The sequence below is a fragment of the Stegostoma tigrinum genome, chromosome 18 (genome assembly GCF_030684315.1).
Source record: "Stegostoma tigrinum isolate sSteTig4 chromosome 18, sSteTig4.hap1, whole genome shotgun sequence".
NCBI classification, from domain to species: domain Eukaryota; kingdom Metazoa; phylum Chordata; class Chondrichthyes; order Orectolobiformes; family Stegostomatidae; genus Stegostoma; species Stegostoma tigrinum.
In genome coordinates this window covers 57259341-57543024 of record NC_081371.1, presented here as the reverse complement: position 1 = coordinate 57543024, position 283684 = coordinate 57259341, and the positions used below count along the sequence as shown (strand labels likewise).

Below are 283684 nucleotides of genomic sequence, written 5' to 3'. Positions count from 1 at the left end.
CATGCTGAAGGATCTCTGCGCCCTTATCACAGTTGACCATCCCACCTAACTTGGTATCATCTGCAAACTTGGAGATGATACATTTTGTTCCCTCAACCAAATCATTAATATATATTGTGAATAGATCCTCCACCTCCCCTTGCTTGCAAGACCAAGGCCTCCAGAGTTTCCAGCTGAGGAGGGTGAACTTGCATGTAAACGGGATACTGCTATCAGGTCTGAAGCCTCTAGGCTCAAAAGGCCTCTGGGGATGAATACCCATACCTTGCAGGCCAAGTGTCATCTGCTGAGCAGGCTCCCCCTCCCTTGGCTGCAGACAGTGTGCCTGCACTCAGTGTAGTGGGAAGAAGGGAAGAAAAAACTTACAGAGGGAACATGTGTGGTATGGCTGACATGACTGTAAAAAAATTTTGCAGTTTTCTAAATGTATATAAACATGCCCTCTTCAAATGCTTGTTCTATTGTTTTTACTGCTGCTTGGTTGAAATTGCTCTCTTGTGACAGATGAGGAGCCTCTTCAGACATACCAAGGATAAAGTAGTTACAACTATGGGAAGCAATGTTCATCTCTCTGACAACCAGCTCCTAGACTGCTGATAACCTCAGAGGTCAAGGAGCCTTGAACCATAATGTTGATGATTGTAGGCAAGGTACTGCACTTTAAAAACTGAAAGAACTGTGGATGCTGTAAATCAGGAACAAAAATAAAGTTTCCAGAAAAGCTAGCAGGTCTGGCAGCATCTGTGAAGGAGAAAACAGAGTTAATGCTTCGGGTCCAGTGACCCTTCCTCAGAACTGATGGTGGCTGGGAAAATGTCAGTTTATACGCAGAAAATAGGGAGGTAGGTAGGAGTAGGGAGTAAACGATAGGATAGAGCCCAGAGAGAGAGAAGACAGTTAGACAGATAAAGGAGTTGTTAAAGATCAGGCTGGGAGTATGAGTAGTTGTTAATGGGAACTGTTAGTGGCAAACAACAGCGGTGGGGGGGTGTAGTGGCAGGCTATGTGATAACAAGGCCTGGTGTGTGGGATGGGGGGCAGGGACATGGGAGAGTTTAGGCCCTAAAATTATTGAACTCAATATTGAATCCGGAGGGCTGTAGGGTCCCCAAGTGGAAAATGAGGTGTTGTTCCTCCAGCTTGCACTGGAACATTGTAGCAAGCCAGAGACAGAGATGTTGGTCAGGGAGCAGGGTGGTACATTGAAGTGGCAGGCAACAGGTAGTTCAGGGTCTTTTTTGCGAGGAGAACATAGGTGTTCTGTGAAGTGGTTGCCAAGTCTACGCTTCATTTCCCCAGTATAGAAGAGACCACATTGTGAGCAGTGAGTGCAGTAGACTAGATTCTTGGAAGTGCAGATAAAGTGTTGCTTCACATGGAAGGTATGTTTGGGCCCTTGGATACTGGGGAGGGAGGAGGTAAATGGGCAGGTGTTACACCTTCACCGCTTACAGGGGAAGGTGCTGCAGGGCTGTAGGGAGGTGTTGGGGGTGATGGGAGTGTGGACCAGGGTGTCCCAGAGGAAACAGTCCCTGCAGGAAGTGGACAAGTGAGGGGAGGGGAATAGGTGTCTGATGGTGGCATCTTGCTGGAGGTGGTGGGAATGGCGTCTGATGATCATTTCCGCCAACTCCAGCAAGATGCCACCACCAGACACATATTCCCTTCCCCCTGTCATCATGTGATACTGGTGCCTTTATCTCTCTGATTTCTGCTTTCCCTTTACATTGAATGGGACCTGTTGAATGTGGAATGAACTGCCTGAGGAAATGGTAGATGCAGGTACAGTTACAATAATTAAAAGACATTTGGAAAGTTATATGACCAGGAATGGTTTAGAAGAATATGGGCCAAACACAGGCAAATGGGACTAGTTTTGTTTGAGAAACTTGGTCAGCATGGATGAGTAGGACTGAAGAATTTGTTTCAGTCCTGTATGACTCTAGATACTTGAAAGTGGGGTCACCTGGAGGTATCAAATGCTCTTTAAGTGAGCTTCATCAGTCATGGTTTAAAGCTTATGAGAAAAAAAAGGCAAACATTTTCTCATCATTGAGATTGAAACATTCTCACTAATGCAACTTGCTGTTCATTGCCGAGAGCACTTCGGAGATCAAAGCATTGCATCCGGTGACTCCAGTCGAGCAGCTTGGTCTTCACAAATGCAACAGTTTCCCTGCTGTAGTCACATTTGTTCAGCAGAGTTCTCTCCAAAAAGCCCAAAAATATCGGTGTATGTGCAATCAGTTATACCATAAACTAACATCTCAAGTAGCATCTTCGTAGCAGTGAACATAGACAAATGTGATTGAACTAGTGCAAGATCACCAAGTGAAAATTCCCTCCAGTTAAATTTGGACAATGTGAAGAAAGTGGTACTATCATAAGTGATTCAAAGTTAGTCACAGTACACAATATCTGATTAGAAATTTTTCAAAAAATACATCAAATCCATGACATTGGAGATTGAAGGTATGTTTTATTCTAAATTACCGCAAACTCAGATATTTGCCAATAGGACTTGATTCCGTTTAATATCACACCAATGACTTTAAAAACCGAACTCCTGAAAGGAGTTTTATAAAATTTCTGGTGCCTGATTTTTGTTTAACCTTTCCAATTGATTTGAGTGAGAATCATTTGAATAAACCTATTCACCATGAACTGGTAGTTCATGAGAGATTGGATGGTGCTGAGTGTGCGTGGCACAATTGTATGTTTAATACAAAGGAGTTCAGTAATTCTCTGCATTATATATCCAGCTTGAGTGTAATTGGAACACACTTCGTATTGTGTACACAATTATGCATTAACTTCCATAAAAATGAAGAAATGCTAATTAACAGTAAATTACTAACACTTACAATTGTAGCTCAGGTCAGAAGGAAAAAACTCTCGAGGTTTGAATGCAATTGATGATCTGAAAAATATACAGTTAGATGAAAACTCAATTTTTTAGAAGCTTCACAGGCAACTAAATTTGGCACATTTGGCAACTAATATGTGCGTTAATAACCATCTCTCTGCTGGTTCTGATATTCAGTTGTGAAATTATTTTTATCCATTTTAGTTTACAGGAAGGTGTAAAAAAGCCCATAATTTAATGTAAATTGAAGCTTGTCTAAAGATCAACAAGCACAACTGATGTAGTCAATGAAGCAAGTGCCCAATGGTTTCTCAGGTGTTTGCAGAAGAACTCATGGCATTACCTGAAGGGACTCCTGGTGCTTGGCCAAACCAATATCCTGGGGAAAAATGGATCATCTGACCAATACTGCATTTCTGTTAGTGGAATACTGATGTCACATTGCTCTCTACTATAAGAACAATTACACAACCAAAATAAATTATGTGTTATTAAGTACCATCAGACATCCTGAGGTTTAAAGGTGCACTATACAGATACAAGACTTTGCTTTGCAATGCTTACCTCCTCTAGGTGGAGGTCCCAATGTTGGACTGGTGTGGAAAAGTCAGAAGTCATATAACACCAGCTTATAGTCCAACTGATGTCCTTATGTGACCAATTAATGGCTAGAATGTTTTGGTCAAGAAGAAGGGTTTGGTAATGTGAAGAGCGGCTTGCTTGCTTGACCCTTGGTTATTAAGAAGAGGGGTTACCTCCATCACAATCACAAGCTTTCAGAGCGGTGCTCCTTCTTCAGGTGTGGCGTGACTTTTGACATTACCTCCTTTAGTGCAGTGATAGGCAATTGCATTGCCTGCCAAATAACAGCAGCATGAAGGCCAAACAACTTTGACATTAGTTTTTCCAAGTAGAGCCAACAGAAAGCACGCTGGGAAATGAGTGAGATGGAAGATGGGCACTGTTTTTTTATTTGAGTCATTGTTAGGTAACAGTATTCTTGTGGGACCAGAAGGCAATAGTGGGAAATATGGAGCAAAAACCCTCAATTGGAAAAGGGATCCTGTGAAGAGGGTAACCCCGCTTCTTAATAATCAAAGGACAAGCAAGTTTACTTGCTGGCTGCTCCTCACATTACCAAACTCTTCCCAATGGCCAAAAAGTTCTAGCCATTAATAGGTCACATAAAGACATCTGTTCATGGGAAGTCAACAGGCCACCCAAGATCTTGCCCTCTGTTTTATCAATTGTAACAAGACCAGGAAAAGCACCCGTGGAATTTTCCAAGCTCCCCACCCACAAGCCCTTTCCCTGCAGACAACTTTAAAATATTACTCTGTGATTCTATTATAGGAATGAAAATTCAAGAAATTTTAAAAATTACAATATGATGGGACTGGATCATTACAAATTTATGAAATGAAATTTGTATTGAAAAAGTCTGAGAAGCTTTTTGACAAGGTAACTAATAAGAAAGGACAACCATTGAATGGCATGGACAAAAACATTCAAACTGCGTGCCACACAAGAGGTTACATCATGATAAGAGACTCACAGGGAAAAGGATAATATATTAGTATGCATTGAAGAAGGGCTAATTGTCCGAAAAAACAGTAAGAATAAATATGATAGTTTTGGGATGACAAACAGGGCACAAGGGTTCTTGGGTCTCAGCTAAATTAATTGACCTGGATGAGGAACCCTTGAGTATATTGTATTTGGTTAACTGGGCAAGTAGTCAGTGAGGAGGAAAGAATGAGATGAAAGAGGGGCATTAGACAGCTTGGGTGAGTGAGTAAGAACATGGCTGATGCCATACAACGTGGCCAAATGTGAAGTTCCAATTTTGGTACAAATTTTGATCAGCAAGATGGTTATTAACGTGCATTGGGAAATGTTTGCACTCAGAAGAATTAAAAAGTGTGCCCCTGTGCAAGATTAATAAAGTTTACAGTATCAGTAAGCAATTAAGGAAAATGTTAGCTGATCAAATTAATTGGAGTACAAAGGTAGAGAAGTATTACCATAACTGGTGAAGTCATACCTGGGAGAAGGGCCTGCAATTTTGCTGTTATTATTTAAGAAGGGCATGCTTTCATGAATAAAGTTCACTTAGTTCTTAGGATGAGGAGATTCAGCTATGAGGAAACATAGAGTAGTCTGGAGTTACATTCCATGAAGTTTAATGATCTGGATGAGAACGTACAAGGCTTGATCTAAGTTTGTGGATAACATAAAATAGGTGGTATCGTAAACAGTGAGGAATGTTATCAGAAATTGCAGCAGGATCTTGATCAACTGCGGAAATGTGTTGAGAAATGGCAAATGGAGTTTAATAGAGATGAGTAAGATTTTTCATTTTGTGAAGTCAAGTCAAGGTAGGAGTTTGCTGATATAAGATGTATCTCCTTTTTCTAACTCCTCTGCATAAACATTGATAAACACAGCAAACAAGCATGGAGATTATGGGCAGGAAAGAGAATTCAACATCAGTCCACAGGATTCGATATGGTGTCCTTTTTGTGTCTTCAAAGCCCTTCTGTTCTCTGATCTCCATATTTTCAGATACCTTCAGTTCTGTGCTGATAATGTGAGCAGTTGATACATTAGCTGTTCAATCATTCAGTCGCCTTTGGTTCTAATTAGCTTAAGCAACCAGTCAGAGAGAAAAGATAGCTACCCTTCAATGTTTGGTTACTACAGTACAGACAGAGACAGAGAAAACAAAGAGACGCACAGCCTTGTTTTTTTTTGCAGGCTTCAGTCTTTTCACTCTTCAGACAAATGCTATCCACCTGTATAGACTCGTCATGCTGCTAACTCTTGGCCTCCACAAATGGCTGCACAAGCTAATCCACAATCTGTCATCGGGAAAAGCATGCTGTACACACGCTCTGACACCATAGACGTATCATAGACATCTATCTCTCTGCTTGAACAAAGCAATGATGTAAACACAATTGTCAATGAGTTTTAGTAACTTGTTTCACAAAAAAATGCACAGGAACTCTTGCCATGGTCTGGTATTTAAAGTTTCCCCTTCCTACTTTGGTTCACAATCAGAAATAAGAACAAAATATAGTAGAAAGTGATATAGAGTGCATTGTGCTCAAGAAGTATCTACAACTTTATTTACACAATTCCATTAACATAATTCAAATATTAAAAAATCCCTTGAGAAAGATGGGAAATAAGGTAGAAATTCAAGAGCTTGGGACAAACGAGACTGGGGCATGACCACCAATGATGGAGTAATTAAAATTAGCAAGTTCGAGGCCAGGAATTGGATAACTGTTGATATTTCATATTGTAGGGCTGCAGGAGACTGCAGGTACAGACCACAAAATATAGGAGAGGAATTAGACCATTTGGCCTATTGAGTCTGATCTTCCATTCAATCGTGGCTGATATGTTTCTCAACTGCACTCTTATTATGCAGAAATGTTACATTAACTTTTATTTGCAAACGTCTGGGCACTCCCAGACTCCAGTGGCTCCTGAAAATCACTACCAAGGCCTCCACAATCTCCTTCAGTTTCCTCAGGTGTAGTCTATCTGGCCCTAGTTCTTTAGCTATCTCATACTTTTCAGCTTCCCAGAACCTTCTCCTTAGTAATGGCTACTACACACACCTCTGCCACATGACTCTCCTGCAGTTCTGGTGTGCTACTGGTGTCTTCCACCAGACAAATGGTGCAAAGTAATTGCTCAGCTCCTCTGCCATTTCTTTTGTTCCCCATTACTACTTCTCCAGCCGTGTTTTTCAGCAGTCCAATGTTCATTCTTGCCTCTCTCTTACCTTTCATTTCCCTAAATGAAAATACTCCTGGAATCTTCTTTTATGTTACTACCTAGCTGACCCTTATATTTCATCTTCTGCCCCTTATTGTTTCTTTATTTGTCCTTTGCTGGTTTTTAAAGGCTTCCTAAGCTTTTGGTTTCCCAGATTGTATGCTTTTCCTTTAGTTTTTATGCTGTCCTTAACTTCCCTTGTTAGCCATGGTTATCTTATCCTCTCCTCCACTGAACCTTTCTTCTTCCTGGGGATAAATTTTTGCTGTGCCCCCTGAATTACCCTCTAAACTCCTGCCATTCCTATTCAACCATCTTCCCTACTATGCTTCCCTTCCAATCTACTCTAACCAGCTCTTTCCTCATGTTTTTTGAAGTCACTTTACTCTATTGTAATACTAGTTGCCGTTGATTTAATTTCCTTTCTGACTAAGAAGGCAAACCACCTCTTCCACCCATCTGCATGTCAGTTATGGTATTTAGTTTCCAGTCCTGAAACCCTTGCAGCTGTGTCTCTGTGATGCCCACAGCATCATACCTACCAATTTCAATCTGTACTACAAACTTACTTGAGATAATGGGAACTGCAGATGCTGGAGAATTCCAAGATAACAAAATGTGAGGCTGGATGAACACAGAAGGCCAAGCAGCATCTCAGGAGCACAAAAGCTGACGTTTCGGGCCTAGACCCTTCATCAGAGAGGGGGATGGGGAGAGGGAACTGGAATAAATAGGGAGAGAGGGGGAGGCGGACCGAAGATGGAGAGTAAAGAAGATAGGTGGAGAGAGTATAGGTGGGGAGGTAGGGAGGGGGTAGGTCAGTCCAGGGAAGACAGACAGGTCAAGGAGGTGGGATGAGGTTAGTAGGTAGATGGGGGTGCGGCTTGGGATGGGAGGAAGGGATGGGTGAGAGGAAGAACCGGTTAGGGAGGCAGAGACAGGTTGGACTGGTTTTGGGATGCAGTGGGTGGGGGGGAAGAGCTGGGCTGGTTGTGTGATGCAGTGGGGGGAGGGGACGAACTGGGCTGGTTTAGGGATGCAGTGGGGGAAGGGGGGATTTTGAAACTGGTGAAGTCCACATTGATACCATATGGCTGCAGGGTTCCCAGGCGGAATATGAGTTGCTGTTCCTGCTACCTTCGGGTGGCATCATTGTGGCAGTGCAGGAGGCCCATGATGGACATGTCATCTAAAGAATGGGAGGGGGAGTGGAAATGGTTTGCGACTGGGAGGTGCAGTTGTTTGTTGCGAACTGAGCGGAGGTGTTCTGCAAAGCGGTCCCCAAGCCTCCGCTTGGTTTCCCCAATGTAGAGGAAGCCGCACCGGGTACAGTGGATGCAGTATACCACATTGGCAGATGTGCAGGTGAACCTCTGCTTAATGTGGAATGTCATCTTGCGGCCTGGGATAGGGGTGAGGGAGGAGGTGTGGGGACAAGTGTAGCATTTCCTGCGGTTGCAGGGGAAGGTGCCGGGTGTGGTGGGGTTGGAGGGCAGTGTGGAGCGAACAAGGGAGTCACGGAGAGAGTGGTCTCTCCGGAAAGCAGACAGGGGTGGGGATGGAAAAATGTCTTGGGTGGTGGGGTCGGATTGTAGATGGCGGAAGTGTCGGAGGATGATGCATTGTACCCGGAGGTTGGTGGGGTGGTGTGAGAGAACGAGGGGGATCCTCTTTGGGCGGTTGTGGCGGGGGCGGGGTGTGAGGGATGTGTTGCGGGAAATACGGGAGGCGCGGTCAAGGGCGTTCTCGATCACTGTGGGGGGAAAGTTGCGGTCCTTGAAGAACTTGGACATCTGGGATGTGCAGGAGTGGAATGTCTTATCGTGGGAGCAGATGTGGTGGAGGCGGAGGAATTGGGAATAGGGGATGGAATTTTTGCAGGAGGGTGGGTGGGAGGAGGTGTATTCTAGGTAGCCGTGGGAGTCGGTGGGCTTGAAATGGACATCAGTTACAAGCTGGTTGCCTGAGATAGAGACTGAGAGGTCCAGGAAGGTGAGGGATGTGCTGGAGATGGCCCAGGTGAACTGAAGGTTGGGGTGGAAGGTGTTGGTGAAGTGGATGAACTGTTCGAGCTCCTCTGGGGAGCAAGAGGTGGCACCGATACAGTCATCAATGTACCGGAGGAAGAGGTGGGGTTTGGGGCCTGTGTAGGTGCGGAAGAGGGACTGTTCCACGTAACCTACAAAGAGGCAGGCATAGCTGGGGCCGATGCGGGTGCCCATGGCCACCCCCTTAGTCTGTAGGAAGTGGGAGGAGTCAAAAGAGAAGTTGTTGAGGGTGAGGACGAGTTCGGCTAGGCGGATGAGGGTGTCGGTGGAGGGAGACTGGTCGGGCCTGCGGGACAGGAAGAAGCGGAGGACCTTGAGGCCATCTGCATGCGGAATGCAGGTGTATAGTGAACTGTCCCGCAGTTTTTCCATCCCCACCCCTGTCTGCTTTCCGGAGTGACCACTCTCTCCGTGACTCCCTTGTTCGCTCCACACTGCCCTCCAACCCTACCACACCCGGCACCTTCCCCTGCAACCACAGGAAATGCTACACTTGCCCCCACACCTCCTCCCTCACCCCGATCCCAGGCCCCAAGATGACATTCCACATTAAGCAGAGGTTCACCTGCACATCTGCCAATGTGGTATACTGCATCCACTGTACCCGGTGTGGCTTCCTCTACATTGGGGAAACCAAGCGGAGGCTTGGGGACCACTTTGCAGAACACCTCCGCTCAGTTCGCAACAAACAACTGCACCTCCCAGTCGCAAACCATTTCCACTCCCCCTCCCATTCTTTAGATGACATGTCCATCATGGGCCTCCTGCAGTGCCACAATGATGCCACCCGAAGGGTGCAGGAACAGCAACTCATATTCCGCCTGGGAACCCTGCAGCCTAATGGTATCAATGTTGACTTCACCAGTTTCAAAATCTCCCCTTCCCCCACCGCATCCCTAAACCAGCACAGTTCATCCCCTCCCCCCACCGCACCACACAACCAGCCCAGCTCTTCCCCTCCACCCACTGCATCCCAAAACGAGTCCAACCTGTCTCTGCCTCCCTAACCGGTTCTTCCTCTCACCCATCCCTTCCTCCCACCCCAAGCCGCACCCCCATCTACCTACTAACCTCATCCCACCTCTTTGACCTGTCCGTCTTCCCTGGACTGACATATCCCCTCCCTACCTCCCCACCTATACTCTCTCCACCTATCTTCTTTTCTCTTCATCATCGGTCCGCCTCCCCCTCTCTCCCTATTTATTCCAGAACCCTTACCCCATCCCCCTCTCTGATGAAGGGTCTAGGCCCGAAACGTCAGCTTTTGTGCTCCTGAGATGCTGCTTGGCCTGCTGTGTTCATCCAGCCTCACATTTTATTATCTTGGATTCTCCAGCATCTGCAGTTCCCATTATCTCCAATCTTCTCTCAGTTATAGCTAAGAACCTGGAGTTCTCTCTACTGCAAGAATTACATATGGGACAACCTATTGTACTGAATTTGCCTTTGCCGAAGGTGTGTTTATGGGATGTTACTATATTGGATAGTTATTACTTCATATCTACATAACCTTTTATTCTGTTAAGCTTTCCCAAAGAATTAAAGTTATGCCAATTCTTCTTTCTTTCGTTTGTGTTTTAACTATAAGGTAAGAATAAAGTGTATTTTGCTAAAAGCTGAGTAGAGTAACAAATCAAATTACATCTGGAACAGAGCACGTTATGCTTACCTTTAAATAAAAGGCATGGTCTAGGCTGTCTCCTTGATATAACTGAAAGGGGTTTGGTCTGGTCCATAACAGAATCCTCTTCTCTTTTTCAGTCGAGATAGCTCTCATCAAATCCTCACACTTTGCCTACCCCTACCGCCCAAAAAAGGGAGTTTATTATACAGGTCACATGAATTGTTGAAGATCCAGGCCAAATAAGTAAGTTAAGCATGAAGTGAAGATGAAAATAAAACTAGTGAGACAGAATGGGAATAGAATGTTAGATAACCTTAAAAAGCAACTCCAAGATCTTCCATTGTAGGATAACCACTAATGAAATAATAAAAGGCTGTCACAACTCTGTTAGTATGAGTTTATTAAACAACTGTAAGGCGTTGGGGAGAAGATAGGATGGAGATAGAAAAGGTGGGATAGATTGGTTCTCCCCAAGATTCAGACACATATGCACTAAAATCAATGTCTACTTTGGCAGGATGAGGGAGAGACATCATAGATTTGATGCAGAGATTTCAAGTGAGTGTTAGGGCAGAGGATTATCTGTGTTCAGGTGTATAGATATTTGAAAATGGCAGGGAGCAAGGTATATGGGATTTTTGTTTTCACAAATAATTGTGAAATTGAGATATTTTGAAAAGAAGCATGGTTGTTGTGCTGAGCACACAACACAGAAACGGGCCTTTTAGCCTACAATGTTGTGCTGAGCATGACGTCAAATGAAACTAATCCCTTCTGCCTGCCATTAGTCCATATCCATTGATACGTTGCATAATCATGTGCTTAACTAAAAGCCTCCTAAATGCCCCTATTGTATCTACCTCCACCACAACCCCTGGCAATGTGTTCCAGATTCTTACCACTCTGTGTAAAAAAAACTTGCCCCTCACATCTCCATTGAATTTTCCCCCCTGTAACCTTAAACACATGCCCTTAGTATTAAATTTCAACTCTGGGGAAAAAAGGCTTCACAGTCAGAGTCTATCTATGCATCTAAACTTTATAGACTGCTATCAAGTTTCCCCTCAGCCTCTGCCACTCAAGAGAAAACAACCTGTGATTTTCTGGCTTCTCCTTCTAGCTCATACCCTCTAATCCAGGTAGCATCCTAGTAAACCTCTTCTGCAGCCAGGGAGGGGAAGGAGAAGGGAGTGGATGTGATGGTCCAGAATGAGGGGGTCATTCTGTCAGAACACAGGATAGGCTGAGATAAATTTGTTTTTCCACTCTGGTGGTGGTGAACTTGTGGAATTTTCCACCACACGTGATTGTGTAATTGGATATATTTAAAGGATTTTAAAAAAGCAGGTTACTGGAGGCTAAAAATATCAAGAGGGATGAGAGATGGTGGAGTATGGCATTGTGATAGAGAATAAACCACGATCATATTGAATAGTAGTGTGGGTCTGATGAGCCAAACGAAGTTCCTATGCTCATTGAGTTGTGTTGATGGGTAGGGATGGATATCAGTTCAACAGATTCAAGGACGCCAATCACTGATTCTTTTCCAATTCATACACTGAAATTTTGGATAACATGCTCAAAAGCACAGGGCCTGACACAGGGCTGGAACTTTGAATCTGGAAGCCCATTTTCTGGTACATACAAATGGCTGGTTCTTGGACACTGGTGGTCTTCAACAGGCAGGATCTGTAACCATAGTGCTTGGCAAAATCCAGGACCTTTTGGGTCAGCCTCTGGCCCAGTCCATGCCGACGGAAATGCTGATCGACAAAAAGTCGGAAGAGCTGGCAGGTGTATGGGTCCCCAGGCTCCATCTTAACTCCCACTGTACCCACCACCTCCCTGGCTCCCTCTTCCTCCATTGCTATCTAGAAGCCAGCTCCAGGTGGTTTCAGATAATATCCCTCTATATCCGCCATGTCTGTTTCCATCCTCTCCCTGCGGTAGCTGGCATAGACCTGCCAGCATGCCAGGTAAATGAGAGCCAGTAGTACAAGGCATATCAAACTACTGCAAGCCAATGAACCAGTGATGACATAAACCACGGGACCACTGGCAAAAAGCAGGCAGACATTAGACAGTGAGCGAATAGCCTGTTTGAATGCTACCATCACTAACTCCATTGTCCCACTGGCAACAATTCTTCTGGCATTTTGGTAATCTCCTGCTTGGTATGCACGCACGATGAAAGTAGGTGTACAACCAATCATGCTTGTTCACTTTGCACCAAATGTCCTATGCTCAGCCATTCAACTGAAAATGGAACCTTGAAACCACAAGCCTGAAAAAGAAAGCACAGCAGAGAGGTGGTCATGGGTCACTGGCAGATTTGGGGTGGGTAGCAAGTCTAGGAACAGCAACACATGCTAGCAAAAGACAGTCTAAATTATCAACTGGAAATGAATGAAGACAGTGCACTGGCATAAGCCTGCCAGCAGAATGAGTTGTACTTGCATGTTAGTTGAAAAGGCCAAATGCTCGTTACAAAATGCAATTGGATGTGTTGCCTGGGTAGTAATTTTGAATTTTGCAGTGTATGCTCCCTTTACATTTTCCAGTTGAGTCTGTGGTCAACGATAACACTCAAGCTGTTGGTAGTCGGGGGGGGGTTCAGTGATGGTAACACCATTGAATGTCAAGCAACACTGGTTAGATTGGTCTTATTGTGTGGCACCAACAATAAGAGACAATCAATGTCACTTGCCACTTGTCAGCCAAAGCCTGGAAATTGTCTAGATCTTGTTGCATTTGAACATGGACTGCTTCACGAATGGCACTTAACATTGCACAATCATTGGTGAACATTCCATTTCTGACCTTATGATTCAGGGAAGGTCGTTGATGGAACAGTTGAAGATGGTCGGGCCTAGGACACTACCCTGACGAACTCCCAGTGGTACGCGATGGCCTAGTGGTATTATTGGTAAACTATTAATCCACACACCCAGCCAATGATCAGGGTTCAAATCCCACCACAGCAGATGGTGAAATTTGAATTCAGTAATTAGGGAAAAAATAATCTGGAATTAAGAATCTACTGATAACCTGAAATCATTGCCAGATTGTAAGGAAAAACTCATCTGGATCACTGAAGCCCTTCAGGGAAGCAAATCTGCCACTCCTCACCTGGTTTGGCCTACATGTGACTCCAGATACACAGCAGTGTGGTTAACTCTCAATCGCCCTCTGAAATAGCCCAGCAATTTTGTCTGAATATAGGTCTTTCTGATAAATCAACAACTGACATTTTCTGGAACATGTGGGCTTCCCAAATGGGATTTGGGAGAACAACTGAGAGCTGATGTTTTGGGGCCATGAGTTCTGAAACAGCAATAGCCAACATCTTTCTCCTGTTGTCATAAGTCTTCTCTTTCCACTCCAAATACTCAGCAAGGTATTGTGAAAACATTTAAACCTTGAATTGGGCATCATGATAGGATAGAAAGTTTAAAAAAACGAATGTAAAAGCAGTTCTGAATGTCAATAAGTTTTGCTGTCAGAGATAAAATTAGTATTTCATGTATGTTGGACAAATTGTTGACATGGCTCATGTTAAACTGAATAAATATACCTGATTTTTAAAAAAATTAAATCCACTTTTCTAATCAACCTGTTTGGAGCTGTTATTACATAGCTCTGCAGCATTGAGACTTGAAACTGGGCCAGAGGTATGGACACTACCGCTGTGGTACAAGGGCCTCAAAAATTATAGCTGATTCTGAAACACAAATTTTCCAACTATTTAATTACCTTTTTAAACACTTTAAGTAATTGCACAATGTATCTTCATGTAATAACTTGAAAATGTTTTGCTTATCACAAAAGGTCAACAGGGTTCAAAGTCTCCGACCACAGTGTAATTAATTTCCAACAAATTCCAGTACTCAAACATAACTGCAGATTCAGGTTTTTTGCTCCCTTTAAAGAGATTTCACGTTCCTGATCCTTTCTGGAATCTAGGCTGTCCAGCACTAACAACCAGTAAGGATTTGAAAGGAATGCTATTTAGAGGACTCATCTGCTCCACAATCCAAATCTACAAACATTTGGCATCATAAACCAACCATGCAGCTAACTAAACTAACCTGGCCAAAGGGTTTAATTTGCATACTGGCCTTCTCAATGATGCTGAAGTGCAAGACCCTCACTTTTAACCTACTACCAGTCATCTGTCTCTCTAATAAGAGAGCAGTCCCCTGAAACGGTTTCAACTTTCACTTTCTCCATTGGGCACTTTTCTATTCCGGGTATGGTGTGGCATCTGGGAACATCCTTGTGATGGTTAGGAATTGCTCAAGTTCATTTCATTCAGGGCTGACCTTATAGGCATACATTGATCTTGAAGGCAAAATAACCTGAGTATTTTGCAGTTGAAATTGGAGCTGCAGACCTGAGTGAATAGGAATGCGAAGCAGTATTTGATCCTGGAGTAAAAGGAGCTGAGTGTTGTCCTTGCCTTCGAGGTTGAGGGAAATGAGGTGTACTCACACGGCCAAAACAAATTTGACAGTTGATTACTCTGCCAGTTGTACACCAGATTCACTTGCATATTGACATACAGCCACGTGCAAATTGGCAAAGGGAGGCAAGGATCAGGGAAGTAAACACGTGGCTAAAAGAGTGATGGGAGAAAGAGGGTTTCCTTTCCATGGGGCACTGGCATCAGTTCTGGGACAGGAGGGATCTATACCACAGGGAGGGACTCCACCTGAAACAGGGCCAGGTCTAGTGTTCAGGCGAAAAGGGTAAATAGGGCAGTTAATAAGACTTTAAACTAGTAAGTAGGGAGGAAAGGAGAAATGAGCGTAGTGGGAGAATAACAATTAATGTAAGGCAAAGCAGCAGGTTAGCAGGTAATGAGGAAGCTTCAACTCCACTGAAAGTTAGGAAAAAAAGTAAAAGGGAAGGAGAACTCAAGAGCTGTTAGTAATGGAGGTAATAGGACCCAAAAAGGTGCAAAACCTGGCATAAGGGCACTTTATCTGAATGCTCGGAGCATTCGAAACGAGGTGGCTGAGTTGACAGCGCAAATCGTGGCAAATGGGTATGATTTAGTGGCCATTACAGAGACAGTTACAGGATGGTCATGACTCAGTTAAATATCCAGGGGTATCAAACTGTTCAGAAGGACAGACAGGAAGGTAATGGAGGTGGTGCTGCTGATTTTAAAGGATGATATCAGGACAGTAGTGAGAGATGGTATAGGTTTTATTGAACTAAACGTTGAATCCATTTGGGTGGAAATTAGGAATAGCAGGGAGAAGAAGTCACTGATAGGTGGGGTCTATAGGCCACCAAATAATAGCATCGTGGTGGGGTAGGCAATAAACAGAAATAGCTAATGCATGTAAAAATGGTACAGCAATTATCATGGGGTATTTTAATTTACATATCGATTTGTCAAACTAGGTCAATCATGGCAGCCTTGAGGAGGGGTTCATAAAATGCATCCGCGATAATTTCCTCGAACAATATGTAATGGAACCTATGAGGGAGTAAGCTATCCTAGATCTAGTCTTGTGTAATGAGACAGGAATAATCAATGATCTCACAGTTATGCATCCTCTTGGAAGGAGTGATCACAGTAAGTTTGAATTTAAAATACAGATGGAGCATGAGATGGTTAAATCCAGTACCTATGTCCTGTGCTTAAACATAGGAAGCTATGAAGGAATGAGGGAGGAGTTAGCTAAGGTAGAACGGGAGCAAAAACTTTATGGTGGGTCAACTAAGGAACAGTGGAGGACTTCCAAAACGATTTTTCATAGTGCTCAGCAGACGTATAGTCCAGTGATAAGGAAGAACTGTAGGAAGAGACAGGCAGCCATGGATGTCTAAGGAAATAAAGGAAAGTATCAGATTGAAAAAAAAATACAAAAAAAGTGAAGAGTAGTGGAAAACTAGTAGACTGGGAAATCTTTAAAGGCCAACAGAAAGCCACAAAAAAAAGAAAAGAAAGATAGATTGAGAGTAAATTATCTCAGAATATAAAAACAGGCAGCAAAAGTTTCTATAAATCGTAAAAGAGTGGCGAAGGTAAACATTGGTCCTTTAGCGGATAAGAAGGCCAATTTAATAACTGGGAATGAGGAAATAGCCGAGACGTTAAACTGTTATTTCATGTCGGTCTTCACAGTGGAAGACATAAATTACATGCCGAAAACTAATGGTAGGAAGGTTATAGCAGGCGAGGACCTAGAAACTATCACTAAGGAGGCAGTTCTAGGCAAGCTAATAGGGCTAAAAGTAGACAAGTCTCCTGGCCCTGATGAAATGCAACCCAGGAAACTAAAAGAGGTGACGGTGGAAAACAACAAATGCACTAGCAATTAATTAACAAAATTCACTGGACACTGGGGTGGATCCCACGGATTGGAAAACGGCCAATGTGATGTCACTGTTTAAAGAAGGAAGTAGACAAAACGCAGGTAACTATAGGCCAGTTAGCTTAACATTGATAGCAAGGAAAATGCTTGAATCTATCATTAAGGAAGAAATAGCAAGATATCTAGATATAAATTATTCCATTGGAAGCACCCAGCATGGGATCATGAAGTGTAGGTCATGTTTAACTAATTTGTTAGAATTCCTTTGAGCACATTACTTGCATGGTAGACAATGGGGAACCTGTAGATGTAGTGTATCTAGATTTCCAGAAGGCATTTGACAAGGTGCTACACAAGATAAAGTTCCACGGTATTACAGGTAATGTACTGGCATGAATAGAGGATTGGTTGACCAGTAGAAAGCAAACAGTAGGGGTAAATAGGTGTTTTTCTGGTTGGTAGTCAGTGGCCAGTGGTGTGCCTCACGGAGGAGTGTTGGGACCACAATGGTTTACAATTTAAATAGATGATTTGGAGTTGGAGACTAAGTGTGGTGTGTCAAAATTTACAGATGGCACTAAGGTGAGTGGTAGAGCAAAGTGTGCAGAAGACACAAAGTCTGCAGAAAGATATAGATAGTCTAAGTGAGCGGGCAAAGATCCGGAAGATGTAGTACAATGTTGATAAGTGTGAGTCCATCCAAAATGGACTATGTTTTAAATTGTAAAAAAATTGCAGCACGCAATTAAAAAGACAAATGGAATTTTGTCTGCAATTGCTAGAAGGATGGAGGTTAAAAAACAGAGAGGCTATGCTGCAGCTGTGTAGAGTCCTGGTGAGGCCACACCTGGAGCACTGTGTGCAGGTTTGGTCTCCTTACTTGAGGAGATATACTAGCACTAGAGGGGAATGCAGAGGAGATTCACTCGGTTGATTTGAGTTGAGAGGGTTGGTTGGATTATGAGGAGAGACTGAGTGGAGTGGAATTAAACTCATTGGAATTCAGAAGAGGGGAGATCTTATAGAGACATATAAGATTATGAGGGGAATAGATAAAGTGGTGGCAGGGAGGTTGTTTCCGCTAGCAGATGAAACTAGGACTAGAGGGCGTCGCCTCAAAATAAAGGGAAGCAGATGTAGGACTGAGGTCAAGAGGAACTTCTTCACCCAAAGGGTTGTGAATCTGTTGAATTCCCTGCCCAGTGAAGCAGTTGAAGCTACCTCGCTGCATGTTTTTAAGGCAAGGCTAGATAAATTTTTGAACAGTAAAGGAATTAAGGCTTATGGTGAGTGGGTGGGTAAGTGGAGCTTAATCTCAAGATCAGCCATGATTTTATTAAATGGCAGGGCAGGCTGAAGGGGCCAGATGGTTTACTCCTGCTCCTAGTTTTTATGTTCTTAATCAGATCATGGAGTACAGGAGTTGGGACATCACGTTGAGGTTGTACAAGATGTCGGTAAGGCCTCTTCTGGAGTACAATGTGCAGTTCTGGTCACCCTGCTATGGGAAAGATATTATTAAATTGGTGAGTGTTCAGAAAAGATATATCAGGATGTTGCTAGGAATAGATGGTTTGAGTTATAAAAATAACCTGGACAGACTGGGGACGTATACTCCAGTGGGGAGAAATAGGAGTGACCTTACAGGTGTTTCTAAAATCATGAGGCATAGATATGGTGAATAGCAAGGTGGGGAGTTCAAAACCAGGGAGCATATTTTTAAGGCAAGAGGTGACAGTTTTAGAAAGGGCAGCAAGGGGCAACTTTATTTCAGAAAAAATTGTGGTTCATGTGTAGTGAACTGCCAGAGGAAATGGTGGATGCAGGTAGTTACAACATTTAAAAAGACTTTTGGATAAGCACACAAACAGGAAGGATGCAGAGGTGCTGCTGTTGGACTGGAATTGACAAAGTCAAAAGTCATCAAGTGAAGACTGGTGATTTCTGACTATGAATAGGAAAGGTTCAGGGGAATATGGGCCAAATGCAGGCAAGTGGGACTAGTTAAGTTTGGGAATGTGGCTGGCATGGACTAGTTGGACTCAATGGCCTGCTCCTCTGACATGAATGAGCAAAGATGGGAGACTAAACCAGAAGAGTGATTATAGTAGAAATGATTATTTTGCCTTGTGACCTTGTGCTAGGCATGATACGAGATGTTTTGAGCAAGCTACAATGAGCAATATAAAGTCCATTATCATTACCTCCAAGAGAAAATCTGTGTTAAAAATCTGGCAGTGATGAACATCATTGAGAAACATCTCTCCACAAGAGGCAACTGTGTTGAGTTGGAGGAACACAGCAGGCTGGGCAGCAGAAAAGTTGACGTTTCAGCTGCTGCCTGGCCAGGTGTGTTCCTCCAGCTTCACATAACGTTGTCTCTGACTCCAGCATCTGCAGTTCTTGCTATCTCTCCACGAGCCCAGTTTTTGCATTACAATTCTGTTAAGCATGCTTTTGAAATAGCCTCTTCAGTGACTCATTGTTTGTAAGCTGTAGGGGGCCGGAGAAGGATTCATCAGTCTTATTGCTCACAAGTTTACACATGTTGGAATTCAATTAAAGGATGAAGGCCTGGGCAGTTGCTTGCTGTTTCCCCCTCACGTGAGTTATTCTTGGCCCCCAATATGGAACTGTGCTGTTTCAGGTTATGACAGACATCGCAAGGGTCCTATTATTAGCCAAGTCTCATTGTAGGCAGTGACAATAGAGAGAGCAAAAATTCAACCCAGAAAAGTGTGAAGTAATTCATTTTGGAAGCATGAGTTTGAATGCAGGATACAGAGTTAATGGCAAGATTCTTGGCAGCGTGGAAGAAGAGAGGAATCTTGGGGTCCACATCCATTGATCCCTCAAAAGTTACTGCCCAAGGTGATCGGGCTGTAAAGGTGGTGTATAGTGCGTTGGCTTTCATTGGCAGGGGAATTGCGTTTAAAAACTGTGAGGTCATGCTGCACCTCAATAAAACTCTGGTTAGACCATACTTGGAATATTGTGTTCAGTTCTGGTCATCTCATCATAGGAAGGATGTGGAAGCTTTAGAGAGGGTGCAGAGGAGATTTACTAAGATGCTGCCTGCACTGGAGGGCAGGTCTTGAGTAAAGGTTGAGGGCGCTTGGCCTTTTTTCATTGCAGTGAAGAAGGATGAGAGGTAACTTGATAGAGGTTTACAAGATGATGAGGCAGAGATAGAGTGGATAGTCACAGACTTTTTTCCCCAGGGCGGAAATGGCTATTATGAAGGGGCATAATTTTAAAATGATGGGAGGACAATCTAGGGGAGATGTCAGAGGTAGGTTCTTCATACAGTGAGTGGTGGGCATGTGAAATGCATTGCTGGCAGTGGTAGTGGAGTCAGATGCCTTATAGACTTTTAAGTGGCTCTTGGATAGGCATGTGGAGCATAGTAAAATGTAGGGTACGCAGGGTAGATTGATCTTAGTAGGATATTAGGTCAGCACAACATCATGGGCCAAAGGGCCTGTACTGTAGGTAACAAAGTGTGAAGCTGGATGAACACAGCAGGCCAAGCAGCATCTCAGGAGCACAAAAGTGGATGTTTTGGGCCTAGACCCTTCATCAGAGCTGGGGGGGGGGGGGGGGGGGGGGAAGAAAGAGGGTTCTGAAATAAATAGGGAAAGAATGGGAGGAACTGAAGATGGATAGAGAAGGTAGTTGGAGGGGAGAGTATAGATGGGGAGGTGGGGAGGGGATAGGTCAGTTTGGGGAGGATGGACAGGTCAAGGAGGTGGGAAGAGGTTAGTAGGTGGGAAATGGAGGTGCAGCTTGAGGTGGGAGGAGGGGATAGGTGAGAGGAAGAACAGGTTAGGGAGGTGGGTACGAGCTGGGCTGGTTTTGGGTGGCCTGTACTGTACTATTTTATGTTCTGTGTTTTACGTGAATGGTGATCTGCATCTCACTGGAGGAGGTAGCCTGGCATTTGCTGTAGCAGATCAGGTTAGAAACCATGCAGCCATATACTCAAAAGTTCTCACTCATAGGAGGAGTTGATGACACTTGTGGTAAAAGATGCCAGTGCCAGGGTGGGCCTGCTTCAGAACAAACTCTTCCTTCTCTTCTGGCATTTTTTCCCTCACTTAAGAATTTTGATGGTCTTGTTTAAGGACTATGCCTTTGGCTAATTAGATTCCAGAGGTAGCAGTTAATCAGTTAAAATGGTTTTTACAAACAGCAGTGGCCGTTGCAAGGACAATGTCTTTTATTTTGGTCTTTAAAAACCTTATGACAAGGAGAAAGAACTTTTTTGAAAACACCATGGACTAAATTAAAAAGTTAGAACTACAAAAAGGTAATGGCCCAGAGTTATTTCCCAAGTCATGAGCAAAACAGCAGAGAAGTGAGTGTGTGGATCAAAGATTGGGGAGGGAAATAGGTTTAGATTCATGGAACACTGGCACCAGCATTAGGTAAAGTGGAAGCTGCACCATCAGAACATGCTTTGCCCAATCTGCTGGGGTCAATGTTCTGCCCAGTTAAAAAGTTGCTGCACAAGCCAAGAGTTTAGTGGCATGGGCAGTGTACCAGCACGGAAAGAGGATTCATGAACTAAAATCAAAACAACTGGGACGAAAGAATCATTTAAAAAGGTGAGAAACTAACTAGGGGAACACTTTATTAATGCTGAGATAACAAGGTGCAGAGCTGGACGAACACAGCAGGCCAAGCAGCCTAGGCCCTTCCGAAACGTCAGCTTTCCTGCTGTGCTCATCCAGCTCTACGCCTTATTTCAGATTCTCCAGCATCTGCAATTGCTACTATCTCTGAAACAACCTTAATGCTGTGGTTTTAGCAATTAACCTCACATACTAACAACTTAGATGAAGGGACTGACTGTCATCAAATCTGACTGCAATGTGAGGTGTTAGGAAAGCAAGTTGCAAAGAGGTTCAAAAAGAGTTAGTGAAGTGATACTGTCAGAGATAATGGGAACTGCAGATGCTGGAGACTCCAAGATAATAAAATGTGAGGCTGGATGAACACAGCAGGCCAAGCAGCATCTCAGGAGCACAAAAACTGACGTTTCGGGCCTAGACCCTTCATCAGAGAGGGGGATGGGGGGAGGGAACTGGAATAAATAGGGAGAGAGGGGGAGGCGGACCGAAGATGGAGAGTAAAGAAGATAGGTGGAGAGGGTGTAGGTGGGGAGGTAGGGAGGGGATAGGTCAGTCCAGGGAAGACGGACAGGTCAAGGAGGTGGGATGAGGTTAGTAGGTAGCTGGGGGTGCGGCTTGGGGTGGGAGGAAGGGATGGGTGAGAGGAAGAACCGGTTAGGGAGGCAGAGACAGGTTGGACTGGTTTTGGGATGCAGTGGGTGGGGGGGGGGGGGGAAGAGCTGTGCTGGTTGTGTGGTGCAGTGGGGGGAGGGGATGAACTGGGCTGGTTTAGGGATGCAGTAGGGGAAGGGGAGATTTTGAAACTGGTGAAGTCGACATTGATACCATATGGCTGCAGGGTTCCCAGGCGGAATATGAGTTGCTGTTCCTGCAACCTTCGGGTGGCATCATTGTGGCAGTGCAGGAGGCCCATGATGGACATGTCATCAAGAGAATGGGAGGGGGAGTGGAAATGGTTTGCGACTGGGAGGTGCAGTTGTTTGTTGCGAACTGAGCGGAGGTGTTCTGCAAAGCGGTCCCCAAGCCTCCGCTTGGTTTCCCCAATGTAGAGGAAGCCGCACCGGGTACAGTGGATGCAGTATACCACATTGGCAGATGTGCAGGTGAACCTCTGCTTAATGTGGAATGTCATTTTGGGGCCTGGGATGGGAGTGAGGGAGGAGGTGTGGGGACAAGTGTAGCATTTCCTGCGGTTGCAGGGGAAGGTGCCAGGTGTGGTGGGGTTGGAGGGCAGTGTGGAGCGAACAAGGGAGTCACGGAGAGAGTGGTCTCTCCGGAAAGCAGACAGGGGAGGGGATGGAAAAATGTCTTGGGTGGTGGGGTCGGATTGTAAATGGCGGAAGTGTCGGAGGATAATGTGTTGTATCCGGAGGTTGGTGGGGTGGTGTGTGAGAACGAGGGGGATCCTCCTGGGGCGGTTGTGGCGGGGCCGGGGTGTGAGGGATGTGTCGCGGTAAATGCGGGAGACGCAGTCAAGGGTGTTCTCAATCACCGTGGGGGGAAAGTTGCGGTCCTTAAAGAACTTGGACATCTGGGATGTGCGGGAGTGGAATGTCTTATCATGGGAGCAGATGCGGCGGAGGCGGAGGAATTGGGAATAGGGGATGGAATTTTTGCAGGAGGGTGGGTGGGAGGAGGTGTATTCTAGGTAGCTGTGGGAGTCGGTGGGCTTGAAATGGACATCAGTTACAAGCTGGTTGCCTGAGATGGAGACTGAGAGGTCCAGGAAGGTGAGGGATGTGCTGGAGATGGCCCAGGTGAACTGAAGGTTGGGGTGGAAGGTGTTGGTGAAGTGGATGAACTGTTCGAGCTCCTCTGGGGAGCAAGAGGCGGCGCCGATACAGTCATAATCTCCCCTTCCCCTACTGCATCCCTAAACCAGCCCAGTTCATCCCCTCCCCCCACTGCACCACACAACCAGCACAGCTCTTCCCCCCCACCCACTGCATCCCAAAACCAGTCCAACCTGTCTCTGCCTCCCTAACCGGCTCTTCCTCTCACCCATCCCTTCCTCCCACCCCAAGCCGCACCCCCAGCTACCTACTAACCTCATCCCACCTCCTTGACCTGTCCGTCTTCCCTGGACTGACCTATCCCCTCCCTACCTACACCCTCTCCATCTATCTTCTTTACTCTCCATCTTCGGTCCGCCTCCCCCTCTCTCCCTATTTATTCCAGTTCCCTCCCCCCATCCCCCTCTCTGATGAAGGGTCTAGGCCCGAAACGTCAGTTTTTGTGCTCCTGAGATGCTGCTTGGCCTGCTGTGTTCATCCAGCCTCACATTTTATTATCTTATAGTGAAGTGATACTGATGCGTAAAGTAGATGAACAAAAATTTAGCACAGGGAGCAAAATTCCAGATAAAACAGGAAATCAGCATATTTAATAGTGTGGCATGCTGCACTACAGCTAAAGAAGCATTTGTGCATTAATCATGATGTTGGCATGCAGGTACAGCAAGTAATTAAAGACAAATGGAATGTTTGGAAATGGAGTTAAAGGATACGTTTATTGACATATCAATACACCATGCACATGTACACTAAATACTAAACATTTAAAAAGGTGTACTATTTCACACTTTATCACCATTTCATTTATATCACCTCTAATGTACTATATTTGTTAAAATTGTACATTTAATTGTTGTGACTTCTGCAATAAATTTGTGGTGTAACGTTTTAGTTCGGAAGAGTCACATTGGACTCAAAACCTTAAAATTGTTTCTTTCTCCACAAATACTACAAGACCTGCTAGGAATTTCCAGTATTTTGTGCTGGTTCCAGATTGCCAGCAGCTGCTGTATTTTGCTTTTTATTTAAGTGAGAGTCACCATCTGGCCTTTTGCCAACTTTAGCCAAAGATTCATTTAACCATCACTTGAACATCACAACGGATAGGATCAGAAGACAATTAGCCTTGTCTGGCTCAATTACATTGTGATCCTTTAAATTTTACATTTTATCACAGTGTAATGAAGACTTATGGAATAAAACCCATATGCAGAATTTTTTTCTGGTATCCTTCATATACAGTACTTTAAACCCACCGTAACTCAAGGACATCAGTTTCAGAGCAACTCAAGTGCCAGACATAACATTTACCAAGGTCATGGATTTTGTTCCTAGGTCAGGTACACAGAGGCAGAAGAAATCTCAGATCTATAAAGTTAACCCTTTTTTAAAAAAAAATAAAAGACGACAGCCACCCACACTTCCAAATTCCATTCAGGGAGCAAAAGGGGCACGGCTAGTTTTGTAATCAAGCCAGGCCAAGCCAACTCGGAAGAGGCCAACAGGCTTTCGGTCCGAAAAGCAAATAGGCTAAAAAAAAAGCCTGTCGTCATGGCACTCCAGCACAAGTTACTTTTCTTAAATTACAAAACAAAATGTTGACAAAACAAGACATCCATACTGTTTGCACCATCACCCCACCTCATTCCGCATATCCCATCCAATGTCATTCTACCTATCCATGATGACCCTTTATAAATCTGTGCCACTTTATGTCCCTAAATATCCTGTGGCCTTTACAGTTCATATGCCAATATAAATCCTAACCTCTGCTCTTCCCCCTCTAAAGGAAATACACCTGGTACCTAGCACCCAGGGCCAACTTTAAGACGGCACTTTGATAATGCAAACTGATGTCATTTGAAAGGGGTGGGGTGGGAAATCAGTGAAATTCCTTCAACTAGTAAATATATATCTACAGCTGTCCATCAATATGCTCACACAATAGATATTCTTTGTGAAAATGTGTTTTGGAAATCAAGCATGCAACATAAGTCCTGTTTAACTGCTTCTCTCTTTCCACATCCAACTCCTCCAACACAAAAGGTACATCTGGGGCCTCTCTCCGAAAAGACATGTAATTTGTAACTTTCCTTCAGCCGTTACCCTTACCCCAGACCTCATCATACAGTCTAATGGGACTGGAGTCAGATTTCTAATTTCTTCAGACGTTTTTGCCATGGCAGATATTTCTAGGCCCGAAGCTCCTTAGGAATCACAGCATAAACAGCATCTTACAAGGGTTCTCTTTTGTAGATAGTATTTAATAAGTTGGAGTCTATTAACAAGCACACTTATTGATATACCATAACTGTCTTTCTACACTGCTAATACATTGCAATGACCAGGAGTGAGCTCAGACCTTGTTCTACATCACAACAGCTTTTTAAAATTGGGGCTTTGAAAGTCAAAGCTGAATCTGCCCTTGCATAAACTTGCTTTAAGTAGGAGCTGCAAATACAGAACTGGAGAAATAAAATCCAATACTTCCTTGGGCTTAAATATGGAGAGCACTAAAGTGAAATCAGATGAAGTTAAATTTTTCGGTGCACAGGAAAACAAAATATAAACCACATTTTAAAGGCATTGAGTGAGATACAAAAAAAATAGTGCAAGTATCACTTGTCATTATGTGTTACAATTACTAAAACCACAAAATTAATCACTGTTCCTCCCAGCTAAATGAAACAAAGTATCTTCTGCTTTATTTTCAGAAACATTTGGTTTTGATCTTCCTTTTCCTACCAGTACTTCCGCATCACAAGCTAATTCGAGAGTTTCCCTATTGACAATCCAACAACTCCAAACTAACTATCTCTACCATCAAGGACAATTACTTGGGAACAACAGCAACCAAATTCCCCAAAGTCATTAGAAGCAAAGTACAGATCCTTCACTGTAAGAGAATCAAAAACCACAGAATTCACTGTGGGAATACCATAACCATATGGACTGTGATGAGCTATTTCCTACGCTGCTACAATCCTCAAAATGCAATTTGGTCTCAGAAACAGAATGCTGACTTTACACCAATCACATTATATCACACATACCCCACCATTCCTGCTATATCGTACTGCAAAGCTATTAGTCATCTGCAGGAGAAAATAATCTACTGAAAACAAATGCTCCAGATAATTTATAAAGGGGTTCTGCCATCATGCATATTTCAGCAACGCAAATTGGAATTGTGTTATAGCCATCGAGTAGATGTCGACATCGTGGGCTTTGTCATAGAATTTCTTTTACACCATCTGCAAGGATCGTCAATGTTCAGAATAAGTCAATGTGCTCATTCAAATAAGCTAATTGAATTCTGTCATAAAGCTCAAATACAATATCACATAGTGAACAACCATCTTAAGAAAATATGTGAATTCGTAGTTTGAAGAATTTATGCTGAACACTAAATGCAAAAGAGTGAGTGCTGTTAAACATATACCTTTGAGTGTAGTTTCTTTTCCCCCTAGATTTTGTTACATATTAAATAAGAACTTTTGAACTTGCTCATGTAAGTCATTTATTCTAAAAGTTGTCTGGTACAACCTGCTTTTTAATGCACTACTTTGAATACAATGTTACTGAGGTTTATAATACATTTTAATCCTACAATTAACTTCAATGCCAATGGGCTACACAGACAAGAAAGTTTAGATTCCTCTGCTTCACCATCTGAAAAATCTATCCAGAAGCCTGTGCTGAAGAATGTCAGGTCAGATCAGCAATGGGCTTGGCTGTGACACAGACTATATTGCAGGTGAACAGGTTTTGTTTTGATAACAGTCAAGACTCACACAAGTGACAGGCTTGGTGTCAATACTTATAGGAGAATGGCGAAGAAGAATTGAGTGATTTTGAGTTTTATATTTTGGTGATCTGCCCTAACCCTGTTTTTCGCATGCGACCCATTATTTCCATAGAGCGATTTTTCTTTAACATGTTGTTGCACTGGAATGCAACTATCGCGTTTATAGCAGAATCCCCGTACTTGGGGCAGAGAAAGAGAAGCTGGTGGGAGTGGAGACTCAAGTGAGGAAATAAGTGGAGGCAAAGGCTGGAGGTCAACACTTAACTGAAAGCGCAGAGACTCAGGTCGCAGGTACAATTTGAAAAATTCAAGAGATATCAATGGAAAGGCTCACTGTTTGCGAATTGCTACTAAATTGAATACCTATTCCAAACTGCTTTTAGATAAAAGGTAAATGAGAAATACTTTATAGATTAAACAAAAGGAATTGAACTTAAATTAAAAAAAATTGAAAACATAATTAACTAAAACAGAAAGATGAGATGATGGTTGTAGCTGCATGGCCTGGTAGCTGGAGGACCCCATTGTGGTTCAGAATGGCTCCATCTATAGAAAGTATTGATTGCTCAAGTTTGAGTTGTACACTGTGGTGGGTCGGGGGGGGGGGGGGGGGGGGGGCTGCGCGGTGGTAGTTACCTAGTCAGTCACACCCCTTAGACTAAACTACCCTGAATTGGTCAGTGGTTGGCACGTGACAATCAGCAAGGCAAGTAGGGGGAAATCCATGGGGTAGCGCTGCAGAAGCCTCTGCTCTTGTCCTCATCTAACAGGTTCAAAATTCTTTCAAATAATAGTTAGGGGCTAAGACATTATTCCTTGTGGTCAGAATTGAGAATCCTGAAAACTGTACTGCCTACCTGGTGGCAACATTTATCATCTCTCATCCGGGCTCTGTTGAGGTGCAAAAGAAAGATCCAGTTGTCACAGTCCATATAGGTAACAGGATAAGCGGAAAGAGTTTCTGCTGAGGGAATGAACAGCCAGGGACTAAAATTTGAAAGTAAAACCAAAAAGGTAGTAATAATCTTGATAAAGAGATTAAATAAGAACAGTTGCAAGAGATAATCTTGGCTTGCATAATGTAGAGTCCACTTAGTTGGAGGTAAAACAGCATTGGCAGAACAGTATAGATCCCAAATAGCTGCCATTCTTTCGGAAAAACTAGAAGTGCACAAATAATGGGAGCATATAAAATGAATAGAGTAATAATGGGTGATTTTAGTTGCTATGTTGATTGTGTTATGCAAATCGTAAAGGATAGCTGTAACAAATTTATAGCGTGCGTTAGGAATGGTTTTCTAGAGTAAATGTGTCATGCAGTCAAACAAGGAATAGGCAGGTTTAACCACGACCTCAGAACAAGATCCTCTAGGAAGCAGTAATAACATAATAGAACCGCATTATGAGAGACTGAGAAACTTGGGTAGTTACCAACTGTGTTTAACTTAAACCAGTGTAATTGTAATGAAATGAGGATAGAGTTAGCTAAAGTGGACTGGGTAGATAGATTAGCAGGAAACAGAATGAAATGAATGTCAGAACACTTAAAAAAGGTAGTAATTCATAACTCTCAAAAGATAAAACCTCAGTAAGAGGAGGAAAGATTCTGAGGGAGAGGTAAACCAACCATGGCTAACCAAGGAAATTAAAGGAGGATATTCACTTGGAATAAAAAGCATGTTTAAAAAAAGGCAAAAAATCAGTCCTGAGAAGTGGGATGTATTCAGAATCCAGCAAAGAGAGACTGAAAATAAGAGAGGGCAAAAATGAACCACAAGGACAAACAAGCAAGGAATACCAAGCTAACAAATAAGAACCTCTTTAAACCTATAAAAGAGAGGTCAAAGTGAACATAAGACCTTCAGTAAATGAATCCGAGAGACTGCTTATGAAGTACAAGGAAATGGCAGAGGAACTGAACAGATAACATGCAGTCTTCACTGTGGAAGGTATTACAAACTTTCCATTAATACTAAAGAATATGGAGAGGCAAATAAGTACTATTACTGGAGAAGCAGTATCAGACAAACTATGGGGCCAAAGGCAGATAAGTGTCCTGGTCCTGATGTCTTGCATCGGAGGATCCTAAAAAAGGAGGCAGCTAGATAGGCGATAATGGGAACGGCAGATGCTGGAGAATCCGAGATAATAAAATGTAAGGCTGGATGAACACAGCAGGCCCAGCGGCATCTCAGGAGCACAAAAGTTGATGTTTCGGGCCTAGACCCTTCAGAGAGGGGAATGGGGTGAGGGTTCTGGAATAAATAGGGAGAGGGGGAGGCGGACCGAAGATGGAGAGAAAAGAAGACAGGTGGAGAGGAGAGCATAGGTGGGGAGGTAGGGAGGGGATAGGTCAGCCCAGGGAAGACGGACAGGTCAAGGAGGTGGGATGAGGTTAGTAGGTAGGAGATGGAGGTGCGGCTTGGGGTGGGAGGAAGGGATGGGTGAGAGGAAGAACAGGTTAGGGAAGCAGAGACAGGTTGGACTGGTTTTGGGATGCAGTGGGTGGGGGGGGGGGGGGGAGAGGGGGGACGAACTGGGCTGGTTTTGGGATGCGGTGGGGGAAGGGGTCAGGAACAGCAACTCATATTTCGCTTGGGAACCCTGCAGCCCAACGGTATCAATGTGGACTTCACCAGCTTCAAAATCTCCCCTTCCCCCACCGCATCCCAAAACCAGCCCAGTTTGTCCCCTACCCCCACTGCACCACACAACCAGCCCAGCTCTTCCCCTCCACCCACTGCATCCCAAAACCAGTCCAACCTGTCTCCGCTTACCTAACCTGTTCTTCCTCTCACCCATCCCTTCCTCCCACCCCCTACCTACTAACCTCATCCCACCTCCGTGACCTGTCCGTCTTCCCTGGACTGACCTATCCCCTCCCTACCTATACTCTCCTCTCCACCTATCTTCTTTTCTCTCCATCTTCGGTCCGCCTCCCCCTCTCCCTATTTATTCCAGAACCCTCACCCCATCCCCCTCTCTGATGAAGGGTCTAGGCCCGAAACGTCAGCTTTTGTGCTCCTGAGATGCTGCTGGGCCTGCTGTGTTCATCCAGCCTCATTTTATTATCGCATCTAGATAGGTATTTGACATATTGGTTGCAATTTTCCAATCCTCAAAATTTTCTCACATTAGACAACTGGAATATCCCACAGATGCCCCAATTCAAAAATCAAATGGTGGCAAAAAGTGGGTCACAATAGGCTGGTTAGCTTAACATCTGTCATTAGTAACATAATGGAATCAATTGAAGAACTAGCAGCAGAACATCTTGAAAATCATAACTTAAACGAAGCCGAGTCGTGAAAGGGAATTCATACCTGACTTAGATTTGAGAAAGTCTCAAGAAAATTGCAGCATCTACATTGATGGGAACAGTGTGCCTCCACAAATAGCTATGAGGTAAATCTCTTCAACAAATCAAGTCAACACAGGATTCTTTTTGAGATAGTAGGAACTGCCGATACCGGAGAATCTGAGACAACAGCGTGTACAGCTTGATGAACACAGCAGGTCAAGCAGCACCAGAGGAGCAGGAAACCTGACGTTTCAGGTCGACACTGGTTTGATTGCTTCCCACAGTTGTTAAAGAGAGTAGGTCTGAAAAATGCCACTCAAAACTTCTTTATTGGGGAATTTATAAAGGTTTAAAATCTTAGGAGTAGCATCACAAATTTAAATCCATTACACTTTGTCTATGAATGTACCCAAACAAATTTAGCAAAATTCAGGGAATCAAACAGAAAAGTTTATCAATCTGCTTCAGCTTACTAGATACATCATGTGACACACGGTTTCCTCAATTTCTGGAGGGAAAGATGCATAACATTGAAAGGCTTAAATTCATGACTTAGGCTCACAGACAAAAATGAAAAACTACAAAAACATTAAGTAGAACCCCAAAAAACATTCCTTATTCTCACCAAATGTCAGAAGAGCAAAATGTTTTCTCTGCCTTTCAATCCCAATGGTAGGTGACAGTCTTCTGACCAACTGGAATGGCACGGTAGCAGTGGTCAGCACTGATGCCTCACAGCCCCAAGGACTTGGGCTCAATTCCAGCCTTGGGCAACCGTATGTTCAGTTTTCCAGTTCTCCCCATGTCTGTGTGGGTTTCCGTCAGGAGCTCTAGTTTCCTCCCACAGTCCAAAGACGGGCAGGTTAGGTGAATTGGCCATGCCAAATTGTAGTGTCCAGGGATATGCAGGCTAGGTGGATTACCCAGGGTAAATGCAGAGTTACTGGGATGGAATGGGTCTGGTTAGGATGCTCTTTGGTGGGTTGGTGCAGTCACAATGGGCCTAATGGCCTCTTTTTGCACTGTAGGGATTCTAAGATTTTATACCTTACTTGGATTCAGACTGACGAAGTGGGCTGGGCTGTGCAGAGCAACAAACTTACAGCCTGCAGCACTTCACTTTAGCAGATCACTCAATCTCCTCATTGGGATCTTCAAACAAGATGTAAGTTTCAAACAAACATTCTTTAAAAAAAATCACACCAAGGTTGCCAATCATTCAATACATGAACAGAATGAACTGCCCACCTCTGACAAATCAATTGATCTATGACAATTACGTGGCCAAAACTGTTTTAATTTCTTGTAAGCAGCTCTCAAGAATGCTCCTGGATAGAATGACAACTATAGCTGTGCACTAATATGTTTCACCATAAAAGGTGACTTTGTTTCACATACCAACCATGGAAACATTCAGCAGTCCGAGAACTAGTTATGATGCACTAGAAAAGTTCAGCCGTAATTGCAAGTCATAGCTTCACTAATTTATTTGTTACTGCAGGTTATTTTTGATTTTGAATTAAATGGATACCTGCACAAACTGACATTTGTCAATGAAATTGATTTTTGCAAATGTTAACAATGAGTACGTTTATTTTCTCCATTTCAATCCCAGGTGTCTGTATTTTAGAGCCAGAACAGTTGGGGAGAACAGAACAGATTTGGAAATTCCTTTATTGACTGGACAGAAAATAAAAAACTTTCTTGCGTTTCTAACACCAGAACAGAATATGCTGGCATTCTAGCCCACAATGGAAACCAAGCAGAGGCTTGGGGACCGCTTTGCAGAACACCTCCGCTCGGTTCGCAATAAACAACTGCACCTCCCAGTTGCAAACCATTTAAACTCCCCCTCCCATTCTTTAGATGACATGTCCATCATGGGCCTCCTGCAGTGCCACAATGATGCCACCCGAAGGTTGCAGGGACAGCAACTCATATTCCGCTTGGGAACCCTGCAGCCCAATGGTATCAATGTGGACTTCACCAGCTTCAAAATCTCCCCTTCCCCCACCGCATCCCAAAACCGGCCCAGTTCGTCCCCTCCCCCCACTGCATCCCAAAACCAGCCCAGCCTGTCTCTGCCTCCCTAACCTGTTCTTCCTTTCACCCATCCCTTCCTCTCACCCCAAGCCACACCTCCATTTCCTATCTACTAACCTCATCCCACCTCCTTGACCTGTCCGTCTTCCCTGGACTGACCTATCCCCTCCCTACCTCCCCACTCCACCTATCTTCTTTTCTCTCCATCTTCTGTCCGCCTCCCCCTCTCTCCCTATTTATTCCAGAACCCTCACCCCCATCCCCTCTCTGATGAACGGTCGAGGCCCGAAACGTCAGCTTTTGTGCTCCTGAGATGCTGCTTGGCCTGCTGTGTTCATCCAGCTTCACACTTCATTATCTTGGATTCTCCAGCATCTGCAGTTCCCATTATCTCTAGCCCACAATTTCTTATTTACAATAAAACAAAGTCATTTGAAAGTAAAGAAACAGAAAATGCTAGAAATACTCAGTTGGCAGCATTTGTGCAGACAAAGTTTTGATGTTTCAGGTGGATGACCTTTTAGCAAAGCTGATGTATCGCGACCTCCAACGTTTTGCTTTTATTTCAGATTTCTAACACATAGCTTGTGTAAAAAATCATGTTCTGTATCAAAACACAGAAAATGATCATGATTGTGTTAGGGACAGTTAACATTTAAAGATAAATACTCATACATTTTAACTAACGAACTCACCGCAAGATTTCACTGAACTAAACCAAAAAAAACTTTACTGCACAGAAAAAGAAAGACACTAACTACATTCAGTTTTACTTACTTCTTGTTCTTTCATCTATCTGCAGTTTGCACAAATTAGTTGGGCCGAAAGGCCTGTTTTGCTGCTGTATACTTGTATAATTGTCTGGTATTTTGAAATCTTAGTGTATTTACCACTATTAAAACCACAATTTTCAATTCCAGCTATTCTCTCAAATAAAACTTGTTATTTAACAACTGACCAGGGATACATCAGTTGCTTGTTACAATTGTCTTCTGTGCTTTCCAGACAATTCTGTGACTGCTTTCTTTGCCATAAGGAATGAAGGGGTCCACTGGACTTCTTCGTGGGCCAGAGTAGATTTTTCAGCTGTTTTTCCTTCAAAAATCCAAAAAGAGAGGTTATGCTACCACCTGCAGTCCACACAGAACAAATTTAATATTTTCTCAACTTGGGTGCTTGTCAGGTCTGCATCCATCAGCTTTGGCTCTCTCCTGAGTGAGCTGCAAACTACCAGAGCTCAGCGTACGACTGAACTACTTTTGGAGCAAACACCCCGATAATTTAACAAAAGAACCATTCATTTCCAACAGTCTATTCCTGTGAGGACATGGCATGTTCTGGAATATCCTCGAAGGAGACTTTCAGAATCATTTACCCTACTTAAAATTGTTATCTGAACCAGTAAACAAAATTTCACAACCTTGTTGATTTACTGTTGGGTAAAGGCTTTTGGGCCTTTTAAAAAAAACTCTGCAAAGATGTCATGGAACTGATCCCCTTGGGACGTATGCAAGCACAGGGCGGGAGGAATTAGTTTGATCCACGGAGAGCGAATTAGATTGACAGAAGTTAGAGAATAATCTCAAATTAACAGGCTCAGAGTCTGATGTAGCTGATCACCATGTACAGTTACATTAATTAACATGCAATAAACAGAATAATAAAGAAGACCAAGCCTGAAACAGATCTTGACCTTGCCTGCTCCTAGTGGAGTCACTGATGTCTTATAGTTTTTCGAGATTTCCACATTTTTATCCATCTGCTCCCTTGTTCTTCCTTTGCTTCTTTGCAGTTCTGAAGAATTGTCATAACAGACTATAAAACATTGATAATTGTGCAGAGCTGGAGGAACACAGCAGGCCAGGTAGCAGAGGAGCAGGAAAGTTGATGTTGTGGGTCAGAACGCTTCTTCAGAAGTGCCGACTTTCCTGCTCCTCTGATGCTGTCTGGTTTGCTGTGTTCCTCCAGTACCCGCAGTTCTCACTATCTTAGACTATAAACATTTACTGTTCATCTCTTCACAAATACTGTGAGACCTATTGAGGTTCTCCAGCACTGTTTGCTTCACCTTTCCGACATCTGCTGTATTTTATACCGTCATTCCTTACTTTTATACTCCACTGTCTTTCAAATAATGGCCAACAGCCTTCCATATTATCTGAACTGGAGGGCTAGCTTGGAGAGATTTATGAATGGCCAACCCAAATATCTTTGCGCTGCAGCTTTCAGCAGTCTTTCAACATTTAAATAGTCAGCTTCTCCGTTCTTCATATCACAGTGCATAACCTCTCATTTTCCCGACATCACAATGTGATGATACCTTGGCTTTAGGTGGTGTATTTTGTCACTTACTTTTAAAAAAAATGAACAACGGTTTATAGTGAGGTAACGAGCACTCTACTCAGAGCCAATAAACAGCCTAAGGGACCTTGAGCTTTGTTCAAAAAGGAGTAGAAGCAGGCTTAATGATTGGGGTTAAGCTCCCACAGAACCAGGAATTTTAGTTTTAATTTTCAGTACAGTTACTTCTGGGGTCTTGACACTAAACATGGAAGCTGCTTTTCCCCATTCAAGTACCAGTGTAAGGTTACTCAAGAACCCATGGTGGTGGGGGTTAATATTAACCTAGAATCATAGAATCCCTACAGCATGGAAGTAGGCCATTTGGATCATTGACTCCACACCAACCCACCCCCTACACTGCTCATGGCCAATCCATCTAGCCTGCATATCTTTGGACTTAGGAAACTGGAACACCAGAAAAAACCTACGCAGACACGGACAGCGTACAAAGTCTGCAAACGATAGTCGTCAGAGGTTGGAATCATACCCAGGCCCCTAGCGCTATGAGGCAGCAATGCCAATCATTGAGCCACTGCCATTCATTACGATCATGACTGAACAGCCAATCAAAAGCCTGTTTCTGCTTTTCCCCTTCTATCCTTTGATCCCTTTAGCCTTAAGTGCACTATGCAACTCCTTGAAATCATAGTGCTTTGGCCTTGACTGCTTTCTGTGGCAGTTAAATCCAAAGGCCCATGACTCTGAAGAAACTGCTCATCTCAATCCTAAATGATTTATTCCAAATCATTAAAATAGTGATCCCTCATTCTGGACTCCCCCGCTAGAGTTAGAAAATTTCCTTTCTGGAACAATCCTTTCTAGTCTTTTTAGAATTTTAGAACTTTCCATGTGATCCTCCCTCATTATTCTGAATTCCAGTGATATGATCCTAATGAATCCAACCTCCCCTCAAATGTCAGTCCCACCATCCCAAGAATCAGGATGGTAAACTTGCATTATGCTCTTTCCACAGCTAAAAGCATGCTTCCTCAGATAAAGGAGACCATAACTCCACAGAATATTCCAGGTATGGTTGTGCAAAGGCCCTGTATAAAATTGTAGTAAGACACCCCTGCTTCTGTACTTAAATCCTCTCACTGATATACCATTTACCTTCTTTACCACTTGCCTACCTTCAACAACTGAAGTACATGAAGGTGTAGCAAGGACATCCAGGTCTTGCTGCACATTGCCCTCTCTTGGTTTAGTGATCTGCCTCCCTGATTTTGCTGCCACAAATGGGCAAACTCACATTTATCCAATGTGCTGCATTTGACACATTCGTTCAGCTTGTCAAAAATCAAGTGAAGCAGTAAATATCCTGCTTGTTACTTCAAAGAATTAGTCAATAATAGAACCGTATATAAATTTCACAAATCTATTGCCCAACTGACTGCAGATTTAAAATAAATTTTACACTGGCCAAAACGTTTATAACATTTGCTAAGCATTTATTAAAATATTAAATAAATTGTTGAACTGCTGCAAACAAAAGACAATACTATTTCAACATAATCATCATATTACTTCAAAAAAACAGCTAAATCTTGAGTTTCAGTTGAATTGTAGTCAAAGAAAGGACAAGTCTAATGGAGGTACACTAACTATGAAATAAGTAGTGTTGTCATGGCTGGTATGGAAGAGAGATAGTGGGCAAAAAAGAAAATACCATTTAAAGAACTGGAAGAAAAAGTATTATTTAATACTTGCAATGATAGAGTAAATAGAGTGTCTAGTCACAATCTTTGAAATATGCAAGTACGAAAGTGGTGCTAAATCTGCTGGCAAAAGAACAGAAAACTGACAGATTAATGAAATGTACTTTTTAGTGGGAAGATGTAAATGGTAACAACCTTCAACGTGTACGAAAATCATAGCTATTTGTCAGACTGTGGTCATGGTCACGTCTGTTCTCCTGGCCAGAAGGTTCACTTTCTGGATATGTGTCACAACACTGATCAGTTTGATTAAGAACATTACTGGATTTAGTTATGAGAGCCGCAATTATCAAAATGCTGACAGCACAGTGACCGGTGCTGTATGACAAGTACATGACAAAAGAGATTCCGCATGCCCGTGGGCACCCAAAATGTGAACGGGCATTCCACAAGCACTACTTTTTAGCAACTACTAACCAATGCATATTGTAGGCCATCCACTTTTGGAAACAATTTATCAGCAAGGAAGGTAACTCATACTCTCAACCAAAGGAACTTAGATTTTGGAACATTGTAATTTAAAGCTCCACGGAGAGGATAAAATTAGGTGTCCATTTTATGGATAGCAACTTCTCTAAAAAAATTGATTACTTCGATCAAAGGCACTGAAAGTTCCTCCACAAGATGTTTGTCATTTGCCATACACAACTAGGGTGAATTGCTTTTTCCTCCTGTTGGAGGAAGTAGATTAAATTATGCAAAACAAACTGTACTAGCATCTACAAACTTATCTGTGACTGGCCAAAAAGAGCTTAAGGAAACTTTGATACCATGAGCACATTATTTTAAACCACCAACCCAGCAGCTCAGCAAATTAAAACATCAAATGGCTGAGCCATTAGCTCACAAACTATTAAGATTTGATCATCAGAATCTAAGGGAGGCTATTATAACTAATTCAGCCACATTGGCCCGAGCATGAAAATGCATGAGCTTCTCATTGCTCTGCTACAAAGAATCCAAATTAGCAGAAATTTACAAAGGACATGGGGTTGGGGGCAAAGAGGAGCAGAAGCAGAAAGCAGGAGAGAAAGAAAGAAAAAACAGACAGGTTCCAGTCTTTACAAACCCACACTGGCATCAGGTCAAAAAAAAATGAAGTTTAGAAATCTGGGTTCCAAGTACATAACGTGCTATTTGTAATTTTCAAAAACAAACTAATTTATTAGCATCTAATCACAGCTGAAGATTAGTGACTTTCTCTACTGTTAAATTTGTACTTAAACTATATCCCCACCTCACTGAGAATTAATCACCTCATCAGGAATCTCCATTTTCCCTTTCAAGTCCTTCAATATGCCGACATCCAATGCACGAATGAGGTGAACTGCTGATTACTACACAACTGTCTAAATGTACTTCTAACAGTTGCCAATCTTTCTGTTAGTCTCACCACACTATCCCTTCATTTGTGGGATAGACTGATCTAACCATTGCAAAACCCACCCCTAATTCTCCAAGGTAGTTATGGTGAGAAGCTTCCTTGAACAGTTGGGTGTATCTACATTATAGGTCCCAGAGTCCAAATGTCAAAACCATCTTCTTTCTGTTAGCTATGATTCTAACAGCAAAAGCAGAGATTGTTCCTCCCAATTTGCATCGAGTCCAGTTTTACGAGGGATCCTCAATGCCACCTGGTTAAATGCAAGCCTGAAGTCAAGGGCAGTAACACTCACTTCCCCTCAACTTCAGCTCTTTTCTCTATGTCTGAGCCAAGGCCATAATGAGATCAGGAGCTGAGTAGGTGTGGTGGAACTCAAACAGAGCAATGAACTGGGTTTTGTTGAGTGCCATTTGACAGCACTGACCATGCCATGATTCATCCTTTAGGGTCCACAGCTTTTGCAGTACGCAGTTCTGTTAGCTGCTTCTTGAACATCACAGTCAATAGAACATATAATTGGCAGAAGTCTGACAACCTCAGGAGGTCACGTGTCTACTTAGCACTTCTGACTGAAGATGCTTGCAAATGCTTAAGCCAAATCTTTTGCACTGATGTGTTGGCCTCCAACTTATTTGCAGAACCACTTCCTCAAATGATCTGTTTAATTGTGCACCAATTGATGTGGAAGGACTGCACAGCTTACAGTTGGTTCTATTAGGCATGGGATTACTTAGCTCTATCACATGCAGTTTACACTTAAGCTTCGAAGGCTCACTGAAGATGTTACCTAGAATGGTGACGAAACGTCTGAAAACTAACCTTCCAGCTCAGCGAGCAAACTCACATCCAGAACCTCAACCTGAGCTACAAGTCTTCTCAAAACTTGCTATGTGTTGTTAAATTTTACACAAGTTTTTAAACATGTAAGGGGATGTGATAGCATGGTCGGTATGCTTGCTAGATGATTAATCCACAGATCCAGATAATGTTGAATAGTGGAATCTAAATTTGATAAAAATCTGGTATTAAAGAGTCTAATGATGACCACAAAATCATTGGCTGATTATCGAAAAAAAAACACTTATCAGGTTCACAAATGCCCTTCAGGGAAGGCAACTGCCCTACATGTGACTCCAGGCCTGCAGCGGTGTGGCTGATTCTTAAATGTCTTCTGGCAAATTCGGAATGGGCAATAAATGCTGGCCCACCCAATGACACCAAGTGTTGGAGGGGTTGTCAAAGAGGAGTCTCCAGTCCTGTGTCTAGGAGCACACATGGATCTTCATTCACAACTCTTTACTATGCATCATGAGGGGTGTTCCAAGTCAGTGTTACTGGAACACACTGCCTGCATCCCCAACCCCCCAGTCAAATACACTAATAGACAATAAGAAAAACTTGAGATAACAAGGTGTGGAGTTGGATGAACACAGAAGGCCAAGCAGCATCTTACTCCGTCTTCCCTACCTCCCCACCTACACTCACCTTTACTGGCCCCATCCCTGCTTCTAACTTGTCTGTCTCCTCTCCACCTATCTTGTCCTCTATCTATCTTCGATCCACCTCTCCTCTCTCCCTATTTATTTCGGAACACCCTTCCCCTCCCCCATTTCTGATGAAGGGTCTAGGCCCGAAACGTCAATAAAAAGCTTTACTGCTCCTAACATGCTGCCTGACACTCCTTATGCTCCATGGTAATTTCGATATGCCAATCCCTCCGTCAAGCGCTCAGGATGTTGTGGTAGAAGCATATACAAAGCGGTATGAATATTATCAAATGAAGATTCAATTCTTTTCCGCTTGACATTTGAGGGTCTCCGAGTACCTTGGAAGGATTTCGGACGAAGATAAGCTTCTGTTGTTTCCCTACACACGCATCTCCAATAATTCAACCCTCAGCCCGAGCACGATAAAGTAAGGGTCTAGGCCCGAAACACCAGCCTTCCTGCTCCTCTGATGCTGTGTTCATCCAGCCCTACACCTTGTTATCTCACAACAAAACCCACTGGTCCGGGATATCCCCGTTGATGAAAACACCTGCAAGTCAAAACAACTGCCTGCCCTGGGGCTCCCTGTCAACTTTTAAGCAAGAACAAGACTAAAAGTAAAGTACCCACGACTGTTTTTCACCAAAGCACACATTATTTTAAAGGAAGACCTATCATGTCACTCTAAAAGCCGAAAGGCAAAGAGCAAAGAAAATAATTAGAAGCATTAACTCTGATTTCTCTTCGCAGATATTGTCAGGCCCGCTGAACTTTTCCAGCGGCTTCAGTTTTTGTTTGACTTAACATCTCTCCCTTCACACGGAGGCTCACACAACACTGTTTCCAGCAGACGACGGCCACCACCTTCCTTTTTATAAACTATTTTTAAATAAAAACCACGAAAAAGATCGCAGCGCTGCGCCTTCTTCAAAGGAGTCCGCCTGATTTGAATAAAATCCTCGCTACACATAATAACAAATAAAAAGACACACATACTGTACGCATAAATACATACGAGTCAGCGTTTGTGCGGGAACCATAGGGAGAGAACCGAACGTCTCCTCAATCCCTGTTGGGCGCCGCCATTTTGTGAGCCGTTACCCCGGGACTGGGCGGGAAAGTGGGCGGAGGATGAAGCAGCGCGAGAGAAGGGGAAACTTGGAGGGGGAGGAGAGAGCAGCGCGAGAGGCGAAAGTGGGCGGAGTAGAGAGCGGCGCGGGCGGGGAGGAGGAAGATAGACGAGAGCTAGAGTGGGGGAGGGGGAAGGATCCGCGATGGGGGAGGGGTGTCGCGTAATGGTTGAATAGTGGCACCCCCTCCCGGGGCCCAGGCTGTGGTGGCCGGTTTGGTTGAGACGAGGCGCTATTGTTTCGCTTCTCCGAGGGAGGTTCGAGCTGCCGCCGGTGTTTCGGCCGCCAACAGCACCGCCGCTGTGTTTTCATTCCTTTCTCCCCCCCCCCCAAAAAATTATATATAAATGTGTGTGTGTGTGTGCGTGTTATGTTTTTTTTTGTCCTCTCCCGTGTATGAGTTAATGTTAAACTGCATGGAGCCGCTGCAGCCCGTCTGAAAAGAAAAATATATTTATACCATAAATACACACACTTATATTGTCTACCACATTAACATACAATAGAGAACAAGATGTAAGTTGTTTTTTTGTGTGTGTTTTTTTTGGTTGAGAGGAGATCGAAGAGTGCAGCGAGTGAGTAAAAGCGAGTCTTTGCTCTTTTTTCCTCTTTTTTTCTCTCTCTCTTAAACTTTCGCACTCGCTCCATCAATGACTGAGCGGCGGCGGCGGCGGACCGGCTCTCCTTCCAGACATTGACTAAGTTCCCCGAGGCTTTTTATTTTTATTTATTTATCCTTTACGCCCACCCCCCACCCCTTAAAAAAACTCTCTCTCTCTCTTTCTCTCTCTCTCTCTCCCTCTCTCTCTCTCTCTCTCCCCCCCCTCACACACATACAACAATGAAAAAGATGGCAAATTCGATGGGGAAAATGCAGCCGTCAGACCCGAGGAGAAAAAGGCAGGCGTTCCTGGAGGAGCTGCGGCAGTTTCACCACAACAGAGGGTAAGGATTTTAAACACCCCCCCCCCCCAACCCCGAAATTTTTATTTATAATTTAAGGGGAAAAACCCGGGGGATACGTTGGGCGAAACTTTGGACGGGCGCTTTGGTGAAGAGGAGGTGAGGGTCTGATTTTATTCTTCTTTATTTCTACCCCCCCACCCCACCCCACCACAACCACTTCTTGTTCAGGACGCCTTTTAAAAAGATCCCAATAGTTGCCGGAAAGGAGCTGGATCTTCACGCTCTCTACACCAGAGTCACCAGCCTGGGAGGATTCGCCAAGGTGAATATCTTGTGTCTGTTGTGTTTAATTTAATTTCTCGCCGTACGCGCGTCTTAAAAATCTGTTATCACCACCAGCACCCCCCCCCCAACGTTTCCTTTTTGGAAAACCCGCTCGGAAGGGCTGTAGTTTTATTTTTAAAGGTTTACAAAGGAAAAGATTTCTGTCGTGTGTGTGTGTGTGTGTGTGGCAGTGAAGCTGTAAATGGCAGTTGCCTGTCTCTGGCCTGGCGTTGCAGTTGCTGCGGCTGCTTCACTGCGCGCACTTCAGCCAAGTCAAAATTAGCGGGCATGCTTAACATCGATAATCGTGAGTGTGCCTGGGGTAGGAAATGCTCTTCAGGGGACAGGCTCGCACCACTCGTTTGCCTTTCTTTTACTCGCCGCAGCGGAGGGGACGGAGCTCTCCGCTGTGTCAGGCTTCGTGGTTGAGGGGGAAAATCGTAGGCCTCACGTAGGCCCGTAGGGTGGCCCGAACGTTTGAAAATGCGAAGACTTGTCGACCCCCCTTTTTTGTCTTCTGAACCAGGAAAGTGTTGCAAAGTTTTTGTTTTTTTTCGCTCCTGACCCGTTTTTTTTCTTTCTCAGGCAACATTGCGGCGCTGTTCATGTTGTTTTAAAGCCTTAGAAGGAACAGATGGTATATTCTGCTATCTGATAACGTGTCTGCATATTAATCAGGATTATTGTGTTTTTTTGGTGCAGGTAACTGACAAGAACAAATGGTCACAGATAACGGAGGAATTAAACTTTCCGAAAGGTTGTCCGAATGCATCATTTGCCTTAAAACAATATTACTTACGGTGAGCTTTATAATGCATTTTATGTTCGGTTCAAGTCGATTCTTGCTATAGCTGTTCAAAGTTGGGAACAAGGGATTTAATTTAGAGAAAATAGTGATACTATTGCAATCGTACCTTCTTATTTTTCCTCTTGAAAACGACATTTATTTTACTTTTTGTAGAAATGAAATAATAATGCTTTTTAAGTTTTTGAAATTGATGTTTGAACTGTTGTTTCGTTTTTGGGGTTTTGAAGTATTATGGCGAGTTGATCTAAAATGTATTAAACTTACAGAGCAAGAACACTGTACAGGTGTGACCCAGTTTTACGGTAGTTTATAGTTGAGGCGTTCTGCAGCATTTACAGCAGTTCAGAAACTACCTGGAAGGAAGTAGCATACGTGAAACAACGCAGGTGTTTTCTGTTGGTAAATTTTGTTGCCAGAACAGAATTTTTCCAAAAACCAATCAGTACTCCAGCTTTTTTCAAACTTTTCATCAGGGAGATTTTGACAGTAATGCTTGATACAGTATGTATCTTTTTTATTTAAATGTAAATCCATAACTCTTTCAAAACAGTAAAACCAGTTTGATGTAGAAGGGCTATATTTTGTAAATTGGTTTAAAAGTGTGTAGTGTCTTGTTTTGTCCCAGTATTTTTATTTCCTTTCTTTTGCAAGGATGGTTAATTTTTTTTGAAAGTTATGGAAATGAAATAATTTAATGGTGGATTCACTGAGCTGAGGCAATTTTTCCACTGGATGTTGGGATTGATGGGAAGTTTGTGGATAAGAATGAGGTGAAAAGGCAAATTTGGTTTAAGCATTATGAAGATGTCGTGCTTTGGGAGTACTTGGATTCTGAAATAGTTGGCTTTGTGCACTATTTCCACTCAATAGTGTTGTACAAATTTAGTGGTTCAAAATAAAATTAACATTTCAGAAGCCTTGAACAAGCAGTGCAGAAAATTTTGTCGTGATTAACTTGCACAACGTTTAAAATTTCCAGGTTAAGGTTCAATAACGGTTGCTTCTGTTCATTTCAATGATATTGTTTGTGTGTTCTAGAAAAGCTGCATCTGTTTGAATTCAAAAAAATTCGACAGCTTATCTGACAACTTTTGGGTAACTTGGTATGAGAATACTTGAATGTAATTTGGTCATATTTAAGTAATACAGCAGAGAGTATTCCAAATGGATTTGAGAGCATCTGTTGGAGTGCTGTATATTCCTGTTCAAGTCCAATTGCATTTGCAGGACGTGAAACAGGCTCAGGCTTAAGATTTAACTTGCTTCAAGTCCACAAGTTTGAAATAGTAGTGATTATTTTTCCATTCCAAATGTTACTATTTTTGATATTCTATAAAGGACAATGTTTTCATGTTGTTATGAAACGTAAACGAGGACAGTTAAATTGTACACATTTTCATATGCTCGATCAGATTTAATTTGTAAACGTCATTGATATTCACAACACTTTTTTTGATTACCTGAAAAACACTCTCAATAATTTGCTGTCTGTTGATGAACAGTTTTCATAACTTTAATGTTTAAAACAAAACATCTTTGCTGCAATGCCATAAAACGAAATACAGATTACATGGTTACAAGGCATAAATAAAAACTTAATGTTGTTGTAGCACTGCCAATCTTTTAGCTTACAGGTGGTTGAGGGGTTTGCCTCAAAATTGAAGGAAAAGGCCAATTAAAAATTAGAATGCAGGAGAATTTTGGGGACTGAAAGTAGCAATGATTAACGATAAATATAATGTGCGCTTGCCACAACTAAAGATGACTGGAATTTAATGGTACAGTATTAAATCACCCTGTTTAATTAATTTCTCAGACAACCCCATTTACAGCATTGAACAATCTTTTTAAAAAAAAGCAATTTTTGTGTTGTCTACGTTCCTTTTGATAAGCATAGGGATTACACTGTTAAAGGATGGCTTTTTGCCTGATAGCATATTATGCAGTTAATATATTCAAGAAGGTCAAAGCAATGTACCGATGTTTACCTCCTGGTTAAAATAAGGGAATTTTTCCAAAGTTTTGTTTATATAATATGCAGCGAAGGAAAACAAATATCCCACTTTTCTAAAAATTAAAGACTATAATGTATGACTATTGGATTGAAGTTGCATGATTTCCATCACTTTTTATGCTGATACGCATAATGATGCATTCAAAGGCTGTTAAAGCTTTAAGCCAGTTTCTATCAACTATTTTTGATAGAAAAATATTGGTTGCTGTAGCCTCATCAGAATACCTGATTTGCATAGCTTGTGCTTGCCTTAAGTACCTGCTATAGCAAGACAGTTTGTGTTTCTGACGTTTGTGCTATCTTAATGTGTTGATAGAACTGATAAGACTTCTAATGCCAAAATGTTACAAAAAAATTTCAAGTCCTGCCTCTGTCTTTTGTAAGTACAGTACCTAGAAAATTGACATGATATAATCAGTTGTAGACTTTGTAACTAATTTTGTTGCACAATTGATATATTGCATTAATGCAGCTTTTGTACATAACTAACCCTTCACCTTTTCTCCGGACAGGTCTTGATCCTAGTCTGCACAAAATATCATAGATAACTAATTTCCAAATTGCTCATATACCCTGTGGATTAAAATTTTAATAGTGGGTCCCTTGCTATACTTGAGTTGTAAAAGCCCATTGAATCAGCACTATTTATTTTGGATGTGTGCATGGGAGGTTTGCAAATCAATGTAGTAAATTAACTTACATTAAGTATGCGACTGTTACCAAATGCAGAACTATCGGAGGACTTTTCTATTTAAGTTTATATGTACATGTTGCAAGACCAGCGTAATCAAAGAGAAAATAGTTTTGTTTTTGTTTATATTGCATATTTTTCTTTATAGCCATATGAAACCCACATCTCATTGTTATGCCCCATTAGTCATATTTTAATCTCTAATGTGGCATACATTTTTTTTCAGCCCTTGTGTAAAGAAATACCATGATATGGTTTTTGATTTTTGTTGAAAAGTTAGCTTTGGCCCTTCCACTGCAGTGATCAAGCTGTTTGCTGTTTAGAAAAGGAGTTCAGTGAATGAAGAAACTAGCCCAAAATTGAGACATGATCTTTTTGGGAGTCACACTGTAAAATCACTGTTAACCACAGGCAATGTAGAATAACACTTTTTCTGATATTATAAGGTATGCTTAATATCATAATTTGAATGGTCTTTTGAGTTTGGTCAGTTATGATTAACCCAAAGCTGCAATATTCACTAAGCCCATTCATCTTATTGTACGGTATTCAACCTTTTGTGTAATCACACTAGATGGACTTTGCTTGTCCAATGTCACTTTGAGGGCAGTTAGGAACGGGTAGCAAATATTCATCTTGTCAATGATGCACGCATCCCATGCAAAAGGAAACCACTGCAGAGATTGGATAATATAAATGTGCATGGTTAACTGAAAACTTGTAGAAATTGCTTGACAATCTATATTCTTTAAATGCTAAATTGTTTTGGGGAGCAAGTGAGTGAAAGTGTACAGTGAAAAGAAAAACAGCTTGTACCTTTTGGTCCTGGCCAGTGTTCAGTGTTTGTAAGAGAAGTGGTATAATTTATTTATGTAGGAGTAGGGGAACATTCAAAAGGACATGCTTAGATAAGGAGAGCCAAATGTGGGAAAGAACACGTTAAATAAACCTGTACGTCTTAATGAACCCAAAAGACTGCAATGTCTATGTTGATTTATATAGTATTTCAACTGCATGCGTGGCAAACAACAGATTGTTACATGAGTACAAACAAAACTTTGAAATTTAAAAACCATGATGATTGCATATATACAAATAAGCTTAACATTCATTATTAATTTTGTACAAGGCAAGTAGTTGAGATGAGCAATGAAATATGATAAATTCACCTTTTTTATATGATTGTTCTGTACAATAGAAAAGTTTATCCTGGCCTCAATTTAGCAAGATTCTTTACAGTTGGACGTTCAATTTATGGAATGATTTTGGTGGAAAAGACCTTTGTTAAATTTTAAAAACCTGTGACATGTACTTCAACTGTTTAGTGTGGGATGTTGTTAATTGATTTGGGCACTTGCTACTTATGCCGCTGTAAATTCAACCTGCTGACGGTCTGGCAGAATTGGATCCTCACCAAAAGCAACCTTAATTATAACCTTTAATGTTAGTGATCACTTCAGTCCGACAAGATTCGTAGCAGTTTGTACAGATGAAACAATCTTCTTCAGCATAGGGGGGAAAAAAACGATAAAATAATCATAGAATAGGAATCCCTACAGTGTGGTAACAGGCCCTTTGGCCCAACAAGTCCGCACCGGCCCTTAGAGCATCCCACCTAGATCCATTCCCCTATAACCCACCAAATCTACACATCCCTGAATACTATGGGTGGTTTAGCATGGCCAGTCCACCTGGCCTGCACATCTTTGGCTGTAGAAGGAAACCGAAGGAAACCCACGCTGACACAGGGAGAATGTGCTTACTCCACACCAGACAGTCGCCCAAAAATGAGTTAATTCGTTGAAGTTGTTCTTTCAGGCTATCTGTGAGGCCTTGTTGACAACTGCTTGCTTAAGGTGAGAATGAAATTGACAGTAACATAGAAAATTTGTGTCTGTTCTGGATGTGAGATTGCTCGCTGAGCTGGAAGGTTAGTTTTTGGACGTTTCGTCACCATTCTAGGTAATCTCATCAGTGAGCCTCCGACGAAGCACTGGTGTTATGTCCCGCTTTGTATTTATCTGTTTAGGTTTCCTAGGATGAACACATCCATCCTAGGACATGCCAAACAGAGACACGCACGAGAATTCCTGGAAGCATGGCATTCCAACCAGAACTCCATCAACAAACACATTGATTTGGAGCCCATCTACCATCCCCTGAGAAAAAGAACAGGAAATGACATCACCAACCCAAGGAAACCTAAACAGATAAATAGAAAGCAGGACATAACACCAGTGCTTCGTCGGTGGCTCACTGATGATGTTACCTAGAATGGTGACGAAGCATCTAAAAACTAACCTTCCAGCTCAGCGAGCAATCTCACATCCAGAACCTCAACCTGAGCTACAAATCTTCTCAAATTTGTGTCTGTGTCTCCAAAAGGGAAGTTGTTCATCTGCATTTCGCATCCAACTATTTGTTTGTAGCCCTGTAAATTACATAATTTCACAAGCATATCCCAGTACACCCCTCTCCACTGGGTTAAGACATTTGTTCTCAATTCCCCTCTTATCTCTCTGCAGAATATTTTTCAATCTATGCACTTGCTTATTAATTTTTCTGTTAATAGAATGGATGGAAATGACTGTTTCCATATCTCCACCTGTGGGAGACTTAATTGTGGCGAAGGGTCAGTTTGGGAAGGTTGAACAAACTGGGGACTGTTTTTTTTTAAGAAGACTGAGAGGCGATCCTCTTGAAGCACAGGATTCTGAAGGTGCTTGACATGTTTAATGCTTACAGAATGTTTCCCTTCAGGAGTCCTAGAGATGTACAGCACAGAAACAGACTGTTCGGGCCTAACTCATCCATGCTGACCAGATATCCTAAGTTAATTAAGTCGCATTTGGCCTATATCCCTCTTAAACCCTTCCTATTCATGTACCCATCCAGATGCCTTTTAGATGACGTAACAGTACCAGCCTCGACGACTTCCTCTGGCTGCTCATTCCATACAAGCAGACCCTCTATGAAAAGGTTGCCTCTTTTTGGTCTTTTTATAAGTCTTTTCACCTTTAAACTTAAATTATGCTGTCTAGTAATGGACTCTGCCCCTTCCCCGCCTTCCTGGGGCCGGGGGTGTTGGCAGGGAAGACCTTGCCTATTTACCCTATCTATGCCCTTCATGATTTTGTAAAACTCTATAAGGTCAACCCTCAGCCTCCGAGCCTCCAGGGAGATCATCCCAGACTATTCAGCCTCCCCCAATAGCTTGAACCTTCCAATCCTGGCATCATCCTTGTAAATCTTCTCTGAACCCTGCAAAGTTTCACAGCGTCGTTCTTCTAGCAGAGAAACCGGGTTGCATGCAGTATTCCAAAAGTGGCCTAACTAAATTTCCTGTACAGCCATAATATGACTTCCTAATTCCTTTAATCAGTGCACTGACCGATAAAGGCAAGCTTACCAAAGGCCATCTTCACTATCCTATCTACCTGTGACTCCACTTTCAAGGAACTGTGAACCTGCACTGCAAGATCTCTTTGTTCAGCAACTCTGCCCAGGACCTTACCATTGAGGGTAAAAATCTAACCCTGATTTGCCTTTCCTGAATTAAACTTCTCGGTCCATTAGCCCATCTGATCATCTGTTCTTTTGAGGTAACCTTCTTTGCTGTCTGTGACATCTCCAACTTTAGTATTGTCTGCGAACTTAATAACCGTACCTCCCTATGTTCACATGTAAATTATTTATGTAAGTGACAAAAAGCTGAAGAATCTAGAACTCTGGAGGGCCCTTCAAGAATAAAGGGCCTCCCAGTTAAGGCACATGATGGTGTTTTTCTCTTGAGCCTTGTTAATCTACCATGGAATGTAGTGGAGGCTAATTTAGCGCAAGCTGGATATAGAGTTAAGGCCACAATCAGAACAACAATGATCTTGTCAAATAGTGTAATAGGCCCAGGGGCCAAACAGCCTCATCCTGCAGCTATGCCTTATGTTTCTTTGCCATGTTCACCTCTGGTCCTTTGTTCCAAAGAAAGCAGCCCCATCATACTTGGTTAAAATATTCCATTCCTGACGACCCTGTTTTTAAACTCCTCTCAAGATTCTGTCTAATGCAGTCAAATCCTGGTTAAAAGATGACAACCAGAGATATAAGCTTGCACTTCAGCTGCAACATAGCTAGTGTGAAATAATTATTGGAGTGATTGTCTATTTTGCCCCAAAATTGCCGTCATATGTATGATATGGCATGTGACATCACCTAACTGCTACAGACTGCAGGAAGTATCTCTGACAACACCATGCCAGAATACATCTACACATGTGCTACTGACATTTACAGGGGTGGGGCTGGAGGCTGGGACTGACCGACTTCCACAGTAGCATCTGCAAATTTTGTCTCCTCGACTACATGCACAAAGCATTTGACTGATGTAGGAAGAGTTCTTTCCCTAGTCTGAGGGTGCCAGTGGTCAGAGCTTTGACTGTTTCCGCCATTGCTTATCTTGGAAACCTGGGATATGTTTCAGTGGGCTGAGTAATCTGTTTACTTTTGAGAATGCCAAATGTCTTTTATTATTTTCTTTCTCACAGCAGGTTGACCCCACACAAAATTTTTATGCTCTTCGTCCTTAATGCAGTGATTGCTTCGTACCCTGTTGTGAAAACAAATCCAAAATATTCACGAAGAATCATGTTTGTCTTTTGCCTATATATGCAAGTTACCATTTTCGTGTCTGATTGGTAAGCCTTCCGCGCTCTTTGCATTTGGGAAATCAAGGAAAACCCAATACTTTTCATCAAACAAACAGAAATTGCTGGAGAAACTTGACATGTCAGAGTCATAGAACAAAGAATAAAGAAAATTACAGCACAGGAACAGGCCCTTCGGCCCTCCAAGCCTGTGCCGATCCAGGTCCTCTATCTGAACTTGTCGCCTATTTTCCAAGGATCTGTATCCTGCTGCTCCCTGCTCATTCATGTATCTGTTGAGATACCTTGTAGATGACGCTATCGTGCCCACCTCTACCACCACCTCTGGCAACGTGTTCCAGGCACCACCCACCTCTGCGTAAAGAACTTTCCACGCATAATCTCCCTTAAATTTTTCCCCCCTCACTTTGAAATCGTACCCCTAGTAATTGAGCCATCCACTATGGGGCGATAAAGCTTCTTGCTATCCACCCTGTCTGTACCCCTCATGATTTTGTAGATCTCAATCAGGTCCCCCCTCAACCTCTGTCTTTCTAATGTAAATAATCCTAATCTAATCAACCTCTCTTCATAGCTAGCGCCATCCATACTAGGTAACATCCTGGTGAACCACCTCTGCACCCTCTCCAAAGCATCCACATCCTTTTGGTAATGTGGCGACCAGAACTGTACGCAGTGTTCCAAATGTGGCTGAACTAAAGTCCTGTACAGCTGCAACATGACCTGCCAACTCTTGTACACAATGCCCCGCCTAATGAATGAAAGCATGCCATATGCCGCCTTGACCACTTTATCGAGCTACGTTGTCACCTTCAGGGTACAATGGACCTGAACACCTAGATCTCTTTCTGTGCATTAATTTTTTCCAGGGCTTTTTCTATTTACTGTGTAGATCTCTCTTGAATTGGATCTTCCAAAATGCATCAGCTCGCATTTGTCTAGACTGAGGTCCATCTGCCATCTCTCCGCCCAACTTTCCAAACTATCTAAATTCTGTTGCATTCTCCGACAGTCCCCTTCACTATCTGCTACTCCTCCAATGTTGGTGTCATCTGCAAACTTGCTAATCAAACCATCCTACCTTCCTCCAGATCATTTATGTATATCACAAACAATAGTGGTCCCAACACAGATCCCTGTGGAACACCACTGGTCACAGTTCTCCATTTTGAGAAACTCCCTTCCACTACACCTGTCTCCTGTTGCCCAGCCAGTTCTCTATCCATCTAGCTAGTACACCTTGGACCCCATGCGACTTCACTTTCTCCATCAGCCTACCGTGGGGAACCTTATCAAAATGCCTCACTGAAGACCATGTATATGACATCCACAGCCCTTCCCTCATCTGTCAACTTTGTCACCTCCTCAAAGAATTCTGTCAAGTTGGTAAGACATGACCTTCCCTGCACAAACCATGCTGCCTATCACTAATATGCCCATTTCCTTACAAATGTAAATAGATCCTATCCCTCAATATCTTCTCCAGCAGCATCTCCACCACTGACGTCAGGCTCACCGGTCTATAATTACCCGGATTATCTTTGCTACCCTTCTTAAACGAGAGTACAACATTAGTAATTCTCCAGTCCTCTGGGACCTCACCCATGCTCAAGGATGCTGCAAAGATGTCTGTTAAGGCTCCAGCTATTTCCCCTCTCGCTTCCTTCAGAAACCTGGGATAGATCCCATTTGGACCTGGGGACTTGTCCATCCTAATGCCTTTTCAAATACCCAACGCACTCTTTCCCCCACCCCAGCCAATTTTGCCTCGAGTAATCAAACATCTATCCCTAACCTCGGTGAATACTGATGCAAAATTCTCATTAAGAATCTCTCTCATTTTCTCTGACTCCTCGCAAAACTTCCCTCCTTTGTCCTTGAGTGGGCCAACCCTTTCTCTAGTTGCCCTCTTGTTTGTTATGTACGAATAAAAGGCTTTGGAATTTTCCTTAACCCTGTTTGCTAAAGGTATTTCATGCCCCCTTTTAGTTCTCTTAATTCCTTGTTTCAGATTGCTCCTACTTTCCTGATAGTCTTCCAAAGCTTCGTCTGTTTTCAGTTGCCTAGACCTTATGCGTGCTTCCCTTTTCTTCCTTGCTAGTCTTACAATTTCACCTAACATCCATGGTTCCCTAATCTTGCTCTTTCTATCCCTCATTTTCACAGGGACACATCTGTCCTGCACTCTAATCAACCTCTCTTTAAAAGCCTCCCACATATCAAATATGGATTTACCTTCAAACAGCTACTCCCAATCCACATTCCCCATCTCCTGCCGACTCTTGCTACAGTTGGCCTTTCCCCAATTCGGCACTTTTCCTTTAGGACCACTCTCGATTTGTCCATGAGTATTGTAAAACTTGCGCAATTGTGATCACTATTCCCAAAGTAAGCCCCTACTGAAACTTCAACCACTTGGCTGGGCTCATTCCCCAAGAACAGGCCCAGTATGGCCCTTTCGTGAGTTGGACTATTTACATACTGCTCTATCACACCCTCCTGGATGCTCCGTACAAATTCTGCTCCATCTAAACCCCTAACACTAAGTGAATCCCAGACAATGTTGGGAAAATTGAAACCTCCCATCACCACCACCCCATTGCTCTCACATTTTTCCATGACCTGTCTGCATATTTGTTCCTCTATTTCATGCTCGCCGTTGGGAAGCTTGCAGTACAGCTCCAACATTGTTACTGCACCCTTCCTATTTCTGAGCTCACCCCACACTGCTCGAGTCCTCCATAGTGACCTCCTTCAGCACAGCTGTGATATCCTCTTTGACCAGTAATGCAACTCCACCCCTTTTACCTCCCACTCTATCCTGCCTGAAGCATCTATATCCTGGGATATTTAGTTGCCATTCTTGCCCTTCCCTCAACCAAGTCTCAGTAATAACAATAACATCATACTCCCAGGTACCAATCCAAGCCCTAAGTTCATCCGTGCATTAAAACAAGTGCACCTCTGACCACCTGTTCCTTTGTATTCATCATCTGCTCTCTGCCTGCTCTTCCTCTTGGTCACACTGACTTCATTATCTAGCTCCTTACAGGCTTTAGTCACCACCTCCTTACTGTCCACTAACCACCTCATTTGGCTCCCATCCCCCTGCCACATTAGTTTAAACCCTCCCCAACAACATTAGGAAAATCATCCCCTAGGACATTGGTTCCAGCTTTGCCCAGGTGTAGACCGTCCGATTTGTAATAGAGATGTATAGCATGGAAACGAACCTTCAGTCTAACTCATCCGTGCTGATCAGATATACTAAATTAATCTAGTCCAATTTTTCAGTGTCTGGCCCCTATCTCTCAACCCTTCCTATTCATATACCCACCCATTCAGATGCATTATAAATTTTGTAATTGTACTAGCCTCCTCTGACAGCTCATTCCATGCATGCACCACCCGCTGCGTGAAAAGTTGCCCCGTAGGTCCGATTTCCCCTCTCACCTTAAATCTATGCCCTCTAGTTTTGGACTCCCTTACCCTGGGGGAAAAGACTTTGACTATTCATTCTATGTGCGCCCCTCATGATTTTATAAACTTCTATAAGGTCAGCCCTCAACCTCTGACGCTCCAGGGAAAATAGCCTCTGCCCACTTAGCCTCTCCCCATAGCTCAAACCCTCCAACCCTGGCAACAGCCATGTTAATCATCTCTGAACTCTTAAGTTTCACAACATCTTTCCTATAGGAGGAAGACCAGAACTGAATGCAGTAGTCTGGCGATATCTGTGGAGACAGCCATAAAGATGATGTTTTGAGTCTAGTGATCTGTCTTGTTTTATTCCAGTATTTTCCCTTCCTTCCCTCTCTTTAAATTTGTATCTTTTACCTTCATTGACTTCCAGGGATTGAAATTTAAAAGTCTCACTCATTTTTACTGTGTTTTTGTTCTGACCTCGCTCTGCCTTATGGAATATCTCTCAGAACTTTTGACACTGATTATTTTCAAGTTGTTTTCAGTCCACTTCCGTCAAATCACATCTCAGCTGGGTAAAATTGTTTTTGTTTTCACCAACTCAGAACGTTTACTCCTTGTTCATTTTTTCCACAACTATATCAGATCTAAATCTGGTTGACGCATGATCACGAGCATGAAAATATTCCATGGTGATGCCCTTAGCATCTTCATTCCCTAGGATTTAATCCAGAATTGCCCCTTTGCTGTTGGGCTTGCTAAGCTAAATAAGTTCTCCGCAAAGATTTGCAGATTTCATTTGCTTCTGTAACTTGCACATTGGCATTTTAAAAAAAGTTAATTGGATATTTGAAGTTTTTTCCTAATGCTGTCTGATTGTATTTGTAATTTTCTACGTAACTTGTTTATCTGCCCTGACTTGGGTTCTGTTATATGTGGTAGTATGTTGCTCCTTCCAATTAAGGTGGAGAGTGCACTGTTAAGTCTGGGATTTAATTAGAACCTGTCCAGCACTGGAAAATTGGCAGCCCAAGAAATGTAATGCTACCGAAGTTTTGGGGTAGAGACGGAAACGTGCTGACAAACTGACATGTTACTTAGCAGTACAAATTTGACATGCCTACCTCCAGTCCTCTACAAAAAGTTAGCTAATGGTAGCTGTTTCACAGAGACCAAGAAATACATTCTGATAGGTCGTGATCCATAAATTTCAAGTTGATAGTGGGTAAGGTAGCTGGAACAATTCATGTCACTTGTGTGAGGCTAATCTAGCAACTAGTCATGAAGAAGTGATGATCATGTCATTGGGTTCTGTTTTGACAGAGTGACAGCCAATGCGTGTACTTAGATTTAAAATAGCCTTTGAGAAAGGTTTGAATTAAAAGCTGTTGTAGATTCACGTTGAAGCTTTGGAATAATAAGAAATAAACTGAAGCGTGCGAAGTAGATTGGTCAATGATGGAATGTCAGAATATGAATGAATGCTGCAGCATTTTAGTTCTTGAGATTCATATTATCTATAACTTAACGAGAATAAATGCTTTACATTCGGAAACTTAGATAACAAGGTGTAGTGCTGGATGAACACGGCAGGCCAAACAGCATCAGAGGAACAGAAAAGCTGACGTTTCAGGCCTAGACCCCCCCTTCAGAAAGGTCTAGGCCTGAAATGTCAGCTTTCTTGCTCCTCTGCTGCTTGGCCTGCCGTGTTCATCCAGCTCTACATCTTGTTATCTCAGATTCTCCAGCATCTGCAGTTTCTACTATTCCTGAAACATTAGGAAAGTTGTTCCTTTTGCACGTTTTGCGAACATTATGAACAGCAGACCATTCAGGTGCATGAGTCTACTTGATCAATTTGATCAATTTGATTGTGGCTGATCTGTACTGCAATTCCATGTACATGAATGGTAAAGTTGCCATAGTCTTACCGGTTCATAAGGCTGCTGTTTCATGAGAGAGCGACAGTTGACGGTGGTTTAACCTGAGGGTGGCCATGCCTGAGGCAAGTGGAGAGGTTGAAAAGGAGAGTCTGCCATGATAACATCAGCTGCTGCGAGAAGTGAACCCATGTTGATGGTATCACTCTACATTGCAAGCCAATTGTCCAGCCATTGAGCCAACCAATTAGCTTTAATGAGTGCTTTCTCCATGGCAATTAACATTTCCTGTAATGGTTTTTGCTGCTACATGGACCTCAATGTCTGTATTGCAGTAACTTCCCAAAATGACTTATGGAAGTGGAAGCTATTTATTGACATGCTGGTCGACGTGCGTGGAGGCCAGAGGCTATGTTGATTCCAACCATCAGAATTTACTTGCCAACCAGTCAGCAGTTTTTTATTTTGTTCAAATGTTGGTTTTACCCCATGAATTTGTATTCTTGTAAATTGTCTTGAGTACCTGATGAAAAGCTGTGACCATGTGTCTTTCAGCAGTACTCACATAAATAGGTGCATATATATCTCTCCATGACACTCATTTTGAAACTCTTGGGTATTGGCCTTGTGTGCTTAGTAAAGCAGCTTTCCCCTCTCTTTTTTTGGCATTCTGTAGTTTTTGTGTTTAGCATGTGCACTATTGTATAAATGTACAATGTTAGACTTAAAAAATTCAGTTTTCTAGCGAGTTTTGAAAAGATTTGTAGCTCAGGTTGAAGTTCAGGATGTGAGTTTGCGTGCTGAGCTGGAAGGTTTTCAGACGTTTTATCACCATTCTAGGTAACATCATCAGTGAGCCTCCGACGAAGCGCTCGTGTTATGTCCCGCTTTCTATTTATCTGGTTAGGTTTCCTTGGGTGGGTGATGTCATTTCCTGTTCTTTTTCTCAGGGGATGGTAGATGGGCTCCAAATCAATGTGTTTGTTGATGGAGTTCCGGTTGGAATGCCAAGCTTCTAGGAGTCTATGATCTTCTATGGGCATATTTCAAATGAACAGTAGAAAAGTACTTTTTTCCGAAATATTTGTGCTAATGAAATTTTTTTTTGTTTAAAGACTGGAAGCTTATGATTTGACATTTTGCATGTTGTCTCTTTTTACATATGCTTTGTTTTGTCACAATTTGATACCCGAAAACAAAAATATACTGCACCTTTTTAAACTCATGAAGATGCAGAAAACTATTAATTTTTTTTCCTCTTTCCTGTATGGCACTCGAGGTTGTGAGTTGATTGACTCCAGCCTCACGTTTCCATGTAAGATGGATGGAATTGGAGGTGGGGGAACAAAGTACAGTGTGGGGACTGAAACTAATGCTTCAGTGTCTCCAGTATCTAATTGGAGCATGTTTCTGCTCATCTAGTACTAAGTATCAGATAAGCACTCTGAAAATTTTTAGCAATGTAGGAGGAACTAAAAACTGGTATTGAGGTTGAGTGATCACTGTGCATGTGAATTATGTTATCCAAGTTTGTTGAAGGTGCAGCATGTCATGGGAAAAGTAGGCAGCTAAGAATACATCTTTTGCAGAAATCAAAGGGAACTGAATTGGAATTGGAAGAGAGGCCATTGGCAATTCTGTACTTATCACAAGCTGGATAAGAATGGAACCAGGAGAATGCAGTGGCACTTATCTGGATGATGATGAGAGGCATAGGAAAGGGATTAACACGAGCTCTGCATCTAAAGCTATGTCATAGGCTGCAAACCAATCAAGAAAGTTTGCCATTGTCATAGTCACAGTAAGACAAATATTTACCATTATTCCTTTTTATTGCGTGATGGCATTACCATAATTGATTCTCCCATTGTTGACATCCTAGGGGGCAACTATTATCGGGAAAGTGAACTGGTCTAGACGAAGAAATATTGTCGTTACAAGAGCAGGTTAGAGAATAAGAATCTCGCAGCGACCCACTTGCGTTCTGTCCCAGCTGTCCATTCTTTACAAGGCACAAGTCATGAATGTGTGGAATGCTCCCCTTTTGTCTGGATGGGTGCAGTTCCAACCACACTAGAAAGTTGTGACATCATCTAGGACCAGGCGTCCTGTTTTGATTTGGTACCACCTTCACAACCATTCGCTCACATCTGCCACGGGTGCACAGTAGTGGCAAAGTGTGCAAGAAGGTCTGCAGAAATTCAGCAAGATTTCTTCGACAGCATCTTCTAAACACTTGACTGCTTCCATCTAGAAGGACAGGGGCAGCAAATATGTGTGAACAGAGCTAGCCCCTGTAAATTCCTCATTAAGCTACTGATTATTCTGACTTAGAAACATTTGGCCGTTCCTTCAGTGACAGGGTCAAAATCCTAGATCTCCCTCCTTAACAATATTGTGGGCACATATGGAGGGATTTAAACTTTAAGCTCAAACTGAATTGGTCACAGCCCAATTGTGAGCCCATGTTCAAGGCCTTTGGAGAGGAGAGGGAAGTTGGAATTAGGGGATGGATTGTGGGAATGGAAGTTTCAAGAGTTGGATCTTAGAGGAAAGATTTCAAGGAGAAAGCACCATAAAAATGGTGTATAAAATGATGTGGTAAATTGAGTGATTAATGACTTAGTACAAATCAGATTGAGAGATCAGGTGCGTTTCACATCAGCTGAACTTGGAGACAATCTGCGAGAAGTTAGAGAACAATGCAAGTTGGACACAAAATTTGTTGTGATAGAAAACCAAGAATGGTAGTTAATGCATATTTTTCACTGAGCTGGAAGGTTAGTTTTCAGACGTTTCGTCACCATTCTAGGTAACATCATCAGTGAGCCTCCGACGAAGCGCTGGTGTTATGTCCTGCTTTCTATTTATCTGTTTAGGTTTCCTTGGGTTGGTGATGTCATTTCCTGTTCTTTTTCTCAGGGGATGGTAGATGGGCTCCAAATCAATGTGTTTGTTGATGGAGTTCCGGTTGGAATGCCATGCTTCTAGGAATTCTCGTGCGTGTCTCTGTTTGGCTTGTCCTAGGATGGATGTGTTGTCCCAATCAAAGTGGTGTCCTCCCTCATCCGTATGTAAGGATACGAGTGATAGTGGGTCATGTCGTTTTGTGGCTAGTTGATGTTCATGTATCCTGGTGGCTAGCTTTCTGCCTTTTTGTCCAATGTAGTGTTTGTCACCAGTTCTTGCAAGGTATTTTGTAGATGACGTTGGTTTTGTTTGTTGTCTGTATAGGGTCTTTTAAGTTCATTAGCTGCTGTTTTAGTGTGTTGGTGGGTTTGAGGGCTACCCTGATGCCAAGACGTCTGAGTAGTCTGGCAGTCATTTCGGAAATGTCTTTGATGTAGGGGAGAGTGGTTATGGTTTCTGAGCCCGTTTTGTCTGTTTGGGTTTGTTGCTGAGAAATCGGCGGACTGGGTTCATAGGGTACCCATTCTTTTTGAATACGCTGTATAGGTGATTTTCTTCTGCTCTTCCTAGTTCCTCTGTGCTGCAGTGTGTGGTGGTTCGTTGGACTAATGCTCTAATGCAGCTTCGTTTGTGGGTGTTGGGATGGTTGCTCCTGTAGTTCAGTATTTGGTCCGTATGTGTTGTTTTCCTGTAGACGCTGGTTTGAAGTTCCCCATTGGCTGTTCGCTCTACTGCGACATCTAGGAATGGCAGTTTGTTGTTGTTTTCCTCCTCTTTTGTGAATGTTATGCCAGTAAAGGGTATTATTGACGGTCTTGAAGGTTTCCTCTAATTTGTTTTGTTTAGTGATGACAAAGGTGTCATCCATGTAGCAGACCCAAAATTTGGATTGGATGATTGGCAGAGCTGTTTGTTCGAGTCTCTGCATTACTGCCTCTGCTAAGAACCCTGATATCGCAGATCCCATGGGTGTACCGTTGGTTTGTCTGTAGGTTTTGTTATTGAAAGTGAAGTGGGTGGTGAGGCATAGGTCCACTAGCTTGATGATGATGTCCTTGCTGATGAGGTTGGTGGTGCCTGGTGTATGTGTCTTCGGTTCTTCTAACAGTGTAGTCAGTGTTTCTTTGGCCAGGTTGATGTTGATAGTTGTGAACAGGGCTGTTACGTCAAAGGAGACCATTATTTCATCCTCTTCTATCTTGGTGTCTTTGGTGTTCAGGAATTCTTGGGTGGAGCGAATGGAGTGGCGGGAGTCTTCCACTAGGTGTTTTAGTCTTTGGTGTAGTTCCTTGGCTAATCTGTAGGTTGGTGTTCCAGGTAGCGACACTATGGGTCTGAGGGGGGTTTTTGGTAGTCCATAGAAACATGGTGTGTTGGATCCATCTGGTTTCATTTTTTGGAAGTCTCTCTTGTTTAATTCTCCAGGTTTTTGAAGTTTTTTGAGTAAGGCTGTGATTTGGTTCTCTAGTTGTGGGGTCGGGTCTATCGCCACCTGTTGGTAAGTGTCGGTATCTGCAAGCAGGACATAACACCAGCGCTTCGTCAGAGGCTCACTGATGATGTTACCTAGAATGGTGACGAAACATCTGAAAACTAACCTTCCAGCTCAGCAAGCAAACTCACATCCAGAACCTCAACCTGAGCTACAAATCTTCTCAAAACTCACTAGCATATTTTTCAAGCAGGAGAAAGAGTTGTACTGGAGCTCCTTTGGTGGTCATAGAGCCCTATATCATGGAAATACACCCAACGCGTCTGTGCCAACCAGACATCCCAATCTGATCCATCCCCATTTGCCAGCATTTGACCCATGTCACTTTAAACTTTTGCTATTCATACACCAATCCAGCTGCCTTTGATATATTGTAATTATACGTGCTTTCACTAATATTTCTGGTGGCTCATTCCAAACATGCCCTACCCACTGTGAAAAACTTTCCCCTCAATTTGGTATTGAGACCCTTGCCTTTCCTAATCTATGTTAATGATCTAAATCTTGGTGTGCAGGCGACAGCTTCAAAGTGTGCAGATGGCACAAAATTGAGATGTTATAAACTGAGGAGGACAATACAGAACTCTTAGCAGACATAGACAAAGAATGGATGTATAGGTGACAGGTGATGTGCAATGCAGAGGAGCGTGAAATGCTGCACTTTGTTAACAAGAAGTGAAAGGCAATATAAAATAGGGGGAGCAGTCCTATGAGTAGAAGCAGAGGGTAGTAGATATGTGTGCGCAGATTGTGGAAGGTGACAGGACAGATGGAGTGAACAGTAAACAAAGCATAGCATCCTTAGTTTTATTCATAGGAACATAGAGTACATGAGCAAGGAGGTGACGCTGCGCTTGTAAGACCTCAACTGGACTGTTATTTTCAGTTCTGGGTTCCATTCTATGGGAAGGATGTTAATTGGAGTGATGGTAGAACTGATTTGCAATGGTTCCAGGAATGAGTATCTTCACTTGTGAGGATTGATTGAAGAAGTTGGAACTGTTATTCCTGGAGATGAGACTTGAGCGGAGATCTGATTGAGGTTTTCAAAATTTTAAGTGTCCTGGATAAAGTGGATAGGGAGAAATTGTATTCCATTGTTCAAAGGACGAGATGACGCAGATTTCACGTGATGTCCTGAAGAAGTGGCAGTGATGTGAGATAAAGCTTTTTCATTCAGTGAGAAGTTGGGTATGGAATGCATTGCCTGGCAGTATGTTGAAGCCAAGTTCAATTGAGGCATTCGAAGGGCATTGGGTGATTATTTGGATAAAAGTAATGTGCTTGGGTTTGGGGAAAAGCAGGAGATTGGCATTAGGTGATACTTTTCTGAAGAGCCAGTGTAGTTTTGACCTTCTGCATTTAAGACTTCTTTGATTCTGAAGTTTAGGGTTGGGGCACCCTGGGAGCCTTGGAGGAAGTTTGTGAAGGGAAGGGAGATCAGTGGCTGAGGCAGTTGATTGGATGCATTTAAACTGGATGTTAAATGCATCTACACTATTTGTTTTGCTTCCTTGTGTTAGCTTGTTTCACATTCTACCTCGTCTCTGGATAAAGGAGTTCCACCTAAATTCCCGATTCATTATTAATTAATGAATCCAATAAGCCCTGACTTAAAATTACCCAATTTAATGTTTATTTGCTTTAAATGTTAGAGGTTAATCGGCCTTGTAATCTTGTCACAAGATTTACTTCAATATTGTTTCTTACGCTTCCCTGCTTCCTGACCTCTGAGTTTGGCTGCTCCTCTCTTTTGGATGAGTTCCTGTTCAAGATTCAGAAACAAGCTGAAACTGGAGCTCTGATGTCATGGAAGTGAGAGTCTTGATTGTTCAGAAGTACTGAGATTTACAGAGTCATCTTAGTTTTAACAATCTTCTTTTAAAACAGCTCCTGCCTTGCGGATCTTTTCCTAAATATTGGCTCAGGACAGGTATTTGGGAAATAGAAGCAGTGAGTGGGAGAAATTTTTAATATGTGGGTCATTTAAAAACCTCAACAGTTCACATCTGAACCAGCAGAGATCACACTTCCATGATGTCGCAGCTCCACCTTCAGGTTAAGTGACAGTTCAGGAGAAGGAATTTTCGGGGGCGTGGGGGTCATGACCATGGAGGTCAGGTTTGAGAAGATTCTGTGGCAGCCATTAGGATTGGGTAGCAGGATCACTGGAATGTATGAGGTTCCTTTACTGTAAGTAGCAATTTAAAGTAGGTTTTTAACTCATTTTACAAGTTCTTATTTTTTATTGCACTTACCAGTGTAGGAATTTAGCAATGTAAAATCTTTCAATTTGGAAAGTATGTTTTAACATTCGTTTTCATTCTAGTGAGAGTCCTGTGGAACTCAGCTACACATTTAATACTGATTTCCATAAGAATCTCCATCTTACTTAAACATATTTCTATATAAAGACATGATTTTCAGCAATGCAACCACAATTTCAATTGAGGACACACTGTCACATGTATATATAAGATATAATTTAGGTCTCCACCATAAGTGGATTTCCTCCTTGCATACCTTCCTTAAAGTTTCTACTTTAAAGCTTTAAAACTCGTAAATGTATTCTGTTTTTTTCATGTTGGTTCTAACCTGTTACTTCTGGCAATATCGTTATGAATCATTTACCTCTGGATCCTTTTCACGGTGTAGAGACCAGAATTGCGCACAGAGGTCCAACCAAAACAAATTTAACGTGAGGTGCTCACTTTTCAGTTCTATCCAGAAATAAACTAGTTGCTGGAAATATTTTTTAAATGGACTTGTAAAGTTGTGTGGCTTCTTTGTGATCTGCATGCACCCCAAATTCCTTTGCTTCGCTGGCCCCAGTTCAACTCTTGTTTTCAGCCTCTCAATCTCTATAAATTAGCCATTGAGTACTTTGTTAAAGGAATCTATTGAAAATACCAGTGAATATGCTGGTATATAATTCAACAAAGTGTTCTGTTCTCTTGTACTTTTCAAAATCAAAGGCAATTTTAAAAATCCACAAAATTCTTCACACCTGACAGCAATGTAGGTAAAATATACTTACATTATGGTGCAGGCTTTGGGGTAAACAGTGCTAGATACTTTCCAGTCAAGCAGTTCAAAGATGTCATGATGTACCCCTGGAGCAAGTGGGGCAGTGCTGTACTGATTTCATAACTTTCATTTGCTACAGTTCAGTTGCCAGGAAGAAGTTAAGCTAGCACATCTTGTAGATACTTATCATCGTTGTCAGCAATCATTCGCTATTGCATATGATTGTCCGCCTAGGAAATTCAAGCCACTGGTTGTGGGTTCATGGATACTTGCATGACTAGAACCACATCTCCAACTGCATTTGTCAGGTGTTTCTGGGAAGTAAAATGGGCCCCAACCTTGAGATTATTGGCATTTCTTCTCAGGTTCTTTTTCCATACTTTGTCTTGCTGACTGCTTATAAGCCCCTAAAGAAAACAGTGCTTTGCTAGTGGAAATATTTTTAAAATACAGCTAGTGGCTGCAAAATAGCTGTTGACTGTAATTTTAAAATTATCTGTATAAAACTTGTAGAGCAAACTTGATAGCTTGCACTGAAAAGTTACTTGTCTGTAACTGAATACATTTTTTTCTATTATTTTTCTCACCCCCTCTGTATAGAGAGCTTTTGTACTGCTGATCTATCTGATCAGCACAAGGCGGTATATTGATTTTGGAGGATACTTTTTTTACCAATGGTCAAATATGTAGTCTCTTGCCATAGACAGCTTACATTTGCAGTAACAGCCAATATTGTTCTAACTGCTTCTGAATTTCTTGTGCCTGACAAAATACTGGGTGCAAGTGTAAGTAAGGACAGTATTATTGATTGACCAGTAAAATGCCATTATCGTGAAATGGGCAATACAGTACAAAAACAGAATCACACTTGTCGGTTTTATTTGAATCTCTAGATATAAGTGATGGTTGTAAACCTATGTTTACTTTCCACCTCTCAATTACCTGAGAAGGTAGTGTGATAGCCATAGTATTATGAACTAAAGCTTTGATTTAAAATTATGGAATAAATATTATATATAAGTAAATTATATGTAATCTTCATAGAAATACAAGTCGAACTTACTGTGTGTTATGAATCAAAGAACGTGGTTTTTCAGTTTAATTTTGGATGTGTTCTTCCAGCGGTATTGTGGTGCCTGGCGATATGTTTTGTTTCTAAGATTTTGGAGTAGATTTGTAGCACGGGTTGTGGGTGCTGAAGTCGGTTGGCTTGCTGAGCCGGTTTGTTGCTCTGCAGGCGTTTCGGTACTGTGTTTGGTAACGTCCTCAGTGCAGCCTCTGATGAAGTGTTGGTGTGTTTTCCCACCTGACTTTTAAACTCTGGGGCCCATTGCGATGGATTGCCTCACTTCCGGGTGTCTTCTGTAGTGGAATGTATATGGGATCAAGTTCAATGTGTTTATTAATAACCTGCTTCATGGAGTGCTGTGTGCTTGTCTCTGCCTTGCCTGTCCCAGGATCTTGGTCTTGTCCCAGTCAAAGTCACGGTTCTCCTTGTCCATGTGGATTGAGATGAGTGAGAAAACCCGGAAGTGAGGCAATCCGTTGCAACAGCCCCTAGAGTTTAAAAGCCAGGTGGGAAAACACACCGACGCTACATCAGAAGCTACACTGAGGATGTTGCCCAGCACGGTAACAAAACGTCTGCGGAACAACAAACCGGCTAGGCGAGCCAACCGACCTCAATATGTTTTGTTTACATGCACTTAAAGTAGATCTTTGTAAGCCTAGAGGTGAACTTGTAAGTGCCTTGGAACAAAAGGTTGATTAGAGACAAAAACACTAAGTCAGAGTAATTCAGAAGAAATCTGGTAGTGTAAAGGCTCATTCGGAGGAAAAGTTTGTAACAGCAGAGGTGGTGTTAGTTTCGGAGAACCCTAAATACTTTAGGAACGGGGGAGGCAACCTGAGTTCCTTAATGGAAAACTCTAAAAGTAGAACGCTGTGGCAGACTTGAGTATAAGGAATCCATGTTAATTGATAAGTGAACTGTATTTGCAGCTTAAAGTTCTTAGAAATATCCATTAACTAAAGAAAATAGCTGAAATTGAGAAAGTTACTATAAAGAAACTAATTATAGCTGTGGGAACTGAAAAAGGAACTTTACAGTGAAGGTAACAACGTGTGAAGCTGGATGAACACAGCAGGCCAAGCAGCATCTCAGGAGGCTCTGATGAAGGGTCTAGGCCCGAAACGTCAGCTTTTGTGCTCCTGAGATGCTGCTTGGCCTGCTGTGTTCATCCAGCTTCACACTTTATTATCTTGGATTCTCCAGCATCTGCAGTTCCCATTATCTCTTTTACAGTGAAGGTGACAGGATCGTTCATGGAGATTTGAGTGTAAGGTTGTTGAGGATAAAAGGGTCGCATTTTTATTTCTGACGTATGTAACAAGAAAATTTCAAATAGTTTGTTTTTCCCTTCCAATTAGAAACAATTGTATTCTTTTGGTAAATGTACTTTGGCAGCCTGTTGTGAATATGTTCAGTGAGACCACAGCAAAGAAAAAGAAAAAAATAAAAGTTGTAATTTTAAAAAGTCAAATTTTACTCTGGGACCTGACTTGTCCTATGTTAGCATCAGCTGCCATCATTGTTGACCCTGCTTCATAACAGTTACATGTGCAACTGGCCTAACTAAGACTGGCTTACTTTTCCCCTAGGATTTTGATGGACCACTTGAATTTGTTTAATTTGGCAGTTTGTGGTTACTTCTCGGTTGCAGAATTTAGTAAATTTCACTTCACAATTTGCCATCGTGAGATTTGAATGCTTCACCTTTTTAAGATTCCTTGCCCAGAGCCATAGTTAGTCTACTGTTGACATTAGAATAGAATAAAATATCCTTTATTGTCACTTGTACTCCTGAACTGGAGTGCAGTGAAAAGTGTTTTTTTTTTAAATTGTTGCCTTTTAATGGCGCCGTCTTAGGTGCAAATACCTAGGTACAAATCTTAAAGTAAAAAACAAAGGTTGTTTATACCAGAGGATTGAATGGTAAGGATTTACATTGCAGTCCGGTAAGGGTACCAAACAGCATCTCAGTATACGGCATCAGGCCCAAGTTCAACAACTGTCCCACATCACACCAGCTTCCAATCTATTCCTCACCGGCAGTTGGCAGCAACAAGGTAAGTCAAGCTTTACCAGGATTCAGCTCCCTCGTGCCACGAGATTTCCTGTGCAGTGTTCTGGGGCTCACAGCCCACATGCTGTACCAGTTTGTTCCCTTGCGCTGCTCCAGGACACGCAGCTTGTTCTGCAAGCTCGCACTCTACGTCTCACTGCTCCGGGGTCTTGCTGCAGTCACCTGCTAGTATTTGCCTCCAACGTACGTACACCAGACCTTGATTAATAATGTGCAAAGGGCCTATTTGTGTTCCAGGGATCTTTACCCCGGATCAGCTCCTGGTAGATGCCAGCTGCCTTGAATCTTTTGAAAATTTAGTTACCTTCTGACAAAGGAACATTAAATAGCCTGAGGAAAAATACGCTTGCTGACTGTTGAATACATATTTGATCAGTCTTTGGCAAATTATTTCTCACTTGATCACCTCTCAATTAAAAGATTTGATTAAAATGTGAAAAATTGATATGATTTCTTTCTATGAATTCTGTTGCAAATAAGTGGCAAAGATTTGAATTCCACTCTTCTTTTATACCCATCTATGACTGGTGCATAACTGCAGAGTCTTGTGTTACTTGTGCATCATCCTAAAAAGCACTATAAATTTATGACTTTACAAAGTCTCATGGTTTGAGATTACACATGGACAAAAAAACCCATTTTTAATTACCACACAACATCCCCAAACCTCAGGTGATGAATCAGCGCACCTCCTTGTTGGCAGCCACTTGGAGAAGCACAAAGGGTGATCAGGGAATGAACTCTGAATGAGGGTCTTCAATGTCCACCACCAAGAGTAGGTTGGTAGTACCACTGCTGACTGCTTAGAGTTCTAAAGGACTGAGTCTGTGGCAGGCGGTGACCAGCAAGAAAGGAAATGCACGCTTAACCTCTCTTTCACCTATCTACCTGCTGCACATGCAGCTGCACATGATTGTGGTCAGTCTTACTGATGTCAAGATGAAGTCCTGCCTTTTCATCACTGTTTGGTGGTGCAGTCACTGCTAAATGAGACAATCTTCAAACAAATGCAGCAGCTCAAGACGTGAGGTGCTGTAGGCCTGCAGAGTTTTATACTCCACATAATTTGCGCCCACATAGCCCAGCATATCCCCACTCTGCCGTTACTATCAAATCCGGGATTAGCCCTGAGTCAGTGAAGAGTCTAGGAGGATATGCCAGGAGCAGTGCCAAACATATCTAAAAATGCACTGTCAATCTGATGAAACAATAAACAGGACTATTTGAGTGCACAAAGTGTAACACTGAGTGACAGAACAAAACCATTCCACAACCAGTGGATCAGATGTAACCTTTCGTGCCACATCCAGTCTTGAACGGTAGTGGATAATGCAGCAACCCTCTGGAGGAGGGGGCTTCTCAAATATACCCATTCTCAATAATGCAGGAACCCAGCATATTATGGCAAAAGATAATGTTGAGCCATTCACAACAATCTTAGCCAGAATTGCTGGGTGGATGATCCACCTCTGCCTTCTCTATCTTCAGATGTCCTATACATGACTTGCCAGTATTCAGGTAATTCATTTTCGTTCTATATGAGATCAAGAAATGGCTGCAAACACTGAATGCTGGAAAGGCTATGGACCCTGATAACATTCCATTGTAGTACTGAAGATTTGAGCTTCAGAACTTGTACCCTGAGTAAAGGTGTTCCAGCACAGCTTTAACAGGGCATCTATCAAATGGCGTGGAAAATTGCACAGGTATGCCCTACATACTCATGCAGGACAGATTTAACCTGGCTGTTTGTCACCCAATCAATCTACTCTGAAACATCTGTAAAGTGATATGAGTGGTCATAAACAGTGCTGTCAAGCCACACTTGCTTAGCAATAGCTGCTCACCAATGCACATTTTTAAATTTCACAGGACTAGTTGGTTTCTGATTTGATTACAATTTTGATTCAAACATGACGAAAGAGCTGAATTCCAGAGGTGAGGTGGAGTGAGTACCCTTGACATCACAGTTACATTTGACCAAATGTGGCATCAGGAAACCTGAGCAGATCTGGAGGCGATGAGAATCAGGGATGCAGGAAGAAGGAGGCAACGCAGAACAGGTTGGAATTGTGCCTGGCACGAAGCAAGATGATTGTGGCTGTTGAAGGTCAGTCATCTCAGCTCCAGGGCATCACAGCAGGACTGACTTAACAGTGTCCTTAGATCAACTGTCAGCTGACATCTGCTGAAATACAGCAATATCTGGATGATGATACACACTTGACAAGTGGCAAGTAATATTCACACCACAAGTGGCAGACAATGAACGTCGCTGACAAAAGAGGGTTTAACCATTGCTCCATGACCTTTTAATTGCATTGTCATAACTAAATCACCTATTATTAACATCCTAAGGCTTGCCATTGACCAGAAACTGAAATGGACTAGCCATATAACACAGTGGCCACAAGAGCAGTTCGGAGGCTGGAAATCCTGCAGCAAGCAACTCACCACCTGCCTCCCAAAACCAGTCCACTGTCTGCAGGGTACAAGTGAAGATTCTGATAGAATAGCTCCAACATCATTCGAGAAACTTGACACCATGCAGGACAAAGCAATCTGCTCCTTTAGTCTTACCAAAACAAAACACTGAAATTCCGACTCAAAACTGTAGTATTTAAGTTGGCACAAGGTCACAGGCATAAGTAAGCAACAAATATCTGATGGATAGTCCTATACGTAAGAAGCTTAAACATACCCTAAAGATGCTTTTTATGTGGACTGGTGAGATCATGGCATTCTTTGGGTCTGAAGGACCATTGTGAAACATTCTCGCTCTTGTGAGTTAAGGAAACAAAGATTTTGTTCAGGCCCATGCAAGAGAGAAGATTTCAGTCATGTTAATAACTTCTCAATCAGCCTATGTGTGGAACTGCAGGAGATATGGGAGTTCTAAATCAATATTTTGCACCAGTGTCTACCAAGATATAGAACTTGGGGAAATATGTAGCTACATTTTGAAAAATATCCATATTACAGAGGAGGTGGTGCTGGATGGCTTAAAATACATTAAAGATGGATAAATCCCTGGGACCCAATCTGATGTACCCAGGAACTCTGTGCAAAGTTAGGGAAGTGATTGCTGCGCACCTTGCTGAAATTTAAATCATTGGTAGTCACAGTTGAGGTACCGAAAGACTGGAAGTTAGCTAACATGGTGCCACTAATAAGAAAGGTGGCAAGGAAAAGCCAGGGAACTATAGACTGGTGAGCCTGACATTGGTAGGCACAATGTTGGAGGGAATCCTGAGGGACAGGGTTTACATGTATTTGTGTAAGCAAGGACTGATTTAGGAATAGTCATCGTGGCTTTGTGCATGTGAAATCATGTCTCACTAGCTTGAGTTTTTTGAGAAAGTAACAAAGAGGATCGAGGGCAGAGCAATGGATGTGATCGATATGGCCTTCAGTAAAGCATTTGACAAGGTTCCCCAAGTTTGACTAGTTAGCAATGTTAGATCACATGGAATACAAGAACTGGCCATTTGAATACAGAGTTGGCTGGAAGGTAGCATACAGGGGGTGGTGCTGGTAGAGGGTTGCTTTTCAGACTGGAGCCCTGTAATTGTCAGTGTGCTAGAAGGATTGGTGCTGGATTCACTGCTTTTCATGATTTACATAAATGATTTGAATGTGAACATAGGAGCTATGATTAGTAAGTTTGCAGGTGATACCAAAGTTGGAGGTTACTTCAGTACAACGGCATCTTGATCAGATGGGCTAATGGGCCGTAGGGTGGCAGACAGGGATCAGTTTAGATGCATTTTGGAAAATCAAGGACGGAAGCACGTAATGGTAAGATCTTGGCGAATGTTGCTGAGCAAAGAGACCTTGGAATGCAGGTTTGTAATTTCTTGGAAGTGGGGTCACAGCTAGTTAAGACAGTGAAGGTGACATTTGGTATGCTTCCCTTTATTGGTCAGTGTATTGGGTATAGAAGTTGGGAGGTCATATTGTGGCAATATTGAGCGTTGGATGGGTCAGTTTCGGAATTCTGCATACAATTCTGGTCTCCCTGCTATGGAAAGGATGTGGTGAAACTTGCAAGGATTCAGAAAAGAGTTACAAGGATGCTGCCAGTGTTGGAGGGTTTCAGCTATAGTGAGAGGCTAAATAGGCTAGGGGTATTTTTCCAGACAGTTGTAGGCTGAAGGGTGATCTTTACGGAGCTTTATAAAAGTCATGAGGGGCATAGATAGGGTAAATAGACAGTCTTTTCCCTGGCGTGGGCGAGTTGTATAATTGGAGGGCATAGGTTTGAGGTGAGTGGGGAAAGATTTAAAAGGGACCTGAGGGTAGTGCATGTGTGGAATAAGCTGTCAAAGGAACTGGTGGACACTGGTACAATCCAACATTTAAAAGGCATTCAGATACGTGATGGGTATAGACCGAATATGGGCCAAATGCTGACAAATGGGACGAGATTTATTTAGGAATCTGGTCGGCATTGACAAGTTGAACCAAAGCGTCTGTTTTCTTGCTGTACATCTCTATGACTAACTGAGGTGAACAGAATAGATGCACTTAAGGAGATGATACAGTAGGACATGAGAAAGAAATCAAAGGATGCAAAAATAGTCTCAAATGAATTAAAGGTAAAATACTGCACGTGCTGGAAATCTGAAATAAGCAGAGAATGATAGAAAGCTTTATAAAGGTTGCTCCTTGGCCTCTGATACTCCAGGGAAAATACCCCAGCCTGTTTAGCTTCTCACTGTAGCTCCAACCCTGGCAACATCCTTGTAAATCTTTTCTGAACCGTTTCAAGTTTCACAACATCCTTCCCATAGCCAGGGAGTCCAGAATTGTATGCATAATTCCAAAACTGGTCTAACGAGCATTCAATGCAGCCACAACATGACCTCCCAACTCCTATACCCAATACACTGACCAGTAAAGGAAAGTATAGCAAACACTGTCCTAACTACCTGTGACTCCATTTTCAAGGAATTACAAACCTATGCTCCAAGGTCTTTTTGTTCAGCATCTTACAATTAAATGTACAAGTCGTGCCCTGGTTTGCCTTTCTAAAATGCAGCACCTCACAAGCATCAATTTTAAACTCTTTCTGCCAATCTGTGGCTCATTGGCCCGTCTGATCAAGATGCTGTTGTGTTCTGAAGTAACCTTCTGACATGCCCATTATACGTCCAATTTCACTGTTACTTGTAAACTTAGTAAGGCAGTGAACCCCGCACTGAATCTTGTGACACACTGCTGATCACTGGACTCCAGTCTGTAAAGTATCCCTCCACCACCACCACTACCCTTGTTGTCTTCTGTATTCCAGCCAGTTGTGTATTCACATGGCCAGTTCTCCCTCTTTTCCCTGTGATCTAATCAGCCTACCGTGAGGAACCTTGTTGAACTCCTTACTGAAGTCCATATAGATCTTGTCCACTTCTCTGCCCTCATCAATCTTCTTCGTCAGTTACATAGAACATAGAACATTACAGCACAGTACAGGCTCTTCGGCCCTCGATGTTGTGCCGACCTGTCATACCGATCTCAAGCCCATCTAACCGACACTATTCCATCTACGCCCATGTGCTTATCCAAATATTATTCTTCAAAAAGCTCTGTTAAATTAGTGGGACAAGATTTTCCATGCATAAAGCCAAGTTATCTATCCCTAATCAATCCTTGCTTTTCCAAATCGATGTAAAATCCTGTACCTCCAGATACCCTCCAACAAATTACCCACCACTGAGGTCCAGCTCACTTCTCAATAGTTCCCTGGCTTTTTCTTACCACCTCTTCTTGAATAGCGGCACCACATTACCCAACCTACAGTCTACCGGCACCTCTCTTTAGTCCAAGTATTAGTACGTTTTGCATTATAGAATGTTTGAGAAAAAGTTTCTTAAAAGTTGGCGTTCTGACATTTCATCATCAAAACTGGGCCATTTGCCAGTTAATGGAAGCAAGCGATCCTGTTACCTGGACCTGCTATTTGGCTGTCTTTGTTGCTTATTCCCTAACTCTGGGTATATGAATCCATCCTGCCCAACTGCCCAAGAATGAGTGAGGTCTCTCAACTTGACTTCAACATCTTTGTCATAAAATTTGCCTCAATGTTTATACTTTTTGATTCCATCCTTCTAGAAGTGCACCCTAATACTTAGTTTGCTTTGTCCTTGCCTGCATTGTTACTTGGTGATTTATTGCTTTGCTGCTCTTCTCCTATGAGACAAAAAAAACGACAAAAAGATGGCAGTAGTCTGATTTTTGTTTGGGGTACTTTGTTATAGAGATGCATTCTCGAAATAATCAAGAGGAGTTTTGGGGTTCTGCTCATAAGAGTTTGTTCAAGTTGTTCAAATAGTTGGAATCTTACCAGAACATCTCTGCAAAAGTTCTTCAGGGTAGTGTCCTAGGCTCAACCATATTCAGCTGCTTCATCAATAACCTTCCCTCCATCATAAGGTCAGAAGTGGGGATGTTCGTCAATTACAGAATGCTGAGTACCATTTACAGTTCCTCGGAAACTGAATCAGTTCATGTTCAAATGCAACCAAATCTGGACAATAGCCAGGCTTGAGCTGATGAATGGCAAGTAACGCTCACGCTGCACAAATGCCAGGCAAAGACCATCTCTTAAGGGACGATCTAACCACTGCTCCTTGACATTCAATGGTGTTACTAGCACCGAATCCCCCCCATGACCAGAAACTCAACTGGACTTGCGACAGAAACATAGTGGCTACGAGAGCAGGTCAGAGGTTAGGAATATAATTATGGATATCTCACCACCTGACTCTCCAAAGCCTGACCACCAATATTCTATCATACTTTGCCTGGAAGGAGGCACCTCCACCAACACTTAAAGCTTGGCATCATCCAAGACACAGCCCACTTTATTGGCAGCACACCCACAGGCATGGACACCCTCCAGCACTGGCCAGTAGCAGAACTATTTGCACGATGCACTGCAGAAGTTCAGTGAGCGTGAGACAGCACCATCCAAACCCACAACCATTTCCATTGAGAACGACAAGGGCAACAGATATATGTGAACACCAAGATCCCCTCCAAGTCACTCACCATTCTGACTTGGTAATAAATCTCTGTTCCTTCTCTACTGAGTCAAAATCCCTGAATTTCCTTCCTAAGGTCTTTCGTGGATCAACTTATAGTATATGGCTGCAGTAGTTCAAGAAGGGAACTCTTCACAACCTTCTCTGGGCAACTAAGATTTGGCAATAAATGCTGGGCCGGCCATCGATACCTGCATCCCCCGACTGAATGAAAAGTAACTTCCTTTTCTTGTATGTACAAATATGGCCGATTCTGACATGATTGAAACTGAGATTTGTACCACTCCACTGTAACAGCTTTTAAACAGTTTCTTTCATCAACATCATAATATGATTGTGACATTTCAAATTGGCATTTAACACCTAAAATTTTGATCACAGAGCCATCTAGAGGAGTAATTGATGTAACAACAAAAACAACAACTTGCATTGCTGCTGTGTGCTTGGTAAGTGAGGTATGAGATTCCAGGGAAGATGGGCCTCACATTTCCAATGGAGAGACTTGAGTATTCAAGCACAAGAGGAACCATAATCTGTTGTGCCTATTTATTTTTCCCCACTTGTGAAATTTAAACAGTTGTTGCAACAACAAAAGGAAAATATAATTTAGAAACAAGATCTTCCTATCTCTTTAGCAAATGACATACTTTATTCTTTCCAAACGAGTGCTGTTAAAAAGTACTTTTGATATTACCTTCCTGCTGCAGATCCCAGACTAAAATCTTGCTTGTTTTTTATTTGTTTGGTTTTAATGATGCAGTCTTTCATTGAAGCAAACTTAACAAAGCTGTAAATGAGAAGTTTATTGCACAAATTAAATTGCAGTGTGATAAACTAAACTATTTACATACTCAACACATTTTAAGGATTTTTTTTGAAACATGTAGCAAAATACAATCCAATTAATCCCAACAGTAGTCCTTTACAATTTACACCAGAGGGAGTTTTCTTCTATTTCACATCTATGGGGCTTAATTGTGGCTACAGTGTTTCCTCATTCTCCATGGGAGTCGTACCGGAAGATTGGAGGGAGGCAAATGTTGTTCCTCTTTTCAAGAAAGGGAATAGGGAAATCCCTGGAAATTACAGACCAGTCAGTCTTACATCTGTGGTCAGCAAGGTTTTGGAAAGAATTCTGAGGGATAGGATTCATGACTATTTGGAAAAGCATAGCGTGATTAAAGGGAGTCACCGTGGCTTTGTGAGGGGCAGGTCATGCCTTATTAATCCTATTGAGTTCTTTGAGGAAGTCACGAGACAGGTTGACGAGGGTCGAGCAGTGGATGTGGTGTACATGAACTTCAGCAAGGCATTTGATAAGGTTCCCCACGGCAGGCTCATTTATAAAGTCAGGAGGTATGGGATACAGGATGATTTGGCTGTCTGGATTCAGAATTGTTTGGCTGACAGGAGGCAGAGAGTGGTTGTAGATGGTAAGTATTCTGCCTGGAGGTCAGTGCTGAGTGGTGTCCCGCAGGGCTCTGTTCTTGGGCCTCTGCTCTTTTGTAGTTTTTATGAATGACTTGGATGAGGAGGTTGAGGGGTGGGTTAGTACATTTGCTGATGACACAAAGGTTGGAGGTGCCGTTGATAGTATTGAGGGCAATTGCAGGCTTCAGCGATACATTGACAGAATGCAGAGCTGGGCTGCGAAATGGCAGATGGAGTTCAACTTGGATAAATGTGAAGTGATGCATTTTGGAAGGTCGAACTTAAATGCTGAATGCAGGATTCTCGGCAGTGTGGAGGAACAGCGGGATCTTGGTGTTCAAGTGCATAGCTCCCTCAAAGTTGCCACCCAGGTGGATAAGGTTGTTAAGAAAGCATATGGTGTTTTGGCTTTCATTAACAGGGGTCTCGAGTTTAAGAGCCACAAGGTTATGCTGTAGCTCTACAAAACCCTGGTGAGACCACACTTGGAATATTGTGTCCAGTTCTGGTTGCCCTATTATAGCAAAGGTGTGGAGGCTTTGGAGAGGGTGCAAAGGAGGTTTACCAGAATGCTGCCTGGATTGGAGGGCTTGTCTTACGAGGAGAGGTTGACTGAGCTCGGACTTTTCTCTCTGGAGAGAAGGAGGAAGAGAGGTGACCTGATCGAGGTGTACAAGGTAATGAGAGACATGGATAGAGTCGATAGCCAGAGACCTTTCCCCAGGGCAGGATTGACTGCCACGAGGGGTCATAGTTTTAAGGTGTTAGGAAGAAGGTATAGCGACGTCAGAGGGAGGCTCTTCACTCAGAGAGTTGTGAGTGCATGGAATAGTTTACCAGTGGAAGTCGTGGAAGCAGAGTCATTAGTGACACTTAAGCGACTTCTGGACATGCACATGGACAGCAGTGATTTGAGGGGAATGTAGGTTAGGTTATTTTAATTTTGGATTAGGATTATTCCACGGCACAACATCGTGGGCCGAAGGGCCTGTACTGTGCTGTACTTTTCTATGTTCTGTGACAGACAGAGTTGTAACCAAATGCATCTGGTCTGGAACTTGCAATCTAAACTGCTTACACTGAGGTAACCTCTTAGCAGTCCTAAACCTCAGTTGGCTGGATCTCTCGTTTGCAATGTGGAGTAATACCAACACTGAAGGTTCAGTTCTCTCATCGGCTGATATTAACATGAAGGACTGTCTTCGTAAAACTTTACCCTTGCCTGAGGCATGGTGACCGTTGGGTTGAATCATTACCAGTCCTCCCTTGTGCTGTTGCTGTCTTGCACACTCTCTCTTTCAGAGAGAGCAGCCCTGTGGGATGATGGGACTATAGTGATGTTATCAGTTAAGACTGCTTCAAAACTGCCCGGGTCAGAGCTAAAGCTTTTTTTCCCCCAAGGTTACAGATGTTTTTCCCCCTCAGCCCCGCATAAGTTTTCATAGTCCTCTTTGTGAAATCCTTAGGCACACTACCTTAATTATGTGGGAGAACAATGACAAGTCTTTACCCATGTGCCCAGGAGAAATTTCATTGCAATTGCCCAAAGCAAGGTGTAGAAAGGGCTGTAAATGGTTTAAAAGGAAAAAGTGATTTGATGAACTGTGGAGCAACTTTATGCTATCTGTTTTGAAAAACATTCTAATTTTATTAGTAAATGCACGTTTTATATTTTAAAACAATAGGTAACCTATTGTGCGCAAAACCCATCTAGTCATTATACTGTATTGGGATTTTATAGCATGTGGCCCTTTCTTACTGTTGCGCAGTTGGGTACAGTACTCATGGATTGGAAGGCAGGACATTAGAATTTGTTTGTAAAATGAAATGGGGGTGAGGGTGGGAAGAGAAGTGTGCATGGTCTCTTTAAAAGATGTGCTTTTCTAAGCTTGGAGATTTTTTTTAAAAAAGTCTGCAAGTAGCAGCAGGTGCACAGAGTTTTTGAAATTGAAACATTTTGCACTGAAAGGTTGTGTCGTTGGCGACCTATGCAGTAGTCTTGTTATGAAAGCAACCATTTTGAATATCAGCCAATTAATTTAAACCAGTCCTTAGATACCAAAGCCCAATTAAATTTAAATCTGATGGTTTTGACAACCTCAGATCAATCCTGTTGTAAGAAATTAATAGGTCATCAAGGTCGTAAAAGAAAAGGACATTTGAAAATTGGTGTGAGAGTCAACTGTCATCTGCCAAGAGAACAGCTCTGAGCTATAAAAGAACGAGTTACTGGCTCTTTCAGAACTCTCAAAGCTCTTGAAAAACTGTCATCTAAACTAAAGGTACAATGGCACTCCTAGCTAATATTCCTGCAACAGGAATTTGATGGACAAAGGTGTTCCTGACTAGAGGACAGTGGAGAAGACTCAGAATATTCTGGAAGACTTTATTCTGTCAGTAATTTCGAGAGATTAAGTTTTTTTTTTATTAACTTAATTTATATAACTCAGACTTGGAATAGCATTCCATTAGAAGTTTGTTTTATACGGGAATAGTAAGTAGTTAGGGAGGAATTGTTCAGTTTGTTAGCAATTGTTCATTTATCTAACAGTTAACAAATTATTTGTTATTTGTTCATTTATAAGGTGTCAGTAATTCATTTTATTTCACCTCCCCTTCATAGCATTACTAAAGTAGTAATTGTTTCTAATGTTATAGAACAAGTGACTATGATCCCTTGTACCTCGTTACCAGCAAATACCATTCATCCTATTCATTCAGAAGAAACCATTAAAAATGAGTTTCAAAATATCTTGAGTAACGTTTCAACTATCTGTCAAAGAATACTTCGATATGAGAAATGTATATAGAAAAATGTACAACGGAAACAGTCAACACAAGTCCCAAAAGCATCAAGCAGTTTTTTTTCCGAAGTGGTCAAAAGGTGACCTGCATTTAATTGTCATATGTGCTTGTTGTAGCTATGTAGCAGCTAGTAAAATGCATTGTGCATGTTGTCAATTCCCTGTTCATAAGGAAAAAAGTCAAATTTGAGCATTACAAGTTAGAATCCTAATATAAATATATGACAGCTTAATAAGCTGCTTTTCCTTTGCAAATTGGGCAACTATCTGTGTGGCCTTCACTTACATATTATTTTTGTATTACATTTTTGATGTCACCTTTCCCTAACTGACCCATCACCCAATAAATAATGTTCTGCATTTCATGTTAGGGTTAGAGAATATGAATAGATTTGAGCTATATTTGGAACTGGGCAACTAAAGTAAATACAACTTCCTTTAACACAGATCGTCGATGTTTGCGAGAGGGAATGTATTAGTTCCATGGACTGCTTATTTATTGTATCATGATGGTCCCTTTTTTTCTAGAAACTACTATCAGTTTTCCACTTCCATCATCATGATTTTAATAGCTGGAACCTCGAAATGGTTTTAAAAAGGATAAGAAGACTTAAAATAACTGCACAATTAATTGACCACAGGAAAGCCTATCTGAGTGAAACTAAAGTTTGAGCAGAAGTTAACAAATTCAAGCACCATTGAAATTCTGGATATTATCTCTAGTTTTGCTCCTAAAGGATAAGTTTCATATAACAAACACAGAAACTCAGCAGGTCTGATAGCCTCTGTCGAGAGCGAAACAGTTAATATTGTAAGTCTGGTGTGACTGTTAATGTTTTGGGCGGTGAAGGGAGTGAATTTTGAAGGTTGGATGGGGTGCAAATCAAGTGTGCTGATTTGTCTTGGATGGTGTCAAATTTCTAAGGATGGTTGGAGGAAAGTGGAGACTATTCCATCGCATTGTTGACTTATGCCTTTTAGATGATAGTTACTGGGTTGTCCAGAGGTGAGTTACTTGCTCCAGAATTTTCAGCAACTGACCTGCTATTGCACCCAAGTGTGTACATATATGGATGGCATGGTGGCTCAGTTCTTCGCATTGTTGCCTCACAGTGCCAGGGACTCTGGTTCAATTCCACCCTCTGGCATCTGCCTGTGTGTAGTTTGCAGATTCTCCCCATGTCTGCTTGGTTTTCCTCCAGATGCTCCGGTTTCTTCCCACAATCCAAAGTTGTGCAGGTTAGATGGTTTGGAGAAGGTAAGAATTCCGATGCTGGAGTCTGAGATGACAACGTGTAGAGCTGGAGGAGCACAGCAAGCCAGGCAGCATCAGAGGAGCAGGAAAGCTGATGTTTGCGTTGGGACTCTTCTTCAGAAATGGGAGGGGAAGGGGGCTGTGAAATAAATAGAGCGGGGGAGAGTGATAGTAGGTAGATAGTGGAGTGGATAGGAGGGAGAGAAGACAGACAGGTCGAGGAGGCGGGCATGAAGGGGAGGACTGGTCTTGGGATGAGGTCAGGGATGGGGAGATTTTAAAGCTAGTAACGTCCACCTTGAGACCATTGAGTTGTAGGGTTCCAAGGCAGAATATGAGGAGCTGTTCTCCAGTTTCTGGGTGGCATCGTTGTGACACTGGAGGAGGCCTGGGGAGTTGAAGTGGTTCACGATTGGGAGGTGTTGTTGTTTTTCACGAAGTGAGTGTAGCTGCTCCACAAAGTGATCTGCTTGGTCTGCCCAGTGTAGAGGAGGCCACATCAGGAATAGCAGATACAATAGACCACATTAGCGGACATATAGGTGAAGATCTGTTTGTTGTGGGAGGTTTTTTGTTTGGGGCCTGGGATGGAGGTGAGTGTGGAGCTTGTAGGGGCAGATGTAGCACCTCCAGTTGCAGGGAAAGGTTCTGGGGCTGGTGGCGCTAGTGTGGACTGGACGAGGGAGTTGCAGAAAGACCGGTCCTTCTGGAAAGCAGATGATGGTGGCGAGGGAAAATTATCTCCTTTTGTAGTGGGATCAGATTGGAGGAGGTGGAAGTGACAGAGAATGACGGTTTGAATCTGGAGGTTAATGGGGTGATATGTAAGGACAAGGAATTCTGTTTTTGTTATTGTGGGTAGGGGGTGTGAGGGCAGAGGTGTGGGAAATGCAAGAGAGGCGGTTGAGGGCGCTTTGGACCACAGTCCTTGAAAAAATTGCAGTCCTTGAAAAATGAGGACATCTGGGATGTCCGGGAGTGGAACGCCGCCTCTTGGGAGGAAATGCGGTGGAGGTGGAGAAATTGGGAATAAGGGATTACATTTTTACAAGAGGGTGGCTGAGAGGAGGTGTAGTCTCGGTAGCTGTGGGAGTCTGTGGTCGTGAAATAGATATTAGTTTCCAGGTGATTACCAGAGATGGAGACAGAGGCCCAAGAAGGAGAGAGAAGTATCAGATGGCCCAGGTGAACTTGAGGTTGGGATGGAAGGTGTTAGTAAAGCGGATGAGCTGTTTGAGCACCTTGGAGCACAAGGCGCTGCCAATGCAGTCATCGATGTAGGGGAGGGAGAGGTGGGGGATAGTGCCAGTGTAGCTGCGGAAGAGGGACTGTTCCACGTATCCGACAAAGAGGCAGGCGTAGCTTGGGCCCATGCAGGTACCCATGGCACCCCCTTCGTCTGTAGAAAGTGGGAGGAGTTGAAGGAGAAGTTGTTAAGGGTAAGGACGAGTTCATTTAGGCGAATAAGGGTGTCGGTGGAAGGGTCTGGTTTGGCCTGCGGGAGAGGAAGAGGCGCAGAGGGCTTTTAGGCCGTCTGCATGGGGAATGCAAGTATACAGGAATTGGACATCCATGGTGAAGGTGAGGTGTTGGGTGCCAGTGAATCAAAGGTTTTGGAGGAGGTGGACAGCATGGGTAGTGTCCTGAACATAGGTGGGAGTTTCTGAACCGGGGAGAGAAGATAGAGTCGAGATAACGGGAGATAGGTTTGGTGGGTCAGGAGCAGGCAGAGATCGTGGATTGGACAGAGCAGTCAGGTTTATGGATTTTGGGATGGATATAGAAATGGGGGGTGGACATGCTTAAATTGCCCAAAGTGTCAAGGGATGTGTAAACTAGCTGGATTAGCTGGGGGAATGGTGGGATTACGGGATAGTGTAAGTGGGGGTGGGTCTGGGTGGGATGCTCTTCAGAGAATTGGTGTTGAGTCAATGGGCCGAATCATCTGTTTCCACTGGTTCAGTTCAGTTTCTCGCCAATGGTATTGACAGTATTGGATTCAGTAATGATAATGCTGATGAACATCAAGAGCAATGACTGGAATCTCATTCGTGAGATGATCACTGCCTGGCACTTATCTGACATGATTGTCTCATGCCATCTATCAGTCCAAGCCTCAGATTTTGTTTGTCTTATTGCATGTGAGCATCACCTGCTTCAGTATCTCAGGAATGACCTGAACATTGGGCTGTCATTTGTGAGCAAACCCACCTCTGAATTTATGTTGAAAGGAAGGTCATTAAAGCAACTGAGAGTATTTGAGCCTGGGACATGACCCTGAAGGACACCCTGCACTGCTTATCCAGGACTGAGATGATTAACCCCCAGCAACCATAACCATCTTTCTTTCTGCAAAGTGACTTTAACCAGCTGAGTGTCATTTCTAACTCGCATTGATTTTAGTTTTGATAAGGCTGTTTGATGCGAGACCATGTCAAATGCTGGTTTGATGTCATGCGCAGTTTTGCAGACCTCTGGCGTTCAACTGTTTTTGTTCACCCTTGTTGCAAGGTTGAGCAAGGTGAAGAAATGAGTGACCCTGGTGGAACCAACCTGAGGATCAGTGAGTAGAGAAGAAAATAAGAGACAAGCAGTTAACATATGCAAAGGAATAATAAAAAGTGGTAAATGGAAAGGTGAGGCTGATGTCTGGCTGAAAAGGAGATTTGTGCATAGAGACAAGGCCAAGGTACTAAATGATTACTTTCACACCTGTCTATACCATAGAAGAAGGTGCTGCCAGAGACCACCTGAAGGAAGATATTTTTGACACATGTGGGTTAAAATTGTTAAAAAGGAATCCTTAAAGGCTGGCTGAACTTAAAGTTGACAAGTCAGCAAAACCAAATCCAGTGTGACTGAAATGCTGAGGCCCCTTTTCATTCCTCTTCCAGTTAAAAGGTAATGCTAGAGCACCGGAATATTGTAAATGTTCTAACTTTGATTTACAAAAAAAGCATAAGGATAAGCCCAGCTTCAGAGGTTATTCTGTTTAGCCTCAGTTCTGTAAAATCTCTAGAAATCATAGCAACGTAGAATTAATAGCCATCTTGATAATTGTGAATTAAGAAAAGCCAGCACAGATTTGTGCAAGATAATAAAATGTGAGGCTGGATGAACACAGCAGGCCAAGCAGCATGGCATGCTTGGCCTGCTGTGTTCATCCAGCCTCACATTTTATTATCTTGGAATTCTCCAGCATCTGCAGTTCCCATTATCTCTATCACAGATTTGTGCATTCGGTCCTACAGATTTGTTGAGGGTAACATTATGCTTCTCCAGCTGAATTGTGTTTGGGGTAATACAGGCATGATGAGGGTCATGCAACTGAAATTGTGTACATGTCACGGTACCAGTTTGTTAGCAAAGTGAGACAAGTTGGCTTGGTTTTTGCTTTGGTAATGACAGTATAACAGCATTTGGCAGTTTGGATAAGTACACAAATAACACAGTCTGTTAATTCTCTTGCAGTCATGCATTGACGAGACCTTCCAGTCTAGTGATGTTAGTCACGTTGTAAAATGCATGGAAAAGGTTAGAGCCTGTTGAATGATGTAGAGCTGAGTTCTTAATGGCGTAGTAATTCCATGGTGTTGCCAAACTGGCCTTAAAAAGCTGGTGTTATTTGGACCTAAAAGCTAATTTTAATTTGTAGAGTCAAATATATCTCAAAAAGGCATGAAAAAAATCCATGTTTATAAACAGTTTTTTCGAAGAAGTATTTATAGCTTCTATCTTAACATTGTTCTCAAATTGTGAAATAAATATGACATAGGTTAGAAGCGATAGATTGCAAAAGCTTTTAACTACTTGGTTCCCTGTGTTAAACTTCATTATGCTTACTGATGTCACCGTGTCAGCAGGTTAAGCCATTCCTTTGACTTGATGCCAGATTTTAAACTGCTCTGCAGACAGCAGAATTCCTGCCAAAGAAATTGTTAGATCTTTGTGGGCAGCTTTCTTCAAAGTCAGTGGAAAGCCCCTTGATAGCTTTGCTGTTGATTGTAAAATTAAGCTATTCTTTCTATAATTTCCCTTAATCATATGTTGTCATCCAAAATACCCCACCTCTGAATTTAAGCCAGTACTGAATAGGTACTTATGACTGCTTTCAAAAACATTTCAGCCCAATTTTTTTTCCCCCAGAAAAGTACGTGCGCTCACTGTTATTCTCTGGGATTTTGTGTGTCGTGGGAATTGATAACTGGTCACATGGAAAGGCTAAAACATTTGAACAAATATTATACATCAATTTTTATGTTGAAGGACACTGGACATCCCAAAGGTATCAGATAAGCAAGATGCTAACGGGAGGAAGACTTTTATAACAGTCTGTATCGTGAAGGATGAAGTATTGATAAATTAAAGGGATTGAAGGAAGAAAGTTGCCAGGACCTGATGGCCTGCATCTAGGGGTTTTAAAGGAAGTGGCTGCACAGGTAGTGAAACATTGGTCAAAATATTCCAGAATTCACTAGAAGGCTCCAGAGGTTTGGAAAAGTGCTGATATGGCACCGCTGTTCAAGAAGGGAGGATGTCAGAAAGCAGGAAACTATAGGCCACTTAGCCTAAAGTCTGCTGATGGGAAATTGCTAGAGTCTGTTATTAAGGATGAAAAAGAAAAACATTTTTAAAAGCTTAACACATTCAAATACAGGCAGAGATAATGGGAACTGCAGATGCTGGAGAATCTGAGATAACAAAGTGTGGAGCTGGATGAACACAGCAGGCCAAGCAGCATCTTAGGAGCACAAAAGCTGATGTTTCGGGCGTAGATCCTTTAGCTGATGAATGGGTTTAGGCCCAAAACGTCAGCTTTTGTGCTCCTAAGACGCTACTTGGCCTGCTGTGTTCATCCAGCTCCACATTTTGTTATCTCAAATACAGGCAGTGTCATTTTGTGAAAGAAAAATCAAGTTTGACACATTTACTAATGTTCTTTTGAAGATTTAACCATCATTTTCAGAAGAAGGGTCTAGGCCCAAAACGTCACCCGTCCTGCTCCTCCGATGCTGCTTGGCCTGCTGTGTTCATCCAGCTCTACACCTTGTTATCTATGACCATCTGTTGATGAGCAACCCTGAGGGAGCATAGCAGGGAAGATGATTAGGTAGTAATGGCAGGGGTGTAGAGGATAATTCAGGAGGCCTTGCAGAAATTCATCACAAGGAAGAAACAAAGAGGAAGATGAGGCAACCATGGCTGACAAGGCAAATCAGGGACAGCATAAGAGGAAAAGGAAAACAACATGCAGTGTAGTGAAGCGTAGTGGAAATTCTTTTAAAAACCAGCAGATGACAACTGAAAAAGCAATGTGAGAAGAAGATGAAATATAAAGGTAAACTAGCCAATAATATATAAGGATTTCAAAAGTTTTTTTAAGATTAATGAAAGGTAACGGGGGCCAGGAGTGGATTTTGGACTGCTGGAAAATGAGACGAGAGAACATGGTAATGGGGAACAAAGAAATGATGGGAAAACTGAATAGGTGCTTTACAGCAGTCTTCATGGTGGAAGACACTAATTATAACAGCAGAATTTAGAGTCGGAGACGAATGTAGTGGCCATCACTAAGGAGATAGTGTTGGGGAAGCTGAAAGTGGTGGATTACACCAGGGTTATGAAAAAGAGAGCAGAGGAGATTGTCGACGTAATGGTGGTGATCTTTCAAGAAGCACTGGGGTCTGGTTGGGTCCCAGAGCACTCAAATATGGCTTTATCCAGTTTAAGACACCCCTGTTTAAGAAGGAAAGGAGGCAAAAGAGAAGAAATTGTGGGCTAGTTAGCTTGATCCTGGTCATTGGTAAGATTTTCAGGTCTGTTGTTGAGAATAGGATTGTGTATTACTTGGAAGTGCATTGTAAAATAGGGAGAGTAAGCAGAGCTTCATCAAGGGCAGATAACAAGCTGTAGAGCTGGTTGAACGCAGCAGGCCAAGCAGCATCAGAGGAGCAGGAAAGCTGACATTTCAGGTCTGGACCCTTCTTCAGAAATTTTCAGATCGTTCTCGGATTCTCCAGTATTAGCAGTTCCTACTGTCTCTTCATCAAGGGGTGCACTTGCCTGACAAACCTGTTAGAATTCTTTGAGCTAGTGAGCAGATTAGACCAAAGAGAGCCAGTGGATGTGATCTATTTAGATTTCTAGTAGATCTTTGACAAGGTGCCATGCAGGAGGCTGCTAAATAAGAGAAGAAGCCCGCAAGGTAGTGGCATGGATAGAAGATTGACTGGCAGAACTAACACCTGAAGGAGCAGTGAGACTCTGAAAGCTTGCATTTTCAAATAATTGTATTGGACGATAACCTGGTGTTGTGTGATTTCTGACTGGTAGAATGCAGAGAATGGGAATTAAGTGGTCTTTTTCAGTGTGGCAGCTGGTGACAAAGGGAGGGGTCAGTAGGAATCAGTATTGCAACCACAACTATTTTCTTTATGCTTTAACGATCTGTGCTAAAGATTTGAGAGCATGGTTGCTATGTTTACAGATGAGCCAAAGATAGGTGGATGGACGGGTAGCATTGAGAAGGTGCAGAAGGACCTGGACAGGCTAGTAGTGTGGGCAAAGGAGTGGCAAATGGAATACAATGTGGGAGATTGAGTTTGTGCATCTCATTGGAGGCATAGAGGTGAAGACTATTTTCTAAATGGGGAAAAGCTTTGGAAATCTGAAGCATAAGTGGGACTTGGAAGTCAAAGAATCTTTTTAAGATTTATGTAGAGATTCATTTGACAGGCAGGTAAATGCTATATTAGTATTCATTTTGAGGGTGCTGGATGTACTGCTGAGGTTGTATAAGGCTCCGGTCCTCCGAGCAGTTCTGGGCTCCAGATCTGTGGAAGGATATGCTGACTTTAGAGACGATGCAGAGAATATTTAGAGGAATGATCTGGGGGATGAAGGTCTTGCCATCTGAGGAGTGTTTAAGCATTCTAGGTCTGTAATCAGTGGAATTTTAAAAGGATGATGGGGCATGTCATTGAAACTTGCAGAATACTGAGAAGCTTGGATAGAGTGGGAATGGAGGAGATGTTTCCGTGAGCAGAAGAGTCTGTGCCCACATGGCACAACCCCAGTGAAGGGATAACCCCTTAGAACTGACAAGAGGCTGAATTTCTTTAGCCAAAGGGTGGTGAAGCTGTGAAATGCATTGCCACAGACGTCTGCGGAGGCCAAGTCATTGAATATACTTAAAACAGAGGTAGGTACGTTCTTGCTTTGTAAGGTGATCAAAAGTTATGTAGAGAGGCAGGAGAATGAGGTTGAGAAACATGTTAGCTAATGATGGAGCAGACTCAATGGGCCATCTGGCCTAATCCTGTACCTATATCTCATAAAGGGAATTGTTAGGTGTTGTGTTTTTAAATTTCCAGAAGCCATTCAGCCCGGTGACACAGATAGGAACACTCAGTCCTGGGTATAACATATTACCATAATTTGAGGCTTGGTTAATGCACAAGAGATAGAGTTGGGATTAATAGGTTTTTGCCAGATTGGAAATACATGACTCGTGGATTGCTGCAAGGAGCAGTCATAGGGCCTTCATTATTTACCATCTATATTAATGACTTGGAGGAAAGGGAAAATGTAATACAGCCATATTAGCTGCTGATTTAAAAATAAGTGGGAAGGCATGTTGTGATGAAGACATAAGGAATCTGCAAGAATTATATGTAGGCTGAGTAAGTAAGCAAAAACTTGATAGAATTTAATGTAAGTGTGGGGTTGGAAGAATCAAAAACCAGATGGAAAGAGACTCCAAATAATTACTGAAAAGTGGATTCTTGGTATGAAACACAAAAAATGTTAGCATGGCTGTGCAGCAAGTAATTAAGGCAACAGTTTTGGCTTTTATTGCTAAGGGTTTGGAGTTCAAAAGCCAGGAATCCTTGTAGTAATTGTGTAGGATGTTGGTTAGGCTGCATCTAGAGTACTATGTACAGTTTTAGTCTTCAGATTTAAGAAAAGATGTGCCAACATTGAGGCAGTTGAAAAGAGATTCACTTGGATGAAAGGGTTGAAAGATCAAGAATGGCTAAAATGCTTAGTCCTTTTATGCATGAAGAGTTTCAAAGAATGAGGGTGATCTTATTGAAACAGTTTTGAGGGAGCCTGACAAGGTAGATTTTGAGAAGATGTTTCCATTAGCAGGGCAATCCTAAGGTAGGGACATAATCACAGAATAAGGGGAAACTGGGATGTGAAGGATTTTCTTCTTCTAAGGATGGTGATTGTCTGGAACTCCCTACCCCAGACAATTGTGAAAGATAGATCACTGAAAGTGTTTAAAGAGGAGGCAAGTAAATTTTTGAAATATTAAGGAGTTGTGGACTACAATGAGTCAGCACGAAAGAGGATTTGAAGCCGAGGACAGATCAGTCGTGATTTTGTCAGATGGCGGAACAGGTTTGGGAGTATGAAGTCCTAATTCTGCTCCAGTTCCTCGTGTTCTTATGATTATTTTTGAGTATCCGGTAAACACTGAAGGACTGAAAAGGGGTAGGTCTTATTTTTGACCTTCTATAAATAGCAATGTTATTGTTTCAGTTTAACAACTAGAATTGACTGATATACTTGAATTTAAATAATGCAAAGTAATGAAAATCCTACATCAGTTATTCTCCTATGTGCTCCCACCCCAACCAAATATGTACTCTTTAAAAACTTAACTGCAGTGCCGATCAACACATTTTGTTGTCAGCATCTTTTAAGAATGTTCTTTAAATTTCTACACTGAAACTTAACCAATTTCAAGTGCACTAAATTTGGAATGCTACAGCCTCTCTTCTGCACACTTCTTTTGCCATTGTGTCTCTTGGCAGAGAGTAAAATGTTACATGCTTTCAGAGTCAGATGTGAAAGATAATGAGCAGAAGACTGATTTCACTGCAGAGTTCCATAAGTGGCACTGCAGTATGTTTGGTGCATGTAGTTATATTTTTCATGATTGGACTATTTTACACTCAGATTTGTTCCAAATAAGTAGTATCTATTCCTGTTTAGTTCTTTTGTCTTCATGAAGAAAATAAATTATACCTCTCTAAACTGTTTTAAAACACCATTTGATTAACATTTTTAAAAGCTTATCAAAATCAACATTTTGTTTTAATATTTGGCAATGGTGCCTTGAATGTACTAGAACAGTTTGCAGAGTCCATGGGATGCCATTCTAAAGATGAAGTGAATTTTTATCACATTTGGAGACTTTCTCCACTTTAATTCATCCAATGTCATTCTTCTTTATTAGGTAATATTGTCTTTTCAGTTAGGCAAAATCAAAAGCACTCGAAACAAGAAAAAGAAAACATTTTCAGAAAGTAGTAGTGCAGTTGCCACTTCCTGAGGGGAAATTCGGTTTTGGGTAAAAACTTCGATTGAGGTCTTTTCTAAGTACCAAATATGTTAGCATGGACTAAACACCAAAATGTTGTGGTAACATACTCTATGTGATGCCGATTGAATAGTGTGGTTAATGTAAGGTCTGTCACTGTGCTGCTTTAAGTAGATCTTCATGAGTTTGTGAAGATTAGGTTTAGTTCACTGTTAGCAGGTGAGAGGCGTAAAGATCCTGATGTTTCTCAAAGCCTCTAATGCTAAGCGTTCTCCCACTGAACTCCTCACAAAGGGATTGTGTTGAGTTTGAGACTCTGTGTTGTATGTATTAACTGTGTAATGGTAGCCTGTAACTGGAAACTGGAAGAGCTAATGTTTTCAAAAATACTGCTTGGTGCTTGAGCTGGAGAAATTTTTTACTGAAGTGCCATTCCTGAAAGCCAAATCTGCAAAACGATGGCTAACTCAGTTTTAACTGGGCAGTGATTTCAATTGGGAGACATTACTTCAAGCTGAAGAAATTTAATTTAAATGAAACAACATTGGATCAAGTATTGTTTGAACTTGATCTGATCTAATACTGTTTTCAATATTTTTAGATTCTTTTACTCATTTACATAATAGAGAAAAAGAACGGAAAGAGTGCGAACAAATCTGTAATGAACGAGAAAGATCCAATTAAGCCATAAGAGTGCTATTCAGAAATTTTGGTAGAGCCTCTTCTGACCTGTTGGCACCGATACCTAGTGAGTTAGGCTCGGTTAATCAAGCTCACCTATTCACAAGTGTATGTTCCGTGATATACATCAGTTACCTCCATTTCAGATTATCGCATTTAAAACACTGCCATTTGAAAAGGCAAAGAGGAGAGAGAAGATGATGGAGGTTTGCATATTAAGAATGAGACGTAGGGAAAACAATTGCTGATCATTTCAGCTTTTCCAGTGCCATTGTGATGTTTTGAGCTTCAAAATGCATGCACTTTATCATTTAGATCTACTCTCGAGTTCTCCAATAATGAAGTAATAGCTTTCTACAATAGGATGTGAGTAATGTGAATTGAGAGGTATAAGGTAACAATCTCCTTTCATTTAATAACCAACTTAATCCTACTCCCTTGCCACAAGTTGAGGCCGACATAGATTGTTCACAGCATAACTTCCTATTTGACACTGTGCTACTAATGCCATATTCTTTGATTAACGACCACCTAACTTCAAAACATCGTGTGTTTTTGTCATCGTACCTGCTAAAATTCTCACCTATGCCTTTATCTCTAGATGTGACTGTTCCAGTGGTCTTTATCACCCTCTTCACCCATTATTCCTGTGTTTATTCCTGCATTGAGTCATAGAGCCATACAGTAATACAGTATGGAAACAGGCCCATTGGCCCAAACTGGTCCATGCTGACCATGGTGCCCAACTCGGCTAGTTTCAGTTGCCTGCATTTGGTCCATATCCCTCTTAAACTCTTCCCATCCACATATTTTTTGGATGTTGCTTTTGTACCTGCCTCAACCACTTTCTCTGGCAGCCCATTCCATATACGCACCACTCTCTCGGTATGAAGAAGTTGCCCCTCAGGTCTGTCTTAAAATCTTTCCATTCTCACCTTAAACCTATGCCGCCTAGTTTTCAGTTCATCATCCTTGAGGAAAATAAACTCTATGCATTCATCCTGTCTATGCACCTCAATAAGGTCACCCTTCATACTCCCATGTCCCAAGGAATAAAGTCCTATCCTGCCCAACCTCTCCCTTTCACTCAGGCCTACTGGTTCTGGCAACATCCTTGTAAATCTTCTTTGCACACTTTCCAGTTTAACTATGTCTTTCCTACAACAAGGTGACCAAAATTGTATACAGCATTTCCAAGTGTGACTCACCAATGACTTATACAGCTGTGACATAACATTCCAATTCCTCTGCTCAGAAGGCCAGCATGCTAAATATCTTCACCGTCCTGTCCACCTGCGATGCTGCTTTCTATGAACTATGTAATTGTAGTCCTAGGTCCCTCTGTTCCACATACTCTTCAGGACCTTCTCATTTACAGTATAAGTCACACTTTTTGGTTTGACTTTCCAAAGTGCAGCACCTCACATTTATCTGTATGAATTGCGTTTGCCAATCCTCAGCCTATTTCCCCATTTGATCAATATCCCTCTGTAATTTTTGGTAACCTTCCTCACTGTCAACATTACCTCCTAATTTTGTATTATCTGCAAACTTACTAATCATGCCTTGTACATTCATGTCCAAATCATTTAGGTAAATAACAAGGATCTGGGTGTGAGTTTGCTGGCTGAGCTGGAAGGTTAGTTTTCAGACGTTTCGTCACCATTCTGGGTAACATCATCAGTGAGCCTCTGACGAAGCGCTGGTGTTATGTCCCGTTTTCTATTTATAACACCAGCGCTTCATCGGAGGCTCACTGATGATGTTACCCAGAATGGTGACGAAACGTCTGAAAACGAACCTTCCAGCTCAGCGAGCAAACTCACACCCAGAACCTCAACCTGAGCTACAAATCTTCTCAAAACTCGATAACAAGGATGCCAGTCCTGACCCTTGTGCCACACTGCTAGTCATAGGCTGAGAAACAGCCTTCAAACATCACCCTCTGCTTCCTACCATTGAGCCACTTCTGGAATTCAGTTAACTAGTTCTCCCTGGATTCCTTTAAGTCTAACGTTCATGACTAGCCTGCCATGCAGGACCTTGTCAAAGCCTTACTAAAGTCCACGTAGATAATATCCACTGCCCTACCCTCATCTTTCCTCTTGGTTACCTCTTCGAAATTCTCCAAAAGACTTGTCATTCTGCAGTTGGTGGCTATACCAGCTTCTATGCTCTGGATTCTCTGTTTTACCGCATAACATTTTCACCTCTGCAGTCACCTCTATTTCATCCTGTTTCTTTGTTTGACTTAATATCTTAACCTCACTGGGGGATTTTGCTGGATATTACTCTCATGACGTGCCTTGGAGTGTTTTTCTGCTTTATAATATCCAGCTCTTAGTTGAGTGACAGGCAAACGGCCATTCATTTCCAAGTGAGGAAAGGCTTACCTATGAATTTCAATTAGAGTCATCAACTTCTTGGGTATCAGTACTGACAAGAAGTTTAACCTATTTTTTCTAATCAGATGTTATTACACACCTCTGGAGCAGGTGAAGCTTGAGGCTGGGCCCCTCATTCCAGCGGTAGGGATATGACCCCTGTGTTACGAGGGCAAACTCGTAATATCAACAATGTGTCTATAATAGCAGCATTGATACTCCATAGGCTGCATTGAGTGGTACACCTCAGAGTCATTATCAGTCAGACACAAAAGTCTGAACTGTTCATCATCAACTTGAATGGGTAAAACCAAACAATGTTTGAAACTTAGCGCTGTCATTTCAAAGCTGATATTTGCTTGGTGTTCTTGCTGTGGTAGTCAATATTTGTCACCTTGGCCACCAAAGCACTCTGTTCTGAAAATGTACTGCATAAAATCACTAAGCTTATTTGAGCAACATCCCTCATCCCTGAAGACTTCAACGCAGAGAAGGACTTAATTGTAATGGCTTGGATCCACTGTCTCCCAATTCTCCGTTAAAGTCATGTATTTTCCTGATTTGGGCACGCATGGCCATTCCATGCTACTACAGGGTCTGTATACTCTAATTCCCTGTCTAGGACTGTTTAGCACCTTTAACATCAGGGCATAAGAACACAGCCCAACATCAGATTTGTGCATTACATAGGGATGAGCAGTAGATGTGGACTTGCCAAGGTCACCAATATCTTGAGACCAAATAACAAAATAATTGCAATGTGCTGAAAACAGATAATTTCGAAGTCCCTTAATTCAAAAATACTTGATTGTATTTTTTGCACCAAATATCTACATTGTGGTTTTTATTTAACCAATAATTTGCATTGTGTAGTTAATGGAAAAAGCAGCTTTGAGGTATCAGGAGTAGACTATCCTTTTGTTATTGGGGATTCTGAATGTTCTGTTAACATTGAAGACTTTGGAAGTTTTTCCAGTGAGCAAGTCTTAAAGCTGTACTATAAACTTTTGGAGCTACAAGTATCAAATAGAATTTTTGAAAAAAATTACTGGTAGTGCTCAGCAGATCTGATGGCATTTTTGGAGAGACAAACAAGTTAGTATTTTAGGTCATGACCTTTCATAAAACTCTGACCATAAATTGCAAGTTTTTGTTTTAAATGTACATGTTCACACAATTGAAAGCTACTGTTTTGAGTTGAGATATCGTTTGAAGTTGAGTCAAATTATCCTAAGTGTTGACCTGCAGTTCATGGGATTCACAATGAATGGGAATATTGTTGCTTGAGTAGGTTCAGGTCTATTTGGTTGCAACAGTACAGCAAAGGCCACTTAAAGGAATCACTTCTGCAGGGAATATTTGAGATCTGCTGTACTTATTTTAAAAAAAATACAAATAAACTTACTTTGCAGCATAGAAATTAAATATTAGGTGCTGAAAGGCATCCACCTTTTGGCAATAATGAATGCACATGAGTGGATGCATTCATTTCCAAATGCTTAGCTAAAAGCATCTGCACTGATTTCTATATTCAGACTAGCTTCAGGTATGATGGCAGTTTCCAGCAGGAAGATATTCTTGTGTTTTTAAAATGACTGAACTTTAGAAGCACTATGATCACTCCTGAATTTCCATTTTGCCCTGATCTGTATTATAATCTTTGCTCTTATTGTGTGCATATGTGAGGAAACTACAGCTCTCTTTATATTTTTTGGCTAATTTCTCTGTGCTGTGGTGAACTGAACAATCATTGAGCAGGCTTCTTAATCAGATTGCAGTTTCTTTTTTGCATCCCTGTAAATAATGCAATTGATTGCTCAGGTTTCTCTAATTTTACTTACGCTGTTGGATAGTTCCTTGTTTTGTTTTCAGTCTGATAATCAAATCAGTGGTCTTGATCAGTTATTTCTTTAAGCTTGTTTTTTTTTGAATATATAGGATTGATAATTTATAGTGAGAATATGAGAGAGAATCCATTGATTTAGATATGGAGTTAAATAGAATTGCTAATTTACTGAACTATCCTAAAATTTGTGAGCCATTTTCTTTGCATGATTTACAGTTGAACTTTGAATTGAAAGGTATGCTTGTTCAGTTTACGCTCTTCACCTTGTAGCTGTGAAAAGTAATAATCTACACACATCACTCAGAATTTTTTAAAGAACATTTGAACCAGTCAAGATTTAAAACTCTAAGTTCAGTTGTTTTATCTCCCTCCGAGTATATATCACTTAAAGCAAATTCTTGAAATATTCTTTTACAAGTAATTGACCTCAACATAGATGTTTTATGATCCAGTCTTTTTTGAGAAATGTGTTTTGAATGCATGGAATCTGTATTACTAGTAGTTTCAAAATTTTGAAGATGCGTATCTTCAGACACTGAACTTGTGGAGCAAGAAACTTTGTCAGTTCTGTTGAGAATTTGCTTTTGCTGTGTGTTCTATTTAGCAGTTGTAAAGCAAGTTATTCTGTTGGTGCAACACCAAAGAAGAATAATGTGTATAATAAATAACATTGCATCAGATTAGTTTAAAAAATGCATTATCAGCAGCAAAAAAGATCATTGATTTCATAATTGGAAAATGTATTTCTTAGTCTTGTAGAACATTGTGAGCAAGGCTGAATAATCATGTTGTATACTACTATTGATGCACGGTACTTGATTTTATTCTAGTTACCTTGAAGCTTATGAAAAAGTACATCACTTTGGGGAAGATGATGACGAGGTTAGTTCAGGGAATCAACGGGGACCAGTTCCTGTTGGAGGAGTACCTTCTTCATACAGTTACCAGCAGCATATATTGTCAGGTAAGTAGTCATTACATTCTATTACTTGCCAAGTGAGTCTGCCAAAAATCTGAAATATGATGACTGTGGCTGTCTATGTTCCAATTTAGAACATCACTGAAACTTTTTGGAAGCATATTTGAAGCTCAGGTAGACGTTTTTGAACTGGTTATCCTTTGTATAGTTAAAATATTAAAATCAAAACAAAGAGAAATAGAATATTTCCAAGTAAACTTCATGAAATTGAATTTTACTTTTTATGGAGTTCCCATATTAGTTATAAAACGTAAAGGACATATGTTCAAGGAGCAATGATAAAATATTTTTATTAACCCAAGCTTTATCTTCTACAAGAAGGAAAAATACAGACTAATTATTTTGCAGTGACAGGTAATGTATTGGTTGATTTGTGCATCATCCTCTTGACTGTCATTTTATACTACAAAGATTTGGATAAACATCAAGAGAATGAAATGGTGTAATTTGCCTATCTAAGCAGTTTTGACGTGATTTATCATAAGGCATTTTATTTCTGATAATTAGTCATTCAGTGTAATAGCACCAATAATTGTAGTTGGTTATACTTTTTTGGCAGTTCTGACTTCCATTCTGGCCATAGTAGGGGGAGATACAGGTGAAGATAGGTTTTACAATGGCTGAACAGTCTAATCCTTGCACTGCTGACTCTGTCACAAGTGGGGCAGGTAGTGCATGGGATGCTCTGGATTTTGAGCGATCTTTCTGCTGCTTGCGGCTGACCTCCATATGTTCCATTTGGTGACATTCAAAGTGGATTGCATTTTTGCACAGTGTTTCCCTTCAGTTTGAGATTCCCATATGTTAGCATGTTGTATTTACTTAGGGAGGCTTTCAGGCTGTCCATGTAGCATTTCCGCTGACCTAGCAATGATTACCATTGCAGAACTTGGAGTATAGCATTTGTTGAGGGAATTTTGTGTTGAATACGCAGGCAGGGGGACTAGCTGGGCTGGTTTTGGCATGTGGTCAGGGGAGGAGAGATTTTGAAGCTTGTGAAATGCACATTGATACCCTTGGGCTGCGGAGTTCTCAAGCGAAATATGAGCTGCTGTTCCTGCATCTTTTGGGTGGCGTCATTGTGGCAATGCAGGAGGCCAGGTTGGACATGTCATCCGAGGAGTTGGGGCGGTGTGGGGGGGTGGTGTGGAATTGATATGGCTTGCGACTGGGAGGTGTCGTTGTTTGTTGCGAACAGAGCGTAGGTGTTCTACAAAGCCTCCGGCTTGGGGACCGTTTTGCGGAACACCTACGCTCTGTTCACAACAAACAACTAGACCTCCCAGTCGCGAGCAATTTCAATTCTTACCCCCAACTCCTCGGACGACATGTCCATCCTGGCCTCCTGCATTGCCACATGAAGCCACCCGAAAGATGCAGGAACAGCAGCCATATTTCGCTTGGGAACTCTGCAGCCCAAGGGAATAATGTAGATTTCACAAACTTCAAAATCTCCCCATCCCAACCACAGGCCAAAACCAGGCCAGCTAATCCCCGCCTCCCTAACCATTCCTCCCACCCCCACCCCCATCCCCATCCCACTAACCTCATTCTGCTCCCCTGACCTGTCCATCCTCCCTGAACTGACCTATTCCACCCCCCCCCCCCCCCAACTCCCCACCTACATTCACCTTCGCTGGCTCTAACCCCACCTCTTTGACCTGTGTCTCCTCTCACCCTATCTTCTCCTTTTTCCATCTTCTATCTGCCTCCCCCTGTCTCCCTATTTATTTCAGAATCTCCTTCCCCCTCCCCCACTTCTGAAGAAGGGTCCTGACCCAAACGTCAAGCTTTCCTGCTCCTCTGATGCTGCTTGGCCCGCTGTGTTCATCCAGCTTCACACCGTGTTGTCTTCACTTGGTTCTGTGTTTGGTTTCTTTTGTTAATAAGGATCATGGTTTACCTGTCATAATGAAGCAGATGAAGAATGGTGACAGATTTCTGCAGACAGCTTAATTTGAGAATGTTCAATAGTTGCTGTTGACGAGTCAAAGGCTTTTGTGAGATTAAAGGTCATGTGGGGAAGTTGGTGCTGGTCATGTGCAGAAGTCTTTTACTGGCACTTATGCTGAAAATCATGCCCATTTGTCTCTTGTTGAGCAGAAGCCACATTAAGACTCAGGTGGAGCTGTTCAGCCCCTGAGAGGAGGCAGTTGGGGAGGATTCTTGTGATGAACTTTCCTGTGGGGAAAGTCAGGAAATGCCTGTTTTTCATACAGCTGAACCTGCCTCTGTTCTTGAAGATGGTCACAATTACAGTGTGCCTCAGCTCTCCATGCACACTCCCTTCCTTCCAGTCAAGGGTGTTGAGGTCATGGATTTGTTTCCAAAGTGTCTTTGCCACATTTTGATATTTAAGCAGGAATTAGATTCAAAGAGTCATACAGCACAGAACAGACCCTTCGGCCCAACATGTCCATGCTGTCCAAGTTTCCCAAACTAAACTACTCCCACTTGCCTCTGTTTGGACCTTACCCCTCTGAACCTTACCTGTCCAAATGCTTTTTAATAGTTGTAACTGTACCTGCATCTCCCACTTCCTCTGGCAGGTCATTTAACATATGAAATTTCACCCTCTGTGTGAAAAAGGTGCTTTGCCAGGCCCCTCTTAATCTTTCTCCTCTCACCTTGAAAACTGCCCCTTAGTTTTAAATTCATCCACCCTACGGAAAAGACCATAGCTATTTAAAATCATGACATGCATAGATAAGGTATAAACCTTCAATAAGGTCACCTCTTGACCACCTACACTCCAGTGAAAAAAGTCAAGCCCTCCATTCCTGGCAACATGCTGGTGATTTAAGGTTCTTATGAAGATTTGTAGCTTGCTATCTGGGTGAAGTCGCCAAGCTGGCTGGTTGTTCAGATGTTTTGTTGCCATGCTAGGTAACATCATCAGTGCGATCTCCGATTAAGGTATGTGGTTCTACTCTGCTTTTTATTTATATGAACTGGTCTGTTAAGATGTTTTGTCATTTCTAGTTTTTTTTTTGCAAGGGTTTGTAAATGGGTTCAACCAATAAACATGTGGAATTAAACCATCAGAGGCTGCACTGATGATGTTACCTAGCATGGTGACGAAATGTCAAAACTACAACCAGCTTGCTCGACGAGCAAGTCAACAGCCTTAACGTTCTGGTGAATCTTGTATGAACAGTCTACAATTTAATAATATCCTTCCTGTAGTAGGGTGATCAGAATTGTACACAGTACTTCAAAAGTGACCTCGCAAACATCCTGTACAATCTGAACATAACATCCCAACTGCTTTGCTCAAAGGTCTGAGCAATGAAGGCAACTGTGCAAAATGCTTCTTAACCATCCTGTCTACCTGTGATGCAATATTCAAAGAACTATGTGGCTGAACCTCTAGGTCTTTCTGTTGGATAACACTACCAAGGGACTTATAGCATTAACTGGATAAGTCCTGTCCTTGTGTTTTCTTTTATCAAAATGCAATAGCTGACATTCACCCAAATTTAAGCTCCCATGTACCAAGCCTAAGCCTATGACCCAATTGATCAAGATCCCCTTGTAATCTTAGATAACCTTCTTCACTTTATCTGTGCCAGAGACCTTATGACGCTTCAGCTGTTGAATAGCCTTTCCAACTTGACAGTGAGTCAGATATGTGATGAGATGGCGATGGGTCGCGTGTTGTGGAATGGTGTCGTGTGTGCTTGGGCAAACGCACCATCTTGGTTGAGGATTTCCACGAAATGAACTTTGCAGTGGATATGGACTGCCTTTCTGTCATTGAGCAACTCTGCTTTTGACTCTCCAGTAGAGTAGTCCCTGGGTGCTCACCATAGATGGATTTGATTGTGCTGAAGAAGCCACGCACTTCCTGGTTTTTGGTTTGTTGCTGATTCTCCTGTATTCTTTCCACCCACCATCTTTCTGTATGGGTTCTTTATCGCACCTCGGCCTTCAGCTGCCTGTAGACCTGTTTCCACTCACCTGAAGTTTTGCTGGAGCTGCTAGTTCAGAGATTTCTTGCATTTGCAGTCTTGGAGACCCTTGATTTCCTGATTTCTTTTCAAACCAGTCTAACTGTTTCCTGTTTGAGAGGCCAGTCATCTCCATGCAGGTGTTGACTAGGGTGCTTTTAGGGTGAACCAGGTGCTTAGGCGCTCTGCAACTCTGGCACACTGCTCATCACCAGGATGACCGAAAGATAATGGCTGAATAAGTTTTTCTTCACAGGGTATGGCACATTGAGTGTGCTGTGGTGAAACTTTTCTGCCTCTGCTGGTTTGGGTCAGGCCCTTGGCGATGGTAGCGTGGATTAATCAGTTTATTGGTGCCTTGTTTGACCTAACACCTGAGGCAGCCCCAAGAAGACTTTCCACATCAAGCAGATGTTCACCTGCACATGTGCTAATGTGATATACTGCATCTGCTATACCCGTTGTGGCCTCCTCTACACCGGGGAAACCAAGCGGAGGCTTGGGGGCCGTTTTGTAGAACATCTACGATCAGTTTGCAATAAACAGCTGCATCTCCCAATCACGAATCATTTCAACTCCTCCTCCTATTCCTCAGACGACATGTCCATCCTGGACCTCCTGCAGTGTCACAATAATGCCACCCGCAGATTGCAGGAACAGCAACTCCTGTTCTGCTTGGGAACCCTGCAGCCCAATAGTATCAATGTGGATTCCACCAGCTTCAAAATTTCGCCTCCCACTACTGCAACCCAAAACCAGCCCAGCTCGTCCCTGCCTCCCTAACCTGTTCTTCCTCTCACCTATCCCCTCTGCGCACCCATTTCCTACCAACTAATCTCATCCCGCCCCCTTGATCTGTCCGCCCTCCCTGGACTGACCTATCTCCTCCCTACCTCCCTGCTTACACTCACCTTTACTGGCTCCAGCCTGCCTCTTTGTCCGGTCTGTGCCCTCTCCACCTATCTTCTCCTCTATCTATCTTTTATTTGCCACCCCCCGCCCCTTCCCTTCCCCCATTTCTGATCAAGGGTCTAGGCCTGAAACGTCAGTCTGCCTGCTCCTAAGATGCTGCTTGGCTTGTTGTGTTCATCCAACTCTACACCTTGTTACCTGAGGCAGCCTAGCTGCCTGACCTGACCGTGCTACATTCCAGTAGTTTTAACTCTCAATCAATTATTACAGCAAGTATGAAAGTGTATATGTACACTGGAATTCTCTTGCGGTGATTTTATATAAAATTTGTGGAGACTAGCAAAGCGTTGCATTAATCCAAGCTTCCAGAAGGGCAGTTGGAGTAAGCGGAGAAAATAATTGACAAAACTATTTGGAAAGCGAGCAACTAAATTCATGACTAGAAAAACTGCTTAAGGGGTCCATTATCTTGTATTTTAAGTCTACGCAAACAGCATAGAGCTTTATTGATTACCAGAAATTTACTTCCACTCATTTTTTTAAAAACTTGTCATCCACCATGTATCTTTTCATGTAACCATGTAAAGCCAAATAAAATTCGAATCAGTTTATTTATATTTAAACTCAAGTTGAGTTAGCATATGCATTATCTGTGAGAAAGTAATACTCTAATGCCAGAATTGTTTACAGCAGTATTTTTTTCACAGCTGCAATTTGACCTTTTTGGTTAGACTAAAATTCAGCATCAGCAACGTATGCTATTTATGACTGAAACTACATTCACTAACATAGTTGTTGTTTCACAAACTCTGGCTAACATTATGCATGCAAGCATGTCAGTGAATCAGTGAAACTTAACAGTTTAGATCAGTTAGTTAGATCACTTGTTTTTAAACAAGTCCCTGTAGTAAAAGCTTATTGCCGCTTCTTCAGGTTCAGTGGTAGTTTTGCAAGTTGTGGAATAGGGTGAGTTTGTTCAAACTGTAAAGATTTATCTTCACAGGTGTCTTTTCAACAAACCTAATATTTGCATATTTCTCATTTTTATATTGTGATTTTTTAACGTTTAAAATTACAAAAAAAGTTGCTGAAAAAGCTCAACATCTGGCAGCATCTGTGAAGAAAAATCAGTTAACGTTTCAGGTCAAGTGACCCTCCCTCAGAACTGATGGTAGCTAGGAAAGTGTAAGTTTTTATATGCAGAAGGTAGGATGGGGAGGAAGTGGGTAAGCAGTAAGCGATAGGTAGGGATGGAGCCCAAAGAGAGAGAAGAACTGTTGGTGAGACATAGGGGTTGATAACAATCTGGCTAGGAGGGTGAACAGCTGTTAATTGAGACTGTTAACAGCTAACAATATTTAGCGTGTAATGGCAAGCTATGTGATAACAAGGCTTGGTGTGTGGGGTATGAGGCTAAGACATGGGAGAGTTTAGGCCCAAAAATTAGTGAACTCAATATTGAGTATGGAGGGCTACAGGGTCCCTAGGCAGAAAATAAGGCATTGGCCTTCCAGCTTGGGTTGAACTTTGCTGGAATACTGCAACAAGCCTGAGGTAGAGATGTTAGCCAGGGAACCAGATGGTGTGTTCAAGTGGCAAGCACTGGTAGCTCGCTCTTTTTTTTGTGGGCAGAACCTGGATGTTCTGTGAAGCAGTCCCCCAGTTTATGCTTCATTTCCCCAATGTTGAGCAGGTCATATTGTGAGCAATGAATGCAGTAGACTAGATTGTGGGAAGTGCAGGTGAAGTGCAGCTTCACCTGGAAGATATGTTTGGGCTGTTGGATACTGAGGACGAAGGAGGTAAATAGGTTGCAGGGGAAGGTGCCTTGGGTCTTTGGGGAGGTGTTGGGAATGAAGGAAGAGTGGACCAGGGTGTCGTGGAGGGAATGGTCCTGTAGCAGATGGACAAGGGAGGGGAGGGGAATATGTCTGGTGGAGGCATCTCGCTGGAGATGGTGGCTGATGATCTTCTGGGTGTGGGTGCTGGTGGGATGGTAGGTAAAGACAAGGGGGAATCCTATCGCAATTGCAAGAGGGAAGAAGGTGAGGGCGGAAGTGTGGGAGATGTGTCGGCCCCAGCTGAGGGCCTGTCGACAACGGTGCCAGCAAATCCTTGGTTGAGGAAGAAGGTGGATGATGTTTCAGAGTCTCCCTTGTTGAAGTTTGCATCATCAGATCAAATGCGATGGAGACCAAGGAGCTAAGAGAATGGAATGGAGTCTTTGCAGGAAGCAGAGTGTGAGGATGTATAGATTAGGTAGCTCTGGGAGTTGGTGGATGTATAATGGATATTAACGGCCAGTCTATCCCCAGAACTGGAAAGAGATGTTGAGGAACGGAAGGGAGGAGTCAGAGATAAGTCAGGTGAAAGTGTGAGCAGGGTGGAAATTGGAAGTGAAATCAATGAATGTTCTGAATTCTGGACGAGAGAGGGAAGCAGCACCAATGATATCATCAATATGTCAGAAAGAGCGTTGTGTAGGAATAGGACTAAAGCAACAAGTGTTCCGCTTACCCCACGAAGAGACAGCCCTTGTGGTCATAGGTACCACCCCTCTGACCTGAAGAAAATGAGAGGAGTTAAAAGAGAAATTGTTGAGGGTGAGGATGAACTTGGCCAAGTGGTGGAGGGTGGTGATGGGTGGGGACGGTTCAAGTCTTTGCTCCAGGTAGAAGCAGAGAGCCCTAGGATCTTCCTGGCAGGGAATGGACATACAAAGGGTTTGCACGTAGGTGGTCAAGAGGAGGCGGCTGGAGCTTGCAAACTGAACATTTTGATTACAGTTGCACTTTGGTTTAGATATATAATGTTACCATTCCTTTCACAGTAATTTTCTTCCTACCCACCTGTTGATACACATGAGAGTTTTTCAGCCTTATTGAGTAACCAAGTGAGGTTATTTGACAGAGAACATACATTTGGCACATAATCAAGAATTAATTTTGGTGCCAGGTGGAGTACTGGAGTAAACAGCTAAGCTATTGTGATAAGTATAAAGCAGAGCTTTGACCAGGATCCCAGTCCATAGCTGAACAGATGGTGATTTGTTCTCCATTAGAATTGCAGCTGAATTTTGGACCCTCCAAGCCAATTTTTTTAAGCATTATTTGTTTATTTATTACTGATGTATATATTATTTCCCCCAGCCAATTTTTATTATATTCATTCATTCATTCATTCATTCATTCATTCATTCATTCATTCATTCATTCATTCATTTATTTATCTACTTATTATCCATTTTAAATGTTATTTATTTTCTTTCGTCATTCACGGAATTTGGTGTTGCTGGCTGGGCCAGCATTTATTGTTATTCCTAGATGCAGTTGAGAAGGTGGTGAAGAACTGTCCCCTTTTGCAGTCCATTTGCTGTAGTTAGGCCGCAATGCCAACAGGGAGGGAGTTCCAGGATTTTGACCCAGTGACCATGAAAAAGCAGCGATATATTTCCTAGTCAGGAAGCTTACTGACTTGAAGGAAAACATGCAGGTAGTATGCCCCCATGTTTCTTCCAAGTGTTATAGGTTTAAAAGTTGCTGTCCATGAAGCCTTGGAGAATTTGTGTTGCATCTTGTAGATGGTGCATTTTGCTACTACTATGCATTGGCAATGGAAGGAATGATTGTTTGTGAATATAACGGTAGTCCGGTGGGGTGCTTTGTGTTGGATGGAGTCAAACTGGTATGCTGTTGGAAGTGCAGTCATCTCGGCAAGTGAGGAATGGTCAGTCACACTTCTGATGTGTCTTTATAGGTGGTGGACAGACTTAATAGAGCTGAGACTCACAGCAAGACACCTCGCCTCTGACTTGCTTTTGTAGCCACAGTGCTTGTATCTCATTAGTTCAGGGTTTGGTCACTGTTAACCTCCAGGATGTTAATAGTGGGGGGATTTGGTGTTGTCAATGTTATTGAATGTCGAGAGGTGATGGTTAGGTTCTGTTTGGATATAATCAGTGCCTGGTATTTGTGGCACAAATGTTACCTGCCTCTTATCTGCCCAAAACTGGATATTGTCCATATCTTTCTGCTTTTTGAAATGGACAGCTTCTGAGAAGTAAGAAATAGGGATGAAAATTGTACAGTCATTGGTGAACATTCCTGCTTTGACCTTATGATGGAGGAAATGGTGAAGATGGTTTGGGAAGGGTTACTACCTAGAGGAGCTTCTGCAATGTTGTCCTGGAGCAGAGCTGATTGCTGCAGTACCCACAGCCGTCTTCCTTTGTGCCAGCGGGGAGTTTTCTCCCTGGTTCTCATTGATTCATGTTCTGCTGGGGCTCCATGATGCCACACTTGGTCAAAATAGCCTTGATATTAAGGGTAGACACTCTAGCCCCACATCTGAATTTCAGCTCTTTGTCCATTGCTGATCAAGAGCTTAGGAGCTGAGTGACCCTGGTGGAACCCAAACTGAGCATCAAGGAGCAGGTTAATGCTAAGCATTAGGTAAGGGTGGCGCAGTGGTAGTGTGGCGCACTGACCTCTACATCGCAGAGGCCAAACGCCAACTCTCCGACACCACCTCCTACCACCCCCTCGATCATGACCCCACCCCCAAGCACCAAACCATCATCTCCAACACCATTCATGACCTCATCACCTCAGGGGACCTCCCACCCACAGCCTCCAACCTCATTGTTTCCCAACCCTGCACGGCCTGTTTCTATCTCCTTCCCAAAATCCACAAACCTGCCTGCCCTGGTCGACCCATTGTCTCAACCTGTTCCTGCCCCACCGAACTCATCTCCAACTATCTGGACTCCATTTTCTCCCCTTTGGCCCAGGAACTCCCCACCTACGTCCGTGACACCACCCACGCCCTCCACCTCCTCCAGAACCTCCAATTCCCTGGCCCCCAACACCTCATTTTCACCGTGGACGTCCAGTCCCTATACACCTGTATTCCGCATGCAGATGGCCTCAAGGCCCTCCGCTTCTTCCTGTCCTGCAGGCCCGACCAGTCCCCCTCCACCGACACCCTCATCCGCCTAGCCAAACTCGTCCTCACCCTCAACAACTTCTCTTTTGATTCCTCCCACTTCCTACAGACGAAGGGGGTGGCCATGGGCCCCAGCTATGCCTGCCTCTTTGTTGGTTATGTGGAACAGTCCCTCTTCCGCACCTACACAGGCCCCAAACCCCACCTCTTCCTCCATTACATTGATGACTGTATCGGCGCCGCCTCTTGCTCTCCAGAGGAGCTCGAACGGTTCATCCACTTCACCAACACCTTCCACCCCAACCTTCAGTTCACCTGGGCCATCTCCAGCACATTGCTCACCTTCCTGGACCTCTGTCTCCATCTCAGGCAACCAGCTTGTAACTGATGTTCATTTCAAGCCCACCGACTCCCACAGCTACCTAGAATACACCTCCTCCCACCCACCCTCCTGCAAAAATTCCATCCCCTATTCCCAATTCCTCCTCCTCCGCCGCATCTGCTCCCACGATGAAGCATTCCACTCCCGCACATCCCAGATGTCCAGGTTCTTCAAGGACCGCAACTTACCCACCACAGTGGTCGAGAACGCCCTTGACCACGTCTCCCGTATTTTCCACAACACATCCCTCACACCCTGCCCCCGCCACAACCGCCCAAAGAGGATTCCCCTCGTTCTCACACACCACCCCACCAACCTCTGGATACAACACATCATCCTCCGACAGTTCCGCCATCTACAATCCGACCCCACCACCCAAGACATTTTTCCATCCCCACCCTTGTCTGCTTTCCGGAGAGACCACTCTCTCCGTGACTCCCTTGTTTGCTCCACACTGCCCTCCAACCCCACCACACCCGGCACCTTACCCTGCAACCGCAGGAAATGCTACACTTGCCCCCACACCACCTCCCTCACCCCTATCCCAGGCCCCAAGATGACTTTCCATATTAAGCAGAGGTTCACCTGCACATCTGCCAATGTGGTATACTGTATCCATTGTACCTGGTGTGGCTTCCTCTATATTTGGGAAAACAAGCGGAGGCTTGGGGACTGCTTTGCAGAACACCTCTGCTCGGTTCGCAATAAACAACTGCACCTCCCAGTCGCGAACCATTTCCACTCCCCCTCCCATTCTTTAGATGACATGTCCATCATGGGCCTCCTGCACTGCCACAATGATGCCACCCGAAGGTTGCAGGAACAGCAACTCATTATCCGCTTGGGAACCCTGCAGCCCAATGGTATCAATGTGGACTTCACCAGCTTCAAAATCTCCCCTTACCCCACCGCACCCCAAAACCAGCCCCGTTTGTCCCCTCCACCCACTGCATCCCAAAACCAGTCCAACCTGTCACTGCCTCCCTAACCTGTTCTTCCTCTCACCCATCCCTTCCTCCCACCCCAGGCCACACCTCCATCTCCTACCTACTAACCTCATCCCACCTCCTTGACCTGTCCGTCTCTTCTGGCCTGAGCTATCCCCTCCCTACCTCCCCACCTATACTGTCCTCTCCACCTATCTTCTTTTCTCCCCATCTTTGGTCCGCCTCCCCCTCTCTCCCGATTTATTCCAGAACCCTCACCCCATCCGCCTCTCTGATGAAGGGTCGAGGCCCGAAACGTCAGCTTTTGTGCTCCTGAGATGCTGCTTGGCCTGCTGTGTTCATCCAGCCTCACATTTTATTATAATGCTAAGCCAGTCCTGTTTGACAGCACTGTTGATGAAGCCTTCCTTCACTTTTTTAATAATTAAAAACAGGATGATGGGTCAGTAATTAGTCAGGTTCAATTTGCTCTTTGTTTACGGGACATAGCTGGAAAAAATTTCAACATTATTGGCTGGAGCCAGTTTCTAACAGAGTTTCATTTCAACAATTATAACTGATTATCTGAATTTGGAATCTCTTTATTTGTAATGATAGTCATTTTTATTAAATGCAGAAACTTGGTCCATACTTTGTCAATCTGGCCCTGAAAGATAGGTAATTTGGAGAACTCTGTATACTTTTAAAACTTTATACACAGTCATCTCGAAAGTTAGTGGGGCTGGATTTCTAGCAGACTGCGCTAGTGTGGTTTAACATGAAACAGAACCCTCTGAATTCCCATACTTTAATGATGCTTTCAGATAGTTTGAGGCATAGAAGTATTGACTATTAGAATCTCTTTCCTAGGAAATTCCCATGGAGCCTGCTGTAGCTCAAATTCCACATGATGCTAATGAGCAAATGTAGATTGGTCAGATTGTCAGCAGAGCAGCACAATATTCCAATGAGTTTGATATATTGTTGTCACATCCCGTGACAGGGTGAGAAGTGTTACTTTGCATGCTATACATGCAGATCATACCATACAAAGTGCATCCAGAACAGAAGCAGTGTTCGGCGCAGAGAGGATGCAAGGAGAGAGATCAGAATTAATATTTGACAGGTCTGTTCAAAAGTCTGATAGCAGTGGGGAGGAAACTCTTCTTGAATCTGTCCGTACATGCATTCAAACTTCTATATTTTCTACCTACCAGAGGAAGGTGAGAGAGAGTATAACTGGGTGGGAGGAGTCTTTGATTATGTTGGTTGCTTTTTTCTGAGGCAGCAGGAAGTGTAGATGGAGTCAATGGATGGAAAGCAGGTCTGTGTGATGGATTTTGACACTAAGCTAGGCATTCTTTTTTTACCCGATAACAAAAAATCCATATATAGATTATCTAATGTATCTGTACCTGACTATTGTACACACAACAGTGAAACCTGCTGCAGTTCGATTGTCTGTCAAGTTTTAAACCTGTGAATGGACTTGTGAATGTGAATGCATTCAAAGCAATTCACCAGGCTAATGATCAACGGGTTGTATCAAAAGGAAAATTTGGACAGGCCAAGCATGGAGCTCGGAGGGAGATGGACTTGATTTTAAAAAATGAACACCTTTACCATCTGGTTCATTCATGTCCTCGAGGGCAGGAAACTACTGTCCTTAGGTGGTCTGACCTACATGTGACTCCAGACCCACAGCAATGTGGGTTAACTCATAACTTCCCTCTGGGCAATTAGGTAGGAGCAATAAATACTGGCCTAGTCAGTGACACCCCCGTCTCATGAATGGTTAAAGAAACCAGAACAAGCTGGATGTGGAGAGGATGTCTCCTTTTATGGGACAATCTGGAAGCTGGGATAATTGTTTAAATCAGGACTCTCTCATTTAAAACAGACTAGGCAAGCTTATTTCTCTGAGGTCTGAGCATCTTTGTAACTCTCCTGAAAAGGTAGTGGAAGCAGAGTCCTTAAGTATACTTAAGGCAAATTTAAATAGATTAAGCAAGCAAGTGGAAGGTTATCAGGCTAGGCAGAAATGAGATTTGATGTTATGATCAAGTCAGCCGTGATCTTATTGAATGGAGGAGCAGGATTGGGGGTTGAATGTCCTGTTCCTGCTCTTTGTTCGTATGTTCATGTGAAATGCTGTTTGGTTGATCAAATTGTAAACCTTTTAGTTTTTACGTGACAGATGTATGGTTGGATAAGTTATAAAGTTCTACTGGTTTAGTGCATGGTTGAGCTCTTTTTGTATTTGAATTTGTTTTTAACCTAAACTATTAATTTCATGTGGTGCACCATGTTCTTCAGTTAGGACATGATATGAAATGCATTTTTATTCAATATGACATTTTGTGACTGAAATATATTTAAAAACTGGTAGAAGTTGATGTCATGCATCTTCACCCGCAGAGAAAGCATAGGATACTTTTATATTTTTCATGTTTATAGAACAGTGTGTGCATGTGTTTTTCTTTTGCTGGTACTGAAGAGAAATTTTGCTTGGGCTAAATTGTTTCCTTTTCTCTTTTAGATTATATTCGACAAAGCTATGGACTTAATACGGAGTTTGTCACACTTAGTGACTACAATAAATTGGTGCTTTCCCTTATGTCTGGACTCCCTAATGAAGTGGACTTTGCAATTAATGTTTGCACTCTTCTGTCAAATGGGAATAAGCACATCATGCAACTTGACAAGGACCCCAGAATCACCACCGTTTTACTTGCGCATGCTGGAGTTTTCGATGACAGTAAGTTATACTGCTAAATATTAATCTATGTTGACAATATTTGCCAAGTTATTAGCTTTTTCACTTTCAGCTACTGAATTTTAAATATTTTAGTTGACAATCAAAAGCTAGAGATCAGATTATGCAAGTTCAGAATTTGGTCTTCTGGGCTGGAATCAAATAAGTCAAATATTCCAGATTCAAAGTTTGCAAAGCATGCCATTTGATTCACTTAGTGGTCATGCATTCAATGTCTGCAAATATGTACAAGTCTTGTTCTAGAATAGTTGATCTTTATAATTCACTCTCGTAACCAGCAACGCACATTGTTGGTAGGAAGTCAGAAAAATCACTCCAAGCCAGGTTATTATGGTAGTATTTAATGCTCACTTTAAGAGTTGTTATGTTTTAATCAAAATATTGTGAAAATTATTTGTATGGCCTATCACTGCCACCTTAGGGCAGTTAGAGCTGGAGAATAAATGCTGCTATTATCGCGATGCCCACATTTTGGGAATGAACACATCTGTGAATATTTTGTAACATTTAAATGTAAAGCAATGCTTTATATTTTTGTGCAAGTTACAGTACTGATACATTCAAAAGCAGTGCAAAGAGGTAGCAATATGGACTATTATACCTGACAGTGTAGAATTTTACAGTTTGGAAGGAGACCATTGGCCCATCTTGTCTGTATCAGGCAGTATGTCCAGTGCATTTTTGATATGAAGATTGGTGTTTTTGCGATTCGTGATGGGAGCTATGCTTTTTCATAAGCAGGTAGCCACGATTTGTAACTTTGGCACTTTAAACTATTGCTGTCTCACACAACTATGCAGGTAATAGTCGGGCAAAATTAAAGGAATATTAATTTGCTTGTAAGCCTAGCTGAGATGCTCAGTGTGTTAGACTTTCTCCAGGATTCAAATGATTGGAAATCTTTTTGTCAGACTGCGTCAATGAAAATTCCATAAAATTCTGTTAAATTGTGAAAGCAGTTTTTGGCGAGCAATCAGAGACCATCCATGCAGCCAGGAATCTTTTCAGGGTGCACGTCCTTGCAAGAAAACATGGTTTCTTTCCAAATAGGAAGAACTCCAAGCAGTCTGTCACCCATTGGTTTATGTGATATAGCATTAAGTGAACACAAAAAATAGTCGTTGTAGTAGTAAGCCATTCGACCATTTGGGCCTGCACCACCAAGTAGCTGTCACATATTGAGAACCCCATTCTAAAAGAAGTAAATAAGTTAATTTTAGTACATTTTGTCTGATGTTTCTGTATTTATCAATGTAAAATTACATTGGCAAAAATATGACCAGTTGCAGAATGGATCCAACCACATTTATTTTTGGCAGCTTCTTTCATTACTGCTTTGCTCTTTGTTTTAGTATAATTAACAAATTGGTTTAGTGAGGTGTAAAGGTATAATTTATTGGCTATATGTATGACAGTCAGACATAGTTGTGTTGATACAAGCATGCTTTTAACGTTCATTTGAATTGTATGTTCCTTTCAGAAAATAATTTGTGGATTAGAAATGAGACTCCAATGATTGTTTTGATACCTTCACTAATTCTGTTATGGATGAGTTGCATATGAAGGAAGTTTGGACAGAATTGGCTTGTATCTGCTGGAATTCAGAAGAGTCTTGATTGAAAGTTGAGGATCTTAAGTAGCTATTGACAGGGTACATGTGGAAAGAATGTAAGGTTGTTTCCTGTTGCCATAGAATCTAGAGCTTGGGGGTCAGTGCTTAAAAATAAGGGGTTGCTTATTCAGACAGGCATGAGAATACCTTACTCTGAGGGCTGTAAATCCTGAGAATTTTTTTTCTCAGCCAGTGGAAGTAGAGCCTTTGAATCTTCTTTTAATGCCAAGGTAGACAGATAGCAAGTGGGTGAAAGGTTATCGGAAGATAGGTGGGAACGTGGGGTGGGAGGGGCTGTGATGTGATACTCTGCTTTCAGAAATGTTTGTGTTTTTAGCCTCCAACCTAAAGGTTTTCACATGAATCTCTGTTTTTAAAAAAAAGTAGTTGAAATTTTGAAATACCTGAAGATGAAGGGCATTCTATTCAACTTTTTAAACCTCGACGATTCTGAAGGTAGAATTTTTCTTATTCACCTCTTTATTAAGTTTCTGTCAGAAGAGATAAGTATCCTAGATTCTTTATCCCCTCTGTCCATTTTGAGGACTGGTACATTTTATTTGCTTTTGGAAGTATTACAGACTTAGAAAAATGTAGCAGCTCACTTTATTTAGTTCAATACTTTCGGATTTACTTTAGGATATCTACTGTTGATTCAAGGATTCACGTGAATTTTTAATAGAATTAGCAAGTTCAATTTTTGGAAGTTCTTTTATTACTTATTTTGTGAACTGATCTGCTTGTGTATGTACAAAATAAATTTACAGCCATGGCAGTTGGTGGGGAGGGGTGGTGGGTGGTTTAAAATAAAGACTTCAACCATGCTGATTCTCTATTTTCAAGTTGTGTCTTCCAGTTTTCCACTGGTACTTAAGTAAACACCACTACCTTAGACATGACCTTCACATTTCTAATCCATGTTAGTTTTCTCTAATTAGCTCATTTTGAGTTTGGTTGGCTCACTGAGCTGCTTTGTTGCTTTGCAGATGTTTCGTTACCATGCTGGCCTCCGATGAAGTGTTGGTATGTTTTCCCACCTGGTTTTTAAACTCTGGGGTCTGTTGAGATGGATTGCTTCACTTCCAGTTTTCCTTTGTAGTGAAATGTATATGGGGCCAGGTTCAATGTGTTTATTAATAGCATGCTTCGTGGACTGCCATGCTTCCAGGAATTCTCATGCTTGTCTCTGCCTAGCCTGTCCCAGGATCTTGGCATTATCCCAGTCGAAGTCATAGTTCTCCTTGTCCGTGTGGGTTGAGATGAGTGAGTATTGGTGATGCAAAGACTGGAAGGGACCGTCCTTCTGCAAATCCAACCTAAACTATGGATACGCTACGTAGATGACACCTTTTGTTATCATTAAATGGACCAAATTAGAAGAGACACACAAACACATAAACAACACCCTCACCGGAACAAGATTCACCAGAGAGGAGGAGAAGAACAAACAGCTCCCGTTGCTGGATGTCATGGTAGTACGCAAGACAAATGGGGAACTGCAAATGAAAGTACGCCGAAAAGCCCCACACACAGACCAGGTACTGAACATTAATAGTAACCATCCCAGCGCACACAGACGAAGCTGCATGTGAACACTATTTAAAAGGGCAACAACACACTGCAGCAACATGGAACTATGCCAAGAGGAGGAGGAATACCTCTTCCAAATGTATAAGGATAATGGATATCTAAAGAACTGGGTCAGAAGATACCTACAGGAACAGCATCAGAAAGATTTTACACGTCCTGCCACACTCATCACAGTACCCTACATCAGGGACGCGTCGGAACTCACCACAAGACTCCTACAACCGCTGGGTATCAGCATGGCACACGACCCTACGCCAACTGCTCACCTGAACTGAAGGCCCACTCCCCGCCATGGACAGGACCAATATCATCTCCAAAATTCCCTGCACAGACTGCGAGAAACACTACATTTGACAAACAGCAAGGAAACTAACTACAAGAGTACATGAACGCCAACTGGCTACAAAAAGACACCGAATCAATACTCACTCATCTCAATCCACATGGACGAGGAGAACCACTACTTTGACTGGGACAACACCAAGATCCTGGGACAGGCTAGGCAGAGACAAGCACGAGAATTCCTGGATGCATGGCACTCCACAAAGCATGCTATTAATAAACACGTTGAACCCGATCCCATATACATTCCACTAGAGGGAAAACCGGAAGTGAAGCAAATCCATCTCAACAAACCCCAGAGTTTAAAAACCAGATGGGAAAACACACTGACGCTTCATCGGACGCTGCACTAAGGATGTTATCAAGCATGGTAACAAAACATCTGCGAAACAACAAACCAGCTCAGCAAGCCAACCAACCTCAACACTCACCCTGAGCTACAGGCCCACTCCAAAACCTTACAGCTCATATTTTCCCAAGTGTTCAATCATTTTATTTTAATTATAATTTTAAGTAACTTCTCCACAAGGGCTGCTAGATGAAGAGATAGAGATATACGCTTTTTGTTTTCTCCCTCATATTGCTTAAACATTCCCAAGCTATCATCTGAAAGGAAAGATCCTGAATTGTGTGTTTTGAACATTATGCCAAATACAGAAAATAGACACTCTAGAGCCACTAAATATTTGGATCGAGCTTCTCAAGGTCAGTAACAAGTACCTTGTTATTGACCAGAAAATTGCTGTTTCACTTCTGTCTGACATCTAGCTTATATTGTTTTGGTCCCCCACAATTTACTTCAGATTTGATTATAAATTTACTTTTCCCATTTATTTTATCCAAATTATAGCGTGTGAAGAAAATTTTAAGTAATTGTAGTTCTCTTTTGCTGTATTGTCAACAGTCTTTTTATGAAGATTTCCAAGTTCTTTACGCATGAATGATATGTTTTTTAAAAATGCGTTGTGGTAGTCAGCATTTCATACATGATAGTTCAGGCATGTTTTGGGTATGATTTTTGAATTTTTCTACTTAACGTTGCAAGAAGCTCTTGAAAATAAGCAAGGTACTTGCTCATTAATTTCCAATCATTGGTCAAGAAAATATTATCAAAATTGTACTAGTCAAAGCATCACTATTCCATTAACATAAATCGTATTCCCACTTTTTTGAAAAAGGAGTATTGCTAATTGAAGAATGCACACACACACTATTGTTCTTGATGATTAGATTTTTGTGGAAAAAAAGTTAAGCTTGAGAGTTTGCCGTTAATATGCTAAAGCTACAAACAATTAATAAATCTTTGAAGGCCCGTGTTAAACATTTTGATTATACTAGCTATGTTTTATGCTTATTTATCCTAATATGATTGTTTACAGATTTGGGTACCTTGTCTTCTGTATTTGGTGCAGAATGGAAAGAAAAAACAGGCAGAGATTTTGTTAAGGTAAAAAATATGATAGGTTGTATAGGTGCAATTTGATTTGTAATATTTTGATTCCAGTAACATATGCTATATTAGGTTGATTATAGATATGCACCGGTCATCCTGAATGTAACTTTACGATTTCTGATTTGATGAATGGTGGCAATTCTTGTTACATTTCTTGTGTTAACTATAATCCTTTTGGACTAAACAAATGACTCTACATAGTCATGTTGATTATACCATTCATTTTATTAACCACAATGGGACAACAGGACCAATGGACTGCTCAAACCTCTCTTTTTGTCATTTCAGTGAAGTTGCAACTGACTGTACCTTAACACCTTTCACCTGCCTTGGCTCTGCATTTAGCCTTAACTAGCAAGGCTCTATTGATCTTCCATTTAAAATTTATTAATTGAGTTAGTGTCTACTGCTTGTGAGAGTGAGTGTTAAACTTACAACTTGCTTTGTATGAAAATATTTCCTACTTAGACTCCTGCATGACCTGGCTGATGCTTTATGGTTACAACATATAGTCTTATCTCAGACCCCACTAATGTAAAGAAAATTTGTTCTATCTAGCAACTGCCTTAGGTTGTCTGGCTCCTAGCTGCTTTTTAGCATCCCATGCCAGGAAACATAAACCTATGGAATGTAATATTCCTCAAATCTAGTCCTCAGTTAGTAACATTATGGTAAATGCATGTTACTCCTTCCAAAGCTACAATTGCCATTTTTTATTTAATGACTAAAACATTTCAAGATGTGGTCTAACCAGTGGTTTGTATAGTTTTGTACAAAATTGTCTTCCTTTTTATGTTCTAGTTGTCCAGATCTTATGGTAGGTGGTCAATTATGTTTTTATTTAAATATAGTAAATAATTAAATACAACATTTTTATTTGCCTTTTGTTGGAGCAAGAGTTCTGAATTCTACAGAGTAATTAAGCAATAAGCAGTTTTTCTTTATATTCTCCTGCATAATGTAAAGGAGAAATGATTAGAGATCATCGTACTGTTTGGAGAAACTCACTTGTGTTGTGCTCGGTGATTGAGCAAGACTTTCAACCTGATGCCTCATGCAGCCAACATGAAGTAGTTAGAAGGTATCAAATTTTGGATTTTATCCAGATTGTGTACTTTCCAGCTTCAAGACGTGTAAGGATAGATGAGAGATTACCTCACTTTCATTCGAGAGATCAATGTTATTTACTGCCACCTATCTTATCTGATAGGAGTCCTTTCAAATTTCTGTACAACAGGTGCTGTGCAAGCATGTAATTAAAATTGCTATGGTTAGTTGTATACTAAAAGTTGCCAGAATCCTACTGCCTTAGATTTTGTCCTGCTGGTTGAAGCAGATGCCAAAGACATCAGTCAAAGCCAGCAAGGTCTATGTTAAATAGACCCCAGTTATACATAAAGATTTTTAATTATATTTTGGCATTTGGAATTTCAAGTACAAGCAGCTAGATGTGGGTCAGTTCTCTGAATGTAATTGTTTTATGTACTGGTCAGAAAGCCATTTGAAATAGTGACCAAAGTACATTAATTCCAAGAAAGCATGTGACTGTAGTCCAGTACCTGGCAGAACCCCAAGTTGTATAAATGCGTGACTAGTTTGTACTGCTGAGTTTACAACAGACCACAGAGCTAGCAGGTCTAGTTTTGACTTCTGAACAGGCAGTCAAGATCTTTGTTCAGAAGAATCAGAGTTTGGTTCAGAATGGAGATTGGTTTCGCCCAATGTAAGAATTGAGCTTTTAGTTTAGGAGAACAAGCCACAGTAGCAAAGTATAGTTAATGAAGATTCCAAGCCAGGAGAGATTGGTCTGAAATCTTCCAGTTAAAACTGGAAAACTGTGGCCTCAGTGCCATAAAAAGTTCGTACCAGTCAACTCGGATAAGAATTGTAAAACTGTCTCTGCAAGTCAAGGAAAAGAAACTTGAGGGAATCAATTAAATAAAAACGTAAGAGGTGATAAAGAAGTGAAATATCTTTTGAAATTGATTATCTGTAAAAGGATAGTGCAAGGAGGCAGTTTGCAATTTAGTTTTGCTATGACCATTAAGATCTTGATGTAATGCACAAATGTAATGACCTTCCAGCTTATTGAATTGGCGCTGGTCAAAAGCAACTACCAAACTCTTTAAATCCCATTTTCTAATACTTGGCCCATAGCCATGTATGTCTTGGCATCGCAAGTGTAATTTGAATGCTATTTGAATGTGAGGATGGTTTCTAACTCTCCCAGCTTCCAGGCAGAGAGCTTGACATTTCTACAACCTTCTTCACATTGCCTCTAAACCTCCTACCCTTAGCATAAATCTATGCCCTGGACTTTGTTTCCTCCACCAAGGGGAAAAGCTCCTTTCCATATGTTGATTTGATTTTAATTTGATCTATTATTGTCACATGTACCTAGGTACAATGAAAAGTTTTGTTTTGTGTGCAGTCCAGGCAGATCATGCCATAGAAACTGTATTACGGTAGTAGAACAGAGCAAAGGATGAGATGTGAAGGCTCAGTTAGGGCACTTGAGGGCTACGAGGTAGCCAGGAAAGACCGAAAGAGAAGATGGTAAAAGAGGCGGAGGTGTGGCATTGTTGGTCAAGGACAGGATTACAGTTGCAGAAAGGATGTTTGGGGACTTGTCAACTGAGGTAGTATGGGCTGAGGTTAGAAACAGGAAAGGAGAGGTCACCCTGTTGGGAGTTTTCTATAGGCCTCCGAATAGTTCCAGAGATGTAGAGGAAAGGATAGCAAAGATGATCCTTGATAGGAGTGAGAGAGACAGGGTAGTTGTCATGGGGGACTTCAACTTTGCAAATATTGACTGGGAACACTATAGTTCGAGTACTATAGATGGGTCAGTTTTTGTCCAGTGTGTGCAGGAGGGCTTCCTGACACAATATGTAGATAGGCCAACAAGGGGCGAAGCCACATTAGATTTGGTACTGGGTAATGAGCCCGGCCAGGTGTTAGATTTGGAAGTAGGTGAGCACTTTGGTGATAGTGATCACAATTCTGTTATGTTTACTTTAGTGATGGAAAGGGATAGGTGTATACCACTGGGCAAGAGTTATAGCTGGGGGAAAGGCAATTACGATGAGATTAGGCAAGATTTAGGGAGCATAGAATGGGGAAGGATACTGCAGGGGATGGGCACATTAGAAATGTGGAGCTTATTCAAGGAAAAGCTCCTGTGTGTCCCAGATAAATATGTACCTGTCAGGCAGGGAGGAAGCTGTAGAGTGCGGGAGCTGTGGTTTACGAAGGAGGTGGAATCTCTGGTCAAGAGGAAGAAGAAGGCTTATGTAAGGATGAGATGTGAAGGCTCAGTTAGGGCACTTGAGGGCTACGAGGTAGCCAGGAAAGACCTAAAGAGAGAGCTCAAAAGAGCCAGGAGGAGACATGAGAAGTTGTTGGCAGATAGGATCAGGGTAAACCCAAAGGCTTTCTATAGGTATTTAAGGAATAAAAGAATGACGAAAGTAAGATTAGGCCCAATCAAGGATAGTAGTGGTAAGTTGTGTGTGGAGTCAGATGAGATAGGGGAAGCGCTAAATGAATATTTTTCAACAGTATTCACTCTAGAAAACGCCAATGTTGTCGAGGAAAATACTAGACTAGGTGGGATTGAGGTTCACAAGGAAGAGGTATTAGAAATCCTTCAGAAGGTGAAGATAGATAAGCCTCCTGGGCTGGATGGGATTTATCCTTGGATCCTCTGGGAAGCCAGGGAGGAGATTGCTGAGCCTTTGGCATTGATTTTTAACTTGTCATTGTCTACAGGAATGGTGCCAGATGACTGGAGGATAGCAAATGTGGTTCCCCTGTTCAAGAAGGGGAGTAGAGACAACCTTGGTAATTATAGACCAGTGAGCCTTACCTCAGTTGTTGGTAAAGTGTTGGAAAAGGTTATAAGGGATAGGATTTATAATCATCTAGAAAAGAATAAATTGATTCGGGATAGTCAGCACGGTTTTGTGAAGGGAAGGTCGTGCCTCACAAACCTTATTGAGTTCTTTGAGAAGGTGACCAAACAGGTAGATGAGAGTAAACTGGTTGATGTGGTGTACATGGATTTCAGCAAGGCGTTCGATAAGGTTCCCCACAATAGGCTATTGTACAAAATGCGGAGGAATGGAATTGTGGGAGATATAGCAGTTTGGATTGGAAATCGGCTTGCTGAAAGAAGACAGAGGGTGGTAGTTGATGGGAAATGTTCATCCTGAAGAGCAGTTACTGGTGGTGTATGGCAAGCGTTGGTGTTGGGTGCACTGCTGTTTGTCATTTTTATAAATGACCTGGATGAGGGCGTAGAGGGATGGGTTAGTAAATTTGCAGACGACACTAAGGTCGGTGGAGTTGTGGATAGTGACGAAGGATGCTGTAGGTTGCAGAGAGACATAGATAAGCTGCAGAGCTGGGCTGAGAGGTGGCAAATGGAGTTTAATGCAGACAAGTGTGAGGTGAGGGCTAATGGTAAGATTCTTAGCAGTGTAGATGAGCAGAGAGATCTCGGTGTCCATGTACACAGATCCTTGAAAGTTGCCACCCAGGTTGACAGGGCTGTTAAGAAGGCATACAGTGTTTTAGCTTTTATTAATAGAGGGATCGATTTCCGGAACCAAGAGGTTATGGTGAAGCTGTACAAAACTCTGATGCGGCCGCACTTGGAGTATTGTGTGCCGTTCTGGTCACCGCATTATAAGAAGGATGTGGAAGCTTTGGAAAGGGTGCAGAGGAGATTTACGAGGATTTTGCCTGGTATGGAGGGAAGGTCTTACGAGGAAAGGCTGAGGGACTTGAGGGTTTTTTCATTGGAGAGAAGAAGGTTGAGAGGTGACTTAATTGAAGCATATAAAATAATCAGAGGGTTAGATAGGGTGGGTAAGGAGAGCCTTTTTCCTAGGATGGTGACGGCGAGCACGAGGGGGCATAGCTTTAAATTGAGGGGTGAAAGATATAGGACAGATGTCAGAGGTAGTTTCTTTTCTCAGAGAGTAGTAAGGGAATGGAACGCTTTGCCTGCAACGGTAGTGGATTTGCCAACTTTAGGTACATTTAAGTCATGTTGGACACGCATATGGACGTACATGGAATAGTGTAGGTTAGATGGGCTTGAGATCGGTATGTCAGGTCGGCACAACATCGAGGGCTGAAGGGCCTGTACTGTGCTGTAATGTTCTATGTTCTATATAATAGCATGGCTGTAGTGAAGAAGCACAAAGAGCGAGATCAATATTAAATTTAAAATTTGAGAGGTCCATTCAGAAATCCAATAACAGCAGGAAGGAAGCAGCTCATGAATCTGTTGGTATGTGTGTTTTAAGTTTTTGTATCTTCCCACTCGAGAACAGAGAAGGGAATCTGTGTGGAACCAGAAGAGGTAGGTGAGATCCTAAACACGCATTTTATGTAGGTATTCACCAAAGAGAAGAAATTAGTGGGGGCGGAGAAGAGCGTTGAGTTTCTCAGCCAGGTCACTGTTAAAAAGGAAGAGGTGTTGTGCATCTTAAAAAGTATTAAGGTAAATAAGCCTCCAAGTCCTCATGGGATCTATGCCAGAATTCTGAGGGAGGCAAGAGAACAAATTGCTGGAGCATTGACAAACATCATTGTATCTTCTTTGGCCACAGGTGAGGTCCCAGAGGACTGGAGAATACCCACTGTTGTCCCACTGTTGTCCCACTGTTAAAGAAGGTTATCAGAGATAAACCTGGAAATTACAAGCCTGAGAGTCTCTTCAGTGGTAGGGAAATTATTGGAAAAGACTTTTAGGGACAAGATCTATATGCAGTTAGAAGCAAATGGACTTATTAACGAAAGACAGTATGGTTTTCTGCAGGGCTAGTCATGCCTCACTAACTTGATAGAGTTTTGTTTTGAGAAGGTGACAAAGATGGAGGGAAAAGCAGATGTCTGCATGGACTTCAATAAAGCCTTTGATAAGGTCCCTCATAGCATACTGGTCCAAAAGATGATGTCAGATGGTATTGGGCTGAGCTGGCAAGATGAATTCAGAACTGGCTTAGTCCTATGTGACAGAGGTTAGCGGTGGAAGGATGCTTTTCAAAATAGAAGGCTGTGACTAGTGGTGTTCCATAGGGATCAATGCTGGGACCTCTGTTGTTTTGTGATCTACACAAATGATTTGGAGGAACATGTAGCTGGTCTAATTAGTAAGTTTGCGGATAATGCAATGCAAGTTGCGGTTAGTGAGGAGGACTGTTTTGTTTTAATTCATTTATGGGATGAGGGCATCGGTGGTCAGGCAGCATTTATTGTCCAGAGGGCAATTGAGAGTCCATCACGTTGCTGTCGGTTTGGAGTCACGTGTTGACCAGACCATGTAAGGATAGCAGTTTCTTTACCTAAAGGACATTCAGAGAACACAGCAGGATACAGATCGGTTGGAGGTGTGGGCAGAAAAATGGCAGATGGAGTTTAATCTGAAAAATATGAGATGCTGCATTTTGGAAGGTCAAGTACAGTTGGAGATTATATGGTGAATGGTGGAACCCTTAAAATTGATATACAGAGGCTGTGCAGGTCCACAGATCACTGAAGGTGGCAGTGCAGGTCAATAAGGGAGTAAAAAAGGCTCATGACATGCTTGCTTTCATTGGAAGCAAACTTGAGTATAAGGCTGGAAAAGTTATGCAGCAGCTTTATAGAATTTTAGTGATGTCACACTTGGACTATTCCGTTTCGTCCTGGTCACCATACTACCAGAAGGATGTGGATGCTTTGGAAAGGGTACATAAAAGGATTACTCCAGAATGTTGTCTGATACGGGAGATTTTAGCAAGAAGAAAGGTTGGACAGACTGAATTTGTTTTCATTGGAACTCAGGAGGTTGAGGGGCGACCTGATAGAAGCGTATAAGATTGTGAATAACATAAATACAGTGGAAAGTGTGAGGCTTTTTCCCAGGTTGGTGGGGTCAATTACTAGGGGACGCAGGTTCAAGGTGCAAGGGGAAGAGTTTTAAAAGTGATGTGTGAGACAAGTTTTTCACACAAATGTTGGTGAGTGCCTGGAATACATTGCAAGAGGAGGTGGTGGAAGAAGACTTAATAGCAGCATTCAAAAAAGCACCTGGATGAATACATGAATAGGAAGGGAAGAGAAGGATCCAGATCCTGTAAAGGAAGACAGTTTTAGTATAGGGGAGGAATAATGTCAGCGCAGGCTTGGAGAGTTGAAGGGCTTGTTCATTGTCTTTTTTTCTGCCAGATGGAAGAGGCTCGACGAGATTATAACCAGGGTGGAAGTGTCTTTGATTATGTTGACTGCCTTTCTGAGGCAGTGAGAAGTATAGATGGAATCAGTGGATGGGAGGTTGGCTTGTGTGATTTTGATTGGGCTGTGTTCACAACTTTCTGTAGTTTATGGTGCTGAGCAGAGTAGCTGCCAGACCAAGTTATGAATCATCTAGATAGAACACTTTCATTGTGTATCATCTCTAAAAATTGATAAAAGTCTTCATGGACATGCCAAATTTCCTTAGCCTCTCGAGAAGGTAAAGGTGGTTTGTGCCTGGCTATGTTCCTCATAATTTTTGTGCATCTCAAATCATGTTCCCCTTCAGTCTGCTCTGCTCTGCTCAATAAAAACTGCCCCAGTCTATCCAATCACTTTTCATAACTAATATTTTTCCAGGCCAGGCAATGACCTGGTAAATTTTCCTCTGCGTCCTTGACAGTGTAGTCGCATCCCTCTCATGAGGTGGATTCCAGAACTATACACAATACTGTAGCTAACTTTTTTAATACAGTTCCAGTGTAACCTCCCTCCTCTTAAACTCTGTTCCTCAACAAATCAAGGCAAGTATCCTATATGCTGCCTTCATCACTTTATCCACCTGTCCTTTTGCCTTGAGGGACCAGTGGACATGCCCACCAAGATCCCTCTGATTGTCAGTGCTCCCCAGGGTCCTACTGTTCATTATTTCTTCTCTTGCCTTGTTTTTCTTTCTGCCCAAATACATCTCTCCGAGCTTAGGTTCTTTGAATTCCATTTAGCACTGATTAGCCCATCTGGGCAGCCCATCTATATCCTGTAATCTATTCTACCCCCTCAATTTGCCAACACACCGATTTGATTTTTAAAGAAAATATATAAAATCATCCATGAACTTAATGATCAGCCCTCCGACATTCAAGACTAAACATATATCACATACTGATTCCTGCAGAACTCTACTGGACACAAGTTTCCAATGACTCGTCCATTGACCACCACCACCTGCTTCCTGCCCCGAACCAGTTCTGGATCCACTTAGTCAAATTTCCTCAAATTTCATAGGCTCTTACCTTTACCATCGGTTGTTATCTGTTGTTATGATCCATCAAGTCAGTTTTCCATCTGGGGTCAGGCATAACAGAATGAGATTTTTTCACTCCTTTTATAACCGTAAAATAAAGCAGCAGAGTTAGGCTATTTGGCCCATCAAGTCTTCTCTGCCTTTTGATCGTGGCTGATAGGTTTTTCAATCTCATTCTCCTGCCTTTTCCTGTCACCCTTGATTCCCTCACCAATGAAGAACCTATCTGACTCTTCCTTAAATACACAAATGACTTGGCTGCCCATAATCTTCTGTGGTAGTGAGTTTCTCAGATTCAACAACTTCTAGTTAAAGAAATTCCTCCGCCTCTTCTGTTTTAAGGAGTTGTCCCTTCAGTCTGAGGCTGTGCCCTCCAGGTCCTAGTCTGTCCGACTCCTGGAAATGTCTTGCCCACATTCGCGCTCTCCAGCTGTTTCCATATTCAGTAAGTTTCGATTACATCCCCTATCATTCCTCTAATCTAAACTCTCCTTGAGTACAGGCCCTAAGCCCTCAACCGCTCCTCATACGACAAACCATTCATTCCCAGGGTCATTCTTGTAAACCTCCTCTCGACTCCCTCCAAGACCAGCACATCCATTCTCAGTCATGGGGCCCAAAACTGTTGACAATATTCCAAATGTGGTCCGACTGGAACCTTGTGCATCCTCAGCCGTACATCCCTGCTTTTGTATTCGAGTTTCTTGAAGTGAATGCTAACATGGCCATGGTGTGTGCAGAAAGGGAAAGTGGCAGAGGCTGGCAGATTGTATTTAGTATGAGCGATAGAAGATCCCCTTTTGCCTTTACCGTAAAGTGAACAGCTTCTGCAGCTGACAGATTCATCCCTGTCACCTTTACAATTGGAGCCACATTACTCCAGCTGGGGCAGAACCAGTAATTTATTTAGGTTTAACTTAATTTCCTGGAATTTGTATTCCAAGCTTCTCTTTGTGAAGACAAGGATTGCATTTATTATTGTATCAGTGATAATGGGAACTGCAGATGCTGGAGAATCCAAGCTAATAAAGTGTGAAGCTGGATGAACACAGCAGGCCAAGCAGCATCTCAGGAGCACAAAAGCTGACGTTTCGTGCCTAGACCCTTCATCAGAGAGGGGATGGGGCGAGGGTTCTGGAATAAATAGGGAGAGAGGGGGAGGCGGACTGAAGATGGAAAGAAAAAAAGATAGGTGGAGAGGAGAGTATAGGTGGGGAGGTAGGGAGGGGATAGGTCAGTCCAGGGAAGATGGACAGGTCAAGGAGGTGGGATGAGGTTAGTAGGTAGGAGATGGAGGCGCGGCTTGGGGTGGGAGGAAGGGATGGGTGAGAGGAAGAACAGGTTAGGGAGGCAGAGACAGGCTGGGCTGGTTTTGGGATACAGTGGTGGGGAGGGGAGATTTTGAAACTGGTGAAGTCCACATTGATACCATTGGGCTGCAGGGTTCCCAAGCGGATAATGAGTTGCTGTTCCTGCAACCTTCGGGTGGCATCATTGTGGCACTGCAGGAGGCCCATGATGGACATGTCATCCAAAGAATGGGAGGGGGAGTTGAAATGGTTTGCGACTGGGAGTTGCAGTTGTTTATTGCGAACCGAGCGGAGGTGTTCTGCAAAGCGGTCCCCAAGCCTCCACTTGGTTTCCCCAATGTAGAGGAAGCCACACCGGGTACAATGGATACAGTATACCACATTGGCAGATGTGCAGGTGAACCTCTGCTTAATATGGAAAGTCATCTTGGGGCCTGGGATAGGGGTGAGGGAGGTGGTGTGTGGGCAAGTGTAGCATTTCCTGCGGTTGCAGGGTAAGGTGCCGGGTGTGGTGGGGTTGGAGGGCAGTGTGGAGCGAACAAGGGAGTCATGAAGAGAGTGGTCTCTCCGGAAAGCAGACAAGGGTGGGGATGGAAAAATGCCTTGGGTGGTGGGGTCGGATTGTATATGGCGGAAGTGTCAGAGGATGATGCGTTGTATCCGGAGGTTGGTGGAGTGGTGTGTGAGAACGAGGGGAATCCTCTTTGGGCGGTTGTGGCGGGGGCAGGGTGTGAGGGATGTGTTGTGGGAAATGTGGGAGACGCGGTCAAGGGCGTTCTCGACTACTGCGGGGGGGAAAGTTGCGGTCCTTGAAGAACTTGGACATCTGGGATGTGCGGGAGTGGAATGCCTCATCGTGGGAGCAGATGCGGCGGAGGCGGAGGAATTGGGAATAGGGGATGGAATTTTTGCAGGAGGGTGGGTGGGAGGAGGTGTATTCTAGGTAGCTGTGGGAGTCGATGGGCTTGAAATGGACATCATTTACAAGCTGGTTGCCTGAGATGGATACTGAGATGCCCAGGAAGGTGAGCAATGTGCTGGAGATGGCCCAGGTGAACTGAAGTTTGGGTGGAAGGTGTTGAAGTGGATGAACTGTTCGAGCTCCTCTGGGGAGCAAGAGGCGGCGTTGATACAGTATTCAATGTAACGGAGGTGGGGTTTGGGGCCTGTGTAGGTACGGAAGAGGGACTGTTCCACGTAACCTGCAAAGAGGCAGGCATAGCTGGGGCCCATGCGGGTGCCCATTGCCATCCCCTTTGTCTGTAGGAAGTGCATTTCAACCGTTTCAACTCCCCCTCCCATTCTTTAAATGACATGTCCATCATGGGCCTCCTGCAGAGCCACAATGATGCCACCCGAAGGTTGCAGGAACAGCAACTCATTCCGCTTGGGAACCTTGAAGCCCAATGGTATCAATGTGGACTTCACCAGCTTCAAAATCTCCCCTTCCCCCACCGCATCCCAAAACCAGCCCAGTTCATCCCCTCCCCCCACTGCACCACACAACCAGCCCAGCTCTTCCCCTCCCCCCACTGCATCCCAAAACCAGCCCAGCCTGTCTCTGCCTCCCTAACCTGTTCTTCCTCTCACCCATCCCTTCCTCCCACCCCAAGCCGCACCTCCATTTCCTACCTACTAACCTCATCCCACCTCCTAGACCTGTCCGTCTTCCCTGGACTGACCTATCCCCTCCCTACCTCCCCACCTATACTCTCCTCTCCTCCTATCTACTTTTCTCTCCATCTTTGGTCTGCCTCCCCCTCTCTCCCTATTCATTCCAGAACCCTCACCCCATCCCCCTCTCTGAAGAAGGGTCGAGGCCCGAAACATCAGCTTTTGTGCTCCTGAGATGCTGCTTGGCCTGCTGTGTTCATCCAGCTTCACACTTTATTATCTTGCATTTATTATTCACTGCTTTGTTAACCTACAACTTCGCCTTCATAGATTTTTGGAGTACCTTCTTTGTTTTCTTCATTCTTAACCCTCCCATGTAAAATTGTCATGTAGCTCACATTATCTAACTGTGCTCTTCTTACCAAAATATGCCTTGTCATGTTTTCTTGCACAGAGTCTCATGTGTTCACCAACCTGGCTCGGCTACCTTGACGTCTATTGTATCTTCCTTGCTGTTTATTAAACTCTTAGCTTTTAGGTAATCTGCAAATTTTGTAATAATGCCCTAACACATGTCAAAAATAAGTTATGGCACTGAACCTTGAGGAAGTGGGACTTCATGCCCCTCTTAATTTTAATTTAGCCAATTTAATATCCATGTATTTTAATCCATTAGCTTCGGTTTTGCTTTTTGATGAAAGTGGTATTTTGATTTATGCATCTTTTGAAAGTCCATGTACACAATATCAACTGCTTCGATCTTATCCACACTTGGCATCGTGAATAAATGTCAGAGGAATAGAGAAGTATTGTGTTTACTGTGAGAATGTTTAGAATATGGAACTTGCTATCATGAGGAATAGCTCGGGTGGCAAACTTAGCTTAATTAAAGGAAATGTTAGATAAAAAGTTAAAAATTGAAAGGCGGTGGGAGCAATCTCATGGAAGCATAAAATCTGGTTTGGACACTTTTGGTTAATAACCTGTCTGACTTAATTTGACAGGGCAAGAAATGAATTATAGCATTTGTGATGTCAGTCTAGATAAAAACCGAAAGAACTGCAGACACTGTAAATCAGGAACAAAAACAAAATTTCTGGAAAAAGTATCAGGTCTGGCAGCATCAGTGAAGGAAAAAAACAGTTCACGTTTCGGGTCTGGTGACCCTTCCTCAGAATTAATGGTGGCTGGGAAAATGTCACTTTATATGCAGAAAAAAGGGGAGGGAGGTAGGAGTAGGGAGTAAATGATAGGATAGAGCCTAAAGAGAGAGGAGAGAAGTTGGACAAAGAGTTGATAACGATCAGGCTGGGAATGTGAATAGTTGTTAATGGGGACTGTTAGTGACTAACATGGGGGTCTGTGTGCAGTGGCAGGCTATGTGGTAACAAGGCATGCTGTGTGGGGTAGGGGGCTGGGACATGGGAGAGCTTAGGCCCTATATAAGGCCACACAGCAGGCCTTAAGAGTCACCGGACCTGAAATGTTATTTTTTTTCCATCCCCAGAAGTTGCTTAACCTGCTGAGCTTTTCCAGCAACGTTGTTTTTGTTTTGAATTCACTTTTTCTCTGTTCCTGTCTTATTTCCCTTACTATTTCTTTTTGTGGCATTTTATTATGTTAAGAGTGCAGTATAGATGCAAGTAATTTCTGTGTTCGTGGATTTATGTGTTTTTGTAATTTTCTTCCTGCCCCATCCCAACAGACAATATCAAAATCCTGCAGAATTCACTATAGAATAGTTGTAACCCCAAATCATGAAATAGACACTTTTGTTTATATTGAGCTGAGTTCAGTGCAGGTATTTAAAAACTGAAAGAATTGTGGATGCTGTAAATCAGGAACAAAAACAAAGTTGCTGGAAAAGGTCAGCAGGCCTGGCAGCATCTATGAAGGAAAAAAGAGTTAACATTTCGGGGCCAGTGACCCGTTCCCCAGTTCTGAGGAAGAGTCATCTGACACGAAACGCTAACTTTTTTCCTTCACAGATGCTGCTAGACATGCTGAGCTTTTCCAGCAACTTTGTTTTTGTGTCAGTGCAGGTATTTGTTTATTTCTATTTTGTTGTGTGACTAAATAGTGTCTGGATTGAGGCTCTGAATAAAGAATGATGCTAATACCTGGTATTGTAAAATAAATACATGTATTTCATACAAGATTTCTTTGACTAATCCACGACTTTTTTCTGATTAAAACTTTTCACTTCACCATACTTTGCGAAACCAATTGTCATTATTTTCCTCTCTCTCTTAAGTTGTTTTTAATAGAAATAACTAAATTATTGTAACTTTGGCAGAGGTTGATCTAGGTCACTTTTGATGTATGTTGTAGCCTTGTAAAATTCACCTGTTTTATTTAATGCATGGAAAAATAGAATCATGTTTTGGTATGCAGCTGTCCGCTAATATATAACATCCTGTCGGACCAAAATACTGCCGTTTAATTTTGGACCACAGTATTCGGGCCCTTTCGATACCTTGCATTATTGAAAAGACTGATGCTGGGAAACTTGTTTGTTTTCCTTTCCAAAACCATCTTTGATTCAATTCCACAATGAGAGTCAAATTGCTGGCGATGAAAGTTTATTTAGCTAAGCTCAGAATAAATCTCAGAGAGCTGTTTTGACTTGTAATGCATTATACTCTTGGTCTCATTTGTTCCTCAACTAATTCCTTCAGTTTTTTGTTAATTTGGTGAACTATTATATATGGTGTGTAATGGAATTTATATTTTGGAATTGTCTAGTTGGTGTGCTATGACAGCAAACTCTTTGCTGTGATAGTTTAATTGAAATGATCCTATAGTTCAGCGCAGAAGGAACAGACAGCTTCTACCTGTGATAAGGGAGTCCTTTTCAAAATATGCAAAAAGATATCAGACCTTCTGAGTTTCTCCAGCATTTTGTTTTTATATCACTATCAGTGTTTTGTCAAACTTTGTGACTTCTGAGTTTGATGTCCATTGCTGACAACAAATAAACATTACTGCTATTTGCATTTTGCACTTCCATGTCCTACATTGAGGCAAGCATGCATGTGTTTGCAAAAAAATGGGTGTATATTCATGGCTAACTTTGATTCATCCATAAGCCGTGCTGTATATTTCTAATTGTTCCATAATTCATTATAGAAAATCTGAACTGAAGAAGCTTGGTGACCCTGACTTTGGTAGATAGTCGGGACTGCAGATGCTGGAGAATCTGAGATAACAAGGTGTAGAGCCACATGAACACAGCAGGCCAAGCAGCATCATAGGAACGGGCAAGCTGATGTTTAGGGCCTAGAGTCTCCTTCAGAAAACTGAAGAAGGGTCTAGACCCGAAACGTCAGCTTTCCTGCTCTCCTATGATGCTGCTTGGCCTGCTGTGTTCATCCGGCTCTACACCTTGTTGACTTTGACTTTGTCAGTTTCTGTGTACACTGGCAGCATGTATGTTCAGCTAAGTAGATTTCTGGAACCTGGAGACTAGCTACTCCATATGCTGTGGAGGTTTTCGCGTTTCCTTATCGTGGACATAGTTTCAATTTTAAGTTCTGTGTAAAATTAGTTTTGAAAAGAAAAGGAGTTGCTAGCATGAATTGAAAAGGTAGAATAGAAATTTATTGTCACGTGTACTTTTACATGAAAAGTACAAGTGAAAAGTTTTATAAGTTGCTCCACCATGGCACCGAGGTCAATGGCAGAAGTAATACACAATAATAAAAAACAAGTAAAATTATGGCAAAGTTCATCACAGTTCAGTTAACACCTCCAGGGCTTGGGGGAAAGCCAGTTGAGGAACGATGGAATATCTTGAAGACACGGCTGGGACAAGACTGCCATTGCTGGGACGAGTACCAAATTAGGCAAACACGACCCAAAGCAGACAAGTGAAGTTCAAAATTTTTTTGCACGTAAGCTTGTGTGAAGCATTTCTAAAAACCATTCTGCAGTAGATTTAAAACTAGGAATGTATAGAACTGTGTGTTACTGAAGGAAAGTGAGATTTACTGTGCTCAGCATAGTTGCAGAATAAATAGTTTGCGCGTATACGTACAATTAAATGCAAAAATCTGAATGTTGTGATACAAGTTTACTGTATTTCACAGGTTACACTGTAACACTGTTGTGTTAATAGATTCAGGACTGAAATCAATGAAAGAACATGAAATTGTGGAATTAATGACAAGTGTCTATAGTTCTTTAGTAGATTTGTGGACCAAGGCCATCAATAAACACTTAGAATTAGACCTTATTTATACACTACCGTGAAGAAATGAGGTAACTAATTCCAATAGACCTCAGTTTAAATACCAGGTGAGAGAAAACAACAATGCAAGGCTGCACTAATGATGTTACCCAGCGGGGTAATGAAATGTCTGCAAACTAATGAACCAGCTCGGTTGGTATCCCAACCACACTGACAACTTGTCCACTAAACACAGCAAAAAAAAAGATGTTAGGCTCGTGTGTTCAGACGTATGTTAGCAAATTCTTAAAAGGGCAGGTCTTTTTTTTTGTTCATAATGTGTGTCTACGTGCCTCACTGAGGCATATTTATTGCCTATCACTAACTGTTCAGAAGTTGATCTTGAGTTAAGAATTGATCTCAATTTTGTGGGGCTGGAGCCATGTGCAGACCAGACTGGGTAAGGACGACCGCTTTACTTGCCTAAAAGACATCAGTGGACCAGACAGTTGTTTCTGTTTTTAAAGCAACTGTCCACAGTTTAAGCTAGTTTTTAAAAAAATTTCCAGATTTATTGAATTTAGTTTTCACAATCCACTGTGATGAGATTTGAGCTCCTGGTCTCAGAAGATTTCAGAATTATTATTGCCACCTTCCCTAGTTAGTGCAAAACAACACTTGTGATGCAGAAAGTTGAATTTTAGTCATATGGAGTCTGATTGCTCAATTCATGCTAAGGACTTAATTTCTTATCATCTTTATTCCCTCCTCTCTCTCAATTCTTTGTTTCTTACCTTGTACGTAATTGGAATTCTTGGATTTACATAGGGATAAATCTTTTTTGTCCCATATAGACCAGTTTGGAGATGGAACCAAGAGCAAAATTAGTGTATGTCATATTAGGGTAATACCTCAGCATGATCGTAGTGGGTCCATGATCTATTACTGGCGACCTATAGAACAATGGCAGGTGGCTAGCTAAGCTTAATTTTATTTGAGCTAGAATTACTGTTGCTGCTCAGTCAAGTTCTTAGTACTAGTCTAGGTAGCCAGTGAGGTTTCCTTTCAAATATTCTTTATCATTCTCACTGTTGGATGTCAGGGACCTGACTATTTTAATAAAATCCAGTCTGTGCCTCAGTGAGGTTTCTTCAATCCAGTTGTTTGGCTGAAGAGCCACAGTGTTGTTCACCTTGTTTTTAAAAAAAAGTTAGCCATTTTCTGTGGAGGACATTGAGCTGGAGTACACCCTAATTACAGAAAATCTCGATGTAAAAGCCTGACAACACACTGACCAGCATTGTGAGAAACAAGTGCCATTCTTTGACCGCGATCAATAAAATTTCAGTTAGCCAATGTATTTTTGTAAAGATTTATCTAATTAAAAGTTGCATTATATCTGAGGAGTTGTTCATAACCTGCATCAGAATTATCACTTCTTGGTGTTGAAATATTGTTTCTACAATCCTCTTCTTTTAACTCAGACTTCAAACATTTTCTGTGTTACATGAGACTTCATAAAAATCTCACCTTAAAACTCCTGTTTATTTTCAGTAACAACTGTATGTATTTGATGTACTACTCAAATTATCCGAGTGTAGTTCTATAATTATTCAGAATTTAGATTTGTTGATTTTAGGATGTGTGAAATGTGTTTAGTTTGCTACATTCAGTAATTGTTCTGTTTGTATCTGTATATCTACATATTGCTAGACAAATACATTTAAACATGTTGACGAATGTGTGTATTATCTCAGTCTTTTGAATTATTACCTATTCAACTGCTGTATCAGGCGGTAATTTTCCATGCTGAATTATCACTTTAAATCCAAAATACCTATTGTTGCAGCGATATGAATAAAATTCTGGTGGATAACATTTTGAAGGACTGTTGCATGAGTTTTCTTTTTGTGGCTTGATTTTCATATGCCGTTTCATTATGAATACTGTTAACAAAGTTCCAGCAAGAAGTTTATTATGCTTGGCATTACTTAAAATGGCCTCTCTTGACTTTTGCAGTTCTGGAAAGATAATGTTGAAGATAATGAAATACGGGAACTTATTATTTTAAGAAACAATGGACTACAAGGTTAGTAATTTTTTTCAAAGTACAAGAGACAAAGTAAAAGTTTAACTGAAAAGTTGATATTTATTATGATTTTACATGCACTGTGTTTCAAGACTGACGTAACATCTACAGCTTATAATTGTTCAATATTCTGTAAGGTTGAATGGTTTAAAAATAAATTGTTATCCTTAATTTTCATTAGCTGAGTTCCCTAATTCTATTGTATTGTTGAAGATATATGGTATGCGGGTTACTGATTTACTCCCAAAGTGGAAGAAAGGAGCATTAGCACTTCTTTTGTTCCGTTCTGCTGCTTTGTTTTTCTCTATAAATCTGTAATTTTGCTTACATTTCGCTGTTTGCTTCTGTAATTGGAATTGGTCTCTTATATCAATTTAGGTGCGAGTATAGAAATCGATACGGAGTCATCTTTATTCCATCCCCCCCATAAAGTGGGCATCAATGATGTTGAGGGGCAACGTATACTTCAAATAGCAGTAATCCTTCGCAATTTGTCATTTGAGGAAGGAAATGTGAAGCTATTGGCAGCTCACCGTACATGTGTCCGTTTCCTGTTGTTATGTTCCCATTGTCAGTATGCTTCTCTCAAGCAACTGGGGCTGGACACATTGGGTAATGTAGCAGCTGAGGTATGAAATTATTCTGGCAAGTAGTACATTTGAGTTTGTAAGACAGTTTATATTCTGTTCTGTTAAAATTACTCCTTCATTTAAACTAGGTCATATGCTCAATTAAGGAATATGTTCAAATCATCTTCAATGAATACTTAGTTGCATACTATGGTAAAAAGACTGTGTACTTGTATTTTTTTTTCTGTATTTTTGATTTGTGGATTGAAATGGGAAGACTTTCAACAATTTTTTTTTGAAGATGAGCTGCATTGAAAAACAAGTAAACTAGCACTCATTAGTATTACCTGGGATGCTGCTTGTTCAAGTAGTAATGGAAATTTAGCTAGCAGACAAGTTGGGGCTTAGGAATGGAGCTTTGGCAGTCGCCTTGTCCACAGACCAGTTTTTAATTACAAAAGTCTTCTATCTACCAGTGACTATGACATTGATTCCTGGGTAGTTGAACCCTTGTGATGTGAATGTTTTGGCAGAAATCTATGGAGGAGGAGGAGTTGTTTTTTCAGCTCTAAAAAAAATCTCAAGCCTGAAGATAGCTATCTGATTTCCTACTTCTAGTAAGTTGTGACCTCTAATTGTGAAGTCAAATACATGGTATAAGTTTCCTGCAAAGAGATGAAAATATCTCAAAGGATTATAGAGGAGCTGCACATCCTGCCAAGCCAAAAGGACCATCTCAGAAGACTTTGTGAACAGGGGCCATCAAAAAAGACTTTCCCAGTCTTTACCTCTGCCCATAAAACTCTTTTTGGTTTTGTTCCTGTGTTTTTCTTTACGTGTCTGCAGAAGGGGTAGTTTATAATGGGTTTAGAGCTTTGACTAGAAGAGTTATATGTCAGCTATTCGTACTTTCTAACTATACATAAAAATGATTTTTTTTGTGATAAATGATCATTCTTAAGTACAGAAACCTGGCCTGTGCTTTCTGTCAACCTGGGTGTAAAAGACAGGTAAATTGGGGAAAATGTTCTGTACTTTTCAAAATCTTTAACTTTTGTGACAAGTGAAGGAATAGCATGGCTTGATTTCCAGCAGACTGCCCCAAGAAGTGCATCAATGGACCTAGCACTTGGCATGTTAGGCGAAGAATAGCTATTATCATTCGTCCCCTTCAGTCGGCCTCTGATTTCTCCTTTAGTCTGACATTCACAACTTATTTTTTTCTGTTCATGCAAGATTTGCCGCACGATTTGCTTTGCACTCAAATCACGTACTCAAGAAAGGACAAAGCAAGAAATTTGCATCTGCTTTGACCATGCTTGCTCCTTTTTCATTTCCACTTAATCATTTTCATCAGCATTGTCAGGCAATGTCTCCAAGAACAGAAAATCTAATCACAAAACCAAGAACTGTATATGCCGAAGATCTGAAACAAATTCGTTTCTGGAGAAACTCAGCAGATCTGGGAGCACCTGGGGAGAGAAAAACAGAGTTAATGTTTTGAGGCCAGTGAGCCGCCTTCAGAACTTGTGATTATCTGTCCTTGATGTTTAGTGGCATGACCTTCGCTGAATTCCACATTGGCAACATCCTGGAATTACTATTAACCAGAAAATGAACTGAACTGGCTTCAAGAGCAGGTTAGAGATTTCAAATTCTGAGGCATGTAACTAGACTGCCTAAAATCTGCCTAGCACCTACACAGCACAAGGTATGAATATGCTAGGAGATTTTTTTGCTTGCCTGGTTGAGTACAGCTCCCACAGCAGTTGAGGAACTCTATACCATCCAGAATAATCCAGTCCACTTCATCAGCATCACATTCACCACTTTTCATATTTACTCCTTCCACCACCGATGTCATTAGTAGCAACATGCACCGTTTATAAAGTCCAGTGCAGTGACTTGCCATAGTCCTTTATCTGCACCTTCCAAATCTGCGATCTCCATCACGTAGAGGGAAAAGGACAGTAGATGCATAGAAAGACCGCCACCTGCAAGTTTCCCTCTAAGCAACATAACGTTCTTAATTTCACTGTCGCTGGGCCAAAATCCTGGAACTCCCAAGCAGCACCATTAGTGTATTTACACCACATGGATAACAGCAGGCTAAGAAGGTCGCACATCACTGTGTACTTGAGGGTAATTAAGGAGTAGAAGCAAATGCTGATGGTCATATCGGATAAAAGAAAACAAAAAAGGTGGCAGTCTTACTAAGGTTTTTTTAATCATCCTCTGTGTTGGTAACCTAATTGGTAAAACTTTAAACATTGAGTTGCAGGAAAGATGCACAAGCTTTGGGAAATGACAATATGGTGAAGACTTTGTAGCAAAAATGGAGGTTAGAGATGGAATACTACAGAGGACTGAGTGACGGGAAGGTGAGCATTTGAGAAAGAGATCCATAAATTTAAAAGATGGACAGTGGCTTAAAGGAACTAATTAGAATGTCAACGATCATGAGGTCAGGAAGGAAAGTCAAGAAGTCTGGGTGGCAATTTTGGCTTGAAGGAAAACAGTGGGGGAAGCAGGAGAGACAAAAAAAACTAGGGCAAACATTAGTGACATGTTAGTTGATGATTATGCTGGAAATGAGATCCATTTTAAACATTGGTGGAGTAGGGAAGTCTGAGATTCTCAGTGGGGAATGTCAGGCTGTTTTTGAAGACCATTGTTCCTGATGCTAAACTGGAGATAAATTAGATTCAGGGAGAAGGGGATCTCTGTCATCGGTGATCCTGGCAGCATAGAAATTCTTAGAATTCTTCAAACGTATTATCATTCCAAAACCACAGGCTAGGATGCCTACTTTTGGTACAACAGGACTCCACCTCTTTGCAGAAAAGTTTCCCTTCCTGTTTTATTATAAACTCAGATATTGTGAATGCTGAAGCTGTATTCAGATGATTATGATTTTGTTGTATAGAGCATCTAATGCCGAACTCAGTTGCTTAGAATGAGATTTATTACAGACCACTTAACTGGAAAGAGATTGTAAAACTTCCTGGTACAGAGAAACCCGGATGTTCTGCTGTGTGAATCATTAGAAAGTTAATTTGCAGGGATGGCAAATAGATTATTATCATTTACTGCAGGGTGATTTGAACCTTAAAGGAATTTTTAGGAAGTTTTATTTGAACTGTACAGGAGGTTGGGGAGTTACATCTGAATTATTGCATGCAATTTAGGTTTCTTTCCTTTCAAAAAGAAGATATAATTGGGGTGGTATTGTGGTAATGTCACTGGATTAATAATCCAGGACCTCAGACCTCTGTCTGAGGGATATAGGCTTAAGTCCCACCATAACTGATGGTGAAATTTCAAATCAGTGAAAGATTTCAAAATTAAAAAGCTAGCCTAATGGTGGTGATGCATTTTTTTTTCTAAATTCACCTGTGGGTCATGGCTCTCGCTGTCTGGGCAAGTTTGTTGTCTGTCCCTGGTTGCCCTTGAGAAGGTGATTGTGCACTGCAGTCTGTGTGCTGTAGGTGGACCGATAATGCCCTTGGGAGGGAGCTCCATTATTTTGACCCTGCAACACTTGAGGAACAGCAATGTACTTCCAAGTTAGGATGGTGAGTGGCTTTGAGGGAAGCATGCAGCTTGTTCATGTTCCCAAGTAACTGCTGCCCTTGTCCTTCGAGATGGAAATAGTCATGGCTTTAGGAGTTGCTGTCTAAGGAACTTTGGTGAATTTCTTCACTACATCCTGTAGATAGTAGGCAGCAGTGTGTACTGTGTATCTGTGATGGAGGGACTGGATGTTTTTGGATGTGGTGCCAGTCAAGTGTGCTGTTTTGTCCTGGATGGTGTCAGGCATCTTGTATGTTGTTGGAACGGTGCTCACTGGTAAGTGAGCAGTATTCCATCGCACTTCTGCATTATAGATAGTGGACAGGCTTTGGAGAGTTACTTAACTGCAGTATTTCTAGTCTCTTACTGGCTGTTGAGGCCACTGTATTTATATGGCAAGTCCAGTTGAATTTCTCATCAATGGCAACCCCTAAGATGTTGATAGTGGGGAATCTGTGAAGGGGAAGTGGTTAGATTTTCTCTTTATTGGACATGGCCATGGAATCACAACCAAGTCAGTTATAATCTTCCTGAATGGTAGAGCAGACTTGGAGAAACAAATTACCTACTTCTGCTTATAAGCCTTATGTTCCCTTTGTCAGATCTGATACAGCTCGGGAAATATGACTGAATTTAAAGAGAGAGGGTAGAGAGGCAAAAGGAAAGTGAAAGTTAAATTTATTTTTGCAATCTCCAAACAATTAACCTGGAGGAATGTAACTGTACAACTCGAGTTCAACTTTGGTGTCAGAGATGCAAGCTATTATGAATAGCATTTACCAAGTAGTTAAAAGAGTACTTAACCTTTAAACGTTAGACCAGAAGTCACTGTCAAAACGGGCGTATAGTTTCATGGTATTTCCATTCTTTTTAGGGGTGCAGAGCAAAAGCAACAACTTCACGCCAGCCCAGTTCAACTCATGGTCAAGTGACTAAATTGAGTCAGCAACCTGTAAATGCTCATATCGAAATCTGCATTTGCTCCTTGCGTGAAGATTTTAGACCAATACGTATAATTTTTGGCAAATGTTGTTAGTCTTACTGACCGACAACCAATTCTCCCTTAATAATACTGCACTTTTCTTAATTTATAATATTCAGACTTGTAGTCATAATGATTTTGGGTGATTCACGTTCTCTGGAAATTTGCTTTGTTTCCTGATGTAGGTCTTACATTTCCCAGTACTGTGTCATTTGAATGTCTTGCAATTTTTGTTTAGTTCTGTTACTCTGTCTTTCTCCAAAATAGAATCAGATGGTTTTTGGGTTGAGTCCTTGTGTTTCTAACTACTGTATGTTTTTGTTTCAATATCAGTTGCCAACAAGCACCTGATAACAATATCTGCTAGCTTTACTTGTGTTACACAATTTCAGCGTTTGGACATTACCTATTTCCAAACTGTATTACCTGTCTTGGTCCTATAACTGTAATGTTATAAATTTGATTCCAGCTATACTACTTTAAAATTTGTTCTTAGCGTGAATCTTGAACCAACAATATACATCACTGTCAGTTATTAGATGGTAATATGACTACAGTGCATGCAGTATTGTAATATACCTTTTTTAAATTTTACAGCTTCAATTGGATCCTGTTGATTTTAAAAGTACTCATCTAATTTTTCATACTGTAACTAAATGTCTACTTTCCTGCGACAAGTGTTTGAAAATAAGAGGTGAGTAACTACTGTCATAATGTTATTGATTCTGTTTAGCTTTACATGGTGTTTTGATACATCATTTTATATGATTTTGCAGGTATGGAAATACTAGGAAACCTATGTAGAGCTGAAGATAATGCAGATTTGATATGTGAATACGTGGATCAGGAGTCTTACAAGGAAATCATATGTCATCTAACTTTGCCTGATATGCTACTGGTAATCTCCTCATTAGAGGTACTATACATGCTTACTGAACTCGGAGAAGTACCCTGCACAAAGATAGTTAGCGTGGAAAAAAGTGTGGGTAAGTTTAAATATTGTTGGAGGTAAAGCACTAAATTTGTTTAGACTTTCCATTATTCTTATTCTTAGTACAGCAAAATCCCTTGCAGTGTATTTATCTAAATCAATTAATAAATTGCTGATAATGTTGTATTCTTTCTCTTTAGCCAGAAATGTGACATTTTCTACAGATTGGAATGTTGTTCGTTATAAATTAGAAATTGAGGTTTTGTAGAAACTTAGATTGAAATATTCAAATGCAGTTAATGTTTGGGAAGTTTTCTTTTTGTGGCCTTTCCATCTTCCATTTTGCTGAACTTTCCTACTCCCGTTGCTAATATTTAAGATTTGCATGTCACATCTTTTTGCATTTAAATTGGAGAGAACATGGTGAGCATTCTAATGTGTACTTTAAAAGAGAAAAGGAAAAATGGCTCCCACCCTTGAATTTGAGAAACAAAGAAAATTGGAGAATAATACCAGAGTGGACAAAGATTGGGAGAGGCCAGTAGCATAAAATTAGAGAAAAGGAAGATAATGGAGTTAGGGACAAAGTAACAAAGTATAATTAAGGGTTCCACTGCGCACATATATGCACAGAGTCTAGTTAATAAGAATGGGGAGTGACAAGCACAAATTGCCATGTGGGATTCTGCTGTTCTCAGCCAATAATAGTGATTCGACTCAAGGTAGTACGGGTCTAGTGCTGTTATTAATTCTGCAAAGTCCTCTTCCACTCATTGTACTAAAATTGAGAGATCTGTCTACGGTCTGGTGAAAAAAATCAGCCCGATACAGTCGTTCTCACAGAAACATAATATTCAACTAATGTCCCAGTCTTTATCACTATTTCTGGGTATGTCCTGACCAACTGGTAGAGCAGTTCCACCAAAGGTGTGGTTTAACAGTTGAGGGAATAGCCCTACCTGTTTTCTATTTTGCCTCATGACCCAAGAATTCTCATGGTATCATACTTAGGCAAGAAAATCTCCTGATTATTAGCCTCAGTTGATGAACCTATTTCCCTTCATGCTAAACATGACTCAGAAACAGCATGCAGGATATCAAGGGCACCAAAGGTATTCTGGATTGTGGACTTCTAATGTCAATCTCTGACTAGCTTGGTGACATCACTGTTGACCAAACTAGTCAAGCCTTCAATAACTGAGGCTGCTGGAATGGGCCTAATAAGTGGTAAGAGATTATGCACAAGAAATACTGATTTATCCCTATGCTTGCCAATTGACCATTTGCAGTTGCATCTATTTCCAACACTCCATGACAGAGATGGAGTCCTATCATCTTCTGTTGTGGTATTAATACAAACAACATTCTGGTCACCATCTGGCACAAAGCATGTTTGGCACCCCTTTATCATTGGAGCAGGAGCACTGTACCTACAAAATACTGTGCAGCAACCAATAAAGCTGCTTTTGCTGTGGTTTTCAAATCTGTGACCTCCATCATCTTACAAAACAAGGGGAATGTAGAATAGTACAGGCCCTTTGGCACACGATGTTGTGCAGAACTTCTACCCTAAACCTAAGGTCTATCTAACCTCCACCCCTACCTTATATTATACTAGCATCCATTTGCCTATCTAATAGCCACTTAAATGCCCCTAATGAGGTCAACTGCACTACTCGTTCCTGCAATGCATTCCACATTCCTACTACTTGGAGTAAAGAACCTACCTCTGTCTCCCCTATTCTCTACCTCCATTCACTTTAAAACTATGCCGTCTCATAATAGCTACCTCCACCCTAGGAAGAAGTCTCTGGCTATTTACTCTTTATACCTCTGATCATTTTGTACACCTCTATCAAGTCATCTCTCATCCTTCATCATTCTAAAGAGAAAAGCCCTAGCGCGCTCCACCTTTCCTTGTAAGACCTTCCCTCCATTCCAGGCAAAATCCTGGTAAATCTCCTCTGCACCTTTTTCAACACTTCCTTCAACATCTTTCTTGTAATGACGTGACCAGAACTGGGTGCAGTACCCCAGATGTGGCTGAACCCGCCATTCTCCAATCTTCTGACTCAATACCCATGGACAGTGAGGACAAAAAGATCATTGCCAAAGGCCCTATAATCTCTTCTCTCGCTTCCCATAGAATCCTTGGATAAATTCCATCAGGCCCAGGGAATTTATCTATCTTCAAGTTGCTCAAAATTCCTAGTACATCTTCCTTACTAACATTGAATTCTTCTGGCTACCAGCCTGCTTCACACCATCTTCAGCTACGACTAGGTCCTTCTCAGTTGTGAATATCAAAGGAAAGGTCCTTAATAAATACTTTTCAATCTCTAGGCTCAGTGCACAAATTACAATCCTTGCTCGGCCCTACCCTTTTCTTGTCATTCTCTTCTTCCTCATGTAAAAAGCCTTGGACTTTTCCTTGATCCTATCTGCCAAGGTTTTCTCATGCCCCTTAAAGATCTCCTAAGTCCGTTCTTCTGCTTCTTCCTGGCTAACTTGTATCCCTCTGGAGCCTTTTTCGATCAGTGTTTGCTAAACCTTATATAAGCATCCTTCTTCATCATCTTCCTCTTGACCAGTCATTTGACCCCTCTCGAGAACCAAGGCTCAACTGCATTTTCTCTGCCTGCAAGGGGACAAACATATCGAGCACACACACATTCCTTAAACAATCTCCACGCTTCAATAGTTCTTTTCCCTGACAGCATCTGTTCCCATTTTATGTTACCCAGTTCTTGCCTAATAGAATTATAATTCCTCTTCACCCAGTTATAAACATTACCCTGCTGTATGTACCTGTTCTTTTCCATGACTACTGTAAAAGTAACAGGTATGATCACTACCACCAAAATGCTGTCCTATCAACGTGTCTAACACTTAGCCCGGTTCATTGTCAAACACCAAATCCAAAGTGGCCTCTCCTAGTGTTGGTCTATGTACGTACTGTGTCAAGAATCCTTCCTGAACACAATGGACAAAATCTGCTCCATCTAAACTATTACAACTAAAAAGTTTCCAATCAATATTTGGAAAGTTGGTCACCCGTGACTACAGCGCTGTGACTTCTGTACCTTTCCAGTACCTGCCTCCTAATCTGCTCCTCCACTTCTCTGCATCTATTAAGAGGTTTGTATTTAAAAACAAGAACAACAAAGTGACTGTTTCTTGTTCCTGACCTCAACCCAAACTGACTCTGTAGACATATCATTCTTGAGCTGCCTTTTAGTAGCTGCTGTACTAGCCCTGACTAGCAGTGACACTTTGCCGCCTCTTCTACCACCTTCCCTATTTCTTTTAAAGCATCTAAATCCCAGGACTTTGAACAACCATTCCTGTCCCTGAGTTACCCAAATTTCAGTCATGGCCACAACATCGTAGTTCCAAGTGACCCATGCTCTAAGTTCACCTGCAACAGTTGAAGAAGTCCTACTTACAGGTTCCTGCTCGAAATCACAGCACACTTTTGATGTTTTTTATGACACTATATCAGGAGTTCCCTACCTAACAGCATTGAGGAAGTGCTTAAACCTCACTGACTCCAGTGATTCTGGAAGATGGCTTGCCATCACCTTCATACAACCATTTGGGGATAGTCAGTAAATGCTGGCCTTGACGCTGGGTCCAACATTCGATTGTTTAGATTCTTAAAAAGTTATGTTGTTAAATGTTGCTAGTATTAATGGAATGTCACGTTCTGGCTAAAATTAATAAATTTGAGAAAATCTTGTATTTTTCTGTGAATTATTTGTAATTTTTTTTGCTGAATGAAACACTAAGATTGGTATAAAAGTATTCAAATTGGTTATTTTGCTCTGTGCATTGTGCTTCAGACAAGTTATGCATTTTTCAGGAGGAAGAACATTTTTGAATAGGAGTCAGTTGTAATGTAAACTGGGCTTTATATGTATAATATTTAAGGGTAGCTGTTTGGTTACTAACTCAACTCCAGAAGTGCAATGTATTTTCATGTGTGACTGTAAGTAATAATTAACTTAAGTATTTCTGTAACCAACGTGACTTCATTTAAAACAGTTTTTGAAGCCTGGCTGTAGAATTAATGAGTCTTGTGCAATATGTATATTTGTTTGCATCCCAACATGGTAAATGACAAGGTCTCCATAGTCTGTTAGTGAGTTCTGGAACCTATTTTGTTTTAAACTTGGGTGGAGGTATTTTTAACTGAGTGAGAAAAACATGCAGTTTCATTTTTAACTGTAGATCATGTTTTAGTCCTATGAAGACCATGGAGCAGAATGGCTGTGAAATAGTCATGCTCCTCAGAGTAGAAGGGCACAGTGAGTTAGGCTCCTTTGAGTTAGTGTAGGGAGGGAATTCCAGAGCTTTGGACCCAGGCAACTAAGACATAGCCACCAATGATAGAATGATTAAAATTGGGGATACACAAATTGTCAGAGTTAAAGGAGATGGTGGAACAGCGCGGCCACAGAGGGTTTTGAAAGGAAGGATAAAAGTTATGTAAAGCAAAACCTTGCTTAACAGGTTGCCAATGTTGACCATCTCTCACAGAGGTAATGGTGGAATGGAACGTGGTACAAGTTAAGTGCAACAGTATTTTTAATAATCTTAAGTTCACAGCTAGAAATACATTAAAATATCTTCACTTCTAGAGATAACGAAGAAATGAATAGTTTTCTGAAGCAAATGAGATGAGCCAGGAGTAGAGTCATGCATTTTAATGTTTTAATGAATGTGAAGTTGGAAGGTCATCTCTGGACTCAATGCAATGCCAAGGTTGTTTGCAGCCTATCTTACTCTTAAGACCCTCCTCAGGGAGAGGGATGGAGTCATTCGCTTTGGAATAGCAACCTTGAAAGCAATGGCTTCTGTCTTCCCAGTACTTAATTATAGAACATTTTTCCTCCCTCAGTACTAAATGTCAGGCAAAGGTTTGACAATGGAATAAAATGGAGTCTGCAGAGATATTGGTGTGGTAGTACTGGATATCCTTAAAGTACATGTGAAAACTTTGGATGATATAGTCAAGAGACAGACTGGAGGTGAGGAATGAGGGGAGACCAAGGAAAGATCCTTGAGGGACACCAGAGGTAACAGTGCTGGAATGGAGGGAGAAACCAAGGTAAGTGATTCTCTGGCTACAAGTAGAAAAGGATGAATGAGGTGTAAACTGTCCCACCCAACTGGCATGACTGTGGACAGGCTTTAGAGGAAAATATTATGGTAACTGTTAAAGGCAGTACACAGGTAGAGGAGGAGGAGGAGGAAGGAAAGCTTACCTTTGTGCTTTGTCACAGGTGTGTGGGATGACATTTGTGACTTTAAGAACTTTTTTGGTACTGTGGCAGGGTAATTGGAGGATTCAAACAAGGAGATTGAGATATTGGGCACAAATTTAGGAAGGAGACACCTAACAAGGACTTGAGAAGTTGGAGATAGATCAGTAGTTTGCAAGATTGACAGGGTCAAGTGGTGGTTTTTTGAGGCGTTAGGCAGGTGGCAGTAGACATCCAAAGTTCTCAATATATGTTCTTATTGTGAACCAACTTAAATGGACAAATTTTGAATGGGCCTTAACATGAGAAAACATTTATGAAAGCCATATTCCACTTTAGTTTTGGACTTGTTTAGTAAGCAATTTGTTTTTCTTATCAGATATGTTAGTGTGTCTTGTGTCGGTGGATGTCCAGTCATTTGAGTCTGACGCAGTGAAATTAGTTGAATATCAAAGTTCTAACCATCAAGTAATCTCAGAGATGAGACCACAAACTATGGAGCATTTGCAGCATGGACCAGCTCATGTTGTGACAGCTTCAGGTACGTCTCCAGTCGTGATAAGAAAATTTGAAATACTAGAAATATGAAATGCTTTTTGTTGTAAAAGATTATCAAAATATTATATATAAATATTCTGTGTTTAATTGGGAATCTTGATTTGGGGTTTCCATGTTGGAAAGTGTTCAGACATAGTTATCAGTTGAGTAACATATCAGATTTCTAATAATCCCTTCTCATAGCCTGATAATCTGCTACTTGGAACCTGAACAATAATCATTGTCTCAGCTTTAATGAGGGGAGAAGTTTTAAATGCAGTGTTTTAAACCGACGGCTGAAAATATTGGCGGTGGACAAAGTAGGTGGCCTTTGTGAAAATTGTTATAATCCCTGCAATAATGTAAAAGTTCTTCAAGATATACGACTCCATTCTCACCTGTGCAAGTACCCCTTCTTCTATCATTAGTGCTTACCTTTTAAAGTTTTTGTTTTAAAAATTAAACTTTAAAAAACAAAATCAAGACCTTAAATCTTATTAATCATAATGCTTTGCTTCTGTTCAGCAAGAAAAGGCATATCAGCAATGATAGTTTCTTTATGTGAGAATAAATGGTGAGGATTCAAATTAATGTTCAGATTTAAATGCCTCAAAAGGCAGAACGGTCCAATACAGAGTTTGCAATCTCATGGTTATTTGGATCTCGCAGGTATTAAATTTAATTTCATGCTATTTGCTGCAGGCCCACAGCACAACTGCATTTAGTTTAGCACAAATTGACTGCCCTTACTTTGGATTTGATTGTGTTTGACAATGACAGAAGAGTTCCTTGAATCAAATGTTTCATTCTCCAGCACTGATGTGTATGTGGACTGTCTGCTCAAACCTTGATCGGCTTGAAATCCAACTGAACTAAAATCGTCATAATTAGCGAGAAATATCTGACTGAATTTATGATAATAGAGGTCTTCCATTTTCAAATACTGAACTGGAAAGTACTTTGTGCACATGAGCCTTTCCCTTCACTTAACAGAATCACAAGAATTTTACCAGTGTAAAATTTGTAAATTTGTGAACTATTTTGTTTCCATGTTTTATTTAATTTTCTTCTTTTCAGATTTATATTTTCCACATACAAACACTTGGGTCTCCCTAACTGTACATGTACAACATTTAATAAGCACAAAGTTGCACTTACTTTTCCCCACAGGACCCCCTGCATGGTACGGGTTGTTTCCTCAGTATTGGCTTGGAACTTAAACCCATATTGCCCATTTTCTTTCTTCTCACATTTCATCCTTCTCTGCTGAAGAATTCTGCCTTTCTCTTGTAACTAACTTTTTGCTGCTATGTGGTTCAAAGTAGTCTCGATCATTTCACTTGTTACAAGCCAAGTAAACAGCAGGATCTTCAAATACCCCCATGAACTTGGTGGGTTGTTTTGCCTCAGAAAAGTGAGTTTAGGAATGTTATGGACATGGCTGTTATGGGTTCAGTGTAAGGAAATGCAAGTAATGCCCTGGAAAAGCTTAATTTTAAATAATAAAGGCAAAGACACCAAGCTACCCAGTTACAAATCAGTTTCTGTAGATTTACCTGATAGATATTTCTAAATTTCTTTACATTACTATCTTTTTTTAAATCATGAGATTGTAGTAGTCTAAGTTGATGGCGGTTGGCTTTATAGAGATGTTGACAAACTACCAGTGTTAACAGAGCATCTTGAGCAGCAGTTAGTAAATATCACTTGGGGATCTGGTCAACTAATATTCAATCCCTCTATGTTCTCAAAGCTTGTTTGTCAATCTCCTTTGTAATTTGGAGTTTATAACCACCTAATAAATTATTGGGCTTCATTCCAAGCCTGACACTTGGCCTTTATTCCTAACCAACATGAACCATAGTACGGCTGCTGGAAAATGACTGCCATCTTTCTTTGTTCAACAGCAGAGACCAGGCATATTCTCACAGAGAGGAAGGAAAATTTGGAGGGATGTTTTCCCCGGGGCCATGTTCATGCACTTCCTCGTGACTTGGAGAGTGGTCTGTGGCGAGGGGAGACCTGAAAAAGTGTAAGGGGAGAAAATACAAACTTACAACAAAACGTAGAAGCATTGTAGTCTTAAACTGGGCTGTAGGGATTTGTTCACTGTGGTTATTGTTTAATTTGATATTTAGATGTGCACATCTTTTTCCCCATTGATCTACCTTTTCAAGTTTCCATGGGTGGAAGACCTGCTTTTGAAGGAGAAATGGAAGTTGCCCACTGTAATTTCTGTTCTCCAAAGAATGGCTTTCTGGCACACATCTGTTAATCTTCTCTTGGCAAATGTTTTAATGCTGCTTGGGGATGGGTGGTGTGGGAGGCAGTGTGGGTGGATGGGGTGGTTGGGAACTATCACAAATAGCAGGTGCTTTGGGTAGTCAAGCTGAAAAAGAAACAGTTGCCAGCTGTGGTGTGGCAAGTTACTTGTTTTTTCTTTGTAAAGCTGAAAAAAAAACCCTAGCCAGTTTACAAAAAAATACCATTGGCTGTCCTTTTGTCTGCAGTCTTTGTCTCTTCCTCTGCTTTCTTATTTAATTTGTGGCTTGTTTCAGCTGTACCCTCACCAGCAGCTAGCTACAAAAGCTGAATTTCGTTTTCAAATTCTGTTCTATTTAGTTCATCATCTTAATGTTCAGTTAATAGTATTTGGCAAATACTTTGGGAGTGGGGTGGGCTAGAAAGCTTGTGTTCTCACTTCTGAATATTGATTGCAATAGCAACAATTAAATAGCACCATTAATATAACAAAATGTCCCAACGCACTTTAGAAATGTTATAAAATAATAATTTAACACTGATCCACATGATTTTAAGCCAGTTAACCAAACTTCACCAAAGAGGTAGGCTTTAAGGAGTGCCTAAAGGTGGAAAGACAAAAGTTTAGTGAGAGAATTTTAGAGCTGAGGGCTATGGCAACTTAAGACGTAACCACCAGTGATGAGATTAAAACCGGAACCATTTAAGAAGCCAGAATTGGCAGAACTCAAAAATCTTTTGCTGGTTGGGAGAGGGTGGTTCGAAAGTTAGAAGTACGGTGATGCATGTGTAAGGCCTGAAGGGATTTGAAACGCAAATGGGAATAAAATATTTTAAAAGTGTGTGTTGGCTGGGCATCAGTAGCTGAGTTTGTGGAGGGTGTAATGTGGGAGGACTGGCCAGGAGTGTATCAGAGTTTTCCAAGCTAGATGTGGTAAAGGCAGGATGGTGGTTGCACTAGCAAGTAAACTGAGGCAAAGTCAGGCTCAGATGTTATGAGGTTGCAAAAAGGTAGTCGAACAGCTAGAAAGCCAATCTTGGGGTCAAATCAACACCAAAGATGTGTAGAGTCTAGTTCAATTTTGGATAGCTGTCAGATGGATGGATGGAGTTGGTGTTAGAAAACAAAGTGTCTCCAATTGCTGTTATAAAATGTCCTTTGGTCATTTGAATATGTTATTGGAGGAAATTTCTGTTCAACTAGTACTGTAGGTCATTCAAGCAGTCTGATAATTTAGGAACAGTGGAAAAACAAGTAAGGTGTAGATGAGGTAGAACTGGGCAGTGTTTTCTTTAATTTTCCTTCATTGCAGTAACAATAAGATTGCCATCTGTCTTTTGTAGGGGTTCCTGCTTTTGTGCAGAATGCAAGTAAGCATAGTTACTGCATAGTAAGTTCTGAACTGTTACACAACCCTGTGCCCACACAGTTTAATGGGAACTTTGGAGTTGGGTAATGGCAGCGTACACGTATGGAAACTGATGTATTGCCAGAAGATATCACCCAAAGACTGCATGCAGATGAAAAGGAGGCAGGGACCAAGGATAAATTTTTAGAGGACACCAGGTAAAGTACTTCTGATTCTCTGCCTCAATAAAGTGGGAATGCAGATCTGACCAACTGAATCATAGTGGAGAAGTGTTGGAAACAACATGTTGTTAAAGGCTGTGGATAGTTCGAGAATAGGGATTATTTATTTTTGTTCCAGTCAATTTAGGACACCATTTGTGAGTCTTGTCTTGTAAGAGCTGTTTTGGCTATTGCTGGATGAAAACCTGATTGGAAGTTTAAATTTAGGAGGTTAACAAAAGTTCAGTGTCTGTGGAGCCAAAAGGGCGGTTGAACATTTAGTGTTTGCTTGCAAAACTGTTAAAAGAAAATACAACCCTTGACCCTACTACAGCATTGTGACGCATAAAGCGCGGTGCTTGAAATGAGAAAATCATTAGCAACGTGAACTAATGTAAGAGCCATAAAGGCAAGTTTGGTCAGTAGTTTGTGAGGAATAGTATGTAGAGAGAAAGATGGGCCTTCCGTACAAAATGAGCTGCGAAAGAGCAGACAATAGACAGTAGGTGCTGGAGTAGGCCATTCGGCCCTTCAAGCCAGCACCACCATTCAATATCTTCATGGCTGATCATCCACAATCAGTATCCTGTTCCTGCCTTATCCCCATAACCCTTGATTCCACTATCTTTAAGAGCTCTATCCATCTCTTTCTTGAAAGTATCCAGAGAGTTGGCCTCCACTGCCTTCTGGGGCAGAGCATTCCATATATCCGCCACTCTGTGGGTGAAGGCGTTTTTCCTCAACTCTGTTCTAAATGGCCTACCCCATATTTTTTCACTGTGTCCCTTGGTTCTGGACTCACCCATCAGCGGAAATATGCTTCCTGCCTCCAGAGTGTCCAATCCTTTAATAATCTTGTACGTCTCAATCAGATCCCCTCTCATCCTTCTAAACTCAAGTGTATACAAGCCCAGTCGCTCCAATCTTTCAACATATGATAATCCGGCCATTCTGGGAATTGACCTTGTGAACCTATGCTGCACTCCCTCAATAGCAAGAATGTCTTTCCTCAAATTTGGAGACCAAAACTGCACACAATATTCCAGGTGCGGTCTCACTAGTGCCGTGTACAGCTGGAGAAGGACCTCTTTGCTCCTATACTCAATTCCTCTTGTTATGAAGGCCAGCATGCTATTAGCTTTCTTCAGGTAAGGGGAAATGAGAGAGCAACTGGAGAAAAGTGGAATTCAGGGTTAAGGATCCTTGAAGGAGGTTTGCCTGATTAAAAGTCGGGGGAGGAAAGAAACAGCAGAGGCAATTGAATGGTTAATTGTGAAGTTTGTAACAAAAATATCCATGTACTCCTTGCACTTAAATGGGGAGATCAAGATGCAGGAATTGGGGAAAGTGGTTTAGGATGACAAATTGTGGTACTGAAGTAGTGTTATGTAAGCTTTCCTTGGTATCTTTGAACATTGGGCAGTTGGAACAATGAAGGACAAAACTTGATGGTACTGACATTCCACCAGATTAAATAGATCATTTAAAGCAGATATCTGCCAAAGATGTTCATGTTCATGTTCAATGACCTAAATAATGTGATATAGGTGGTATACTAGACTCTGGTGAGAATGCAGTAATTTTAGAAAGAACAAGGGCATCAAAGGTAGCAGAAAGGGAATGATTTACAAAACTAATAACTGCAGAAATATAGTGACAAATTGGGAGTCTGAAAGTACAGTGATACGAGACTTGAGGTAATGTTTTTATGTGGCGATAGAGGAATGCACAGAGTGAGATGGGTTTTTGGGGTTAGGTTGAGAGGAATATGCTTAAAAGAGTATATGGGGAGATGATCAGGGATGCCTTATCAAGTCAGTGTAGTCTGGGATAGAAGTGATGAGGCCCCGCAAGGCATTGTATGACAACTGAAGAGTTGATAGCTGGCCGAATCTTTCTCAGTGGAATTTTGTGCAGGAAACAATAAATTGAGTGAGAGTGACCAAAGGATTGTTTTTGTTTATCTTACATACCACTACTTCTGGTTCCTGTATCTCATCTTCCTTTTTTGGCCAAATGATCTCAGGAACTGAGAACTTTTATCCCACTAATCTATTATGCCACCTGCTGGTGCAGAGACTTTACATCACCTCTGAGAAATTTCAAGCTCTTATACCAGTATTAATGGGAGGGAGCGCCACTTACTATGCAGAAGGTCACATAAGAGCATGTGGGTACATTTGAAAATATCTACCGGCATGCATACAATCAGGTAAACCCAAGTGTTTATATGCAAAGTTGTGTTTGGAGAACAGAACTTACAATGAGGATTAATTTCCCTTTGATTTCCTAGTTGGAAAGTACATGTCTAAGTTTAAAGACAATTTATGTAAAACAAATATTCAGGTTACTTACCCGGAAAAATAAATCTGTCCAAATATCTTCATTGTATATAATGGTATTCCTTCACCACCTGCCCCATTCCCAACCACTATATATCATGAATCTTTTGTTCTTGATTGCACAGCAGCAAGAGTTGGCTCGACATTGGCAACCCCACCAGGAATAGAAGTTGACAGTGAAAAGTTTGGCTGTCAATGGTAAGTATTCGTGGCCAAGAAGAATGATGTATAAATAGCTAATTTAACCGTTAGTGATTAGCAGCATGTCTAAAATCTTTGTAAGCAACACAAGTGAGAGAGTCATAGACATGTACAGCACAGAAGCAGACCCTTCGGTCTAACTCATCCATACCAACCAGATATCCTATATAAATCTGGTCCCATTTGCTAACAATTTGGCCCAAATCCGTATAAACCTTTCGGATTCATATACTCATCCAGATACCATTTAAATGTTGTAATTGTACCAGCCTCCACCAACTCCTCTGGCAGCTCATTCCATACATGTGTGACCCTCTGTGTAAAAGTTGCCTCTGAGGTTTCTTTTAAATCTTATCCCTCTCATTTTTGACCCCCACCCATGCCCTGGGGAAAATACCTTGTCTGTTTACCCTGTTCGTGTGCCTCATGGTTTTCCCAACCTGTATAAGATCACCCCTCAGCCTCCAACGCTACGGGGGAAGAAAAGCTCCAGACTATTCAGCCTCTCCCTATAGCTCAAATCCTCCAACCCTGGTAACATACTTGAAAATCTTTTCTGAACCCTTTGAAGTTTCACAACATCCTTCCTACAGCAGGGAGACCAGAATTGCATGCAGAATTCCAAAAGTTGCCTAATCAATGTTTTGTACAGCTGTGATATGACCTCCCAACTCCTATTCTCAATGCATTGATCAATAAAGGCAAGCATACCGAAAGCCGCCTGCACTGTCCAATCGACCAGCAACACATCTTTCAAGGAACTTCGAACGTGCACTCCAAGGTCTCTTTGCTCAGGAACACTGCCCAGGACCTTACTATTAAGTGTACAAGTCCTGCCCTTGATTTGCCTAAACCAAAATACAGCACTTCATTTATCTAAATTAAACTTCATCTTCTATTCCTTGACCCATTGGCTTATCTGTGCAAGGTCTCATTGTACTCTGAGGTACCCTTTTTTTTTGCTCTCTAGTACACCTCTAATTTTGGTGTCATCTTCAAACTTACTGACCACACCTCCTATGTTAACGTCCAAGTCATTTATGTAAATGATGAAAAGAGGTGGTCCCGGCACCGACCCTTGTGGCACTCTGCTGGTCACAGGCCTCCAGTCTGAAAAGCAACCCTCTATTACTGCGTTAATAAAATGTGAGGCTGGATGAACACAGCAGGCCAAGCAGCATCTCAGGAGCACAAAAGCTGACGTTTCGGGCCTAGACCCTTCATCAGAGAGATTACTGCCCTCTGTTTTCTACCTTTGAACCCGTTCTGTGTCCAAACGGCCAGTTCTCCCTGTATTCCATGTGATCTAACCTTACTAACCAGCCTACCATGAGGAATCTTGTTGAATGCCTAATTGAAATCCATATAGACAGTGTTTTGATTATTTTTTCTAACAGTTTTAGCATTTTGTGTAGGTATAATGCTCTTCAGGAAAATATAAAACATGTAGTAGAAATTGAAATAGGTTTTTGAGTACTTTATAAATGTAATTTGTGTAACTGTTTATCTTATGAAGCTCTTTCACTAAGCCATGTAACATTACAAAAAAAATTTGACTGCATTTTTGGTCATTTGAAAGTGATATGGAACAAAGATAGGTGGATGGACAGAGCGCTGGGGAAGCGGGGAGGCTGCAGAAGGACGGACTAGGAGAATATGCTTCGTCTGACTTTTCTTTGCCCAATGTGGGGAAGTGAGAGATTGTGCTCTTTGATAGGAACAACAGAAGCATGGGCTATTTTCTAAACGGGAAAAGCTTCAGAAATCTGAAGCACAAAGGGTTTTTGGAGTCCTAATTCAGGATTTTCTTAAGATCATGCAGATCCAGTTGGCAGTTAGGAAGGCAAATGCAGTGATGTATTGTTGAGTTTGGATAAGGCCCTGGTCAGATTGCATTTGAAATTTTGAGCAGATTTGTGCCCCGTATCTATGGAAGGATGTGCTGGTGTTAGGTTTGTTTTCTAGAGCCCTCAGTTGATGCAAGAGCAAGACGCTGACCTGGTTACAAAAACTCAATCCTTTATTATTAAGCAAGTACAAGCTGCAGAGGATCGCTGTACACAACCTGGCACAGAGTGCTGAGTATTGTGAGCGATCCCCCCCCCCCCCCCCCCCCCCCCCCCCCCCCCCCCCCCCCCGAACATGGAACTGTCCCCTCTTTTATACCCTTGGAATTGGCAGATACATAAAACAATTACTACATCTGAGAACAGCATACAGCTTTGATCATCAAAGTGTATGATAATGACAGGATGAGACTTCATGTGACAACTGCCTGGCTTGATCAAAGGTCACTGACCTGGCCATCTCAGCAGAAACAAGGGCAGGCAGCAGTGTGGGTAGAGCCATAAAGATTGCAGAGCTTAATACCATCTGTTTTTACAAATGTTTCACCCCCAATCCTACTCGGGCAGGAAGTTGAGACAGTGTTCACATACCCCTGTGTGAGGAGCATAAAAATTCATGGGATGTTAACCCATTAACATCTCACTGGCATTGGAGAGGGTCCAGAGGAGGTTTACAAGAATGATTGTTATATGAGGAATGGTATTCTCAACAGTAGGAGAAACTAGGAACCAAGGACGCGGCCTAGGGTTGAGGGGATGACCCTTTAGAACTGAGATGAGGAGGAATTTCTTCAGCCAGAGTGATCAATCTGTGGAACTGTCTGTGCAGAATGCTGTGGCCAAGTCATTGAATGTATTAAAGAAAGAGGTAGGAAGGTTCTTTATTAGTGAGGGGTCAGGTGTTACAGGGTGAAGGCAGGACGATGAAGTTGAGAAATTTATCAGCCATGATCAAATAGTGAGTGACTTGATGAACCAAATGGCCTAATCCTGCTCTGAATCTGATTGTTCTGAAAGCATTCTAGATTTCAAATTATTCAGAAAGGAAAAACTGCAGTGGGTTTTGATTTTTTGATAAATAAGAACTCTTTCGAAATGTCGTTTTCTGTAGTGCTGTACAATTTGAGTAATCCCGGTTAATGATATAGTGGTATTACTTGAAGAACCCACAGTGATTATAAATTGTATGTGTACTTGTACATTTTAAAAATATATACAATCAACATAGCTTGGATTAAATATTTAAAGAGCTGTAAAGAACACATTTCAGTTTGGTGGCTTTTTGGGCCCAATATGCAATGCGTAAGAAGATCAGTCACCATTAAAGCAACTTCAGGATTACTAAAAGCAGCTCATGCTTTCTGAATAGGTTTAAAATAGGAGAACATGTTTTACTGGACTGAACAGCTAGTCAAATCAATATTTAGAACAAATGGATTGTATGTAATATAGAACATTAACAGTAAAATTGTGGATTAGGAGAGGTCTTGCCAGTACAAACTAATTTTGAAAGAACCTTTGATGAGGACTCGTCTACTGAGGTGGTATGGGCTGAGGTTGCCGAGGAAGGTTTGTCGACTGAGTCAGTATGGGTGGAAGTGAGGAACAGCAGGGGAGCAGTCACCTGACTGGGGCTTTTCTACAGACCCCCAAATAGCAGTAGGGAGATCGAAGAACTCATTGGCCGGCAGACCGTTGAAAAGTGCAAATGTAGCAGAGTTGTTGTTATGGGTGACTTCAACTTTCCCAATCCCGATTGGAACCTCCTTAGTGCAGATGGTTTGGATGGAGCCGTTTTTGTCAGGTGTGCTGAGGAGGGTTTCCTTACTCAGTATGTGGACAGGCCGACGAGGGGGGAGGCCATTTTGGATTTGGTGCTCGGCAATGACCCAGGACAGGTGTCAGATCTCGTGGTGGGAGAACACTTTGGCAACAGTGACCACAACAGCCTCACATTTACCATAGCCATGGAAAGGGAAAGGAGCAGTTACCAGGGGAAGATATTTAACTGGGGTAAAGGAAACTATGACGCTATCAGACAGGAGTTGGGAAGTACAGATTGGGAGCAATTGTTCCACAGAAAGGGCACAGCAGGCATGTGGAGGCTGTTTTAAGGAACAGTTGTTGCGAGTGATGTATAAATTTGCTCCTCTGAGACAGGTAAGAAGGAGTAAGATTAAGGAGCCTTGGATGACGGTACAGAGGTGCTTGTCAAAAAGAAAAAGGCAGCATACGTAAGGTGGAGGAAGCAAGGGTCTAGCACAGCTTTGGAGGATTACAGGCTTGCTCGGAAGGAGCTCAAAAGTGGACTGAGGAGGGCCAGGAGGGGGCACGAAAAAGGCTTGGCAGGAACGATGAGGGAGAACCCGAAGGCATTTTATTGATACGTGAGGAATAAGAGAATGGTCACGGAGAAGCTAGGGCCGATCAGGGATAGCGTAGGGAACTTGTGCGTGGAGTCTGAGCCCTAAATGAGTTTTTTGCTTTGGTTTTCACTAAGGAAAGGGACCTTCTTGTGAATGAAAACTTTTGAGGAGCAGGAAAACAGGCTTGAACAGATCAAGATTGAGGAAGTTGATGTGCTAGAAATTTTGGCAAACATTAAGATTGATAAGTCCCCAGGGCCAGACCAGATTTATCCTAGGTTGCTCCGGGAAGCGAGAAAGGAGGTTGCTAAGCCGCTGGCGAAGATCTTTGCTTCCTCACTCTCCACAGGAGTTGTACCGGAAGATTGGAAGGAGACAAATGTTGTTCCTCTTTTCAAGAAAGGGAATAGGGAAATCCCTGGAAATTACAGACCTGTCAGTCTTACGCCTGTGGTCAGCAAGGTTTTGGAAAGAATTCTGAGGGGTAGGATTTATGAATATTTGGAAAAGCATAGCGTGATTAAAGGGAGTCAGCATGGCTTTGTGAGGGGCAGGTCATGCCTTAAAATCTTATTGAGTTCTTTGAGGAAGTCTCGAGACAGGTTGATGAGGGTCGAGCAGTGGATGTGGTGTACATGGACTTCAGCAAGGCATTTGATAAGGTTCCCCATGGCAGGCTCATTCATAAAGTCAGGAGGTATGGGATACAGGGTGATTTCACTGTCTGGATTCAGAATTGGTTGGCTGACAGGAGGCAGAGAGTGGTTGTAGATGGTAAGTATTCTGCCTGGAGGTCAGTGCTGAGTGGTGTCCCGCAGGGCTCTGTTCTTGGGCTTCTGCTCTTGTAGTTTTTATGAATGACTTGGATGAGGAGGTTGAGGGGTGGGTTAGTACGTTTGCTGATGACACAAAGGTTGGAAGTGCCGTTGATAATATCAATTGCAGCTTCAGCGATACATTGACAGAACTGGGCTGAGAAATGGCAGATGGAGTTCAACCTGGATAAATGCGAAGTGATCCATTTTGGAAGGTAGAACTTAAATGCCAAACATAGGATTAAAGGCAAGATTCTCGGCAGTGTGGAGGAACAGCGGGATCTTGGTGTTCAAGTGCATAGCTCCCTCAAAGTTGCCACCCAGGTGGATAAGGTTGTTAAGAAAGCATATGGTGTTTTGGCTTTCATTAACAGGGGAATTGAGTTTAAGAGCCACGAGGTTATGCTGTAGCTCTACAAAACCCTGATGAGACCACACTTGGCATATTGTGTCCAGTTCTGGTCGCCCTATTATAGGAAAGATGTGGAGGCTTTGGAGAGGGTGCAAAGGAGGTTTACCAGAATGCTGCCTGGATTGGAGGGCTTGTCTCACGAGGAGAGGTTGACTGTGCTCGGACTGATCGAGGTGTACAAGGTAATGAGAGGCATGGATAGAGTTGATAGACAGAGACCTTTCCCCAGGGCAGATTGACTGCCACGAGGGGTCATAGTTTTAAGGTGTTAGGAGGAAGGTATAGAGGAGATGTCAGAGGGAGGTTCTTCACCCAGAGAGTTGAGCGCATGGAATAGTTTGCCAGTGGTAGTCGTGGAAGCGGAGTCATTAGCGACATTTAAGCGACTGCTGGACATGCACATGGACAGCAGTGAATTGAGGGGAATGTAGGTTAGGTTATTTTATTTTTCGATTAGGATTATTCCATGGCACAACATCGTGGGCTGAAGGGCCTGTACTGTGCTGTACTTTTCTCTGTTCTAATTTTGGATTAGATAAGTGTATGTCCTTTCATTTCTGGGACCTGAGTCAAATTCAGGACAGACTAATGGTTTCAAAGTCTTAGAAATAGTAAAGTTCTTGTATGTGAATCACATTTTAGACATACAGCATAGTCCCAAAAAGGCCTATTGTGTAGCACTGTCTGGGACTGCAGGGTTCGAGTTATAATGAGAGGTTTAATAGGCTGACGCATTTTTCCTTGGAGTATGGGAGGCTGAGGGGTGACCTTTTAGAGGTTTATAAAATCATGAGGAACTTAGATAAGGTGAATAGCCAAGCTCTTTTCCCCAGGGTAGCGGAGTCCAAAATGAGAGGCCATAGGTTTAGAGTGAGAGAAGAAAGATATAAAAAGGGACCAGAGAGGCAACTTTTTCAGACGGTGGTCTGTGTATGTGGTACAAACTGCCAGAGGAAGTGTTAGGAATGAGCACAACTAGAACATTTCTAAGAATTTGGGCATGTACGTGGATAGGAAAGATTTTGACGGATACAGGCCAAATGCAGGCAAATGGGAACAGTTCCCTTTAGGAAACCTGGTTGGCATGGACAAGTTGGGCTGAATGGTCTCTCTCCTGCTGCATGGCTCTGACACAAATGGTTTCTTCATGTTGCACAATGGGATAAGTGCAAAAACCATTTGCAAAGATGATATTGAAGCTGAGACTGTGAAACACTGACCAAAGAACATAGACTTGTCTAATCCTAAATTAGTTTGTACTGGCAAGACCTCTGGTCAGTGTTTAGGGTCTTTTTCCTGAGAAAAATGTTGAATTAGAGGTGGCTAGTTGAAAGCTTCTACAGGAAATAATGGAAGTATTTAAGTTGGCGTATAAAAGATGGTTCCACTTGATGTAGGACCAAAAATTAGAGGCCATAAAGGTAAGATAGACACTATAAATCTGCTAAATTTTAGGAGAGACTTCTTTATTCCAAGTGCTGAGACCATGGACCTTGCTATTAGATGGAATGGTTGTGACTACTTGCATCAGTACATTTATTTGCAAGCTAATAAGTGTATACAGAAAAAGGAGTTGGGAAGATATGTTGAGGGTAAGATGAAGTGAATAGAGGAACCTTGTAAGAAGCAATTGCTGCTTTTTGTGAAAGGTTCTTGGTTAACTTGTTTATAACTGATCTTGGGAAGCCTTATTCTGTTGTTGATGCTAATTATGGGACCGGGTTGATTTTTTAAAACCTTGATTGAATTCTGGCAAATCTCAGTATTCTTTCTTCCAAACAAAATTCCAGATTAGTGTAACTTGGATTGTGTGTTTTCAAACATCACAGTCTATGTAAAATATTCATGCAGTATTGGGCAATCAGATGGCATGCATGAGTTTTTACACTTGGAAGCACAGGATCATGAGTAGACCATTCAGCTTTGATAAGAGCTTCCATGGCACTCTGGCTTATAGAATTGCAGAGGTCCCCCACCAACACCACCACACGTTCAAGGAATTACTCCTAATCTCAGTCCTGAATGACTTGCCTTTAGTTCTGTGAGTCTGTACCATAATTGTCAACCCCACAGCGAGGGGAGACATTGTTTCTGCAACTAAATCTATCCCTTTTAAGTTTCTGAGATGGCCACTTATTCTTCTAAAGACCAGAAATTATAGATCCTGTTCCCTCATAGGATGGCCCTACCATCCTTGAAATTGATCTAGTGAACTTGCACTGCTATGACATGTATATCCTTCCCTAGATAAGCAGACCAGCGCTGCAGTCATTAATCCATTTGAGGTCTCACCAGTGTTCTAGATGATTGAAGCAAGACATCTTTGTCCTTGATAATCAAATTTTCTTGCAATAAAGGCAACCAATTGTTTGCCTTATAAATTATTTGCTGTACTTGCATGCTGTCTTTCAGTGACTTACAATCAAGGGCAGCTAGATTTAGATATCTGTGCTTTATAACTTCTTACCATTTAAGAAATACTCTGTAACTTTGTTTTTCCTCCCAAAATGGATAGTGCCACGCTTACCGCAAGTGCCATGCTCTTGCCACCCATTCAGACTGGTAAAACCTCTTTGCATTATCCTCACAACACTCATTCTTTCCAAGTTCTGCATTATCTGAAAACTTGGAAATATTACACCTTTACCAATATTGATTTTGTTGATGTGGATTGTCACCAGCTGGGGCTGCAGCAGTAATCCTTAGGGTATGCCAGTGGTAATAGCCTGCCAACCTGAGAATAATCCAGTTATTCCTACAGTCTGCTTTCTGCCTGTTAATTAATCCTCAGTCCCTGCTAGTGTATTATCCCAACCCCAAGTGCTTTAATCATCTTAGATAAGCTCCAAAGTCATAATCTCCTCAACATTAACTGTTTTTCTCTGCACAGATGCTACTAGACCTGCTGCGTATTTCCAACTTTTGTTTCTGATGTAGAATTCCTGCATCTGCAGTACTTTATGCTATCCTATGATTGCATTGTTTGACTCAGGGATACAGTAGCATACTGGCTACATTCCTGAACTATGAACATAAATATGTTAGTTAGAGAACTTGAAACCAATTTTAAACATTTGGCAATGAAAAGTGGTGTTGGTACAAGTGACCGTGACACTGATTCAGGCAATGACAACAGTCATTTGGCTGTGATCTATAGGCAGGTATTTTCTGTAGAAGGAAAATCTATAGAGCGATATTTGCAACACTGACTGATAGGGCAAAAATGCGAAAGAACAAGATACTGGGAAACTATCAAATCCAATGTCTCCAGTGACGGATCCAAATTCGTTCTGAGGAAGGGTCACTGGACCCAAAACGTTAACTCTGATTTTCTCTTCGCAGATGCTGCCAGACCTGCTGAGCTTTTCCAGCAACTTTGTTTTTGTTCCCAATTCACAGCATCCACAATTCTTTCGTCTTTTGACAATTTACAAATATTTTACATTTGGTCTAATTCCTCAAAAGAGCAGCCTGCAAAATAAGATGAGGAAAACCATTTTCACCCAGAGGGTGGTGGAAATCTGGAACACACTGTCTAGGAGGATAATAGAGGCAAAAAATCAAATCATTTAAGAAGTATTTAGACGTGCACCTGCGATGACAAGGCATTTAAGGCTGTTTGCCCAGTGCTGGAAAATGGTATCAGAAAAGTAAGATTTTTTTTGACTATTGTGAATGCGGTGGCCTGAAGGGCTTTTTTCTGTTCAGTATAACTCAATGACTTTGACTTTAAATTAACTTCAAAAAGAACATGATTAAAATCCAGGATGAGGCCAAAGGATATGTGCAGTAAGCGTTCAGCATAGCCTTTGGTTAATTTGCTGTGTGCAGTGCTGAAATAGGCAGTTCTGCCATGGAATAAGATGGTATGCTATTTGTTAATGGATCACCTATTATTTTTACTCTGAAGTATGTAAAACGTACCATGCAATGACCAGATCTGACAAGTGAGTCTAACCACTTGTCTAAAACATTTGACTTATACAGCACAATTCCTCACAAATTTGATTCATCACCATTTGTTGTTTCAACTAACATTTGGTTATAATTGATCTTGATTGTTGACAGTAGGCTAAGATATATATTGGAATAAGTGCTGACTAAGTTTGTATCTTTTTTAAAAAAAACTTAACAGAACTGCAGATGCTATAAATCAAAAACAAAAACAGAAATTTCTGGGAAAAACTCAGTAGGCCTGACAGAATCCATGAAGAAAAAGCAGAGTTAATGTTTCAGGCCCAGTGGTCCTCCTTCAGAACTGTATCTTTTCTTCATTCATTCACAGGATTTGGGTGTCACTGGCTAGGCCAGCATTTATTACCCATTCCTAAATGCCCAGCTAAGTGTCAATCACATAGGTAGACTTGTACAATAAATGCTAAGGTCCTGGGAAATGTTTTGGAGCAGAGGGACTTAGGAGTAAAAGTAAATAGTTAGTTGAAAGTAGCATCACAGGTGGACAGTGTGGTGAAGAAGGCATTTAGCATGCTGGCTTCATCACTTGAGGTATTGAATATAGGAATTGGTGTGTTATGTTACAGTTGTATAAGTTGTTGGTGAGGCCGCACCTGGAATATTATGTACAGTTTTGGTCACCCTGTTACAGGAAAGACATAATTAAATTGGAAAATTTGCTAAGAAGATTTTCGAGGATGTTGCCAAGACTAGTAGGCCTGAGTTATAGGAAGAAGTTAGCCAAGGTAGGACTTTATTCCTTGGAATGTGGGAGAATGAGGGGTGACCTTATTTAACTGCATAAAATCATAAGGGGCGTAGATAGGATGAATGCAAGTAGCCTTTTTCTCAGGGATGGGGAATTGAAAACTAGAGAGCATAGGTTTAAGGTAAGAAGGAAAAGACTTTAAGAACAACCTGAGGGGCAACTTCTCCATGCAGAGAGTGGTGCATACGTGGAATGGGCTGCCAGAGAAAGTGGTTGAGGCAGGTACAATAGCAATATTTAAAAAAACATTTGACTAGTTTCATGGATGGGAAGGGTTTAGAGGGGTATGGACCAAATGCAGGTAATTGGAATTAGCTGAGTGGGCACCATGGTCAGCATGGACCAGTTTGAGTCAAACAGCCTGTTCTATGCTGTATTGCTCTATGACACTTTGCTGTGCATCTGGAATCACATGGGCCAGACCAGGTAAGGATTCCTTCCCTAAAGGGCATGAGTGAACCAGCTGGGTTTCATGGTCACCATTAGAATCCTAAATCCAGATATTTAAATTTGAATTCACATTTCACCATTTGCTGTGGCAGGATTTGAACCCAAGTCCCAGAATTTTATCAGGATCTCTGGTTTAATAGTCTCATGATATTAACACTAGGCCATCATCTCCTATTGTCCATATCTGTAATGCGACATAACTTTTCATAGTCCTTAACAGCAAATAGTGTTTAAGAAAATCTTCTCAAGAAGAGGATAAAACATGATGAAATATGTTAATGGAGATGTTAGAATTCAGAAAGAAGGTATCAAAAACTGGCATAAAGACACTTCACCCGAATGCTCATAGCGTTCGAAACGAGGTAGATGAGTTAATGGCACAAATCATCACCACCAATGAGTATGATTCAGTAGCCGTTATAGAGACGTGGTTGTAGGATGGTCACGACCAACAACTAAACATTCAGAAGTATCAAACGATTCCGAAGGACAGACAGGAAGGTAAGAGAGGTGGTGTAGCTCTAAAATGTAAGGATGACATCAGAATGGTAGTGAGAGATGATGTAGGTTCTATGGTGAATAAGATTGAATCCATTTGAATGGAAATTAGAAATTCTGAGAAGAAAATGTCAGATAGACATAATCTAAAGGCCATCAAATAATAACATCACGTTGGGGTGGACAAGAAACAAAGAAATAATTTGTGCCTGTACAAATGGTAGAGTAGTTATCTTGGGGTATGTTAATCTACATGGCAATTGGTTGAACCAGACTGGTCAAGGCAGCCTTGAAGAGGACTTCATTGAATGTATCTGTAATTAGTTTGCCTTGAACAGTACGGAATGGAACCGATGAGGGAGCAAACTATCCTAGATCTGGTCCTGTGTAATGAGACAGGAATAATTAATGGTCTCACAATTAGGGATCCTCTTGGAAGGAGCAATCACAGTATGGTTGAATTTTGAATACAGATGGAAAGTAAGAAGATAAAACCCAATACCAGGATCCTATGCTTAAAAAAAAGGAGCTCAGAATAGGATGAGGACTTTGAAAGCAACTTTTCGAAGTTCTCAGCAAAAGTATAAAGCAGTGAAAAGTAAGCACTGGGGGGAAAAAAAAGGGTAATCAGCCATGAATGTCTGAGGAAATAAGGGAGGCTGTCAAATTGAAAAATAAGGCATTCAAAATTGCAAAGACTGGTTGGAAACTGATGATTGGGAAAACTTTAAAGATCAACAGAAAGCCACAAAAAATGCTATAGAGAAAAGTAAGATAGATTGAGAGTAAACTAGCTCAGAATATAGACAGATGGCAAAAGTTTCCACAACCATATAAAATGAAAAACAGTGGTTAAGGTAAACGTTCCTCCTTTAGATAATAAGAAAGGGATTCAGTAATGGGAAATGAGGAAATAGCTGAGGCACTGAGCAGGTATTTTGTGTCGGTCTTCATAGTGAGGACACAAATAACATGCCAGTAATTGATGACTAGGAGACGAAGGTAGGTGAGGACCTAAAGACAACCATTATCCCAAAGAGGTGGTGTTGGGCAAGCTAAAGGTCGGCAAATCTCTTGGTCTTGATGGAATGCATCCCAGAGTACTAAAAGAGATGGCAGGAGAAAAAGCAAATGCGCTCGTGATAATATTCCAAAATTCAATGGACTCTGGGGCAGTTTCAGCAGATTGGAAAATAGCTAATGTGACGCCACTATTTTTAAAAAAAAAAGTTAGGCAAAAGATGGGGAATGATAAGCCAGTTAGTTTAATCTCTGTAGTGGGGAAAATGCTTGAATCTGTCATCAAGGAAAAAATAGCAAAACATATTGATAGAAATTGTCCCATTGGGCAGATTGAACCAGGGTTCGTGAGGGTCAGGTCATGTTTAACTAATTTACTGGAATTCTGTGAAGACATTACGAGCATGGTGAACAATGGTGACCCAGTAGATGTGGTGTATCGAGATTCCTAAACGACATTCGACAAGGTGCCACACAAAAGGCTGCTGCATAAGATACAGGAGCATGGCATTACAGGCAGTGTGTTGGCATGGGTAGACGATTGTTTAACTAATAGGAAGCAGAGTGGGGATAAATGAGTGCTTTTCTGATTGGCAGTTAGTGACTAGTGGTGTGCCCCAGTGATCAGTGTTGGGACTGCAGTTGTTTCCAAGTTAGATAATGACTTCGATGATTTGGAGTTGGGGACCACGTGTAGTGTGTCCAAGTTTGCGAATTACATTAAGGTGAGTGGTAAAGCAAAGTGCAGAGGAAAGTTTGCAGAGAGATATAGATAGTCTAAGTGAGTGTACAAAGGTCTGGCAGATGGAGTACAGTGTTGATAAATGTGAAGTCATCCATTTTGGTTGGAATAACAGTAAACAGGACGATAATTTGAACAGTGAAATATTGCAGCATGGTGAGCGGTACGTGGATATCGTTGTGCATGAATCGCAGAAGGTTGGTTTGCAGGTGTAACAGTTAATTAAGAAAGCGGGTAGAATTTTGCCCCTCATTGCTGGAGGGATTGAGTTTAAAAGCAGAGAAGTTATGTTCCAGCTGTATATGGTGCAGGTGAGGCCACACCTAGAGTATTGTGTGCAGTTTTGGTCTCCTTACTTGAGAAAGGATGTACTGGCACTGAAGGGGGTGCAGAAGAGATTCGCTAGGTTGATCCTGGAGTTGAGAAGGTTGGCATATGAAGCGGGACTGAGGAGATCCAGATTATAGAACATAGAACAGTACAGCACAGAACAGGCCCTTCAGCCCACAATGTTGTGCTGACCATTGATCCTTATGTATGCCCCCTCAAATTTCTGTGACCATATGCATGTCCAGCAGTCTCTTAAATGTCCCCAATGACCTTTCTTCCACAACTGCTGCTGGCAACGCATTCCATGCGCTCACAACTCTCTGTGTAAAGAACCTGCCTCTGACATCCCCTCTATACTTTCCTCCAACCAGCTTAAAACTATGACCCCTCGTGTGAGCCATTTCTGCCCTGGGAAATAGTCTCTGGCTATCAACTCTATCTATGCCTCTCATTATCCTGTATACCTCATTTAGGTCCCCTCTCCTCCTCCTCTTCTCCAATGAAAAAAGCCCGAGCTCAGTCAACCTCTCTTCATAAGATAAGCAAGCCCTCCAGTCCAGGCAGCATCCTGGTAAACCTCCTCTGAACCCTCTCCAAAGCATCCACATCTTTCCTATAATAGGGCGACCAGAACTGGCTGCAGTATTCCAAGTGCGGTCTAACCAAAGTTTTATAGAGCTGCAACAAGATCTCATGACTCTTAAACTCAATGAAAGCCAAAACACCATATGCTTTCTTAACAACCCTGTCCACTTGGGTGGCCATTTTAAGGGATCTATGTATCTGCACACCAAGATCCCTCTGTTCCTCCACACTGTCAAGAATCCTATCCTTAATCCTGTACTCAGCTTTCAAATTCGACCTTCCAAAATGCATCACCTTGCATTTATCCAGGTTGAACGCCATCTGCCACCTCTCAGCCCATCTCTGCATCCTGTCAATGTCCTGCTGCAGCCTACAACAGCCCTCTACACTGTCAACGACACCTCCAACCTTTGTGTCGTCTGCAAACTTGCTGACCCATCCTTCAATCCCCTCATCCAAGTCATTAATAAAAATTACAAACAGTAGAGGCCCCAGGACAGAGCCCTGTGGAACCCCACTCACCACTGACTTCCAGGCAGAATATTTTCCATCTACCACTCGCTGTCTTCTGTTGGCCAGCCAATTCTGTATCCAGACAGCTAAGTTCCCCTGTATCCCATTCCTCCTGACCTTCTGAATGCGCCGACCATGGGGAACCTTATCAAATGCCTTGCTGAAGTCCATATACACCACATCCACAGCTCGACCTTCATCAACTTTTCTAGTCACATCCTCAAAGAACTCGATAAGGTTTGTGAGGCATGACCTACCCCCCTCAAAGCCGTGTTGACTGCATTTAATCAAGCCATGCTCTTCCAGATGGTCATAAATCCTATCCCTCAGAATCCTTTCTACGACCTTGCAGACGACAGACGTGAGACTTACTGGTCTGTAATTGCCGGGGATTTCCCTATTTCCTTTCTTGAAGAGAGGAATTACATTTGCCTCTCTCCAGTCCTCAGCTACGACTCCAGTGGAGAGCGAGGATGCAAAGATCTTCGCAAGTGGCGAAGCAATTGCATTTCTCGCTTCCCAAAGCAGCCGAGGACAAATCTGGTCCAGGCCTGGCGACTTGTCAATCTTAATGTTTGACAAAATTTTCAGCACATCAGCTTCGTCTATCTCTATCCATTCCAGCATGCACACCTGCTCTTCAAAGGTTTCATTCACTACAAAGTTCGTTTCTTTCGTAAAGACAGAAGCAAAAAACTCATTTAGGGCTTCCCCTACCTCCTCAGACTCCACACACAAGTTCCCTATGCTATCCCTGATCGGCCCTACTCTTTCTTTGACCATTCTCTTATTCCTCACATAAGTGTAAAATGCCTTTGTGTTCTCCCTAATCCGTTCTGTGCCCCCTCCTGGCTCTCCTCAGACCATTTTTGAGCTCCTTCCTCGCCTGCCTGTAATCGTCTAGAGCTGAGCTTGACCCTAGCATCCTCCGCCTTTATGTAAGCTACCTTCTTCCTTTTCACAAGAAGCTCCACCACTCTCGTCATCCAAAGTTCCTTTATCATACCCCTTCTTGCCTGTCTCAGAGGGACATATTTATTCATCACTCGCAACAACTGTTCCTTAAACAGTCTCCACATGTCTATAGTGCCTTTACCATGGAACAATTGCTCCCGGTCCATGCTTCCTAACTCATGTCTAATCGCATCAGTTTCCTCTTCCCCAATTAAGTATCCTCCCATTTTGCCTAATCATCTCCTTCTCCATAGCTATGTAGAATGTGAGGCAGTTATGGTCACTGTCACCAAAATGCTCTCCCACCACAAGATCTGATACCTGCCCAGGCTCGTCTCCGAGCACCAAGTCTAGAATGGCCTCTCCCCTCGTTGACCTGTCAACGTACTGAGTTAGGAAACCCTCCTGAACACACCTTACAAAAACAGCTCCATTCAAATCTTCTGCTCGAAGGAGGTTCCAATCAATATTGGGAAAGTTAAAGTCAGCCATTACAACAACCCTACTACGTCCACACTTCTCCAAAATCTGCCGACCTATGCTTTCTTCAGTCTCCCTGCTGCTATTGGGGGGCCTGTAGTAAACCCCTAATGAGGTGACTACTCCCTTGCTGTTCCTAATTTCCACCCATACTGACTCGGTCGGCAGATCTTCCTCGACAATGGAAGCTTCTGTAGCTGTGATACCCTCTCTGATTAGTAGTGCTTTCCCCCCTCCCTATTCTTTTTAAATGCTCTAAACCCTGGAACATCCAGCAACCGTTCCTCCCCTATTCATTGGAATTTAGAGGAATGGGGGGGATCTTACACAAACATAAAATTGTAAAGGGAATAGATAAGATAGAAGTAGAGGAAGATGTTCCCACTGGTGGGTGAAATTAGAACAAGACGGCTTGGCTCAAAATTAGGGAGAGCAGATTTAGGATCGTGAATCTGTGGAATTCCCTTCCCAGTGAAGTAGTTGAGGCTTCTGCATTGAATGTTTTTTTGAAGCCAGGATTTTTTGAACAGTAAAAGAATTAAGGGCTATAGTGAGAGGGTGGGTAAGTAGAACTGAAGCCACAAAAAGATCAGCCATGATATTATTGAATGGCGAGGTGGGCTCACAGGGCTCGCTGGCCTACACGTGTCCCTGGTTCTTGTGTTCTTGACATACTAACTTCCAGCAGTGAATTTTGTAGCCTACTTACACTGAAATCATGTTTTCTGGTTTCTTGAATGGAGTTTAGAAAATAGCTATAAAATTTAATTGATCATGTTTTTTTTTGAAACTTTCCCAAAGTTATGGAGCAGAAATGAAGTGGTTTCTTTTACCATGAAACTCTGGTAAAATGGGGTTCTATACTAATGAAATCACGCAAGTTGAAGTACTTATCATTGGAATTCTGTTTTTAAGAATTCTGTTCACTTGCAGAAAAAAGTACTTTGATAATTCAACTTTATAAATTTCCTTTTCTGAAGTTTGGTGTCTTGTTCATTCAGGTTAAACGCACATTTTGAGACATCCTTGGAAGGCTCAATTTCACGACTTGATCTATACTCTGAATATCTTTCTGTGTGCAGTAAATTAGCTAGGGGTGGAATTCTAACATCAACAGGATTTAACAAATGCCTGAGGTAAGTTGAATTAATTCAAGAAAGAAAAATCTATTTCTCGTCAAGCAACCCCATCCTCACTACCACCATTGACCTATTTAAGAAGGACTGATTTTGTTTTTGGTGGAGTGGAAATGATGTGAATGAAGACTTTAAATAACTCGTGAAGGGCAGCAAAATGTTCACGTTCATGACACTCATCCTAAGAATATTAACAACATCTTTTTTAAAACTTGTAATTTTTCACTTGATCCTCTGACTTGGTTTTTGTGAGACCCAATTCTAACAAGATCTTAACAGCATTAGGAAGACAATCTCTAATATTTCTACTTTTCCTGTGGTGAAACGTGGCCCCTGCTTGTCACTGTTGAGCTTATGTCTAAACTCCTGCCTGCCCCTGGCTGTATTTGTCTGAATTAGGTATTAGTACTACTCTGTTTTTAAAAAAAAACTATGAATTTGGAAGAAACCTGAGTGTGTCCCAAAATAGTCAATTCTGAATTTGTAAAGCAACAGTTGCATTGTTCAACCTGAATAGCTTTCAGCTAAAATACTTAATTGGTTGCTTACAAAACTTGACATTTTCTTTATTTTTTGTTTGCAAGGACTCTGTTTCCAACCTATACAGTAAGACGAATTGAAGATCCCAATAATAGCGGGCAAGCACAAATACACATAGTAGGTATCCAAAGAAGGGCAACACCACTTCCCATGCAGTCACACTACCAGCAATCACCAGCAGTTCCCTCCGTTATGGCAGAGATAACACGGAATACACCTCCTGCAGGTAAGTTGTTTATTAATAAATCAAAATGTGTTAACACATCAGATCAATCAGAAAATTCCCACACTTGGGCATTCCTGCAGGAATTTTTGAATAAATAAATAATGCCAGAGAAATTATGGAATTAAGAGTTGGTGAATCCTCTGCATCTGATGACCAAGGGATTAAACATGTCTGCAGACTCTCCAGTGCAAAGAGAGTTGGAGCATTGATTTTGATCTTTCAGAATTCCTTAGATTTAAAGATAGGTCCATTGGATTGGAATTTAATACATTGAATTCTGCTTTTCAATACAAAAGGAGGGAAGCCTTGGATATCTCTCACCTATGGGACTATGTTCTCTTTTTTGGTCATCTTATCCAAGAAAGATGTACTTGCCTTGAAGGGAGTCACTGCACTGGTTTCTTGTGTGATGGCAATATCCTCTAGGGGAATATGAGAGGCAATCTCATTGGGTCTCATCACTGAAGAGGAATGGGCAAGGTGAGGACTTTGTGACTGGCAGCAGAGTCCAAGGTGACAGTAAGCTTTTAAAGCAAGTTTGTACTTATTATGATTATATTGAATGTAGATATGTTAATATTGATAATGGACAGCCTGTAGACATGGTGCATTTGGATTTTCATCAGGCTTCGGGTAAGATCCCTCAAAACGTGAGGCAAAGTTAAGGCGCATGAGATGAGGGGGGTGGCGTGGGGTGCAATACTTTGGTGTGGATTGAGAATTAGTTGACAGACAGGGAACAGAGCGTAAGTAAATGAGTCACTTCCTAAGTGGCAAGCAGTGTCTTGTGGGACACAAGGATCAATGCTTGGGCACCTATTATTCACGGTATATGTAAATAGGCTCAATGAGGGAGCCAGCTACAACATTTCCCAGCTTGGAGATGACACAAGACTATGTGAAATTCTGAGTTGTGAGCAGGATGCAAGGAGCCTTCAAGGTGTTGTAGAAAAGTTGAATGAGTGGACAAACATAGAGGCAATACAGCGTTGCTAAATGTGAAATTACTTCAATGTGAAAAACAGGAAGGAAGAGTATTATTTGTTATTTAATGGCGGTATATTCGCAAGTGTATAAAGAGGCCTGGGTGTCCTTGTACATCAGTGAAAGAAACTAAGCAGGTAGGTGCAGCAAATAATTAGGAAGGTAAATAGTATATTGGCTTTCATTTCAAGAGGATTGGAGTTCAGAAGGAAGGATGTCTTACTGCAGTTATGCAGGGTCTTGGTGAGACCACACCTGGAGCATTGTGTGCAGATTTAGTCTCCCTACCTAAGAGAGGGTTTTTTTAACTTTTGTTCATTCACAGGATGAGGGCATCACTGGCTACGCATTTATTACCCATCCCTAATTGCCTAGAGGACAGTTCAGAGTCTATCACATTGCTGTGGATCTGGAGTCACATGTAGACCATCCCATGTAAGGATGACAGTTTCCTTCCCTAAAGGACATTAATGAACCAGATGGTTTTTTTCCAACAATTGGGAATGGATTTATGGTTATCATTAGACTCTTAATTCCATATTTATTGAAATCAAATTCCACCATCTGCCATGGCGGGATTTGAACTCCGGTCCCCAGAACATTATTTGGTTTCTGGATTAACAGTCCAGCAATAATACCACTAGGCCATCACCTCCCCGCTGATGTACATGCAATAGAGGCAGTGCAGCAAAGCTTCGCTGGGTTGATACTAGGGATGGCAAGACTGTCCTTTTGAGGAGAGAATGGTTTTACTCGGCCTACATTCTCTAGAAAGATGAGAGGGAAGCTGTTTTAATCTAGCAATTGATGTTAGGTAGACACGATGAAGAGAGGATGTTTTCCCTTGTTGGGGATCCTTGAACAAGGGGATGCTAATTCAGGATACAGAGTTGACCATTTAGGACTGAGATGGCGAAACATTTGTTCACTGAGGGCAGGGAACCTGTGAAGTTCTCTTATCCCTGAAGCCCACGGATGTCAAGCCACTGAATACATTCAATAAACTTTTTTTTAGGCTTTAAAGGCATCAAGAGGTAGCCGGAGAAAACTAGAATATGACATTGAGATTGAAAATCAGCTGCAATCATATTAAAAATTGGAGCAGACTTGAGGGGTTGAATGGCCTACTCCTGCTTCTCGTTTCTATGAATCTGGGATGACAGGTCAGCGTGCACAAGTGGAATGCACATCCTGTAGTATGCCCTGTCATTGGACGTGCATGTGACGCAGATGAAATAATCTGGAGGAAATATGACTGGTGACATAATCTTGAGCTCTGGGTTTTGGAACTTGATCAACAGCTGGAGTTACTGTGTTCTACCTGCACTGCAGATGACTGCATACAAAGAAAGGTGGCCACACTGCACAACACCAGGTTATAGTCCAGCAGGTTTATTTGAAATCGCTAAGCTTTTGGAACACAGCCCCTGGTGCACTGCAAATTAGAAATATACATGCAGAGAGGGCATGAATGACTACCCAGTAGTCTAACAAAACCAGGTTTATCGTACAAGGCAAATTAGAGCAAATTAGACCTACACAAGCTGGGGTTATGTTTCAGCAGGACTGGGACTGATACCGTCGCAGGGGAATTTACTGGCCCTGTTGGCGTTGGTTTAAACTAGATTGTCAAGGGGATGGGAACCTGAGGGGCAACTCGGATTGGAAGGGAGTTAAGCTGCAACAAAAAGTAGGAAAGCTGCGAGAGAAACAAAAAGACAGGAGGAACTAAACTAGACATCGAGTGCCTAAAGGAGAAATGATGTTAAAAAGATTAAATTAAGGACACTCTCTACCCGAATGTACACACCACCTGTAATAAGGTCAGTGATTTAAAGGTACGAATAGAGGTAAGTGGCTTTGAAATGACTACCGTGACAGAAATGTCACTGCATGGTGACCAGGACTGGAAACCAAATATTCAAAGATATTTGATGTTTAGGAAGGACAAATGAAAAGGAAGAGGAGGTGAAATTGTGCTGGTAATGAGATGAGATGAGATCAGTACATTAATAAAGGAGGATCTCAAATGGAAGAAAAATGTGAAATCTGTTTGGTTGGAGCTAAGAAGCAGCAAGGGGCAGCATTCGTTATTTCCATCAAATGATAGTGGTAATATGGAGACCTAAAACGTTAACACTGATTTTTTTTTTTCCCCCTCCACAGATGTTGTGAGACCTGCTGAGCTTTTCAAGCAAATTCTTGTTTTGTTATGGTAGTATGGAGCCTGGGATAATTTGGGATTTGAGAGAAGCTTGTAGCCTGTGCAGCGTGGTAATCATGAGTGTCTGCAATCTAGACTGGAAGATGAGTTTCCAGGGTGTCAATGGAATGGTGTTCTATCGCAGCATTTTGAAGAACTGATTAGAGGACCATGCTATCTTGGATCTAGTATTATGTAAAGAGAAAAGTCTAATTAATAATCTCATAAAAGCACCTTTTCGGATGAATGTCCACAATATGGTACAATTTTACATTGTTTGAAAATGAGCTGGTTCAGTACGAAACAAGGGTGTTAAATTTGAATAAGGGAAATTACGAAAGCAAGTTGGCAGAGGTGGATTTGGAAGATACGTTAAAAGGCATGATTGTACGCTCACAATGGCTGGTCTTTAAAGTACTATTACCTGACTTGTAGCAACTATATATTCTGTCAAGTTACAAAATTTCTTAAAAGGTCAGTCAACCAGGATTAATAAAGGATGTTGAAAGACTATATAAGATTGTGAAGAAAAAACTTGCAGAGCAGCTAAAAATAGTAATAAGTCTGAGGGTTGGGAAGATTATAGAATACAACAAAGAGCCAAGAGACTGATAGGAAAGGAAGAATTAAATGCCAATACAATCCAGCAAAAAATCTAAAAAGGGACCGTTAATGCTCTTATAGGTACACTTGAAGATATTTGGCTAAGGCAGGTGTGGGTCCCTTAAAAACAGTCAGGAGGATTTATAATGGAGAATAGAGAAATAGCAGGGAAACTAAACAACCACTTTGTGTATGTTTTCACTGAGAAAGATGCAAGAAATCTCCCAGAGTTAGAGTTGCAAGTGACTAAGGAGAATAATGAGCTGAAGGAAATCCATCGTGCTAAGAAAAATGTACTGGAGAAGTTAATGGGGCTGCAAGTTGATACTTACCCAGGATCTGATAGTCTACAATGTAGACTGTTGAAGTATGTCTTAGAGATGGTTAATGCATTGATAATCATCATTCAAAATCTCATCAATTCTAGGATGATTCTTGAAGACTGGAAGCTTGTAAATATTACCCCACTATGTAAGAAAGGAGTCAGGGGCCGAAGAAAGGGAACTATAGATTTGTCAACTGTACATAAGTAACAAAGAAAATAAGGCCGTAAGACCATAAGACATTCTAGAAAATGCTAGAATTTCTCAAAAAGGATATGGTAAATGGATATTTGGATAAAAATGATCTGACTGGCTTTGCTTGGATTTGTAAATGGAAAATAGTGTTCAACAACTTGTTGGTGTTTATTGAGGATGTGACTTAACAAAATTGATGGAGAGTGAATGGATATAATATACTTGCATTTTCTTAGGATTTTTTTGATCTGGTTCCGTATAGGAAGTTCGTTACCAAAATTAATGCACATGGTAGAGAAGGAGGTGTACTCAGGATTGGTTAGCAGACAGAAAACAGAATAGGAAAAAAATGGGTCTTATCATGTAGGTAGGTCATAACTAGTCGGATATTGCGCAAATCAATACTTGGGCCCCAGCTGTTGACAATATTCATTAATGATTTGGATGTGGGACCAAATGTAATATTTCAAGATTGCAGATGATGTAAAGCCAAGCAAGAATATTTGATAAGGAAGATCGTTCTTAAGTGGATTTTGACAGGTCTGGTGATTGTCAAGAGGATTATAGAAGTGATATAATGTCGGAAAATGTGAGGTTATCCACTTTGATTGGAAGAAAAAAAATGTACAAAGTATTTCTTAAGTGGTGAGAGGTTAGAGAGTGTAGATATGCAATAGGACTGAGTTGTCCTTGTCAATAAGATCCTGAAGGCTGACAGGCTGTTCCAGCATGCCATTAAGAAGGATGACGGAACAGTAGTTGTTATTGCAGGAGGATTTGAGTGCAGGAGTAGCAGGAACTGCTGATGCTGGAGAACCTGAGATAACACAGTGTGAAGCTAGATGATGCTGCTTGGCCTGCTGTGTTCATCCAGCTTCACACCGTGTTATCTCTTGAGTACTGGAGTACTGTGGTTTTGTTTTTATTGTGTAGGAACTTAGTTAGATTGCAGTTCTGGTGTCCCTATCACAGGAAAGGCATTATTGCCATGGTGGAGTACAACAATCAGACTTGTTCCCAGAATGGTAGAACTAACCTGGCATGAGAAAATAGATTATTTTTCTTTCAATTCTCTCCTTTAATGTGAAAATCATGAGACAAGATGATGGATTCACAACTGGAAGCCATCCTCTGGTATGTCACCCAAATTTCTGGGCTCCATGTATGAATTTTAACAGGCTTTTATACTGCGTATAATATCACATCCAAGCATGATTCTTGCCTGACATTAATGTGTGAATTTCCAAGGGATCTTCACTGGATTGTGAACAGAGATGGGAAACATGGCTGCCTTTTTGAAAATGCCTTCTTAAGGCTGGGCATTTTAGTATTTAGAGCAGACCTATCATGTAAACAGGAAAAAAATTAGAATTCTTGAGAAGCTGAGTATTCCCTTGCGATCAAATTCATGTTAGACCTGTGGAATGGATTTTCTTTCTATGTGACAAAGCTTTGAGCCATCTGCAGATTTTCCAGACATCATTTTCTCAATTTATTTCCTTTGAAGTTCCCTTTAGTGAACTGTTATGAGGGATAGACAACACACTTTTCCTGGGCCTCTGTCAGTGCCACAATGACACCACCCGCAAACTGGAGGACCAGCACCTCCTATTCCATCTCAGACGCCTACAAACCCAATGGCCGCAACTTGGATTTTACCAGTTTCAAAATCTCTCCACCTCTGTGACCTGACACAACTTGTCCATTTTCTCTCCCACCTATGGGGAGGCAATGGCCTAATGGTATTATCACTGGACTGTAATTCCAGAGACCCAAATAACGTCCTGGAGACCCAGGTTCGAATCCCACCATGGCAGACAATGGAATTTGAATTCAGTAAATATCTGGAATTAAGAATCTAATTATGACTGTGAATCCGTTGTCAATTGTTGGAAAAACCCATCCAGTTGCCTTTTAGGGAAGGAAACTGCCATCCTTATCTGGTCTAGCCTACATGTGATTCCAGGCCCACAGCAATGTGATCAGAGATAATGGGAACTGCAGATGCTGGAGAATCCGAGATAACAAAGTGTGGAGCTGAATGCGTGCTCCTAAGATGCTGCGTGGCCTGCTGTGTTCATCCAGCTCCACATTGTTACCACAGCAAATATGGTTGACTCTTAAACTGCCCTTTGGGCAATAAATGCTGCCTAGCCAGCGACACCCTCATCCCATGAATGAATAAAGGACCTACCTGTGACCAATCTTGACCACTGCCTGCATGCACTTAGCTATCACCAGCCCCACCCCTCCTGTCTCTATTTCTGAGCTTCTCTCCCCCTCCCCCTCCCCATTTCTGATGAAGGGTCTGACACATTAACTTTCCTGTTCCTTCGTTGCCAGGCGTACTGTGTTCCTCCAGCTCCACACTTATCTTTAGCCAATAATATCTGCCTTTCAAAATAAACTGGTTGCCTGGGTTGTGTTTCAGGTGAAAAATGCTTTCACCACCTAAAATCCTTGGACAGTTTTAGAGTGTGTCAGTGCCTGGACTCTGGAGCCATAGATTCTGCTTGAGGATGAATGCCTGGAACAAGTCAACCACAGCAGCCACCTTCATTGGAACATCCAGAAGATGTTAATTATAGTACAAAATTCTGAACATGTTCTTTGTATGCCCACTTACTAGAAACATTTTACATCAGTCTGTTCATGCATTAAGTCTACAAACTCTCTGCAGATTGTCTTAATGGAACAAGCTAATTTCTGTGGTTCTGTTGCCCTGTACAGGATTCATTGCAGCAAATCTTTAAAGTTTCTTTTTGACCGATGTGTTGTTCCAAAGGTTCAAACACTCTTGTCAATACAGTGAATCCTTAGGGGATTGGGTGTGGACTGTGTTGGGGTGTGAGTGGAAAGTAGTGTGTATTTATTGCTGAGTGGAGCTGCTTTTAAGAAAATCCATTGATAACATAGAGATTCCATGTTCAAGAAAAAAAAATAATGTTTAATTTGGCAGCTATCCTCAGATGTTGACAAGATAATACTTTATGGCATCAGGAATTCTTTTTAATATAGTTGTCTAATTTCAGCATCACTACACCTTTATTGAAAGTGCTGATAAATAAATCTACAGTCATGTCTAATAGTTAGTGTGTGCTGTTGCGTAGTTATTTAGGGACTAGTTAATGAGTGGGATGGTGAATGGTGAAAGTTGCGTGACATGTAACTTCAAAGTGTCGGCAACTTGTCTGAGTGAATTTCTATTCCCTGATTCTGCATGTTTAATATACACCGGGAATGAGGAAATTGTAATTCTTGAATGCAGTAAATTGCTTTATGAATGGATAGCTATCTGTTGAAATTTTATTTCTGTATTTCAGCACAGGCAACGGTAAATCACTTTCAGAGGATGCCTCCAGGAGACCTTTCTGCTAGTCAGCCAGGATCTCAAATGATCTACACATTTCAACAAAGTATTCCCGCTCACAATGTTACCAAGTCATCACAAGATCAAACTGGTCTGGCACAACCAAACCAAAATACCGCAATGACCCTTGTACAAAGCCGAACTCCAATTACAAGTGATGCAGTCAAGTGTACAGTTGTCCAGTCTCCAACATCTAGCACTCATTCTGGAGTTACAGTTACATGTTCATTAACTGGAACCAGCATACCAACCGGAAGTGTGATCCAAAACCATGCCACCACAACACAATCATCAGTTAAAATAACAACTTCTCAGCAAATGCTTCACCATCCACAGGTCTTTGAACAACAGCTACCTGGCCACCAGCTGTCCATACCAGCAGTATCTTCTAATCAGGTGAATACCTCTACAGCAACAACAGTTACTGTATTACAGCAAACTGTCTCTCATAGTCATGCAGCAGTTGGCAAAGTTCAAAGTACACCAACCCCCAGTGTCACTGTTTCCCAAGGACAGCTGTTATCAGGTGCAGTATCGCACTCAGTACAAATGCCACGCCAGCAGCCAAAAGCACACAACCAGCAAGACACAGTTCTGTTGGCACCTCAACACTATTCCTCTACTCCAAGTCCCACTGTTGTATCTGGTGCTGCCGTGCCCAATTTTCAAGTCTCAGCAGGTCAAGTAGTTGCAATTGCTGGTGTTCAAAGCCCTCCAGCTCCTAGGATGAGTTTCCAGAATATAGCACCAAAACCAGCAGGAATGCCACCACAACAAGTTCAGTCTACCATAATACAACAGCAACCCCAGCAAAGTGTACATGTGATTGTTAGTCAGCCAGCTCAACAGGGACAGAATTTTGGCCCTGCCATTCATCAAATATTATTAACAAATCCAGCTACTATTCAAGCTAGCCAAGCTATTCATTTGGCTGGAAAGGCAAATGTGACCTCTTCGTCCTCGCCGTCCGTACCTGTCAACAACACCCAGGTACAAGTGGGCTTAGTTACTCAACCACCCACCCCTCAACAACAGGGGCCTCAAACAGTAAGTAAGATGCTATCTGTGAAACGGCAGCAACAGCAACAACAGCATCCTCAAAAGCAGTTCCAAATGCAACTTCAGTCCCAGCAGACCACTACTGCAGTTAGTCAAACTCCCCCTGGGGAGTCCAGTTTAATAAAACAATTACTTCTTCCCAAAAGAGGTCCTCCTACTCCAGGTGGTAAACTCATATTGCCTGCTCCTCAAATGCCACTCCCTTCTAATACCAGAGCTCCTAGTCCTCAGGTGGTCTACCAAGTAACTCCTAATCAGGCAAGTAATTTTGGAGTTCAAGCCCAAGGTCAGCAATTAGTTGTTGGCCACCAAAATGTGCAGCTTGTTCAAGGTCCTATCCATTCACAGGGATCTGTGCAGACAGTGCCCATTCCTCATATGCAGATTTTACCAGGTCAGTTGATCTCTGCCAGTAACACTGCTGCTCTCCTCCAGGGAACAACCGGCAACCAAGTTACTATTACTGTTGTGCCAAATACCACCTTCACTGCTGCAACTGGGAGTCATGGCAGCGGAGCACAGATCATTGCACCTGCAGGAATTGCTGTCACTGGGCCACATGCAGGAGTTGGTCTCCAAGTACAAGCATCTGCACCCACCTTGACACCACAGAGTGGACAGGTAAAAAGCTCAGAATCTGGGAATGCGTTCACAGGTGACAAAATTATTTGCCAGAAGGAGGAAGAAGCAAAAGATACAACAGATTTACATCTGCATGAACGTAAAATTGAAATTATGGAGAATCCTTCCTGTTCAGAGGGAGGTACTGCTACCAATGGTGAGTTAAAGGAAAGCAAAATGCAAGCAACAAAACTTGTAAATGGAAAAAATCATGGTAATTCGCATCTACCTCCATATAACTCAGGGATTGCTCAGTCTGAGCCCATCCAGTGCACAATGGCTTCAAATGGATCTTTGACAGGAGTACATGAAAATATAACCAATGGGAAGCTGAATGTAGAGTATGCAGGAGTACCGGAAATTAAGAAAGACCTTTTGAAAATGCCTATGATTAATGGGATCTGCGATTTTGAAAAAGGAGATGGAGATGGTTCACACTTGAGCAAAAGCATTCCAAATCATAGAGCTTCCAACCATGTGGAAAATGGTGATGTCACTGCAGAGGAGCAATGGCGCAAAATGGACTGTAATCAGCAAAACACTGCCAAAAGTGGTCAATCGACCAAAGTGCATAATGGACAAATTTCTGTGGGAAATTCTAGTGCTATCTGTACAGTCATTTCAAGCTCAGAGGAGCAATTTGGTGATACAAACTCAGGATTATCCAATGGACCTGTGACAACTGGCATTTGTTCAGTGGTGCCTCCATTTCATCAATGCTCGGCTTCAGCTGTTTCTGTGCAGTCTTTGCTTCCTCATACTCCCCAGGTGCATTGCCCTCTAGTTCCACACCAACCTGGACCTGTAGCTGTGCATTCAGTTCAACTATATCAGACTCCAACCAATGGTACAACTGAGAGTCACCTTTTAAAAAGGCCAGCTGATTGCAAAGATAATACATCAGGAATACCAAATAAAGTGGGAGTAAGAATTGTTACCATCAGTGATCCTAATAATGCTGGCTGCAGTTCAACAATGGTGGCTGTGCCAGTGGGATCTGATTCCAGTACTATAGCCAAAATAGCAATGGACAATGTAACACAGCAAAATCAGCATTTGTCTGTTATTTCACAGGGCATGGTTAATCAGGTAAGCAAGTTATTAAATATTATAGATCATTTCTGTTTTGTTTGCAATTTGCACAAACTTGTATTTTTGAATTGACTACAGCTCCTTGTTTAAAATTTTCCATTTGATACTGATGCCTTGCTTTAGGATCGGATGTGTTTGTGTAGTTTAGTTTGATTTTATACTAACGTTAATTTGTTACATTTGCCGTCTACTAAAGAAGTGGAAAATTGTTGTCTACCGTACAATTTAAGAAGAACCTGGACTGTTTGTGATAATGTATGCTGGTAAAAATTCAGATTTTTTTGTATCATGTTAAATAACTTAAGCGTAAAAAGGTGATTGTGGTGTTCAGAAAATGACGTTATGACTGCCTTCCACTCCATGTTCTTGATTTCGCTCTATTTTTATAATGATTTTTGCTATTAGAACTTATTCCAAACCCTTGTCTTTTGCTGTGCTAAATTTAATTACCTTGTTCATGTTCAAAATCTGTGAAGTGAATGCTTGTTCAAGAGTCAACAGGAGATATTGGGACAGATTGAGTGAAATTGTTAGAAAGTTATCCAAGGTCTGAAGAGCCATGTGTCAATTTATTTCAGTCAGCACTTCCAAAATGATTATTCATGCAGATTGTTTTGTGTGTTTCCTACTGCGGCTTGTTAGATCGCTTCCTACCTGGGGAGTCTTTTAGACAATTGACACCACCAAACTCTGTGGTTTAGTACCATTTTTCCCAAAACAAATTATAAGTAGATTCAAGAAACCATGGCATTTTCATTGTACTTTCCTCCACTACTCTGCAGCAAGAAATATCCCAGATTTTCTGGTAATAATGACGATAGAAGCTGTTGGAATTTGCTGTGGTCATATCTCTGAAACTGACAGCAACATCTGGAGTCTGCATATGTTCACCTAAATTCTTTGCTGCCATGATTATATGTAATGTCTATTTGGTGCAGTGCAAGTTCCTTCACTAACTTTATGAAAATCATTTAGTTGCTGAGAAGTTGCCTCTTTGTGTTCTTTGTGTTGCTGTATATGTACTTGAATGAGGTGTAACTTCATAACAACATGCTCAACTTGTAATTTCTGATAGACAACCTCATTTGTTTTTTTGAAAAACAATCACATTTTTAAAAAAAAATTGTTTTGAAGTTTATTTTATATTTCAACATCTACTTTAATTCCTTGGGGTATGTTCTGATCATTTATTTTGTTTTCTAGAAAATCTTAATTAAAACTGAAAGAATGGTGCAGTTTTACTTCCTGGCTTTTTTGTCCATAGAGAGATTTCTGTGTAATTGGCAGCTTATCCAGCTTGATAACATCCTCACTGGTTGCTTGGTGAACCCCTTGACATGAGATTCCAACTGAGTCAGGAAGTTGGAAATCCGTAGCACAGAGATCTCTGGATTCATTGCTTCCTGTAAAATCTAGCCTCCTTTGTGTACATTATATTCTTCCATTTTTGTTAACTTCCACTCTGTATTTAGCTGCTTTGTATTTTCAGTGCAATTTAATTTTGACTGTTCTAAGAATTTCAGATTTCACAAACATAGTTTAATTGCAGCAGCTTTTAAGATATTATTGCTGTGTTTTCTAGGTTTTTTAAAAAACTCCAGAAGCTCTTGTGCTTTGAACTAACATCTAGGAAAAATGATGCTTTGTCACAAATTCATGAAAACACTCTTGTTTAATGTCAATTTTCGGCAAGAGACTCCAGCAATAAATCATCAGGGACAGAGTGAACTGAACACTTGAACAAGTCTATGTTGACCTATGTTGATGTCGGAACAGTAGATCACGTCTGACTAATTGAATGCTTAAGATCAGTCACATCATGGGCAGGGATGGCAGCTGTATCCCTTTGAACTTCCAGAAGGCATTTAGTAAGATAAGATTATTACCAAAAATTAGAGCAGAATTAGAAGTAGCTTCCATTTTCCAGCTTATCAACCTATGTCACATAGTAGATATAAAAGATGTGACAAGTGGTGTTCTCCAGGATCTGTGCGAGAATGCATGCATATTGATAACTTAGATAAAGGGTGTTTTCTAGTTGGTGGGGATACAGTAATGTGCTGCGTTTTTCAACACGCACTGCAGAATGTAGACAAACGCAGACGTAAAAAAAAAGCTGACTGGTCAAGTTCAATATTAGTATGATGGATCAAAAGAAATGAAATCAGCATGTTCTCTTTAATAATCATCTCTTTAATGGGATAGTGTAGGGAGAGGGGCTTAGATTGGTTCACAGGCCGGCGCAACATCGAGGGCTGAAGAGCCTGTCCTGCGCTGTATTGTTCTATGCTCTGTGTTCTAATAGCAAAAGCTTGGGGATTTAGAGAAAAGATTTTGTTGCACAGATAGATAAAGTTAATATGCAGATTGCTGTTGGTAATCACTTGCTAATGAGTATAATTATCCACCGAGGAAATTCCTTGTCACCGGTCATAGGAATTGCAATAAAATAATCAAACAGTTAATGGTTAAATCTTCCTTTTGTTAAGAATTTTAGAATACAAAAATGAAGAAGCTTCAGTTCACTTGTGTAATGCCTTGATCAGACTTCCTGGGAGTATTATATTCATTTCTGGACACTGCCTTAGTAAGGGCTTGTTGGTCGTAGAGGGGATCCAGTGCAGATTCACTAGAAAGATAGTGAGACTTCCACAGTAAAGCTATGCAGATAGGTTGCATAAATGCAACTTTGATTGCCTTGAGTTTAGGAAGTCAAGAGGTAATTTAAGAAAGCTATTCAAAATTAGAATAAGGTCTAGTGTAGTTGGTATTGAAAAACTGTTTTCTCAGCCAGTCTCATCTAATGTGCTTTATACATGTAATCTTGTCCTTTAGGCATATTAACAGCACCACCAGTGGTGACCCATCAGATCCATTTTCAATTTGTTCAGGATGGCATCGTGGCAGTTGTTAGTATTTGCTGCCTCACAACGCCAGGGATTGGCATTCGATTCCAGCTTTGGGTGACTGTATGGAGTTTACACATTCTCTCTGTTTCTGCTAGGTACTCTTTCTTCCCACAGTCCAAAGATGGTGGATTGGCTATGCTAAATTGTTCCATAGTGTCCAGGGAAGTGCAGGCTAGGTGGAATAGCCATGGGAAATGCAGGTTTGCAGGATGGGGAGGGGTGGCACTTGAATTTGGGGTGAGATGCTGTTCGGAGTGTCGATGCAGACCCAAGGGGCCAAATGGCCTCTTTCCACACTGTAGAACTTCTATGATTCTACGATTCCGGCCCTATAACCACAATGTCAGGAGAATCATTGATTAGCCATGAGGAATAGGATTTTTGATTATTTTTTCTGTTTTTCTGTTTGTAATATTATTAATGCTGAAAGCTATTAACTCTACAGATTTTTTAAAAGGGAAGTATATGTTTTGTCCCAGTACTGATTGAATAGCTCTTAAATTTGCCCTCAGTTGAGGTTTACTGTGTTTTTGTATCATTTGAATGAATGCAGAAGATGAAATTGGAATTTACTAATGTATTTTGTGGTTGCAGTACTCATATTTTATGACTACATTTGTCACTGTTCTCCAAAAGGTTCAGGATGCAAGTCAATGTTTTTTACATTTTGAAATGGTCAGTAATTTTAAGGTTAAACTTGATGAGTACGTTTAATATTTCTGCATTTTAATTAACCTTGCTGAACTCAATTTCATCTTAGACTGTTTAAGTCTTCCTACAACCTTCAGTGCATTGATGTGTGGTAACCAAGCAGGAGTGATGTGGTGTTTCTTGTAATTCTTAAAAATATTAAATTACTTTACTGATTATTTATGTGGCTATAATATGACCACTGTAGCCTGTATTGTATGGCCTGCAGCACCATATTTTAACTTTTGTCTTTAGGGCGAGCTTCAGGTTTTCACCAAGAGTATGAATTAATCCAGCATTCTGTGATAGGCCAGATTTTGTTGGAGAAGAAACAGAATCTGAACAACTCATGTTATTATGAGCATTTGCAGTGACTTTATAGACAGCATACTCTAAAACCAAAGTTAAGTGAAACCACAAAGTACCTTGCTCCAGCAAAATCTGGCCTTCAAACTCCATTGCTGTATTTTAATCTTGATGATTAAGTTTCCAGGGTGCAAAAAACATTTAGTTATCTTAGATTGGAATGTCTTATTCAACCTCGATTGAAACTAACATTACGTCATATCTCAGTAGTGTTAATGTGCAAGAATATGAATACTTTTCCAAGTTATTATTCCTGAGTAGTATTTATATTGACTTACCTATGATGAATATTCCTGCAGTCTGCTCCTTTAGCAGTATCATCAGCACCACCATCGGCAACCCAGCAGATCAATTCTCATTCTCTTCAACATCAAGTTCAATCGTTGCACCAACATGGTGAGCTGACAAGAAAGCCTGGACAGAATTTCATGTGCCTGTGGCAAGCATGCAGAAGGTGAATATTCATTTTTTTGCTGATTAAGTCACGGATCTGCAAAAGTTGTGTATGTATTGGGTAAGGTTTCTCAGGCATGCTATATTGATTTCCTAATATATTCTATTTAAAGAAACACTTTTTTGATCCATTCCCTGTTATGTGACTCAATTTGACACAAAGTGGGATTGGATTAGATTAGATTCCCTACAGTGTGGAAACAACAGGCCCTTCGGCCCAACAAGTCAACACCACCCTTTGGAGATTCCCACCCAGACCCATCCCCCTATAACCCACACACTCCCCTGAACACTGCAGGTAATTTAGCCTGGCCAATCCACCTAGCCTGCACATCTTTGGACTGTGGGAGGAAACCGGAGCACCCGGAGGAAACCCACGCAGACACGGGGAGAATGTGCAAACTCCGCACAGACAGTTGCCCAAAAGTGGAATTGAACCCGGGTCCCTAGTGATGTGAGGCTCAGGTGCTAACCGCTGAGCCACTGTGCCACCCATGTCCTAGACTATGTCCCTCATAGTCTGCTCCTGAGGTTGCAGTTCTAGGTCTGAGGTGATTTGTCATTGATTGTTTCTTTTCCCTACATTCTGAACAATTTGGGAAGAAATCTGTGTGCTGGTATTCCAAGTTAGTTAGGTTGCCGTGAACACTTAGCAATTTTGTTTTAACCGTTTCATCTTTCCTAATATAATTCAAAGACTTAACGTGACTAATATTTCTGTTCAGTCACATTTGGAAGTTTGGATGTTTCAGTGAAGTAGTGTAATTGTCTTTCGCTAAAGCATTTGCTTGAACTGCCCAACATGTAATCAAAGGAAAGCTGAGCCTCAGCTTTCAAGAATAGAATCCTGTTTTGTCTGGATAGGACATTTGTACTATTTGCACACTGTGACATCTCAGGAAGGATGTTCTGGATAATATTGAAAGGTGGGGCAGGTTTGAAGGGCTGAATGACCTACTCCTCCTTGGCAGGTTTATTTTCATGGCAGCAAGCAAAAGTGTTGTCCTTCAAAATGTTAAACATCCACCTTGTTATAAAGAGAAATGAGTTAAATAATCGTAAATCTGTATTAACACACACAAAGCTTCAAACTGTTAAATTAGCTGTAACATGCTTCAGGAAGTCCTGCTATTATGAAAGGGGCAAGTCTGCCTGTCTGTCTTTTGATATTAGTGTCTTTAAAAAATGTAAGTATAAAGTTGGACCACATAAATTTTGTAAATTTGAAGAACACAAATTCTGCTTGTATGCTCCAATCCAAACGAATCAGATTTTTGGGCAAAGCTGACCATATTTTGTTTGCTAATTTTAATCATAATCCAACTGGATTTTTTATATTATAATTGTCATAAGTGTATTATGTTTAAGGCTAAATTCTTTGAAAACTAAATGTTCTTTTTTTAGGAAGGATTAATTTAAAATTTAAACACCGTAGCAACAGATACTTATTTTAAAGACAGCATTTGAATATATAAAATGGCCTGAGATAACATGGTGTGAAGCTGGAATAAAATTTTCAGAAATTTTCAGAATTCCCTTCTCCTCCCCCATTTCTGAAGAAGGGCCTTGACCCGAAATGTCAAACTTTCCTGCTCCTCTGATGCTGCTTGGCTTGCTGCGTTCATCTAGCTTCACACTGTATTATCTCAGATTCTCCAGCATCGGCAGTTCCTACTATTAATATAAAATGGCCTAGTTTGCTAGATAGGAGTAGAAATAAAAGTTGAGACAGATTCCCACAGTACTGGGAAGATGGAGCTTTTATGGAGCATCTTAAAATAGTAAAGAGAAATGGAAAAGCATGAAGAAATTCCAGAGCCTAGGATGCAAGTAAGTTGAAGGCATTAAAACGAAGTTGTCTAGGATTCTCCAGCATCTTTCCCATTATCTCTGCTGGATAAGCTCAGCAGGTGGAGCGGCATTTGTGAAGGGAAAAACCAAGTTAACATTTCAGGTCTGGTGACCCACCTTTAAAGTTGAAGGCATGACTGACAATGTTGAAACGATTAAAATTGGAAATGTAGAAGAGGCCAGAATACAAGAAGAGTGTAGGCATAGAGAAGATTTACAGCAATCTGGAGGACCTCTGCAATGGATTTGCAAGCAAGCATGAGTGTTTTAAAATTGATGTTTCTGGACCAGAAGCTAACGCCATTCAGTGAACACAGATGATAGGAAAATGGGACTTAGATTTCAGCGTTTGATAGGGGAAGCAGATTTTGGATGTGTTTTGTTTTACAGAATGTGGATGATGACAGTCTGACTATGAGAAAATATCCAAATCTAGAGGTAAACTCTAGGAGGATTTCAGTAGCAGATAGTGATGGGTGCTGTAACAGTTGAGAGTTGGTAATCTTGGTGATGTGTGGTCAGAAAGTTCCGAAGAACTGGGGAGCCAAGGTTTGAAACAAAGTCTTGGTCATCCTCAAGGTGTGACGAGAGAGAGAAGGTCTCTTGCTAGGGAATGGATTTTGGATTGAGCACCGAAACTTCTGTCTTTCCAGTGTTTGATTGGAGGAAGCTTTGATTTTTGGAAATCACTGTGGGAGTTTAGAATTGATGGTGAGATATGGTTGGATGTCAACAAATAGACAGAAACTTGACTGTTTTTAGATGATGCCAGTGAGAGAGAGCATGTCGATGAGAAAGAGAAGGGACAAAAGATACATCCCTTGAGCTTCCAGGTAACTGTGGGAATATTTTTATGACTGTATAGAAGAAACTTCAGGCCCTAGAATCTCAGTTTTTAATGACATGAAAAGCGGTCCTTTGATTCATATACTGTCTGTTTTGCTCATAGTGTCCATCTATACGTATCCCATTTTCCAGCACTAGGCCTGTAGCCTTGTATGCTTTGGTATTTCTAATGTTCATATAAATATTTCTTAAATTGAGAGTTCCTGCTCTACTACCCTTTTTAGGCGCTGAATTATACCAAAGAACTTTGGAACTTACTGACCACACATCACCACTGAATATACCCAAACTGTCTTGTTCCTTACTATTTAACTGAACCCCCTGGTTATTGATCCCTTTTCTAAGGGAAAGATTTCTCCCAAACTGTTACATTTATGCTTGTATTAGCTTGGTAGATCTCAATCTGATTCCCCTCAGTCGTCTTTACTCTTTGGAAAACAACCTCAGCCTGCCTAGTCCCTCTTCATAGTTGGGTTGCTGCGCCCCTGGCAACATCCTGGGTGAATCTCTTCTGCACCTTTTTATACAATGCAGTGATATTCTTCCTATATTGTGACATCCAGAACCGCAAACACTGCTAACTAAAAGTGTTCCATCATAACTCTTTGCTTTTGCGTTCAGTACTTCTGCAAATTTGCTTTAAATTATCATATGCCTTCTTAACTACATTCCTACCTGTCCTGCTGCATTCAAGGATCCATGGATATGCACACTAAGGTCCCTCTGATCCTGTGTACTTCCTAGGATCCTCCCATTCAATCTATAATCCTTGTCTTCTTAATCCTCCCAAAATGTATCACCACTTTTCAGCATTAAATTCCATTTTCCACTGTTCATCCCATCTGACTAGCCCATCTATATTGTCCTATAATCTAAAGGTTTTCTGCTTGCTCTTCTACAACCAACTTTCATGTCATCTGTGAACATACTGATCGTACCTCCTACATTTCATACCTGCATCAGTAACGTACACAACAAGCATCAAGGGACCCAACACCAGGCCACTGGGTGCAGACTCCAGTTACAGAAATGCCCTTTGACTATCATTCTCTGCTTCCTGTCAATAACCTAATTTGGCCAGATTGCCCTGGATACCACAGGCTTAGCTTCTTAACCAGTCTGCCACTGGGAATCTTGTCAAAAGCCTTTCTGAAGTCCATGCAAGCTACTTCAACTGCACACTCCCCATGTATTCACCTAGTCAGCTTCTCTAAAAGTTCAAATTTGTTAGACATCACCTCCCCCTTTATAAAGCCATTCTAACCATCCTTAAATAATCCTTGCTTTCTCCAAATGGATACTAATTAGGTCCCTCATTTTTATTTTTCCCCAATAGACTCACTGACCGGCAGTCATCTGGTTTATCCTGACCACCCCTCTTTAAAATGGCACCACATTATCTGTTTTTCAGTTCTCTGGCTCCCCTACTGTGAAAGGAGAGGATTTGACAATTAATTCCAGAGCCCCTGCGCTATTGTCCCTCCCTTCCCACAACAGCGTGGAGTACATCTCAGCTGGGCCTGGGAATTTATCCACTTACAAGCTTAATAAAACTGCTTGTACATCCTTTTCCCCCAGTGCTGATTCATTCAAATATGTCACAGTCATCCTCCCTTATTTCTATAGCTACATCACCCTTCTCTCCAGTGAACACAGATATAAAGTACTCAATGTCCTCTCTTAGCTCTCCTAATTTCTTTTGTATATACCTGAGGAGGATTTGAGCCTTTGGTGTGTACCAAATAGCTTCCTTTTTTACTTCCTTATCTAATTCTGTACATATCATCCGTCTTTCTTTGGATTTGCTGGTCCCACCCTTCACCTTTATGGGAGCATGTTGGCCCATTCTTTGAATTTCTCCCACTACACTAATACAGATCTTCTGGCAAGCAGCTGCTCCCAGTCAACTTTGTTCAGATCCCATATAATCTTACTAAAATCGACCTTCTGTCAATTCATAATCTTTATTTCTGATCCATCTTTATCCTTGTCTGTAATTACCTTAATTATGGGCACAGGTCCTAGATCATAGCTGAAAGCATACTTAAGTTTACAGGTACATTTCTCCTGTGTATTTGGGAATATATTCAGATCTTTATTTTGTTTGTAAGTTATTCTTTGTCTTTGTAGCTTTTTTCACAAATTGTCATTCTTTTTCTTCTAACTAAAGAAGGGAAGAAATTTTTTGTTCAGAACTATTGCATGCTAATTTTAACTTCAAATAGGCAAAAAAATGAGCAAGACTGGAAAATGCAGAATGAGATGTTGACTATGACGTGTTTTGGGAAGAAATTGTTGGAGGTAACTTTTTTTTGGAAACAAGACTGTTGGTCCTTCTCTGTTTCTGGAAAATAGTGGAATGCACAGCTCACCAAGTAATGAAAAACTAGCAGTAAAGAACAGATAATCATCAATGGAGTTGACTTATGGATCATAAAACATATTTATCGTTCAAATTTTAGGTGGTTTGAATCTCCATCTCAGGTATATTACCACGCAGCAACTGAGCATGGAGGGAAAGATGTATATCCAGGGGCATGTATGTGGGAAGCTTGTGAACACTTCCCACGGCAGCGATTCTCCTTCATTACTCACTTACAAGTATGTAACTGCAAAGATTTATGAAATGGCAGCATGTTTATTTGTTTTGACTATAAACTTGGTATTACAGCGATGGTTTGATTTTATTTTATGAATAGGATAAACACTGCACAAAAGATGCACTCCTTACAGGACTGAAGAAGCTTGAAGAGCAAGCACAAGGTGGAAACCAGCAAAATTCCAATAAGTAAGGATAAAGTACTGATTTTTAAATATTGGATATTTCTAGAGATTTTAATTGGGATACTAAATTATTAAATCTTAGCCATTCCACTTGAAAGTCTGTTTTAGGTCAGGTGATAATATATCTGAATAACTGAACAACCAGTCCTCCTGCTTTGCTGCTTCCTTACCTTTTCCCTAGACTGTACCTGCCCTAGCCCTGAAGCCACGTATGCCTTCAGTTTTTCTTACATCTTTCCTCATGCCCTCTTTGAGCACACTGTTTCTAAGATACCTACATCCATTTTTTAAAACCCCATTTCCTCTGAACTGTTGACCTTTTGATTTAACTTTGTTTGTCATGTGGGCTCATGTTGGAAATGGTCCTATCCTGAACGTGTTCCTTTCAAATCTCATACCATACTAAAAAGGAAGTATCACTTTACCACATCCCTTCTTAAGGCTTAATTTTTTTTCCTCATGTCCTAGAATGTGTACTCATCTCCTAAGTCTCTGCCTATCTTTCCAGCAGCTCCGTGTTTCATGTTCTCGAATCATGCATTCATCCCAGCCACAGCATTGAAATTATGCAAATATAAATTACAATATAAATTCTCTTGTGACTCTGATCATGGGGTTTATTCCTCCTTGACCCCGTTGCTGCAGCTTTTGAGGTGATGGTTCCAGTAAGGGAGACTTTATACCCCGAGAGAAAGGGAGTGGACAAATTCTAAGTAGCGTTGTAAATAAAAACATTGATGGGAATGCTCTGAATGTAAAAAGAGCAAGTCAATTAGAAAAGAAAGGCAAGAAAGTCAGAGTATGCAGTTACTTGGAAGAACTGTATTGCATTTATTTCAATGCAAGGGGCCTTACAGGTAAGACTGGACTCAGGGCATGTTTAAGAACGTGTAATTGGCACCTCATAGCTATTGCAGAAAATTGGGCTGTGAGATGGACAGGACTGGCAACTCAAATGTTCTGGGTTTTAGATGTTGGAAGGATAGGAAAGGAGGCAAGAAAGGACGGGCAGATTTTGAGTAAAGAACATATTACTGCTGAAAAACCGTCAGTGAAAATATATAGGTAAAATTAAAAATAAGGAAGGAAAGATCATCTTGATGGATTTGTACTACCACTCTGTAGTCAGAGGGAAATTGAGAAAAGAAATGTCAGAATATCTCAGATATATGAGGCATCTTATTCTTCCAAACGTTGACTGGGCTTACCACGGTGTTAGAGGTTTGTACGCTGAAGAAATTTGAAATGTATATTCAAGAAAATTTTCTTTATCAATATGTAGATGCTTCTACCCGAGCAAAACTAGGCCACCTTTTGAGCAATAAAGCAGGGCAGGTGACTGAAGTCAACATGGGGGATTACTTTGGGTCTAGTGATCATAATTCTATTAGTTTCAAAATGGTTATGGAAAAGGTTAAACCTTCCATAAAAGTCAAAAGTTTTTAATTGGTGTAAGGTAAATTTCAACGGTATGAGAAAAGAACTTTCAAAAGTTGAAGTAGACTGTTCGGAGATAAGAGGATTTCTCACAAGTGGGATAACAAGGTGGAGCTGGAACACAGCAGGCCAGGCAGCACTGAGGAGCAGGAAAGCTGCTGTTTTGGGTCAGGAGGTGACACAACCTGTCTATCTTCTCTCCTACCTATACACTCCTCCTACCTCACTGACCAATCCTCACCACTGCCTACCTGCACTCACTTATCATCCCACCTAGCTTCCCCAGCCCCACCCCTCCTCTCTATTTATTTCAGAGCTCCATTCCACATCCCGCCCATTTCTGAAGAAGGGTCCCGACCCGAAATGCCAACTTTCCAGCTCCTCCTGATGCCACCTGGCCCACAATGCTCCTCCAGCTCCATGCTGTGTTATCTCTGACTCTAGCATCAGCAGTTCTTACTACCCCTCACAAGTGGGAGGTGATCAAGAGTGTGATGAGAGTTCAGAGGCATTTTGTTCCAATTAGAGTGAAGGGTAAAGCTGATAAGATTAAGGAACAATGGATGAATAAAGATATTGAGGTTTTAGTCAAGAGTAGAAGAGAATCTTATTTTGGATGTAGACATTTTGGTTCAGTTGAATCACTTAATCAACATTGTGCGTTGGGGCATTCTTTAAGAGAAATCAGGAAGTCAAAGAGGGGAGATGGGATAGCATTGGCAGGTAAGGTGAAGGATAATCCGAAGAGATTCTACAGCACATTAAGAGTAAGAGAGTAACTAGAGAGAGGTTAGGGCCCCATAAAGATCAAGGAGGTTGTCTTTGTGTTGAACCCCAGGTGGCATTGTAGACAGGTGAAGGTTTCTAAGATTCAGATGTGATCTTGATCAAATGGGTCAATGGGCTGAAAAATGGCAAATGGAGTTCAGTTTGGTTGAATGCAACGTATTGCATTTTTGTACAAAAAACATAGGTAGTGCTTATACAATTGATGGTAAGGCCTTGGATTTGCTCTAGAACAGAAGGGCGTAGTGGTTCAGGTACATAATTCTTTGAAGTTTGCATCACAGGGTGGTTAAAAAGGCATTTGGCACACTTGCCTTATTTGTTCAGTCCTTTTGAGTATAGGAGTTGGGAAGTCATGTTGAGGTTGAATAGGACTGTTGGTGAGGCCTGTTTTGGAATGCTGTGTCTAGCTCTGGTCACGTCATCATAGGGAGGATATTAAGCTGGAGAGGATACAGAAGAGATTTACCTGGAAGTTGGGAATGGAAGGTTTCAGTTCTAAAGAAAGGCTGAATAGGCTAGGACCTTTTTTCACTGGACCACGGGAGGTTGACAGGCGATCAACCTTATAGCAGTTTAATACAATAATGACGTGTATAGATAGAGTTAATAAAAGTTATTTCCCTCGGATGGGGGGTTTCATGACTGGGGGCACGTTTTTACGGTGAGAGGACTGACATTCTTAAAAGACATGAGGGGATCATTTTTACACAGAGTGGTTCACGTGTGGAATGAACTTGCTGAGGAAGTGACAGTTGTGGGTACAATTAAAAGACATTTGGATAAGGAATGGGAATGAATAGGAAAGGTTTAGAGAGATATGGGCCAAATCATGGCGAACGGGACAAGATTAATTTAGTATATCTGGTTGGCATGGACGAGTTGGACCGAAGGGTCTGTTTCTGTGCTGTATGACGATAACATCCACCTCCCGCACCTTTTTTTTGTTCTCTAGTACAGGGAGACTGGATTCAAACAAAGCAATCTGATCTATCCATCGTGGCCAATCTCAAAAGCTGCTAGTCCAAGTACTGTGGAATTCCCTGATTTTTCCAAAGATCTCTCCTCCATCCCTCCTTTTTTCCAATCTATATGCTTCTCGTTAAATCATCCATCCGAAGATTAGGGCTCAGCTTTCACATAAATTCTGCTGCAATATTCTAATCCTATCTGATCTTTGTTCCTGTTGATCTATGTTGATTTCTAATGCTCAAGCACCTGGACATCATAATTCATACTTCTCTTTCATGGCATTTCCCTTTCTTACAGTATCTGCAGCCATACCTCCCTAACCTGGTCTTTTGAAGCAAAGTCTCCTTCATTCTCCATGAGTCACTGGGAGCAAGGGGCTATTGATATTTTATATAATTAGGCCTGTTTAAATTAATCTTTCATTATTTCCACAGGCAGACACCAGCTGGAACTACTTCTGTTGCTAAAGCACAGAAGACCATTGTGAATCATCCCAGTGCTGCCTTAGTGGCATTGCGGAGAGGATCTAGGAACCTTGCATTTAGAGATTATATGGTCAGTCAAATAAATTGGGTTATATTTGATTTAAACAGAGTAACTTTCTTCCATCAGTCTATAATAGTTTCTTTCTGAAAACCATTGCACCTTTCTCAATTTTTTTTTTCCAGGATGAACAGGAAGGTCCAATAACAAAACACATCCGGTTGACAGCTGCCTTAATTTTAAAAAATGTTGCTAAGTATTCAGATTGCGGTCGCAGGTAATGAGAATTTTTGTTTCTTCACTTACAGTTGGAATTCTACTATCAACAATAAGTGAAGATAGATGCTGTGTACTCTAGGGCTTTAGAGAGATACAGCCGTTTGGTCTCATGAGCTTTGGAAGTCATCGATACAATGAGTTGCATTTGTGAGGTGCTATTCACATAGGAGAGAACATACTGAGCAGTAGGAAATCAACATTTTGAGAGAACATTGGTTCTGTTACCAAGTGAGAAACGCTTGGGTAGGAGTGTTAAAATAAGCTGGGGGATTTGCCCATGGGCTATGATAGTACTGAAGGAGGTTTTCAAATTAAGATGGTTAAACTCTGGAGGATTTGTAAAGAACAATGAATTTGAATTTGATCACTGGTTCAAAGCCAGTGATGATCAATACTTGAGGAGGGACACAGCTTGGTTCTTGAAAGTTGAGTGTATATAACGAGGAGCTCCATATTCTGGGAGAAGACTGTTGTTAAAAAGTTGGAGTTTGTGTTTAGACCAGTGAACAAGCATGCTTAATGTTGTGGTGTTTAGTGGTTATGTTGCTGAATGATCTTGATAGAACACCTTGACCTGACTGGGAAAGTTATTGAGCTCCTTGCTAGATCCCCAAGACAGTTATAACTGTACAAGATATTCAGTCCAATAATAAAGCTGGAGAATTTGTGAACAATTTAAGACCATACTTATTGTAAGCTGTGACTGAGGATGGGTGCTTTCATCATTGTTCTACATCTGCTTTGAATTAGGGAACTTGGTTGTGATATTGTTTCATTACAAAAGTTCTCCTGAATGAATAACCATTCCATATAGGGCTGAAGATTTCTGTTTGAATACTCAATAGTCTCACTGCTCAATTCGAAAGATTTCAGGCTAATGCATAATGTTACACTTGCGTATGAATCTGGTAACATTGCATTATATTAATTCTTGAAAAGCCATAGCCTGAAAGTTGGAAATTGTTTTAACTGTGGGTTTGTGCTTCATTTTCCTTGCAGATTACTAAAGCGACATGAAAATCAATTGTCTGTACTAGCCCTTAGCAACATGGAAGCTTCCAGCACTCTTGCCAAATGCCTTTTTGAACTTGTGCATCTAGAACACTTACAACCACCAGAAGATAAACTCTGAAACAGTGTGTTGACATTACATATCTGGCCAGTGTGTACAGTATTCTAAAATGACCTGTAAATGATTTTCAGAACAAAACAGCAAGTCCTGTTGAGAAGAGGCCATTGTGGACATAGTTTCTTTAAATCTTTTATCCATGTTGCACAGAAGCTTTTCATTCTGATCACAGTGATTCTGTGGTTGACCAGCTTTTAATAGGATTACCAATTGTCTGTTTGGAATCCAGTATCATTTTTAAAAATGTTTGGAAGTAGTAAATACTAAAAATTGAGAGGCTACACAGATCAAATAATAGCATTAATTATTTTTGCCCTATACCCCGTGTGAGGACATTTTTATATTTTGTAATGAGTGACTAAGCTGGGGTTTAATAGAACAGAAATGAATGCACTGGATGTAATGTCTGTGATCGAAGAGGTTGCAGCTTATTTCTAGTGAAGTGTTTTCCTGTTTAGAATTTGGTAGCTTGTTTTTTTTTTTCATACTTGAGCCAATATATTTTCACTTATTTATTATTACATGATCAGTTGTAAATATTTGTGAATAAAATGAACCAACTTTCATGCCACTGCAATCATTGGAAACACAGCTTGTGGTATCATTAGCATTATTGTTAGGACTCTTATTTTCTAGTGTTTCCTGTCAATTGTAAGTAATTGTGATATATTTCCTGCAGTGGATGAATGTTCTTTAAGTCTGTGTAAATAATTCTGCAATGGTACTGATGCTGTAAAGTCAAAAGCAGTTTTGTGGAACTGATTTTTTTGTATTATACGCCTTGTAGAACTCATTTGCTGGTTGAAAGAGTATGAAATAATATATCTCATGTCATTTTGTAGAAGAAAACTATTGAAGGTATTTTTGGTTTACCCTGACTCGGACCCACTGAAAGGTATCACTTAGTACAAGCGCGGTGCTTGTACAGGATTTTTTGTATCTGTAAATTGTTTAAATACAAGGAATTTTATACAGGTTTTTCTCCGTGTTATATTTACATTAGGTGCAGGTATGGTATTTTCTTCACTATTCGTAACATTATTTTCCAATCTAATTATAGTGCAGTATTTTAGTGTTTGTTATTCCATCTTTAATATTGTACCATTCCACGTTCCTGTTTTGTCTCCAGGTTTTGTCCTGAATGGTGTGTTATGTGATCTTTCATAACTGCCTATTGCCTGATGTATTAGCATCCAGAGGAGGGAACATTCTCCTTTCCCATTTCCTGCTTTGTCTGTAGAATGTGCAGTAATAACATACAACAGTTTTACATTAGGTGACTTTAATTACTTTGGTGACTGTTTATAGTTTTAAATAAAAGAGGCTGGACATTTTTGTTTTAGTTTGCACTCATTTATTTCAGATCTGCACACAATGAAACAACCTGCAAAGTTCATACGTTACTGATCGTACAGCTGTGTCTGAATTAGTTTAATTTTGTCGAGGTGCCTGTTGATTGTACTCTTTTTTATCAGTTCCAACAATGTTTAGTGAATTAAATGTCATATGGTGCCCCTACTGTGGCAAGTTTAACTGTGAGACAGAGTTACATACCTCCTGATCAAAGGTGCTTCTGTGAACTTATTGTGCCAATTCATAATTGTTTTCAGACACTCATTGATGGTAAGATGGCAATTTGGTGTCACATTTTTAAGTTTTGATTACACTTGCCCAAAGAACTGAGGTGTAACCTCCAAGAATCTACATGTAATATTACATTAAACCTACAGCACAAAGATGAGATGGGCAAGTAGCCTGTTTATGTTAAAAAGCGAAAGAACTACGTATGCTGTATATTGGAAGCAAAGACAGAAGTTGCTGTTTAAAAACTCAGCAGGTCTGACAGCATCTGTGGAGAGAAATCGGAGACAATGTTTTGTCTGTGACCCTTCTGGAAATTCTGAGGAAGGGTCATTTGACCGGAAACATTAATTCTGATTTCTCTCCACAGATGCAGCTGGACGTGCTGAGCTTTTACAGCAATTTTGATTTTTTTTTTCTGCTGTTTATTCTCTACATGACCCTCCTGCCCCCCTTCTATCAGCACATCCTGTTGTTTGTTGCTCTTTGTGACTTTACTTTCCCAAACTATTCAGTGAGGTAGTGTGTTCTACATTCTTATCATTCTTTGGGTAAAGCAGGCTGTAATGGGTTCTCGATTGGATTTATTGGTGGCCATGTCTTATTATTTATGATCTTTCAGTTTTGACTCCTTTAGGCTTTGGTTTGTGTATAGAGTGCATTTTGATTTTATTCCATTGATAAACCATGGTTTACATGGTGCCTGTTCATCTGAAGAACTTTCTAAATTAATGTTTGAATACTCCACTAGGAGAAAATATTCTCCTAATAAAAATGTAATTTGCATTCACAATATTGTCTGATGTCTGTTGCATTACTGAAATATAATCTACTGCGGTTTGTGCATTCATCAGAACCTGCACCTTGCCTACTCTGTTCTATTTGTCTGGTAATGAATATTTGCAAATGTGTGGCAATCCATTATTCTTAGGAGCATGTAATGGACTATAGGAGGTCAAGTCTGCAGGATACTGGTGGCACTCCTTGAACGTCGGGACCTCTGCAGTGAAATCCCATAGTAGCACGAGACAAAATTGAACTGTTTCCTTAAGACCTCGTAGTGAACAAAAATGTCAGTTTCTAAAGGTATCACTTTATCTCAAACATTTACTCGTGTGTCGATGAAGATTATTTAGATCTCCTTGTAACCATCACGGAGAACATCATAACACGCTATAATGTCACAGCAGTGCCATTTTTTTTCCAGCCTGCAGTATGTACACACCAGTTGGAGGTCTGATGCTTCCGCAGCATCTCGGCTTTCTGTAACTCGGACACTGAAGCATTGGTTACAATCTTGTATCTGATTTTCCATATGCTGTGCAACCACTTGTAGTGCAACCATCTTCATGATCCAGATGCCTGTATCCAACATTGCAAGGCAAGGCATACTATTACTCACCAGCTAAAGCTGCTGGGCTTTGCTTTTAGCGAAGAATGATGCTTATTGTAGCCCACTGTAGGATAATTGGTGAGCAGTTATCTTCTGGAGCTGTATTTTGCATAAACCTGTTAACTAACTTTAAAACTCTTTCCATGCTACCAGTCATGTTGCACAGAGAGCATATTCCCATTGCATTTACACCTACCTTGGGAAATTTTGCTGAAGGTGGCAAGTAACAGTACTAGTTAGGGTACAGTTCTCCATGGCCTGGAGTAGGTGACTGGAATGTGCTGGAGTGAGAAAAGTGGCCACTAACCCTCTTCATTAACTAATAATTACAATACACAGATCACCTTGCAGATTGTCATCTTCCATTTTCACATCCCAATGTGGCTGAGCACATAAAGCTCGAACGGTCTGTAGGAGTTGAGAAAGCACCAGTCTCTGGAAGATACCTGTCTGATTTTGGGCAGGATCATATTAGTGCTGTAGGGTTGATGCAAGCTGAACTGAAGAAATGTAGGCTTTTGAAAGATGGTCAGGGTACTCGAGGTGACAGTGCACCTGCAGTTTTGGCGAGGAATCAAAATGTAGCAAAGTTGGTTTGAGCAGGGAAGGAGGGAGGGAATGCAAGTTTCAGAGAGTAAGTATCCTGAGATTGGGAGTGAGCTCAATACCCCTCTCTCTCTCTCTCTCTCTCCCTGGCTTCCTGGACCTGCCCCCCAACGAACCTATCCACAAAGCAGGCCTGGATAGGAGCAAAAACCCAGACTGAAAGGTAACTTACTTCTGATTGTCCCTAGTACAAATTCTGCCAAAGCAAGCTTTGAGTGCATACCAACACAGGCAAACAGAAAAGCAGTATTAGTTCCCCAACACCTTTGGAGCTTCATCTATCCTGTTTCTTAAGCAAAACTGCTAAAAAGATAATGCTTGCACTTTATAATGTTTTTTTAAAAATTTATTGCTTTAACCTTTACCTTGAAATTCATGTTGAATGCTGTGCACCAATTTTTATGAAATTTCATTTGGCTCCTTCTGGGAGCAAGAAAAATGGAAATACAGCCTTTGTGGGAATAGGTTGGGAAATCTTTCTCGCAGTGGTTGAGAATGTTGATTTCAACTGACTTCTCTACCTTTTGAATTAGAGCACAGGAAGAAACACAAAATAGGAGTAGGCCATTTACCCTTCCTTCAAATCTATGTCTCCATTCAATGATAATGGCTGATTACCCACCCTGTTCCAACTTTTCTCCCATATCCTTAAATATGGTATTGAGGCCAAAGGGAATAAACTCCTTAAACAAAACGTTTCGGCCTCAAGTAGAATGCCACAGACTCACCACACTCTGGATGAAGAATTTTCTTATCAGTCCTAAATGGTCTCCGTGTCCTTAGACTGCAACCGTGGTTTTGAACCAGATGAAGGCTGCTGTTTACCATGATATTCCATTGAAGATGCCCATTTACTACTTGTGTTTTGTTTTCCCCTTGTGGACAGAGCAGTTCATATCCTATTTTCTCTGACATTTATTTTCAGCTTCAACAGTGCAGATTGCCCTGAGGTGACTGCAGGTATTAGTAACAAATTTACACTAGCATCCCAGCTAACTCCTCAGCATTGTCTCTTCCTATTTCTGATGAATCCAGCACTGAAAACAGTCCTCAAGTAAGATACTGCAAAATTTACATACCCCAACAATGTTTTGTCAATAGTACTGAAAATTTGATCGAGAAGTTGCTGCACCCGTATGCGAGCTGTTCAGTTTCAGTACAGCATTGACATCCGTGATATGGACTCAAAATGAACAACTCCTACGTTAGGTGATTATCACCCCATTGGTATACTCTCAAACATCAGTAGTGATGGTGGGTGTCACTAACAGTGCTATGAAAGGAAATTTGTTGAGCAATAGTTCTGAGATCATAACCTGAAATGTTAACTCTGCTTTTTCTCCACAGATGCTGCCAAACCTGCTGAGCTTTCCCTGTAATTTCTGATTTCCAGCATCCACAGTTTTGGTTTTTATTTGCTTAACAATAATCTGTTCATGGTTGTAATGAGGGCTGGGGTTGAATGGCCTCAGCAAAACCTAAACTCAACAGCCTTAGTTTAAGGTTGTACAAAAGAGCTAAATTCCTGAGGGGTGTTAGTGATTACTTGTGCTGTCAAATATAACCTTGATAATGTTCCATCAAGGATAATGAGCAAAACTAGAGAGGGAGACAGGGAATGAAGTTCTGGTAATGATCAGAAAAGTCATGATCTTAATGAATGTTGGAGTGGGTTTGTGGTGCTAAATGGTCTACTCCTGCTCCTAATTTGTGTTCTTCCCTGATTCCGCATTCAGCCTTGTTTACTCAAGGCTAGTCTTAACAGAAATCCAGCTATGCCTTAATCCTTAGCAACAATTCTAATGTTCCACTTATGAATATCTTGGCCATTGTTTGAAGGTCTGTTAGAAGATTTACTCAAGGACATTTTTGTGTGGAGATGCTGGTGTTGGACAAGATCAAAAAGCTCTCAATACTAGGTTATAGTCTGAGATTTTTCTGAAAATGCAAACTTTTGTAGTTCAGCTCCCCTGAGGAAGGTGAGCTTTGAAAGCTTGTATTTTCAACTAAACCTATTTGACTATAACCTGGTGTCATGACTCTTGACCAAAGAAATTATTTGCATTCCAGTCCTTTACAGGCATTCATATAAATCTTGCAGATCAAAATTTCTGTCCCTTAGTGTTGTGGTTTGATACTGTGAAGAGAGAACGGTGTGGTCATACCATCGAAAATTCTAATTTGTTTGTTTGGTGAAATGCTAAGTCTCCCAACTGGCATATATGTTTCATTTTCATGGATTTTCAATAGTTAAGCACTATGTCGGCAGTGCTAAGTATTTGAAAAACTGATTTTGTTCCAAGAAAGAAGAAATTAAACACAATAATGCAATTAAAAAAAAACTAGAGTGCAGACAGGGCCATTCTGACTAACTACAATCCTCCCCAGAGATGGCATTTTACAAACAGGGTATTAATTTTACACCTCTTTACCTCCACCAAATTCAACCAGTATAAGGTCAGACCCAATGCAATTTTTAAGTAATTGAAGGTGTTAATAAATAAAGTATTTACAGTGTAAACCAAAATGGTTTTATTAATTTAAACTATATACATCAAATAACAGGATTATTTACAAATGTAGGTAAAATACATCAATTTAATAACCCAGGAAGTGCAGTCTACCAATCTAGTAGGAAACTGATCAATCACTGAATCAGAGAGAAGGGAAAACATTAACCTTTTACACATGTATATAGTTTGAGGATCCAATTAAGATAGACTAAGGGCTAAAGCTTTGTACAGACACCCATCAAGTGAAACTGTGCTGACTTCTGAAAAGCTGTACTTATTTGTAAAATTACTGATAGATGCTTGGTCTTAGGACAACACAAACATCTTCAAAATTTTGTCTTGCGTTCACAACCTCAATCTGTTGATGCTGATATATGCAAATAGATCCTGGTTGATATAGTAACACTGATTGAAGTAATGTGACAAATCTGTTACCACTACTTCAAATGCTAACTACTGTGTGGCCTTGGGGAAAAAAAAAAGTTAAGCTCCAATTATATTTACTGGTGTAGTGGTATACACCAAGTCAATTTACTTGTAAGAATTTTAAAAATTCATGCAAAATAATCTTTTTCACAGCACACTTTAAGCAAGTTGTTACTCTATGTAATGTTCTTTTCATTGTTTCTAGTAGTCCTTGGAAGACGAGCAAAAATTTGCGCCTTGGCTTTTGTGGATTTCAAATCCTACCATGGCAGCATTTAAATCCCAGCAATAAATCTAGAATTGTTCTAGTACCTAGGTGAGTTCCAATAATGGTGACTCATGAAATTTTCATTTCTGAGCAAGGGTCACTGGACCCAAAAAATTAACTGGTTTTTTAGCCACAGATGCTATCAGATTGGCTGAGTTTCTCCAATACTGTTTTTGCATGAAATTTTCACTGATTGTTGTAAAAGCCATCTCATTTGCTAATATCCTTGCCTGGTCTATCCACCAATGACATGAGGCATGCAGCAATATGGGTGATTGTCAATTAGCCTCTGAAGTGGCCTAGAAAACCACAATTCATGGACAATCGTGGAAAGGTATTGACCTCTGGGGCCTGCTAGCAATGCTACACCCAATGAAAGAATATATTTTAAGAAGTTCAGATTCTCTGCTTAACACTTCAAACAAGTAATCTCCCCTCATTTGATAAGAATGTGTAATTGAACAGTCCAGGCTCAATAGACCCAGAGTTAAATCGAATCAGTACTGAATTAGCTCATGTTAACCAGGTTGGTAGCAGATTAATGATTCTAAGCATTCCTTGAGTATAAATCAAAACTCATGGTTCCTATCTGCTGACCCTGCAGGAAATTCCATACAAGAACAAGAGTGGCACTGGTTGTCATTAACTCAAGGCCAACATAATCCAAAAACTCCTAAATTGGTAAACACTGACTTCAGAAGGGGAGAAAAACATCCCAGATTGATGGTTGCCATCAATTCTAGGACATAAGACATGATCAACAGGAAAACGAACCAGGAATTTAGTTGTAGTAAGTAACGATGTATTCCCTTTGAATGTCCCTTCGCATCCAACACTGAATTATTTCTGATCTCGTAACACATTCTCCTACACTGAGTGGATAGCATAATGAAGCACGCCACCTCTCTCAGTTTAAAATTCGAAATTAAAAGGTATCTGACCAGCAATTTCTTAAATTTTAAAGGAGAAGAAAATAAAGCACCTACATTACACAAGCACAAGGCTATTCGAGCGGACATCACAGGAAATGGAAACTGATTCAAAATCCACTAAGAATTATTACAAAACACCACCGGTGGAGGCTTATGTCAAGTTTATCACATGAGAGGAATAAAAATACCTACTGCAAATAATTTTCATAAAGTTCTGAATCAACTTATCATAAAGCCCAAATTTCTGTTGCAATGTACGTCACCATGAGTATTAATGAAGCAGAAATAAAATGCTTAAGAATCTAACCATAAATTAGTTTAAAATGTTAAACAATTAATTTCCAGGCCATTCCATTGTTTGTAGATATTTTATTACAGAATGGTTACAGCAGGAGATCAATTATCTGTGCTGATCCTCGAAAGAAACAATCACTTTAGGACCTCTCCCTAGACATTTTCCCTGTAGCCCTGCAAACCTTTCCAATTTCCTTCCAAGATTCTCAACTGACTCGGCCTCCACCACACTCATGAAGTGTGTTCCGGACCCTAATCATTTGCCCTATTAAGGTCATCCTCATGTCAACATTGGCTCTTTTGGCAATTACCTTAAACCTGCACCCTCTGGTTCTCTGCTCTTTCAACAAGGAGGACAGTGTCTCCATATGTATTCTGCCAAGATATCAAGATTTAAATAGCCGTATTACATCTCTTCAAGGAGAACAGTCTTAACTTCTCCAATCTATCCACGTAACTGAACGTTTTGTATCTAGAACTGATCTCAATTCTACACGTACTAAAGTGTTTGACAGAATAATACTCCAGATGACACTGAATCAGTATATAGGTTAAACATTCAAATAAAAGTGAAATACTGGGGATGCTGCATATCTGAAATAAAACCAGTAAGTGCAGGCGAAACTCAGCTGCATCTGTTGTGAATGAAATGTTTTGTCACTGGACTTAAAATGTTAACTCTGTTTCTCTACACATGCTGGAAAAGCTGCTGAGTTTCTCAAATATTTTGTAATGATTATAGGTTTAACGTAGATAACATGACCATGAACAGATTGAAAACTATTTCACAAACCTATTAACCTTGAATTCAACTGAACAGTGGCTCTCATCTTCGTGGAATCAATATATTTCCCATACTACTTGGGTGTATTATTAAAAGTGAAGCCTTTCAATGAATTTAATACTTTCAACATAAAATACACAGTGTGCTGTATTCCTGAGAGTTACCTGCATTTATGAGAAATGTGCTCAAACTGTCCCACCCTCGTGTAGCATCAGTGAACGCACTTCCAGGAAAACCAGTGCAGAAAAAGCAGATGGTCAAAAAGGGAAGGGAGGCAATGAATTAAGTATGAACTTCTACTGCAAAATTCTATTAAATAATCAAAAACTAGAAGCAATGCTGTGATGTTGTTCTCCATAATTATTAGTTCCAATACACAAATATGATTAAGCACTGATGAAAACAGCAATTTCTGTAAAATTCAGAACACAAGCCTTTGGAAACACGAGAAAAAAATACATTTCACTCAATATTCACTCAATAATAAAAGACCTCAAGCTATATATAGACATTTCCATTGCAAGATCTCTGCTGGTAACTTGTCTATTGCCATGATTTATTAGAATTATCTGAACAAGGTCAGCACCAAAGATGAAATAATTACCATAAGCAGAATGTATTACTATATCATTATCAACAGAATAATCAAAAATAAGCCAACTTTTACAAAGGATATTACATTTGAAGTAAAAATACAGATTTGCTGTCTGAACTTGAATATATTTAAATCCATATGTGTGTCCATCAAGACCCAGAAACTAGTTTGACAAGCAGCAGAAAATTTATTTTGCTGTGTTGGGCAAGTATTACAGAATACTCCTGACATTTTAACCATTCTTTTCTGCTTTTCTCAAAAATGAAACTATAGAATCAAATCTTTTATCAAACATTTCCCACTGAGCAACAGTTCTAGAAGTGTTAAGCAATTATCTTTGTTTAGACCTTATATGCACTAAAACAGCTGATCAGCCTCAGATGCCAGTCTTTAGTGCTTCTACATGATCCAGATCCTTCCAGTTAAACCTGGAAGCTTTTGTACAGCATACAAACGGTTTACAAAAACACTTAACTAGAGTTAACAAAAAAGAAATTCATTGAGATAATTTGATACATTAGGAAATCATCTAACAAATATCACATTTTATACAACTGATCTAGTGACAACCCACGTGAGGGGCCAGGACAGATCATATTAAGTATCCTTACAACTCCAAATAACTAACGACAGCATGCTTTCATTTCACGTTATTGTGTTGTTTCAAATGTTTCAATTTTAGAAAAACACCTAATCTTTTGTAAGGAAAAAAAATTGAACCAATAGATAACAAAGTTCCTACTCATCATTCTATTTTGAGCTCACGTTAACACTGGTAACCAATCAGCTACAGCTTTTATTGTTTAAAAAGATTTGTTCCCAATGATACTGCATTCCTCCGGATTTTGCTTTGGGTTCCCTTTCCTGGCATGTTTGTATTTTTCTACATATGCTTTTACCAAATTGGCTACTTTTCCTGGGATGACTTCACCACTCTTGCTGTGGCAAACCTAAAGAGAAGACACACAAGATTCAATGAATCTACCGGACAAATTTAAATTTACGTAGTGCAGATGTGGTAGATAGGAACTGTTTAATTTATTTAGTTGACAAGACTATGCAAAATAACATACACCTCCAAGACAAAAAATTAAAAGTCAAAATTAACAGGACAAGTTAATCTAGAACTTGCACTGCGGTGATCAAAACAAAGAATTTTTCAAGTCATGCAGGGTTAAATGATGGTTGGGTCTTGGGCAGAGGGTTAAAGGCGGACAGCTGAGGGAAGGCTGCGAGGGAATGGAGAAAAGAGGAAATTACAAGACAGGCTTCATTGGAGAATGCAGGAGGGCTTGTGCACAGCAGCATGAGGCATACCGAAAAATAAGTAGTCAACCTGGCGAAGCTACAAAACAGGACTAATTGTCTGTCAAACAGCATATGCAGCAAGTAATGAGCAAAGTAAAGTGATTCCACAACCAATGAATTAAATTTAAGCTCTGCAGCCCTGCCACATCTAGCTGTGAATGATGTCGAGTTTCCTGCCGTATCTCTCAATTCCGCTAGTATCCAAAACTTAAATGATTCATTCTTATACACATCCACTGAACTTTATGTTACAATCAGACTGTCTTTGCCTATTTGATGCCATTTCATTTTATGGAACAGGTTGAAGGAAAAGGCAGCCCTCCTTTCTGGGTGAATTTTTTCCCAGGTCTTTCCCTTAGCGTTCTACAGTTTGCTCTTCTTTCTGTAGGTCATGCTTGTCACATTTGTTTTGATTGTTTTTATGGACATTTTCTTTCCTGCCACTTTCTTTACTTATCTACTGAAAATGTTGACTTTTGTCATTCCCTATTATGCCTCTTATGTAACATGACCTTAACAATACCAAACAAGTTTCAGCATGTTCTGAATTTTCACATCTTCCAATTAATTATTTAAATTCAGCAGAAGATTGTAAACAGTTACAATCACTATAGAGACTTAATTTTTAAATTTCCACTTTTTAGCAGGAAGGGTAACAGAAGGTATCACATCTTTACTGTAACAAAAGACTAAAAACCATCCTTGTAGGTAACTTCATACTTGAAATCACAAAACAGAACTTTTTTTTTACATTAAGCATAACTGAAAAGCTGGTCACAATTATAATTTAAACTGTCCTTTAGACAGACGTTTAATTTTTCTACAACCAGCCGAAGGTGATTTACAGCTCCTAAGGGTTTTGTTCTTTTCCTTTCCTCAGATGGGTACTTTTAAAACCTGTCTTTCACATTTAAAGTTCTTCCCTGGAAATTCTTCCTCCGAAGCAAACTCGGTGCATCTCCCAATCTGCTTTAACTGAATCTTTCAATTTCGGCGTGAGTTCCAACCTGCATTCCTACATGATGATAATAGCACCTCGTTGACTATAGCTGCTCTTCTTCTCCTGGATCCTGGCAGACCAACTTTGTCAGGTCTTTGCGATATCTTAGACCTTTCTATTTTTCAAGGTCCGTCTCCATGGCAATTTGAATTAGATGGCCCTTGATTCAAAGCAAAAATGCTGACTAGCTAAACCTAGCCTGCAGTCAGGTAGACTTCAGGACAAGTCACATTACCTTCTTCCTTTTACCTGAAAGGGAGTCCCAAAACAAAACTTTATCTCACTACTGCAACATAGCACAATTTATGTATAAACAAATCTCAGAAATTTATGTTCAAAAAAGGAGGCTACTGCATCCCATCATGTCCATGCCACTGCTAACTTCACCCCTGGGCTGGCTAGCTACAGTAACTCCGTTCCTGCTTCTTTCCTCTCCTTTGAGTACTTCTGAGGTAGAAATATTCAATCAGCCAACCTCAACTGAATAAACACGACTGTACTCCCTGTAAACCGACGATTATGTTGCTAAATTCTGAATGAATGCAATCTAGAAGTTTGTGAACTACACCATCTATACAAAATGGTTGGATGGATATTTAACAACCATGAGTCAGAGTACAGGAAGGGGACAGAAGGTTTGAAGATGTGGTGCAATGAGAATGACCTCTCTCTAAACATTGGCAAAACTGAAGAACTGATTACTGACTTCAGAAAGAAAGAAGGAGAACATATGCCCCATCTACATCAACAGAACAGAGGTTAACAGTCAAGAGCATTAAGTTCCTAGGAGTGGATCTCCTGCATAGATGCAACAGTTAAGAAGGCACAACGCCTCTCCTTCCTCAGGTGGCTCAGGAAATTTTGTATGTCCATAAGGACCCTCACCAACTTTTATACATGCACCATAGAAAGCATCCTGCCCAGGCACATAACGGTGTGCTATAGAAACCACTCTGCCCAGGAAGGCAAGAAATTGCAGAAGGTTGTGTACACAGCGCAGACCATCCACGGCATCCATTACACAGCTTGCTGACAACATCATCCTAAAGCCATCGCACCCTGGTAATGCTCTCCTACAACCTCGTCTGTCAGGCAGAAGTACAGAAGGTTAGATACACTCACCAACAGGTTTAGGAACAGCTTCTTCCCAAGCTGTTATGACTGATGAATGGACACTAACTTCAAATAAGCCTGATCTTGCCAATGTTGGTCTTATCTGGTGCCCACCCATGTGACGTAACTTATACGCCTCGGACTTTCTTTTCCACCGTACAATCTGGACATCTTTGCTTACTACGACCAACCTGTATTTCTCATAAACAAAGCTTTTTACCATACTGAGGTGAATCAAATAAAATCGAAAGAACTGATCAACTCAACTCAACTCAACCTGTAGTAACAAACTTTTCATTTTACGACAATACTTCTTCTAACCTCATCTCATACTCCTTTAGGATGATCCTAAATTTTTGCTCCTATTTGCCTGTTCACCAAGCAAATTAACTGCCAATACTCAGGCAAGAAATTCTGAAAACTTCAAACATGTTTTTTTTCCTTTGTTCATTCACGGGGTGAGGGCGTCGCTAACCAGGCAACAATCATTGCCCATCCCTAATTGCCCAGAGGGCAGTTCAGAGTCAACCATATTGCTGTGGGTCTGGAGTCACATGTGGGCCAGACCAGGTAAGGATGGCAGTTTCCTTTCCTAAAGGACATTAGTGAACCAGATGGGTTTTTCCGACAATCAACAATGGATCCATGGTCATCATTAGATGCCTAATTCCAGATAATTTTTAAAATTGATTTCAAATTCCACCATCTGCCATGGTGAGATTCAAACTTGGGATTCCAGGAAATTATCTGGGTCTCTAGACTAAGAGTCCAGCGATAATACCACACTCCATTGTCTCACCTAATCCAATTAATACTTCTATTTTGCAATCTCCTTGTCATTACTGTCCCCTCCCCATTAACTTCAAAGTACACCTGAGGAGATCAAATATCTAGTTGTGACAGAGAAAAACGGAAATGTTTATTTGGAAAACATTGAAGACGTCCACAGATTTAATCAGGAGCACACACAGGTTAAGTTGAGGCATCAGAGTAAGTGTACAAACCTAGGAAGATGTCATCTATTTGACCGTGTTAGTATCACATCCTGCATGTGGTAGAGTTTGTTGAGTATGTATTAGAATTGTTAACATCTCTGATCGAACCAGAGTGGGTAGCTAGTTATCCTTGATCCTGAGAAAGTGCCTAAGATCATCATTTGTTGTTGCACTTGTATAATTCCGTGACCCAGAACGCCCATAATCAAACATAACAGTTGCAGCTTTGGTAATAAAATGTGAGGCTGGATGAACACAGCAGGCCAAGCAGCATCTCAGGAGCACAAAAGCTGACGTTTCGGGCCTAGACCCTTCTTCAGAGAGGGGGATGGGGAGAGGGAACTGGAATAAATAGGGAGAGAGGGGGAGGCGGACCGAAGATGGAGAGTAAAGAAGATAGGTGGAGAGAGTATAGGTGGGGAGGTAGGGAGGGGATAGGTCAGTCCAGGGAAGACGGACAGGTCAAGGAGGTGGGATGAGGTTAGTAGGTAGATGGGGGTGCGGCTTGGGTTGGGAGGAAGGGATGGGTGAGAGGAAGAACCGGTTAGGGAGGCAGAGACAGGTTGGACTGGTTTTGGGATGCAGTGGGTGGGGGGGAAGAGCTGGGCTGGTTGTGTGGTGCAGTGGGAGGAGGGGACGAACTGGGCTGGCTTAGGGATGCAGTAGGGGAAGGGGAGATTTTGAAACTGGTGAAGTCCACATTGATACCATATGGCTGCAGGGTTCCCAGGCGGAATATGAGTTGCTGTTCCTGCAACCTTCGGGTGGCATCATTGTGGCACTGCAGGAGGCCCATGATGGACATGTCATCTAGAGAATGGGAGGGGGAGTGGAAATGGTTTGTGACTGGGAGGTGCAGTTGTTTGTTGCGAACTGAGCGGAGGTGTTCTGCAAAGCGGTCCCCAAGCCTCCGCTTGGTTTCCCCAATGTAGAGGAAGCCGCACCGGGTACAGTGGATGCAGTACACCACATTGGCAGATGTGCAGGTGAACCTCTGCTTAATGTGGAATGTCATCTTGGGGCCTGGGATAGGGGGGAGGGAGGAGGTGTGGGGGCAAGTGTAGCATTTCCTGCGGTTGCAGGGGAAGGTGCCGGGTGTGGTGGGGTTGGAGGGCAGTGTGGAGCGAACAAGGGAGTCACGGAGAGAGTGGTCTCTCCGGAAAGCAGACAGGGGTGGGGATGGAAAAATGTCTTGGGTGGTGGGGTCGGCCCCAAGATGACATTCCACATTAAGCAGAGGTTCACCTGCACATCTGCCAATGTGGTATACTGCATCCACTGTACCCGGTGCGGCTTCCTCTACATTGGGGAAACCAAGCGGAGGCTTGGGGACCGCTTTGCAGAACACCTCCGCTCAGTTCGCAACAAACAACTGCACCTCCCAGTCACAAACCATTTCCACTCCCCCTCCCATTCTCTAGATGACATGTCCATCATGGGCCTCCTGCACTGCCACAATGTTGCCACCCGAAGGTTGCAGGAACAGCAACTCATATTCCGCCTGGGAACCCTGCAGCCATATGGTATCAATGTGGACTTCACCAGTTTCAAAATCTCCCCTTCCCCTACTGCATCCCTAAGCCAGCCCAGTTCGTCCTCTCCCCCCACTGCACCACACAACCAGCCCAGCTCTTCCCCCCCACCCACTGCATCCCAAAACCAGTCCAACCTGTCTCTGCCTCCCTAACCGGTTCTTCCTCTCACCCATCCCTTCCTCCCACCCCAAGCCGCACCCCCATCTACCTACTAACCTCATCCCACCTCCTTGACCTGTCCGTCTTCCCTGGACTGACCTATCCCCTCCCTACCTTCCCACCTATACTCTCTCCACCTATCTTCTTTACTCTCCATCTTCGGTCCGCCTCCCCCTCTCTCCCTATTTATTCCAGTTCCCTCTCCCCATCCCCCTCTCTGAAGAAGGGTCTAGGCCCGAAACGTCAGCTTTTGTGCTCCTGAGATGCTGCTTGGCCTGCTGTGTTCATCCAGCCTCACATTTTATTATCTTGGAATTCTCCAGCATCTGCAGTTCCCATTATCTCTCAGTTGCAGCTTTGGACTGCATAGAGATTCACTATTGCCTTTGTTTTTGTATTCAGTATCTACTTCTATAAAACTCAACTGAAACCAAAAAATGCTGGAGATCACAGCAGGTCAGGCAGTATCCATGGAGAGAGAGAAAGCAAGAGCTGAATTGAAGTGTGGACGTGCCAGCATTACCGCAATAGTATGGGGTCAGGGTTTTCAGTGTTGGGGGAGAAAGGATGTTGATAGTTCAGACAAAGTGATCAGAATATGAGAATGGCTGATCGATGGTGTGTCTAACTGGCAGAATGGGAAGAACAGATAGTCCCACTGGGGTGGGAGGAGGGGAGACAGGACATGGTAACAGAGAATGTAACAAGCAAAGCTAAAAGAAAGGAAAGCAATGGGTTCACAATTTGAAGGCAATGACCTCAACACTGAGCTCAAAAGATTGTAAACTGCCTAGTATGAAGGCGAGATGTTGTTCCTCCAGTTTGCGCTGTGATTCACTGGAGCTTTGCAGCATGCTCAGGACGGACAAGTGGGCATGAAGGAGGAATTTGTTTCTAATGTAATCTTTAAAGATCAAGGACATCAGTATCGTACATTCCTACACCTCCACTCTATTAAAAAGATGACCAACTTATGGTATATTTCCATTACACCTTCTTGTATCAAATACGTTAATTTGCCTTCATCTTCACTGAAACTGAACTTTCACCATAAAACCAGCTCTTAATCCACAAATGTTTTCACATCATTTCCTGCAATTTTCTGTCATTTGTCATTTTCCATGGCTGTCTGTAAACTTTTATGAATTATGCTGAACTCGTATCTAAATTATTTATGTACAGAGAAGAGTTCAAACATGTCCTTGGCATAAACTACACTGTGTGCATGTGAAACATCCATTTCCTCTTCTCTATCAATCATAGAATATTATCAACATCATGTTCGCTGAATTCACTTTGTGCATCCCATCCGTAATTTTCTCAATGAATTTGATTAAATTGTAAGCGTGACCTCCTTTACAAATCCCTGCTGCATTTCCTTGACTAGCCAAAGTTTTTTTAAGTGCTCATTAATGTCTGTGGTCCTGTCACTGATGGACAAGATATTCAGATGAATATTCAGACGAATAACTGCACTTATTCATTTCATGTACCTCAGTGCACCGAGATTAATCTAAAAACACGATAACCAAAGAAATAATTAAATTACCAAGTATAGATAGCCAAGGCATACAATCCTATGACGTGAAGTTTGTTCTGTCCCACTTAAAAAAAAATCCTACTCATCAGTAATGCTGCGGAAAACTACAATCCATTTTGAAACATTACCTTATCGACGGCCTTGCGGACAATTTCTTTATATTCATCCTTGGTAATCTCCTTCTTTTGGTAATAAGGCTTGATGGCTAGTTTCACTTCTTCTACAGCCCTTTCTTGAATTGTACATTTCTACACATTGGAAAGGAAAAGCACTTAAGTTGCACTCTCAACATCAAACAGTGTTTACAGAACTGAAATTTGAGCATTAGTCACATCAATCATAGAATCCTTACAGTGTGGAAACAGGGCATTCAGCCCAGCAAGCCCACACTGACTCTCTGAAGAGCATTCGACCCAGATTCACCACCTCCCCCACACCCTATCCCTGTAACCCTGCATTTCCCATGGCTAATCCATCTAGCTTACACCTCAATGGGCAACCCACCTAACATGCGCATCTTTGGACTGTGGGAGGAAACCAGAGCACCCGAAGGAAACCCACGAAGACACGGGGAGAATGTGCAAACTCCACACAGTCACCGGAGGGTGGAATCAAACCTGCATCACTGGCCCTGCGAAGCAGCAGTGCTAACCACTGAGCCATTGTGCTGGCCAGCAATAATAAACTAATGCGCATCAAGGAACAATGAAATTGTATTACACGAGGCACATACGCACACTTTTTGTTTGCAGGTTCATAAACTTTTAAAAGATTATAAGCAAAGATGTACAAATGCAAAACATCAGACAGAAGGTACAGAAACCTGAACACATGGACTAGCAGGTTCAGGAACAGCTTCTTCCCAGCTGTTATTAGACTGGGGACTGGAGTTTCTAGCCTCAAATAATGTTGATCTTGCTTATGCGTGCCCTGTGCAAGGTGATCTGTATGCCTCTAAGTCTTTTTACAACCTCTGATCTGTACATTCCTGCTTAATTGTAAACAAAGCTTTTCACTGTACTTCAGTACATGCAACAATAAATCAACCAACAAGTAGAAACAAATCTAGTCAATGCAACAAAATCAGATGTACACCATATACAAGTGAAAAACAAATATATGTTAGTTTATAGATCTGAGAATATTTTAAAAAATCTCATATTCAAGTCAAAGTGGTATTAACTCTCTTGCTATACGGGAAGTAAAATTGTTTGGAAATAAATCAATTACCGATTCTGCAGGACTTGCCTTGTCCTTTTTGGGCTTTTCTGTTTCAAATTCTTCCTTCAAGCTTTCTTTTTCCACTGCAGGCTTTGAAGTTGAAAGAGTTGCAAAGACTTGTTGAACGGACTGAAAGGTTGAAGGGGAGACATCTATAGAAAGTGGAAGTTGCATGGCCTTGCCGGGCTCTCCAGCTGTACTGGGTACAGTGGCAGCACTACTTTGCACATCTACCTCTGAAACATTACATGGAGTGGGGATGACCTAAAACAAGAGTGAAGTAAAATATCAAACACTTAATAGTCATCCATGTAAACAGCAAAAAGTAAGTTCACAAATATAAAACAGAACATTGAATGAAACAAAAACAGAAGATGCTGGGAAAACTTAGCAGGTCTGGCAGCATATGTGGACTGAAAGCACAGTTAACATTTCGGGTCCAGTGATCCTTCTTTCCACAGATGCTGCCAGACCTGCAAAGTTTTCCCAGGAGTTTCTGCTTTTGTTTCGTTCAATGTTCTGCCTTTCCAGCAATTTCTGTTTTTGTTTCTGATTTTCAGCATCTGCATTTCTTTCAGTTTTTTTAAAAGAACATTTAATGAAGCAGTTGTGTTAGTAGGTTTATAAAGAGCATGACACACAAGTGTCATCAACAGGACAAAAACCCAACGGGCTGCTTTCCTTCCAGAGTTTTGAGGCCGTTTGTTTTGACTGTGTAATTGAACACAAATGTGCATATATATATATATTATACCAAAGAAACATGACTTCAATTTCAGCAGGCAGAACTTAGCACAAATCTTCGAGGTAGATATCCATGATAGTGGATAACAAAGCACAAGAACAAAGAACAAAGAAAATTACAGCACAGGAGCAGGCCCTTCGCCCCTCCAAGCTTGCGCCAATCCAGATCCTCTGTCTAAACCTGTCGTCTATTTTCTAAGGGTCTGCATCCCTTTGCTCCCTACCCATCCATGTATCTGTCCAGATTCATCTTAAAAGACACTACCGTGTCTGTGTCTACCATCTCTGCTGGCAACGCGTTCCAGGCACCCACCACCCTCTGCATAAAGAACTTTCCACGGATATCTCCCATAAACTTTCCTGCTCACACTTTGAACTCATGACACCATGTAATTGAGTCCCCCACTCTGGGAAAAAGCTTCTTGCTATCCACCTCGTCTATATCCCTCATGATTTTGTAGACCTCAATCAGGTCTCCTCTCAATCTCCATCTTTCTAATGAAAATAACCCTAATCTCCTCAACCTTTCTTCATAGCTAGCACCCTCCATACCAGGCAACATCCTGGTGAACCTCCTTTGCACCCTCTCCAAAGCATCCACATCCTTTTGGTAATGTGGTGATCCGAACTGTACTCTGTATTCTAGATGCGGCCGAACCAAAGTTTTATACAACTGCAACATGACCTGCCAAGTTTTGTGCTCAATACCCTGTCGGATGAAGGAAAGCATGCTGTATGCCTTCTTGACCACTCTATTGACCTGTGTTGCCACCTTCAGGGAACATTGGACCTGAACACCCAGGTCTCTTTGTACATCAATTTTCCCTCGGACTTTTCCATTTACTGTATAGTTTGCTCTTGAATTAGATCTTCCAAAATGCATCACCTCACATTTGCCCAGATTGAACTCCATCTGCCACTTATCTGCCCAACTCTCCAGTCTATCTATATTCTGCTGTAATCCGACAGTGCCCTTCACTATCTGCTACTCCACCAATCTTAGTGTCATCTGCAAACTTGCTGATCAGACCACTGACACCTTCCTCCAAATCATTTACATATATCACAAACAACAGTGGCCCCAGCACAGATCCCTGTGGAACACCACTGGTCACAATTCTCCATTTTGAGAAACTCCCTTCCACTACTGCTCTCTGTCTCCTGTTGCCTAGCCAGTTATACAAACATACAATTAATGTAACCATACTGACTGGGCATCATATATCAATTTTGGCACAGAACAAACAAACCCCACAAAGATCTTCCAGGGACACAGGAGATTGGCACTATTATTTTGTAAGAATTACAATCTTAATTTATGTAGCCACAGCTCTTTTTATGTTGCTGAATATTCAAGAGAATGGAAAACATCTATTCTCACGATAGTTATTTTTCTAATGAACATGTGCAGAAATAGCATTACACACCTATGGAACACGAGAGACTTGAACCTGGATCTCCTGGCCCTGAGGGACAGGATCACAAGTGCCCTGCTCTTATTTTTCTTAAAAAGGATAGGTGACAAATTAGGTTTAATGCAGGTAAATATGATGTGATGTATTTTGGTAGAAAGAACATGAAGATTCAATATAGAGTATAGGGTGTTATGTTAAAAGGAGTGCAAGGGCACAACAAGCAGTTAATAAAGCAGACAGTGTTCTAAGTTTTACTAATATAGGTAGAGAGTACAGGAACAGCCAGACAATGCCAAACTAGTATAAGACACTGGCCAGACCTCAGCTAAAATATTGAGTACAGTTGTGGGTGCCACACTTTGGAAGGATGTGAACATACAGGAAAGAATGTAGAACAGGCGTACAAAACTGGTACTTGGGATGAGAAACCACGGTTACAAAGAATGATTGGAGAGGCTGTTTTACCATGAGTCGGACAATGTAGGCCGGGAGAAATCTGTGAAGGATTGGGAATCAGTGGGCACGGACTTAGAGTAATTTGCAAAAGAAGTAAAGGCGATAAGAGAAGATAATTTTTCTCAGAGCAAGCAGTCAGGGCCTGCAAGTGTGGTGGAAGCAGGTTCAACTGAGGCATTCAAGAGGGCACTGGATGATCTTCTGAATGCGAACAATATATAGGGTTACAGAAGACAGCCAGGAAAATGGGGCAAAGATGTAATGCTCATTCAGACAGCCAGTACATAACCAATGGATTGAATAGCATCCTTCAGCACTAAAACGATTTCAAAATTCTGAGAGATTAAATCAGTACCAAGTTCAGAAATTCAGCAAAGGTTAAGAGTGGGCACTGATTGTGGGTGAAAGTCTGCCTTCCACTGTTAAACTGATCAACCAGAAAATCCAATATACAATAAGTAACCTGAGTCATATGTTCAGGTTATTGATGAAATGTACACCAAACTCCGGAACTAGGTGACCAAGATTTATTACAAGCATCATTCAAATCAAAATCAATGTAACTATTTATTTTCTTTAAACAAATGAAGTACACATGTCCTAAGACTAAAAAATCAACGGAGCTGAAATGGTGTTACCATTTACTATGTCCAGAAATGTACAAATACAACTTCAAAAAAAATTCTTATGATACTTGCTGGTCTCTCGGAGATTGAGGTAGCTCAGAAGGCCATTTTTGGTGGCAACACGGTCAATCACAGAATTCTACTCATATAACGTTCAAGCTAAACTAGGTAAGGGGTCCAGGTTCCCTCATGTGAAGGACATTACAGGAGCAGTAAGATTTCACAACAATCTGGACGATTTATGGTACAATCCATATTCAACTGATTTATCAAATTCAATTTTCCAAATTCACAAGTTGAGGTTTTAATCTACTAGCTTCGGGATTGTAGTAAAGCAACACAATCATTGTGCTTCTGTCCTTTCAAAGGTGAAAGCTATTTTACTTCTTGCTTCATGGTATATGCAAATTGTTGGCAAGGCTAGTATTTTTTGCCTGTCCCTAATTTCTCAAGAAGATAGTGATGGACTTCTTGTATCACGAGAATCCCAGTTGCATTCAAGGCCCCAGTGTTCTTCTAGGTTCTAGCGGTCACAGGATTGGAAGGTGGTGATGAAGGAGGCTTGGCAAATTGAAGTATGTCTCGTAGGTGGTACACACTGCTGCCAGTGTGTGTAAATTAAGCCGATCGCTATCTACTGGATAGAATTGGCCCTTCCAAATATTTCTGGACCTGTATCATCCATGCAAGCAGTACTCTTGACTTGTGCCAGGTGCATAACCGACAGAAGGGGCAAATGTCGAGGAGTAGGAGGGGGAACAATTCACTGCAGATTGTCAGCTTCAGACATCTTATCTTGTTGTATCATTTAGTTAGTTCAACTCAGTTTTGATCAATAAATTCCCCATGATTTTGGTGACAATGCAATCTAACAAATTGTTTTGGCTAAACCATAACAATTCTTAGAAGGTTTGAACGGAGACTGCACATGCTGGAACAAAACAGTATCTCAATAAGGGGGCTTAAACAGTACCTATTAGACTGTGAATTTTTTTGACGATGTGGGTGTCACTGGCAAGGCCAGTATTTGTTGCCAATCCCTAAATGCTCTTGGACCAAGTCACTAACGGGGTAATTTCACAAGAACAGCAGATTTCCTTCCCTAAAAGATATTAGTGAACCAGATGGCTTTTCACAGCTGTTGGTGATTGTTGCTATGGTCACCACTGGAGTGGCTTTCAATTCCAGACTTTCAGTATTCCTTCACTGTTACTTGTTCAAACTCAAATCTTTTCCAACAGCAATATAATTTCTCTGTATCCCAAGGACTGCAGCAATTCATATATTTGGGTGACCATAAATTGTCCATGGAAACTAGGGATGGGCAATAAATGCTAGTCCAGCCAGCAACACCTAAATTGTGTGAACAAATAAACTTTCTAATTGATTGGAAAAGGAAATCTGAGCCCTAAAAAGACTAATACTCCTCTCTGATCTTGTCTTTCTGAGAGTCTAGAACATTGGAAAACAGCATTCACATTCTTACGCTGGAGAACTTACTTGAGATTGTGCCATGTCATGTTGCTGAATCGCATAGTTCACCGTTTGGGCTGGTGGAGGTGGAGGTGGTGGCGGAGGCGGGCTGTTAGGCAGGTTTCCAGCTCCAGTTGGTTGCACTGCAGGGAGTCCTGCATGCACGTTCAGCGGAGGAGGAGGGTGGATGTATGGATGAAAATGCATTAGCGGAGGTGGTGGGTGGACGCTCATTGGAAATGGAAAGACATTCATTGGCTGAGGGGGTGCATTCATTGGCTGAGGGGGTGCATTCATTGGCTGGGGTAAAACAGGTGGATGCATTATATTAACTGGCTGCTGAGAACCATTCATTTGTTGATTTGCTTGATCATTGAATCCTGGCACTCCATGCGATGAATCTGTCAAGTAAATAAGAGAAATTAATGGAGAGATATTGAGGCATCTTAGATTATTCTTCACTTCAGTGACCTATATGAACTTTTCGGGAGTTTCATAAAGAACAACAATTTAATTTAAAGTAAACTGAAATTGATAGTTTATTTTAAGCCAACGACTAAGCAATGTGGAGCACAGATCACACTTTCAGTCACTGAATGGGTGAGCAACCAAGAGGGGCTAAACGACATACACCTTCTCCAAGAAACAGTCGCTTTTTGACTACATACACTTGTTCTCTATTTTGTACAGCTGAGCAACTGCAACAGTTAAGTACTCAAGTCAAGACGCCTCCTCCCCAAGTTTATTCACATATTCTTCTGAATTGGATCATTATATACTGATGGGGGACTGCAGAAGATGGGTATTAAACCACAGGATGACAGAAAATGTAGGAAAATTGACTCAGATAGTGGGTGTTGACAAGACTAGCTTAGACTGTCTAAGGGATTCTGGGATAGAATTGAAAGTGCAGGTTAATTGAGTATATATAATAAAACATAGTTGTTAAATTGCTTCGTGAAGCAACGTCAAACACAGAAAAGAGAGCAAGACAGAGTCAGGAAACCATTAAGTGATATCCAATTTACACAACATTTAACATTGTTAAAGGCGTTATATAAATTTGCATTGCATGTTTGCTGCTTCTTTAGCCATGAAATCATTCAAGGCAGTGTCTGAATCAAGGCTAACAGGCCAAAGTTTTAACTTTATAATCACTTTATTTTCCCCTAATCAGTTTCCTTCATATTTAGCAAGTAACAAGCAAGGGCTCCAAAGAAGAATCATATTGGACTCAAATCCACAGTTCTGACTAACCTGTTCGGTTTTTGCAGCAATAGTTCTTATATTAAAGAATAACATGATTTGTCACTCACAGGGACTTCACGTCCATTGTGACCTCAAAAGCAAATGTCTGGCCATTGAATAACAGTTACTTGAAGTATTAATTTTCAGAACGACTTGTAAGAATTCAGAAATTAAGCTCTTGAAGTAATAGTTCATTCACGTGATTTCACAAAAATGCATCCAAACTATCCTCAATCGTTTTGTACTTTCTCTATTTGGAAAGACTGTGAGTCGGTGGTATTATAATAACCTAACGAGTATATCCCAAGATGTTTGATCTTTTCTTCTTAAAGCAATCCTTTCAGTTTTAGCTGAAAACCATAAAGGTAAAGACTTAATTTCAAACAATTCTCTAAATGTGTTTTAACAGTTTTACAAGTAAAATACCCATAAAAATAAACGTCTATTTTCCAAATTATTTTACCCATGATGAAAATCTTCAAAATAATCTTAGCATCAAACACAGTCATGTGCTATAAAGACTTAGTCACACAGGTGCCTTTTTGTTTGGATGCTAAAATTTAAGCAAAATTACTGAATCTTTAATAAATAGAAAGAAAGCTAAAGCTGCAGCTAAAGTGAGGCCACTTATTAATGACTGTTTTGATGATTTTGATGTATTTTTGTCACAGATACCTACAGAAGTGAGAAGTTTCATTTTGCACACAGTAGAGGCAGAACATACCATACAAAGGCCATAGGGTGCCCAGAGTGAGAAATACAAAGTTACAGCTGCAAAGAACGTGCACTAAAAGCAATATCAACACTATTTGAAATTTGAGTGGTCCATGGAGAAGTCTAATAACGGCAGGGAAGAAGCTGCTCTTGAACCTGTGGGTTTGTGTGTATAAGCTTTTGTATCTTCTGCCTGATGGAAGAGATTATATTCGGGGTGGGAGGGGTATTTGATGATGTTGGTTGCCATTTTGAGGTAGTGAAAAGTCTAGATGGAGACAATGGATGGAAGGTTGGCTCGTGAGGTGGTCTGGGCAGTGTTCACAACTCTGTAGTTTCTTACGGTTTTGGGCAGAACAATTGTCATATCAAGTCAAGACACGTCCAGATGGAATGCTTTCTACAGTGCATCTGTAAAGTTAGTGATAGTCCTTATGGACATACTGAATTTCCCTAGTCCCCTGAGGAAAGAGGAGGCATTGTTGTACCTTCTTGACTATATTAAGATGACAATTAAATGTACACTAATAGCTTAGATAAAAGTAGCTACGAGCAGTTTTTCAAAAGATGAAGGGAACTGTACCAAATACTATAGACATTATGGGATAGAACATAGAACATAGAACATTACAGCACAGTACAGGATATGAAGCTAATTCTGTGGGAACCTAGCAAAGACTGTAAATTGCAAAACTGAACATAGAAACATAGAAAATAGAAGCAGAAGGCGGTTTGAGATAACAAGGTACAGAAGTGGATGAACACAGCAGACCAAGCAGCAGCAGAGGAGCAGGAAAGCTGAAGTTTCAGGCCTAGACCCTTCTTCAGAAAGATCTGAAGGGTCTAGGCCCTTAATCATCCAATTCAATCTCCTATTCCCACTATGTCCCTGTACCCTTTGATTCCTCTAATCCCCAGTATTATACAGGAGGTCCCTGATTTATAAACACCACGCTTAGTAATGCTCATACTCATCAATGCAATCTCATATGGGGGTGTAAGTTTAAAGCCCTGACATGTGAACATTTTCCTTTCTTTAAAACAATTCATGTTATCAATTATTCACATGAAATAGCCATTTGCTAAAGGTAACATATTTCCTTCTTGTGGTGTGATTTCTAAAACTAGATAGTATCTTCAATGAAAGGATTCCTGAGTTACAAGTCAGTAAAGAAAATATTTTGTGGTCAACATTAAAAATAACAGCATTACACTGGTCACAAAACACTATATAAATTATTCTTTGTAGATAACAAACTATCAGGTTTCAATATTTATTGTTCTTGTTTACAACAGTGTTTGATGCAATCTTCATTTTAGCAATAAGGAACATTCATCTGAAAAGCATAGTTCAGAATTAGGGAAAACTGGTACGACAAATTTTCAAAAGGTTTCTGGATGCTTTCACAAACAAATAGAAAACAGAAATACCTACCTGGCTCTGTTGAAGCCTGGTATTGTTCCTCATCAGTTCCTCTCCAGCTTGACTGCGTGCTTGAAGCCTGCCTTCCCCTATTGGCATAGTAATTTTGAACATCAGCTGGCAGGGTCTTCCTTGCATTCCAACTGGAGAAAGATGACCATCCAGAACGGTCACGGGCCTCAGAAGATGCATTTGATTCACCTCGCCATCTATTTTGTTGATGGTCATTATGTCGACGGGGTCCACTTCCTTGATAAAATTTCCCTGAATTATTTTGCTCGCCTGAGAAATTTGACCTTCGGTTCTGCCATGGCAATTCACTTTGGTCACCATGAAAGGAGCCTCCCCGGAAACGCCCACGACCACGCTTCCAACCAAAGTTCCTATTACCCCAAGAGTCATCTCTTTCATATCTATTTTCTTCCCATTTAGTATCATTCCTGTAGTCATTTTCTCTCATACTGACATCAGAAGATGCCTGGACTTGTTCCACTACCCATTCAGGATTCCGATCATCTACATACTCACTAGAAGTTGACTGTTCATCTGGATATCTATTAGGCTGTGGGAATTCTCTACTCCTATTATTCTTTCTGAATCTATCATAACCTCTTGGCCTCTCCCAGTCATTCATTCTGGGTCTGTCCTTTCCTCGAATATTTCTCCAGGTGTCATCGATGTATCTGTCTCTTCTGCCTGGAGAAAAACTAGGTTTCTCTTCTTTGTCTCCAGAATAATATCTTTTTCTAGATCTAGATCTTGACCTAGAGCGCGGTCTGTCTTTTCTTCCTCTATCTACTTCAGGGTTCCTCTTCTCAGTTTCACTTCCAAGTTCTTCTTTATCTCTCTCTTTACTGGGAGATCTGGACCTTTTCCTAGAAGATGGAGACGTTTGGTTGCTCCGGTCCCCATCTTCTCCTTTTGAGCGATTTCTTTCATGCACAGGTCTATCCGAGTGACTATGATGGTCTTTACCCAAAGATCTGGGCCTTCCTGGTGATCTTCCACGCGACCTAGACCTTCCCCGTGACTTGGACCTGGACCTTCCTCGCGACCTGGACCTAGACCTGGACCTGGACCTTCCTCGCGATCTGGACCTGGACCTTCCTCGTGACCTGGCCCTGGACCTGGATCTTCCTCGTGACCTGGACCTGGACTTTCCATGCGATATGGTCCTAGACCGGGATCTACCTTGTGACTTGGATCTGGACCTTCCTCGTGACCTGGAACTGGATCTGCCCCGTGATCTGGAACTAGATCTTACTTGTGGCTGGGAGCCAGACCCAGATCGTCCCTGGGATTTGGACCTGGATCTTTTCCGTTCACGTTTTCTTTCCTTTTCAGGAGACCAAGTCGTGGACGCTGGATGGAACCTAGACTTGCGGCGCGGTACGTCTTTTCCTTTCTGTTCTACTGTTCTCTTAAGTTCAATTTCAGGAAGTCCTTGTCCTGTGTTCTCGTTATTGGTATTTTCAAAAGTGACATCTGGCAGCAATGCAGTGGGACTAGGGTCAGAGGATAAAGCAGAACTTGCTTCATTTTCTTTTGTTGCTTTTTGAGATTCAAGTTCAGCTACAGCCATTTGATGGTCATTGATGGGTGAATCGCATTCCATAGCCACTACTTCATTGTTATCCAAATTAAAGTCCTCAGCACCACCACAGCCAGCCCCATCAATTAACAACTCAGATTTGGTTCTTTTATCATTATTGGTATTGTCTCTCTCTAGAGTCACTTGATTGAAATCGGATTCATTGAAGATTCCATGTTTTAGGCTTTCACTTTCTGTAGTTTTTCCAGGAATTTCATCATGTAACTTGTGAGCAATATCATCTTTACGAACAGCTGCCTGTGACGGTTCACTTGAAATTTTCTCCTGGTCCATCTCAAACTGCTGAGGTTCAATATTCCCTGAGCTAATCTCACTTTTCACATTGTCATTCTCCACAAACTTATGAGGGTCTTTAACTGAAGACTGCTGATTGATACCAACCTTACAATCAGATATTTGCTCATGAAAAGCTAAAACTTCAGTGGAATCTGTATCAGACCGCTTCAGTTTTATATTTTCCAAGGCTACTTCACTCTCTGGATAGTTGTCTTCTAAAAACATTTCAGGAGTATCTGTGTACTGCTGCCCAATTACTTTAGAATCAGGTGTTTCTTCAGTACTTAGCTTTTTCAGAGAACCTATTTTTTTAAACAAATCAGGTTTGATATTCTCTAAAGACATTTCCCTCATCAGATCACTATCCTCAGTGAACTTTCCAGGAATTTCAACAGATGATTCGGTAGCAACAGTACTTTTACAATCAGATGTATGATGAGCTTGATCTAGATCCTCTTCAACTTTTACAGAAACTGTTTCCTCTAACTGCTCAGAATTAATATTCTTTGAAGACATTATACCCTTGGAATGGATATCTTCAACATATTTTTCTGGGCTTTCAACAGTAGATTGCTTCCCAGTATCATCCTCACAAGTATTGTTCGTTCTTTCTCCGAATTCTACCACTTTAGAGTGTTCAGAATTTTGATCATCTACAAGTGCCTTGTTTCCCACATCAGCAATACCTTCATTTGATGGACTCTCAAGATATTCTGCTTGGCCTATGCTTTGATCACTGATAGTCACATCCATATGAGATACCTCTTTGCTGAGAGAACAAATTCCATTTTTTGAATTACTCTGTTCCTTTTCAATAAATTCTGTGTCACTGTTTTCTGCTGAATTACCTGAGTTAGGTTCCACACAACTTCCACAATTTTTATCATCAGTAGTCGGTGGAAGATTTGAGTTTCCTGAGACTTCAATATTAATCTGGTCAATGTTTGATGCACAGTCCTCTTCACTGACAGGTGAATTTTTATTTTCTACATGATCACGCTCTTTTTCATTCTCCTTCTCTACTGAAGTGATGCGATCACCGCAATCATTAGACGACGAATGGCTTGCATCACTATTATCCAGATTGCTCAACGGCTCTTCAGCAGAGAGAGCAGGTTGAGGTTGATATTCGGTTTCACTGACAAAAGGACTATCATTAGGATCCGAACTACTAGGACTTGATTTCTTACAGGAGCTACGCGTAACTCTGGTCTTCTTTTTATCAGGGGGAGTTTTATATTGTTCAGTCTCCAGTTTCCTTTTTGACTTTTGCTTTCCACCCCTTTTGGGTGGCGTTCTTGCACATTCTGGGGATGTTGTAGGACCTGAGGCACTGGAGCTTGACTGAGAGCGCTGAGCAGAGCTGGCAGATTTATCCAATTTTTCTGCATTACTGATGCGCATTGATCTTCTTCTGCCTGGAGTCTTTTCATTATTCCCTGCATTAGTACTACCAGATGCTCCAGACAGATTCTTTTTCTCTCCACCTCCTCTGGTGCCTGCAAGTGCACACACCTTGCCAGGAAAATGAACTGGACAAAAATAAACAGCATATACTCAATTACAGGTTCCTAATGTAAATATTAAAATATTATTACTTTACTGAAACCCATTTTATGAACTGAGAAAAATACTCAATTGCTAATAACTGCAACCTGCTGAAACCCCATTCCCAATGGCACTATCTACAGAACAGGAACTGCAGTGATTCAAGAAGACAGCTCATCAACTTAAGGGCAACTAGGGACAGAATAATAAATGCCGATCCAATCAGCGGCACATGTTCCATTCGAGAATAAAAAAAATGCTTTAAAACACTACAAAGGAAATCTTACTGGTTATATTACTTAAACTTCACAGAGGAACTTCAGGCAGTGAAGATTATTGTGTTGTTGGTAGGGGATTAATTATAGCATGGGACATCAATGCTGGGAAATAAAATACTTTCTGACTTCATACATTCTAGATCAGATATTGCCCATGCTGAAATCGTCTCCGTCGCTTAAAGAGGTCTCAGGAGAGAATTCCCACCGCCTACTCTGCACAGACAACGGTACGCAATATTGTTAATTTAAATGAGTTCTGCGCTGTAAGAAAATTTCCTCTAGAAATTTCTCAAAATTAATTCAGCCAAAACAAATATGTTTGGCAAAGAGAGGAACCCCCATTCCTAGTAGCTGGAACAGCAAAGACCTTTGCTTTAAAAGATGAAATGACTATTTACCAATGCACTGTACCATGCAGCCCTCTGAAACGAATAATTAAACAGTTAGGCTTATTTATCGAATTTTGTTAACTTGCTTTGTGAATGTTGTGCTCATTTAAGAGTGTTGTTAGCTTTCTTGTTTCTTGGTTGATAGTTGCAAATTCTAATAACAAACTTATACAGCAGAGCACATTTTAAGGGACAATCCCATACAGTGTCAAAAGTACATAGTGCGATTAGTTATGCTAAATTGAGGTCCTAGCTTCCTAACCAGTTGAGAACGAGGATTCATCCAGTATTAAAAAAGCAGCAGAAAACTTGTCAGTGACCAGTCTTACATTCTTCCTTTAGCTGTTCCAGTGTGTGAAATCCTGCTGTGTATAGGTCAAAGCAGCTGACTTGTTTGTCTACTCCTTTTGAGGCATTTAAAAGATGTACCAGGGCATTACATAAATGCAAATTCAGTTTACTCAAGGAATAGATAGCAATTTTAATAAAGATATTGTCAGTGGATGACAAAGGAAATTCTATGAAACAGCATTCAATGTAGAAGTTAATAAAACATATTCCCTCTACATAACTTATGGTGTTTCCTTGCAGTTACATTGATAATAGCTTTTGTAACTGCTCTACCATTTTTAAATGTCATCAAGGCTTCCATTATGTTTTATCCTGATAGTTGTCAGTAAACCTGTCACCTGAAACTTTCACTGGTCAATTTCATTCTCTATTTTTACAGACAATGATAATACTGTGCTTGTAGTTATTCTTCAATTATTCCATTTGAAGGGGACCACCACATTCAGGACTCTCACAGGATAGTTTTAGAGAAATCAGGCCATTTTATTTTCAATTAAGCCTGTAATTACAAAGATATTAGGGCATTTATCAAGTTGTAAAAAATTATATTTTTCACTGTTCTTTTATCAATTGGACCAAACAGAATTTCCAATATTACGAGTGGTATAAATAAATGAGTTTACAAGAATATCTGTTTAGCATCCAAATTCATTTAATGGCTTCAAAAAAAGTTGGGAGAAGTCAAGAATAAAGCTGTCAATGTAATTAAGCAAAATGACCACTTGTAAAGAAAAAAATTGAAAAAGAATTTCAAATACTTTCTAACAAAATACTCCCAATTTTGAATGTACAATTTTGAAACATAAATGTTGAACAGTGCAAACCATTAAGGCTTCAAAATCAGGAAGTACCTAGATAGGGGCTGTCTTTGAGTTGGAAATAAGAATCTCACCAGAACGTCCCAGTGCAAATGGGTTTGACGGAAACACAGTTTCTGACATCAGATCTTGCTGCAGGACAGCAGTTGCTGCTTCATCATATTCAAGAGAAATGGAGTCTACACCGTATCTGTAAGATAATCCATAAAATATTGTCTTTTCGGCTCGGACACGTGCAGCAAAGGAAGCCAGTTGTACTAGATCAAATACTCCATTTCTGTATTTCAAAATAAATTCCAACTTGTCAATCAATTACTCTAGATTCACTCAACGCAATCTACATGTCCAACAAAGTTTAACAAACAAAAACGACCCAGACCTATAAAAGGGCCAACTGACTTAAAAGACTCCTGACATTATTCAACATTGCAGCTAGCGTAGGCAAACGAATCTAAATAAATGTGGGTTTATACAAACAAGGAGCAGAAGCAAGCTATTTGCCCCTCGAGATGGCTGCCATTTATGAATTATCTGACTGGAACCTCAAATTCACATCCTTGCCTACCACGAATCCATCTACCACTGTATTAAAAATATTTAAAGACTCTGATTCCACCACCTTTCCAGGAAGGCAGTTCCAAGCCTATGAACAATAAGTCATGTCAAGGAAAATTACTGGAATTGATGTTGCAATGGATAAGCATGTTGACTGTCAAAAAGTAATAACTAATCCACAAACCTGCCTGCCCTGGCCGACCTATTGTCTCCGCCTGCTCCTGCCCTACCAAACTCATCTCCACCTCTCTGGGCTCCATTTTCTCCCCCTTGGTCCAGGAACTCCCCACCTACCTCCGTGACACCACCCACCTCCTCCAGAACTTCCAATTCCCTGGCCCCCAACACCTCATTTTCACCATGGACGTCCAGTCCCTAAACACGTGCATTCCTCATGCAGATGGCCTTAAGGCCCTCTGCTTCTTCCTGTCCCACAGGCCCGACCAGTCCCCCTCCACCGACACCCTCATCCGCTTAGCCGAACCAGTCTTCACCCGCAACAACTTCTCTTTTGATTCCTCCCACTTACTACAGACAAAGGGGGTGGCCATGCGTACCCGCATTGGCCCAAGCTATGCCTGCCTCTTTGTAGGTTACGTGGAACAGTCCCTCTTCCGCACCTACACTGACCCCAAACGCCACCTCTTCCTCTGTTACATTGATGACCGTATCGGCACTGCCTCTTACTCCCAAGAGGAGCTCGAACAATTCATCCACTTCATCAACACCTTCCACCCTAACCTCAAGTTCACCTGGGCCATCTCCAACACATCCCTCTCCTTCCTGGACCTCTGTCTCCATCTCAGGCAACCAGCTAGAAAGTGATGTCCATTTCAAGCCCACTGACTCCCACAGCTACCTAGAATACACCTCCTCCCACCCAGACCCCTGCAAAAATTCCATCGCCGCCACCACATCTGCTCCCAGGATGAGGCATTCCACTCCTGCACATCCCCGATCGCCACGTTTTTCAAGGACTGCAACCTCCCCCTCGCAGCGGTCGAGAATGCCCTTGACTGTGTCTCCCGCATTGCCCGCAACACATCCCTCATACCCCACCCCCGCAATAACCACCCTAAGAGAATCCCCCTCGTCCTTACATACCACCCCACCAACCTCCAGATACAACGCATCATCAGCCGACACTTCCGCCATCTACAATCCGACCCCACCACCCAAGATATTTTTCCATCCCCACCCTTGTCTGCCTTCCGGAGAGACCACTCTCTCCGTGACTCCCTTGTCCGCTCCACACTCCCCTCCAACCCCAACACACCCGGCAACTTCCCCTGCCACCGCAGGAAGTGCTACACTTGCCCCCACACCTCGTCCCTCACCCCATCCCAGGCCCCAAGATGACTTTCCATATTAAGCAGATGTTCGCCTTCACATCTAGCAATGTAGTATATTGTATCCACTGTACACAGTGTGGCTTCCTCTACACTGGGGAAACCAAGCGGAGGCTTGGGGACCCCTTTGCAGAACACTTCCGCTCAGTTCGCAATAAACAACTGCACCTCCCAGTCGCGAACCATTTTAACTACCCCCCCTCCCACCCCCCCCCCCCCGCCCCCGCCCCCCCACCATTCCTTAGACGACATGTCCATCATGCAGAGCCACAATGATGCCACACGAAGGTTGCAGGAACAGCAACTCATTCCGCTTGGGACCCCTGCAGCCCAACGGTATCAATGTGAACTTCACAAGCTTCAAAATCTGCCCTCACTACCTGCATCCCAAAACGAGCCCAGCCCGTCCCCTCCCCCCACTGCATCCCAAACCAGCCCAGCTCGTCCGCGCCTCCCTAACTTGTTCTTCCACTCACCTATCCCCTCCTCCCACCTCAAGCCACACCTCCATTTCCCACCTACTAACCTCATCCCGCCTCCTTGACCTGTCCGTCTTCCCCACCTATACTCTCCTCTCCATCTATCTTCTCCTCAATCCATCTTTGGTCCACGTCCCCCCCTCTCTATTTATTTCAAAACCCTCTCCCCATGCCCCTCTCTGATGAAAGGTCTAGGCCCGAAACATCAGCTTTTGTGCTCCTGATATGCTGCTGGGCCTGCTGTGTTCATCCAGCTTTACACTTCGTTATCCTTAAGTAATGCTGTCTTCATTTGAAGGCTTTTAGCTTTGAATGATTGATTTATCATCATACGTACCTAAGTACAGTGAAAAGCTTCGTTAACAAGCTGTACAGGCAGATCTTAGTAAGCAAGAAAATACAGATCATAGGGTGGGGAAAAAAAAGAGACAGAGGTATGCAAGTTACATCGCACAAGGCGTGCACCAGGCAAAATCAGCATTTTTGAAATCAGAACGTCCATTCATCAGTCTAATAATAGCAGGGGAAGAATCTGGTTCTTGAACCTGCTGGTGCATGTATCTTCTGCCTGATGGAAGAGGACAGCATTGCTGGGGGGCAATGGGTTTTGATGCTGGCAGCCTTTCTGTGGCAATGGGCCTTGCAAATGGAGTCCATGGACGGAAGACTGGCTTCTATGGCTGTGCACACAACCTTCTCTAATTTCTTACGGTCCAGGGGACAGCGTTGCCATACCAGGCCATTATGCACCCAGACAGTTGGCTTTCATTGGTGCATTTTAAAAGTTGGTGTGGGGAACCTTGTAGACATGCTAAATTTCCTCAGAAAGGTCACAAGGTCCAAGGTGTAACTATGATTTAGAGTATGAGTTAGGTAACATGAAATTCTTGATAATTATGAATGATAACTGACTGAGGTGCAGTGAGTTCCACCTTTTGTGAGCATTTATTAACAATCTCAGATCAGTGGTTCTTAAGCACTGGTAGTAAAATATATTAGTTTGTGGAAGACAAAAGTTGTCACAAGAACAGAACATACAGCTTTTCAATTTTCATGATTTGAAGAATCTATTAGCCGCTTAACTAAACAGCAGTGAAAAATAAACCTTGGTAGACTCATTAAACAAACTCTGCAAACATGTTAGAATTTTATGGCACTTTTCACAACCTCAAGATATGCCAAAGAATTCAGAGTCTTGTAAATCTAGTAACCTTTGCAATCTGCGGAATCATCCCAATCAACTTACACATGACAAGATCACAATAGCAATCAAGTAGCATCTTAGGAGCACAAATGCTGACGTTTTGGGCCTGGTCTAGGCCTGAAACATCAGCTTTTGTGCTCCCAAGATGCTGCCTGGCCTGCTGAGTTCATCCAGCTCCACACCTTGTTATCTCGGATTCTCCAGCATCTGCAGTTCCCATTATCCCTTACAGCGATCAGATGATTGACCAGGTAATCTGGGCGAGGTCCGTCAGTTGAGGGGTTAAACAGTGGCCTAGAAACCTCAAAACTTTCCTGCTCTTCTCTGAATACGGCTATGGGATCATTTATCATCCACTTGTGGAGGTATAAGGGACTTCGTTTTAATGTGAGGTTGAGTCAGGATACCTCTGAACAAACTTTCACTATCTGAGATTTTATACATAGATCTCTAATGTGGATCTCGTGATAAAGAAAAAACATCTTCTTTACATGAGAGTGAAAAACAGTTGATATTTTAGCTCATGCTGCTTTTCACACTCAGTTCGCATTTACTTACATAAGATTATGGGCACAGAAACTGGCCATTTGGCTCAACCAGTCCATGCCAGTATTCAAATTCCACTCAAGACTTCTTTCACCTTTATCTACCATTGTAACCATCTACTCTCTTTGCTTCAGCTACTTCTTTTGGTAGCAAATTCTATATTCATACCACTTTCTTTGGGTGAAGAAGCCTATTTTGAATCCCTGATTGGTGAGTGTAGTGATTATCTCCAGTTATGTGCTTCTCCACAAAGGAAACACACTCTCTGTAACAATGCCATCAAAGGCTTTCATAATTTTAAAATTAGATCTATTCGGTCACCCCTCAATCCCGTTTCTTCAAAGGGATCCAGTTTGTCTGTCTCCTTCCTGGTATGTACTCCCATTTCCAGGAAATGTACTGACAGGCCCCAGGGTAGACATTATGTTTAGGAGAATTGGCGTATTTTCTCCTCCACAACCCAGGCCTATTACAGGAAACCCCACAACCCCATTTGAGGTGCTCGCTCAACCCAAGATCTTCCTAGTCTCTTGGAGAGTGAACTACTTATTTGTTTAACCACTGGGTGGATGACAGAGTTAGCAAGCTCAGTATTGATAACTGGCTGACAAATCAGCAATTCGGGCACCAAATGTTCTGGTTACCAAAAACACAACACATGTGAATAAAGAAAACAGTGACATCCCTGATTCATATCAGGTTACTACTTTGTACAAAAAATTCTATGGATGACCAAGATGATCAGATGGGCTAATGGGTCAAAGAGTGGCAGATGCCCAAAGCTAGAAGGCACCATTTTAAGGTGCGAGGGGGAAGTTTTAAAATGGGACCTAAGTGTCAACTTTCTCATGCAGAAGGTGGTGCATGTATGGAATGAGTTACCAGAGGAAGTGGAGGAGGCTGGTAAATTACAACATTTAAAAAGCATCTGAGTCAGTATATGAATAGGAAGGGTTTAGAGGGATATGGGGCAAACACTGGCAAACGGGACTAGGTTTATTTAGGATACCTCGTTGGCAAGGACGATTTGGACCGAAGAGTCTGTACTCTATGACTCTATAATATAGATAACTGAAGAAGAGATAATTGTGTTTGGACTGTAGTAAGACTTTTACAGAAACAGACAAGAGACGTAAATTGCTGTCAGAACTACTGGGCAAAGAATTAGAAATCCTACTAACGTTGTCTTGCTTGGTTAAAGCAAAATTCTGTCAAAATGAACTAAAAGATAGGAACGTGTTTTGGAAAAATTACTAAATCGATATTTTACTTTAAACAGCCTACAACTGACACTTTTTCCAATTAACATATCACAAGGCCGATAACTGCTCAAGAAAATCCTAAATTGCACTTTATCCATTATTAGCCAAGCTTTAACCAGTAAGCAATGCCACAGGAGCTGGTAAACAGAAAGTGGCTCACAACTGATGGCAATACGCTTATAACTGACAACCAAAACAAAAATATTGTATTAAAAAGTTGCTCGGCTTATTTATAGACGTCACTTCCAACTACCACCTGACTCAGTACCTCAACATTCCTGTTGTAACAGCAGTGGAAGCAGGATGCCACAGGGGTCTAAGTGATTCTGGTCCTCTTCTTTTCTGTCTGATTAGGGGTGTCATTTCACACACGTCAACGAACACTGTGCTACAAAAGACAGAAGAAAAGTTCAAAAGGTTAGGAGGAAATTTAGAATTCCATTCACATTAGTACAGCGTGTATTTACCACCCAGGTAAAAAAACACTAATTAAATTAAACTTACACCCCTCTCCCACCTTTACATCACTAAATATCAGCCTCATTTTATCTCTTCGTGAAAATATCCCATTTTATCACGTGAAATTTGATAATGCTTCAAAATCATAATCTCACAGTCTCTTGCCTCCTGGACCCTCCGCCATCTATATAACTCTGCTTCTAAAACTGTGACCTTGTTTATCAATCTAATCCGACCTGTGATTAACAGACCAGAGAGTGTTTGAAGCCTTAACAGACAAACCTACTCTCTATAATTCTATGGCTCTGAAATTTTAATGGGTTCGATAACCTCATGTTAGGACTGAAATTTACCAGTTTTCAGCCTCGAAATTGAACATCTCTGACTTCCCATGTTGTGGAGAGAAATTGTTCAGATCATTCCTTAAACATGGCTGGCAACATGCTTTTCTGTTGATCTATCAAGGCAAAGGAATAATTTCATGAATAGAAAAGGTCAATTTAGAGCAAATAGTAAAGTGAAATCTGCAAAATCACAAAGGAAACTAGATTTATTTCACTCATTTGTAAAACAATAACAAGAGAGCAGACTTCAACTTAATCAGCTTCTGTCCATGATGCTCACCCAATTATTGAGTGTTTGGTGTTGAATAAAACTGGCCCTTAATGCATACTGGCTTTCCTCTATTGCACACGTTGACATCATTATGCATGCATATAAAAGGCGCAAAGTTGTGTTGCCAGTGAACAGCATAAATAAATTAGTTATCTTACATACAGAGCTCCAAACCTTCTGCTAGAATATAGTGGATGGCAGGAAATAACATTTAACCTGCGATTTTACCAGCAGTCACCAGCAGTATGAATTCTATCAGAATTTGTGGCAATGCAAGCAAATCAAACCATATACATTCCAGTGACGCATTTCTTCTAAGAGTTTATAAATAATATGCTGGGTCAATTGTATTCTTCACAAAGTACTCAATAAAACACCACTCAGTAGGAAACTAGGTAATATCTGAACTCAGGATCGGGATAAGGTAAATGAACTGAAAGAAAGGAGGAATTAATGGGGGATTTTCAATTTCTGAGCCTGTAACTAAGTACCAGTCCTTCAGCCCAGCTATTTACAATCTGTATGAATGACTTAGATGAAGAGACCCAGTTTGCTGACGATACACTGTTAAGTGGGAAATTAAGGGATTGGTACACAGAATCTATAGACAGATACAGCCAAGTTTGAGAGTGGGCAAGAGCACAGAAGATGTAACTCAACTGGGAGAAGTGTGAAGTTATTCTTCTCGCTAAGATTATAAATTTAAAAGCAGATTATACAGTAAATGGGGAGGAATCAAGAAACGTTTGCATTGAGAATAAGCTGAGCATTTCTGTATATGGGTCACAACACATTAATCTGCAGGTGCATCAAGCAATTATGAAAGCCAAATGCTGTAACAAAACTTTCTCATAAATGGATTGGAGCATAAAAGTGAATAAGTCCTACTACAATTGTACAGGGTCACATTAATGAGGCTACATTAAGATTAATATGGGCAGTTTTGGTCTCTTTACCCAATGAAGGACATACTTGCCCAAGAGGGCAAGACTAAATTCATCCCAGGGATGAAGGAATTGACTTATGATTACAGACTGAAGAGATGTAGTCCATTTTCCTTGCAGATAATAAGACAGGTGAGCAAATTCAAGTTTTCCCACTGCCTGCTTTCCCAACTACGATACTAAAATAGGTGGAAAGGCATGCAGTGATGAGAACATAAGTAGATGGATATTGATTGGCTTGGAGAACAGGATGGAATCTGGCAGATGGAGGTTAATGTTAACAAATGTGAGGTGTCCATCTTGGCAGGAAAGACAAAAGGGCAAACAATTGTTTAAATGGGAATCAAAGTGCGTCAGTGCAGAAGGAGCTGGGTGCCTTTGTGCATGGATCACAGAAAGCGGGTATGCAGGTATAGCATAGAACAGAAAAGGCAAATGGAATCCTGGTGTTTATTGCAAAAGGACAAGATTATAAAAGTACAGAAGTGCCGTTACAATTATATAAGGCGTTGGTGAGCCAACATCTGGAATATTGTGTCCAGTTTTAGTCTCCTTATGAGATGAAGGATGTGGAGGTACACGAGACAGTTCAGAAGAGGTTCACCAGGTCGATTCCAGGGATGAATGAGCTGTCAGCCGAGGAGTGGTTGAATAGCTGGGGCTTGTACTCGTTGGAGTTTAGAAGAATTAGGCGGTATCTGACTGAGGTATATAAAATATGAAAGGTGGATTGATAAGGTGTTTGTGGAACAGATATTGCCCTTGTGGGAAAGTCTTGAACCAGAGGGCATAGATATAGAGTGAGAGAAGGGAGGTTCAAAATTGAGATGAGGAGAAACTACTTCTCTCAGATGGTTGTGATCCTGTGGAACTCACTGTTCTACAGTGCAGTGGAGGCAGAACCAATTGACAGGTTCAGAAACCAGATATGTTTCTGATGTAAAGCTGGATAAAAGGCTACGGGGAACAGGCAGCAAAGTAGAGTTGAGACCAGGATAAGGTCAGTCATGGTCATGTTAAATGGTGGAGTGGGCTTGAAGGGCTGAATTGCCTATTATGTTCCTAATTCCTATGTTCCTACGAACTAAAATATTTCAAATTCTTCAGATTAGATGAAAAAAAATTTCCTTCGAACAAAGAATAAAAAAAAGTGCGATCCCAGTCTCAGAAAAAGGAGTCGGCTATTTAGAACTAAATAAGGGGAACCCTCCTCATTCAGATTAGGTGTCTCTGGAATTTTCCAACCCGAGGAGCTGAGAATGCTCAATTACTGAACACATTTAAGATAGGGATCAATCGATATGGGTAGCAAAGGATCTGGAAAGGTGGAATTGAGAGGTCCAAATGGAGTATTCTGGGCATTTTTCCTATGTTGCAAAATCCATTTTAAGGCTGAAGTAAATACCATGATAAAGGGATCCAAAGATCAAATCTTCCAGAACATAACTGATGCACTGTTTAAATATAGAAGGAAAACAGTGGGTTAAGATATTTTAACATGTATAAACATGCTACCTCAGTTAAATAAAAGGGGATATGGTAGACAATTTAAGTAACGCTTTGCAAAGTATGTTACACAGCAAAGCTCCTAAATGACGTGGAGGGAGAAATTCTTCTCTCAGAAGGTAGTGAATCAGCAGAATTCTTCACCTCAGAGGGTTGTTGAGACTGGGTTATTAAATATATTCAAGAGTGAGACAGACAGCCTTTTAATCAGTAAGGGATTGGAGGGCTGTGGGGAAAAGGCAGGGAAACAGAGTTGAGGATTATCAGATCTGCCATGGTCCAAGAATGGCAGAACTGGCCCAACAGGCTGAAACCAGTACTTTACGGCTTTAAGTTCAATATCTGTGTTAACACACTATTGTCTACCACAGTGCAGATTTAATAAGCATTACACAATCCTTCAACCAACCTTATTTTTATGTTGCTTGGAAGTTCTGTTCTTTTTGTCACAGCCTGTGATCAGCATGCTTTGTATGTCACAAAAGTCTGTTTGTTGCCAAGCAGCACAGCATCCTGAAGTAAAGAGAAACTTTAATAACCTTCTACCTTGCATGTCACCTTGTCATTGACTGACTGACTAAATAGTGAAGGTGAGCAAATGTTTACTCAAAAATTATTATAGGACACAGCATATTTTGCTTTTGCACACTTGGTTGTTTTCAGAACTAGACACATATATAACAAATATTGCTAGTAGCAAGGAAGTAAACAATAGGACAAATATACGTGGATTCAGGACAGAACAGAGTTAATGGGTTGAAAGCCTTTTCCTCTCTTTGGAATTCCACATTCTTGGAATGTATGAGGCCAAATCTGAAGTTAAAAATCCAAATCTTTTATGGAGAATGATGTTCTTCCAATTTAAGATATCAACACAAAGCTCACTTGTTACTTACTTTTACATTTTTCCTTTAAGCATGTGGAAAACGCATCATTCAAAGAAACTTCTCCTCTGTAATTGGCAAAAGAAATAAAAATCTAAAGTTAGTTGGAAGATCCCTATTATCTTAAAAGGTAATGAGCTGTACTTTGCTCAGAAATGATGGCGAGGTCACCAATGCACATAGTTGTTAAAGACTCAACCACACTGGAAATCCTCAAAACTGCAGACACACAGTTAAACATGAAATTAGGAAGCTGCTGCTACTCCAGAACCTGTGTTGTACCTTGCTGAGAGATCAAGCATTGAAACACAGGAAACAGTGCAAAATTATCCAATAAACACAGCGGAAAATATTCATTCGAGTCAAATAATGTAATTGAAATACAAAAATAAGAATGGAGTTGCATTCATTTTAAACAAAATTAGTTTAATGTATTAATCCTCTCTATATAGTCTTTCTTCCCCTTGCAGTGTGTTTTCTTTAATGCATTTGATACTGACTTAAAACATTTTGACTTGTACAGTACAGCAATAACTTTTCAATCTGTTTGTTTGAGATTCAGTTACTTGCAGCTCACACAGGTCCCAGATCCCCTGTAGAGAGCCCTACATGACATGATTCCACAATTGCAGTAATTTCCAAAGCACAATCTGACAGAATGCCTCTGGACAAGCTCAAGTGTAAAGAATGGTTAATGCAGTTTGACCACTGCAGAGCACATAATCCAGACCACTTATTTTTACAAACATAACTACAGAAATTCTCATCAACTATGCTATGAACTTGCACTTGTGAAATGAAGACATTGGTTTATAATGAAATCAGAACAGTTGCGTAGCCTGATCAAAAATGCTTTCTGCTGCTACATAATAAACAATGTTACACAGCAGACTAGAAAACATACCCAGAGTTATTCAAGATGGACAATCTTTGGAGATACAATTAGTGTGGAACCACTGTTGCTGCTCTAATGCATCAGTGAACTAGATTTTTCAAGCAATTTCAATTACTAGGAAGGTGCCTGGTATGGAGGGTATTAGCTATAAAGAGAGGTTGGAGAAACTTAGATTTTTCTGCCTGGAATGACTGAGGTTGAGGGGCGACCTGATAGAAATCTATAAGGTTATGAAGAGCATGGACAAAGTGGACAATCAGAAGTTTGTTTCCTAGGGTGGAAGAGTCACTTACATGGGGCCGTGGGTTTAAGGTGCAAGGGGCAAGGTTTAAAGGTGATATACAAAGCAACTTTTTTCTTTACACAGAGGGTGGTGGGTGCCTGGAACTCGCTACTGGGGAAGATAGTGAAAGCAGATACTAAGGTGGCTTTCAAAGGGCATCTTGACAAATATATGAATAGGACGGGAATATAGTGATACGGTCCCCGGAAGCGTAGGGGGTTTTAGTTGCGACGGACAGCATGTCGGTGCAGGCTTGGGGGTCGAAGGGTCTGTTCCTTGTACTGTAATTTTCTTTGTAAGTTAAGTAACAAAGGCCTGCCCACACAAATATCGGTAAAACTTCCCAATCTGACCAGTTCTCAGAGCACATATGAATTTATAGTAGCCTTAAGTCACTAAAAACACTGTCACAGAAGTTCTCAACACATCCAATATTAATAAAGTAAAAATCATTACTTTATAAGTTTAACAGTTAAGAGCTTCTGCCTAATTATATACATAAACAGGTACTTCTGTGAAACCACTGGGGGTCCTTGCATCCCGACACAAAACAGTTTCCTGTGCAGCTTTGCAATCCATTAACCACATCTCATTCAAGCATGGAAAAATTCCAGCATCCTGTCCTTGGGTCTCTAATGTGCCTGTCTTCTCCGTTGCCCACTAGTTATACTGTATACGATTTAAAAAAAAACGCACCAACTCCAGAATATTAACTGTTAGATGAACAGTAGTTGACACAGGCTGCTTTATTCCTGTGGGATATCAGCAATATAGAAAAACAAAGTTGAGTAAGTCCTTATTAGCTGTATCACAAACATTCAGAATTATCGTTCACTGGCATTAAAGATTCAAAAGAGAATTCCGGACGATGGGAACATTGAAAGAGAATAATGGATCCAATGCTTCACTAAAGCTAGTTCAAGACTGACCTGAAGGTTCTCTTATGAACTCACAGGGAGAATTCCCAGATTAAAATAGAAACTTTTGGTTTGCACCAATGGTTTCTAAAACATAGTCATCTTGTGGCCAAGACAAATCGAGTTGCGTTCTCCCAGCCGCCACAAGTATTTCTCATGCAAACAGCAGATTAAGGAATCAACAGCCCCTTTTCCCCAGTGTGCCAAACAGCTAGGAAATTACTGTACTTGGAATCCAATTATGCTAAAAACAGTGCCATGCACAGTGGCAAGAATGGAAGTAAACATTACCGTGGTCTTTTACAAAGTTATGTGCATGAGAAAATACGGGCAACCCCTATTCTAGTACCTGACACACACTATGAACAAAACATTATTAAAGATTACAGAAGACCCGAATAATCGTATCTGAAGAAACCATTAAGCTCTGCAACCACACATTACATATCTAAAAAGCACGATCATATCGGCATAAGAAAAATGTTTGATAATTATCTAGACGCTAATAAAGCCTAGAATCCATTGATAATTTTACTTTTTATTTTAAAAATAAGTTGCAGTGTTCCCCAATTTTGTTTCTATCCTAAGCCACATCAGATACTTTTCTTGAAGATTATGAATAAATTCAACCTAAAATTAATTTTTCAGCAGCACCTACCTTGTGATACTTTGACAATGCTCTTCATTGCTGCATGCCTTCTGTTCTCTTGAAGTTTTATTGAAGTTCTGCTTGATTGGGATCTGAAATGCATAAAAACAGCAGAGAAAATGTCACTATATTATAACAGGCACATTTGTTTTCCTGTTCCAGAGTGTGAGGGCAGAAAATGAAAGAATTCATTCGAAACAGTACGCCGAAATTTATGGGGCACCATGATTCCAGCACCGTGGGCTAAAATGTCAGGATCAGGAGTCGCCCACAATCCTGACATCTGTCAGCAGCAATTTAAAGTTGAGAGCACGACTTAGTGTTTCATAGTGAGCCTCGCATCTCTTTCTCAACAGGCAGTCCTATCTGATGGGTCACTGCTGGGATTATGTGCAGCCTCCAATCTTGGGGAACCTGCACTGACATGTAAGTACAGGGTATTGGGATAACAGTGGGGGAAGGGGTAGAGAATGAGGGACTGGAGAGATCAGAAGTGATGGGGCACTGCTTCTGACGGGCCAGTACGTGGACATTCTCCCAGGTGGATTTTATGCTCAGCTCTTGCCCGACTGGCCTTCTAACTGCTTTGGGATGCATGAAATACAACTCGGTAAATCCTTATCAGAGGTAATAGGAACTACAGATGCTGGAGAATCCAAGATAACAAGGTGTGGAGCTGGATGAGCACAACAGGCCAAGCAGCATCTTAGGGGCAGGAAAGCTGATGTTTCAGGCGTCCAAAGATGCTGCTTGGCCTGTTGTGATCATCTAGCTCCACACCTTGTTATCTTAATAAATCCTGGTGCCTTATTTCATTAACTATTCATCTGAATTGCCTTATGTCTTGTTTATTTCATGTTTTATTTGAACCCACATGCATTAAACTATTTAACTACCAATTACATACCTTTACATTACTCTTTACGTTGTCTCGTTTGTAAACCAGATTGAAGGGCTTACGGTCTATTGGGCAGCAGTTTCTTTTCTGTGAAAAGAGGTACAAATTTGTTTGATTTCTGAGTTATTCACATGCTTTTCTTTTATTACATCGGACAAATTACATCAATAATTCACTGGTTGCTCTGTCTTCATCACAATTGCTCAAACTGTATCATGGAATGAGCTGTGCCACTAAGACTTGGGCATTTCCCACAGAATCCTAGATGAGCCTCTGGTCTTCTCTTTTTAGTAATTCTTGTGTTCGTTCTCATGAAAGGATAGGAAAGGGAAAAAGAGATGCAACAGGAAAAAGTGATGTGAACATACTGTAGAGTCATCCTGCCACAGGAGGCAGTCAGCTGGCCGACCAAGTCCATGACAGAACGCTGTACAGTCATCAAGTAATTCCTATTCCCCACTCTATCCCTACAGCCGTGCAAGTTTAGTCCCCTCTAGCGCATTTCCAACTTCCTTCTGAAATCTGATTGTCTCCACTTCCACCAACCTTGTAGGCAATGAGTTCCAAGTGATCGCCACTCACTGTAGACAAATATTATTCTTCACATTTTCTCTGCATCTCTCACCTATAACCTTGTGTTCATGTACAACACCATGGTTGCCTAAAATGTCTCAATAGCATATCTTGGAGATGAATTAAAGAGGTGAAAGCAGTAATTGCTTGATGTACAAAGTTCCTACAAGTAATAAGTTAAATATTAATCCAGTTTTGATGGTCAGGGATAGCTCAAAATGGAAAAAAAATTTAATGTTTCTGGAACATAACTTATCCGAAGAAGGGTCCAGAACCGCAATGTCAGCTTGCCTGCTCTTCTGATGCTGCCTGACCTGTTGTGTTCATCCAGCTCTACACCTTGTTATCCCATAACTCAACTTTTGTTATGAATAGCTGGGTTTCAGTAATTCTGCTTGAAGTTCTTCCAATACCTGACGTTTGCTCAGAATGAAAAGTCTAGTTTCACAATGTGTTTGAATATTATAGTGCAGAAGTTTGGTGAGAAGACTCAACTAAGCGTTACATTCAATCAGAATAAGAATTTTGTTCCCACATTTATCAGCAAGTATTCAATTCAATCCAAACTATATTTATTAAAGATAATAGTTGATCAATTATGAACTTACAAACATGCAGTAGTATTCAACAACTCCTAGGCTTCATATCATTAGATTAACAAAAGTCAACATTAAACCCAAGATGCTGACACAATAAGTAGCATAACAAATACTGTCTCCAGTGTGTACACTCGCAATAATGGAATCTATACAAAGTATGCCTTTCAGATCAGATGCAACAGCATCTGCCAACAAAAGCTGTTAAATGAATGAGAGCAAAAAAGACTGCCGACAGTTTTAACGTTGCTCAAAGGCATCACAAATGGCATCAAAATTCAGGGATTGGCAATGTACATGGCAAGTGTTAGAATTTTACTCTTCATTCACTCACTTTCGTGAGAATTTGAATCACATCCGAGTTATAAGCTGAAATATAACAGGACTATATCAATCTGTTCACATTTAAAAAAAACATGATTTTTAAGGTGCAAGCAGAAGACCTTCAACAAAATGCCACTTTTATGAAAGAAATTGCATTCCAATGTTCTTTTTCGTATTAGCTTTTCTAAATTATAATCCCAATACAGACCAAATTGTCAAGCTCAAATAGAAAACATGGCAAAATCTACAGTGGTTTCATGCAAGTTATAACTTGTAAATATAGTTGGAAATTGAGTGCATCACTGTACTTCAGTGCATACCTATTGGCTGGCACTTGTGAAAATGAGTGAGACCAATACAAACATATTTTATTATTCCTATTGTCGTAAGGATTGCCTAGCGATTTTTGGCATAATTTGCAAGATTTCTACTACAATTTGCAGTTTAAAAAAAAATCTGATGAACGTTTATTCCGAACAATGGATTTTCATTAGTACGCTGGATTAGAAACGTACAGAAATTTTAGCTGCTCTGTAAATGAAAATACGTGTATCACTGATTCACAGAATCTCTAGTGTGGAAACAGGCCCTTTGGCCCAACATGTCCACACTGACCCTTGGATCATCCCGCCCACACCAATCCCCTCTAAACCACATAAACTACACATCCCTGAACACTACAGGCAATTTAGCACAGCTAATCCACCTAGCCTGCACATCTTTGGACTGTGGGAGGAAACCGAAGCACCCGGAGAAAACCCACGCAGACACGGGGAGAATATGCAAACTCCACACGGACAGTCGCCCGAGGGTGAAATCAAACCCGGGTGCCTGGCACTGTGCGGCAACAGTGCTAACCACTGAGCCACCGTGCCGCCCCACAGCCAGAGATAATTGGGATGCCAAAGTAAAGGCTGAAAGAAGCTTACCTGCTAAATTTCTGTCCAGCATTATTCACCAAGACATTTCAGTTTTCACACTGGAACTTAACTGACCTCCTTCCTTCACCCCAGTGTCCCTGCCAATCCCTCAGCCAGAACCCCTGGGGTAAAGAGTAGACATCAGTGGTACAAATACTATAAACCAGGAAATATCAGCACATAGAATATTCTGTGGGACCCAACACTGCCAGCACTTCCACACAAACATAATTTCACTTAAGAGATTTAATTTGTAACACTGGCAAGAGCAAAACAGTTGCCGTTGTTCAGCATTGCTCACTTCACTTTGTGAATCAGGCAAATTTAAAACTTCAGACATTAAAAAGCAAAAACGAGTAGTTCACAGTCTCAGGCACTGGGTGGCCTATTAAAATATTCTACTTGGCAAAAGCAAATATTTCCTGATTTACAGTCTGCAAACTGCACATTTCTTCCCTTATCAAAATGGGACACATTTGATAGGAATACTGCAAGAGTATAAGGTAACATGCAGGCCACTTCAGCTCCCTGCAATAATGCAACTGGAAAAATCTTTTATTCATGGTGTAAATATAGTACACACTATGTTAAACATCTTTAACAAAAATAAGTTCATCATGCGTAAACTGTAAATGCTTCTTGGGGCCTTATTTCAATAATGAGTCTTACTTTATTTGCCCCAAAAGAACTACTCTCAAACTAAAAACATGAATTGCAGTTTATCTAACTTCCTTAGAGAAGCTATCCATTAGAGAAGAAATGCATTAGAAAAATTACTAAGATCTGGTCCATCAACTCATCTTTCTAACGAAATGCTAAAGTAATTAAGTTTTAAGCACAAACAACATTCAAATTGAGTGTCAGCAGTCTTAGGTGCAAGTTGTTAAAACTCAAGGCTAAAAGCAGACCTCACCCACAACCCCATGAAGAGCTGATCACAATTGGGAGTTTCTGGTAATTTCATTCATTTACAGGTCTTTGAAGATGTTCCAAACAAACTACGAGCAAAGATCAAGGTTAATATATTTAGAAAAAGGTTCTGAATAAGTTTATTTTTAAACTTAATAAGGAACTCACCAATTAGATTAGATTAGACTATCTACAGTGTGGGAACAGGCCCTTCGGCCCAGCAGGTCCACACTGGCCTTTGAAGCATCCCACCCAGACCCATCCTTCTATAACCCACATACCCCTGAACGCTATGGGCAATTTAGCAGGGCCAATCCATCTAGCCTGCACATCTTTGGACTGTGGGAGGAAAGCAGAGCACCCAGAGGAAACCCACACAGACACGGGGAGAATGTGTAAACTCCACACAGACAGTCACCCGAGGCTGGAATTGAACCTGGGTCCCTGGCGCTGTGAGGCTGCAGTGCTAACCATTGAGCCACGATGCCGCCCCTGGAATAGAGATCTGGATTTTTAAAAAAATTAATTTTCAATAATTTAAATATGAATTATCACAGGAAATTGATTTCAATTGCCTTAAAGAGTGTTTTTTTGGTGATAAATCAATTTCCAGCTGTAGTGGCCAAACTTTATTAAATTCGCATTCTTTAATATAATCAATTAACATTTTTCAAAGCAATGCATTTTTTAATACCATGTTTGAAAATGCTGCAGAGGCAGATTTTTGTTTGGTGATATGTTGATGAGTTTGAGCAGAAATCTGCAACTGGAGGAGAGACCCACACTCTTCAAACAAGGGGCGGCTTGCACCAGAATATCATTATATATTTTTTCACTTAATCAATCATGCTTGGCATATAATTCCAGAATAACTACTGCTCATGATGAAATAAACTTTTAACTATTTAGTTTGAAAATTGCTTTTCACTCATCTATACCTTCAAATCCCACCCTCATGGCTTGTTTAAAATAAACAATCTGGGTTTCTCTTGACCATATCAATTAATATATTATTTGCACATCTGTCAAGTCTCCCTTTTTATTACCCTCCAAAGCCAAGGTCGCAAATGTCAAATACCTCCATTATTTGATCACATCTCATATCTGTTTACACTTAACCAGTCTTGCTACTATCTTCTTCTCTCTCTAATGTGTTTTTATTTAGTGGTGAAAACTGAGCACATAACTTCAAATGTACTCTAACTACAGCAGTATTAAAGTTTAGCCTTGCTTTTATAACTTGTACTAAATGACTCTGCAAAAGTAATTCCAAAATTCTATTAGCTTTTTAAAACTTATTTTGCCACACATAATGAAAATAAGTCTACCGTCACTTTGAAATGCCTTTCTAAATGACCCTCATGTAACTTAGTGCAGATTTTTTTTTAAATGGTCAAAATTCTACATCTTTCAATGTTTAAATGTGAATCTATAGAACTTTTGTTGCACCTTGCCTCTCCCTCACTTTAACTCACTGAATAATTTTCACGGCTTTATCCCTTTTAAATATCAAACTATTTCTCCAACTAGGAAATTATGACCAGATTCTACTGTGATCTGGATTAACCATCTTTTTAGTGCTTAATTTCATTTAATTAACAAGAATTATGGACAAATAATTTTAAAATATTATTGAGCCAGATTTTACTGGAGTGAGAATCGCGTGATGTTAATTAAATATTTTGCTGCATTAACTTCATATCATCTTTGGGCTGTTAATTACTGCATGTGTGAACTGAAATTGGAGGAAGAAAACTAACTGTACACCATCTTACAAAATTTTTCAGGTCTGTAAAAGAAATGGGAACAATGTGGGAGAGTGAAGCCATGTGTGAATTAGTGTCAAATCAGGTAGACAGAAAGTAAGGAAAGGGTAAGCACTATTGCACGGAAAGAAAGGAACACAAAAAAAAAGTTTTAAAATCTCAACCAGTTGCAGGAATATGATTAACTGGTTCTCATTCTGGATCATAGAGACTGACAATGTGATGCTTGTTAAATAGATGCTTATGCTCTTAATTATTATGTGCAAATTTCTGTGGCACTTTTAAGGGCTGTTAAAACCATTCAATGAGACATTGGTTGATCAGTGGTCCAACTCCATATATTTTTCCTTCATATCCTTGGTGAACAAGTATTTATTTTAAAATTTACAATTTATCTAGCATTCATTGCTATTTGTGGAAGAGAGTTCGAATCTGGTTCACTTTTTGCACATAGAATTTCACTTCTGAAAGGACTGGTCCTAAATTTTAAACTACGCCCCTTGTTCCACAATCCAATCAGCCAATACAATTTCGTTATATCTATCATTTAATATCTTGAAGCTTCAAATGTATTGAACTGAAATATCCAAATTCCAAGGAATACAATTCTAGTTTATATAACTAACACGGAGGTTAAAGACATCTCTGCAAAGCAAACAGTGTAGAAATCCAAATTCAGCAGCAGGTTCTGTAGCTTTGTAACCCAGGATGCATCTCTTGAAATTCTGACTTTTTTTAAAAAAGTGTATTAATTGAATGCGTTCTTCATTGGCTAGGCCGGTACTTACTGCCCATTCCTAATTCCTCTCGTTAAGGTCACAGTGAGCTTTGATGGTGATATCTTGAATTACAGTAGTCAATGTGATGTAGACAGACTCTCAATGCTATTAGGAAGGGAGTTCCAGGAGTTTGACTTGGTGACAGTGATGGAACAGTAGTATATTTCTAAGTATGGTGTGCAAGCTTGGAGGGATAACATATAAATCAAGGAGTGATAAGAGACCATTCAGCCCTTCCACCCTGCTCCACCATTCAATACAATCATGGCTGATCCTTTATCTCAATGCCATATTCTTGCCTTTTCCCCATACATGTTGATGCATTTAAAATCTAAAAAAAATCCCTGCTTGAATATATTCAGTGACTTGGCCACCACAGCTTCCGAGTTAGAGAATTTCACAGGCGGACAACCTCCTGAGTGAAGAAACCTTTCCTCATCTCGTTCTAAATGGTATATGTAATATTCTGAGACTGTGATACCTGGTTCTAGACTCCCCAGCTAAGGAATATATCCTCTCTGTCTACTCCCATTAGAATTTTATATCTTTTAATCAGATTCCCTCTCATCCTTCTAAACTCTGATGAATACGGACACTTGCAAGTGACTGAGTTCCCAAGTATTTGCTGCTTTTATTCTTCTAGGTGATACAGGTTGTGGTTTGGAAAGAGCTGATGACAGAGACTTGGTGAGGTTGCTGCAGTTCATCACACAGTGGCAGCAGCGTGTACCATCTGTGTGCCACTGCTGAACCAAGTGCGTGGTGAAGGCAGTACATGAACTGCTTCATCCTGGACCATGTTGAGCTCCAAGTGCTGTTGGAGCTGCACTCATCTGGGCAGTTGGACAGTATTCCATCACACTCCTCACTTCAGCCTTTTCAACGGTGGACAGGCTTTGAATAATCAGGGCACAAATAACTTACAGCAAGATTCCCCAGCCACCAAACTGTTCTTGCAGCCATTGTAGATTTGCCACTCGTAAATTAATCAGGCTTGTGCTGCGTAGATATCGTGATTATACCACAAAAACCTGGCCCATTAAGACACAATGTTGGATTGCCAATCACTTGTACAAAATGTCAGTGTTCACATAAAATGTCACAGCTTATGCAAAACATGAAGAACACATCTCCCTTTTTCACTCTTCTTCCTCCCTCTGCCCCCCTCCCCTGTTGTCCACATGACAGTTTAACTAATGTCTGCATCTGAATATATGTTTAGAGCACTAGCGCTTGTTTGATTCAATTTCATCTTACAGATTTAATACATTAATTTTACAACAGCACTCATTATATGCAATCAGATTAGGTTCACTGTATTCATTACCATGATATTTTCATTTCACAGCCATACATGAATTTTTAAAAATATATAATTATATACAATTTAATTTTAATTAACATTTTCTTACTTCAGCCCAAGCAAGAATGCACCTCAGGCAAAAAATGTGACAGCAGCTCTCAGGAACAGCTACTTCTTGGTCCACAAAGTGGTTCAGGCAGATAGGACACCAGTTAACTTGATCAGTTGTTGTTTCAGCCAACACCCCATTATCAGCACATTCTTGTTCACCCTCACCTGTTGAGAATCAGAAAAGTCTCAAAGAGTAAGACGTAGACAACAGTCAACAACAATGAGACTATAAAAAGAGGCGAACATTAATTTATGTTATTAATTCAACTGGCCTCATCACCTTAAGGCATGATCAAGAATATCAATTATAGATATACAATTATTACACTGCTTGGCAATGGTTGATGTAATTCATCTGGCTGTGCATCTTCAGTAATGAAAATAGTTAATAAATCATTATTTTGCAGCAGTTTTAAAATTAACACTTTTACTTTTCACATTTCATTTTTCTACCTTTTACATTCATACACAATTTCTGCCAAACTGCAATTTCACCACATGCCCTGAGCTTAGAATAATACAATACTGAAGGAAGCCCATTGGTCCATCAAGTCTGTACTGTCAGAAGTTCACTACTATTTACACCAGTCTCAGTTTCCTACACTTGGCCCATAGCCTTGAATGTTATGACATTTCAAGTACTCATCCAAGTAATTTTTAAAGGGTGAGGTTTCCCACCTCAACTATCCTCCCAAGCACTGCATTCCAGACCTCCACTGCCATCTGGATAAGAAAACTTTCGCCCAAATACCCACTAAATCTCTACTCTTATCTGTTAAATTACATCTCCTTGCATTTGACACTTTGACTAAGGGGAACGTTCTTTGCTCCAAACAACCTGAGCTTATCCAGCCTCCCGTCATGGCTGATCCGCTCTATTCCTATAGTGTGGTGGCCAGTACTGCACTCTACTTGTGGCCTAGCCAAAGATCAGCATAGCTCCAACATGACATCCCTGCTCTTATAACCTAATTCATAACTGAAAAAAAACCAAGCATCCCATATGATGTCCTTTCTATCATATTAATCTGTCCCACTACCTTCGGGAGTGGACAAGCTCTCCAAGATCCCAGAGATTCCTATCATCATTGAGTACTCCCTCACCTTGCTCCTTCTTCCACAGTCTTATCTGCATCATTTATGAATGTCACAAACAGTAAGGGATCCAACACTGACCCAAGAGATCCAGGTCCTGTGGTATGCTACTGCATACTGAGCTCCACTCCCATAAACAGCCTGTACCACCACCTCGGTCTTCTGTCACGAAGCAATTTAGATCCAACCCGCTACACTACACTGGATTCCATGAACTTTTACTTGATTTATCAGTTTCCTATGCCATGCCTTGTCAAGGGCCATACTAAAATCCAAGTAAGCTACACCAACTGCTGCTTTACATCAAGAAATCGACTAGTTGCTTGGAGGTTAATTTCCTAAATGTTAAAGATATTTCAAAATCTTGAGCAGTAGTGGCTAAAATTATTTGTAATACCTCATTACTGTGAGGATGTTTTGCAAATATGTACTCGGGTGGATAAAACCTAACACTTAAGAGCACAGAAAGGGTACGCAAGTACAGCTTTCATAGCTAGTTATGAATCTTTTAGATTTTTGCTCCAGTTTTTGAAAATGCCATTCATTCTTTTGCTGCTTTTATACTTTCAAATACTTTTACTTCAAGAAATCTTTGCGAAGCTTCTAAATCAACCATTAAAGATGTTTGCATTAATATATATTGATCACATGCTACAAATACTAACAGACCTGATCTGATTCAAATGTGTGCAAACCACCTGTTACCTCCATTGCTTCTACAGTGCCAGACATATTAAAAATAATTCCACAGATGCCACTGTTTTCAAGAACAATAATCTTCCCCAAACCTTGGTAATACTCTAACAGATTAGCTGTATAGTAGGAGACGGGTTCAAGTACATATCCTGCTGCTATCAAAGTAATTTAGTCACCTTTCTAATACAAGTATTCACAACAACATAAAAATTCACTCAATCCCAGACAACAGCTCATTTATTTTGCCAAATTCAAAGTCACAGGTAGCCAATATGTGAATCTGCTATTTGACAGTTTTACATACAGCTCAAATGAGTACTTGGCACAAGATAGAGATAGCAAGATTAAAATTACCATCTGAAACATAATCAGGTCAGGGTTATTCACTTATCCTCCTGTTGTAGTAGCTGTAATTCAATTTACAATATTTGAAAGCAGTATCAATTTGAAAGTCAACAAGATAATTCAGTATGATTAAGTAGTCTATAAAAGGATTGGTTTTGACTCTTTAAATCAGCTAAGTTCCATTCTAACCTTTGAGCAGGCCTATGAATCAGAAGTGTTTATAGAAGTAACTTTCTGAAGTGAAGTTGCTTTCTCTGCAGTTTAATGTGGTTGGTCCACTCCTCACCTATTACAGTTGTACATCATACTTTCAAGTCAATTTTTCTCTAATAGCAGACTTTCATGGTGACAGCTACTAACATTCACTGTACTTTTTCTTGGAGTGATTTTAGTCTATATGACATAACAGCCTCAGTGCAGTACAGTATCAGTGCAGCAAATACACAATTATTTTGATTGTTTAGCAAATGAAATACAGCAATGCAGATCAATGAATTGTGTAGAAAATAATGGAGAGGCAAGCATGATTGATAGCGGCAATGCTACAAAAATGCTGGTTAATATGAGATGCATTAAAGCCCTGCCATTCATAAATTCACTTACCTACACAAACTATTCTGTGCACCATATCGCCTGTATGACTGCTTAATTGTGATTTCTAGGAACTAGAACCTAAGCCCAGATGGGAAGAGACTTCATAATTCACTTGTGAAGTTAGATCACACCTATACTTTCCAAAGGAAAAAAGAGCAAAGTGGCAGTCATAACCCTGTTTCCAGCCACACCTAATGCATCCAATGGTCTGGGTGTGTGAAGATGTAATGGTGCGTAAATGCTGTGCCATTTGAACTTGTATCAGTTAGTTTAAATCTCAAGGTATTAGCATATTTGAAGGATGATTTAATAGCTACTGTCTAAATTTGTTCTAGCTTTGTGAAAAGAATTGATGGAGAATTCTTGAGCAAGAAATCTGAGAAGGAATTGGAGAAGCTCCAACTTGAGGAGAAGGAAGAAATGGAAATCAAATGATGACAAGGTCTTTGACTGGACAACACAGACCACTGATATCGAAGAGATGGATGGATATTGAAGGTACACAGGAAGTCAATGAAGACATGAGAAGCCAGTTAACGGGATTATTAATTAGAGTGACTAACCATAACATGGATTACGCTCAAAAGCAGGATAATTAATTTCTCCAACAGAAAATCTTCACTTGTAATATAAACCTTACATTGAGATGATTTTGCTTGGTAAGAACCCGTCAAATTGACGCCTATTAAGAAAACATACTTGCTGTTTGTGACATTCACTAAGAATGCATGCTCTGAATAGCAGGACTTATAAATACACATTGGTCTTACAGTGAGTATGCATGTCACATTTGAATAGTCACCTGACAGTGTATCAAACATAATGGAAAGAAATCATTTCATGCTAGTTTCACCTAACCTACGGCTACCAATTTACTCACCAATCTGCAACTGGATTATTTATGATTTAGAGCTAATATGTAAATTAGAACTGAAATATGCTTCCCTCTCAATGGATTCCTAGATAAAGACACCATATTGAGCAACATTAATTGATACAGATCGGGAACAATGTTGTCCAAACAGTGCTCTGTGCAGGCTGAGCACACCTAGTGCATAACTGACTTTAGATTATTCAGTCAAAAAACCAACATTCTCTGAAGTGATTGTTCAGTACATTTGCCGTTGCCATTAGAGTTACAGGCATGCCCAGAGGCACCAGAAACCTGATACTATTGTTGAAGAGAAAAGGTCTGTTCTGCAAAATCTTTCAAATGGCCTTTTACGGAGAACATATATTCAGTGATATTCAGATCTGAACTCTGAACCACTTTTATACTTGAGCTCCAAAGCTCGTGATCTGAAGCACAATGGAATTAGGATTAACACGGGCTGGGGTAACTCACTGTAAATAAAGATGTGCTTTTCTCATAGTCATAAAAGTTAAAAATTTTATCAAGTTACACAAAGGTTTGGTATGCTTACCTTTACTGGTCAGTGCATTGAGTGTAGGAGTTGGGAGATCATATTGCGGCTGTACAGGAAATGGTTAGGCCACTTTGAGAATATTGAGTGCAATTCTGGTCTCCCTCCTATAGGAAGGATGTTGTGAAACTCGAAAGGGTTCAGAAAAAAATTACAAGGATGTTGCTGAGCTTGCAAAGTTTGAACTAAAGGGAGAGGCTGAGTAGGCTGGGGCTATCAGAGACTGAGCGGTGACCTTATAGAGGTTTACAAAATCATGAAGGGTATGAATAGGGTGATTAAACAAGGTCTTTTCTATGGGGTAGGAGAGTCCAAAACTAGGCGGCACAGGTTTAAGGTGACGGGGAAAAGATTTAAAAAGACCTAAGGGGTAGCTTTCCCATGCAGACAATGATGCTTGTAATGGAATGAGCTGCCAGACAAAGTGGTGGAGGCTGGTACAATTACAACACTTAAAAGGCATCTGGATGAGTATATGAATAACAAGGTGGAGAGATACGAGCCAAATGCAGGCAAATGGGACTAGATTTATTTTGGGTATCTGATCAGCATGGGCAAGTTGAACTAAAGGGCCTGTTTCCGTGTTGTATGTCTATGACTCTATGATCTCCCAATTTATCCATCAAGTTCCCCAATTTAGGACCAGGCAAACAGTGAATTTCAATAGAGGTAAATGGCAATGAACTGTTGCTAAATGACATTACGAGTTAAAACTGCAACTCCTTTATAAAAACTCTCTGCACATAAACACTGACAAAAAAGGGTGGAAAGAAAAATCTGGGAAGGCAGTTCACGGTCATTGGTGCTATCAGATGATCCTCTTGCTTGCTAGGACTTGCTGCTTTTCAATTGCTCTTCTCCAGGTAATTTACACTTTCTTGCAGGAAGCACAGAGATGGCTCGTTGACAAATTATAAACACTCAGACTTACTTTAAAAAATAACTTGTTAAAAAATAACAGCTTACAGCAACTTGTGAGGGAAAATAAACCAGCTTTCTTCAGTCATTTACTACTGCAGAAAGAAACACTGATCCACAGCTACTCCAGAAACTAATCACCTACATGCTGCCAGCCAAATCTTACTTCATACTTAGCCTCTAGCACCAGGCGGTCTGCAAACCACCTCCATCACCAGTTGAACAAAGTAGGAGTTTAGACACCTTATGATGAGGTTTAGTAACTTGGATTTTAATAAAGAGCTGTAATCCCTTCCACAATTCTTGGCTTTTAAACAGTTCATTTCCCATTTCAATCACAATTAAACATATATGAAGAGTAAAAAGATATTTCTTCATCATAATATTATTACTTAATTTGCTGTACCATTTTTAAAGCCATATATGACATTCAGAAGATTTGCTGAACTAGCTCCTGAGATCAAGGGTTTGTTGGAAGAGGAAAGATCAAGCAGGTTAGGTTTATACTCTTTGGAACTTAAAAAAAAGGTGATCTTACAGAAACTGAAGATTCTGAGGAGCTTGAGAGGGTAGGCATTGAGAGAATGTTTCCCCTTGTAGGAGAATCCGGAACAGACAGCTTTAGAGTGAGAGATTATCCATTGATGTCAGGGATGACGAGGAATTTCATCTCTTGGGATGGCTGTTGAATATTTGGAATTCTCTGCATCATAAGACCCCAAGAGATTTAGTCATTGAATATATTCAAAGCTGATATAAACAAATATTTCAACTACAGCAGTCAGGGATTATTGGGAACAGACGGAGGTCAAAATCAATTCAAATGATCTTATTCAATGGTGGAGTATGTTTGATGGGCTGTACAACTTACTCCTGTTCTTGTTTATGTTCTAAACATAATTCAACTACAGAATTTAACTATTTTTTTAAAAAAAGGACGGAGCTTAACCCATGCATATTCCATCTGTTCTGCGCTGTATTGTTCTATGTTCTGAATTTCTCGTTACTACATTGCAAACTGGCAAAAAAAGGAAGTTGCCCCTTGTTTTACTTGAAAAATCACGTTAAAATTTAGATTTCAACATGCATAAAAAAGGAGGCAAATACATTATTAGACACTGTTTGTTTGGATACAATTATCTTTCCTATAACACACTAAGATTTACTTTTTTACCCCTCTTAGAATTGCAAGGATTGAAAACTGGTAATGTAAAATCCTTATTCAAAAAGGGTGACAAAAAAAGCTGATAATTATATGCCATTTAGCTTGATGTCTATCATTTAGGAAATTTTATAAAGCATTTAGAAACACAATATAATCAGGCACAGTCAGCACAGTTCATGAAGGGGAAATCAGGCCTCACAGATGTATTGCAGTTCTTTGAGGAGATAATAAGCAGGACTGATAAGTGGAAGGAGTATATAATATGTTTGGATTTCCAAAATGCATAGGATAAAAGGTATCACACATAAAGCTACTTAATAAAATAACAGCTCATGGTGTTGGGTGTTGTTTACTAGGACGTTCAGAAGACTGGACAACTAACAGAAGACAGAGTTGGGATAAAGGGGGCATTTTCAGGATGGTAACCTGTAACTAGTGGACTGCTACATAGATCAATGCTGAAACCACAATTATTTATAATATAAATTAATAACTCCAATGGCAGAGGCAAATACACTATCACCAACTCTGCAGATTACAAAAAAAATTGAAAAGTCGATTAATGAGGTTGAAACAAGGGGTCTATAGAGGGATACAGACTGGTTAAGTGAGAGGGCAAAACCTTGGCAGATGGAATATAAGTGGGAAAATATGAGGTTATGGACACTGGCAGGAAGAATTGAGCTGATTATTAATTAAATAGGGAAAGATTGCAGAATGCAACAGCACGGAGGGATTTTGGGAGTTTTTATTGCATGAATCCCAAAAAAGCTAGCAGACTAGTTCAGTGGGCAACAGGGAAGGCCAACGCAATATGTGTCTTTATATTAAAGGGAATGGAGTATAAAATAGGGAAACATTGCTAAAATTATACAAGAATTTACAAGATGTAACTTGCATCAATTTCAGCAAGATCAGCATGGAAACTGATAAAGAAGGTAGCAAAAGCTCATGGGTCCAGGGTAACTCAAAAAGTTGGATCCAAAATTGGCTTAATGGCAGGCAACATAGTGTGGTGGTACAAACCTGTTTGTGTGACTGGAGTCCAGTGCACAGCTGCATACTTCAGACATCAATGCTGGGTCCCTTACTATTTGTGGCATTCATAACTGATGAAGAGGAGAATGTCAGACGGAATGACAAGTAAGGCTGGCAGATGACATAAAGGTTAGCCGGGAATTGACAGTAAGGAGGTGGTCTTCGGTGACAGGAAGATTTAAAAGGATTGGTCAGTTGGGCAGATCAGTGGCGGATGGAATTTAACTCTGATAAATGTGAGATGATGTACTTTGGAAGGAAGAACAAGATGTTGGAGTGCTCAATGAATGGCAGGACACTAAAAAGCTCAGGGGACAAGAGAATTCTAGGGGTATTTGTCCACAGATCCCTGAAGGTGGCAAGGCAGGTTAATAGGTTAGTCAAGACAGCATATTTGATGCTTGCCTTTATCAGACAGGGCACAGAATATAAGAGCAGGGAGGTTATGTTGGAGCCGTAGAGAACTCTGGTTAAGCCACACCGGAGCAGTGGGTGCAATATAGAAAGCATGCAATTGCACTGGAGGGGGTGCTGAGAAGATTCACCTGAGATGGAGCATTTCAGCTACAAAGAGAGGCTGGTAAGCTGGGGTTGTTTCCTTTGGAGCAAAGAACGTTGAGAGGGTCTCGATTGAGGTGTATAAGATTATGTGGGACGTGGACAAAGTGAATGGAAAGCAGCTGTTCCCTTCAGCTGAAGGGTCAAATACTAGGTTATATAGTGAAAGGCAGGAGGTTTACAGGGGATCTGAGGAATGGTTTATATAACTAAGTGGTTGCAGAGTTCTGAAATACACTGTCTGGGAGGACAGTTGAGGTAGGTAACCTTGTAACTTTTAAAAAGTACTTGGATGAACATCTAAAGTGTCACTACATTCAAGGCTATGGTCCTATTGTAGGTAAGTGAGATTTGTGTACACAATAGTGTATTTTTAACAACAAACGACTTGATAGACTGGAGGGCTTCTGAACTGTATGATCCTAAGACACTGGTCAGACTACAGCTGGAATACTGTGAACAGTTTTAGAACTCTTATCTAAGGAAAGATATACTGGCAGTGGTCCAGATAAGGTTTTTTCAGTTGATCTTAGCTATGCAGTGATATTCTTGTGAGATTGAGTAGGTTGGGCTTGAATTCATTGGGGTTTAGTTGAATGAGAGGGGACTTATTACAAAATAGAAAATTCTTAAGGGTCTTGACAAAGTGGAGAGAGGTTGACTCCCAAGATAGAAAAGCTTAGAAACAGAGGGCAGAATCTCAGAATGAGGAGTCGCCCATTTAAGGCAGAGAGGAGGATTTTTTCCTCTCTTGGGGGGTAGTGAACCTGTGGAAGACTTTACCGCAGAAGGCTGTTGATACTGGGTAAGTAGATTAAAAGCTGGAATAGACATATTTCTATTCATTTAGGGCATCAAGGATAACAGCGACAAGGTAGGAAAGGAGTGTTGAGGAATATTAGAATGGCCATGATCAGTGAATGGCAGAGCAGACTCAATGGGCCAAACAGCCTACTTCTGCTCCTATTTCTTATAAATTCATGACATATTACATCAGGGAAGCTGCAAGGAGCAGTGTGATAGTGAGTCACCCAGATAATCTAAACAGAATGGAAACTATGGTAGCTTCAGAGATGGCAACTGCAAAATACTCAAATTGACATGATCCAGGATTCAAAAACAAGATTAGGAGACACACATTCATTAACTCATGTACTTAATGGCTTGTGCATTTTGAGTACTTTGTGTGCATGCCACATTTATGTCCGTAAAACTTGCATTCCCACTTTGTTGGTAACACTCTTGCTCTTCACCAAGCAACAAATCCGCTGATTCACCATACATAATGCTTCAAGAGACCCGCTAATATTACTTTTAAAAAGGCTGACTTTGAAGAATTTAAAGCTTAACCATAATGACTGGAGGCATTTACTTCAGTGTCCAAGTGGAACACTTTAAAGATACAACATAGAACCATCGGTATTAATCTTTTTCTAATCACCTGTTCAGAGGTGTTATTAAACACCTCTGGAGTAGGTGGGGCTTGAACGTAAGCTCCTGGTACAAGGGTAGGGATGCAATCTCCGTGTCACAAGAGGTTCCAACAGCCAGGACTAAAAAGCAAACTGAAGATTAGTAACATGCTAAGCAATCTTCACTCCAAATAATTAATAACATAATTAGAGAAAAAAGTCAAAATACTACATGATGAGAAGACAAAGAAGCCAGAGAAAAAGCATAATGTGGACACAAAATATAAAAGTCACAAAGTCCTTAATTAGTTAAACAAGGTGAAAGAATAAATAGTGGACCTAAAAATGCAAACAAAACTGAGGACTAGCCAAGGTACCATCTAGTTAATACTGTAAATTATTTCTTCCTTTAAGAATTCATTAGAGAAGTTATGAATGTGTCTTCTGAGAACTGAGATGTAAATAAGGTGGAAATTCTAAACAAACTAAAAGCTCAACAAATAAACCCCATGAGACAGACCATCAAGACATAAACAGATGACATTCATGACCTGCCGAGTTTCACTGAAACGCAATCAGAAATATCCACATGCAGATTTTCAAAAGACCCACTTATCAAAAGAATAACAAAAAAAGTCCAAACATCCATGCGCGCTAGGTTAAATAACAGAACCAATCATGCATATGCTTAAGATTTAGCCAGAATACAATACCTAGATTCAGCATCTAACAGAAATTCAGAAAGGTAATGTTGCTTGATCAAACTCCTTCAGCTTTCTGATGATGTGGCATTGCAAGCAGAATACAGTGAGGTGAGAAAGGATACAGTGTTTAAAGTAATAAGGATTCTCATCCTGTGTATGTAAAGGAAATTGGTTGGAAGGTGGAAATCAGTCAAACTTGTTCAAGGATTAAAGAGGGGGACAAGAGCTGGATGGAATCATTGTTAAAATCTGTTTTGAACTTGCTAACAACTTACTGCAGAACCTGCTCCCAAATTGATCAAATTTACCAAATCGACAATCACTACAGGACAAGGGCAGCAGATACATAGGAAAACCATCACCTACAAGTTCCCTTCCAAGTTAGTCACCATCCTGACTTGGAAATATACTGCCATTGCTTCAGTCTCACTCAAAATCCTGGAATTCCCTCCCTAAGGACATTATGGGTCTACCTACAGCCATGGACTGCAGCGGTTCAAGGCGGCAGCGCACTACCACCTTCTCAAAGGACAGGAAAGAAATGGTGGCCCAGCCAGTGATGCCCACATCCCATGAGCGAATTTAAAACAAATTTAGACAAATGTCAATGGGCCAAAGAGGCAATTGAGCTTGAGGAGATGAATCAGAAGCTATGAAGTGGAATATACAAATTATGTAAGCAGATAAAATTTAATACAAACAAGTTCAAAGTACAGTTCATCAGAGGTGCTGAGGATGGTGGTGGAATTTTCAGTGAAGTTAACAACCAATATAGTGCAACTACACACACTGATTAAACTAAAATCGATAAAAGCAAACAGGACTGGACTACACATAGGAGAACGTCATTTTGTCACTATACAGTCATAGAAACACAGAGAAGGTGTAGGCCATACTAAATACTAAAGCAGTTGAAAGATGCATCTTTTTGTAATGTGGGTTTTGGTGATACTCTTAAATCTGAATTGTAAAAACACCTCTTGGAATGAAATTTTCATTTGTCACCTACAGAAGTGAATTCAGTCATACAATGTAAAATATGTGCTAAATACAGATGAGAAATGTCATTCTGTTCATCTTGCCTCCCTCTAAATCTGATTCTTTTGTTCTAAAACTATGGATGGTGTCCTTGATTCTATAGCAGTAAATTCCACAGTTTTACGGCCTGAGTGAAGAGATTTCTCATCACAGTTCTATAAGGCCTACCCCCTTAAACTGGGACCCCCTGGCCCGGACATCCTTCCTGCATTAGAATTTTATAGATTTCTATGAGATCTACCTGCCATTCTTTCAAATTCCTGTGAATGTAGTCATAATTGATCCAGTCTTTCTTCATAAATCAGTCCTGCAATCCCAAGAATCAGTCTGGAAAACTCTTTTTGCACTCCTATATTAGTCAGAACATTCTTCCACGGGTAAAGAGACCAAAACTGCGCACAAAATTCCAAGTGTGGTCTCACCCAAGCCCTGTATAATTACAGCAAGATACCCCTCCTGTTGTACTCAAATCCTTTCGCTATGAAGGTCAACATGCCATTTGTTTTCTTCACTGCCTGCTTAACTCTTAGCAACTGGTGTACAAACACCCTGGTCTTGTTGCATTCCCCTCTTTCCCAATCTATCAGCATCCAGATAATAATCTACCTTCTTGCTTTGGTACCAAAGTGGGTAACCTCAGATTTATTCATATTATGCTATATCTGCTATTCATTTGCTATTCACTAAAAGTGTTTCGATGTGGTGTGGACACCCCTGCATCTGTCTCAAAGCTCACCCTCCTATATCGTTTTGTGTCACCTGCTAACTGTCCTCTTTGCATATCGTACTGAGATCACCGTGTCTTGTTCTGATTACCGATACAAAACAGTCATTCAAGCCCTGGAGGGAGTGGAAGGAAGAGCCACAATAGCACAAGAAAAGATCAAAGCATGAAGAAACACAGGAGACGTTTAGATTTGTCAATCTTGAGAAGATGTAACCGAACAGCAGCATGTAAAATAGTAGAAAAATCAAGGACACCATCCATAGTTTTAGAACAAAAGAATCAGATTTAGACGGAGGCAAGATGAACAGAATGACATTTCTTATCTGTATCCAGCACATATTTTACACTGTATAACTGAATTCACTTCTGTAGGTGACAAATGAAAATTTCATTCCAAGAGGTGTTTTTACAATTCAGATTTAAGAGTATCACCAAAACCCACATTACAAAAAGATGCATCTTTCAACTGCTTTAGTCTTTTTCCTTGAAGATCAAGCGTGGCTGATATCAGAGAGTTGTGTGAAGGAATTAATGAGGTTATTAGGAAACATTTTTGACCAATATAGTCAGGTCCAGCAGAGGGTGACTGAGAGGGTGAGGTGTCATTTCAGTGCACTCATTACAGCCTGGAAACTGATGAGGAGATTGTTGTGGGCCTGGTATCAAGGATCATGCAGTGAGGTTTTGTGGATGGAGCTAAGAAATAAGAAAGTAATGGTGATGTTATTGGGGTTGTGCTATAGGGCCCCATATAGTCAACGGGAATTAGAGGAACAAATATGCAGGTAGTTTGTTCTCAGCTAAAGGAACCTCTGGCAAATGGGAGGCTTTTAAAAGTGTGATAGCTAGAGTTCAAGGTCTATATATTCCTGAGAGGGTGAAGGGCAAGGTTGACTGGAGTAGGGAACCCTGGATGACAAGAGATATTGAGGCCTTGACCAGAAAGAAAAGGAGGCATGGCTCAGCAACGGGCAACTGGGATCAAGTGAATCCCTGGAGGTATAGAGGGATATAGGCGTTTACTGAAGGAGGAAATCAGGAGGGCAAAAAGGGTACACAAGACAGCTTTGGCTAAGATTAGTGTGAATCTAAAGAAATTCTTTAAGTTAAAAGAAAAAGGATAACTAGAGAGAAAATAGGACCCCTCAAGGACCAAAGTGAACATGAATGTGCGGAACCACAGCAGATGGACGAGGTCCTCACTGAATATTTCTCCTCTGTGTTTACCGTGATCTTGGAACTTGGGGAAGTTAGTGGCGATATCTTGGGAACAGTCCATATCGCAGTAGAGGTGGTGTTGGAAGTATTAGAATGCATGAAGATGCATAAATTTCCTGGTCCTGATCAGATATATCCAAGAACCTTGCATGAGGCCAGAAAAGAAATTGCGGGAGCCCTGGCTGATATATATGCATCATTATTAGCCATAGGTGAGGTCCCGGAAGACTGGGGGTTAGCGAACATCGTGCCCTTTTTCAAGGAGGGCTACAAAGGAAAACCTGGGAATTACAGACAAGTAAGCTTAACATTTGTGGTAGATAAGTTAGAACCATACGGCAGTCAGGCCCTTCAGCCCACGATGTTACTTGAGAAGATTTTGAGGGACAAAATATGCATGCATTTAGACAGATAGGGTTTGATTAGGAGTAGTCAGCATGGCTTCGAGTGTGGGAGATCATGTCTCACAAATCTGTTAGAGTTCTTTGATGAAGTGACAGGAAGTTTGATGAGGGCAGGGTGGTAGATGTAATCTATATGGGTTTCAGGAAGGCCTTTGATAAGGTTCCACATGGTAGTCTTTTCTGGAAGGGTAAAGCGCATGGAACCCAGGGACAGCTGGCAAATTGGGTACACAGTTGGCTTGATGGAAGGAAGTAGAGAGTAATATAGGAAGGATGCTTGTTGGACTGGAAATCTGTGTCTACTGGAGGCCTCAGGGGTCAGTGCTGGGTCTACTTCTGTTTGTTATCTATATCAATGATTTGGATGAGAACATACAAGGCATGACTTGTAAGTTTGCAGGTGACACTAAAATAGGCAATATCATGGAGACTGAAGAAGGTTATCAGAAATTGCAGCAGGACCTTGATCAGCTGAGGAAGTGGGACAAGAAATGGCACATGGAGTTTAATAGAGATAAGTGTGAGGTGTTGCATTTTGCAAAGTCAAATCAAGGTAGGTGTTTCATAGTGAATGGTAAGGCGTTAAGGAGCATAGTAGAACAGAGGGACCTTGGAGTTCAGGTGCACTGTTATCTGAAAGTGGAGTCACAAGCAGACAGGGCAGTGAAGGTGGTTTTTCGCACACTGGCCTTGATCACTCAGGGTACATTGGGTACTGAAGTTGAGAAGTTATATTGCAGATGTACTGGACACTGGTGAGGCTGCACTTGGTGTATTGTGTTCAGTTTTGGTCACCTTGCTATAGGAAGGATGTTATTAAACTGGAAAGAGTGCAGAATAAATTTACAAGGATGTTGCCAGGACTCAAGCGACCGATTATAGGAGGTGGGACACGCTAGGGCTTTTTTCTTTAGAGCATAGGAAACCGATGGGGGATCTTACAGAAATATATAAGATCATGAGAAGCATGGGTACGGTGAATGCACTCATTTTCTTTTTCTCTGGGGTTGGGGAAATGAGGACTAGAGGGCATCAGTTTAAGGTAAGGGAGAAAGAATACACGGGAACCTGAGGGGCAACTTTTTTACACAGCGCATGGTATGCATATGGAATGAGCTGCCAGTGGAAGTGGTTGACACTGGTACATGAACAACTCTTAAAATGCATTTGGACGAATACATGGATGGGAAAGATCTAGAAGGATATGGTCCAAGTGCAGGGAAATGGGGTCAGCGCGAAGGGACATTTTGGTCGGCACAGACTTGTTTGGGTCAAAGGGCCTGTCTCCTTGTGGTAAGTCTGTATGACTCTAAAATTAGGAACTATTCAGCAAAAGTCTGCTCCAAATCACCTCCCTTACAGTCAGATTCAGTGCCCTAATAAGGGTACTTCAGCTGTCATGGGGGTGAACATGCTAACAGAGATCTTTAATTTAACCTGGGCAAGTGTGCATTTAATAGATCTGATCATTTATGGTCATGCACCTAAAACTCCTACCTGATTCATTTATGTCCTTAAAGGAAGGGAGTATGCTACACCTAAATGACTCCTGTACTCCACTATGTAGTCAAGTCTAAAGGTCCTTCAAAAATGGCTTAATAATCCATTCAGTTGTGAAACACTTTTATATCATATCCAACAGCAATAAGTTCCACTGAATTCTGAATTTCCTATTCACTAGCATTTAGACATACCGTGAATGGAACTGACAGCGAACCCATAAAGTTGTCGAGCAACAACCAGATATTGATTCTCAAAGAATTTCAATGTTCTAGGTTCTTCCAAGCACTCCTGGTTACATCAACAATTTGAATGTATATAGCAACTTTAATGTAGAACAATATGGTACGGCACAATTTTTGTCCCAAGGTGTCAACAAAACAGGTCATCTAGAGATAAGCGATACATAGTACTTGAGTAGAAATGCCCTTCATATTGGACACCTCAAGACTGGTTGCTGATCCTGTGATGAATTATCATCACTTTGTATTAAGTAAAACCAAAGAAACTTCTTAATGTGCACCATTTACCCCACCCCCACCATCTGACAAATTCAACTCTACCCTGTTGAAGGCGATATTGAAGGATAATAAACTCTTGAGAGAGAAGGAATTGAGTTATCATCACTTCCAATCTAAAAGATTTGGTTTCAAACTGGACCTCCATCAGATGGTCAGGAAACCAACATGATACAATCTAGTTGATATTTTCACCAAACTACCTCTGCCAATTAAGGAAATAATCATACTCAGTCTTCACGAAAACAATGTTGAATATCAATGAAGAAAAGACATATTTTGTCAAGGCTTTTCACCCTATAATTATCAGAACAGTTTGCAAGCAATACCAGACAAAGATCAACTTGACCCTTCTCCCACCCCAAAAATCTATTCCCATTGCAGGGAGTATGGAACGGGTAGAGTCTGTGGGGAAGTTGAAGCGGCTGATGTTCATGAGTCAAACACAGACCTGTTCTTCCCCTTCTAGTCTCTCCCCAAAAATCTATCCGCAATTCAGGCTGGGAGACTAAGAAAGCCTGGCTGAAAGATCACCTTCTGACCCTTCTAAGATTCTGTGGATACGTACCTCCAGAAACAAACATAAGGTTAGTATTAGTTAAACATCAAATGAAATATCGGCAACCATTAGGAAAAACAAGTCATCTGAATGCCAATTAATCTCAAAACGCTTCAGACCCAATTTTAAAAAGTAGTGATGACAACATGATGCACTACTTACAACAGGTCTCAACAAACACCAAAGTCCTTGATGAAAATAGGCAATAGGTTGAAAACTCATGAGACTGAACCATATTCATGTAAAACATTTTGAAAAATGCTCAACATCTTCTGTGGCCATTTCAGCTGCTGCCGTTTTAAGCCTATAAACCTGCAAGTACTTGTTTTCAAAAAAAATTACACTTGGCCAAGAACTATGCACGAATTATATTAGACGTCAAGTCTGTGACAAGATATACAACAGAGAAACAGATCCTTTGGTCCAAATTGTCCATGCCAACCAGATATCCTAAATAAATCTAGTCCCATTTGCCAGTATTTGGCCCATATCCCTTTAAACCCGTCCTATTCACGTACCCATCCAATGCCTTTTAAATGTTGTAATTGTACCAGCCTCCACCACTTCCTCTGGCAGCTCATTCCATATATGTACCACCCTTCGTGTGAAAAAGTTGCCCCTTAGGTCCCTTTTAAATCTTACCCCTCTCACCTTAAATCTACCATATTAAAAGAACAAAACAATTGACTACTCAGATTATTTATTACGTGGAGATGTGATTCCAAAAGAGCGGCACGGTGGCTCAGTGGTTAGCATAAAGATTTGTTCCAACAGTCGATCAGCTAATTTTCCATTTCAAAACCTCACTTAGGTTTTTGGAGTTGCAATGCCAAACTGAATTCACCAAAAACATTACAAACCCTGAGATCAGTGTTATCTAGTAGATGTTTCTGTCTAACCACCTGTCAGCTGCTAATCTTCTGAAACAAAAAAATGGCAGACCAGCTTATTACTGGAGTCCCTGACAAAAAATGTCCCATCAATACCTAAAATGCATTTTTCACTGTTACAAAGATAATGGGAAACTACAGGGCTAAAACCTATCATTAATAAATGGTTTATTCTCAGAATATTAATTAGCCACTAACATAAACAAAACATAAAACATTTCCTATTCACAAGAGATAGCAAGAACTGCAGATGCTGGAGTGAGAGACATCACAGTGTGGAGCTGGAAGAACACAGCACACCAGGCAGCATCAAAGCAGCGGAAAGTTGACATTTCAGGACCCTTCTTCAGAAATGGGAAGGGGAAAGGGAGCCGGGAAATAAATAAAGAGAGGAGGGGTGGGACTGGGGAAGGTAGGTGGGATGGTGATAGGTGAATGCAGGTAGGGCGAAGAGTTTCAGGGCAGAGAAGATTACCAGAGGGTTGCAGTGGGAGAGAGATCCACTGAGGTCTTTCCGGAGAGGGAAGGACAACTTCTTCAAGGTGGGCATCAAAGCTGACAGTCATACATCACAACGCAAATAAACTCACCACCAAAATCTTGATCCTTATCTGGAGCTGGTGCAGTTTCTGGTAATTTCTTCCCTCCCATCTTTTACTCACAGTTGATAATGCAGAACTACAAATGAAACCAAATTTAAATGCAAAGTTTGAGTCATCTCATACATATAGTTAAACTTTCTCAACACAACCACTTTCTGTTCTTGAGCCACATATGCAATATCTGCACAGTAGTGCGACCTCTTCATTGCTAGAATAGCACTTGTTTAAATTGTCCACTCGAGACTGAGAGGGGTGGCCTTCAATAAAGACAAATCAATCAGGAACTTCATCCTCCAGAAGGGTTTGGATATGATTATAAGCTTGTTATACCACCTCCCAACTAAAAGATGGAAGCAAAGATTAAAAAAAAGACAAAAGTACCGACATAACAGCAGACACAATTTTGAGTTCAGACAGGGGCTAGTGTAATATTCTACTTATCATATGGCCTAACTGGGCAATTGACAAGATAAAGCCAGTTTCTCTTGTGAATGAGAAATTTTTGTCAAAAGTTAATTGTTTTTAATTGACATTCTGTTGTGTCAATTTCTCATAACAGTCAATTAAATGTTACTGCTCTGTAAAAGAGCATTTATCTGCTGAAATCTTTATTAAATTTAAAAATAAACATAAAAGGAGCAGAATTCCATTCAACCAATCCTGGGAAGCGATCAACAAATCATTAAACCATTGCTGACCTACTTTACACACTACATGTGAAATGTTACCTGCTCACTCCAACCATACCTTTTTCTCTAATAGTGTGAATTGCTCTCAAAATGTGATAGCACTTATTACAAATTCTGTCGAAAAGAATCCAACAAGTACCGGCCCAATGGTTCATTTAAAAGTAGACCCAAGAGTCACCGGGAAAGACCAACCTAATAGAGTTTTGCAACAATGAACTGTGCCATGACATGAGTTCATTGTGGCAGGTGAAAAACTGAATTGGATAAATCAGACAATTTTTCTAACAGACAAAAAAAAGTACAACGTACCAAATTATTACATGAAATAGTTAGTATATCAAGAGCCTGCAGAAAGGTAGCCTGCTGCAGTAGAGATCTAGATCATGCCTACAGACTGAATAGAGGCGCTCAGCAATGATGCTTGTCTCTGCCATGAAGAGGAGGCCATCTCAGTGGATAGGGATAGCAACTTGAGCCACTATACTAGCTGTTTCTCTAAGTTACGTTCTATGTTCCATAGGCATAGGTGGATGGGTTAGTAAGTTTGCAGATGACACTAAAGTCGGTGGAGTGGTGGACAGCGTGGAAGAATGTTGCAGGTTGCAGATTGCAGGGAGACTTGCATAAACTGCAGAATTGGGCTGGAAGGTGGCAAATGGAGTTCAACGCAGATAAATGTGAGGTGATTCACTTTGGGAACAATAACAGGAAGGCAGAATACTGGGTCAATGGAAAGATTCTTGGTAGTGTGGATGTGCAGAGGGATCTTGATGTCCATGTACATAGATCCCTGAAAGTTGCCACCCAGGTTGATAGCGCTGTTAAGAAGGCATATGGTGTTAGGTTCTAGTGTTTGAGGGATTGAGTTCCGGAGTCGTGATGTCATGCTGCAACTGTACAAAACACTTGTGCAGCCTCACTTGGAATATTGTGTACAGTTCTGGTCGCCCCATTACAGGAAGGACGTGGAAACATTGGAAAAGGTGCAGAGGAGATTTATCAGGATGTTGCCTGGTCTGGAGAAAAGGTCTTATGAGGAAAGGCTGAGGGACTTAGGTCTGTTCTCAGTGGAGAGAAGAAGGCTAAGAGGAGATTTAATAGTGACATACAAGATGATCAGAGGATTAGATAGGGTGGAGGGTGACACTCTTTTCCCTAGGATGATGACGTCGGCTTGTACGAGGGGGCATAGCTGCAGATGTCAGGGGCAGGGTCTTTACTCAGAGAGTGGTAAGGGCATGGAACGCCCTGCCTGCCAATGTAGTTAACTCAGCCACATTAGGGGCATTTAAACAGTCCTTAGATAAGCACATGGATAATGATGGGATAGTGTGGGGGGATGGGCTTAGATTAGTTCACAGGTCGGCGCAACATCGAGGGCCAAAGGGCCTGTTCTGTGCTGTATTGTTCTATGTTACTCACTCACCCACTCAACCAACTCCCAGGTTTTTCATTATCATTGTTTATTTTGTAGTTTTGAAAAATGACATATGGAAATATTATTGCACATTGCTTCAGCAAGTGAGACTTGAATACAGCCTTTTGATTCAGAGGTAGGAACACTACGACAGCACCACAACAGCACTTAAGGATGGTGTGGTTGCTCTCCTCTATGTAATTTATATACAAGTTAAGATCACTTCACAATGTGCTACGATTCATAAAACCACAGCTGACATGACTGTGACTTCTACTGTTCCCGAAACCTTTTACAGCCTTAGACTAAGAGTATCTAACACAGCCTTAAAATTATTCAATAAGCCTGCCCATATTGCTCTCTAAGAAAGAAGACTTCATAGCCTAATGATTCCCAGAGAAAAGAATAGTCTCACTGCCATCTTAAATGGAAAACTCCTTTAAGTTTGAAACCATTGTTGTGTGTTTCCAGCCTTTCCCACAAGGGGAAACATCATTTCAGTGCCCACCCTGTCAATTCTCCACTCCAATTCCAGAATCGTTCACATTTCAATATAATTACCTTTTGTTCTTTTGAATTCCAATGGATGCAGACCGATAAAAGATAAACCCTTCATCCCAGGAATCAAATCAAGTGAAACTTCTCTGCACGGCTTCAAATACAGTTATATCTTTCTTAAATAGAGACTAAAATCGTACACAGTATTCTAAATGGAGTCTGACAAATAGTGTCCACAACTATAGCAAAACTCCTCTACTTTTGTTTTATTTATCGTGCAACCAACAACATTCCATTTGCCTTCCTAATCACTTGCTGTAATTCATGCACGTTTAGTACCAACATGTACTCATTCAGTTAAAGTGATAATCGTACACAATTATAACAGTCATTATTCACTAAAAGGCAGAAGTTGCCACAATCCCTGAAGACCACACAGCTGCTCTCTCAAAAGAAAAGATAACTGGTTTAATCCGAGGTCCCTTCATGGTAACCTCAGCCGCTGCAGGAACTGAATTCATGCTGTTGATGTCACTCTGCATCGCAAACCTGTCGTGCAGCCAATCCCGTGTCAAAACAGTCAGTAATTAAGTAATTCCAAATAATTCCTGACGTGAAGTCTTTATTTAGCTCAGAAATGTACATAGCCAAGATAGAAGGAAGCAGCCAAGAGTTATGTATTTTAAGCAAAAATGGTGAAACCAATTTCTGCTCCTTGCACGAAAAGCCATATTATCTTGAAATTAACCTTCACGGCACCAATATTGTCGAGAGACAAACAGGAAGTGGCATTAAACTCAACTATAAATAGATGATGTTAAGACTTCACAAGTTGGTGTTTTATTAAGTAACCTCTATGAAAACAAAACATCAAATTTACACTAACTTCATAACCTTTTGACTATGTCTTTCCATGCTCAATGCTTTTCAAAACATTGCTATTCAATGCTATTAGTGAACGGATGTGTAACCAGCGCTTATCAATACTGATTCGGGTAAAAGTGAAAGCTGTGAAAGAACAGTGAGTTCGAAAATATCACCCAAAGCAATTAAGGCTCCAGTTTGTTTTGTAGCAAAAGAATATAGCAAACAATTGTTCCAAAACAGTAAACCCTCAAGAAGTAATTTGATCCATTCCAACCATTTCAGTGTAACATAGTCCAATAATGAGAATTCGAGAGTACGGAAGGCCAGGCAGTCCAAAATCTTGTGTATCAGCCCGAAAGACCAAACAACTTAGTTTCGTCCTCCGCCCTTTCTCCAAATGACTGCAATTTATTTGTCAAATTGTCTGCCTTTATGAGAACTGCATCCATTCCTCTAATCCCCCCCTACCTCAGGGTAAAGATTATTCTCTAATCCACCCCCCCAACCTCAGGGTGAAGATTATTCCCAACTCCACCCCCCAACCTCAGGGTGAAGATTATTCTCTAATCCCTCCCCAACCTCAGGCTGAAGATTATTCCCAACTTCCCACCCCCGCCTCAGGGTGAAGATTATTCCCAACTCCACCCCTCACCTCAGGGTGAAGATTATTCCCAATTTCTCCCCCCCACCTCAGGGTGAAGATTATTCTCTAATTCCACCCCCCCACCCTCAGGATGAAGATTATTCTCTAATTTCCCCCCCCACCTCAGGGTGAAGATTATTCCCAACACACACCTCAGGGTGAAGATTATTCCAACTCCCCCCACCTCAGGGTGAAGATTATTCCCAACTCCCCCCACCTCAGGGTGAAGATTATTCCCAACTCCCACCACCTCAGGGTGAAGATTATTCTCTAATTTCCTCCACCCACCTCAGGGTGAAGATTATTCCCAACACCCACCTCAGGGTGAAGATTATTCCAACTCCCCCCTCAGGGTGAAGATTATTCCAACTCCCCCCACCTCAGGGTGAAGATTATTCCCAACTCCCTCCACCTCAGGGTCAAGATTATTCCCAACTCCCCCCACCTCAGGGTGAAGATTATTCTCTAATTTCCCCCCCCCACCTCAGGGTGAAGATTATTCCCAACACCCACGTCAGGGTAAAGATTATTCCCAACTCCCCCCACCTCAGGGTGAAGATTATTCCCAACTCCCCCCACCTCAGGGTGAAGATTATTCCAACTCCCCACACCTAAGGTGAAGATTATTCCCAACTCCCCCCACCTCAGGGTGAAGATTATTCCCAACTCCCCCCACCTCAGGGTGAAGATTATTCCCAACTCCCCCCCACCTCAAGGTGAAGATTGTTCTCTAATTTCCCCCCCTCCCCACCTCAGGGTGAAGATTATTCCCAACACCCACCTCAGGGTGAAGATTATTCCAACTCCCCACACCTAAGGTGAAGATTATTCCCAACTCCCCCCACCTCAGGGTGAAGATTATTCCCAACTCCCCCCACCTCAGGGTGAAGATTGTTCTCTAATTTCCCCCCCCCAACCTCAGGGTGAAGATTATTCCCAACACCCACCTCAGGGTGAAGATTATTCCAACTCCCCCCTCAGGGTGTAGATTATTCCAACACCCCCCACCTCCCCACCTCAGGGTGAAGGTTATTCTCTAATTTCCCCCCCCTCCACCTCAGGGTCAATATTATTCCCAACTCCCCCCACCTCAGGGTGAAGATTATTCTCTAATTCCACCCCCCCACCACAGGGTGAAGATTATTCCCAACTCCCCCCACCTCAGGGTGAAGATTATTCCCAACTCCCCCCACCTCAGGGTGAAGATTGTTCTCTAATTTCCCCCCCCCAACCTCAGGGTGAAGATTATTCCCAACACCCACCTCAGGGTGAAGATTATTCCAACTCCCCCCTCAGGGTGTAGATTATTCCAACACCCCCCACCTCCCCACCTCAGGGTGAAGGTTATTCTCTAATTTTCCCCCCCCCCACCTCAGGGTGAAGATTATTCCCAACACCCACCTCAGGGTGAAGATTATTCCCAACTCCCCCCACCTCAGGGTGAAGATTATTCCCAACACCCACCTCAGGGTGAAGATTATTCCAACTCCCCCCACCTCCCCACCTCAGGGTGAAGATTATTCCAACTCCCCCCACCTCAGGGTGAAGATTATTCCCAACTTCCTCCACCTCAGGGTGAAGATTATTCCCAACTCCCCCCCACCTCAGGGTGAAGATTGTTCTCTAATTTCCCCCCCCCCACCTCAGGGTGAAGATTATTCCCAACACCCACCTCAGGGTGAAGATTATTCCAACTCCCCACACCTAAGGTGAAGATTATTCCCAACTCCCCCCACCTCAGGGTGAAGATTATTCCCAACTCCCCCCACCTCAGGGTGAAGATTATTCTCTAATTTCCCCCCCCCACCTCAGGGTGAAGATTATTCCCAACACCCACCTCAGGGTGAAGATTATTCCAACTCCCCCCACCTCAGGGTGAAGATTATTCCCAACTCCCCCCACCTCAGGGTGAAGATTATTCTCTAATTCCCCCCCCCCACCTCAGGGTGAAGATTATTCCCAACACCCACCTCAGGGTGAAGATTATTCCAACTCCCCCCACCTCAGGGTGAAGATTATTCCAACTCCCCATCTCAGGGTGAAGATTATTCCCAACTCCCCCCACCTCAGGGTGAAGATTATTCCAACTCCCCCCACCTCAGGGTGAAGATTATTCCAACTCCCCCCACCTCAGGGTGAAGATTATTCCAACTCCCCATCTCAGGGTGAAGATTATTCCCAACTCCCCCCACCTCAGGGTGAAGATTATTCCAACTCCCCATCTCAGGGTGAAGATTATTCCCAACTCCCCCCACCTCAGGGTGAAGATTATTCCCAACTCCCCATCTCAGGGTGAAGATTATTCCCAACTCCCCCCACCTCAGGGTGAAGATTATTCCAACTCCCCATCTCAGGGTGAAGATTATTCCCAACTCCCCCCACCTCAGGGTGAAGATTATTCCCAACTCCCCCCACCTCAGGGTGAAGATTATTCCCAACTCCCCATCTCAGGGTGAAGATTATTCCCAACTCCCCCCACCTCAGGGTGAAGATTATTCCAACTCCCCATCTCAGGGTGAAGATTATTCCAACTCCCCATCTCAGGGTGAAGATTATTCCCAACTCCCCATCTCAGGGTGAAGATTATTCCCAACTCCCCCCCACCTCAGGGTGAAGATTATTCCCAACTCTCCATCTGGATTTAGATTATTTTATTCCCAATCTGTGGTGTTTACTCGGATTTGTTTTTATTGTTTGTTTACGATCAGAATCCCCCCGCCCCCTCCGCCATGGAACCCGCACTTCTACTCCCGCCCCACCGCCAGGTCCGAGGCCCCGCTCCCGCCGCGCCGCGTATCGGACAAAGCGGTCTCCCCACACCTGCCTCCCCGCCCGACTCCGAGCGACAGGAAACGCCAAGCCTCAGGCCTCAGGCTTCCTTCCCCACCCCCCCATCACGGGAGGCTGTGTCCCACCCGGGGCCGTAATCTCGCCCCTGCGACGGAGGCAAGGGCGGAGGAGGCCGCACACGCACTTGGTAAACACGCGGGCCCACCCACCCTCGGTGTCCGGCTCTCCGCCTTACCCCAGTCCGAGGCCCCGCTCTCTTGTCTCGCTCGCTCCGGGCTCCAAGCTCAGTCCCTCTCGGCTCTCATGTGATCATCGTCGCCGCCGCGGATAACCGACTCAAAGGTCAATCCCAGCTTCCCCCCGCGCCGACACCGACAACCGCCCGCCGAAAGGACTCCACTCACTGCGGAAATACGAGGCCCAAGCCTCACAGCCACATGTCGCCCCGACTGAGGAGAGGGGTGGGGGTGGGCTGATGGAGGCGGGGAGGGAACACGAGCACTATCGGTGTCAGCCGCTGGTGGCGCTGTCTGCCCGCGCTTCCGGGCTCTGCCGCTGGTGGCGCTGTCTGCCGTCGGTTCCGGGGCTCTGTCGCTGGTGGCGCTGTCTGCCCGCGGTTCCGGGCTCTGCCGCTGGTGGCGCTGTCTGCCCTCGGTTCCGGGGCCCGGCCGCTGGTGGCACTGTCTGCCCGCGATTCCGGGCTCTGCCGCTGGTGGCGCTGTCTGCCCGCGGTTCCGGGCTCTGCCGCTGGTGGCGCTGTCTTCCCTCGGTTCTGTGGCCCGGCCGCTGGTGGCGCTGTCTACCCGCGGTTCCGAGCTCGGCCGCTGGTGGCGCTGTCTTCCCTCGGTTCCGGGGCCCGGCCGCTGGTGGCGTTGTCTGCCCGCGGTTCCGGGCTCTGCCGCTGGTGGCGCTGTCTACCCGCGGTTCCGGGTTTTGCCGCTGGTGGCGCTGTCTGCCCTCGGTTCCGGGGCCCGGCCGCTGGTGGCGTTGTCTGCCCGCGGTTCCGGGCTCGGCCGCTGGTGGCGCTGTCTACCCGCCGTTCCGAGCTCGGCCGCTGGTGGCGCTGTTTGCCCGCAGTCCCGGTGCCGGCTGCTGGTAGCGCTCTCCTGAAATCTGGGGGGGGACGGGCCACTGGCGTCGCAGTGTCTCCCTGCAGTCCCCGGCGCTGTCGCTGGCGGAGCAATCTCCCTGCATTTACGGTGCCCACCACGAGTGTCGCTGTCTCCCTGCCGTCCTGGGGCGAGCCTCTGGCAGCGCACTCCACCAACAGTCTGGGGACCGGTCACTGGTTGACCTCCCTTCCTGCAATCTTCGTGCCGGCCATAGGGTGCACTGTTTACTTGCAGTCCCCGAATCTACCGCTATGGGCGCCCTCGTTCTGCCGTCCCGGGGTGAGCCACGGGCGGCGCTTTCCCCATGCAATCCTGGTGTCCGGCACTGACGGCGCTGTCTGCGCGCAGTCCTTGCACTGGCCGCTGGTGGCGCTGTCATATTGCAGTCCCGGTATCGGCCACTGACGGCGCTGTCTCACTGCAGTTCCCTTGCTGCCCACTGACGGCGCTGCAGTTCTCTTGTCGGCCACCGACGGCGCTGTGCCTTGTAAAAGTCTAGTGAAGCAGTGTTTCTTTGCCCCTGCATCGGGTTGGCTAGAATAAAATTCAGAGGTAACAAGGTGTGGAGCCGGAGGAATACAGCAGGCCAGACAGCATCAGAGGAGCAGTAAGCTGACGTTTCTAACCAGACCCAAAACGTCAGCTTTCCTGCTCCTCTGATGCTGCCTGGCCTGCTGTGTTCATCCAGTTCCATACCTTGTTATCTCAGATCCTCCAGCATCTGCAGTTCCTACTATTTCTGAGTGAGGAATAAAATTCATTTGTGGATGAGCCACAAGGCACTGCCTCTAGCAATGAGTACGCTGATATTTTATTAATTTAGAGGTGTCATACTTGTCAGATCAAGCATTCAGGATCGGCTTTTAACACTGGATGACTGGAAGATGGAGCATGGCTGCAAGTGTTAGCATATATCGTGGGCCAATGGAGCTGGATGGGTCTTTGACATCCTAACCTCAGCATAATGTCAGGTGCAAAGCCTCAAACCAATATGGAGCATCTCATCAGGGGCTGTGTGCCCTTTCCAGGAGAGGGTATGTTCCTAGGATGATGCCAAGCCAGTGACACCCTGTGAAAGGATGGGAACCTGGACCTTTTAGAGGTTGGGCAACAAAATGTGAGGCTGGATGAACACAGCAGGCCAAGCAGCATCTCGGGAGCACAAAAGCTGACGTTTCGGGCCTAGACCCATCCCCCTCTCTGATGAAGGGTCTAGGCCCGAAACGTCAGGTTTTGTGCTCCTGAGATGCTGCTGGGCCTGCTGTGTTCATCCAGCCTCACATTTTGTTGTCTTGGATTCTCCAGCATCTGCAGTTCCCATTACCTCAGAGGTTGGGATTGGGTCGGCTGCTGAACTGGTAAGAGCTTGACAAAGTAGGGGATTGGAAACAAGGATAGAGAGGCAGCATATAGCAGTAGCGAGGTGCAGAAACAGAAGGTTTCTTCAAGGACCGAAACTTTCCCCCCCGCAGTGATCGAGAACACCCTCAACCGCGTCTCCCGCATTTCCCACAACACATCCCTTACACCCTGCCCCCGCCACAACCGCCCAAAGAGGATCCCCCTCGTTCTCACACACCACCCCACCAACCTCCAGATACAACGCATCATCCTCCGAAACTTCCGCCATCTACAATCCGACCACACCACCCAAGACATTTTTCCATCACACCCTTGTCTGCTTTCCGGAGAGACCACTCTCTCCGTGACTCCCTTGTTCGCTCCACACTGCCCTCCAACCCCACCACACCCGGCACCTCCCCCTGCAACCGCAGGAAATGCTACACTTGCCCCCACACCTCCTCCCTCACCCCTATCCCAGGCCCCAAGATGACTTTCCACATTAAGCAGATGCTCACCTGCACATCTGCCAATGTAGTATACCGTATCCACTGTACCCAGTGTGGCTTCCTCTACATTTGGGCAACCAAGTGGAGGCTTGGGGACCGCTTTGCAGAACACCTCCGCTCGGTTCGCAATAAACAACTGCACCTCCCAGTCGCAAACCATTTCCACTCCCCCTTCCATTCTTTAGATGACATGTCCATCATGGGCCTCCTGCAGTGCCACAATGATGCCACCCGAAGTTTGCAGGAACAGCAACTCACATTCCGCTTGGGAACCCTGCAGCCCAATGGTATCAATGTGGACTTCACCAGCTTCAAAATCTCCCCTTCCCCCACTGCACCACACAACCAGCCCAGCTCTTCCCCTCCACCCACTGCATCCCAAAACCAGTCCAACCTGCCTCTGCCTCCCTAACCTGTTCTTCCTCTCACCCATCCCTTCCTCCCACCCCATGCCGCACCTCCATCTCCTACCTACTAACCTCATCCCACCTCCTTGACCTGTCCGTCTTCCCTGGACTGACCTATCCCCTCCCTACCTCCCCACCTATACTCTCCTCTCCACCTATCTTCTTTTCTTTCCATCTTTGGTCCGCCTCCCCCTCTCTCCCTATTTATCCCAGAACCCTCACCCCATCCCCCTCTCTGATGAAGGGTCTAGGCCCGAAATGTCAGCTTTTGTGCTCCTGAGATGCTGCTTGGCCTGCTGTGTTCATCCAGCCTCACATTTTATTATCTCTAACCCTCAGGTCTGCCTAGTGGTGAAATTCCACTTCCCAGGCAAGTCATTGTCATGATATAAAATAAAACTAAGAAATGCATATACTGGAGCTCTCAAGCAAAAATTGGTTCTGATGAAGAGTCACTGGACTCGAAACATTAACTCGGTTTTCTCTTCACGCATGTTGCCAGACCTGCTGAGTTTCACAGCAATTTCTGACGCAGACCCACTCTCTCATCACAGAGAGATGTCTGGTGTTGGTTTTACCTGAGGGTTACTATGCCTCAGGCAAGGGGCAAGGTTGAGAAGGAGAATCCTTCTCATTAAGCTCAGTCAGTGCAGGAATGAATCCACACTAATGGCAGTACTCTGTGTTTTAAACCAGCAACTGAGCTGACCAAGCCTCTGGCATTGGGCTACTCTTCACAGGCCTCATTGGCCATTCGCTGAGATGCTTCATATTGCCTAATCCAGGAGTCCAGGGACACGTTCAGTTTGACTATATTTTCATTCTTGCAGTGGATGGGAATTTTCTGTTCAGAGTAAGGATTCCTCACCCTCAGTCCCACCCCTTTGCTAGGGGAATGTTTGGGACTACCTGTCAAGGTCTTTGAAGGGAGAGGTCGTCTATGAGTCACCAAGTGCCTGTGCCTCCCCCATAATCAATGTGAAGAAGGAGGTCGGCAAACTAAGGATCCTGCACTTAACACAACGACTCAGAAGGATGGGCAAGGCTTTTGGCAACTTTAATTACCAGCCCTTTCTTGTGTATGTGAATCACTTTCAATTTGGTCTCCTTAACACTGCAGCCTCACAGCGCCAGTGACCTGGGTGCGATTCCAGCCTTGGGCGACCGTCTGTGTGGAGTTTGCACATTCTCCCTGTGTCTGTCTGGGTTTCCTCCGGGTGGTCCGGTTTCCTCCCACAGTCCAAACATGTGCAGGCTAGGTGGTTTGGCCATGATAAATTGCCCATGGTATTCAGGGCTACGTGGGTTATAGGGGGCTGGGTCTGGGTGGGATGCTTCAAAGGGCGGTGTGGACTTGTTGGGCCAAAGGGCCTGTTTCCACACAGTAGGGAATCTAATCTAATCGAATCCCTGCTATAGGAAGGATGTTGTGAAACTTGAAAGGGTTCAGACAAGATTTAAAAGGATGCAACCAGGGTTGGAAGGTTTGAGCTATAGTGAGAGGCTGAATAGGCTGGGTCATAGTGTGGATCTGGAGGAACACAGCAGGTCAGGCAGCATCAGAGGAAAATTTCCAAAGAAGAGTCCTGACCCGAAACATCGATTTTCCTGCTCCTCTGATGCTGCCTGACCTGCTGTGCTCCTCCAGCTCCGCTCAGTGACTCTGACTCTAGCATCTGCCGTCTTGCTATCTCCAAATAGGCTGAAGCTATTTTCACTGGAGCATTGGAGGGTGAGGGCTGACATTATAGTAGTTTACAAAATAATGGGGGAATGGATGGGGTGAATAGCCAAGGTTTGTTCCCCAGAGAAGATGAGAGGGGAATGCTTTAAAATGACCTAAGGGGCAGAGGGTGGTGGGTGTATGGATTGAGCTGCCAGAGGAAGTGGAGGCTGGTACAAATACAACACTTAAAAGGCAGCTGGTTGGGTATATGAATAGGAAATGTATAGAGGGTTTTGGGCCAAATGCTGGAAAATGAGTGATAATGGGAACTGCAGATGCTGGAGAATCCAAGATAACAAAGTGTGGAGCTGGATGAACACAGCAGGCCCAGCAGCATCTCAGGAGCACAAAAGCTCTCTGATGAAGTGTCTAGGCCCGAAACGTCAGCTTTTGTGCTCCTGAGATGCTGCTTGGCCTGCTGTGTTCATCCAGCTCCACACTTTGTTATGCTGGCAAATGAGGTTTGATTAATTTAGGATATCTGGTATGTATGGACAAGTTGGACCAAAGGGTCTGTTTCCATGCTGTACAGCTCTATGACCCCATGACTCAATATGTTCACCTTTGACTTGCTATTTGAGGAAAGTCTTGACAAACTAGACATGGTCTCGAGCCAACCTTTTAAAAAAAGATAGAGGACGAAGAGGCGATGATATTATTTGATGTCACTATTGATTCACGTCAATAGACATACCACTAGCAAGGGAAACAATGACAACACTACTTGAATAAGAACACGACCCCAGTGAAACCGTCTCCAAGGACATGATATCATGGTCTCTTCATCCTCTATCTTTATATCTTTGATGGAGTTGAGAAATTCTTGGGCTGAGTGGATGGAGTGGGGTGACTTGTTGACTAGGTGCTTGAGTCTTCTTTATAGTTCTCTGGCTAATCCCAGTCAAACCATCTCCAAGGACAACATACTTAAACTACTGGACCTATGCCTGACCACCCATTTTACCTTCAATGGCCAAACATATAAGCAAATCAACGGGACACCCATGGGATTGCCTGCCTCTGGACTCATAGCAGAAGCAGTAATGCAAAGAATAGAAAGGACTGGCCTTCCACAAATCCAGCCTAAACTATGGATACGCTACGTGTACGACACCTTTGTCATCATTAACGGACCAAACTAGAGGAGACACCCAAACACATAAACAACACCCCCACTGGAATAAAATTCACCAGAGAGGAGGAGAAGAACAAACAGCTCCCATTCCTGGACATCATGGTGGAGCGCGAGACAAATGGGGAACTGCAAACGAAAGTACGCTGAAAAGCCCCACACACAGACCAGGTACTGAACATCAATAGTAACCATCCCAGCGCACACAGACGAAGCTGCATGTGAACACTATTTAAAAGGGCAACAACACACTGCAGCAACATGGAACTACGCTAAGAGGAGGAGGAATACCTCTTCCAAGTGTTCAATGATTATGGAAATCCAGGAGATGCCTATAGGAACAGAATCAGAAAGATTCTGCACGCCCCGACATAGTCATCACACTACCCTACATCAGGGACATGTTAGAATTCACCACAAGACTTCTATGACCACTGGGCATCAGCGTGGCACACAAGCCCACGACAAGTGCTCCCTGAACTAAACACCCACTCCCCGCCATGGGCAGGACCAATGGCATCTATAAGATCCCCTGCAGAGACTGTGAGAAACACTACATCGGACAAATAGGAAGGAAACTAACAACAAAAATACATGAGCACCAACTGGCTACAAAAAGACATGACCAATACTCACTCATCCCAATCCACGTGGGCAAGGAGAACCATGACTTCGACTGGGACGACACCAAGGTTCTGGGACAGGCTAGGCAGAGACAGGGAAGGGAATTCCTGGAAATATGGCAATCCACGAAGCAGGCTATTAATGAACACATTGAACTCGACCCCACATACCTTCCACTACGGAGGAAACCCGGAAGTGAGGCAATCCGTTGCAACGGACCCCAGAATTTAAAAAACAGGTGGGAAAGCACACTGACACTTCATCAGAGGCTGCACTGAGGATGTTACTGAGCACGGTAACGAAACGTCTGCAGAACAACAAACCAGCTCGGCGAGCCAACCAACTTCAACACCCACAACCCAAGCTACAAATCTACTCCAAAACCTTATGGAAAATATCCTCTTTGCCTCTGGACGCCTTCACAATCTGTTCCACGTACCCCTGCCTTTTTATTGCCAAAACATAACATTCCCACTTGGCTATCAGTGACTACAGCCCATCAATTTTATTTACCCCATTTCTGCCTTTACATAGAATAAATCTAATTTAAAGTTTATTACAAATAATTCCTTGCTCTTTCTTACTTTGGTGCTATCTGGTGCTATCTGTATCTCCCAAAATCTTCGTGTACCTTCTTGTTCCTCGTTGATGTTACATTCTGATTCCCAACAACATGCTGACTTAAACTACAATAGTATTTAGATGAATTTCAGGGAGAAAGTGGTGGATATGGGCATATTACAATGTTTAAAAGACATTTGTATAAGTACATGAATAGGAAAGGTGTGGAGGGACAATAGAACATAGGACAATACAGCACAGAACAGGCCCTTCGGCCCTCGATGTTGCGCCGACCTGTGCACTAATCTAAGCCCATCCCCCTACACTATCCCATCATTATCCATATGCTTATCCAAGGACTGTTTAAATGGCCCTAATGTGGCTGACTTAACTACATTGGCAGGCAGGGCATTCCATGTCCTTACCGCTCTCAGAGTAATGAGCCAGGAGCAGGCAGATGAGACTAATTTAGTTTGGGATTAAGTTCAGCATGGATTAGTTGGACCAAAGGGTCTGTTTCCATGTTCTATGACTCGATGACTGTGACATATTATGAATGGTAGGTGCCCATTCTCTGAAATTAAAAATGAAGAACTTGAAATGGCATAACTAAAGAAAGTAACCACAAGATGGTGCCAAACCCCAATTTCATACATGGAAAGGATTGAGGACCAGGGAAGTGATTGAAATAAAGTCAAAGGGTTCTAAAATCGCCAGGCTCACTCACAGCTACAGCAGAACAAGATTTGTGCTCTGTCACTGACCACAGCTCCTGACTCGACCAGAGTCCTGTTTGTCAGAGTACCCATGTATACCTAAAATAGAAATTCCATCAAAAAGGAATTTGCAGGACATAGTGCAGGGGAATGTGACAAATTTGTAACTCTTTCAATAAGAGGAATGGCCTCCCTTCATTATTGCATGTTCTAATTTTGAATTAGATTCTATCCTGTACCTTTCAGGCTATTTTTTAAGACTGAATACTTTACTGCTCCGTGACAACAATAATGCTCGTTTAGACCATAAGAAATAGAAAAAGGGTAGGCTATTCAGCCCTCGAGCCTGTTCCACTATTCAATAGGAATATTTACCCAGCATTCCTCACATCCACTTTCCTGCATTCTGCCATAACCTTTGATTCCTGGACTGATCAAGATTCTATCTCAGCTTTAAATATACACAAGGACTCTGCTCCCAGAGCTCTCTCTCACAAGTGAGAATGGGAACTGAAGATGCTGGAGAATCCAAGATAATAAAATGTGAGGCTGGATGAACACAGCAGGCCAAGCAGCATCTCAGGAGCACAAAAGCTGACGTTTCGGGCCTAGACCCTTTATCAGAGAGGGGGATGGGGTGAGGGTTCTGGAATAAATAGGGAGAGAGGGGGAGGCGGACCGAAGATGGAGAGAAAAGAAGATAGGTGGAGAGAGTATAGGTGGGGAGGTAGGGAGGGGATAGGTCAGTCCAGGGAAGACGGACAGGTCAAGGAGGTGGGATGAGGTTAGTAGGTAGATGGAGGTGCGGCTTGCGGTGGGAGGAAGGGATGGGTGAGAGGAAGAACAGGTTAGGGAGGCAGAGACAGGTTGGACTGGTTTTGGGATGCAGTGGGTGGAGGGGAAGAGCTGGGGTGGTTGTGTGGTGCAGTGGGGGAAGGGGAGATTTTGAAGCTGGTGAAGTCCACATTGATACCATTGGGCTGCAGCGTTCCCAAGCAGAATATGAGTTGCTGTCCCTGCAACCTTCAGGTGGCATCATTGTGGCACTGCAGGAGGCCCATGATGGACATGTCATCTAAACAATGGGAGGGGGAGTGGACATGGTTTGCAACTGGGAGGTGCAGTTGTTTATTGCGAACCGAGCGGAGGTGTTTTGCAAAGCAGTCCCCAAGCCTCCGCTTGGTTTCCCCAATGTAGAGGAAGCCACATCGGGTACAGTGGATGCAGTATACCATATTGGCAGATGTGCAGGTGAACCTCTGCTTAATGTGGAATGTCATCTTGGGGCCTGGGATAGGGGTGAGGGAGTAGGTGTGGGGGCAAGTGTAGCATTTCCTGCAGTTGCAGGGGAAGGTGCCGGGTGTGGTGGGGTTGGAGGGCAGTGTGGAGCGAACAAGGGAGTCACGGAGAGAGTGGTCTCTCCGGAAAGCAAACAGGGGTGGGGATGGAAAAATGTCTTGGGTGGTGGGGTCGGATTGTAGATGGCGGAAGTGTCGGAGGATGATGCGTTGTATCCGGAGAATGGTGGAGTGGTGTGTGAGAACGAGGGGGATCCTCTTTGGGTGGTTGTGGAGGGGGCGGGGTGTGAGGGATGTGTTGCGGGAGACGCGGTCAAGGGCGTTCTCGATCACTGTGGAGGGAAAGTTGCGGTCCTTGAAGAACTTGGACATCTGGGATGTGCGGGAGTGCAGTGCCTCATCGTGGGAACAGATGCGACGGAGGCGGAAGAATTGGGAATAGGGGATGGAATTCCACTCCCGCACATCCCAGATATCCAAGTTCTTCAAGGACCGCAACCTTCCCCCCACAGTGATCGAGAACGCCCTTGACCGCTCCCGCATTTCCCGCAACACATCCCTCTAACCCCGCCCCCGCCACAACTGCCCAAAGAGGATCCCCCTCGTTCTCACATACCACCCCACCAACCTCCGGATACAACGCATCACCCTCCGACACTTCCGCCATCTACAATCCGACCCCACCACCCAAGACATTTTTCCATCCCCACCCCTGTCTGCTTTCCGGAGAGACCACTCTCTCCGTGACTCTCTTGTTCGCTCCACACTGCCCTCCAACCCCACCACACCCGGCACCTTCCCCTGCAACTGCAGGAAATGCTACACTTGCCCCCACACCTCCTCCCTCACCCCTATCCCAGGCCCCAAGATGACATTCCACATTAAGCAGATGCTCACCTGCACATCTGCCAATGTGGTATACTGTATCCACTGTACCCGGTGTGGCTTCCTCTACATTGGGGAAACCAAGCGGAGGCTTGTGGACCGCTTTGCAGAGCACCTCCGCTCGGTTCGCAATAAACAACTGCACCTCCCAGTCGCAAACCATTTTAACTCCCCCTCCCATTCTTTAGATGACATGTCCATCATGGGCCTCCTGCAGTGCCACAATGATGCCACCCGAAGGTTGCAGGAACAGCAACTCATATTCCGCCTGAGAACCCTGCAGCATAATGGTATCAATGTGGACTTCACCAGCTTCAAAATCTCCCCTTCCCCCACAGCATCCCAAAACCAGCCCAGTTCGTCCCCTCCCCCCACTGCACCACACAACCAGCCCAGCTCTTCCCCTCCACCCACTGCATCCCAAAACCAGTCCAATCTGTCTCTGCCTCCCTAACCTGTTCTTCCTCTCACCCATCCCTTCCTCCCACCCCAAGCCTCACCTCCATCTCCTACCTACTAACCTCATCCCACCTCCTTGACCTGTCCGTCTTCCCTGGACTGACCTATCCCCTCCCTACCTCCCCACCTATACTCTCTCCACCTATCTTCTTTTCTCTCCATCTTCGGTCCACCTCCCCCTCTCTCCCTATTTATTACAGAACCCTCTCCCCATTCCCCTCTCTGATGAAGGGTCTAGGCCCGAAACGTCAGCTTTTGTGCTCCTGAGATGCCGCTGGGTCTCTCTGGCAAGGATTTCCAAAGACTCTCAATTCCTGATTGAAGAAATTCCTCCTCATCTCCATCCTAAACTGGTGCCTCTTTATTCTGAGACTATGCCCTTTGGTCCTAGACTCTCCTGTGAGGGGAAACATCCTGTGAGAATTTACCTGTTAAGCCCCTTAAGAATCCTCAATGAGATCACCTCTCATTCTTCTAAACTCCAACGAATGGGATCCTAAGCTGTTTAGCCTTTGTCAATAAGACAATCCCTTCCTGATATAAAGGAAGCAGGAGCAGTGGGGATCCTAAAGTTAAGCCACATTGAAACGTCACAGAAATGGTGAACCAGTGAGTCTAATTGGACACAGGACCATGGCTGTGCAAATGTTGGAATTTGGCACTGCATGTTAGTTGTTCCATTTAATTACACACCTTCCAGGCTTTTACTGAGACTCGGGCTGCTGGGTCCCAAGGATTAGAACAGCCAAGCTGAGTAATACTAACATCCCTGCTGTCACTTCAGCAGTGCACAAGGAGAGGTATAAGAACAGCACACAGATAGGCACCTGTGAAAACATGGCAGAAAAACTAAGAACAATTTGAAGTATGTATGGGTGAAATAAAAATGCTGCATTACAAAGTAAGTCCATCCTTTATTTAGAGGGAAAGTTAGAAGACAGCTATGAGTGGTACAGAGTTCTTTCACATCTCCTTAATGTTCTGTTGATTCTTTAAGCAGATTCCTGGGATGGCAGGACTGACACATGAGAGAGAGAGACTGGATCAGCTAGGATTATATTCACTGGAATTTAGAAGAATGAAGGGGAATCTAATAGAAACCCATACAACTCTAAAAGGATGAGACAAGGCAAATGCAGGAAGGATGTGCCTGATGTCTGAGGAGTCCTCAACCCGGGGTCACATTCTAAGGATACAGAATAAGTCATTTAGGACTGAGATGAGGAAAAAATTTCTTCACCTGGAGAGAGGAGAATTCTCTGCCACAGACAGCAATTGTGTCCAAAACATTGAATGTTTTAAGAAAGAGTGAGATATAATTCTTAGCATTAAACGGGTGAAGAGAAAGTGGGAACAAAATACTGAGTTTTTAAAAATTCATTCATGGGATGAGGGCAGCATTTATTGCCCATCCCTAATTGCCCAGAGGGCAGTTCAGAGTCAACCACATTGCTGTGGGTCTGGAGCCACCTGTAGGCCAGACCAGGTAAGGATGGCTGTTTCTTTCCCTAAAGGGCATTAGTGAGCCAGGTGGGTTTTTCCAACAAGCACCAATGGGTTCATGGTCATCATTAGACTCTTAATCCCAGATATTTATTGAATGCACCCGGCACCTTCCCCTGCAACCGCAGGAAGTGCTACTCTTGCCCCCACACCTCCTCCCTCACCCCCATCCCAGGCCCCAAGATGACTTTCCACATCAAGCAGATGTTCACCTGCACATCTGCCAAAGTGATACACTGCATCCGCTGTACCTGTTGTGGCTACCTCTACATTGGGGAAACCAAGCGGAGCCTTGGGGACCACTTTGCCGAACACCAATGCTCAGTTTGCAATAAACAACTGTACCTCCCAGTCGCGAACCATTTCAACTCCCCCTCCCACTCCTCAGACGACATGTCCATCCTGGGCCTCCTGCAGTGCCACAATGATACCACTCAAAGGTTGCAGGAACAGCAACTCATATTCCGCTTGGGAACCCTGCAGCCCAATGGTATCAATGTGGACTTCACCAGCTTCAAAATCTCCCTTCCCGCCTCTGCATCCCAAAACCAGCCCGGCTCGTCCCGGCCTCCCTAACCTCTTCTTCCTCTCACCTATCCCCTCCTCCCACCTCAAACTGCACCTCCATTTCCTACCTACTAACCTTATCCTACCCCCTTGACCTGTCCGTCCTCCTCGGACTGACCTACCTTCTCCTCTTTCCATCTTCAATCCGCCTCCCCCTCTCTGTTTCAGAATCCCCTCCTCCTTTCTGGCAAAGGGTCTAGGCCCGCAACATCAGTTTTTGTGGTCCTAAGATGCTGCTTGGCCTGCTGTGTTCATTTAGCTCCACACTTTGTTATCTCCACCATCTGGTGTAGCAGGATTAGAACCCAGGTCATCCGAATGTTATGTGGATCTCTGGATAACAGTCCAGCGATAATACCACTAGGCCATTGCCTCCCCTAATAGAGTTAGGCAATCAGCCATGATTACATTGCATGGTGACACAGACTCAGAAGGCTGACAGGCCTACTCCTGCTCCATTTTGTGCATATTTAAGGCTGACATCAATAGATTCTTTATCAGTCGGGGAATCATGGGTTACAGGGAAAGGGTGGGAAAGTTGACATTGACGATCAGAGACGATTCTTCTGAATGGTGGAGCAGGCTTGAGGGGCCAAATTGCTTTCTTATGGTCTTTAAGGTCTACCCCTGCTTAGCAAACTCTAATGGGATGGATGTCCCAGTCAACCTTTGGCTATGCTGCATGTCTGTTTCAGTTCCTGATGTTTTTCCCCTTGATCTGCTTGTGTTATATTATAGAAATACTCACATTTGGCTCTTTTAGTCTGCTCTCCTATACTTTCACCCCATAAGAACTATATCTAGAGATAATGGGAACTGCAGATGCTGGAGAATCCAAGATAATAAAGTGTGAGGCTGGATGAACACAGCAGGCCAAGCAGCATCTCAGGAGCACAAAAGCTGACTTTTTGAGCCCAGACTCTTCATCAGAGAGGGATTTACAAGCTGGTTGCCTGAGATGGAGAGTGAGAGGTCCAGGAAGGTGAAGGATGTGTTGGAGATGGCCCAGGTGAACTATCTCTTTTTTGAAACCAATCAATGTTTCAGTCTCAATCACTTTCTGCGGCAGAAAATTCCAAAGGCTCACTGCTCTCTGGGTGAAGACATTTCACTTTGTCTCAGTCTGAAATAGCCTCCTCCATATCCATCCCTTGACTAGTGACTCCTGTTTCTGAATTGCCAGTCATTGGGGCTATGCTTCCTGCATTTACCCTGTCCCTGGCAAGAAATTTATAGGTTCATATAAAAGCCCTACCTCGTTTTCCTACATGGACCAAAAGTTCAGAATTTCAGATTCTGTTTGTGAGGTACTTCAGCAGTAGCTTTCAGACATTGAGAATAAGACCAATTTACTTTTCGAAATGAAATTGCCATTTTGAAATTGTGCCTGTCTGAAATGTTTAGTTGGTGGAAATTTGCATTGAAAGGCACAGATAAATTTCATTGAAGGAGATGAATTACATGCATTCATTTGTTTGATTGTTGGGGTTTGTAATTTTCCATTGCTTAAATACATTATTAACAATCTTGCATCAGTCATTATAAAATTATGACCTTTGAATGATTAATACTAGACAACATATTCTACATTTCAACATCTGGTACAATCATAATAAAAATAGATAAGAATTTGAAGAAAAACGTGGATTGACGCCAACAAGCAAATATGTGAACCAGCTATCTGCAGGAGCTGTAATATTCCTTAATTTGTTAGAATTACTCGAACGACAAATTGTGATATAAAATATGTTTATTGAAGCATGTGACTGTTCCCCATTATTGTTTTAAAAGGTTTACACAACTGACATTTTTAATCTTCACGAGGACTTTAACATTTAGATATGCTGTGAAATTGTGTTGTTTATAGGCTTTGCATGCTTTCCATATACATGTGAAATTTTATTGTCCATGATTACAATGCCGTGATCCACCTTTAACATATTGTCATAGTCATAGGGTCGCACAGCACGTTAAATTATCTGAATGCTGCAACTGCTTGAAGATGACATGTCTGCAGCTGCTCACAGAAAAAGACACCTTCAAAATCAGCCTCAAGAAGGTCTAGTAATACAGAAACAGAAATTATTGGAAAGGCTGAGCAAATCTGGCAGCATCTATGAAGAGAAATCAGTGTTAATGCTTCTGGTCAAGTGACCCTTCCTCAGGACTATTAATAGCCTGCATATTGTTTCAATTTAACCAAAGGTGGTTATTCACCTCATTAAAGATCAATTGCCCCCTGGAGTGAGTATTAAATATCGCCAAGATGGAAACCACTTTAACCTCAATTCCTTTCGCTCCAAAGCTAAACTGACCACAATACACACAGTCAGAGTCTGCAGAGAGTTGTGAACCTGTGGGATTCTCTGCCAAAGAAAACTGTTAACTGCCAGACTACTCGGACCCCTTGGCATCAGGGTAGCCCTCAAACCCACCAACACACTAAAACAGCAGCTAATGAACTTAAAAGACCCTATACAGACAACAAATAAAATGAACGTCATCTACAAAATACCTTGCAAGAACTGTGACAAACACTACATTGGACAAATTGGCAGGAAGCTAGCCACCAGGATACATGAACATCAACTAGCCACAAAACGACATGACCCACTATCACTCGTATCCTTACATACAGATAAGGAAGGACACCACTTTGATTGGGACAACACATCCATCCGAGGACAAGCCAAACAGAGACATGCACGAGAATTCCTAGAAGCATGGCATTCCAACCGGAACTCCATCAACAAGCACATTGATTTGGAGCCAATCTACCCTGAGAAAAAGAACAGGAAATGACATCACCAACCCAAGGAAACCTAACCAGATAAACAGAAAGCGGGACATAACACCAGCGCTTCGTCGGAGGCTCACTGATGATGTTACCTAGAATGGTGACGAAACGTCTAAAAACTAACCTTCCAGCTCAGCGAGCAAAACTCACATCCAGAACCTCAACCTGAGCTACAAATCTTCTCAAAACTCGCTAGAAAACTGTTAAGCCCAAAATATTGCAGACTTTCAAAAGAAATGTCAAAGTTGTTTCACATAAACTCATAGAATTTTATGGCACAGAAGGAATACATTCGACCCTTCATGTCTGTACTGGCTCCTAACAAGGCTACCCAGCTAGTCCCAGTCTCTTTGGGCTCAATGG

The 283684-nt window shown here is 41.8% G+C and overlaps 3 protein-coding genes across 5 annotated transcripts; 1 reads left to right on the top strand and 2 right to left on the bottom strand.

Moving 5' to 3' along the window:
- Positions 1-11139: 11139 nt before the first annotated feature.
- Positions 11140-12573, bottom strand: LOC132210701 (N-acetylaspartate synthetase-like). Its single transcript, XM_059652250.1, is given in 1 exon segment — positions 11140-12573. A coding segment is annotated over 1 exon segment (681 nt). The 5' UTR covers positions 12544-12573; the 3' UTR covers positions 11140-11862.
- Positions 12574-40521: 27948 nt separating this feature from the next.
- On the top strand, positions 40522-192349 carry arid2 (AT-rich interactive domain 2). Of its 2 annotated transcripts, XM_048548529.2 has the most exons (21): positions 40522-41245; positions 41435-41528; positions 42233-42330; positions 93185-93318; positions 106987-107205; positions 112147-112214; positions 129643-129712; positions 130091-130341; positions 135434-135530; positions 135613-135822; positions 141411-141572; positions 147868-147940; positions 164680-164814; positions 165399-165580; positions 173212-176027; positions 180295-180449; positions 185608-185746; positions 185845-185933; positions 189559-189679; positions 189793-189884; positions 190886-192349. In XM_048548529.2, the coding sequence occupies exons 1-21, from the start codon at positions 41142-41144 to the stop codon at positions 191016-191018; spliced, it is 5442 nt and encodes a 1813-aa protein (XP_048404486.2). In that variant the 5' UTR covers positions 40522-41141; the 3' UTR covers positions 191019-192349. The 2 variants fall into 2 exon arrangements, with proteins under 2 accessions (XP_048404486.2, XP_048404488.2); XM_048548531.2 differs by lacking the exons at positions 40522-41245; positions 41435-41528; positions 42233-42330; ... (3 more) ...; positions 129643-129712; positions 130091-130341 and adding exons at positions 130367-131921; positions 132563-132662.
- An 8225-nt stretch (positions 192350-200574) lies between these two features.
- Positions 200575-268159, bottom strand: scaf11 (SR-related CTD-associated factor 11). 2 transcript variants are annotated; one of them, XM_059652558.1, is made up of 15 exons: positions 267920-268159; positions 260769-260856; positions 243374-243540; positions 236104-236181; positions 235206-235288; positions 232465-232520; positions 231978-232081; positions 228857-228960; positions 228313-228432; positions 222724-222839; positions 217390-220797; positions 214020-214393; positions 209288-209542; positions 208186-208305; positions 200575-201357 (listed from the first exon to the last, which is right to left on the bottom strand). In XM_059652558.1, exons 2-15 carry the CDS (start codon positions 260827-260829, stop codon positions 201211-201213), a joined length of 5193 nt encoding a protein of 1730 aa, XP_059508541.1. In that variant the 5' UTR covers positions 260830-260856; positions 267920-268159; the 3' UTR covers positions 200575-201210. The 2 variants fall into 2 exon arrangements, with proteins under 2 accessions (XP_059508541.1, XP_059508542.1); XM_059652559.1 differs by having other exon boundaries at positions 209306-209542.
- Between the last annotated feature and the right edge of the window lie 15525 nt (positions 268160-283684).

Excerpts from the sequence above, each read along its gene's own strand:
- arid2 (XM_048548529.2), top strand. The coding sequence starts at position 41,142 with ATGAAAAAGATGGCAAATTCGATGGGGAAAATGCAGCCGTCAGACCCG. Across the intron at positions 129,713-130,090 it reads AAGAAACAATGGACTACAAG|GTGCGAGTATAGAAATCGAT; the intron begins GTTAGTAATTTT and ends ATATCAATTTAG. Across the intron at positions 189,680-189,792 it reads TTGCATTTAGAGATTATATG|GATGAACAGGAAGGTCCAAT; the intron begins GTCAGTCAAATA and ends TTTTTTTTCCAG.
- scaf11 (XM_059652558.1), bottom strand. The coding sequence starts at position 260,829 with ATGGGAGGGAAGAAATTACCAGAAACTGCACCAGCTCCAGATAAGGAT. Across the intron at positions 228,433-228,856 it reads AATTTCGAGGCTGAAAACTG|CACAGTGTTCGTTGACGTGT; the intron begins GTAAATTTCAGT and ends TGTCTTTTGTAG. Across the intron at positions 201,358-208,185 it reads TCCGCAAGGCCGTCGATAAG|GTTTGCCACAGCAAGAGTGG; the intron begins GTAATGTTTCAA and ends TCTTCTCTTTAG.